This window comes from Oncorhynchus clarkii, chromosome 16 (assembly GCF_045791955.1).
Source record: "Oncorhynchus clarkii lewisi isolate Uvic-CL-2024 chromosome 16, UVic_Ocla_1.0, whole genome shotgun sequence".
NCBI lineage: Eukaryota > Metazoa > Chordata > Actinopteri > Salmoniformes > Salmonidae > Oncorhynchus > Oncorhynchus clarkii.
The window spans coordinates 29,339,604-29,627,961 of NC_092162.1; the positions used below are offsets into that span (position 1 = coordinate 29,339,604).

The window sequence follows — 288,358 nt, forward strand, 5'->3', positions numbered from 1 at the left end:
GTGTTTTCTTTCAAATGGTACCAAGAATATGCATATCCCTGGTTCTGTGCCTGAGCTACAGGCTGTTAGATTTGGGTATGTCTTCAGGCGGAAATTGCACAAAGTAGGGGGGGAGCTGTAAGAGGTTAGTGATTATGCATATATATGATGAATAGAGAGTAGGAGTAGCATATAGAGGGGTTGGAGGGTGGTGGGTGGGACACAATGCAGATAGCCCGGTTAGCCAATGTGTGGGAGCACTGCTTGGTCGGCCCAATTGAGGTAATATGTACATGAATGTATAGTTAGTGACTATGCTTATACGATAAACAGAAAGTAGAAGCAGCATAAAAAAGAGGGGTTGGGAGGGGCCACACAATGCAAATAGTCAGGGTAGCCATTTGATTACCTGTTCAGGAGTCTTATGGCTTGGGGGTAAAAACTGTTGAGAAGCCTTTTTATCCTATACTTGGCACTCCGGTACCAATTGCCATGCGGTAGTAGAGAGAACAATCTATGACTGGGGTGGCTGGGGTCTTTGACAATTTTTAGGGCCTCCCTCTGACACCGCCTGGTGTAGAGGTCCTGGATGGCAGGCAGCTTAGACTCAATGATGTACTGGCCCATACGCACTACCCTCTGTAGTGCCTTGCTGTCAGAGGTCGAGTAATTGCCGTACCAGGCAGTGATTGCAACCATGCTCTCGGTGTTGCAGCTGTAGAACCTTGTGATGATCTCAGGACCCATGCCAAATATTTTTAGTTTCTTAGGGGGAATAGGCTTTGTCGTGCCCTCTTCACGACTGTCTTGGTGTGTTTGGACAATTCTAGTTCCTTGTTGATGTGGACACCAAGGAACTTGAAGCTCAGAACTTGCTCCACCTCAGCCCCGTTGAAGAGAATGGGGGCGTGCTCGGTCCCCTTTTTCCTGTAGTCCACAAGCATCTCCTTAGTCTTGGTTACGTTGAGGGACAGGTTGTTATTCTGGCACCACCCGGCCAGGTCTCTGACCTCCTCCCTATAAGCTCTCGTCATTGTCAGTGACGTCTGCAAACTTAATGATGGTGTAAGAGTCATTCCTGGCCATGCAGTCGTGGGTGAACAGGGAGTACAGGAGGGGACTGAGCACGTACCCCTGAGGGGCACCCATGTTGAGGATAAGTGTGGCAGATGTGTTGCTACCTACCCTTACCACCTGTGGGTGGCCCGTCAGGAAGTCCAGGATCCAGTTGCAGAGGGAGGTGTTTAGTCCCAGGATCCTTAGCTTAGTGATGAGCTTTGAGGGTACTATGGTGTTGAACGCTGAGCTGTAGTCAATTAAATAGCATTCTTACATAAGTGTTTATTTTGTCCAGGTGGGAAAGGGCAGTGTGGAGTGCAAAAGAGATTGCATCATCTTTGGATCTGTTTGGGCCGTGTGCAAATTGGAGTGGGTCTAGGGTTTCTGGGATAATGGTGTTGATGTGAGCCATTACCAACCTTTCAAAGAACTTCATGGCTACAGATGTGAGTGCTACGGATCTGTAGTAATTTAGGCAGGTTGCCTATGTGTCCTTGGGCACAGGGACTATGGTGGTCTGCTTGAAACATGTTGGTATTACAGACTCAATCAGGGACATTTTGAAAATGTCAGTGAAGACACCTGCCAGTTCACATACTGCTAATTCATCTGGCCCCGCAGCCTTGTGAATGTTGACCTGTTTAAAGGTCTTACTCACGTCGGCTACGGAGAGCGTGATCACACAGTCGTCCGGACCAGCTGATGCTCTCATGCATGCCTCAGTGTTACTTGCCTCGAGGCTTGTGTCACTGTGCTGCTCACGACTGTGCTTCCCCTTGTAGTCTGTAATAGTTTGCAAGCCCTGCCAAATAAGACAAGCGTCGGAGCCGGTGTGGTATGATTCAATCTTAGCGCTGTATTGAAGCTTTGCCTGTTTGATAGTTCATCGCAGGGCATAGCAGGATTTCTTGTAAGCTTCCGGATTAGAGTCCCGCACCTTGAAAGCGGCAGCTCTACCCTTTAGCTCAGTGCAAATGTTGCCTGTAATCCATGGCTTCTGGTTGAGGTATGTACGTACAGTCACTGTGGGGACGACGTCCTCGATGCACTTATTGATAAAGCCAGTGACTGATGTGGTGTACTCAATGCCATCGGAAGAATCCCGGAACATGTTCCAGTCTGTGATAGCAAAACAGTCCTGTAGGTTAGTATCCACTTCATCTGACCACTTTTTTATAGACCTAGTCACTGGTTCTTCCTGCTTTAATTTTTGCTTGTAAGGAGGAATCAGGAGGACAGAGTTGTGGTCCGATTTACCAAATGGAGGGCGAGGGAGAGTTTAGTGCGCGTCTCTGTGTGTGGAGTACAGGTGATCTAGAATTTTTTTCCCTCTGGTTGCACATTTAACATGTTGATGAAAATTTGGTAGAACTGATTTAAGTCTCCTTGCATTAAAGTCTCCGGCCACTAGGAGCGCCGCCTCTGGGTGTGTGGTTTAATGTTTGCTTATTTCCTTATACAGCTGACTGAGTGCGGTCTTAGTGCCAGCAATTGTCTGTGGTGGTAAATAAACAGCCACGAAAAGTTTAGCTGAAACCTCTAGGCAAGTAGTGTGGCCTACTTCAGGCGAGCAAAATCTAGAGACTTCCTTTATGCACCAGCTGCTGTTTACAAATATGCACCATTTTACATTTACTCAGGTTATGCATGCGTCACTACAACCTTAAAGGTCCGAAATGATGTCACCATTGCCCTTGATTCTAATCAATGGTGTGCTGCTATTTGTATTGACCTGTCCAAAGCTTTGATATGGTAGACCATGCCATTCTTGTGGGCCGACTAAGGAGTATAGTTGTCTGAGGGGTCTTTGGCCTGGTTTGCTAATTACCTCTCTCAAAGAAGGCAGTGTATAAAGCCAGAACACCTTTTCCCCCTCAAGAGACTGAAACCATTTGGCATAGGACCCCAGATCCTCAAAAAGTTCTAAAGCTGCACCATCGAGAGCATCCTGACCGGTTGCATCCCTGCCTGGAACGGCAACTGCTCAGTATCAGACCGCACGGCAAGCGGTACCGTAGCGCCAAGTCTAGTTCCAAAAGGCTCCTTAACAGCTTCTACCCCAAGCTATAAGGCTGCTGAACAATGTTCACCCGGACCATTTACATTGACCCCCCCCACCCCCCACACACACACTTTGTTTTTACACTGCTGCTCGCCATTTATCCTCGATGTATAGCCACTTTAACCCTACCTACATGTACCTCGACTAACCTGTACCCCCCAAAATTCACTAGGTACCGGGCCCCCTATATATAGCCTCCTTATTGCTATGTAATTCTACTGTGTTACTTTTTTTTTTGTAAATATTTTATAAATATAAACTATTTCTTGAACTGCACTGTTGGTTAAGGGCTTGTAAGTAAGAATTTGTTATATTCAGTGATTGTGACAAATACAATTTGATTTATCTCAGCCACTGCCTGTCATCAAGGAGGTACCCCAAGGCTCGATCCTAGGACCCACGCTCTTCTCAATTTACATCAAAACATAGCTCAGGCAGTAGGAAGCTCTCTCATCCATTTATATGCAGATTATACAGTCTTATACTCAGTTGGCCCCTCCCCAGATTTTGTGTTAAACGCTCTACAACAAAGCTTTCTTTGCCCTTAACCTTTTTCTGAACACTTCCAAAACAAAGGTCATCTGGTTTGGGAAGAAGAATGCCCCTTTCCCCACCGGTGTGATTACTACATCTTAGGGTTTAGAGCAGTCACCTCATACAAGTACTTGGGAGTATGGCTAGACGGTACACTTTCCTTCTCTCAGCACATATCAATCCTGCAGGCTTAGGTTAAATTTAGACTTGGTTTCCTCTATCATAATCGCGCCTCTTCCACCCCATCTGCCAAACTAACCTTGATTAAGATGGCCACCCTGTCCATGCTAGATTACGGAGACGTAATTTATAAATCGTCAGGTAAGGATGCTCTCGAGTGGCTAGATGTTCTTTACCATAAGCCATCCAATTTGGCACCAATACTCCTTATAAGACATCACTGCACTCTACACTCTTCTACAAACTGGTCATCTCTGTATACCCATCATCATGACCCACTGGTTGATGCTTATTTATAAAAACCCTTATTTATAAAAGGCCTCAATCCCCCCTATCTGATACCTACTGCAGCCTTCATCCTCCACATACAACACCCGTTCTGCCAGTCACAAGATCTCCAAAGCACACACTCTGTGTCACTCCTCTTTTCAGTTCGCTGCAGCTAGCGACTGGAATGAGCTGCAAAAAGCCTCAAACTGCTCAGTTTTATCTCCATCTCTTCATTCAAAGACTCAATCATGGACACTCTTACTGACAGTTGTGGCTGCTTTGCGTGATGGATTGTTGTCTCTACCTTCTTGCCTTTGTGCTGCTTTCTGTGCCCAATAATGTTTGTACCATGTTTGTACTGCTACCATGTTGTTGTCATGTGGTGTTGCCATACTATGTTGTTGTCTTAGATCTCTCTTTATGTAGTGTTGTGGTGTCTCTCTCGATCTCGTGATTTGTGTTTTGTCCTATATTTTTATTTTTAATTCCAGCCCCCATCCCTGCAGGAGGCCTTTTACGTTTTGTTGGATGTCATTGTAATTTGTTGTTAACTGACTCGCCATGTTAAATATAGGTTCATTTAAAAATAAAAAAAGAATAGCTGTAGATAGATCAACTCTCCAGTAGGAGGTGCTGCCCAGCCTATTGTCAGGGATGCAAACTGCTGAGGGCCCAAAAAGGTAACACTTTTTTTTGTTTGCACTGAAACATGTAAAAAATCCCTGTAAGGGGGAAACTAATTTTAACTAATTAAACAAAAAATAATGATCTACATGATCAGTCTCTGTGTGTAAAATAAAAACGCACATCTAAAAAATTTAAAGAAAGCAATCCAATGTTATTTGCTGCCTAGACTTTACTGCAAATGAGAAAGAACAATATACTGAACAATGTATTGCACAATATTGCAGTTAGCCCTGACAGCCTTTATAATAGAACACTTGTAACCTGTAACATACCTCATTCACTCTCCTCAGGACTTGAAATGGCCCCACAAACCGCAGGCCCAGCTTCCGGCAGGGCAGGCGGAGGGGCGGGTTTCAGGTCGAGAGCCCGACCCTGTCCCCCTGTCCACCGGGGACTCACTGCGGTGATGGTTTGCACTGGTCTTCTGGTGCAGCGCGCCCTGCTGGAGGTGACCATGGGCAGCTTCCCAGGTCTCCTCCGCGCATCTGAACCAATCGTCCACCGCAGGAGCCTCGGTCTGACTCTGATGGTACCCCAATACACACTGAAAGGGGGAGAGGTTAGTGGAGGAGTGGCGGAGTGAGTTCTGCTCCATCTCTGCCCAGGGCACGAACACCGCCCACTCCCCTGGCCGGTCCTGGCAATAGGACCGCAGAAACCTGCCCACATCCTGGTTCATTCTCCACCTGCCCATTCGAGATCGAGACCCCCAAATGTTCCATGAACGCCCTCCAGACTCTCGAAGTGAACTGAGGACCTCAGACACTATATCCTCAGGCACCCCGTAGTGCCGGAAGATGTGTGTAAACAGGGCCTCCGCAGTTTATAGGGCCGTAGGGAGAACGAGCAGAGGGAGGAGATGACAGGACTTAGAAAAACAATCCACAACGATCATGGTGTTTCCCTGTGAGGGAGGAAGATACGTTAGAAAATCAACCGACAGGTGTGACCAAGGCCGTTGTGGAACGGGTAAGGGATGTAGCTTACCTCTGGGCAGGTGTCTAGGATCCTTACACTGAGCACACATCGAGCAGGAGGAAAAATAAACCCTCACGTCCTGAGCCAAGGTGGGCCACCAGTACATCCCAGTCAGACAGCGCACCGTCTGACCGATCCTGGATGACCAGAGGAGGGTGAACGTACTGACGCCCAACGGGACACTGGAGGGGAGCGGGCTCTGTATGCAATGCCTGCTCAATGTCCGCGTCCAGCTCCCACAAGACCGGCACTACCTGGCAGGAGGCCGGGAGAATGGGAGTCTGATCCATGGGCCGCTCCTCTGTGTCATACAGCCGGGACAGTGCGTCTGCCTTCACATTCTGGGAACCTGGTCTGTAGGACAGGGTAAACACAAAACGGGTAAAGAACATGGCCTTGCCTGACGAGGATTCAGTCTCCTAGCTGCCCGGATGTACTCCAGGTTGCGGTGGTCAGTCCAGATGACGAAAGGGTGTTAACCCCCTGAAGCCAATGTCTCCACGCCTTCAAAGCCTTAACCACAGCCAACAGCTCCCAGTCCCCCACATCATAGTTCTGCTGAGCCTCTTCGAGAAGAAAGCACAGGGGCGGAGATTCGGTGGCGTGCCCGAGCGCTGAGAGAGCACAGCTCTGATCCCAGCCTCGGACACGTCCAACCAACTATGAATGCCAAAGAGGGATCAGGATGGGCCAGCACGGGAGCCAAGGTAAACGGAGCTCTTCGGTGCCCAAAAGCCCTGTCCGCCTCATCCGACCACTGCAGACATACAGGACCCCCCTTCAGCAGTGGGGTAATGGGAGCAGCCACCTGGCCAAAACCAATAAAATCGCTGCACCTTCTTTACCGTGGTGGGAGTCGGCCAATTACGTATGGCTGCAATGCGTTCACTCTCCAGCTCCACCCCTGATGTGGAAATGCGATACCCTAGTAAGGAGACAGCCTGTTGAAAGAACAGGCATTTCTCAGCCTTGACGTACAAGTCCCGCTCCAACAGTCGTCCAAGTACTTTGCACACCAAGGACACATGCTCGGTGAGTGTAGCGGAGTATATCAGAATGTCATCGATATACACCACTACACCCTGCCCGTGCAGGTCCCTGAAAATCTCGTCTACGAAGGATTGGAAGACTGATGGAGAATTCATCAACACGTACGGCATGACGAGGTACTCATAATGCCCTGAGGTGGTACTAAACGCCGTCTTCCACTCGTCTCTCTCCCGGATACGCACCAGATTGTACACACCCCTGAGATCCAGTTTAATGAAGAAGCACACCCCGTGCATTGACTCAATCGCCGTGGCGATAAGAGGTAGCGGGTAACTACTTCACCGTGATCTGATTTAGACCACTACAATCAATGCAAGTGCGCAGACCTCCATCCTTCTTCTTCACAAAAAAGAAACTTGAGGTGGGTGAGGTGGAGGAGCGAATGTACCCCTGACGCAGGGATTCGGAGACATATGTCTCCATAGCTACCGTCTCCGCTTACGACAGGGAATACACATGACTCCTGGGAAGTGCAGCGTCTACCAGGAGATTTATCGCACAATCCCACAATCATGGGGTGGTAATTGAGGGATTCTTTTTACAGAAGGCGAGAGCCAAATCGGCATAGTCGGGGGGACCTGGTCTGGACTTTCCACCATAGTAGCACCAACGGAAACCCCTACACACCTCCTCGAGCACTCTCGCAACCACCCCGTGAGAGCCATCTGTAGCCAGGAAATGGTGGGCTTATGACAAGCCAACCAGGGAAGGCCTAGTACCAAGGGAAACGCAGGAGAGTCAATGAGAAAGAGACTGATTCTCTCCTCGTGACCCCTTTGCGTCTCCATGGCCAGGGAGATGGTGGCTTCCCTGATTAGCCCGGACCCTAATGGTTGACTATCAAGTTAGTGAACCGGGAAAGGTCTATCCACAGGAATAATGGGGACCCCTAAACTAAGAGCTAACGCTTGGTCGATAAAATTCCCAGCTGCGCCTGAATCGACGAGCGTCTTATGCTGGGAATGCGGGGAGAACTCAGGGAAACAAACCAGTACAAACAGGTGGACAACAGAGGACTCTGGATGAGAGTGGTACAGACTCACCTGGGGTGACGCCAGAGTGCCCTGCTGCTGCCTCGACTCCCAGAGGGACCAACCCGGCACCGACCGGCATTGTGCCCTCTGCGGCCACAGATTTTGCACGTGTAGGCCCCTCCTCCTGCCTCCCTACGCGCAGCCCCTCTCAACTCCATGGGCACCGGAGCGGGAGTGCTGGGGGATGGAGAGCCCCCTCAGGACGTCCACGGATGACCAGCAGGTTATCCAACCGGATGGACAGATCCACCAGTTGGTCAAAGGTGATGGTGGCATCCCTGCAGGCCAACTCCCGTCGGACGTCCTCACGCAGGCTGCATCGATAGTGGTCGATGAAGGCCCTATCGTTCCATCCTGCTCCCGCTGCTCTACCTTCGGGCGGATGGTCAAAGATGGCCCGGAAGCGGCAGGTGAACTCCTCGAAATGGTCCAAAGCCGCGTCTTCCTCTCTCCACACGCCGTTTGCCCTCTCCAGAGCTCTCCCCGAGAGGCATGAGACGAGGGCAGATACTCTCTCCCTTCCTGTTGGAGCTGGGTGAGCCAGGTATAGGTCCAGGTGTAAAAGGAACCCATGGCACTGTGCGGCCGTCCCATCAGTCTCCCTGGGAAGGGAGAGACGCATCCCACTGGAGCTGGATCCGGACGGGACGGGTAGAGGTAACCCCGGTTGCACTGGTCGAGACGCTGGAGAGACTTCCTGTCTCTCCCAGCGGTCCATGGTCTGGACAACGCAATTCTTTAAGGTACTGAGATGTAGCATTGCCGCGAAAACCAGGTGTGCAGGGAACAAGACAAAACAAATGGATACATGAAAAATGGAGCGGCGATGGCTAGAATGCCGGTGACGTCGACCGCTGAATGCCGCCCGAACAAGGAGAGGAGCCGACTTCGGCGGAAGTCGTGACAATTGTACACGTTCTGCCTGTGGACAACTGTTCTACAATGTGCCAGCAGAGCATGATACCCTTTGTTGGCATAATTGAGGCAGAGAGTACCCCAGGCATACCTCTTTTTATTCACTGTATTGAAAAAAGTTAGAACGAGGGAAAGTGTGTGGTGTTCGTTTCACCTCTATAGTGGCATCCAGCTTAAGCCAGTCCAAGCACCAGCTACACTGGTTTAACAAGCAACGCCTCATTTTCACCTAATTCTCTCATTTTGAAAATTAACCACATACTGTAGAGGGAAAACATTAGTTCACAGATAGTAGTTCGTTCGTTAGCTAACATTTCACACAGATTGCCAGGGTCCCATAAGCAAATAACGCGTTAATAACTTGAGGAACGGCAAAGAGTCGTATAACGTTACCAGTTAATACTATAGCGAACTAGTTAGGTTACTGACGTTAGCTCATCTGATGTTGTAACGTTAGCTGTCTGACTTTATTAGCCAGCTAATTTTCACACCATAAACTCAATTATTTGATCAGTTAAGTTGGCTAATGCTCAACATTTCTCTGGCTATATAACAGATCATTTGATCCAGCTAGCAAGATTACATTTTGTATTTATTTTTCACCTTTATTTAACCAGATAGAATAGTTGAGAACAAGTTCTCATTTACAACTGTGACCTGGCCAAGATAAAGCAAAGCAGTGCGACACAAACAACACAGTGTTACACGTGGAGTAAACAAACCTACAGTCAATAACACAATAGAGAGAAAAAAAAGTCTATATACAGTGTGTGCAAATGAGGTAAGATAAGGGAGTGCTGCTATGGTGACCAGTGAGCTGAGATAGGGCGGGGCTTATCCTAGCAAAGATTGATAGATGACCTGGAGCCGGTGGGTTTGGCGACGAATATGAAGCGAGGGCCAGCCAACGAGAGCATACAGGTCGCAGTGGTGGGTAGTATATGGGGCTTTGATGACATAACAATGGCACTGTGATAGACTGCATCCAATTTACTGAATAGTTGAGTGAGTGAGATACTTAACAATGCTTGGTCCACCACACTTTCTCCCTCACCTCAGACTTTCCAAATGCCAGTTGTTTTTCAAGTTACAGCTCATGAAGTACACTTCATCACCTTTTCACCCCTGTCTCCCTGGTCAGGCTTTTCACCTACCTCTTCGTCATTGTTCAGAGGGGGCGCTGCTGTAAGTTAACTGGCAAACTGCTCTTCCACTCTCCCGTTGTCTTTCCAGAGCGAGCGCTGATGATGTAACTAGCAAATTGGTTGTCTGTTCTCTCTTCAGTCGCCTTGGATACAGCCAGTATTGGTCCAAACGCGCATCACTCGTTCGCATACAGCCAGCAGTCATCCAAAGCCCCAACCCCTCTCGCCCAAACTTTTCTCATCGGATCTACACAAATCACATAGGTCACCTTTTTTGGATTCAAAACGCTATCCCTGTATTGCATCCCTGTATTGTATTCTTATAGTGTATTTTACGTTTGAAAATCTGACGTTGTTTCAAAAGAGACAAACCTTGTATAAAATATGTTGAATTTGTACATGTTCAAAATTGGTTACCATGTTGACATAATTCTGTGGTTGAAATTTTACACTCAAAACAATAGTTTACATTGATTACTTTCCAAAGTCAAATGCATTTTCCACGTAGATTCCACGTCACAATACATTGACAGATTGATTTAACCAGTTTGTGCCCAGGGAGATGTAGCCTTTGATCACCTGAAACACGTCAAGATGTTTAATTGGCTGATGCTTAAACTTTTTTTGATGTTCGCAAGTATGGCCCCATCATGTCGCAGTATACTTGAAGTCATGCGATGATATAGTATGTTACGTTGTACTACCACCACAACGTACTTTGTACTACCACCACAACATGGAAAAGCATGCAGAATTTATAGGCACCTAAATCAAATGACATTTGATGTTGATTTCACATTTGCTGACAACTCAATCAAATGTAAAACTAAAACGTTGAACTGACGTCTGCTCAGTGGGGAGTACTTTTGTTTGTCTACCATTTCACAAAAAAACAAACATTTCTCATTCCTAAAGGCCCATGATAGCAATTATTTACACAAAGCAGAGACAAGAAAATATAGACCCACTCAACAAGGGTCCCCTTGACATGCTTGTTGTGCGAAGTATACCAAACATCATTATTGATGTCATTACTAAATTGCTCTGTTCTCCATAACCCTCTGCCTTACTTCAATTAACACAACACCAATACTGTACATCTAAACACAGCACTTAAAATACCTGCCAGAGGGCTGTGTGTGTATATCAGACAACATAAACACAACTGTGTCAGAGTGCACCAGATTAATTAATCTATTTGTACGTATCCCCAAAGGCACCCTAATTCCTTATGTAGTGCACTACTTTTGACTAGGGCCCATGGAGAAAGGTACTGCACTAAATAAGAAATAGGGTGCCTTTGTGGACACAACCTTTGTCTCTTTCTATTAGGGCCTCCCCGGTCTATTCGATCAAGTGCATGTAGCTGTGTAGTGTGCAGTCTATATCAGTCTCACAATCAACAGATAAAAATAGCCAACTTATGGGGGGTGGTTGCAACTCAGTATAAGGAAGGTGTTCTCAATGTGTTGTACACTCAGTGTATATCTGTAGTCTATATCTAGGCAAAAGGTCAATCTATTTGGATCATAGACTAGGTGGACTACTTGACATAGACAATTACTTCTAGAGAGTGTGCCATGAAGGCTTTCAACCTACTTTTAACCTGCTTCTATTTGAGGGCACGTGGATTTGGATACATCCCTATTTTGACCAGGACTCTGTTCCCTTTATACTCCACTACTTTTAAAAGTAGTGCACTATAAAAGGGAACAGAGCACAATAAAGGGAACAGGGTGCCATTTGGTATGAAACACTATACTCCACCATCCTCTCTCTCAGAAAGGGTGACTTCCAAGAGGACGGAGCAGCCAGGAAAAACAGAGGAAGAGAGGGATGGAGAGGGGTTGAGAAAGAGAGAGGAAGGCTCGGGAAGATGGGTCTACTCAGCAAATCGTATTACAGGTGGCCCTGCAGGTTTAGATGGGCAACCTGTAATACGATTGGCTGAGCACACCCATCTTCTGAGCCCTCCTCTCTCCTTCTCAACCTCTTTCCCACTGTTCTGCCTGGTTGCCCTGCTTGATTTAATGACCTCACACAGCTGGGCCAGAGAGAGGGAGGTAGATAGAGGGAGAGAGAGAATGGGATGGGTTTACACTTGGCCACACAATGGACAGTCATGGTCCGGGGCAGTTCCAAGGCGGTTCCAAGAGCAACTTCCAATGCATTCCTCATGTCTCTATACCTGGCACCACCAGCATCGGAGCTCACACCAAATGTCGTCACACATCAGGCCTAGGTAACAATGTTTGTTAACCAAGTTTGTGGGGTGAGAGGAACCTCTTTCCTTCCTCCCTCCTTTCTGTCCTTACTTCTTCTGTTTTGCATCATCTTTCTCTGTCCCTCTCTTTTACGACACTCTCCCATTATTCCATGTTTTTTCCTCGTTATACAGTATTCCCTACCATGCTCCCTCCCCTATTACTCTTAGAACAGCACTGTGGAGTCACTGTATCTGCAATTCATTGCTACTATATCCCTCATATTGCTTTTCATTTGAGCCTGTCACTCACAGAGCCTGTCAGATATGGGCCCCTTCATTTCAAATTATATTTTTTCTCCCCCTCTCGTATTCTGGGTGGATTCAGGGAGAGTGACAGACACTCCGAGAGAGAGTGACTGTGTCAGAGGTTCGCCGTTTCCACACTGCAGGAGCAAAAGCGAGGGAGAGAGGGAAATGATAACCCCAAATAGTGTTGGAGATGGTTGTCTTCTGTGACTGTATGCCCCCTCAGTATAGGGTGGCAGTAACACAATAAGACTTGGAATTCCAACTCCAACATTTCATGCACTGGCCAACCACCGTATTGAAGGTTGCGACCGCAAAGCAGAGGGCTGATACAGGCCATAAGTTCAGTGCAATATCGTTCAGCACATTGGCCCAGAAATCAGTGTTAATTTATTCAACAAAAATATTCGTCAAACACCTATTTTTCAGTGGCAATTGACGAGACTATAACTGACGAAATAGAAAAAAAGTATAACTAAACAAAAATTATTTTTCATTTCAGTTGACTAAAACGAGACGAGACAATTCTCTGTGAGTAAAATCTGACTACTAAGTGGACTGGACAAGAGTTTTTGGAGAGATTGAATGCTTTTCAATGATGAGCACAATTAATATTAGCAGCACAGATACGCAGAGCAGTTCTGTTCATTAGTGGGAAGGACACATCATACCCAGCACACACAGCCTACATCAGCTGGTGAGCTCCGGGTGAGGAAGGGGTGAGTGTGGGCAGACAGGCTCCGCCTTTGATTATACACATTGAGCAGGCGACTGTCTTGCTTCCCCGTAGCTAAGCAGTCACCACCAGCCTTCTATTAGCTACCCTTTGCCTGGTTAAGAAACACAAGCTGCTTTACAAAATTAAAAACGATAGCAGCATTGAATGTAATAGTAAAACAACAGTCTAGCTATGTTTTTCTCTCCCTTGAGAATATAAAAAAGATTATATAAAAGAGTATATAGATTACAATTCAACAGAAACTACACATAATACCAGCTAATACGTTTTTTCTTTCTATTGTGCATTTGTGGGTCGCATTTTACATTCATAAGTCATGTTACAGTCCTGTTACCTCATGAGCTAGCTATAGCTAAACCTGGGGTGCATTCAGCAGGACGCAATGTCTTGGAATGTTCAGATAGAAATATGCTATGTAGAACAAACATGCCTCTCTGACATTTTGAATAAGGAATAACGATGACTCTATTCGTGGAATTTCTATCTGCAACATTTTGCAACTGAACGTGGCTCTGGTAAGATTAACAGACCTATATGCAAACATTTGGTGGCACAGAAAGCAAGGAAAAATGATAACAAACAATTTATTGAGAAAATTCCTCTTGCCACTACACTATATCTGACTGGCTAAATAACCTTACTTTGAATTAATGTGGACCCAGTGACTCAGACTTGAGCACTTGGACCAGGACTCGAGCTCTGGGACTCTAGCCATAGGGCTCCCAAGTGGTGCAGTGGTCTAAGGCACTGTATCTCAGTGCTAGAGGTGTCTCTACAGACCCTGGTTCGATTCCAGGCTGTATAACAACTGGCCATGATTGGAAGTTCCATAGGGCAGCGCACAATTGGCCCAGTGTCGTTAGGGTTTGGCCTGGGTAGGCCGTCATTGTAAATAAGAATTTGTTCTTAATTGACTTGCCTAGTTAAATAAAGGTTTAAATAAAACAAATACTGACTTGACCGTTGGTCACTCGGAATTGAGCACAGGAGACTTCGGACTCGATTCTGACTCGAGGTTTAGTGACTCGACTACATCAACGAGGCTAAAAAGTAATTAGCCCCTGTTCTACTTTTGGACATCAATGTGGCTACAGCGTCTGTGGAATGTTGATAACAATGGCAATGACACCATCTGTTGATTGTGCTACTTGTTTTTATGTAATGTGCAATATCTATGTAGGGGAATTAGTCATTTACAAGGCCAGATAATTCTTAATTGTTTGTATTTCTTCAATTAGAAAGAGAATAGAATGTTAGGCAGAAAAATATGTTGGTAGGTCAAGGCTGTGTACACTGAACAAAAATATAAATGCAACATGTAAATTGTTGGTCCCATGTTTCATGAGCTGAAATAAGATATACCAGATATTTTCCACACTCACATTAAGCTTTTTACTCTCAAATTCTGTGCACAAATGTGTTTACACCCCTGTTAGTGAGTATATCTCCAGTCAAGATAATCCATCCACATGACAGGTTTGGTCATATCAATAAGCTGATTAAACAGCATGATCATTACACAGCTGCACATTCTGCTGGGGACAATAAAAGGCCACTCTAAAATGTGCAGTTTTGCCACAGATGTCTCCAAGTTTTGAGGGAGCGTGCAATTGGCATGCTGACTGCAGGAATGTCCATCAGAGCTGTTGCCAGAGGACTGAATGTTAATTTTTCTACCATAATCCGCCTCCAATGTCGTTTTAGAGAATTTGGCAGTACGTCCAACCAGCCACCGAGCCTCACAACCGCAGACCTCGTGTATGCATTGTGTGTGCGAGCAGTTTGTTGATGTCAACGTTGTGAACAGAGTGCCCCATGGTGGCGTTGGGGTTATGGTATGGGCTGGCATAAACTACGGTCAATGAACACAATTTCATTTTCACAATGGCAATTTGAATGCACAGAAACACTATGACAAGATCCTGAGGCCCATTGACATGCCATTCATCCACCGCCATCACCTCATGTTTCAGCATGATAATGCACGGCCCCATACTCAGACATGCCACCCATTGAGCATGTTTGGGATGCTCTGGATTGATACGCATGATAGAGTGTTCCAGTTCCGCCAATATCCAGTAACTTCCCACTGCCAATGAGGAGTGGGACAACATTCCACAGGCCACAATCAACAGCCTGATTAACTCTATGCGAAGGGGATGTGTCGCGCTGTATGAGGCAAATGGTGGTCACGCCAGATTTCTGATCCATGCCCCTACCTTTTTTTCAAGGTGTCTGTGACAATATGTATTCCCAGTCATGTGAAATCCATAGATTAGGGCCTAAGTTATTTATTTCAATTGACTGATTTCCTTGCATGTTGCGTTTATATTTTAGTTCAGTATACTTTTGTGCACATGGAAGTCAGTGATTTATGTTTACTATATGTTATTGAGACAATATTTACATGATGTGACTGAAATGAAAAAGGCATTTAGTTGACCAAATTGGCCCACTGTTTTCGTAATTTTGACAATAATTAGACTAAATCATTATTCAAAAGTAAAAAAATGTGACTAAGACCTAATGATCATTTAGTTAAAATGAATGACTAGATCTACCTTTTTTAAAGAACACTGCCAGCAATACAGAAGTTCAAAGGCTTTGATACAGAGAACAATTAGATACCATATAGCAGGGGCAGTGGTGTAAAGTACTTAGGTAAAAATACTGTTAAGTACTACCAGACAAGCCTACCAGATGAGTTAAATTACTTCTATGCTCGCTTCAAGCCAAGTAACACTGAAACATGCATGAGAGCATCAGCTTTTCCAGATGACTGTGTGATCACGCTTTCCGTAGACAACATTCACAAGGCCGTAGGGCCAGATGGATTACCAGGACGTGTACTCAGAGCATGCGCTGACCAACTGGCGTGTATCTTCACTGACATTTTCAACCTGTCCCTGACTGAGTCTGTAATACCAACATGTTTCAAGCAGACCACCATAGTCCCTGTGCCCAAGAACACTAAGGTAACCTGCCTAAATTAATACCGACCATAGCACTCATGTCTGTAGCCATGAAGTGCTATGAAAGGATGGTTATGGCTCACATCAACACCATCATCCCAGAAACCCTAGACCCACTCCAATTTGCATACCGCTCCCACAGATCCACAGATGATGCAATCTCTACTGCACGCAACACTGCCCTTCCACACCTGGAGAAAAGGAACACCAATGTGAGAATGCTATTCATTGACTTAGAGCTCAGCGTTCAATTCTATAGTGCTCTCAAAGCTAATCACTAAGCTAAGGAGCCTGGGACTAAACACCTCCCTCTGCAACTGGTCCTGAACGGACTGCCCCTAGGTGGTAGGGGTAGGTAACAACACATCCGCCACACGGATCCTCAACATGGGTGCCCCTCAGGGGTACGTGCTCAGTACCCTCCTGTAATCCCTGTTCACTCATGACTGCATGGCAGGCACGACGCCAACACCGTCATCAAGTTTGCCGATGACACAACAGTGGTAGGCCTTGTCATGACGCTCTCTCCTTGGTGAGGATCAAAGTGCCAGATCAGCTTGGAACATGGCTGACAGATAGCCCTAATGAGGTCACAAGAGCGTGTCTGTGTGATGGAACCGCCTTTCTGACCAGAGTGCTTAAAAGGACACGCTAAGAATTAACATATCAGACCACACAGCATGGAGCGGTGGCTACACGGCGGAAAATGGTAAGACCAAGCAGACGGACGGTGTAAGCCGGATGTCAAGAATGGTTAAAACCTCTTGCGACGAGCAATCCCGTATCCGGGAGCGTAATCATAGCCTCAAATGCATTAGCATAACGCAGCGGACATAAATACCCCTAGAAACTTTTCCTATTCATGAAAATCGCAAATGAAATGAAATAAATATATTCAAACACAAGCTTAGCCTTTTGTTAACAACACTGTCATCTCAGATTTTCAAAATATGTGTTACAGCCAACGCTAGACAAGCATTTGTGTAAGTTTATCATGGCATAATGCTATGCTAGCTCTGCTGGCAGCAGGCAACATTTTCACGAAAATAAGAAAAGCAACCAAATTAAATAATTTACCTTTGAAGAACTTTGGATGCTTTCACTCAGGAGACTCCCAGTTAGATAGCAAATGTTCCTTTTTTCCAAAAATATTATTTTTGTAAGCGAAATAGCTTCCGTTTCTTCATCATGCTTGGCTGAGAAATCGACCGGAAAATGCTACAACTATAACGCCAAACTTTTTTCAAAATTTGCTCCATAATATCGACAGAAACACGGCAAACGTTGTTTAGGATCCATCCTCAAGGTGTTTTTAACATATATATTCGATAATATATCCGTTAAGGCAATTGGTTTCTCATAAGAAGCGACTGGAAAAATGGCTACCTCAGTATTTTACGCAAAATTTTCTGCATGAGACACTACATGCTATATATGGTCCCTTACAGCCATTCTTCAATGGAAATGCCTAAAAAGACGTCACAATGCTGTAGACACCTTGGGGAATACGTGGAATACGTAAGCTCCTTCGTAGCTCATTCAAAGCCATATAAGGAGTCATTGGCATGAGGCGGTTTAAAAAAATGCGGCACTTCCTGGTTGGATTTTTATCTGGGTTTCTCCTGTAACACCAGTTCTGTGTCACTCACAGACAATATCTTTGCAGTTTTGGAAACGTCAGAGTGTTTTCTTTCCAAAGCTGTCAATTATATGCATAGTCGAGCATCTTTTCGTGACAAAATATCTTGTTTAAAACGGGAATGTTTTTCATACAACATTTTTAATAGTCCCCCCTAATGCATAACTACAAGACCAAAAAGACGTGAGGATGTGGTCCACACGTTGAAATGGTCAGAAGCTCTGAAACTCTCAACACAAGTGACGAAGGTAAAGACCAGAACATTCAGTCTGCAGCTGCCCATGTAAAGTGGTCTAGGACCTTTGTACCAAAAGACACGAGGGTGAACAACATATCCCTCTCACCACCATGTGGTACATCTGAAGTACCTACTCAAACGAACACTCCAAGACCAGAGAAGCTCTACTACAAAGGGCAGTTCAGAGAGACGACAACGACATCTTATGCAAAAATAAATACATTGCATTTCTTATCCGAATGAGCAGTCATTCATGTGCAAAGTATTCATATTCCTTTGAGTGTAGCTTCCAAATGTATGTACAATAAGTTGACTCTCTTAATCTCTCCCTCTCCTTACCTACCCCTCCCTTTCCATTGTGTAACCAAACAATCATGCTTTTGTTAGTCCACTAGGGACCTGTTAATAATTAAGCCAATTTGTGTATTGCTGAATCATCAATTAGTTTAAGGTTCTTGCAGATATCCAAGAATTATGCGACGATCAGAATGAGACTGATGAAGTAATGTAACGTTCTGACCTTAGTTCTTTTGTTATGTCTTTGTTTTAGTATTTGTCGTTTTATTTGTTTTGGTCAGTGTTCAATTACTTTGCGTGTGTCTGCCCCAACCCACATGAAATAGCCTATTTGAGGCTGTTGAGGAGAGGGCAGGACCACATCAATGGCCAAAGTGAAATGGAGACAGTAGATACAGCTGGTCTGTTGTAATATAATAAAGACAGTAGATCTAGCTGGTCTGTCATAAAATAATAGAGACAGTAGATCTAGCTGAAATGTCATAATATAAAAGAGACAATAGATCTAGCAGGTCATAATAATACACTGCTCAAAAAAATAAAGGGAACACTTAAACAACACAATGTAACTCCAAGTCAATCACACTTCTGTGAAATCAAACTGTCCACTTAGGAAGCAACACTGATTGACAATAAATTGCACATGCTGTTGTGCAAATGGAATAGACAACAGGTGGAAATTATAGGCAATTAGCAAGACACCCCAATAAAGGAGTGGTTCTGCAGGTGGGGACCACAGACCACTTCTCAGTTCCTATGCTTCCTGGCTGATGTTTTGGTCACTTTTGAATGCTGGCGGTGCTTTCACTCTAGTGGTAGCATGAGACGGAGTCTACAACCTACACAAGTGGCTCAGGTAAGTGCAGCTCATCCAGGATGGCACATCAATGCGAGCTGTGGCAAGAAGGTTTGCTGTGTCTGTCAGCATAGTGTCCAGAGCATGGAGGCGCTACCAGGAGGCAGGCCAGTACATCAGGAGACGTGGAGGAGGCCATAGGAGGGCAACAACCCAACAGCAGGACCGCTACCTCCGCCTTTGTGCAAGGAGGAGCAGGAGGAGCACTGCCAGAGCCCTGCAAAATGACCTCCAGCAGGCCACAAATGTGCATGTCTGCTCAAATGGTCAGAAACAGACTCCATGAGGGTGGTATGAGGGCCCGACGTCCACAGGTGGGGGTTGTGCTTTACAGCCCAACACAGTGCAGGACGTTTGGCATTTGCCAGAGAACACCAAGATTGGCAAATTCGCCACTGGCGCCCTGTGCTCTTCACAGATGAAAGCAGGTTCACACTGAGCACATGTGACAGACGTGACAGTCTGGAGACGCCGTGGAGAACGTTCTGCTGCCTGCAACATCCTCCAGCATGTCCGGTTTGGCGGTGGGTCAGTCATGGTGTGGGGTGGCATTTATTTGGGGGGCCGCACAGCCCTCCATGTGCTCGGCAGAGGTAGCCTGACTGCCATTAGGTACCGAGATGAGATCCTCAGACCCCTTGTGAGACCATATGCTGGTGCGGTTGGCCCTGGGTTCCTCCTAATGCAAGACAATGCTAGACCTCATGTGGCTGGAGTGTGTCAGTAGTTCCTGCAAGAGGAAGGCATTGATGCTATGGACTGGCACGCCCGTTCCCCAGACCTGAATCCAATTGACCACATCTGGGACATCATGTCTCGCTCCATCCACCAACGTCACACCACAGACTATCCAGGAGTTGGCGGATGCTTTAGTCCAGGTCTGGGAGGAGATCCCTCAGGAGACCATCCGCCACCTAATCAGGAGCATGCCCAGGCGTTGTAGGGAGGTCATACAGGCACGTGGAGGACATTACATCAAAGTTGGATCAGCCTGTAGTGTGGTTTTCCACTTTAATTTTGAGTGTGACTCCAAATCCAGACCTCCATGGGTTGATAAATTTGATTTCCATTGATATTTCTTGTGATTTTTGTTGTCAGCACATTCAACTATGTAAAGAAAAAAGTATTTAATAAGAATATTTCATTCATTCAGATCTAGGATGTGTTATTTTAGTGTTCCTTTTATTTTTTTGAGCAGTGTATGTTCCCTGTACTCTCTTTATATATCTGTTTATTATACCTGTTGATCCAGGGCACATATGTGAAACTATTCTAACTGAACATTTTTCTTTCACAGTGACTCCGAATGGGAGTCTTATCCGGTGTCCTGTGTGAATTCTCTAATTCTCTGAGGAGGACCTGAGCCCTAGGACCATGCGTCAGGACTACCTGGCATGATGACTCCTTGCTGTCCCCAGTCCACCTGGCCTTGCCGCTGTTCCAGTTTCAACTGTTCTGCCTATGGCTATGGAACCCTAAACTGTTCATTTTTACTCTTGAGGTGCTGTCCTGTTGAACCCTCTAAAACCACTGATCTCCACCCGGCACAGCCAGAAGAGTAAATGTACAGTGGGGCAAAAAGGTATTTAGTCAGCCACCAATTGTGCAAGTTCTCCCACTTAAAAAGATGAGAAAGGCCTGTAATTTTCATCATAGGTACACTTCAACTATGACAGAAAAAAATCCAGAAAATCACATTGTAGGATTTTTAATGAATTTATTTGCAAATTATGGTGAAAAATAAGTATTTGAAAGTGATGATGATGTCGAGGTGAGTGAAATAAGTAAATAGATACAAGTTTGGTGTTGAGAAATAGCTCTCAGATTATCAAATCACTTGGTTAGTCCAGTATTGCTCTCTGTCTCATAAATAGTTGCAGTGTTTAGCTGTATATAGTCTGCTACGGTGCCTTCAGAAAGTATTCACACCCCTTCACCTTTTACACATTTTGTTGTGTTACAGCCTGAAGTTAATATGGATTCAATTGAGATGTTTTTTCACTGGCCGACACACAATACCCCATAATGTGAAACTGGAATTTGTAACGCCCTGATCTGTTTCACCTGTCCTTGTGCTTGTCTCCACCCCCTCCAGGTGTCGTCCATCTTGCCCACTTATCGTCAGGGTATTTATACATGTGTTTTCTGTCTGTCTGTGCCAATTTGTCAAGCTTACCAGCGTTTGTCCTGTCAGCGCCTGTCTTTTCCCAGCCTCTCTTTTTCTCATCCTCCTGGTTTTTAACCCTTGCTTGTCCTGACCCCGTACCTGCCTGCCTGACCAGTCTGCCTGTCCCTGACCCTGCCTGCCGTCCTGTACCTTTGCTCCTACTCTGGGTTATCGACCCCTGCCTGTCGTTTGCCTGCCCATTGTTACAAGAAACATTGTTACTTCACACAGTCTGCACTTTGGTCTTACCTTGTTACCTGATAGAATGATGTATTTCGAAATGTTTCCTAATTAAAAATGAAAAGCTGAAATGTATTGAGTCAATAAGTATCCAATCCCTTTGTTATGGCAAGACTAAATAAATTCAAGAGTAAAAATTTGACTACCTCATCTCTGTACCCCAATTATTAATTACACTTTGGATGGTGTATCAATACCAATCACTACAAAGATACAGGTGTCCTTCCTAACTCAGTTGCTGGAGAGGAAGTAAACCAATCAGGGATTTCACCATGAGGCCAATGTTTGATATGAGTCTGGAAGGAGAGTTTACAGTCTAGCCAGACACCTAGGTACTTATAGATGTCCACATATTCTAGGTCGGAGCCATCCAGGGTGGTGATGCTAGTCGGGCGTGCGGGTGCAGGCAGCGAACGGTTGAAAAGCAAGCATTTGGTTTTACTAGTGTTTAAGAGTAGTTGGAGGCCACGGAAGGAGTGTTGTGTGGCATTGAAGCTCGTTTGGAGGTTAGATAGCACAGTGTCCAAGGAAGGGCCAGAAGTATACAGAATGGTGCAGTACTGTCTTTTATCGATGGCGGTTATGATATCGTTTAGTACCTTAAGCGTGGCTGAGGTGCACCCGTGACCGGTTCGGAAACCAGATTGCACAGCGGAGAAGGTACGGTGGGATTCGAGATGGTCAGTGATCTGTTTGTTGACTAGGCTTTCAAATACCTTAGAAAGGCAGGGCAGGATGGATATAGGTCTGTAACAGTTTGGGTCCAGGGTCTCCCCCTTTAAAGAGGGGGATGACTGCGGCAGCTTTTGTGGAGCGATGGGTAACGATACTTCATGGGTGACTGTTGTTGATGTGTGCAGAGGGTCCCTGGTTCGCATCCGGGTATGGGCGAGGGGACGGTCTAAAGTTATACTGTTACACATGGCACAAGTAATTTTTCCAACAATTGTTTACAGACAGATTATTGCAGATTATTACACAAGTATAAACACCATGGGACCACGCAGCCGTCGTACCACTCAGCAAGGAGTCACGTTCTGTCTCCTAGAGATGAACGTACTTTAGTGCGAAAAGTGAAAATCTATCCCAGAACAACAGCAAAGAACCTTGTGGAGATGCTGGTGGAAACAGATACAAAAGTATCTATATCCACAGTAAAACGAGTCCTATATCGACATAACCTGAAAGGCCGCTCAGCAAGGAAGAAGCCACTGCTCCACACCCACCATTAAAAAGCCAGACTACGGTTTGCAACTGCACATGGGGACAAAGATCGTACTTTTTGGAGAAATGTCCTCTGGTCTGATGAAACAAAAATATAACTGTTTTCCATTATGACCATCGTTATGTTTGGAGGAAAAAGGGGGAGGCATGCAAGCCGAAGAACACCATTTCAACCGTGAAGCACGGGGCTGGCAGCATCATGTTGTGGGGCTGCTTTGCTGCAAGAGGGACTGGTGCACTTCACAAAATAGATGGCATCACAAGGAAGGTAAATCATGTGGATATATTGAAGAAACATCTCAAGACATCAGTCAGGAAGTTAAAGCTTGGTCGCAAATGGGTCTTCCAAATGGACAATGACCCCAAGCATACTTCCAAAGTTTTAAGGACAACAAAGTCAAGGTATTGGAGTGGCCATCACAAAGCGCTGAACTCAATCCTATAGAACATTTGTGGGCAGAACTGAAAAAGCTTGTGCGAGCAAGGGAGGCCTACAAACCTGACACAAGCTCTGTCTGGAGGAATGGGCCAAAATTCACCCAACTTATTGTGGGAAATTTATGGAAGGATACCTGAAACATTTGACCCAAGTTAAACTATTTAAAGGCAATACTACCAAATACTAATTGAGTGCATGTAAACTTCTGACCCACTGGGAATGTGATGAAAGAAATAAAAGCTGAAATAAATAATTCTCTCTACTTACATTTCACATTATTAAAATAAAGTGGTGATCCTAACTGACCTAAAACAGGGAATTTTTACTACGATTAAATGTCAGGAATTGTGAAAAACTGATTTTAAATATATTTGGCTAAACTGTATGTAAACTTCTGACTTCAACTGTAAGTACTGTATGCTCAAGTTTTAGCATATGTGAACGTATCGCACATCCATGGTGTATGGCAGCACACAATACTGCAGTGCCCTTAGTGAATAGTGAAAATTACATATTGTTAGACAATTAACAGAATTAAAGTGGCACTGTGAGGAATTCTAAATTCTATGCAAATGCTGTAAAAACAATATTTCTTGTTATTTAAAAAATATAAAAAGATCTTGATAGGACAATTAATCCCCACACCATGCAATACTGATTTTGCAATTTGAACAGGAATTGCAATCAGTTTTGCATCAACATTGTTAGTCAGTCCGTCTTCAATATGAACTTTGCATTTTAGGCTGTGCTTTTGGGTAACAAATGAATTGCTTATTATAGGGAATCATTGTCCTATCTAAATAACTTTTTCTATTTTTTAAATATATAGAAATATAGTTTTAAAGTTTTTGTAAGCTGGTCATTTAAAAAGAAAGTAGTAGAGGCGGAATTCTACACAGTGCACATTTAATATAATGAATGTTGTAAAAAGAGCTGACACCACTGAATGATAGATGAGGCTTTACATGGTTTTCCCCCTCATTTTTAGTGTTGGATGACCATGGGCCTTTGCTGCACAATAGCGGACAATCAATAGCTTTTTGCAAATAGGAAAAGATCAGATCATGTTTTACCTCAACGAAGAACGGATTCTATCTAGACCTAGTAGCAATCATGACGTGCTTAAGGACCATGCTTGTTTACTGGTGCAACACTCTTGACCACTAGGCTACCTGCCACCCCACTTGCCTACATCAATATCAGTACATTTGCAGACATATTTATTTTTTATTTTTTTGAATATACCCCCTTTTCTCCCCAATTTCGTAGTGTCCAATTATTAGTAGTTACTATCTTGTGTCATCGCTACAACACCCGTACGGGCTCGGGAGAGACGAAGGTCGAAAGCCATGCGTCCTCCGAAACACAACTCAACCAACCCGCCTGCTTCTTAACACAGCGCGCATCCAACCAGGAAGCCAGCCGCACCAATGTGTTGGAGGAAACACTGTTTTGCGTATTCTGTGCCCGGCCCACTACAGGAGTCGCTAGTGCGCGATGAGACAAGGATATCCCTACCGGCCAAGCCCTCTGTAACCTAGACGACGCTAGGCCAATTGTGCATCACCCCATGGGCCTCCCGGTCGTGGCCGGCTGCGACAGAGCCTGGGCTCGAACCCAGAGTCTCTGGTGGCACAGCTAGCACTGCGATGCAGTGCCCTAGACCACTGCGCCACCTCATTTGCAGAGGGTTTGACAGAAAAATTGTATTGAAGGATGTTCTTGAAGATTGGTACAGCAAAAGTGCATGGGCTGAAAAACCGTCTTCTTTGTTACAACAACTAATTAGTGTGTTTTTGTTTTACTCGCAGTAGTTGAGTTAATTCCTCAGACAATGATGCTGTTATCTGCCTAAATCTTACAAATCTCAGTTTTGGGAAGACTTAAGTTACCCTATTTTTACATGTGACATTCAGTCTACAAACTACAACCATCTTTTGTTAGAGACCATTCATTTTCTATCATCTATGTCCTAAGTTTTCATAACTGTAACCTTAATTGCCTACTGTCTGTAAGCTGTTAGTGCCTTAACAACCGTTCCACAGGTGTATGTTCATTAATTATTTATGGTTCATTGAACAAGCATGGAAAACAGTGTTTAAACCCTTTACAATGAAGCTCTGTGAAGTTATTTGCATTTTTATGAATTGTCTTTGAAAGACAGGGTCCTGAAAAGGGGACATTTCTTTTTTTTGCTGAGATTAGTTATCATAACTGTTACTAGTTGCGTGGCCTTTTTGAAGCTCAGAGCACTTAACATGTCACGTTATCCTGGCTTAGACAATTATGTTATGTAAACTTTAAATGTAGTTATGATAACTATACTACTAGTTACAATAACTTAATTGAAAGTTGACTTAACAAAATGTACAAATGGTTTGTTATACTGACATGATGAAGTGGATTTAAATGTTTTTTATTTGTCAACATAAATGTTGCTTTAGCTATGATAACTCAACAAGTATTGTTGACGTAATAAATGATTAAGTTTTTCTTCCAGGCCTAAAATAAATGGTCTTCTGATGTGATTTAACCATTGACATCAACTCAGAAAAAACTATTTCATTATGAACAGTTGTAATTTTGAGAGTGAAAAAATAAATAAAACTGAGAACTTAATTTGGGAAAATATAAAACATCATTTAGGGGGTAAAAATCACAGATTTTATAGAGGCCCCCTTAGAGTTGATTATTAGCAATTATTTTACCAGGTACAGTATATTGACAGAAAATATAGTACACTACTTTCTCTTGTACACTAAGGAACTGGGGAAGAGTTTCAGAGGAGAGAAGAGAAGAATGTGCCTATTTGAAAGCTAGAAAATAATTAATAGCTCACGACATGTTTCGTTTTTAAAAGTAGCTCTTATGCTAGAAAAGGTTGGAGACCTCTGCTCTATAGGCACTTTACATGCTCAGCATGTTGCATGAAATCCCTCTTGGACGGCTAAAGTTTGATAGTGGTTTAAAAACTGAAAAAGAAACAGTCTTATTTTTATTTTCTACCCTGCAAATTACAGGGAGTGATTGAGGTTATCCGGAGTTTACAAACTATTACCATAATCATATCACTAGCACCAGCACCACATGGTCCTCGGCAACCGTGTAGTCAGCTCATCCGACAATGTGCCGCATTAGTGGAGCTGATCCAAGGCCAGGGACAAATTACAGAGTCGAAGCTTAACCTCGCGCGACAATGGCACAGCAGTGGGTTCAGGCAACACATAAATAAATAACGGCGCGAGCGCGATACGGCGCTAACCAGCAGGTGCACCTTTTAAATCTTCGGAGCTACCTGAGACAAGTCCACGCACCTGATACCCCCGAAGCTGCATGCACAAGACAGTATGTGCTTCTATTTAGTTAGTGTCATTGCCCGTAAATGTGTAATAGTCTTGCTTGCGTTGGCTACAGTTTAGAATGTGATATAGCCTAAAGAATTGCAATACATCCCGACAAACATATTCCCTTTTTCTGGAATCACGATGTGCATATATACCTTTTCCCAGACGCCCTATGTGAAACCTGCCATACAGGCTAGGCTGAGGTCTTTTTTCAAATAGGCTACGTTTGTGATAAGTTTAACTAATTCCCGTCTGTGCGAAACATATAGTAGGCTATATCGACTGAAGTGTTCGTCCTACTTGGCATTGGCTGTATGTGCACTTATAAATAAGACCCTGCTAGATATCGAACACTACATGTTTGCTAGATAGTAGCCGGAGCAAATCCAGCTATAAACAGCCTAGTATGCTAGTAGCCTAAAAACTATACCCTCCATCAATCGGTTAAGTGAAAAGTAAAAAACATAAAAGGCTAATTTCGTCCATGCAATGTGCTCATCGCTCTACCGCTATTGCTTTTGCACCACCAAATGTAGAAAATCATATATTAATCATCCAATCTTACCTGCCTCGTCCGTGTCCGTCTTGGGTTGAATGATTTTAGATTCTGTCAAATGTCCTGCTGTGATGCGTCACTAAGTAAAGGCTATAGGTAGGTTAGTTTCTTTTTTTTCTCCCTTTCTCTCTCTCTTCAATTCTCTTCTCTTCTTCTCTCCCGCTCACGACAACACTTTTTCCATCTCCAGTCGAAAAGGTCGGCTCCTGACTTTGGCTGTTCACTTCAACTTCACCTCAGCATAGGCTACAGCTAAATCGGACCCTGGTTTTAATGTCTATGATACGGAAACGAGCAAATGCTCTGTTCAGCGCGAACTTGCCTTTGACTATTTTCCGGTTCCAACTCCTGGTGTCGCTTATCCTTGCTGTAGCATAATATAACAACTGGATGCAGTGCCGGCAATGGTCGTTTGGGTTAGAGGCTTTTTTTTGCAGTTGTATTGCTAAATTCCTGCAGTTCTACCCATTTTTCCATGGGGTGGAGACCATTTTTTGCCATTTCAAAGCAAATGTTCTACAATTCTACACATTTTGCCAAGATTTATGCCATGTTAATGATATCTGATTGACAGTGGCTAACAAAATCAATGGGGAATTTGGCCATGATTAGGCTCCTAAAATGAAAGCTGGCTAGACTAATTTACTAAAAAACAAATGTGTTAGCTGACATGGCTAATTGAGTGACTGGCAGTGACCAAAATAACAAGAGAAAAACTGAAATTGCAATGATTAATTATACACCAAGCTTGTGGATTTGCTGTTTGTTTTGGTTGTGTTTCAGGTTATTTGTCGCCCAATAGAAATGAATGGTAAATAATGTATTATTTCATTTTGGAGTCACTTTTATTGTAAATAAGAATAATCTTTCTAAAGGCTTCTACATTAATGTGGGCGCTAACATGATTTCATATAATCCTGAATGATTCGTGAACAATGATGAGTGAGAACGTTACATAGGCATACATATCCTAAGCCCCTAACCTCCCCTGTAATTGTAATGGTCAGAGGTTAGCATGTCTGGGGGGTATGATATTTGTGTGTCTGTATTTTTTGCACTCATCATTATTAAAAATTCATTCAGGGCTATCTGTAATCATGGTAGCATCCCCATTAATGTTGAAGTATCTAGAAACATATTCTATTCTTATTTACAATAAAAGTGACTCCAAAATTACACAATACATTATTTACCATTTATTTCTATTGGTCCTGGGTCTCCAGTTTGCAAAAGAAAAGGTTGAAGTACCCTGGTCTATTCAATGACTGTATAGTATTTCCATCTAGTGTATAAAACAAGTATTGCGACTTTGAAACAATTTGATGGGCCTAATTTAACAATCAATGCATGAAAAACTAGTGATGCATATAGACTATGTTCTACAATTTGATGTGTAATTTAGTATGTTATCATTTATAAGTGCACATTTCTGATCACATGAAAGCACCACACATTAAAGTAATATTCATAGGCTTATGTTTGGTTAAGAGAGCTGAAATTAGACTCACATAATGTCACTCTTCTGATCACAAAAAACAAATAGGCATACCAAAACTTTTGAGCCCAATAACAATCATTATTGGGCCCTTAAACTTGATAACAAAATGCCTGTCTTGTATGCTTATTTATAATCCCCTATGGCCAAATTCAAATAAACAAACTACAGTGCTTTAAAATAATATTTTATAAATTGTAAAAACATGTTTTTTTAACAGCAAAACAACACATGCAGTCTCTCTCAAAGTAAAGTCTTAACTTATTAATCAATATAGGCCTAGTACTTAGTGACACATTGTGTGCTGTTTTAATGAAGACAAGTGCCCGAAGGTTTTGCAACTGAATGGTTTCTCTCCCCTGTGAATCCTCTGGATTCCATAGTCACCAAAACTTTGGCTACAGTCACCTTCTCATGTTTCTTGAGGTAAGCAGCCAAACTGAAGCTATTTTCACAATGCTTACACTTGAAAGGCTTCTCATGCATTCTGAGCTTATTCAAGTGACCGGATTCTCTGCCACAGTGTGAGCAACAATAGGGTTTCTCTCCCGAGTGTGCACTGGTGTGTCCTGAAGTATCATACTGTTTTGAAGCTCTTGTAGCATTGTGTAGCCCACTGAGCACACTGTAGCACACTGAGCAGCTGTAAGGCCTCTCTCCAGATTGAATCCACCATGTCGTTTGAAAGGCTCAGAGTTTTTTATTTTATTTAACTAAGTCAGTTAAGAACAAATCCTTATTTTCAATGATGGCCTAGGAACAGTGGGTTAACTGCCTTGTTCAGGGGCAGAATGACAGATTTTTATGTTGTCAGCTTGGGGATTTGATCTTTCGGGTACTAGTCAACGCTCTAACCACTAGGCTACCTGCCACCGCAGGATGACTGAATGCCTTCCCATAGTCAGTGCAGCTGTACGGCCTTACTCCAGAGTGCACTGGTTTATAGTAGACTTTCAGTTTATAAACGCTCTTCCTACATTGGTTACAACAATTCTTATTCAGTAGCATATCGTTTGAGCCTGTGTGAAGTAGGATGTGCAATCTGAAACCACTTGAAACTGGGATGTCCCTCCTACCATTGCATTTGCTCTTCCGACTGTCCATCAACTCCTGGCTGAACCCTATGTCACAGCCACTGACAAAGCACATGCCTGCATCATCACGGTAGCACATTCAGAGATCGATTTATAGCCATTAATCTAAATTAATTTATAGATTTTAAACACAAAAAACACTTTGTCATAGACAGACAATATTAATATGAGATGAAAGAAGAGCTCATAATAAGTTCAGGAATCCAAACTAGAGCTCTGTGAAACATTTACAGCGATGTGGGCAGAGAGACCTTGTGAGTGATCAAGAAAGACCTTTAGAAAATATGCACATTTTCTCTAACACTAAACATAAAAATATGTGTGTCTCAATGTCCTGGAGTGGCCTAGCCAGTCTCCAGTCCTGAACCCAATCAAAAATCTTTGGAGGGAGCTGAAAGTCCGTATTGCCCAGCGACAGCCCCGAAACCTGAAGGATCTGGAGAAGGTCTGTATGGAAGAGTGGGCCAAAATCCCTGCTGCTGTGTGTGCAAACCTGGTCAAGAACTACAGGAAACGTATGATCTCTGTAATTGCAAACAAAGGTTTCTGTACCAAATATGAAGTTCTGATTTTCTGATGTATCAAATACTTATGTCATGCAATAAAATGCAAATTAATTACTTAAAAATCATACAATCTGATTTTCTGCATTTTTGTTTTAGATTCTGTCTCTCACAGTTGAAGTGTACCTATGATAAAAATTACAGATCTCTACATGCTTTGTAAGTAGGAAAACCTGAAAAATCATCAGTGTTTCAAATACTTGTTCTCCCCACTGTAAGTCATTTCAAGCCTTATTCATACTGTTTTGTTGAAGGAAATACATGATAACATTTTTCATATTTGTACTGTGTACTTGAGCTTGTGTCCTCAAAAATGACTACACCTCAGCATTTTATGATTTTTTTACCGGAAAGGTGAGATTTTAACGTTTCTTGGGGTATGCATACTAGTTATTATTTAAGGAACTCTTATGACAAATAATTACTTTTGGGGATTACATAGATTACATTTTGTCACGTGTGCTCCCTCTCTGGCCTCGAGGTCAGCAGGCTGCTCGTTTATGGCGCACACCTGTCACCAGCATTATGCACATTTGCGCATAATGAGACTCACATGGGCTCCATAACCTCATTGATTACCTGCCCTTTATACAGTATGTCACTCACTTTGGTTTCTTCCCCAGTCGTCATTGTTTCTGTTGCTGTTTGTGTTTCTTGTTTTGGTCATTTATTTATTAAATGTATTCACTCCCTGAACTTGCTTCCCAACTCCCAGCGTACATCGTTACACATTTTCAATTATATTTAGTTACAGTTAACTGGTTTTAAGAAAGTGGGAAAAAGGTATATCAATGTTGCTCTCTGAATCCATGCTAACGGCCTCTGCTAGGTTTGTTTTTATCTTTCTTTACAGAATGCTAAATTGACACTGCTGATAAGTGTCTTAAAACTGTGGCTTCACCTCCAATGCAGAATGTGACCAATATTCACCATCCTCGTCAGAGCAATAGCCTAAGTGAAAGGTTATACTAGTGTGAAATAATGGTCTCCTGTAGTTGGGACCAAAGCACAGAGATGAAAAAAAGAGCTCTCTTGAAATCAATCTCCGCTCACTGGGTAAAGCTTAGCTAACCTGTGTTTGTGAATTGTGTCAAAGGCTTCACACTGATTAGCTGTGGCTTACTATTTTTCCCCTTGTGTCGATGTGTATAAGATGTCTTACCTCTTCTTTCTCTGCAACTTGTATATTTTCCACCTTTGAAATTACTTGCCTCCGAGAATGTGTCTATTTTATAATTTCCTAAAGCCCAACCTCTCACCTGTCGGGAATTTGATGAATTTGTCTTTAATTGAATGATTGTTCCTTGATTGAGGTTTGAAATCCCACAAGCAGATGTGTGGGATGGCATCCCTGGGTTTGTGCAAAGGATATGAGTATTATTGTGTCAATCCGTTAGTATATTTTCTTAAAATAAACACCTAACATTTAGAAGTGTTTTAAAACTTATTAAAACAAATATCCCTTTACTTCCTTCATCTTTTCATCTCTTTGTCTGCATCCAAATTAAATAACAGAGAGTAGGGGAAGTTTAGCCTTTTTTTTGCATTCAGCATCACTCTGTCAAGGGAAATATAGTATTCTTTAAAAAAGTATATACATATATTTCAGGATGTTGTGTATCCCTGGAAATAATCAGAATCCAGGAGAACATTACAGTATTGAAAACATAGCTTGTCCAAAAAAGGTGGTCTCTTGGCACAACTTGCCCCAGGTATGGGGTAAATTGAACCATGGGACAGTGTAAGTTAAGGCAGCTACAAATGTCTGTACTCAATGAAGTATGTGACCGACTGGCTGAAATCGGTCTTATGTAGCAAAATTTGCAATGGTGTTTTTTACATTGGATAAAAGTAGTTACTCAGAGCTACAAAATGGTATGCCATACACTGCATTTGAGGAACAATGGGAAAGTAATTCTGTTTTGAAAGTTGATAAACTTGTAAACTCACTTTTGAGAAAATGGCCTTTGAATATTTTGGTATCTACTGGAGAGCTCTCCTTTGTCTACACCCATTTAGCATTGTTCACACAAGATTAGGGAGGCAAGGCAATAAATAGGCCGTAGTGGCGAAGTAATTACAATTTTGCAATTAACACTGGTGTGATAGATGTGCAGAAGAATGTGCAAGTCGAGATACTGGTGTGCAAAGGAGCAAAAAAAAATAAATGACAATATGAGGATGAGTTGGATGGGCAATGCACAGTTGCAATGATCTGTGAGCTTCAGTGACAGCTGATGCTTAAAGTTAGTGAGGGAGACATGAGTCTCCATCTTCAGTGATTTTTGCAATTCGTTCCAGTCATTGGCAGCAGAGAACTGGAAGGAAAGGCAGCCAAAGGAGGAATTGGTTTTGGGGAGACCAGTAAAATATACCTGCTGGAGCGCGTGCTACGGGTGGGTGCTGCTATGGTGACCAGTCAGCTGGGATATGGTGGGGCTTTACCTAGCAAAGACTTATTGTCACGACTTCCGCAGAAGTCGGTCCCTCTCCTTGTTCGGGTGGCGTTCAGCGGTCGACATCACCGGCTTTCTAGCTGCTGCTGATCCACTTTTCCTTTTCCATTTGTTTTATCTTTGTTTCACACACCTGTTGTCAATCCCACAATCACTTGTTCATTATTTAACCCTCTGTTCCCCACATGGCTTTTGTGAGTGATTGTTTATTGTAATTTTGGTCCGTCTGTGTGTGCTTAATATGTTACTTTGTATATTTGTCTTTTTTTGAGTAAAGCATGTTTTTTTACTCATATCTGCTGTCCTGCGCCTGACTCTCTCACCAGCAACGCACAGGACTCATTACACTTATAGATGAACTGGAGCCAGTGGGTTTGGCGACGAGTATGAAGCGAGGGCCAGCCAACGAGAACATACAGGTCGCAGTGGTGGGTAGTATACGGGGCTTTGGTGACAAAACGGGTGGCACTGTGATAGACTGCATCAATTTGCTGAGTAGAGTGTTGGAGGCTATTTTGTAAATTACATCGCTAGGATCGGTAGGATAGTCAGTTTTACGAGGGTATGTTTGGCAGCATGAGTGAAGGATGCTTTGTTGCGAAATTGGAAGCTGAATTTGGGATTGGAGATTCTTAATGTGAGTCAGGAAGGAGAGTTTTACAGTCTAACCAGACACCTAGGTATTTGTAGTTGTCCACATATTCTAAGTCAGAACCTTCCAGAGTAAATGGGCGGGCAGGTGCGGGCAGCGATCGTTTGAAGAGCATGCATTTGGTTTTACTTGCATTTAAGAGCAGTTGGAGGCCACGGAAGGAGAGTTGGATGGCATTGAAGGTGGGTCACACCTTGTGCCCTTATAAGTTTATTACCCACGCCACTTAACTTCCTGCCTAGTGTTGGAGATTTTCCAGTACCTATACTGTTTTCTTTGAAGTAGAAAGTAGAATCAATATGACGTTAAATATTAGACATGTGTAAGCAGAATGAAGGCTGAGCCCATGTCAATGTACAAAGCTGGATCAACATTCAATTAACCACTAGACATGTAAAAACAGAACGTAAGCAGAATCCATATGGATGAGGCAAGGTAGACCAACACAGACTTGACTGGTCTGGGCCATATCTGATCTTGTGAAGGCTACTGGACATGCACATGGGTTAATCATAGTATACAAGAAAACCAAATTCTGATAACATGACAATTCCCACTCTCTCTTCACCTGACTCTATGCCTTCAGGATACTTTTCTGCTGGATTCCACAAAAATTAAAGCCCTATAAAGCCTCCTCATGCTTTCGCCCAGTCTTCCCCTTTCTGGCCCCAGGTTCCGAAAGGTGTTCCCAAGCGTTGTCATTTTCGCTTTGTTCCCAATCTCCTCCATTGCCACCTGAAAGGCAAGTGTTTATCCCTAATCAAAGCTACATCCTCTTGAGATAACTCAGCACTGTATATTATTTCACATCATTGCCTTCAAAATGTTTTTCAGAGTACAATTACGCCAACATCTATCCACTTTTATATGATGCATTAACCAATAAAGCAGCTAACCCAACCCAACTATGATGTTTAAAGTATCTCCCAGACCCAACCCATCTGCATGTCTACAGTGGACTCTAGTCTCTCTCTCTCTCTCTCTCTCTCTCTCTCTCTCTCGCTTTATCTCCGCTTCCTCTGTCATGGTGTCTTCAAGCTCACCCATTATGCATCTGGACCTCACTTCACGTGCACTATGCACCCACCGAGGAGAGACATGACGATCTTTACCACTGCAGGTGCTGTAAGGAGTAGTGGGTATGGACCAGTATATCATTCCATCTAACCCATACCACCCTAGTCACTACGCCTAATGCACTTCTACAGTTACAAACATTCTCAAATCAATTAGTCAATATATCAATTAGTCAAGTGTTATCGCAAAACACAGACTATGAGCCTTGTATGCAATTCATTGTACCGTGTCATCCAGCCATCTCTATATATCAATGCAATTTAACATTACAATTCTGATGACATGGTAAAACAAAAGAGAACAATAAAACCTTCATGGTTGACCCAAGCTTTCATCCAGTGAGTTCTCTAACAACCTCTGTCTCGGAGGATACTTAGAGATAAGGTTTCTAGAGCCTTCCTAGACCTAATACATTTTAGCAGTGCCCCACTCCTCAAAGTTTGAAAGCAACCATCTCTCGCTGTATCTGAATCATAACTTAAACATTTTATAAATTATCCAACCCAAATTCCAACAGATAGTGCTTATTTTGAGCCTATGAATCGAATTCCAGCTTCTCAACTTAGTACACTCAGCATTCTTTGTCCTCCAAACACGACGAGTTGAGTTTTTACCAAAAAGTTATATTTTGGTTTCATCTGACCATATGACATTCTCCCAATCTTCTTCTGGATCATCCAAATGCTCTCTAGCAAACTTTAGACGGGCCTGGACATGTACTGGCTTAAGCAGGGGGACACGTCTGGCACTGCAGGATTTGAGTCCCTGGCGGCGTAGTGTGTTACTGATGGTAGGCTTTGTTACTTTGGTCCCAGCTCTCTGCAGGTCCTTCACTAGGTCCCCCCGTGTGGTTCTGGGATTTTTGCTCACCGTTCTTGTGATCATTTTGACCCCACGGGGTGAGATCTTGCGTGGAGCCCCAGATCGAGGGAGATTATCAGTGGTCTTGTATGTCTTCCATTTCCTAATAATTGCTCCCACAGTTGATTTCTTCAAACCAAGCTGCTTACCTATTGCAGATTCAGTATTTCCAGCCTGGTGCAGGTCTACAATTTTGTTTCTTTGGTCTTGGCCATAGTGGAGTTTGGAGTGTGACTGTTTGAGGTTGTGGACAGGTGTCTTTTATACTGATAACAAGTTCAAACAGGTGCCATTAATACAGGTAACGAGTGGAGGACAGAGGAGCCTCTTAAAGAAGAAGTTACAGGTCTGTGAGAGCCAGAAATCTTGCTTGTTTGTAGGTGACCAAATACGTATTTTCCACCGTAATTTGCAAATAAATTCATTAAAAATCCTACAATGTGATTTTCTGGATTTTTTTTCTCATTTTGTCTATCATAGTTGAAGTGTACCTTTTTAAGTGGGAGAATGTGCACAATTGGTGGCTGACTAAATACTTTTTTGCCCCACTGTATAACAAATTATTAAATTAGTATTTTCTTCATAACATTATCTTTCCGACTAATGTCAAAGAGCATAACAACATACTGTTACTGCTAAAATCATTTTAAAAATTAGTTTGTGCTCCTTTTTTTTACTGGCAACCTCTCTGAAGAGTTAACCAGATCAGGAAGTTAACACCCTAACCACTCACAGAATCCCACACTCCAGTATCGCAATCTGTTGGAATTTGTATCGAAACAAGAACACAATATGAAATCAACAATTCACATATCACAATCCATTTGGAGTAACTGTCCTCCCTATTTAACATGTATTTGTCCTTCTATATGCAAACTGAACAAAGTACATTTGTATATTTACCCAAAGACTAGGACCCCCGGGATCTGGTAATTTCCCCTTCGAATCCATGATTCAAAAACAACATGTTCAATAAAAAATAAACACATTCGAATAACCAGTCAACTTATCTCATAAAGCAATGGTAAAATAGAAGAGAAACTGGTCCCATCTGTTTCTATCATTTTAGTGAGATTGATCAGGTCTCACCAGAAAGTCAGGATACAGGGCATTCGACACCATTAAATATTTCCTCTCCCTTTTATTTCCCTGACCTTCAGAAACCATTTAAAATCCTTCCAAACATGTCCATCCTTTTGCATATCCAATTTAAAACTGAATTGAAAAGACCCCTTCCAAAATAGATCATACAGTATCAACACCACTAACGCATGTTCGTAACCGTTAAATTGTGTGTGTGTGTGCTGGTGAACCATAGGTCTAAAACACACATGAACAGACTTCACTTATTTGGAACTCCGTTTATGACCTAATCCAGATACTTTTATACTTAAAACTGCCGAAAATCACTAACTGCTCTCCCCAATACCACAGTCTCCAGGGACATTCTAACAAGAGAATGAAACCCCCTCTTCTGGAAAAGAAAGTGTACATTTTGTTAGCATTCACTATGCACTAGCATTCACATTCCTCACTAACCCACTAACTAGAAACCTATTTCAGAATAAGACCACATAACATTCCTCATGAGATAAAAAAAAACAGGCTTTCTGCGTTTGCAAGGAGTGTTTGGCCAGATCATTTAAAATTGTTACCTTGGGCTTCCCGGGTGGCGCAGTGGTTAAGGGCGCTGTACTGCAGCGCCAGCTGTGCCATCAGAGTCCCTGGGTTCGTGCCCAGGCTCTGTCGTAACCGGCCACGACCGTGATGTCCGTGGGGTGACACACAATTGGCCTAGCGTCGTCCGGGTTAGGGAGGGCTTGGTCGGTAGGGGTGTCCTTGTCTCATCGCGCACCAGCGACTCCTGTGGCGGGCCAGGCGTAGTGCGAGCTAACCAAGGTGGCCAGGTACACGGTGTTTCCTCTGACACATTGGTGCGGCTGGGTTGGATGCGCTGTGTTAAGAAGCAGTGCGGCTTGGTGGGTTGTGTATCGGAGGACGCATGACTTTCAACCTTCATCTCTCCCGAGCCAGTACGGGAGTTGTAGCGATGAGACAAGATACAACAATTGGATACCACGAAATTGGGGAGAAAAAGGGTTAAAAAAAATATTTTAAACTAAAAAAAAAGTTTAAAAAAAATAAAAAATATATATATTGTTACCTTTAGAATCCATTCCCCTGGCATTTCGCCTAGATTCTTCAACCCAAAATACGTTTTCCTGTGGCAAATTTAGCCAATTTCTCATCATCCTCCGCCTTGCGGTGAAGTTGCAGTATCAGGCGGTGATACAACCCGACAGGATGCTCTCGATTGTGAGTGTTTTAGGTGACAACCCACATTTCTTCAGCCTCCTGCGGTTGAGGAGGAACTGTTGTGCCTTCTTCACCATGCTGTCTGTGGGGGTGGAACATTTCAGTTTGAGGGTACCATGGTATTAAATGCTGAGCAGTGGTCAATGATCAGCATTCTTACATAGGTATTCCTCTTGTCCAGATGGGATAGGGCAGTGTGGTAGTGATTGCGATTGCATCATCAGTGGACCTATTGGCGCGGTAAGCAAATTGGAGTGTGGCCAATTAAATTCTTTGGACATGATTTAAAAAGAAACACACCTGTCTATACTGTGCCTTGCAAAAGTTTTCATCCCCCTTGGCATTTTTCCTCTTTTGTTGCATTACAACCTGTAATTTAAATAGATTTTAATGTGGATTTCATGTAATGGACATACACAAAATTGGTGAAGTGAAATGAAAAACTTAATTCAAAATATTCTAAAAAATAAAAAACGGAAAAGTGGTGTGTGCTTTGAAGCCCCTACATAAGATCTGGTGCAACCAATTACCTTCAGAAGTCACATAATTAGTTAAATAAAGTCCACCTGAGTGCAATCTAAGTGTCACATTATCTGTCACATGATCTCAGTATATTTACAACTGTTCTGAAAGGCCCCAGAGCCTGCAACACCACCAAGCAAGCGGGACCATGAAGACCAAGGAGCTCTCCAAACAGGTTAGGGACAAAGTTGTGGAGAAATACAGATCAGGATGGGTTATAAAAATTTAAAAAATCAGAAACGCTGATCCCATGGAGCACCATTAAATCCATTATTAAAAAATGGAAAGAATATGGCACCAGAACAAACCTGCCAAGAGAGGGCCGCCCACCAAAACTCACAGACCAGGCAAGGAGGGCATTAATCAGAGGCAACAAAGATAACCCTGAAGGAGCTGCAAAGCTCCACAGCGGAGATTGGAGTATCTGTCCATAGAACCACTTGTACAAATCAAATCAAATTGTATTTGTCACATACACATGGTTAGCAGATGTTAATACGAGTGTAGCGAAATGCTTGTTCTTCTAGTTCCAACAATGCAGTAATAACCAACGAGTAATCTAACCTAACATTTCCACAACTACTACCTTATACACACACATGTAAAGGGATAAAGAATATGTACATAAAGATATATGAATGAGTGATGGTACAGAACGGCATAGGCAAGATGTAGTAGATGGTATCGAGCACAGTATATACATATGAGATGAGTAATGTAGGGTATGTAAACATAAAAGTGGCATAGTTTAAAGTGGATAGTGATACATGTATTACATAAAGATGGCAAGATTGCAGTAGATGACAGAGTACAGTATATACATATGAGATGAGTAATGTAGGTTATGTAAACATTATATTAAGGGGAAACATTTATGTGTCTTGGAATGGCCTAGTCAAAGCCCAGACCTCAATCCAATTGAGAATCTGTGGTATGACTTAAAGATTGCTGTACACCAGCGGAACCCATCCAACTTGAAGGAGCTGGAGCAGTTTTGCCTTGAAGAATCCCAGTGGCTAGATGTGTCAAGCTTATAGAGACATACCCCAAGAGACTTGCAACTGCAATTGCTGCAAAAGGTGGCTCTACAAAGTATTGACTTTGGGGGGGGGGGTGAATAGTTATGCATGCTCAAGTTTTCATTTTTTTTGTCTCATTTCTTGTTTGTTTCACAATAAAAAAATGTGGTAGGCATGTTGTGTAAATCAAATGGAGCAAACCCCCCAAAAAGTAAGGAAACAAAATAGGAAAAATGCCAAGGGGGGTGAATACTTTTGCAAGCCACTGTATATGCTCCCACAGTTGACAGAGCATGTCAGAGCAAAAACTATACCACGAAATCCAATGAACTGTCCGTAGCTCTCCGACATAGAACTGTGATGAGGCATGCAGTACTACTCAAAAGTGTGAACACACCTACTCATTTTAGGGGTTTTCTTAATTTTTACTATTTTCTACATTGTAGAATAATAGTGAAGACATAAAAACTATGAAATAACACATATGGAATCATATTGTAACCAAAAACGTGTTAAACAAATGAAAGTAGCCACCCTTTTTCTTGATGACAGCTTTGCACACTCTTGGTATTCTCTCAACCAGCTTCATCTGGAATGCTTTTCCAACATTCTTGAAGGAGTTCTAGCATATACTGAGCACTTGTTGGCTGCTTTTCCTTCACTCTGCTGTCCAAAACATCCCACACCATCTCAATTGGCTTGAGGTTGGGTGAATGTAGGGGCCAGGTCATTTGATGCAGCACTCCATCACTGACTTTTTCGATAAAATAGCCGTTACACAGCCTGGATGTCCTGTTGAAAAACAAATGATAGTCCCACTAAGTGCAAACCAGATGGGATGGTGTATTACTGCAGAATGCTGTGGTAGCTATGCTGGTTAAAACCTCTTGGGGATAGTGAGGACGCTAGCGTCTCAAGTGGCCAATTTCCCCGGGAAATGCAGAGCGCCAAATTCAAATAAAACACTTTAAAACTCAAACTTTCATTAAATCACACATGCAGGATACTCAATTAAAGCTACACTCGTTGTGAATCCAACCAACATGTCAGATTTTAAAAATGCTTTTCGGCGAAAGCATGAGAAGCTATTATCTGATAGCATGCACCCACCTGAACCAGTTGTAAACAAAAGAACTAGCGTAGGCGCTACACAAAACGCTGAAATAAAATATAAAACATGCATTACCTTTGACGAGCTTCTTTGTTGGCACTCCAATATGTCCCATAAACATCACAATTGGTCCTTTTTTTAAATTAATTCCGTCCATGTATACCCAACATGTCCATTTATAAAGCAGGTTTGATCCGGAAAAAAACAGCTTGCCAAAACACAACATCACTACAAAACATTTCAGAAGTTGCCTATAAACTTTGCCAAAATATTTCAAACTACTTTTGTAATACAACTTTTTTAAACGTTAATAATCGATCAAATTGTAGATGGGGCAATCTGTATTCAATAGAGCAAGTAAACAAAACATGCACCTTTTTTCCTCTTGTGTAACTCTCAACAGTGTAATGTTGTTCCAGGATGTGCTTCTTCTTCGTTGCACCAATGATTAACTTCTTTGGGATAGGTGGGACGGTAGCATCCCATCTGGCCAACATCTGGTGAAATGGCAGTGCCAAATTCAAATTAAATTACTATAAATATTAAACCTTCATGAAATCACAAGTGTAATACATCAAAATAAAGCTCAACTTGTTGTTAATCCAGCCAAGGTGTCAGATTTCAAAAAGGATTTACGGCGGAAGCAAACCATGTGATTATCTGAGAACAGCGTCCAGCACACAAATGCATGACAAATCATTTAACCAGGGATTTGCGACACGAAAGTCAGAAATTGCGATATAATATATTCCTTACATTTGAAGATCTTCTTCTGTTGGCACTCAAAGGTCTGTTACATTACAAATGGTCCTTTTGTTCAATACATTTCTTCTTTATGTCCATAACTCAGTTTAGCTGGTGCGCTCCAGTCAATAATCCACTCGGTTTCCATTGGTCAATGCATACAAAATGAATCCCAAACAATACCAATAAACTTATCCAAACAAGTCAATCAATACGCAAATAAACAATCAAATTGAACTTCTTTGGGACTGGGGGGCAGTATTGAGTAGCTAGGATAATAAGGTGCCCAGAGTAAACTTCCTGCTACTCATGCCGAAAAGCTAGAATATGCATATAAATAGTAGATTTGGATAGCAAACACTATGAAGTTTCTAAAACTGTTTGAATGATGTCTGTGAGTATAACAGAACCCATACGGCAGGCGAAAACCTGAGAAGAAATCCACCAGGAAGTGGGAAATCTGAGGTTTGTAGTTTTTCAAGTCATTGCCTATCGAATATGCTGACTCAATTTTCTGTGCCATGTGCAAAAAGGGGGACTGCACCTTATGAATATGTTTAGAGTATACACATAGGCTGAATGATAAATAATGTTGGACCTTCAGAATTTCTGTTTGCTTAGATATAAGGGTTTTCCAGTTACAAGAGTCCACGGAACATGCCCTTAATCCTCTAAGAGGTTTTTTCACTTATGACCAAATAGTTGTTAGAGTTGTTTAGGTGTCATATTGAGAACGACGTTATAAGGGTATTTTTTTGTTTATCTTTTCCTTTACATAACTGACACTCAGGCAAGGCTGAGAAATGCATGCACATGCTTTTACACTATGTTGAAGGATGATTGGCATGAGGAGGGATCTTTTAATTATTTTTAGCTATGTGAGGGGATATTTTTGGTCCTGCCTCAGTACGAATGAGAAAGGGGTGGGCTGAGGTGCTTCCCTTCTCACTTGTACTGGGTTGAATTTGGAAGTGTGTGTGGCTTTTTAGTCCCAGAAGAGGGATATATTGAGAATTTTCCAGAACATGTGTGACCATTATACATTTCAGGATAGTCAGCAAAACTAGTGCTCTCTGTATGTGCTCTGGGTCATTAGACATGCACCTGTCTGGCGAGTGGACATGACTGGTTATTTATGTAACAGGTCTCTGGCCTAATATATACAGGTGATATGGTTACACCTCTTGGGTATTTTGTGTCCGTGTTCTTTTTCCATCTTAATCTTTTATTTTTATTGGCCAGTCTGAGATATGGCTTTTTTCTTTGCAACACAACCTAGAAGGCCAGCATCCCGGAGTCACCTCTTCACTGTTGACTTTGAGACTGGTGTTTTGCGGTTACTATTTAAAGCTGCCAGTCGAGGACTTGTGAGGAGTCTGTTTCTCAAACTAGACACTCTAATGTACTCGTCCTCTTGCTCAGTTGTGCACCGGGGCCTCCCACTCTTTTCATTTTCAATGCCCTGGCTGAGGGAAGGAGGTTCTCACCCAAGATTTGACGGTACATGGCCCCGTCCATCATCCCTTTGATGCCTGTCCCCTTAGCAGAAAACCACCCCCAAAGCATAATGTTTCCACCTCCATGTTTGACGGTGGGGATGGTGTTCTTGGGGTCATAGGCAGCATTCCTCCTCCTCCAAACACGGCGAGTTGAGTTGATGCCAAATAACTCAATTTTGTCTCATCTGACCACAACACTTTCACCCAGTTGTCCTCTGAATCATTCAGATGTTCATTGGCAAACTTCAGACGGGCATGTATATGTGCTTTCTTGAGCAGGGGGACCTTGCGGAAACTGCAGGATTTCAGTCCTTCACAGCGTAGTGTGTTACCAATTGTTTTCTTGGTGACTATGGTCCCCAGCTGCCTTCAGATCATTGACAAGATCCTCCCATGTAGTTCTGGACTGATTCCTCACCGTTCTCATGATCATTGCAACTCCACAAGGTGAGATCTTGCATGGAGCCCTAGGACGGGTGAGATTGACAGTTCTTTTGTGTTTCTTCCATTTGCGAATAATTGCACCAGCTGTTGTCACCTTCTCACCAAGCTGCTTGGCAATGGTCTTGTAGCCCATTCCAGCCTTGTGTAGGTCTACAATCTTGTCCCTGACATCTGTCACGGTGCTGACTTTTGCCCGTCGCCTGCAGCAAAAGCCTCTATCCCGTCCTCTGGCTAGGCAGAGTACTTTAGGATTTTAGTTACTTCGGTGTAACAAGGGCCTAGCCGTGCGGTCCTACCAACCCTTCTATTTATTCGTACTGGCCTTTCGCGTGAGTTGGGTTTGTTCCTTTGTTCACTTTGTCACTCCCTTATTTCCCGGTCTAGTGTGGGGCCTTGGATAGATGAGTACTTTATTACTTTATGTTTATAGATTCTTCCTATACTCCCTTACCTTGTGCCTTCCTCTCTATATATCAATACCTAAAAACTAATCTTCCGTTAGTTATTATGCTCGTCAGCTAGTAGTCACTTGGAAACTAGTATTATATGTTTGACTTTTCCAAAGATATATTATTGTCCACACAATGAAATATTCTTTAGTGCAATCACTTTAACCTATAACCAGGGTCACTTTCCGTTCAGTGAGATTGTCAGAGGCGTTTGCTCTCCAGATCGTTACTCTTGCCTAGTTGTCAAAGTTTTATTAAGTCACTGTTTTTTGTCTTATACACGTTATTACAGTTAAATGGTTATACAGTCCTAATACATCAATAATGCTCAATCAATCCTTAATGCGTTATGCTATGCCAGATAATATTGCAAATATAATCAGCTTAACTGAGTATCTCTTAATATTGCCAAATTCTTTATAGTAACACTTAATACTTCCTCCTACCTAGTGTTCGACCAATGTATTCTTAATCCTTCTGCTTTCTATGAGTCTTACTGGCATGATGTTATCTCCCACCTATGTAAACCTCTGGCACCCCAAAGATGGAACTAATTCTTTTTTCAGGAGTTTTCAACGTTTCTTAAGGCTTCTTCTTAGACCTCCAATAAGGATCTATTTGCAAATAAGCCTTGAGTGAAAAAGTATCTCCCTTTTAGCTCGCGTTCTCTTACTCTTTCTAGGTGGGGCGATCTTCCAGTAGTTTAAATAGGTTTCAAAATACACCAGTCAACTTTTAGCTTGTGCAGAAATGTTTAAGTAGTCAAACCAGGTAGAGTATAGTAAAAAGTAATTTACCTTGCCAAACGATTCTCTGATGTTTACTTCACTTTGCCTGTGAGTGCAACTCACTTTGCCTGTGAGTGCAAAAGTCATTATTACTCAATCCAGTTTTAGGTCTCTCAGCACGGATGCCCATAAATCTTCTTCCGTTGACATGTTGGCTTTATGGAGGTGTTCATACCACTCCTCCTCAGCACCTACGTAGGTTGATTCTTGTTTCATCTCCAGTTCTATTGGATCTTGTTCTTTTGGCTCCCCCTGCTGGTTGTCTTCTGTCCCTGCAGTCTCTTCCTGTAGTTCCCAGTCCAACAGTGGTCCCAGAGTCCACTGATGTGGTTCTAATTCTGGATTGACCACTGGGGGAGGAGTCCGATCTCTTTTGGTTTTTGCTACACATCCTTGGAGAGCTCTTTGGTCTTGGCCATGGTGGAGAGTTTGGAATCTGATTGATTGCTTCTGTGGACAGGTGTCTTTTTATACAGGTAACAAACTGAGATTAGGAGCACTCCGTTTAAGAGTGTGCTCCTAATCTCAGCTCGTTACCCGTAGAAAAGACACCTGGGAGCCAGAAATCTTTCTGATTGAGAGGGGGTCAAATACTTATTTCCCTCATTAAAATGCAACTCAATTTATAACATTTTTGACATGCGTTTTTCGGGATTTTTTTAGTTATTCTGTCTCTCACTGTTCAAATAAAACTGATATTTTCTTTGTCAGTGGGCAAACGTACAAAATCAGCAGGGGATCAAATACTTTTTTCCCTCACTGTATACGCTGAACTATGCTCAACTCTCCAGCCTTCTAGAAGCTTTGTCTTCACACAGCCACATTGTAACGCCTCTCATCGAAGGAGTGGACCAAAGCGCAGCGTGGAAAGTGTTCATGATTTTTATTTAAAAAAAAACACTCAAACAAAATAACAAAAGTGAAAATGAAAGCGCACAGTTCTGTCAAGAAAAAACACTAAACAGAAAACAAGATTCCACAAAACCCAAAAGGATAATGACAACTTATATATGATCCCCAATCAGAGACAACGATAGACTCTGATTGGGAACCACACACGGCCAAAAACATTCCCACCCTGACCCAACCAAACATAGAGAATAAAAAGGATCTCTAAGGTCAGGGCGTGACACACATTGCAATGATAAAACTGGAGGGGACATGATCCCCAATCCCCTCCAGTAAAGTTGTGCCCCTGCGTAAAGTAGTAAACACATGGTCACATACTAGTTAACATCACCACAAAGTCATACTTATTGCTAAATCCCGCCCATTTCTACAATTGCTCTTCTTAAAATTGGATTTTAAACCTTAACCAAACTGCTAACCTTATGCCTATCCCTAACCCAGAGTTCGCTTGATGTGCTTAACAGTACTTGAATTTGGCACTCTTGAAATAAAATGAGGAGAACAGAAAATCATAAAATGTTACACAGTATATATATATGAAAAATGTATTGTTTTTGACAATTCATTTCAAGACAGATTCCCACGTTTTATTTCGTCACGTGTTTCACACTCTGGTTGCAAGGCGAGGTCGCTCATTCCACCCACACTGCTACTGAGCCAGGCAGGTATAGAACTGACTGAATAGTTTCCGCCAAACATCACATCGATAACTAAAATGCAAGGCAAATGTAGATTAGATCCTGTCTGGCAGGATGTTGATGTTTATGAATGGGCTTTGTAAAAAAAAATAATAATACAAATAAAAAAAACACAAAGTAACAATGAGGCTATATACAGGGGGTACTGGTACCGAGCCAATGTTTAGGGGTACAGGTTAGTCTAGGTGATTGAGGAAACATGTACATGTAGGTAGGGGTAAAGTGACTATGCATTGATGAAAAACAGCGAGTATCAGCAGCATAAAAAAATGGTCTATTAACCCTGCTAACCTTAAATTAAATCATATTTGCCAATTTTGAGAGTGTGGCTGTGGAATCTGACTGTGGGTGTGTTATCCAGTGGAAACCAAAACATGCGCAGAAGCTTCGGGACATTTAGTCAGGGAAAACCTTAAATGGTTGAGAATTTTGCCATGTCCTTATGGTCTGTTTCGCCCTGTAGTCACTGCCAGTTTGGAAGCTTTTGACATGGCCTCTAAAAGTGTAAGTCATATTAAACACCAAATATTCATTAATATGCTGTAATGTATAAACACTTTACCTAGCAGCCAACCTGCTTGTACCAATCCCCTGAAATTACAGTAAAATACTTGGAAATACAAGTCCCTTCCCTCAATGAATTTCATTCATTCATTCCATTTATGGTAGCATTAAAAAAAAATTACAGTGTAATACAGTACATTTTACGGTATTGTATAGTGTCATTACGCAGTACTTGCTTTGATACTGAATTTATATTAAAGTATGTATACTGTAATATGAAATACATAATTTTACTTGCCACTCTGTAAGTTAGTCACATTCAAGGCAACCCCTTTACAGTGTACCCGCCTTGGTTATCCGATAAACCAGTTTAAAAAGTCACCTGCTCCTTCTGGTAGAGTGAGGGTATGAGAAACAGAGGGAGAAAAAGGGGGAGAGCGAGAGTTCACGTGTTCGCTCAACTCCCCACATGCACTTTGTGCCACTCAGCATCATATCCCTGTTCACTTTCTTCCTCCTGTATTCCCCTTGTCTCCTCCTCTCACCATCTCCCGCCTTTCAGGAGAGTCTGCCTCCCTCCCTCGATGCTCTTATAGTTTTGTGCCCAACGTTCTCTCCCGTCTCTCACCTAACTGGGTAATTGATGGAACGGAGAAAGGAGACTTTCATGCAATGAAGTAGTATTTTTCATCAGACGAGGTGCGACATCAGACAGTGGAGCCTCGGCAGCGAGGAGGGGAGGGAAGATTCTGTTTCAGGTAATTGAGTCGCGACAGATGGGCACGACGACTGGTTGCCGACGCGCCTGACACCGAAAAAGCCCCAGTCAAAAGAGGGATTATTTTATAGACTGACCACTCCTGCTTGTCAATTCTACCTGGCGGATTGTCTCAAGAATCATGAATATGTCACCCCCCGACCTGAGGAAAAATATACGAGAGCTGGCATTAGAGATTGGCGTACGAGTTCTTCTTTTCGGAGTTTTTGTGTAAGTACACCATTCATATGCAAGGAGTGCGATAGTAAAACAATGTGTATTCACATTTCAACTCTCATTTTGATAAACAAATGTGTATTCCTCCTCAAAAAATGAGTCTATTGAGTAGTCTTACCACTGCTCTCCTTCCGGAGCTCTTGAAATGGCTGAGGATACAGTAGCGATCTTTCAGTTTCACTTGTATTATCCATCGTGTTATAGATTTATGACTCAAAGTCAGTTAGGCAGGACCATACATCTAATGCTCTATGACCAGTTCTGAGCTTCGATTTCTATTCAGTGATTATGTCCCCATCCATCATTTTAGATTGAGATAAACGATGGACCATGATATGCTTCAAACATAGAAATAATGTTATTTATCATCACATAAGTGTGGTTCGATGTAGAATGTAAAGTCTCATAGCTGTTACTTCATTATTAGTCCTATAATGAATTATGTGGTTGACTGGGCGATTGCAATGCAAAGGCGACTTGTCGCTTGAGTGTATGCCACAGTGCTGAAAGGACAGCTCCTCGTCTTCCCTCATATTTTAGCACCATGGATACTGCCTCTTTCCAAAGCTGGTTCCATTGACTGTTAACATGTTGCTTTAACAAATTGATTAATTTGTTTCATTGAATTTCATCATGTTGCAACGACAAGAGGCAATTAGGCTACATTCAACCCCATTTGAGGCTGGTGTGTGTTTGTGAGAGAGAATTTTCATGCATGGTAGCGCTTTAGAGTAAATATTTTTAAACATGTTTAGCATAAATGGGTACATGGATATAAAAAATCCAAGAGAAGGGAGGAAACCTACATGCAACATTGTAATGAGTACTTCATTGTACTTGTCTACAGGACTCTAACCTGAATTGCAACAGCCCACATCTACTCTTGTTTAATCTTATTTGATAATTTTCTGCTTGAAATTATCCCTGTTGCCTCAGGTTTGGTCTCTAATGACTCACCTTGCAGCGTCCATCTGTCATTCAGGCGGAAATTAAATGACATCTCAGGTTTGGAGATTTTAGCCTAAGCAACTACGCCTGTCTGTCTGGGTCTATACATCTCTCTCCTTGGGGGAGCTAGCCTTCCTCAATTCTGCATCCCAAAAGGCACCCTATTCCCTATTTAATGGAATAGGGCCCTAGTCACAAGTAGTGCACTATATAGGGAATAGGGTGCCATTTGGGAAATAACCCATGTATGCTGTCATCCTGAAGACTCATGTTCATTCATAAGATCTCCAACTATCAGATTCTACAGTGATTGGGGCTATGTTAGCAACATTCGGTTGAAGAGGTTTGACTAACGGTATATAATGAAATAATGTGGTAATGCGGTTATGCAGGCTTAATTTGACAGCAGAAGTCGATGCGTATTAGCTGAGTTTTCAAGGGTCTTGGTAGAGAGCATCCTGGAGGCATACTTCTGTTACTCCTTGTTACTTGACGTGCTGTTTGTGTATTTGTGTCTGTGCATGTGTGTGCCTTGTGAAATTGTGTCAGAGACTGAACGATCTAACCCACTTTTTGATTCAATTATTAATTGACTGTTCTTCCCGGTCGACATTATCACATGGCTTCATATATTTAACTTGGGCAACCCCTGTGGTCCAAAGTCCAGACTTGTATAATTCGAATGAATCCAATTTTACAAGCTATTCCCTCTTAGTATGAGATGGATAAGCCTAATAGACTCTTTTGTTACTACAGATGGGGCTCTGTATGTCTATTTTCTGCTGGAAAAAAATAAAGGCTTTCTGTTTTTCTGAGTATATCTTGAGAATTCAGTTAAATCACATTCACACACAAACATGCGTATATACACACACACACACACACACACACACACACACACACACACACACACACACACACACACACACACACACACACACACACACACACACACACACACACACACACACAGGATATATTATTTAGTGGCCCCTCAGCCTGCCTCTCTGTAAATGTCCCTCCATCTAGAACCTGTTATTTTAAGAGTAGTGAAAAGTGCCATTTGGGGCGCAGGCCCCATTATTAATCACTTCAGCAACACAAGCCAGCGGGCAGTAAACGTCCATTATTCAGTTAATAATGTATTTACTGTACGAGGGACAAGGAAAGTGGACATGCATATCGCTCACATTAGATAGGAAAAATAGTTTTAAACTTTCTTGGTCTCCTGGGGATAGTTTTTTAAACGCTATAGTAGCATTTTTGCTAATTTTGTAGCTCAAATTAGAACTTTTATATTTGAACATGTACCAAGGGATTCAAATTAAATAAATGGATGAAATAAAACATGTACAGTACAATGAATCTTTGATCAGTGATCACAAATTGATTAAGAGGAAATGCATGCATGCTGTGTTCCTCTTGTTTTTTGAAAGTGATGGATTGCACCAAATGCATCATGAAGAGGGATTTATTGTCCACGCAAAGCATTTGTAAGAAGGACGATGACATAACATGGATCATTTTCCTGTTTTCTCTGGAACTGACTTGTTTGTCTGTCTTTCTGGCTCAAGCCTCCAGTGTCCCTGACAAGAGCCATGTGGAGTTTTTTTTAAATGTTTTTATTTTTTTATTTCACCTTTATTTAACCAGGTAGGCTAGTTGAGAACAAGTTCTCATTTGCAACTGCGACCTGGCCAAGATAAAGCATAGCAGTGTGAACAGACAACACAGAGTTACACATGGAGTAAACAATTAACAAGTCAGTAACACAGTAGAAAAAAAGGGGAGTCTATATACATTGTGTGCAAGAGGCATGAGGAGGTAGGCGAATAATTACAATTTTGCAGATTAACACTGGAGTGATAAATGATCAGATGGTCATGTACAGGTAGAGATATTGGTGTGCAAAAGAGCAGAAAAGTAAATAAATAAAAACAGTTTGGGGATGAGGTAGGTAAAAATGAGTGGGCTGTTTACCGATAGACTATGTACAGCTGCAGCGATCGGTTAGCTGCTCAGATAGCAGATGTTTGAAGTTGGTGAGGGAGATAACTTCCAACTTCAGCGATTTTTGCAATTCGTTCCAGTCACAGGCAGCAGAGAACTGGAACGAAAGGCGGCCAAATGAGGCGTTGGCTTTAGGGATGATCAGTGAGATACACCTGCTGGAGCGCGTGCTACGGATGGGTGTTGCCATCGTGACCAGTGAACTGAGATAAGGCGGAGCTTTACCTAGCATGGACTTGTAGATGACCTGGCCGGAAGTATATAGAATGGTGTCGTCTGCGTAGAGGTGGATCAGGGAATCACCCGCAGCAAGAGCAACATCATTGATATATACAGAGAAAAGAGTCGGCCCGAGAATTGTACCCTGTGGCACCCCCATAGAGATTGCCAGAGGACCGGACAACAGGCCCTCCGATTTGACACACTGAACTCTGTCTGAAAAGTAATTGGTGAACCAGGCAAGGCAGTCATACGAAAAACCGAGGCTACTGAGTCTGCCGATAAGAATATGGTGATTGACAGAGTCGAAAGACTTGGCAAGGTCGATGAAGACGGCTGCACAGTACTGTCTTTTATCGATGTCGGTTATGATATCGTTTAGTACCTTGAGCGTGGCTGAGGTGCACCCGTGACCGGCTCGGAAACCAGATTGCACAGCGGAGAAGGTACGGTGGGATTCGAGATGGTCAGTGACCTGTTTGTTGACTTGGATAGGCAGGGCAGGATGGATATAGGTCTGTAACAGTTTGTGTCCAGGGTGTCTCCCCCTTTGAAGAGGGGGATGACTGCGGCAGCTTTCCAATCCTTGGGGATCTCAGACGATATGAAAGAGAGGTTGAACAGGCTGGTAATAGGGTTTGCGACAATGGCGGCGGATAGTTTCAGAACTAAAGGGTCCATATTGTCAAGCCCAGCTGATTTGTACGGGTCCAGGTTTTGCAGCTCTTTCAGAACATCTGCTATCTGGATTTGGGTAAAGGAGAACCTGGAGAGGCTTGAGCGAGTAGCTGCGGGGGGGGGGCAGAGCTGTTGGCCGAGGTTGGAGTAGCCAGGCAGAAGGCATGCCCAGCCGTTGAGAAATGCTTGTTGAAGTTTTCGATAATCATGGATTTATCGGTGGTGACCGTGTTACCTAGCCTCAGTGCAGTGGGCAGCTGGGAGGAGGTGCTCTTGTTCTCCATGGACTTCACAGTGTCCCAGAACTTTTTGGAGTTGGAGCTACAGGATGCAAACTTCTGCCTGAAGAAGCTGGCCTTAGCTTTCCTGACTGACTGCGTGTATTGGTTCCTGACTTCCCTGAACAGTTGCATATCGCGGGGACTATCCGATGCTATTGCAGTCCGCCACAGGATGTTTTTGTGCTGGTCGAGGGCAGTCAGGTCTGGAGTGAACCAAGGGCTATATCTGTTCTTAGTTCTGCATTTTTTGAACGGAGCATGCTTATCTAAAATGGTGAGGAAGTTACTTTTAAAGAATGACCAGGCATCCTCAACTGACGGGATGAGGTCAATGTCCTTCCAGGATACCCGGGCCAGGTCGATTAGAAAGGCCTGCTCACAGAAGTGTTTTAGGGAGCGTTTGACAGTGATGAGGGGTGGTCGTTTGACTGCGGCTCCGTAGCAGATACAGGCAATGAGGCAGTGATCGCTGAGATCCTGGTTGAAGATAGCGGAGTTGTATTTGGAGGGCCAGTTGGTCAGGATGACGTCTATGAGGGTGCCCTTGTTTACAGATTTAGGGTTGTACCTGGTGGGTTCCTTGATGATTTGTGTGAGATTGAGGGCATCTAGCTTAGATTGTAGGACTGCCGAGGTGTTAAGCATATCCCAGTTTAGGTCACCTAACAGAACAAACTATGAAGCTAGATGGGGGGCGATCAATTCGCAAATGGTGTCCAGGGCACAGCTGGGAGCTGAGGGGGGTCGGTAAGCAGGCGGCAACAGTGAGAGACTTATTTCTGGAGAGAGTAATTTTCAAAATTAGTAGTTCGAACTGTTTGGGTATGGACCTGGAAAGTAAGCCTGCAAAGTAATGTCAATCTCTGCAGTAGACTGCAACTCCTCCCCCTTTGGCAGTTCTATCTTGACGGAAAATGTTATAGTTGGGTATGGAAATCTCAGAATTTTTGGTGACTTTCCTAAGCCAGGATTCAGACACGGCAAAGACATCAGGGTTAGCAGAGTGTGCTAAAGCAGTGAGTAAAACAAACTTAGGGAGGAGGCTTCTGATGTTGACATGCAAGGGTGCCTGGGGACATGCAGGGCCTGGGTTTACCTCCACATCACCCGCGGAACAGAGGAGGAGTAGAATGAGGGTGCGGCTAAAGGCTATCAAAACTGGTCGCCTAGAGCGTTGGGGACAGAGAATAAAAAGAGCAGATTTCTGGGCATGGTAGAATATATTCAGGGCATAATGCGCAGACAGGGGTATGGTGGGGTGCGGGTACAGCGGAGGTAAGCCCAGGCACTGGGTGATGATGAGAGAGGTTGTATCACTGGACATGCTGGTTGTAATGGGTGAGGTCACCGCATGTGTGGGAGGTGGGACAAAGGAGGTATCAGGGGTATGAAGAGTGGAACTAGGGGCTCCATTGTAAACTAAAACAATGATAACTAACCTGAACAACAGTATACAAGGCATATTGACATTTGAGAGAGACATACAGCGAGGCATACAGTAATCACAGGTGTTGAATTGGGAGAGCTAGCTAAAACAGTAGCTAAAACAGTAGGTGAGACAACAACAGCTAATCAGCTAGCACAACAACAGCAGGTAAAATGGCGTTGACTAGGCAGGGAAGGTCGGATTAACTACACACAGAGCCTGCGTGCGGCTGGGGCCGACAGATAAAACATAAACAAGCAGAATGGAGTACTGTGATTAATGGACAGTCCAGCATGCATCAGCTATGTAGCCAAGTGATCAGTGTCCAGGGGGCAGCGGTGGATGGGGCAGGGAAGCTGGACTGGCGAGTATTATCCAGGTTAAAAAACTGGCTGGCTGTGCAGAAGGTAAAAGGTAAAAGCCGCTAGCAGTGGCTAACAATGACTAAATAGCTTGTAGCTAGTTAGCTGGTTAGCTTCTGGAGGTTCTTGAGTGTGTTCTAAAAATTAAAAATAATAGCGATTCCGTATCACATTGTGAGTGAGTGTGAGGTCTGACTGCCAGTGAAATTTGTAGATGGACTCTGTCTTGGCTACTGCCAAACAGTGATGGCCAGCAGTAATCATATCCGTACATACCTTAAGAATACCTGTGTTTCTGGGAAACCTTGTTTGTCCTGCTCTCCTTCTGGTTCAAGCCTCCAGAGTTATTCTTGACCAGTGAAGAGTGAGGTCTTTTCTTTTATTTTATTTAACCAGGAAGTCCCATTAAGGTCAGAATACCTCTTTCCCTAGGGAGACCTTGGTCTGGGAGTGTGTCAGCCTTGTGGAGAGTGTATGAGGTCTAACTAGCAGTCGAGCTTGGCCCTTGCCTCTGCCCCGTTTAGTTCCATATACACTCTTTAAAAAAACGGTTATTTGAGGAGGGATAAGGTTCTACCAAGAACTGTTTTCATCTGAAGAACCCTTTTTGGAAGACAAGGGTTCTTTTTTAGGCAAAGAGTTCAACATTTTTCATCCTTAGAACCGTTTTTGGATTCTAGGTAGAAACCTTCAGAATCTGAATAAGCTTTATCGTATATTTTGCCTGAGCTTGAATGTTTACCTCAGTGTTTAAACTGTCATTTCAGGAGTTTGAGAAATATATATGGGAATATTTATGCATGTATCTGGTATTCCTTAGTGTTGATGTTTCAGTTTAACATCTCGTGTTGATTTAGGAGTTCAATTCAACACTCAGAGGTGTAAAATAACCATTGCATTAGTGTCAATAACCAGAGTTGAGTGTGACTGTCATTTTTCCTTTGTGTGGTGTAAAACACTCAACTATTGCGTAATTATCATATTTCTCAGCATGCTCTATTGCAGGCTAATGTTCAGAATTTTTTCAATGTCTGTTTTTGCATGCATATTGATTGGTTGCTTAAACTTATGCTACATAGATTTATAAACTAATCCAATCTGTTAGTAGTTGTAGTTATTGTAGCTCTTACTGAGTTGTCCTAGTTTAGATAATTTAGGTAGTCCCATTAATCAATATTCCTAATCCCGGGTCATTCTGAATGCAGATTGTGGGTGATTTAAAAGTTCCAATTGTTGGATATTCTCACTCTGGCAATAGGACTTTCACATCACTTTGGAAGCCAGCATAATGTGAACTACAGGCCTGATGTGGCCTGTAAACCAGGGGTTTCCTAACACCACTGTTAGGGTGTAACTAGGCCCTCAAAGGCTGTATGATATATGTAATGTATTGTCATAAAGAATTACATTTTAAAGGCTAATAAGGCTGGTGTTGAACCCATCAAGGGTTCTTGGTAGGACCTGACTATGTATATTGATTTGTTTTTACACTGCTGCTACTCGTTGTTTATTATCTATTCAGTCACTTTACCCCTACTTTCATGCACAAATGACCTCGATAACCTGTACCCTCGCACATTGACTTGGTTCCGGTACCCCCTGTATAAAGCCTCATTATTGTTATTTTTTTGTGTTACTTTTTATTTTTTCCTTTAGTTTATTTAGAAAATATTTTCTTAATTCTATTTCTTGAACTGCATTGTTTAAGGGCTTGTAAGTAAGCATTTCACGGTACAATTTTATTTGATCTACATTAATAAAAGGTCAAATAAACAGCACAAAGTAGCTGAGAGCTTCTGTATACTGAGAGCTTCTGTGTTCAGTAGTATCATACAGTGAATGGATTTTCATAAAATGCTGCAGATGCAGAGTGATAACAAATTGTTACATTTGAGTGTATTTGTAGTAGTGCAAGGAGGACCATATCCATGGATACAACGGGAGTCAGAATAGCCCTCAAGTGTCCTTGATCTTGATGGGTGTGTTGCAATGACCTCCTTGCTGGGTTTTGGGATGGGGCTATGTTGGCAGCCAACTTAAGGCCTCTTCCACAGGATTTGGGCTCCCAGTATTTGTCCATGCGTATCTGCAGGAAGTGCTCCATCAGGTCATTCCTGAATTATATATAGATGTCATGTAGCCACATAGATAGCAGCCATGTAGTGATACTGAACACAAAAACAGTCTGTCATCCAGGCTGAAACCTTCCAAAGCATTCAGACTAACTCTGTTTTACCCTTAGCTCTATAGCTGACCAATTTTTACCACAATACCAATGCTCTTTCTTCTGTACTGAAATTCCAAATACTGTACCACTTGGTAGGTATGTACATCCCAGACAGCACACATACATCTCTCCAACGTCGGCCCGATGTATACATGATACAGGAAGAAGATGTAGTGCGCAAGATGTCGGCGAGATGTTGGCATTAGATCGCATTCGCCTTTCAGCTGCTGTTTGGACGATGCACGTCAAAGCTGCATGCTGCCTGGCCGCTCTACATACAACATAAAAAATACCTTTATTTGACTTCAATCCAACAGCAAATAATGTTTCACTAAACGGTTTGAATTACCCTTACCAAATTAGTAGATTATTAGCTAAATTATACTGGCAAAAATAAAAATAAACAATATGCTTTACTTGACTATAGGTGAACTTGTTTGTGGGTAAAATGAAGAGAGAAGTGTAATGGCTCTCGTCGAAAAGAGGGGACCAAAGCGCAGCGTGGAAAGTGTTAATGATATTTAGATTTTTTTTTAAACAGTCAAACAAAATAACCAAAGTGAAAACGAATACAGACACTAAACAGAAAACAAGATCCCACAAATACTAAAGAGAAAATGACAACTTTATATATGATCCCCAATCAGAAACAACGATAGACAGCTGCCTCTGATTGGGAACCACAAATAGAAAACAGACTTTCCCATCCGAGCCACACACTGACCTAACCAAACATAGAGAATAATAAGGATCTCTAAGGTCAGGGCGTGACAAGAAGATTCAAGTTAATGTCAGGTTTATTAGGATACTGCTATACCATCAAGCTCTTAAAATAACTCCAGCACAGAGAAGAGAAACAAGGAACAGATAAACATAAGCATCACATTTAACAAAAATATTGCTTATGCAGAGGGTGTGTAGTTGGTTCGATAAAGATGGAAGTAAGGTTTTATTATAGGCTAAGAGCAGTGAATATGTTAATATAATGACAAAAAAAACTAACGTTTGAGTTCAAGAACTCATACAATAAATGTAATTATTTTTGTCTATGTCCAAATAAATAGCAATATACCAAATAATATTGGCAAAACGTCTGTAAAGATGCCTAGACAACTCGCACAATTAAGAATTCCTTTGAACTTATATTCTCCAAGCAGTCCTATGGTTAAGAATGAGATGAGGCACAGGCAAATTAGTAAACTTAAATGCGCACTTTAAACAGGCACATCAATAATTGTTTTAGACAAAGTACAATAGACAGGATTCAACATGATAACCTAACAACAATTTCTACAGTGACTCAGGGCTCGAAATAATAGGCATCCCGCCATCCCGGGTAAGATAAAAAAATATGTAATGGGCTGTTCAAAACAGACTGGGCCAGTTCTGAGATGATATATACAAACACTGTAATTAAAAAGCCACGCCCACGAGGGCAGATACAAACGATCAAAATGTTTATTATTTATTCACACTATAAACTCAGCAATCACACACTGCAGATGGCTACAGCCCTCATCCTCCACATACAACTCCCGTTCTGCCAGTCACGTTTTGTTAAAGGTCCCCAAAGCAAACACATCCCTGGGTCGCTCATCTTTTCAGTTTGCTGCAGCTAGCGACTGGAACAAGCTGCAACAAACACTCATAAAACTGGACAGTTTTATCTCAATCTCTTCATTCAAAGTCTCAATCATGGACACTCTTACTGACAGTTGTGGCTGCTTTGCGTGATGTGTTGTTGTCTCTACCTTCTTGCCCTTTGTGCTGTTGTCTGTGCCCAACAATGTTTGTACCCTGTTTTGTGCTGCTACCATGTTGCCATGCATTTCTGCCATGCTATGTTGTCATCTTAGGTCGCTCTTTATGTAGTGTTGTCTCTCTTGTTGTGATGTGTGTTTGTCGTATATTTCTATTTAATCCCAGCCCCCATCCCCGCAGGAGGCCTTTTGCCGTTTGGTTAGCCAAAATCAATGTAAATGAGAATTTGTTAACTGACTTGCCTAGTTAAAAAATTTGGCACTGCCCTTTCTCTCCGTTCTTGTGACCATTTGATCTTAACAACCCTGCCTTGCCTATGTCGACAGATTCAAGACGATAATGTTGGTTAACAGTGCCCTCCGAGCAAGTTGGTAGGGGCAAGGTGTTCGTTTGGGATTCAACAAGATTCTCCTGGCAGACTTGAAATGACAGCCTGTTTGAGAGAGGGAGACAAACAATAACTTATTGTAGATGGGTATATGAGAAGCTCCATCTCTGCTGTTGCTTGATCAGTAGGCCTACCTTTAACCACTTTCTTGTTCTGCTCTCTCTTCCACTAGTCTACTGGGCCTTATTCGCCTCCCTTTTGCTCTGTCTTGGCTCAGCCTGAGACAATTTTGAATGTGTTTCTCTACATCAGCCTCTGTCATTTCTAACAAGAGCTGCATTTCTAAGAATTGACACTAGAAGGGAAAATATTAAGCAAAAAACTGTCAGTACATTTCTATTTAACAAGAGTGATGATGGGCTGCATCCCAACTCTCAACACTTTTCCAAAAGTATTCATTTGTACACTCCTTCTCATGATTTTTAAATGCATTGAATTGTTGTGGGTGGAGGAATTGATTGATTTAATTAATTTGACAATTAAAAAAGTACACGAGAGAATACAGTAGACGGCACACGTCAAACGTGAGATTTATGACCTTATGTCATGGGTCACATGTGTATGCCCATAACTTCCTGACAGGATGTTCTCACGTGCTCTAGGGAGTGCCCATATATGGGCATCCTGTCATTCGGTTCTCACGCTTTAGAGTGAGTGTTTATTTAAGCATATAGTGCATCTGTCCCTTTGAAGCTGTCATGATGATTGATGTGTAGGGACCTCGTTGAACTGGGGGATGTGTGTGAACATTTCAAATGTTATGGCCCCCACCCTGTTGTAGTGACCTCAGGGCTGTTGTCTATGAAACAGGAATGTCCAGGGGTATTGGGGGGCAGACTCATTATAAATAAACCCCACAAGCGAACACGACAAACCACAAAAAAAATAAAAAAATGATTTTGTGATCGGTTGAAACAGAGAAAGGTCCGAGTATAAAGCATCAATATACAGTGCGTATCAATATACAGTGCGCCAAAAAATCAGTTTCTAAATATGTATGGAACCCAAATACTGCCCGCAACTGCGCTGAAAGATCAAGCAATGTCTAATGGACAGCTATGGGGTTATCAGTTTGATTACCCAGCCTGTAGAGTGAAACTCTATACCGTAGCCGAAGAATATACAGACCAGACTTTAGGAGTGGACTACAGGCTTGAAGACTGGCAGGTGTTTCGCAAGGTGGTGTGTTCCTAACAGAGTTATCACAAAGGGGTATAGCTTGTTCACGGGCTACGAGACCCATTGGGTAGGTGCACCTGAGTCCTCAGGAAGAATATTTCATAGGGTGAAAATACAAAGAAAGATTGGACTTCCATGTGGGTGCGTGGAGTTCTATATCAGCAACGAGAAAATCCGCAACGGCAACAACAGGGATGGTGGCCTGACTGGGGATTTTAGGTTGCATATGCTTATTCCTTTTAAAAGTTGGGATATAATGGAATTGAAAATGTTAGTTAGTGGATGCTCTTTTTGTACAGAGCCATCAATGGCAGAGCTAAGGAAGTGCATGATATGTACAAATCCTAAGGATTATGATTCAAAGGAACCCCAAGAAGGGTCATCCTCATTAGGGTCAGCTCCCGAAGAAAACTAAGTACGCAGCTGCTATGTTAATTATTGGTGACAGGGGGGCAGTATTGAGTAGCTTGGATGAATAGGGTGCCCAGAGTAAACTGCCTGCTACTCTGTCCCAGATGCTAATATATGCTTATTATTAGTATTGGATAGAAAACACTCTGAAGTTTCTAAAGCTGTTTGAATGATGTCTGTGAGCATAACAGAACTCATATGGCAGGAGAAAACCTGAGAAAAACCCAACCAGGAAGTGGGAAATCTGAGGTTTGGTAGTTTTTCAACTCTTTGCCATTCCAATATCCAGTGTAAATGGGGTCATATTGCACTTCCCAAGGCTTCCACTAGATGTCAACAGTCTTTATAACTTTGTTTCAGGCTTCTACTATGAAGGGGAGAGAATGAGAGGGGATTGAGCAAGGTGTCTGGCAGAGTGGCATGAGCTGATCACGCGTGCTCATGTGAGAGTTAGCTTGCATTCCATTGCATTTCTACAGACAAAGGAATTCTCCGGTTGGAACATTACTGAAGATTTATGATATAAACATCCTAAAGATTGATTCTATACTTCGTTTGACATGTTTCTACTAACTGTAATGACTTTGTCTAAACTTTCGCCTGGACTTGCCCGTGCGTCGTGAGTTTGGATTGTGTACTAAACGCGTGAACAAAAAGGAGGTATTTGGACATAAATGATGGAACTTTATGGAACAAATCAGTCATTTATTGTGGAACTGGGATTCCTGGGAGTGCATTATGATGAAGATCATTAAAGGTAAGGGAATATTTCTAATGCTATTTCTGACTTTGTTGACTCCACAACATGGCGGATATTCCTCTGGCTCCGTTCTCAGATTATGCTTTTTCGGTAAAGTTTTTTTGAAATGTGACAGAGGTTGCATTAAGGAGAAGTCTATCTTTAATTCTGTGAATAACATTTATCTTTTAGCAATGTTTATTATGAGTAATTTCTGCAAAATTGGCGCCAATGTAAACTGAGATTTTTGGATGTAAATATGCACATTATCGAACAAAATATACATGTATTGTGTAACATGATGTCCTATGAGTGTCATCTGACGAAGATCATCAAGGGTTGGTGATTAATTTGATCTATATTTCTGCTTTTTGTGACTCCTATCTTTGGCTGGAAAAATGGCTGTGTTTTTTCGACTTGGCTATGACCTACATAATCATATGTTGTGCTTTAGCTGTTAAGCATTTTTGAAATCAGACACGATGGGTAGATAAACATCTTGTTAATCTTTCATGTTAATGTGTGAAAGTTACATATTTCAAAAAAATATGTTTGAATTTTGCACGCTGCCTTTTCAGCGGAATGTTGTCGGTGTTCCGCACACATGGGGCTTGTAACATAAAAGGGCAAGGTGGTCCCGTCAGGTAAAATCAATCTCTTGTCATAGACTACCCGGAATCTTTTAGTAAGTGGGGCATTCCCTAGATGGAAACCCTTTTTATGTAGTTAATAATGTCAAATTCACTATTCCGGTCGTTAATGAACCCCTAGACCAAGCGTGTGATTGATTCCAAGTTTACATGCAGGGAATTTTCATAGTTTTGGGTCACGCCTTTGGCTTTCAACACCACGTGATTGTCTTTTAGTCCTAAAAGCATAGCTTTTGGGACCACAAGAAGGCCACTCTTTGATATGGTCACCATCTTCGAGTTCACTCGTTAACTTTTTAGGGATAGGGGACAGCATTTTCACTTTGGATGAATTGCGTGCCCATAGTGAACTGCCTCCTACTCTGTCCTAGATGCTATTATATGCATATTATTACTATAGGATAGAAAACACACAAGTTTCTAAAACTGTTTGAATTATGTATGTGAGTATAACAGAACTACTCATATGGCAGGCAAACTTCCAAAGAGGAAGTGGAAATTCTGGGGCTGGTTGATTTTCAACTCATCTCCTATTCACATCCCAGTAAGATATGGATCTGTTCGCACTTCACACGCCTTCCACTAGATGTCAACAGTCAGTAGAACGTGGAATGAAGCCTCTATTGTGATGTGGGGCCGGATGGCAGCTATTTGAGTCAGTGGTCTGGCAGAATGCCAGTTCCTGGTCAGGCGCATTTCTCATGATATCGCCATGCGTTCCATTACTCTGTAGACAAAAACAAATGCTCCGGTTGGAACGTTATTGGATATATATGATAATAACATCCTGAAGATTGATTCTCTACTTAGTTTGACCAGTTTAGCCTCTTCATCCTACATCCTTCATCCCATCCTTTTTCGAACATTCTGTTAAAAATCGCGCAACATTTCAGCTTCCTGCTACTCATGCCAGGAATATAGTATATGCATGTGTGGATAGAAAACACTCTGAAGTTTCTAAAACTGGTTAAATCACGGCTGTGACTATAACAGAGCGTGTGTTTCATCGAAAAGCGCAAGAAAAACTGGTCACTGAAAGCTGAAAAAAGTATCCATGCGCCCCTTTCATGTATTGTTTAATAATTAAAGGAAACCAAATGTAATATGGAGACGGATGCAATTCCTACAGCTTCCACACGATGTCGCCAAAAACGTCATTTTCATTGACAAAAATCCTTTGAGACATTACCAATAGATCCATCATTCCATCCAGCCTACAACAATCGATTTTGGAAGATTGAAAAATGGACACTGTTTTCTTGAGTAGCTGCTATTGAATACAGATCGCCCAGTGATCAATTTGATTGCTTATTAACGTTTACAAATACCTAAAGTTGGGTTATAAAAGTAGGTTGAAGTGTTTTGTCAAAGAATATAGGCAACTTATATAATTTTTAAACATGACGTTGCGTGTTGGAAGAGAGCTTTTTTCCTGATGCAGACAGGCTATACAAATGGATATTTTGGGCATTCATGGATGGATTTAATGGGGAAAAATACCAATTTGTGATGTTTATGGGACATATAGGAGTGCCAACAAAGAATATCATCAAAGGTAATGAATGTTTTATATTTTATTTCTGCGTTTTTGTGTAGCGCCGGCTACGCTAATTATTTTGTTTACGTCGCCTTCAGGCATTTTGGGGTGTTGCATGCTATCAGATAATAGCTTCTCATGCTTTCGCCGAAAAGCATTTTAAAAATCTGACTTGTTGGCTAGATTCACAACGAGTGTAGCTTTAATTCAATACCCTGCATGTGTATTTTAATGAACGTTTGAGTTTTAACGAGTACATTTAGCATTTAGCGTAGCGCATTTGCATTTCCAGGTGGCTACTTGAGACGTCTGCGTCTCAAGTAGGATCAAGAAGTTAGTCGACCTGGAATATAACTTTTTGAAGTTTTCGTCCGAGTTCACCTGGACCGGCGCCAGCGTTTGGACGTGAACTAAACGTGCTAGCACGTAGCTAATCTGACACTAGTAATGGACATTATCGAACAAAACAACGATTTATTGCGGATCTAGCATTCCTGGCACTGCATTCTGATGAAAGATCATCAAAGGTAAGGGAATATTTATGATGTAATTTCGTATTTCTGTTGACTCCAACATGGCGGAGAAATGTTGTGTACCTCTGAGTGCCATCTCAGATTATTGCATGGTATGCTTTTTCTGTAAAGTAAAAAAAAAAAAATCTGACAGCAGTTGCATTAAAAACAAGTGTATCTTTAATCATATGTAAAACATGTATCTTTCATCAAAGTTTATGATGAGTATTTCTGTTATATGACGTGGCTCTCTGTAATTACTCCGGATATTTTGGAGGCATTTCTGAACATGGCGCCAATGTAAACCGAGATTTGTCAATATAAATATGCACATTATTGAACAAAACTTAAGTGTATTGTGTAACATGATGTCCTATGAGTGTCATCTGATAAAGATTATCAAAGGTTAGTGATTCATTTCATCTCTATTTCTGCTTTTGTGACTATCTTTGGCTGTGAAAAATGGCTGTGTTTTTTGGGGGATTTGGTGGTGACCTAACATAAATATATGTTGTGTTTTCACTGGAAAACATTTTTAAAAATCGGACACGATGGGTAGATTAACAAGATTTTGCTGTATTGGACTTGTTAATGTGTGAAAGTTAAATATTTCAAAAAATATATTTTTGAATTTCCCGCGCTTTCTTTTCAGCGGAATGTTGGGGGGAGTTCCGCTAGCGGAATGTGTGTCCTAGACAGGCTAAACCACCCAGATAGTTGCTAGGAGGGGGGTTCCAATCGCCCTGTTTGATTACATGGACCACAGAGTCTGTGTCATGATAAAGAACACGCCTCTGCAACTGTTCCATGAGCGTGTACAATTCAAGTCGACCATAGGCCATGGTAAATGCTGCAAGAAACACATTTCCATTACCCAGGGCTAGAACCCACTTCTTGTTACATCTCCATTGCACCAGGGCAATGTCTTGACTCAAATGAAAAATGTGAAATTTCGTATTGGTCTGAAAAAACATTCTCCAAATTCTTGGGAGTCTTTAATGATTGACGTTAGCATATTGCTTCTCTGGGAAAGTTTGCACCAAAATGAGTTTTAAAAAGTTTTATTTTGGTTTTGTTGACCTCTTTTCTGTCAGGGTCAAGAAGTATGCCTTCTCTGTCGTGATAGTCCTGAATGGACTTGTCTTTTCTCTCTTGATCTGTGACCGATGCAGAATACCCCAGAGCCATTTGCTTGCATCTCAAGAAGGTCTTAATGTACTCTTTAAAAAGAGTGTCTGATTTCCTGGAAAAGTTCCACACTTCAAAGATTTTGGCAACACGATACCCCATCTCTAGAGCCTTAGAGAATTCAAAGGTGACCCATACACCTGTCAGGGCTTTTTCTTGATCTAAAGGATCACAAGGCTTTTCCTAGTTGTTGTTTTTACTGCAGGTGCCACAAAGGGGAGAGAAGTTTTCCTTGAGGTCCCTTGTAGGGCAACACCGGCAGAAACAAACCCCGGGGAGGGTAAACAGTTGCTTTAACCTCTTAGAACTACCCCTCCCGGATCCAGGAGAATTGTCATCAACTGACACGAATTAGCATAACGCAACGGATAAAAAATATTACTAGAAAATATTCATATTCATGAAATCACAAGTGAAATATAGTGAAACACATCTTAGCCTTTTGTTGATCACCCTGTCATCTCAGATTTTGAAATTATGCTTTACAGCCAAAGCAAGACAAGCATTTGTGTAAGTTTATTGATAGCCTAGCATAGCATTATGTCCAGCTAGCAGTAGGCAACTTGGTCACAAATCAGAAAAGCAATCAAATTAAATAGTTTACCTTTGATGAGCTTCGGATGTTTTCACTCACGAGACTTCCAGTTAGACAGCAAACGTTCATTTTGTCCCATAAAGATTATTTTTATAGCCGAAATACCTCAGTTTGTACTTCACGTTTGGTTGAGAAATCCACCTGAAACTGTGGTCACGACAATGCCGAAAAATATTCCAAATTAGATCCATAATATCGACAGAAACATGGCAAACGTTTTATATAATCAACCCTCAAGGTGTTTTTCAAATATCTATTCGATAATATATCAACCGGGACAGTTGGCTTCCCAGTAGGAGCGAGAGGCACAATGGCCGCCTTTGTCTATTACGCACAAATCACTCTGAGCTACCAGCTGACCACTGACGCAATGTTGTCCTTCACGCTTATTTTTCAAAATAAAAGCCTGAAACTGTCTTGTGACACTAGACACATTAGGGAAGCCATGAAAAAGGAATCTGGTTGATATCCCATTCACTGCTCAATAGGGATGCATTGGAACGCAGAGCTTTCTAAATAGAAGTCCCTTCCTGATTGGATTTTTCTCAGGCTTTCGCCTGCAATATTACTTCTGTTATACTCACAGACAATATTTTTACAGTTTTGGAAACGTTAGTGTTTTCTATCCTAAGTTGTCAATTCTATGCATATTCTAGCATCTTGTCCTGACAAAATAGCCCGTTTACTTTGGGAACATTATTTTTCCAAAAATGAAAATAGTGCCCCCTAGAGAGGTTAATCAGACCAAAATATTTTTGGGGTAAATCAAAGTCACGGTGAATAATTTCAGGATGCCCCATAGGATAGCATCAGGAACTCATTACATGACGATAAAGGGATGTAAAATCTACATATCCTAATGTCTCGTCGGGTTGCGCTACATACCTCAATGTCAAAGCATTGGTACGGCCTCCATACGAGGCCTGTTGTGGTTCCAGCGGTTCTGGTGTGTCAAAGCTGGAAAGGAAAGCTTGAACATGAGGATCAGACTTTTTGAGTTCGGTCCACCCATGCATCACATTCACTTTCAATCCGTAAATAGCCTGTAAAGATTCCAATTTGTCTTGGAACTCCTGGTACATATCCCCAAATGTATTTTGGGTTAGGACACACATGGCCTGGGGCACCAAGCAAGATTTACAACCGTGGAAGAAACAACAGTTTTACTCAAACACTGTCTCACCACCGTCAATCTGTGTGTATCCATCTACGTGATACGCCCCAAACGCCTTCTCCCCACTATTCAAAGCATGTTGAATAATTTTTTTTTTATCCTGGGCCAAGTCCTCCAACCATTGAATGGACCCGCTAGAGTATGACTTGAATTGGCGTCGGTAGTTGTCAGGTGATGGAATAGCTATAGATGCTGGAGGTAAAAAGTATGTACAATAGGTTTTCATGCATGCCGATGCAATAGTTGTACAACTCCAGGGGTCAATGCCGGCATCTTTGATTACCTCTTCTCTGAATCTGAGGCATCCTTCACGAAGTATAACTACATCGTTGTGACAGTACGACTCCATCTCTTTGTGGAAATCAAAAGTGCTGTGACATACTGTCTCGTACCATGTCATGAAGCTCTCGCTCTTTGGGAGACGTTTGATCACACCCATACATTTCGGGGCTGGAATAAGATCCAATATAATGTAGATTCTCCTCAGATGTGAAGAAATTAGGAAACTAACCTTTCACAGTTTATAAAACCCAAGGCCTCAGGCATTTGAGCCAATTCCTGGGTAAGAAACTTAAACTGTCAATGTATCCCTGGTTGAAGGATTTACAAAGGTCTTTTTTTACTTACTAATCATGAAACAGAAACATATCACATTAATGGATGAACTTACCCACTATGATGTCCTTCACTGGTATCGTCTTGATGCCAATCTTCTGTCCTCTCCCGCACCAATTTAATTGGGTGGCTAGGTCGAATCCGAAAATCTTCCTGCACACCCACCACTCTGTCTTATTTACATCATTACCCCCAGTTATGGATAACTTTGAGATCTGTTAATGTTAATACAGGCAATTATATTGCCCTTCAAGTCTGCCTGTTATACTTTCAGAAAATACTAGTTCAGGTCTTACCAGATGTGTCTGCACACTAATACAGTTCCAACCCAGCACTAACACCTGACTCAACTAATCAACTCTTCATTTACGTTGAATCAGGTGTGTTTTGAGGTAGGCTCGAACAGCCTTTCTTAATTAACCCATTCCCCGGGTGCTGCAGCCATTTCAAATGTATTGTGTTCCAACACTGCACACCTTAACTGCTGCTGAATGTACTAGTGTTAGGTTATATCAAATATATGGAACAACTGATGGACCCTGGGTCGAGAAAAAGGCTGTGCTAGAACACAAAGGTTAATAAGAATTATAAACTGGGTGGTTCGAGCCCTTAATGCTGATTGGCTGAAAGCCGTGGTATATCACACCATATACCATTGGTATAACAAAACATGTATTTTTACTGCTCTAATTAAGTTGATAGCGAGTTCATAACATCAATAAGGCACCTAGGGGGTTTGTGATATATGGCCAATATACCACGGTTAAGGGCTGTATCCAGGCTGTACTCAGAGATGCGTTGTGCATAAGAACAGCCCTTCGTCGTGGTACAGTTGAAGTCGGAAGTTTACATACACCTTAGCCAAATACATTTAAACTCAGTTTCACAATTCCTGGCATTTAGTCCAAGTAAAAATTCCCTGTCATAGGTCAGTTAGGATCACCACTTTATTTGAAGAATAATAGTACAAAGAATGATCCATTTCAGCTTTTATTTCTTTCATCACATTCCCAGTGGGTCAGAAGTTTACAGACACTCAATTAGCATTTGGTAGCATTGCCTTTAAATTGTTTAACTTGGGACAAACATTTCGGATAGCCTTCCACAACCTTCCCACAATACATTGGGTGAATTTTGGCCCATTACTCCTGACAAAGCTGGTGTAACTGAGTCAGGTTTGTAGGCCTCCTTGCTCGCACACTTTTTCAGTTCTCCCCACAAATTTTATATAGGGTTGAGGTCAGGACATTGTGATGGCTACTCCAATACCTTGACTTTGTTGGCCGGAACCTAATGTAGCTACGGTTAGCTAGCTAGTTATTCAATGGAATGAACGATGACAATATGAGCTTGTCATGCGTGGTGAGTAAATTCAATAACTAGCAACAATAACTGCTCTCCAGTCCAAAATGTTAGATATCTGACGTTACCAATGTTAGCTAGCAACCGTCCTTAATTTAACGTTAATGTTACCATTACAACTCCATCAAATAGTTTGTTAGCTAGCTACCGCGTGAGATTAATTTGTAGCTATAGCTAAACTATAGTGATAGCTAACGCGTTACCGTTACCTATAGGCGACCGACGGCACCGTAACATTATCTAGCTAGCTACAATAGGGGATATAATGTTAATGTTAGTCAGCATTTAAATAAGCATGCCCCATAAAAATCAAAATTGAACAAGGAACAGATATAGCCCTTGGTTCACTCCAGACCTCAATGCCCTTTACCAGCACAAAAACATCCTGTGGCTTTCTGCATTAGCATCAAATAGCCCCCACGATATGCAACTTTTCAGGAAGTTAGGAACCAATCAATACACAGGCAGTTATGAAAGCAAAGGCTAGCTTTTTAAAAAATAAATGTGCATCCTGTAGCACAAACTCCAAGAAGTTCTAGCACACTGTAAAGTCCATGGAGAATAAGAGCACCTCCTCCCAGCAGCCCACTGCACTGAGGCTAGGAAACTCTGTTTCCACTGATTAATCTACGATAATTGAGTATTTCAAAAAGCATTTTTCTACGGCTGGCCATGCTTTCCACCTGGCTAGCCCTACCCCTGTCAACAGCCCTGCATCCCCCACAGGAGCATTCCTAAGCCTCCCCCATTTCTCCTTCACCCAAATCCAGACAGCTGATGTTCTGAAAGAGCTGAAAAATCTGGATCTCTACAAATCAGCCGGGCTAGACAATCTGGACCCTCTCTTTCTAAAATGATCTGCCGCAATTGTTGCAAACCCTATTACTAACCTGTTCAACCTCTCTTTCGTATCGTCGGAGATCCCCAAAGATTGGAAAGCTGCCGCGGTCATCCCTCTCTTCAAAGGGGGAGACACTCTAGACCCAAACTGTTACTACCCTGCCTTTCTAAGGTCTTCGAAAGCCAGATTAACAAACAAATCACTGACCATTTCGAATCCCACCGTACCCTCCCCTCTTTGCAATCTGGTTTCCAAGCTGGTCATGGGTGCACCTCAGCCACGCTCAAGGTCCTAAACGATATCATAGCCGCCATCGATAAGAGACATTACTGTGCAGCTGTATTCATCGACCTGGCCATGGCTTTCGACTCTGTCAATCACCATATTCTTATTGGCAGACTCAACAGCCTTGGTTTCTCAATTGATTGCCTCGCCTGGTTCACCAACTACTTCTCAGACAGAGTTCAGTGTATCAAATTGGAGGGCCTGTTGTCCGGACCTCTGGCAGTCTATGGGGGTGCCACAGGGTTCAATTCTCGGGCCGAATATTTTCTCAGTATACATCAATGATCAATGATACATAAATGTCGCTCTTGCTGCTGGTGATTCTCTGATCCACCTTTACGCAGATGACACCATTCTGAATACTTCTGGCCCTTCTTTGGATACTGTTAACTGACCTCCAGACGAGCTTCAATGCCATACAACTCTCCTTCCGTGGCCTCCAACTGCTCTTCAATACAAGTACTATTAAATACTTGCTTTTCAACTGATCGCTGTCCCTGCCCTCCCGTCCAGCATCACAACTCTGGACCGTTCTGACTTAGAATATGTGGACAACTACAAATACCTAGGTGTCTGGTTAGACTGTAAACTCTACTTCCAGACTCCCGCTAACGGGATCGATATGACAACAGCCAGTGAAAGTGCAGGGCGCCAAATTCAAACAACAGAAATCTCATAATTAAAATTCCTCAAACATACAAGTATTTTACACCATTTTAAAGAAAACTTGTTGTTAATTCCACCACCGTGTCCGATTTGAATAAGGCTTTACGACGAAAGCATACCAAACGATTATGTTACGTCAGCACCTAGTCGCAGAAAAACACAGCCATGTTTTCAGCCAAAGAGAGGAGTCACAAAAAGCAGAAATATTGATAAAATTAGTCAGATGACACTCGTAGGACTTCATGTTACACAATACATGTATGTTTTGTTTGTTAAAGTTCATATTTATATCAAAAAATCTGTTTACATTGGCGCGTTATGTTCAGTAATGCTTTGCTTCCAAAACATCCAGTGCTTTTGCAGAGAGCCACATCAATTTACAGAAATCCCCCAAATTAACATTGATAAAAGAAGCAAGTGTTATCCATGGAAAAACAAATCCACTTCTCCTTAACCCTTTCATGCGTGAGTTCCAAATATCTCTAACGGTCGCCCCAGCGTGAGTTTTTTTATGCACGTGATGTTAGAATGTTCTCTCCATTCCAGAATGTGATTGATACGTAACAGTACATTTTATCAGCGCTGCCCTCAAACTAAAGCACGCAGCCTGTTTATATTTATAGGTTGTTTTAACTTCAATTTCAAATGATTTTCTAACAAGTTTTTATTTTCTAAAAACAGTTTGAATTTAGGTGCGTTCCGCCTCCTCATTCATTCACATAAAAAATAGTCATTTTTACTTTTGCGGATAATTAAATTTCTGACAACGACAAAATTCCCCAAGCACTTCCCAATTGTTTGTGCAGTTCACGTCTGCAGACATTTGATCATCTCCCGTCAGGATCTGCACACGCGTTCACATTTTCCATTCCACATTTCTATTGTAGGGTACTGTATGTATGGAGCATAATATATTTGTGTATATTCTTTATCACCGCGGACACGTGAGGTAACGTTACTCACTTATGTAGCCACATTCTTCTATTAGCTCTGTAAAACAATGCTAAATGCGTCAGAGAAGTATTATCTTGTGTTGCATTTTGAAGCTACCATGGCCTTATGACTCCCAAGTGGTGCAGCGGTCAAAGGCACAGCACATCAGTGCTAGAGGTGTCACTACAGACTCCCTGGTTCAAATCCAGGCTGCGTTTCTATCAAAGTAAGTGCCTTATTACGTTATAATAGTTATAATAATAGTTTCCGTATGCCGTTTCTGCTGTAGCTGTAGATCATAATATATTCCTTATAACTGTGGACACGTGAGGTAACGTTACGCATTTTATAACCTTTATGGTGTTGTTGTCAATCATGCTTACCTAGCTACATTATTCTATTAGCTCTGTAAAACAATGCTAGTTGCATCAGAAAACTATTAGCTTGTGTTGTATTTTGAAGCTACCCTGGCCTTATGACTCCCAAGTGGCGCAGCGGTCTATGGCACTATATCTCAGTGCTAGAGGTGTCACTACAGACACCCTGGTTCAAATCCAGGCTGTATCACAACTGGCTGTGATTGGGAGTCCCATAGTGCAGCGCACAATTGGCCCAGCGTTGTCCGAGTTTGGCCGGAGTTTGGCCGGAGTAGGCCATCATTGTAAATAATAATTTGTTCTTAAATTACTTGCCTAGTTAAATAAATACAAAATATGACCATGGTTTGTTTATTTGGTCTATTCAGCATAGCTCTGTTCTGCCCTGCCTTGCCCCCTTGTGGAGCTCAAAAGTTAGTTTCTTACTGTTATAACTCAAATCTGTTATTTTGTCAATGCAATAAACTATTTTTTATAGCAGTGTTTATTATGTTACTTCTTTGTAGTATTGTTTTATTGCTATATCCTTATATTGTATTCTAATGAATAATTCCTCTTTATTCTGTACTTTCAGAAACTAGAAACATTATTTGCCAATATTATACAGTGCCTTGCAAAAGTATTCGGCCCCCTTGAACTTTGCGACCTTTTGCCACATTTCAGGCTTCAAACATAAAGATATAAAACTGTATTTTTTTGTGAAGAATCAACAACAAGTGGGACACAATCATGAAGTGGAACGACATTCATTGGATATTTCAAACTTCTTTAACAAATCAAAAACTGAAAAATTGGGCGTGCAAAATTATTCAGCCCCTTTACTTTCAGTGCAGCAAACTCTCTCCAGAAGTTCAGTGAGGATCTCTGAATGATCCAATGTTGACGTAAATGACTAATGATGATAAATACAATCCACCTGTGTGTAATCAAGTCTACGTATAAATGCACCTGCACTGTGATAGTCTCAGAGGTCCGTTAAAAGCGCAGAGAGCATCATGAAGAACAAGGAACACACCAGGCAGGTCCGAGATACTGTTGTGAAGAAGTTTAAAGCCGTATTTGGATACAAAAAGATTTCCCAAGCTTTAAACATCCCAAGGAGCACTGTGCAAGCGATAATATTGAAATGGAAGGAGTATCAGACCACTGCAAATCTACCAAGACCTGGCCGTCCCTCTAAACTTTCAGCTCATACAAGGAAAAGACTGATCAGAGATGCAGCCAAGAGGCCCATGATCACTCTGGATGAACTGCAGAGATCTACAGCTGAGGTGGGAGACTCTGTCCATAGGACAACAATCAGTCGTATATTGCACAAATCTGGCCTTTATGGAAGAGTGGCAAGAAGAAAGCCATTTCTTAAAGAAATCCATAAAAAGTGTCGTTTAAAGTTTGCCACAAGCCACCTGGGAGACACACCAAACATGTGGAAGAAGGTGCTCTGGTCAGATGAAACCAAAATTGAACTTTTTGGCAACAATGTAAAACGTTATGTTGGCGTAAAAGCAACACAGCTGAACACACCATCCCCACTGTCAAACATGGTGGTGGCAGCATCATGGTTTGGGCCTGCTTTTCTTCAGCAGGGACAGGGAAGATGGTTCAAATTGATGGGAAGATGGATGGAGCCAAATACAGGACCATTCTGGAAGAAAACCTGATGGAGTCTGCAAAAGACCTGAGACTGGGACGGAGATTTGTCTTCCAACAAGACAATGATCCAAAACATAAAGCAAAATCTACAATGGAATGGTTCCATAATAAACATATCCAGGTGTTAGAATGTTCAAGTCAAAGTCCAGACCTAAATCCAATTGAGAATCTGTGGAAAGAACTGAAAAATGCTGTTCACAAATGCTCTCCATCCAACCTCACTGAGCTCGAGCTGTTTTGCAAGGAGGAATGGGAAAAAATGTCAGTCTCTCGATGTGCAAAACTGATAGAGACATACCCCAAGCGACTTACAGCTGTAATCGCAGCAAAAGGTGGCGCTACAAAGTATTAACTTAAGGGGGCTGAATAATTTTGCACGCCCAATTTTTCAGTTTTTGATTTGTTAAAAAAGTTTGAAATATCCAATAAATGTCGTTCCACTTCATGATTGTGTCCCACTTGTTGTTGATTCTTCACAAAAAAATACAGTTTTATATCTTTATGTTTGAAGCCTGAAATGTGGCAAAAGGTCGCAAAGTTCAAGGGGGCCGAATACTTTCGCAAGGCACTGTAACTGGAGCTGGACATCTTTGGAGCTGAAGAATGAGGACAGCTTTTGTATGCTAACGTACACTCTTTAACAGTTTTACTGGATGAAAACACAGCAAGAAAACACATATGCCAATATGTAATAGTCATCTATTTTATTGCAGTATTGGTAGTTGGTTCAACAACTTGTTTTACTAGAGGACAAAAAACTGAATATGCATAACCCATATTTAATATCCATGCAGTGACTGAACAACAACTGCATTTCCACCCCCATCTCTAAAGGCATAGTATCATGGCAGGTAACCTGTCAGGTCAGTCTGTCACTTATTGCTGTAGATGTGCTCAATAATGCTTGAGCATGTGATACTCCTCAAAGCATGGTGAAATACATAGAGGTGTATAACAAGCTAAACACATGTATTTTGTCATCTTCCTCTGCTTACTTCTCCTGGCGCCAGACAGGCAGACTTTGCAATGCCTCCGTGTGCGACTACCTTGAGAAGTAGTTTGAGGGACTTTGCAGGGAAAATGCCGTGCAGTGAGGCGTAGGGGATTGTCTGCAGCAGGACGACCCCCAGTGGATGGGCGCCGAGGGGTGTGGTGCTCCTCTAGCAGCTCTCTCATGAGGTTCTCTCTGTATTTTTGGTAGGTAATTACTTTACCTATGAGGGAGTGGGGAGGATGAGGAAAGTTAGAGGATGATGAGGCAGTGGGTAGGTGGGTGAGATATTGTCACTATAGTTGCATTATGGATTTGTATGTGAACTGTACATCCAATTACAAAAATACCTTGTTCAGTAATCTTCTTACCTGTTAGTTGGCGGTGAACTATGCTGCCGTTGAGGACAGCAGTGTCAAGCAGATGGAAAAATATCTTCTTATACCACTTGGTCGTTTTCCGAGTGCATTCCACAAAGCTGTTTATCATGTCCGCCTTATCCACGGCCCCCATTTTGAGGTTATAATCAAGCACACAATCTGGTTTGATCAGTCTCTCTCCCGTCAGGTGGTCCACCTTCCCTGTGGCCGACATGGTTGCTGTATGGACAGTGGAGAGGACATGGACGTCTCGCTTGTCATGCCACTTTACTGCCAGCTGTTGACCGTTCTCCTGGAACTCCACCTCCCCTCTCTGCATCTTCCTGCATCCGAATGCCGGCATCCCCTTCCGGTTCGACCTGACTGTGCCACAGGCCCCAGTGCTGTTGGAGAGCAGATGCTGGAAGAGTGTGGGACTGCTGTACCAATTGTCCACGTACAAAGTGTGTCCCTTGCCGAGATGAGGAGCCAGCATGGTCATCACCACGGACCCTGACACCCCAAGCCCCTCATAATGTTTGATGTCAGTGGTGGACCCTGTGTAAACTATAATGTCCTGGACAAATCCTGTCTTCACGTCGCACATGACAAAGAACTTGACTCCAAACCTGTGCCTTTTGGAGGGAATATATTGACGGAACGCCAGCCTACCTTTCCATAACATCAGGGACTCATCAATGCATAGGTCCTTGTATGGCACAAAGACCCGACCAAATGCTGATGTCAGGCTGATGAGAACATTTCTTATTTTGTGTAACGGGTCATTTAGGTTGGCAGTAGCATTGTTGACGAAATGCAGGCATCGCAGCAGAACTAGGAAGCGATCTTGGGAAAAGAGGGTGGCAAAGAAGGGAGTTGCAAACATAGGATCTGTGCTCCAGTATTCTCTTAGGGAGTTCTTCTTTACTATTCCCATTAGAAGGACTGTCACCAGGAAGGTATACATTTCACTAATTTTGGTTGTCACCCATTTAGCGAGTTTCCCCCTCACTCCTGGCTCTCTCTTCTCCTGTACTAAGGCATAGCGATTGGTCTCCTCTACTATGTCTCCCACCAGCTCCTCTGTCAGAAACAACTTGAAGCACTCTGCCCCAGTTGGAAATGGCAAGGGGCGTTGCACTCCAGACTGGGATTCATCAAAGCAAACAGCAGGGCCAGGAGGGGTGAAATGACTGGTGGCCTTCCAGCTACCACAGAACTCTTGTACTTTATCCACTGTCGGTCTGCCTCCATCACCACCAGCATCTTCAAAGGGACCTGGTACTTCGTCAGTGGACAAGGGAAATTCAGATTCAGGGTTCTCAATGGCTACAAGGTTGGGGGGCAGCTCCTCACTGTCAGAATCTGATTCCTGACTTTCATACTCAGACTCATTGTCAGAATTTTAAAAAATCTCCAGAATTTCCACATTTTTGAGTTGTCTCCTTTTGAAAGACATTGTTAATGCTACAGCTTAGCTCACTAGCTACATACATAAACAACAACACTGAATGGCGCAGAGTGGGAGGTTACGTGGTTGACTGCCGGCACGCGCCACTTGTATCAATAAATCACTATCAGAAAATGTTTTCTGTGGCAATTATTTGTGTATTTACGGTTTTATTCACATGTTTTCAATTCTAGGTGACAAATCATGCATTCCGATTCTTGCACAGATTGTAATGGGCACATATTATGTGTGTAAAATAGTTTTTGAAGGTTGTACTGATTATGATGAGCTAAGCTAATTCCAGCTGTGTAGCCATGTTTGTTGACATACAATGCATTCTGGGATTCACGTCTGTTTGACCAAAGATGTTATAACAAAATGAGGTGAGTAAGAGTTCACACATTTTTTGAGGACTTCCGGAAATTAATGGTGGGATGTGAACGACGGTAGATGACACACCCCTTCAACATGCATACTATAAACAGACCAAACTCATCTCCTCTTATTATCTTCGGTTTCTGTGAGGAAAAAATGCATGGCTGCGCGCTGAAACTAATCGTCGGATTACTTTCGATTTCTATAAAGTGTTTTACCTAGTTATTTTGATCAATGGTGAGCTCACCCGTGATGTGATTAATTATATATTGCTATTAGCTAATTCATATTGTAGTTTATGTCAGCCGAGAGTTAGAAAATATGACTGCTTGTGTTGGGTCAATCTTTCCTCAGCGCTAGGACAAATGTAGCCTACATTTTTCCGGTTAGGATGATTGTGTAATGCTACATTTACTTCTGTGAATATCTGAACAATGCATCCAAAAATAAACTGCTGCCATTCTGGACATAACTTTGTAAGGACTGTGTTTGTGTAAATAGTTTCTGAAAAAAAGTGTGGCCAGCTCAAACGCTGATTGTTGCGTCATTCGAAACTGCCGTTCTAAACGAGCATTCTAAACGAGTGTTCTAAACACACGGGTGTGATCGTACGCTTCAGGGACCACTGTAGAACGATCACACCCGTGTGATGGTACGTGTGAAAGGGTTAATGCAACCGCTGTGTCAGATTTTTTAAAAACTTAACGGAAAAAGCACACCATGCAATAATCTGAGTGCAGCGCTCAAACACAAAAACAAGCCATACAGATACCCGCCATGTTGTGGAGTCAACAAAGCCAGAAATAGCATTATAAATATTCACTTACCTTTGATGATCTTCATCAGAATGCACTCCCAGGAATCCCAGTTCCACAAATGTTTGTTTTGTTCGATAAAGTCCAACATTCATGTCCAAATACCTCCTTTTTGTTCACGCGTTTAGTTCACAGATCCTCATGAATATTAGGCGCGAGTACTAGGTCCAGACAAAGTCATAAAGTTCAGCTACAGTCTGTAGAAACATGTCAAAGAAGTATAGAATCAATCTTTAGGATGTTTTTAACCTCTTATGGACAGGGGAGACGCTATGTCCCATAAACATCACAATTGGTCCTATTTTACGATTCATTCTGTCCATATATATCGAAAATGTCAATTTATAAAGCGTGTTTGATCCAGAAAAAAACAGCTTAGAAAAATGCAACGTCACTACAAAATATTTCAAAAGTTGCCTATAAACTTTGCCAAAATATTTAAAACTACTTTTGTAATACAACGTTAGGTATTTTTAAACGTTAATAATCGATCAAATTGTAGACGGGGCAATCTGTATTCAATACATGAACAAATAGAAAAAAGCTCTGCTCTTCACGTCTTGCGCAACTCACAAAAGTGTCCCCTGTTCTGAGTTGGCCTACTTCCTGATAAGACAAAGGGATAACCTCAGCCATATTCCAAAGACTGGTGACTTCGTGTGGAAGCGGTAGGAACTGAAAATTAGGTTCCTATTAAATATCCAATGGGAAAGACAATATAGGGAAGAGAGATGGGAAAAAATAATCTGAACAGTTAGTCCTCGGGGTTTTGCCTGCTACATAAGTTCTGTTATACTCAGACATGATTCAAACAGTTTTAGAAACTTCAGAGTGTTTTCTATCCAAATCTATGAATAATATGCATATCTTATATTCTTGGCATGAGTAGCAGGAAGTTGAAATTGGGCACGCTATTTATCCAAAAGTGAAAATTCTGCCCCCTATTCTTTAAGAGGTTTAACAAATCTTCAATAATGTTTCAACTGGAGAATTCCTTTGTCTTTAGAAATGCAATGGATCTCAAGCTAACTCTCACGGGCGCACATGAGACTGAGCTCATGCCACTCTGCCAGACCTCTGGTTGAAACAGCTCTCTTTCTCTCCCCCTTCTCAGTAGAAGTGTCAAACAAGGTTCTAAAGACTTGACATCTAGTGAAAGCCTTAGGAAGTGCAATCGGACCAAATTTGCACTGTATCTTGGATAGGCAAAGAGTTGAAAAACTACAAACCTCAGAGTTCCCACTTCCTGGTTGGATTTCTTCTCGGGTTTTTGTCTGCTATATGAGTTGTGTTTTACTCCCGGACATCATTCAAACAGTTTTAGAAACTTTTGAGTGTTTTCTATCCATATCTACTAATAATATGCATATCTTAGCTTCTGGGCCTGAGTAGCAGGCAGTTTACTCTGGGCACCTTATTCATCCAAGCTACTCAATACTGCCCCCATCCATAAGAAATTTTAAGCATCTCCAATCCAAATTAAATCTAGAATCGGCTTCCTATTTAGCAACAAATCATCCTTCACTCATGTTGCCAAACATACCCTCGTAAAACTGACTATCCTACCAATCCTTGACTTTGGCGATGTCATTAACAAAATAGCCTCCAATACTCTACTCAGCCAATTGGATGGAGTCTATCACAGTGCCATCCGTTTTGTCACCAAAGCCCCATATACTACCCACCACTGACCTGTATGCTCTTGTTGGCTGGCCCTCGATTCATATTCATCACCAAACCCACTGGCTCCAGGTCATCTATAAGTATTTTCTAGGTAAAGCCCACCCTATCACAGCTCACTGGTCACCATACCAGCACCCACCTGTAGCACGTGCTCCAGGAGGTATATTTCACTGGTCCCCCCCCCCAAAACCAATTCCTCCTTTGGCCGCCTTTCCTTCCAGTTCTATGCTACCAATGACTTGTACGAATTGCAAAAATCACTGAAGCTGGAGACCCATATCTCCCTCACTAACTTTAAGCACCAGCTGTCAGAACAGCTCACAGATCACTGCACCTGTACATAGCCCATCTGTAAATCCAACTACCTCATCCCTATACTGTTATTTTTTTGTTCCTTTGCACCCCAGTATCTTTACTTGCACATTTATTTTCTGCACATCTATCACCCCCAGTGTTTAATTGCTAAATTGTAATTATTTCGCCACTATGGCCTATTTATTGCCTTACCTTCCTTATCTTACCTCATTTGCACACACTGTATATATAATTTTCTATTTTGTTATTGACTGTATGTTTGTTTATTCCATGTCTAATATTGTGTTGTTTGTGTCGCACTGCTTTGCTTTATCTTGGCCAGGTCGCAGTTGTAAATGAGAACTTGTTCTCAACTGGCCTATCTGGTTAATGGTGAAATTAACAAAGTTAAATTCAGTGATAATTAGATGTAATAATAATAGATAATTACTTAATTTGACATTATCCTCTTCAGCTTCAACGACTAGATTACGTTACTGTCAACGGGCAAACCAATGTTCAAATAATTCTGAGCCTTGCCAGTGTGCGCACACTAGGTATAAATAATTTGCTTTGATCCATATAACGTTAGTTTCTCGCACGAGCTTTGATCATGGCTGTACGGATCTTTTTCTATTTACCTGTAGATAACATCTCTCAATTATTAATATTTATTTTATTTATTTATTTTATTGGAATTATATGAATGGATCTTTTGAATTCGTGGCTGCATGCATACTTGGTCAGTTTGTAATTCAAGCCTATTTTGTAAAATTGCTTTATTAACCCTCGTCCAGAGCTCCCCATTTATTGATTGCATTTCTTCCTCCATCAAATCCCCCAATATAGGCCTATACCCTAATCCACTTATTATAGAGAACAACATCTTTGATTTCTAAATGTAGCCAACTGTTTACTGATTAGTTCAATTCAGTTTAAGCAATTTGGCAACATAGTAATTTTAATTAAGATTTGCATGATAATTAAACAATGTTTATGAGTTAAATGTGCACTTCTCCAAAGTGTTAAAGCATTGTTGTGAGATGCAATGTGGATGGATGATTCAATTTCACATTGCAAACTAATTTCTTCAGATTTCTCATCTTCACAGCGCAGTAGAGGTGGCCACTTGGTTTATAATTGTCACCTGTACTTGTATTAATTTATTTAAGCATAGGCCTTTTACATACTTTCTGATAAAATGATTGTCAACCATGACATGGAAATATTTTTGTCCATGTAAACATCTATTCCTGAAAGATGTGAAATGTGCCCCCCGCGGGTGAGGAATGATTATGCATTGAGACATGGTGGCTATTCAAGCATTGACACTCATCTCAATTTTGATGTCTACATGATCTACAGCCGACTCCGACGCTGAGCGACCATGTGACCGTGCTGCAAACACGCATTTTGACCTACCATCCCGCCGACGTTCTAAAGGCCGACGTAGGCAATATGTATGTGTGCTGTCTGGGATGTTGTTTAATTCCTTTTCCTTATTTTCTGAAAAGCTGTAAGATGTAAATAGTGTGTTGTTCCTGGAAGCTGTTGCCATAGCGATAACCGAAAGATACCTGTGTTGTCCAATATACACGGGTATCTTTTAGTTATCACTACGTCAACACTTTGATTATTTGATATATAACAAACTCGTTCAAAACTGACACTCTCCCGAGCCTGTCTCATCTGGACAGCTGTTTTAACATTCACACACAGCCTATCCTTGCGCCCACCATCACAGCAGATGAATGGCATGCGTATTTCAATGAAAATCGTTTCAAAAATATGTTTTTCAAACAATTAAAGTTATAATATCAATATTGAGTACAAAGTGCTACCCACCCAGCTTTGGAGTAGTTAGGTCTATTTCCCTGCTTTTGAGAGGAGCGGGCTAGTAGATTCCAATAGACTTCCAGCAATTGAGCTAAGATAACAATATACTACCTTCAACTTCCTTCAAACTGCATGCAGAGACATAAAAATTGTATCCATGGGTTTTTCGGACTTGGGGTAATTAAGACATTTCCCCCCAAAAAAAGGAAAACAACAAACAAATAGAAAGATTATGAATTATTGATGTTGTTTGCCCATGCTCATATGAGGAGGGAATAATGAGTTTGGCGCCATTTCAGTGTTGATGACAAAGGAAAACAAGTGAAAGACTAGAAAATATTTCTCACTTGAGTGACTGTGAAGATGCTCTCTGAGGCCTCAATCAATCAACACATTCACAGTGTTGAGCCAGAGTCATGTGCTGTTGTCGTGTTTTCAGTCTACTGGTTACTCAGCACATGGATCATATTTGAGTCATTCATATTCACAATAGTGTACAGTGGAATTCCGTCAAGTTGGGAAGTATTGCTCAAGTACTTATTTATTTTAGATGGAATGTGAGAATTGTGAAGAAACTGCATGTTTGCTTAACTGTGTCACGGATCCCTCCGGGAACTTTCATCACGCACACCTGTTCCCTATTACCACTGATTAGTATTTGGATAGGATCTATTATTCTCCATTTCCGCCTGACTGATGTTCCTAAAGTAATCTGCTTGTTACTCAGGCCCAGAAGCCAGGACTTGCATATAATTAGTAGCATTGGATAGAAAACACTTTGAAGTTTCTAGAAATGTTCAAATAATGTATGAGACTATAACACAATTGATATCCATTTTTTTTGCTCCCAGGCTCTTATAATGGAAAGCTATGGGTTCCATGTAATTCCGGCTCCCAGTTTGCATTTCCTATGGCTTCCACTAGATGTCAACAGTCTTTGTTCATTGTTTCAGGCTTGTTTCTTCAAAAACTAGCAAGAATTTAGAGTTTTCCAGTACAATTAGTAGTCTGTTGGCACGCGAGGAAGAGGATGTGCCCTTATTAATTTTACTTTTCTATTGAACATACTGCTTTCTTCTTTTGAAATATTAAAGTTTATTTACATTTTAGGATACCCGAGGATTAGACAGAAATGTAGTTTGACTTGTTTGAACAAAGTCAAATGTCAAGGGGTCTGAATACTTTCCAAATGCACTGTATATCTTGTTAAAACCTGTTGAGGCGAAGCGTTCCCCCCAGGGAACTCCACCAAACCCCCGTTCAGCTGAAAAGGTGGCGCAATATTCTTTAGAAATATTTAACCTCCACACATTAACAAGTCCAATACCTCAAATGAAAGATAAACACCTTGTTCATCTACCCATCATGTCAGATTTCTAAAATGTTTTACAGGGAAAACACAACATATTATGTTAGACCACCACCAAACCAAAGAAAAAACGTAGCCATTTTTTCCAGCCAAAGATAAAATCACAAAAGCAGGATTAGAAATAAAATCAATCACTAACCTCTTGAAAATCTTCATCAGATGACAGTCATATGACATGTTACACAGTACACTTATGTTTTGTTCGATAATATGCATTTTATATGCACAAATCTCGGTTTACATTGACGCCATGTTCAGAAATTCCTCCAAAATATCCGGAGGAATTATAGAAAGCTACGCCAGATAACAGAAATACTCATCATAAACTTTGACTAAAGATACATGTTCTACATATAATTAAAGATACACTGGTTCTTAATGCAACCGCTGTGTCAGATTTTTTTTAAATGTTACGGAAAAAGCCTAACATTGCAATAATCTGAGACGGCGCTCAGCCGTAACAATATTTCTCCGCCATGTTGGAGTCAACAGAAATACAAAATTACAACATAAATATTCCCTTACCTTTGATGATTTTTCATCAGAATGTAGTCCAAGGAGTCCTAGTTCCACAATAATTTGTTTTGTTCCATAATCTCCAATACAGTGTCCAAGTAGAAGCATTTGCTATCACTTTCAGCTCACGTGCCAAAAAACTGACTTCTGTTCCAGGATAACTTGCATGAAAACTTCCGAAAGATATATTCCAGGTCGAAAAAACTGGTCAAACTAACTACAGAATCAATCATCAGGATGTTATAATCATATGTATCCAATAACGTTCCAACCGGATCATTCGTTTTCATCTGGGGCTGATTGGAACAGCCGTAGCACTCACAGAGAAATGCGCCACAACAAAATGGCATTCTCTTGCGACACCGACTATTTTCCCTCCCATTAGGTCAAAGTTCACAGCAAATGCTCCATTACACTTTCTACTGAATGAGGACATCTAGTGGAAGGCGTAGGAAGTGTTTCCAGATCCATAACTTGTTGGGAAGGGAGGGGGCGATGACGTCAAAGTTGCCCCAACTTTCAGAATTTCAAAGCTTGTTTGGAAGATTGCCTGCCCTATGAGTTCTGTTATACTCACAGACATAATTCAAACAGTTTTAGAAACTTCAGAGTGTTTTCTATCCAATAGTAATAATAATATGCTTATTTAGCAATTTAGGACAGAGGTTGATGCAGTTCACTATGGGCACGCAATTCATCCAAAGTGAAAATACTGCCCCCTATCCTCAACAAGTAAATAGATGAATACATTTGTGATTGAATTGGATAGATGGAGGGATGAAGAAAGGGAGGGAGGGATAGATGGATGAATGGACAAACATTGTCTGAATGAAGGAATGGATGGGTGGGTGGCTGATGGATGGATGAACTATAGAATTATAACTCATTTAAAAGGATCTTTGTGGAATGAACACTGGCATTTCTGATGAGCGACTCTTTCAACCCGAAATTGATTACTGTAACAAATACCTTCAGGTTAGTTAATAAAAAAAATTGTTTAGCCTTTTCCAGAACTTACATTTTAAAGTAAGGCACATTTTCCTAAAGTTGATTAACAGAGAGGTGAACAAATTCAGGGCTAATCCCAAATTACATTGGAGTTTATCATTCATTGTTCATGTTTGTCTAGCTTGCATTATGCATCTCCTTGTACTCCAGTTCAGGGAAATCTATTTACAGGGGTCTGTCTGTAGTGCTGAGTCATCGAAGTCCATTGTTCTTGCTTTCCTAGAAAGGTTATGTAAGCAACAAGGAAGCCTCTTATATAGGAAAATACTGTTATGGTTCTGCCTCGGACAAGAGAAGAGGCAACTCCACATTGTCCACTACCGTTGATGTCACAGATTGGCTATGACTGCCATGCAGACGTCACAGCTCTCCGACAGGTGTAATCTTATCCTATTTGACAAAAGGTTTGGATTTCCATTAAGCTGCAAGATCCATTCCCATAAGAATGACAAGTCTTAAGGACATGAAACATCAGCTGTGTGCAGTAGATCACCTGCTGAATGTCAATGAACGGTTGCGATTCAAAATGTAGAATCGTCTGAAAAGGGAGGTGTTTAGTCCCAGGGTCCTTAACTTATTGATGAGCTTTGAGGGAACTATGGTGTTGAACGCTGAGCTGTAGTCAATGAATGGCAATCTCACATAGGTGTTCCTTTTGTCCAGGTGGGAAAGGGCAGTGTGAAGTGGAATGTAGACTGCATCATCTGTGGATCTGTTGGGGCAGAATACAAATTGGAGTGGGTCTAGGGTTTCTGGGATGATGTTAATGTGAGCAATGACCAGCCTTTCAAAGCACTTCATTGCTACAGACGTTAGTGCTACGGGTCGGAAGTCATTTAGGCAGGTTACCTTAGTGTTCTTGGGCACAGGCACTATGGTGGTCTGCTTAAAACATATTGCTATTAATCAGTGAAGACACTTGCCAGTTGGTCAGCGCATGCACGCAGTACACGTCCTGGTAATCCGTCTGGCCCTGTGGCCTTGTGAACGTTGACCTGTCTAATGGTCTTACTCATATCAGATGCGGAGAGCGTGATCACACAGTCTTCCGGTACAGCTGGTGCTCTCATGCCTGTTTCAGTGTTATTTGCCTCGAAGCGAGCATAGAAGTAGTTTAGCGCGTCTGGTAGACACGTGTCACTGGGCAGCTCTCAGCTGTGCTTCCCTTTGTAGTTTGTAATGGTTTCCAGGCCCTGCCACATCTGCCAAATATCAGAGCAGTGTAGTACAACTCGATCTTAGCCCTGAATTGATGCTTTGCCTGTTTGATGGTTCATCGGAAGCTGCCTGTAATCCATCGCTTATGGTTGGGGTATGTACGTATGGTATCTGTGGGGACGATGTCATCGATGCACTTATTGATTTAGCCAATGACAGATGTGGTGTACTCCTCAATTCCATCGGAGGAATCCAATAACATTTTCCAGTCTGTGCAAGCAAAAAAGTCCTGTAGCTTTGCATCTGCTTCATCTGACCATTTTTTTAATTGATCGAGTCACTGGTGCTTCCTGCTTTAGTTTTTGCTTGTAAGCAGGAATCAGGAGGATGGAATTATGGTCAGATTTGCCAAATGGAGGGTGAGGGAGAGCTTTGTATGCATCTCTCTGTGTGGACTATAGGTGGTCCAGAGTTATTTACCACCCGCCTGCTTAACCTGGAAGACAGCCGCCCCAATGTCTCGGAGTACTGACGACTGAGGTCAGTGTTCAACTGACGACTGAGGTCAGCCTGCAGGCACCCAGCTGGCCAAAAGAAGATGCTAGAGTGCGATGAGCCAAGTAAAGCCCCCACGGCCAAACCCTCCCTTAACCTGGACAACGCTGGGCCAATTGTACGCCGCCCGATCAAGGCCGGTTGTTACACAGCCCAAGATCGAACCCGGGTCTGTAGCGATGCCTCTAGCACTGCAGTGCCTTAGACCTCTGTGCCATTTGGGAGGCCCATCACTTGTAGCTTTAGCTAATTTTGTTCACCTTGATGATCTGACCTGTTCCTTCTTTTAGCGTAATGTATAATTTATCAACACAGCTGTGCAATACCATTTGAATAATGCCCCCTGTTCCTTTTGGATGTAGAGGCCTAGTGGTGATCTGCGTGTGTACATGGGTTTACATCAGAGGAGGCTGGAAATATAGGAGAACATGCTTATTTTAATGACTGGAATGAATGGAATGGCATCAAACACTTGGTTTCAAACCATTCCATTACAATGTGCCAGTCCTCATATATCTCTGCCCACCAGCCACCACTGGTTTACATACCTGTAGTATGCACATAAATGTGTGTGTGCACCTGCTTGCATGTTTACATATGAATTATGGCAGATTTGATGGTGAGCCAGACACAGAGACAGTCAGACACACAACTGAAACAGAATGAGCCTTTGGACACAAATTGTGCCGGATTAGGGCGTTCTGCTGCTTGTCTGATGCACTTCAAAGAAAATTGAGTTGCCTGGCTGAAGCATGATTTAATTAACCAGCATGGTCATTTCACTGTCTCTGAGGAGTGAGAGAGACTGATGTGTGAATGGAGTCTGAACATGACTGAGAGATGGAAAGATAAGATTTGGAGACAGTTGCAGAGGTGAAGAGATGGAAAAAATAAATGTCGCAAGAGATTTAGAGATAGATATGATGTAGAGATAGATGTAGTAGAAATGATAGATAGACAGTGGTGTCCTGGCTGTGAGAGATATGTGCCTGGTCTGCCTATCACCTGAGGACTCCAGGACAGCCAGGGATGCCCTGCCAGCACCATCTGACAGTGACACCAGGAAGCGCTTGGTAGGCCTCTGCTCTCTATTCCTCCATATGCTTCTTATCACTCAATGCCTCTCTATATTAATACAACAACAAAAAATTTCACTGAAATATTATCTTTTGTCTGAAGCCGAAGAAGACACAAAATTCAAAAGCTAATTTCACCTATACACTAACAAGGCTTCATAAGCAGCCTGACTACTGCTAGAGTGCTGTAGCTTTATTAACCTCTCTGTGCACAGAACCCGGTAGCGGGATGAAATTCGACAACATACGGTGATCGCTACATAAATAGTCATATTAAACATTCATGAAAATACAAGTGTCTCACATGTTTCGAAAGCCTAGAATCTTGCTAATCCAACTGCATTGTCAGATTTAAAAAATAATTTACTGCAAAAGAACACGATGCGATTATCTGAGGATAAAGCCCCATAAAAAAACAACTTTCAACCAGCACAGGCATAACAAAATCAAACTGCAATAAAATAAATTAACTTTGAAGATCTTCCTCTGTTTGCAATCCCAATGCTCATTGTTACACAATGAATGGTCTTTTGTTTGATAAAATCAATTTTTATAGCCTAACACGAACCGCTTGTGTCGTGAATCCCGTCTCATTCCATTTTCGACTGCACATTTGAGGTAAATACACACACAAAACGTGACTTTTCCAGTCATGTTTGGTTTCATTGCAATCAACTGATTTGTTTGTAACACAACCACACCTGATGGGTCATTTCGCGGGACGTATTGACTGAAAGAAACCGATTTGAAGACAACAAGTACTGACATCATTGTGCACCAATGATTTGCCCGCTGTTTCGTTGATTGACCGTATTTTAACCCAATGACCACTGATCGTCTTAAGATCTAGCTGGGTAGATAGCCAATGAGCTGAAGTAAACAGCAATATGTAATGTTTGTGTTGGAAGACCAACCCATGTAGTAAACTCCGGCGTAAGAGGTTCATTCATCATTGACGATTCATACCGGAAGGAGCCACGCATGTTGCACACAGTATTGTTTTGGTAAATCGCATATTCAGCTGTTTATATATCAGTCAGTATGGCTGATATATATGATATATATATGATATATATATGGCTGATACTTTTCCTTAAGTCAGGGAAAGCTAAATCTAAGTCTAGATATACAGATGTACACACAATTTTAGAAGAAATTGATCGAGGACGATTAATTTAGCGATTCCCAAATGGAAGAATATTCTTTGAACGGAGAGGACATCGTTTTGGACTAGTAAGTTCTTCTCATGCTAATGCCGTTGTTTGAAATTAATAACATAAAATATTATTTGTGAAATGAAATAGCCTATTTGAGGCTGTTAAGGGGAGGGCAGGCCCACAACAATGGCCAAAGTGAAATGGAGACAGTAGATACAGCTGGTCTGTTACAATATAATAAAGACAGTAGATCTAGCTTGTCTGTCATAATATAATAGAGACAGTAGATCTTGCTGAAATGTCATAATATAAATGAGAGAGTAGATCTAGCAGGTCTATAATGATATATTCAACATTATGTTCCCTGTACTCTATATATACAGTATATGTCACTCCCTTTGGTTCCTTCCACAGGCGTTACTGTTCTGTTTCAGTTTTATGTCTGTGCGTTGTTCATGTGTTTTTGAATTACAGTTGAAGTCGGAAGTTTACATACACCTTAGCCAAATATATTTAAGCTCAATTTTCACAATTCCTGACATTTAATCCTAGTAAAAAGTATCTTATAATATTAATAGAGTGATTTATTTCAGCTTTTATTTCTTTCATAACATTCCCAGTGGGTCAGATGTTTACATACACAATTAGTATTTGGTAGCATTGCCTTTGAATTGTTTAATAACTTGGGTCAAATGTTTCAGGTAGCCGTCCACAAGTTGGGTGAATTTTGTCACGTTGTAACTGAATCAGGTTTGTAGGCCTCCTTGCTCGCACACGCTTTTTCAGTTCTGCCCACACATTTTTGATAGGAATGAGGTCAGGGCTTTGTGATAGCCACTCCAATAGCTTGACGTTGTGTCCTTAAGCCATTTAGCCACAACTTTGGAAGTATGCTTGGGGTCATTGGGGTCATTGTCCATTTGGAAGACCCATTTGCGACCAAGCTTTAACTTCCTGACTGATGTCTTGAGATGTTGCTTCAAAATATCCACGTAATTTTCCTATCTCATGATGCCATCTATTTTGTTTAGTAACTAGTAACTCCTCTTAATGACTCTTAATGACTCACCCCCTCTGGCATTTAACCACCGTTATCTTCTTGCCTTGCACTAATTTTAGTTTAGTTTCACATTAGGGCATGGAAACTTTAGAGCCATAGCAATGGTACAGAAATAAACAGTCATGTCTACTCCCAGACAGGTGCACGTAATGGTGTCTAATGACACAGATGCACATATAGAGTGCATTATTCTTGCTGACTCCTCTGAAATGAACACACATGTTCTAGAAAATTCGCAATAGGCATAACCAACCATAGCAACAGTAAATATTAGGCCATAGCACTGGTACAGAAATAAACAGTCATGTCCACTCCCCAGACAGCTGCACGTAATGGTGTCTAATGATACACATATAAAGTGCACTATTCTCGCTAACTCCTCAGAAATGAACACACATGTTCTGGAAAATTCGCAATATAACCCTCCTCTAAAGCTTAAGTCCCAAACATTCAAGTATGTCCCTGTATAAGTGAGATGGGAAGCACCTATGTTTCCAAGGAGACAACCTGCCACTCTTAATCCTTAGCAACTTCCTTTCACCTCGACGGCTGTTGGTGTTGCTAGGAACACTTTGTAGGGACCCTCTCGCCTTGGCTCGTTCCACTTCCTCCGGAAAACACTTGGATGTAGACCTGGTCCCCTGGGATCACCGCACTTGGAACCTCTGGTCCTTGTTCAGGTTGTTGCCTTTTTTTGTGAGGTTTTCAAACTCAGAGACTTATGGCCTCTGTTCTATGATTACACCATATCATACACCAATCTTAATTACATCTCTCATCACACCTCCACTTTCTCCTTCTGGTTCCTAAGAGAGTGATAGCATAAGACTTGGAAAGCAATGAAAAACACGAAACATAACACTTTTAACAATGAGGTAAGCTATGCATAATTATATACAGTTGAAGTCGGAAGTTTACATACACTTATGTTGGAGTCATTTAAAACTCATTTTCAACCAAACACGGGGGTGGCAGCATCATGTTGTGGGGGTGCTTTGCTGCAGGAGGGACTGGTGCACTTCACAAAATAGATGGCATCATGAGGGAGGAAAATTATGTGGATATTTTGAAGCAACATCTCAAGACATCAGTCAGGAAGTTAAAGCTAGGTCGCAAATGGGTCTTCCAAATGGACAATGACCTCAAGCATACTTCAAACGTTGTGGAAAAATTGCTTAAGGACGACAAAGTCAAGGTATTGGAGTGGTCATTACAAAGCTCTGACCTCAATACTATAGAACATTTTTGGGCAGAACTGAAAAAGCTTGTGCAAGCAAGGAGGCCTACAAAACTTACTCAGTTACACCAGCTCTGTCAGGAGGAATGGGACAAAATTCACCAAACATATTGTGGGAAGCTTGTGGAAGGCTACATGAAACCTTTGACCCAAGTTAAACAATTCAAAGGCAGTGCTACCAAATGCACTCAATTAGTATGTAAACTCCTGACCGACTGGGAATGTAAAGAAACAAATAATAACTCAAATAAATCATTCTCTCTACTATTATTCTGACATTTCACATTCTTAAAATTAAGTGGTGATCCTAACTGACCTAAAAAAGGGACTTTTTATTAGGATTAAATGTCAGGAATTGTGAAAAACAGAGTTTAAATGTATTTGGCTAAGGTGTATGTAAACTTCTGACTTCACCTGTAAATATATAGCTATTTACTCAAAACAGTGACTGAGTTTCCAGAATCATAAAGAATGCAGCTTTCTAAAAAAAATATTTGAATTATAGATATTCAGTTACTTTTGTTGACTCCACATTCAAAGATGCATTCTTGAAGTCCAAAATGTTTTCAAGTAATCCCAGAAATACAGTTAACATGTTCTCAATATTTTTTGTTGTTGTATTTTTACGTAAATGAGTGATAAGATGTGATTGTGCAGGTACTAATATTATCACCAGTTTAAATAATTATTGCTGAGATAATCCCTTCACATTATGAGAAATATACTTACACACCCAAAAATAAACCAGCTAATACATTTTTATTTATTTTTATTTTTGGGTGTGTAAGTATATTTCTCATAATGTGAAGGGACATCCACAGGCAGCTTTATGAGTGTTACTAACGGTTGAGTGTTGCGTTCAGAGGGAATTGGAGCTCTGGAACTGTTCCAGTCAGGTAGAGATTAGAGATGTGTTGTGAGTGTGGGGAATGGAACTGTCAGTGCAGAGGATGGTGCTAAAAGGGAGATCCTTTACCTACCCAAATGTACTCTCTCGTCTATGTCTACGCTCTCCCTTTCTCACTTCATAGTTTCTCCTTTTCTCCTTAATCTCTTGCTCAATCTTTCACGCTTCCTTACTGTCATTCCATGCTCTTTTTCTCTCTCCTTTACTCCAACTATGCCATGTTGCCACCCTATTGCTCCCTTCTCTGAGTGAAGGCAAGATTAATGAGAAAAGGAGCTGCATGGTGAAATAATAGAAGCGACCCTCCATCCCCAGTCCCGTTACTCGAAACCCCAAGACCCCAGCCCGGAGTGACAGCCACTCAAGTGGCGGTGGTTGTTTGTGTGTGTGTGTGTGTGTTTACATGAGTGTATGTTTGTGTGCGTCCAAGCGTGTGTGTGAGACAGTGCTGGGCTGGTCTAGGCAGAGCTGGCCACATTGTTGTCAGAGCCTCGGGGTCTGCCTGTCAGAACAAGCACTTGTCCTGATGGCTCCTTGGGGGTTCACGTCAGCACATGCTGCAGACTGTCTCTCTTGTACAGCTTTTGTTTGAGTGCTGTTTGAGTGCTGATGATTTAGTTATCAATATGGCCTAAGAATTACCTTTCCAGGTGACTGATTATTAAACAATTTAAAGGCAATGCTACCAAATACTAATTGAGTGTATGTAAACTTCTGATCGACTGGGAATGTGAAGTAAGAAATAAAATCAATCTCTACTATTATTCTGACATTTCACATTCATAAAATAAAAGGTGGGGATTCTAACTGACCTAAAACATGGGATTTTTTACTGGGATTAAATGTCAGGAATTGTGAAAAACTGAGTTTAAATGTATTTGGCTAAGGTGTATGTAAAATTTAGACTGCAACTGCATGTACAAAGTCAATGAAATAGATGACCACACTGGGTTCCACTCCTATCATCTAAAAACAAGAAGTAACTGCTCCAGTGGGCACACTATAACCAATACTTGCAGTTACGTCATGCTGATTGCACTCAGGATTTGGCGTAAGCAGCAAGATCCATGCTGGTGTCAACGGTACAGGCTGGTGGCAGCGGTGTACTGGTATGGGCAATGTTTTCCTGCCACACTTTAGGTCCATTGATCCAATATATCAAAAAACATTTGAGACCTTGTAGAATCCATTCCTTGAAATATTCAGGCTGTTCTGGAGGCACAATTTGGCTCAGTTTTTAGCACCAACCTGCTCTAATTCTTCAATGAGGGGTACCCTCCGCCAACTGCTATTTTCATATCTCGCCATACATTTTGGATGTGATTCAGATCTGGCCACTTCAGATCAGGCCAGTATCTCTTCTTGAACAATTCCTTGTGTGTTTGGGGTTGTTGCTGGAAGACAAACAACCTTCAATTGAGACCCAATTTTTGGACGGTGGGTTGGAAATTTGACTCAAACACCTATATCTACTAACTTCATGATGCCTTGCACACGTTCAAGGCCCCCAGTACTAGAGGTAACAAAGCAACCCCACAGCATTATCAAACATCCCACATATGATTGTGGGGAGGGTGTTCTTTTCATTGAATGCTAATTTGGACGTCTATAAACACAGCGCTGAACTGTATTGCCAAAGAGCTCTAATTTTGTTTCATGGCACTGCACACAGTAAGTAAACAGTGTTGGCTAATCATTAGCCACAAATAGAAAATGCTATAGTACCTTGGTCCATTTTTTAAAAAATTGTATGAGAAATCAACTCAGCAAAAAAAGAAAGGACCCTGTATTCAAAAAATCTAAATAACTTCACAGATCTTCATTGTAAAGGGTTTAAACACTGTTTCCCTTGCTTGTTTAATAAACCAATAATGAACATGCACCTGTGGAACGGTCGTTAAGACACTAACAGCTTACAGCCAGTAGGCAATTAACTTGTTGAGGATAGGGGGAGGTATTTTCACTTTGGATGAATTGCGTGCCCATAGTGAACTGCATCCTACTCTGTCCTAGATTGCTAATATATGCATATTATTATTACTATTGGATAGAAAACACTCTGAAAGTTTCTAAAACTGTTTGAATTATGTCTGTGAGTATAACAGAACTCATAGGGCAGGCAATCTTCCAAACAAGAAGTGCAATTCTGAATGTGGGTCAACTGACGTCATCGCCCCCTCCTTTCCCAACAAGAAATGGATCTGGTAGCACTTCCTACGCCTTCCACTAGATGTCCTCATTCAGTAGAAAGTGGAATGGAGCTTTTGCTGTGAATTTAGTCACTGTCCCGACAGAATGCCATTTCTCTGTGGGTACTACCGTCGTTCCATTTGGCTGCAGCTGAAAACGTATGATCCGGTTGGAACGTTATTGGATATATATGAAATTAACATCCTGAAGATTGATGCTCTACTTAGTTTGACCAGTTTATTCGACCTGGAATATATATAAGTTTTCGTGCGAGTTGTCTTGGACCGGCGTCAGCTTTTGGGCACGTGAGCTGAAAGTGGTAGCAAATGCAGCTAATTGGACACTAGTATTGGACATTATGGAACAAAACAACAATTTATTGTGGAACTAGGACTCCTTGCACTGCATTCTGATGAAAGATCATCAAAGGTAAGGGAATATTTATGTAATTTTGTATTTCTGTTGACTCCAATATTGGCGGAGAAATGCTTTTACGTCTGAGCGCTGTCTCAGATTATTGCATGGTAGGCTTTTTTCGTAACATTTAAAAAAATCTGACACAGCGGTTGCATTAAGAACCAATGTATCTTTAATTATATGTAGAACATGTATCTTTAGTCAAAGCTTATGATGAGTATTTCTGTTATATTTCGGAGGCATTTCTGAACATGGTGTCAATGTAAACCGAGATTTGTGGATATAAATATGCATATTATCAAACAAAACATAAATGTATTGTGTAACATGTCATATGAGTGTCATCTGAAGATTTTCAAAAGGTTAGTGATTCATTTTATCTCTAATCCTGCTTTTGTGACTCTTTGGCTGGAAAAAATGGCTGTGTTTTCCCTTTGATTTGGTGGTGGTCTAACATAAATATATCTTGTGTTTTCGCTGTAAAACATTTAAAAAATCAGACATGATGGGTAGATGAACAAGATGTTTATCTTTCATTTGAGGTATTGGACTTGTTAATGTGTGAAAGTTAAATATTTCTAAAGAATATTTTTGTATTCCCTGCGCCACCTTTCCAGCTGAATGGGGGGGGGTGGAGTTCCCCTCATTAACCCGGTCACGGTTATAAAAACTTAGGACACTAAAGAAGCCTTTCTACTGACTCTGAAAAAAACCAAAAGAAAGAAGCCCAGGGTCCCTGCTCATCTGTGTGAACGTGCCTTAGGCATGCTGTAAGGAGGCATGAGGACTGCAGATGTGGCCAGGGCAATAAATTGCCATGTCCGTACTGAGAGACACCTAAGACAGCTGAAAGGAATGTAATAATATCTATACATTGAAATTATACCTGTGATTACAAAAGTACAATGATTCATGTTTTGCTTTAGTTTGAGATTAAGAATCAGTGATAGACCTTGCAAGTGCATGAAAAGGTCAACTGTACAAAGTCATATGTCTGTGTGTTGAAACTATACTTTGGGTAACAGATGGATAAAGGGAACCAAGAGTTCCTGTTATTCCAGTCTTACTTCTGCTAGCACATGATAGCAATAAGGGGAAGAGTGATTGGGAAACTAACTGCAATAACACAATAAACTGAACCCCGCCTAGCAGAGACATCTTTGTATTAGCAACTATGAATTATGAGCTTATATGGTATTCAAGTTAAGGGACATCACCCCGAGGTGGGGTGATCCTCAGAAGGGAATAAAAAGGGAAAACAACATATTTTGTGCTGAGTGTGTTACTTGCAAATTACTGTAGGCTTGCAATCCTTATTAAACAAACTAACCTCTGATCAAAGAAGTTTCCTGTGGTCGCTTGTGTGGACATAGGGCAGAATACCCTTACACAGGGCTACAGGGAGACAGGACGGGCAACTGATCATCAGGTCCTCACCAGACATCACCGGCAAAAACGTTGCCTATGGGCACAAACCCACCGTCGCTGGACCAGACAGGACTGGCAAAAAGTGCTCTTCACTGAGTCGCGATTTTGTCTCACCAGGGGTGATGGTTGGATTCGCATTTATCGTCGAAGGAATGAGCGTTACAACAAGGCCTGTACTCTGGAGTGGGAGTGGGGCGGTCTGTCACAGCATCATCGGACTGACCTTTTTGTAATTTGCAGGCAATCTCAACGCTGTGTGTTACAGGGGAGACGTCCTCCTCTCTCATGTGGTACCCTTCCTGCAGGCTCATCCTGACATGACCCTCCATAATGACAATGCCACCAGCCATACTGCTTGTTCAGTGCGTGATTTCCTGCAAGACAGGAATGTCAGTGTTCTGCCATGGCCAGCGAAGAGCCCGGATCTCGAGCACATCTGGGACCTGTTGGATCGGAGGGTGGGGGCTAGGGCCATTCCACCCAGAAATGTTTGGGAACTTGCAGGTGCGTTGGTGGAAGAGTGGGGTAACTCACAGCATGAACTGGCAAATCTGGTCCAGTCCATGAGGAGGAGATGCACTGCAGTACTTAAACCCTACTTTTTTACATTTCCGCCTGAAGACATACCCAAATCTAACTGCCTGTAGCTCTGGCCCAGAAGCAAGGATATGCATATTCTTGGTACCACTTGAAAGAAAACACTCTGAAGTTTGTGTGAATTGAATGTAGGAGAATATAATACAATAGATCTGGTTTAGATAATACAATGAAAAAAAACATGTGTTTTTTTATTTTTATTGTTGTATCATCTTTAAAATGAACAAGATAAAACAAACATTCAGATAGGATGATGGGGACAATTTCAGTGAAAAATATGAGGGCAACAGTACTTGTGCAACGTTTCAGAATGATAACTTCCAAAATGAGTGTGCTACATGACATTTATCATGTGGTCACCCAGGTGTCCAACACAAGTAGCCCAAATGTACCCGAGTGGCCAAATTGGTGAAGGTATACATTTTGAAACAAATAACTATATATAAAATGCCAAAATGGTATTCTAACAACCCCCCCCCAAAAAAAATGGAGAAAAAAAATGGAAAAAAATATATACATTTACAAAATAACATGGGTAACTATTTACACACTTTCAATATTTGGAAGACCCTCAGTCCTCTATCAAATCAAATAGATTTATATAAAATCACATTTATTTACATCAGCTAATATCTCAAAGTGCTGTACAGAAACCCAGCCTAAAACCCCAAACACCAAGCAATGCAGGTGTAGAAGCACGGTGGCTAGGAAAAACTCCCTAGAAAGGCCAAGACCTAGGAAGAAACCTAGAGAGGAACCAGGCTATGAGGGGTGGCCAGTCCTCTTCTGGCTGTGCCGGGTGGAGATTATAACAGAACATGGCAGAGATTTTCAAACGTTCATAGATGACCAGCAGGGTCAAATAATAATAATCACAGTATTAGTAGTAGAGGATGCAACAGGACAGTACCTCAAGAGTAAATATGAACAGTTTAGGGTTCCATAGCCGCAGGCAGAACAGTTGAAACTGGAACAGCATCAAGGCCAGGTGTACTGGGGACAGCAAGGAGTCATCATGCCAGGTAGTCCTGGCGCATGGTCCTCGGGCTCAGGTCCTCCTCCTCCGAGAGAGAATTAGAGAGAGCATACTTAAATTCACACAGGACACCGGATAAGACAGAAGAACTAGTCCAGATATAACAAACTGACCCAAGCCCCCCGACACATAAACTACTGCAGCATAAATACTGGAGGCTGAGACAGGAGGGGTCAGAAGACACTGTGTCCCCACCCGATAGGGCCAAACAGGAAGGATATAACATCACCCACTTTGCCAAAGCTCTACACAATATTGTGCTGCTGAGGTATATTAAACAGATATACTGTATATATAGATTACAGGGAACATAAGGTTGAATATATTATTCTAGACCTGCTACATCTACTGTCTCTATTATATTATGACAGACCAGCTAGATCTACTGTCTTTATTATATTACAACTGACCAGCTGTTTCTACTGTCTCCATTTCACTTTGGCCATTTTTGTGGGCCTCCCCTCCCCTCAACAGCCTCATAGGCTATTTCATGTGGGTTGGGATGGAGCGGCAGACACACGCATCTCACATTTCATGACATTACATGTTTATATATTTCTTCTAAAATAAAAATAAATCACAAATAATATTTTAGATTATTAATTTCAAACAAGGGCATTAGCATGACAAGAACTTACCAGTCCAAAACATGTCCTCTCCGTTCAAAAAATATTCCTCCACTTGGGAATCGCTAAATGAATCGTCCTATAACTCTCTCTCTCATTTTTCCAATCAATTTCTTCTAAAATTGTGTGTACACCTGTATATCTAGACTTCGATTTAGCTTTCCCTGACTTAGTCGCCATACTTATTGATATATAAACAGCTGAATCTGCCCGTTTACCAAACAATGCTGTGCGTAATATGCGTAGCTCCTTCCGGTATAAAACTTCAATTACGAATGACTCTCTTTACGCCGGAGTTTACTGCATGGGTTGGTCTTCCAACACATAACCATTGCATATTGCCGTTTACCTCAGCTCATTGACTATCTACCCAGCTAGATTTCAAGACAATCAGTGGTCATTGGGTTAAAATACAGTCAATCAACGAAACAGTGGTCATATCATTGGTGCACAATGATGTCATTACTTGTTGTCTTCAAATCGGTTTCTTTCAGTCAATATGTCCCGTGAAATGGCTCATCAGGTTTGGTTGTGTTACAAACAAGCCAGTTGATTGCAATGAAACCAAACTTGACTGGAAAAGTCACGTTTTGTGTGGGTATTTACCCTCGAATGTGTCGTCAAATGGAATGAGACGGAATTCACGACACAAGCGGTTCACAAAATGTTTCGTGTTAGGCTATAAAAACGGATTTTATCAAACAAAAGATCATTCATTGTGTAACAATGAGCATTGGGATTGCAAACAGATGAAGATCGTCAAAGGTAAACAATTTATTTTAATACAGTTTGATTTTGTTAGCCTATGCTGGTTGAAATGTATTCTTTCACAGTAAATCCTTTTTTAAATCTGACAACACAGTTGGATTAGCAAGATTCTAGGCTTTCGATACATGTGAGACACTTGTATTTTCATGAATGTTTAATATGACTATTTATGTAGCGATCACCGTATGTTGTGGTATTTCAGCCCGCTACCGGGTTCTGTGCGCAGAGAGGTTAATGCAACTGGTGGCCACACCAGATACTGACTGTTACTTTTGATTTTGACTCCCCCCTTTTTCAGGGATACATTGTTCATGAAATCACAAGTGAAATGAAGTGAAACACAGCTTAGCCTTTTGTTGATCACGATAGCCTAGCATAGCATAATGTCCAGTTAGCAACAGGAAGCTTGGTCAGTAGTTTTGAAGGTAGTGCTCACGAGCCAAAATGGGTCCAAATATACTGTATATAACCTTTTGTAATTTGTATGATGTTAAAAATTCCAATTCATACAATATGTTACAAATGTGTAAGTGTTTAAGATCGCAGATGGTATCTTTAACTGTTAACCTCTTGAAACTAGGGGGCACTATTTTCATTTTTGAAAAATAACGTTCCCAAAGTAAACGGGCTATTTTTCTGGACCAGATAATAGAATATGCATATAATTGACAGCTTAGGATAGAAAACACTCTAAAGTTTCCAAAACTGTAAAAATATTGTCTGTGAGTATAACAGATCTGATATTGCAGGCGAAAGCCTGAGAAAAATCCAATCAGGAAGTGAGTCTTATTTAGAAACCTCTGCGTCCCTATTGAGCAGTGAAAGGGACGTCAACTAGATTCCTTTTTCTATGGCTTCCCTAATGTATCTAGTGTCACAATACATAGTTTCATGCTTTTATTTAGAAAAATGAGCGTGAGCGACAACATTGCGTCAGTGGTCAGCTGGTGGCTCTCAGTGATATGTGCGTAATAGACAAATGCAGCGATTGTTTCTCTTGCTCCTACTAAGAAGCCAACTGACCCGGTTGATATATTATCGAATAGATATTTGAAAAACACCTTGAGGGTTGATTATAAAAAAACGATTGCCATGTTTCTGTCGATATTATGGATCTAATTTGGAATATTTTTTGGCATTGTCGTGACCGCAGTTTCCGGTGTATTTCTCAACCAAACGTGAAGAACAAACGGAGGTATTTCAGGCTATAAAAATAATCTTTATGGAACAAAATGAACATTTGCTGTCTAACTGGGAGTCTCGTCAGTGAAAACATCCGAAGATCATCAAAGGTAAACGGTTAATTTGATTGCTTTTCTGATTTTGTGACCAAGCTTCCTGCTGCTAACTGGACATTATGCTATGCTAGGCTATCGATAAACTTACACAAATGCTTGTCTTGCTTTGGCATAATTTCAAAATCTGAGATGACAGGGTGATTAACAAAAGGCTAAGCTGTGTTTCACTTTATTTCACATGTGATTTAATGAATATGAATATTTTCTAGTAATATTTTTTGTCTGTTGCGTTATGCTGATTAGTGTCAGTTGATGACAATTCTCCTGAATCCGGGATGGGTTGTTCCAAGAGGTTAAGTTTAAAAACGTGTTAAGTCCAGTAGCAAAAATCCTCTTCAATGTTCTAAACATAGTGTTGGAGTGCTAGTTTGCTGTCCAAACCATCAAAGAATAACTTAAATCATAGTATTACTGTAACTAGATCCTTGTGGTCCTGTAGAACATGAGGCTTGCATCACCAGGATTGTGGGTTTGATTCCAGCTGGGGCCACCCATACGAAAATGAATGTATTGTGAAAGACAGGGCTAATGCGGCGGTTTTTGTGTCGCTTCCTCAGATTCACAGAGTTCCTTCAGCCCTTTGAGAGAGTGATCCAGCCAGAGGAGCTGTGGCTCTACAAAAATCCCTTGGTGGATTCGGACCACATCCCCAAGAGGGTCATGTTCGTAAGTGACACAGACACACACTAACCACAAGGCCACTGAGTTGATGAGAATTATGTTATACTGTAAGGGAACACCCCTCTGAAATGGACATTTTTCATATTGCAAATGTAACACAAGTGAAGACCCAAGAGTAAAATTTTGAAAATTTACCACCCCCTTAAAGTGCTTTCTGGACCATTTTTCGAAAATCTTTCGTTTTTTTTTTTGCCAATTACACATGACCTGTATGAACATACTTTTGTCAAATTTTATTATCTTTCAAACATTTTTTTTAACTTGTCCATAAGACAGATGTTTTGTCCATTTGCAATTTGATTTCATAGGAAGTCAAAAGTCGAAGTTAAAATTCACTTTTTAATTTATTTGCCAAATCCCATAAGAAATGTCCAAATGCAATTTGAATTATTTGAAAGTGCCAAATCAGGATGTTATGTCCATTTGCCATGTACGATCATAGGAAGTCGGTTTACAAACCCAAAAGTCAGTGAACCATGTCCAAAAGGCCTTTATACTGCCCAAATTATGTATAGCACTATGTTACACCATGAATCAACCTAGATGGTCTATTTGTCATGTATGATGAGACAAACCAGAAAAACGGCCCATAAAAAAGTTTGGAAGACTGCCGATTGGTACAGTCCTAAATGTATGTGTGTGTGTAACATTGAAGGAAATATATGAGCCTCTCTCTTCGTTTGTAACGATTTTTTGAACAACATCCAAAATGACTAGGGGCACAGGTTGGATGGGCACAGGTGGGGGTTGCTCCCTACCCAACCGTGGACCCCTTGCTCCCCCCTTTAAGCATTAAAACCATTTTAAAAATGTGTTTCTGGTAACACATTCCAATCACCAGGTGCACGGCTGTCCATTTGCAATATGTTTCAATGGGCAATTACCATCACGAATTTGACATGCTCAAAAATACTGCAGAAATGCAAAATTGACTGGCCTGATGAACTCGTGATGGCCGGGCAGTGATAGTGGTTCCTCTCCATCGCTCGTTGTGTTGATTTCATCATGTCCATTTGGTGATGGTTTTTCACTGTTGAATCATATTGCAAATGTACTGTGCATTTGCAATATGTTTCAATGGGCATTTACCATGATCAAAACTCCTGCAGAAATACAAAATTGACTGTCCCGATGAACTTGGGAAGGCCTGGCAGTGCTAGTGGTTCCTCTCCATCGCTCGATGGTGCCATGAGAGAAGTGGGACTCGTTTTTTTTACGTTTATTGAAAAATGTCCAAAATGACTAGGGGCGCCCCCTATTTGATGGGCACGGATGGGGGTGCTCCCTAACCAACTGTGGACCCCTTGCACACCCCTAAAGGCATTTAAAACCATTATAAAATGTTATCCTGGTAACCCGTTCCAATCACCAGGCACACAGCTATCCATTTGCAATATGTTTCAATGGGCATTTACCATTACGAATTTGACATGCTCAAAAAAACTGCAGGAATGCAAAATTGACTAGCCCGGTGAACTCGGGATGGCCGGGCAGTGATTCTGGTTCCACTCCATCGCTTGTTGGTGTTAATTTAAGAATGTCATTTTGGTGATGGTTCCTTACTGTATTACAAATGTACAAAAGTCAACTAGCAAGTCAGTGTCCATCAGTCAATTAGATATCATTCTGACACCAAACTGATACCATCTGACAACAAACCCACTTTTTTCAACTCGTTTAGAAGCCAACTATCACATATTTCAGAGCAGGCCCATAATTCACTGTGCCTTTAGTTTAAACCATAATAAAACTATAAAAAATGTTGTTACGTTCTAGCTGTGGGTTCAGCTCTGACTTTATGTGTAGACCTATGTGAGGCGACCCTGAATCCCGAGTTTCGGCTCGATAGGTTATTCGGTGCCCGAGCAACGATCTTAATTGGTGCTGAAAATCATTTGTTTTCCATGCCTTGCTACGGGGTCCTTGAATGAGCTATCGGAAAGAAACGTTGGGGTCTGTCTCTATGGGTCGAGCCGGTTTCAATGCCTCTAGTCTTGCGACTATGGGACTTTTCTAAATGATGTCATTTTCGTAATGGTCAAAATGAATTGAAGTTATTGCAAATGTACAAGGCTGTTTCTCGGTTCGAGGACCTTCTAGAGCCACATAACTCACCATGCACTATCAACCTGAGCTCTAGAACAGGTTTCTAAAGTTTCAGAGCTCTAGGTCTGATGGTTCTTTAATAGTTTGAACAAAGGTAACTATTGCAGGCTCTGTGTGTCTCTAAGCCCCACACTGTGTCCCTCTGTCCTAGCTGTGTATGTGTGTGAGAGTTTTTCTTAGAAATTTGACATCTAGTAAGGGACCGTACATTTGCAATATGGAGTTTCTCATCAACCATACGGCAAATGTCAAAATGTTTCCTTCAGGTATGTAAGGTCATGTAGAAACAATTATTTGTATTTTTATTATTTTATTATTATTTTTAGCTAGCTAAGAGTACAGAAACTTGAAATAAAAATGACTGACAACATTTGAAATGTGTAATATCTAGCTAGCTAGACTCTTACCCATATACAATGATGGACGCTTCTCCCTCTGTCACAGATGCCATGGTTGCCCTTAGTTTGAGATGTAATCCGGAGACGGGTGTTTAGGTCTGCATATTTGCAAACAAACACCAGAATATTCTCCATCTCCTTAGTTATCATACTCTAATTCCATTGATGTCAAGTGGAGAGCGACACTTGCACAGTTCTACTACGTGACATCTTTAACCCACTGCAAATTGAGTCCTAAGTCAAGGGATACTGTAATGGCATTGAATAGAAAACTACAAAACCAAAAAAAGAAATACTTCCCGAATGGAGTTTTCTCCTGCCAAATCAGTTCTGTTATACTCACAGACACTAATTTAACAGTTTTGGAAACTTTATAGTGTTTTCTATCCAAATCTTCCAGTTACATGCATAGCATAATTCTGGGCCCGAGTAGCAGGCCGTTTAATTTGGGCAAGCTTTTCATCCAAAATTCCGAATGCTGCCCCTACCCTAGAGAAGTTCAAATTAAGCACGTTAATCTGCTTTAGAAGGGGTGTAATAGAGCCTAACTGGCATACATAAGCAACGTGTGAGTTTCAAGTTTGGGGAACAATTTACCTTAAAACCTCTTGAAGATAGGGTGCACTATTTGTATTTTTGGAAAAAATAACGTTCCCAAAGTAAATTGCCTATTTCTTAGGACCAGATGCTAGAATATGCATATAATTGACAGCTTAGGATAGAAAACATTCTAAAGTTTCCAAAACTGTAAAAATATTGTCTGTGAGTATAACAGAACTGATATTGCAGGCGAAATCCTGAGAAAAATCCAATCAGGAAGTGACTCTTATTTTGAAAGCCCAGTCTTTCTATGCATCCCTATAGCCCATTGAAAGGGATATCAACCAGATTCTTTTTTCTGTGGCTTCCCTAAGGTGTCTACAGCCTTTAGACGTAGTTTCAGGCCTTTATTTTGAAGAATGAGCTTAAACGTCCACATTGCGTAATTGGTCAGTTGTTGGCTCTGTGTGATTTTTGCGCTAAACAGAGGTAGCCATTTTTCCTCCCGGTCCTAGTGAAAAGCCAACTGTCCCGGTTGATATATTATCGAATAGATATTTGAAAAACACCTTGAGGATTGATTATAAAAAACGTTTGCCATGTTTCTGTCGATATTGTGGATATAATTTGGAATTTTTGTCTGCGTTGTCGTGACCACTATTTCCGGTGGATTCCTAGGCATAACGCATCAAACTAAAGGTATTTGGATATAAAAAATATATTTTTGGAACAAAAGGAACATTTGCTGTCTAAATGGGAGTCTCGTGAGTGAAAACATCCGAAGCTCATCAAAGGTAAACAATTAATTTGATTGTGACCAAGTTACCTGCCACTAGGTGTACACCAAAAACAGCAGCCTATGTCAAACTACTATCCCCTATAGTATAAAAGTTGACCTGTTCTGTGCGCAAAATAAATATTTCAAAACATTTTCTGGGACAGTTGTGGGATGCAATAGATCCCAAATTAATACAACCAGTAGCATCAAAACACCTTTTATTACGCAATGTAGATTACATAACAGATCAAAATGTTTAGCTTAAAATGTTGATAAACTATTAGGCTATTTCTTCACATTATAAGCACAGCAATGTGCACATCGCACATTAGAACAAATGTTCCATTAGCGGAAAAACACCATTATCAAAAGTGACCGCAAATGCGATTATGCATGTAATGCTTTATTATAAAAGGTGAATTTAAGCCTGATGATTGTCATGTAAGTATAAAAGCTGCTTTCTTATTATAAAAAAAAAGCTCAAGGTAGTGGAATGGGATAATGTCTTGTGTGTGTGAAGAAATCATTATTTTAACTTGTATGCAGTACAATTCACATTGTGTGTGCAACTCCTCTAAGAGTAGGAATCAGGCTGTTTGAGAGGGTTTGAATCCTAAGAAAGCTGCCTATACATTGTTTGAAGTACTATATAGGCAACATAGTTACTGTTGCAGGCCAAAGCGGTGTGCTGGAAAACCTTGGTATATCATTGGTGAAGTAGGCATTGTGGTGCTTGTGAATTTCCTTTCAATTTCAAAGTTTATATTTGGGTCAAATTACCCTTACCTAGAGATGTGTCTGAAGGCCCATGGCGACATAATCCACAATAGTCCATTAGTTACTTCTGGCTACAGCCTAGAGTTAGCATATTCGCATTGTCAGTTCTCAGGAGTGGAAAGAGCTGATCCGATGTTAGTAAAGCTGCACTGCAAGCCGCAACTTCTTCAAAAACACTTCACACTAGCGTCACTATGCAAAGAACCTGTCCACGTTTTCTTCGTCACGAGAATGGTGTTACTTTTGAAATAAAATGTGAATTGTCGAATGCTCTGATAATGCTCTGATAATTCCTATGTTTCCCTGTCAGTTTTGTCCACGTCGAACACTGTGCCAAATACCCTATTTTCAGACTCCTAATTATCATTACACCTCTGAAGTCTAGCCACTTCCATGCCAGTCGGAAGAACTTAATCACATATCATAATGCTACAAGAAGGAGGGGAAGAGGGTTTGTTTGTGTGGAATACTCAAGTGAAGATTTCCTTTTTGTCTAGATGTAAGATCTCCAATCTGTTCTTTTTGATCGTGGCCTATTGGAGATTGCATGGTTGTGTGCTTGATTTTATACAGCAACGAGTGTTGCTGTAACGTCAGAATCCACTCATTTGAAAGAGTGTCCACAAACTTTTGTATATATGGTGTAACTCCCATCTGAAGCAATGTTTTATGCTAAGCTGTTGCCAAAAACAGTTTAAGCTGTCAGTTATTTTTGATAAATAAATCTCATTAGATTCCAAATTATACTGTTTTGATAGTTATTTAAAGGAGACGTTTACCCAAAATCTGGGAACTTCAAAGTGATTCCATATATTGAAACTAGTTCCGTGGAGTTTGCCCTCCCTCCTCGCACTTCCTGTAGTGCTGTTCTGCAACAGCTGCAAAAACAGGACATGTGACTCATGATGTTGCTGGATGCAAGCCTCGTTCTGCTCTGTTGCCAGTGAATTCATCATTCAGAAATCTGAAAACTGTGGACAAACTCGTTGTTTTAGTGAAAGCGTACGGCCGAATTAGCGATTTGTACTATTTGTTTTAAGTCAGGAAATATGTACTTTTTCACCTCAAACATTAGCGATTATATCATTATTTTATGTAGCCGACTGCCACAGCAGTGGAGATTGTTCACAACTGCGCATAAAGACGTCACCATATGCCCTAATATGGAGAATGATGACACATATTCAAGTTTTTTTAGGGAGAGAAGGAGCTGGTGCTGGTGTCCGTCCCCTGCCTGAATGTTACACACTAAATCAAGTGAAGAAGGCACAACAATTCCACTGTTTTCTGATAAATGATAAGAAGAGATGCAGAATATGGTGAGTAGCAATTCGGAATAGTAAATAAGATGTAAATACTACTGTATTTCCATGGACTGGATATAGCGCAGTGCTAAAATACAAAGACGCGTTTGAGAAGAGAAAGTGACAAAGCAAGTATGCAGTTGTACTGTTTGTAGCCTAGCCTGATTATTGAAGTTCATGGTGTTTTTATTGTCTATTACCATTGCACCATATTGTGTAGAAATATACAGCGCATCCTGTTGAAGACATGGCAGATTTACGCCCCCTTTGGAGAAATTGGGTACCCCTAGAAAACTGAAAAAAAAATTATAAAAAATTGCTAATATATGCATATAATAATTATTATTGGATAGAAAACACTCTAAAGCTTCTAAAACCGTTGGAATTATGTCTGTAAGTATAGCAGAACTCACAGGGCATGCATTCTTCCAAACTAGTTTTGTGGTCATGAAAGTTGGAGCAACTTTGATGTCATCGCCCCCACCCTTCCCAGCCACTTATGGATCTGGGGACACTTTCCATCTCTTCCACTAGATGTCCTCATTCTGTAGAGCGTCTAATCGTTCAAATCGCGCGAGAATTGACCCTATGGGAGTGATTTGAGTAAGTGCCGCGAGAAAAAACCTGTGCGTTAGGGCGCGAATTGGTCACAGCCATTCCTTTGTTCCAGCACTCCTGGGAAGAGCAAACGATGCCCGGTTGATTTGAAATTTGTTTTGTGTGTTAAAAACATCATAAAGCTTGCTTCTGCACTTAGTTTGACCTGTTTAGTCGACATATAATATGTAATTTTGAAGTTTTGATGCGCAATTTTTCCGGACCAGAGGACATTTTGGGTGCATTTCAGCTGATGTTATTAGCAGTAGCCCATACAAAGACGCAAGACTTGAAACCAAACGATGTATTGGGTAAGTATGAACCCTTCCAGAACATTCTGAACGAAGACCATCGAAGGTAAGGGAATATTTATGCTTAAATCTGTGTTTCTGTTGACTCCAACATTACGGAGAAATGTAGCTTGGAACTGAGCGCCGTCTCAGATATATTGAATAGTGTGCGATTTCTGTAACGTTAAAAAGAAATGTAACAGAGCGGTTGCATAAAGAAGCAGTGTATCTTTCTAAATTATTCATACCCCTTGACTTACTCCACAGCCTGAATTCAATTTTTTTTCTTTCACCCATCTACACACAATACCCTATAATGACAAAGTACATTTTTTTTGGGGGGGGGGGGGGATGTTTGCAAATATATAAAACATCTAATACAGAAATATCTAATTTACATACAGTACCAGTCAAAAGTTAGAACACACCTACAGTGGTTGCGCCACGGGAGCTTGCACCACGGGACTTAGAGTTACCCAGCATCATGGCTTAAGTTCTCCAGACCACTACAAGGGGGAGTTAGAGCATTCATTATGCATTTGGGTCCCAAGGTTTTTATATGACCAATCATATCGAGTGGTTCCAATGACGAATTTGAGACGAGCCACCCATTACTGGGGCTTTCTTCAACAAAGATGGCTGACAAAACATTACAGTGGAACCAAGTGTAAGTAGTTATAAAGTCATAACGAGTCAACTAAAAATTTACAATTGAAAGGAAAATGTCAGTTAACATGCTAAATAGCAATTTTCGGATATTATCTGACTAGCTAACATTAGCCAGCTATCTAGCTGGTGTTATGAAAGGAGAATGAATTTATAATTTGTGTTGTTTAATGTTTTAGGGACTCCTGAGAACCAGCAAACCAGGGCTCTCGTCTTGTGAAACAGTGGATATAAAGAATCTAGCTAGCTAAAGCATTTACTGCAAATTTAATGTACAATTGTGTAAGCTTGGCTAGCTAACTATTTACTTGCTCATTGTGTAGTGGAGGATAAAAATAACTGTATGCCTATGGATGCTACAGTATGTAGCCATTCTGTGTATGGACCCTAAAACTTTAGGTTCTGACCTAATATTCATACCATTCTATGAACCTCAGTTATCATAGTTGTTGTATCAACTTCAAGTCTGAATGGCATTAATAAAGCCTATGGATGGAGTAGAATATAATAACTCTATTGTGCCAAGGATGCAAGTCCTATATACATGGACTGTTGTTATTACCACGCATGAGATTCCCACATTGTAGCCTGTACATTGAATATATTCACTGATTATATACTCTTGGCAAATAAAGGTGCAGTTCAGGTATTCATCTCTGAGACATTATTTTCAGTCATATCAAGCTCCATTATTTGAATGTTGGGGTCTGTTACTGTGTTTGGTTTTTGTTTTCTGCTGCCAGAAGTTTTATTTGAAATGCTCTTGGATATAAATGTCAGGAAACGATCTCAAGAAGCAGTCAGTTTTTAAGGCTGTCACATTAGTCTAGTGGAATGTGAACATCTCGGGCACACGCGCACAAGGGACATGGTATTTAAGCACTTGATGCTGAAAGAATTGTCCTGCAAGAAACATACATAAAAGCCACGGTGTGGCATCTGAGATCCAACTAGATTTCTCAAGTTTATCATTCACCCTTCTCCTCCAATGCCTGAGGTGTCACTAATTCTCTATCGTAAAAACACCCCTTTTCAACTCTCCTCTATGTCTACAGACCCACACGGTATGTACATCATTGTATCAGGGAACATTCATTCTTTACCTGTCACCCTATTGAACGTCTATGGCTCTAACATCGACTACCCACAATTATTTGTTAATGTTCTTGATTTGCTCCCAGACCTTAGTTCCACTAATCTAATAATTGGAGGCAATTGAAATTGTTACCTTGATCCATATTTTGAGAAACTGTCTACACGTACCCCTTCAAATATCACCTCTGTCCATGTTCTAAATAATCTAATCAAATCCAGGAATCTAGTGGACATCTGGAGACTGCAACATCCCACAGACAGACTACTCATTCTACTCTAATTTTCACAAGTCTTATTCTAGAATCGACTACTTCCTAATAGATTCCATACTGATAACCAATGTGCTTAATTTGAAACACCATAGTCCAATTATGTTGCCCCTCAATCTTTCTTCACCAAAACAGAATTACAGTTGGTGTTTTAACACTTCCTTGCTCACTAACCAATCATTCATTGACACCATGACAGCCAAGTTGAATGAGTTTCTCAAGAATAATGACACAGGAGTGGTATCTGATTCTACACTATGGGAAAATTTTAAAGTGGTTATGAGAGGTCATATTTCATATGAGTCACTGACCATCTCAAATCCCACCGTACCTTCTCCGCTGTGCAATCTGGTTTCCGAGCCGGTCACGGGTGCACCTCAGCCACGCTCAAGTTACTAAACGATATCATAACCGCCATCGATAAAAGACAGTACTGTGCAGCCGTCTTCATCGACCTTGCCAAGGCTTTCGACTCTGTCAATCACCATATTCTTATCGGCAGACTCAGTAGCCTCGGTTTTTCTGATGACTGCCTTGCCTGGTTCACCAACTACTTTGCAGACAGAGTTCAGTGTGTCAAATCGGTGGGCATGCTGTCCGGTCCTCTGGCAGTCTCTATGGGGGTGCTACAGGGTTCAATTCTCGGGCCGACTCTTTTCTCTGTATATATCAAAGATGTTGCTCTTGCTGCGGGCGATTCCCTGATCCACCTCTACGCAGACGACACCATTCTGTATACTTCAGGCCCGTCCTTGGACACTGTGCTATCTAACCTCCAAACGAGCTTCAATGCCATACAACACTCCTTCTGTGGCCTCCAACTGCTCTTAAACGCTAGTAAAACCAAATGCATGCTTTTCAACCGTTCGCTGCCTGCACCCGCACGCCCGACTAGCATCACCACCCTGGATGGTTCCGACCTAGAATATGTGGACATCTATAAGTACCTAGGTGTCTGGTTAGACTGTAAACTCTCCTTCCAGACTCATATCAAACATCTCCAATCTAAAATCTTTCTATTCCGGCTTTCTATTCCGCAACAAAGCCTCCTTCACTCACGTCGCCAAACTTACCCTAGTAAAACTGACTATCCTACCGATCCTCAACTTCGGCGATGTCATCTACAAAATAGCTTCCAACACTCTACTCAGCAAACTGGATGCAGTTTATCACAGTGCCATCCGTTTTGTTACTAAAGCACCTTATACCACCCACCACTGCGACCTGTATGCTCTAGTCGGCTGGCCCTCGCTACATATTCGTCGCCAGACCCACTGGCTCCAGGTCATCTACAAGTCCATGCTAGGTAAAGCTCCGCCTTATCTCAGTTCACTGGTCACGATGGCAACACCCACCCGTAGCATGCGCTCCAGCAGGTGTATCTCACTGATCATCCCTAAAGCCAACACCTCATTTGGCCGCCTTTCGTTCCAGTTCTCTGCTGCCTGTGACTGGAACGAATTGCAAAAATTGCTGAAGTTGGAGACTTTTATCTCCCTCACCAACTTCAAACATCTGCTATCTGAGCAGCTAACCGATCGCTGCAGCTGTACATAGTCTATCGGTAAATAGCCCACCCAATTTTACCTACCTCTTCCCCATACTGTTTATATTTATTTACTTTTCTGCTCTTTTGCACACCAATATCTCTACCTGTACATGACCATCTGATCATTTATCACTCCAGTGTTAATCTGCAAAATTGTAATTATTCGCCTACCTCCTCATGCCTTTTGCACACAATTTATATATACTGCCTTTTTTTTCTACTGTGTTATTGACTTGTTAATTGTTTACTCCATGTGTAACTCTGTGTTGTTGTCTGTTCACACTGCTATGCTTTATCTTGGCTAGGTCGCAGTTGCAAATGAGAACTTGTTCTCAACTAGCCTACCTGGTTAAATAAAGGTGAAATAAAATAAAATAAAAATAAAAAAAGGAGATCGCAGGCGGTTGAAGGAGATAGAAAAAAAACTTCCAGTTTGAGGAGACATACAGAACTAGGTTGACTAAAACAATATTGTAACGGCATTCCTCCTCCTCTTCTGAGGAAGAGTAGCGAGAAGGATCGGAGGACCAATGCGCAGCGTGGTAAGTGTCCATAACGTTTATTTTAAGACATAAACTGAACACTATGAAATACAAAACAATAAACGTGAACATGAACGAAAACCGAAACAGTACCGTGTGGCAACAAACACTCACACGGAAACAAACACCCACAACTCAAAAGTGAAACCCAGGCTTCCTAAGTATGATTCTCAATCAGAGACAACTAACGACACCTGCCTCTGATTGAGAACCATACTAGGCTGAACTCAAAACCCCAACATGGAAAAACACACAGACTGCCCACCCCAACTCACGCCCTGACCATACTAAATAAAGACAAAACAAAGGAACGTGACAAATATTTTGAAATTAGAATATGAATACAATTATTTTCTTGGTTCACAGGTCAATAACCAAAAACAATTTGAACTAGGGGACAAATCGGAAAGGTTGCTGGCTAGACAACTTAAGGGTGCACAAACAAATAGAGCAATCCATAAAATACGGTCTAAGGCGGGCACTTTGCTGACAGATTCTTAAAAGATAAACAACTGCATTAAATAATTTTACTGTTATTTTCTTCCAGATCGGATGCTTCTGGTTCTTTTTTTTAATTCATTGAATATTTGGAACATACAAGCTGCTCTACAACTACATCATACCAGTCATCCAACAGATTCCCATTCAGAGCAACACACAGAAGCATCCAGGGTTAATGCCCTGCTCAAGGGCACGTTGACAGATCTACCACCAGGCCAAAAAACGTGAACCCGAACCCTCCAAGATCCCCCCCCCCCCCCACAGTTCCCCAATAGCTGTCCCTCAACCATTCGAGACACCTCCCACAGCCCCCCTCAGATTAAAAATAAAAAATACAATTAATTCCATTCCCCACCCCCAAGAACCCCCCAATGCACCAACAACCAAGAGAATGAAGTAAAGAGAAAAAATGAAAAGACAGAAGAAAACAGCAAACAACAATGCAAAAATATACATTTAAAACAAAGAACATCAAGGACAACTAAAATCATAACAGCAATGCCAACTGTATATGTTTGTGTGCATGCCTGGCACTATTACATATATGTGCGTGTTCTTCAGTTGTCAACATCCTGGTCCTCAAATGAAACGGGTATACTTTCCTATTTATGCTATTTTTATTCCTCCTCCAGTTTTCATGCTTTATATTGGGCAGACAGACCAGTTCCCTACCTCCTCCCGCTGTCACCTGCCTCCTCCATTTTTGGGGTAATGCTGTAATCAATTGGTTGTACTCTTGGATTGAGCATGGAATTGAAATTGTAGCCAGCTCTGCAATGCTTGTTTGAAAAAGAGAGATACTTTGAAAAAAGTATCATATTCAATTATTAATCTAAAATGAGACACGGTAATCTGCACAAAGGCATAAGGCCATTTTTAAACAATGGATGAGCTTTTCTTAGTAATCTACTTGAGAACCATTTAGGTAAAATGGCGGGAAACGGGGGACCCCATTGAATATGTAGAGGTTTTATTTTTTAAAGATCCAATACTTATTATTGTAAATTTATCGTAATAGGTTTTAGTCCAGAGAGTACAGAAAAGTAATCTAGATATTCAATGAGACAGGGATCTAGCTTGTGGACTTAATATAAAACCTCAGTAATCGGCATACATGGACACCTTTGTTTTGTTATTGGATCTGATTTTAATAGCTAGCATTTCAATGGCCATACTGAATAGATATGGTGACAGCGGACACCCTTGTTTTAACTCCTTTTGAAACAAATAACTATATACAAAATGCCAAAATGGTATTCTAACACACCCCCCCAAAAAATGGAGAAGAAAATAAGGGGAAAAAATAGGAAGAAAAAAATAAATACATTTACAAAATAACATGGGTAACTATTTACACACTTTCAATATTTGGAAGACCCTCAGTCCTCTATCAAATCAAATAGATTTATATAAAATCTAATTTATTACATCAGCTAATATCTCAAAGTGCTGTACAGAAACCCAGCCTAAAACCCCAAACACCAAGCAATGCAGGTGTAGAACCACAGTGGCTAGGAAAAACTCCCTAGAAAGGCCAAAACCTAGGAAGAAACTTAGACCGGAACCAGGCTATGAGGGGTGGCCAGTCCTCTTCTGGCTGTGCCGGGTGGAGATTACAACAGAACATGGCCAAGATTTTCAAACATTCATAGATGACCAGCAGGGTCAAATAATAATAATCACAGTAGTTGTAGAGGATGCAACAGGACAGCACCTCAAGAGTAAATATGAACAGTTTAGGGTTCCATAGCCGCAGGCAGAACAGTTGAAACTGGAACAGCAGCAAGGCCAGGTGGACTGGGGACAGCAAGGAGTCATCATGCCAGGTAGTCCTGACGCATGGTCCTAGGGCTCAGGTCCTCCGAGAGAGAGAAAGATAGAATTAGAGAGAGCATACTTAAATTCACACAGGACACCGGATAAGACAGAAGAAGTACTTCAGATATAACAAACTGACCCTAGCCCCCCGACACAAACTACTGCAGCATAAATACTGGAGGCTGAGACAGGAGGGGTCAGGAGACACTGTGGCCCCATCCGATGAGACCCAAGGACAAGGCCAAACAGGCAGGATATAACCCCACCCACTTTGCCAAAGCTCTACACAATATTGTGCTGCTGATGCCAGGTGCCATAGCAGTCTCTTTCTGCTGTAAAGCAGAGGGTCACCAAGCATGTGGCGCAGGTGATGGGGGACTTAATTTTGCAAAGAACACAGCGACGCCTCCATGCTGTGCCCTTTTGGCCCCAGGGAAGTCAAGCGCAGGAGAGTCAAATGTAGTGTAAATTGAGTATTTTAATATAAGTCCACTTAAGAGGTTAACATGCTCCAAACACTAAATACGTACATACATAAATTAACATGGGTACGAGGACTCGTCGCGCACCTATACAACATAAAACAATCTCTGACAAAGACATGAGGGGAAACAGAGGGTTAAATACACAACAGGTAATAAATGGGATTGAAAACAGGTGTGTGGGAAGTCAAGACAAAACCAATGGAAAATGAAAAATGGATCAATGATGGCTAGAAGGCCGGTGACGTCGACCGCCGAGCACCGCCCAAACAAGGAGAGGCAAGAACTTCGGTAGAAGTCGTGACAGTACGACAGGACTTCAAAAACCGATCCACAACGACCAGGATCGTGGTGTAACCCTGTGAAGGTGGAAGATCAGTCAAAAAATCCACAGACAGGTGCGACCACGGCCGTTGAGGAACAGGTAAAGGTTGTAGCATACCTCTGGGCAGGTGTCTAGGAGCCTTGCACTGGGCGCACACCGAGCAGGAGGAAACCTAAATCCTCACGTCATTAGCTAAAGTGGGCTACCAGTACATCCCATCAAGACAGCGCATCGTCCGACCTATCCCAGGATGACCAGAGGAGGGTGACGTGTGAGCCCAAATGATCAATCGATGGCGGACAGCAGACGGAAAGTACAGACGACCAGCTGGACACTCAGGAGGAGAGGGCTCTGCACGTGACGCCCGCTCAATGTCCGCGTCCAGCTCCCACACTACGGGCGCCACCAAACACGAAGCTGGGAGTGTGTCATACAGCCGAGACAATGCATCTGCCTTGACGTTCTGGGAGCCTGGTCTGTAAGAAAGAGTAAACACAAAACGAGTGAAAAACATGGCCCACCTTGCTTGGCAAGGATTCAGTCTCTTCGCCTGCCGGATGTACTCCAGATTGCGGTGGTCAGTCCAGATGAGAAAAGGGTGTTTAGCCCCTCAAGCCAATGCCTCCACGCCTTCAAGGCTTTTATTACAGCTAACAGCTCCCGGTCCCCCACGTCATAGTTTCGCTCCGCCGGGCTGAACTTCTTCGAAAAGAAAGCACAGGGGTGAAGCTTCAGTGGCGTCCCTGAACTCTGAGAGAGCATTGCTCCTATCCCAGCTTCCGATGCGTCCACCTCCACTATGAATTGCAAAGAGGGATCCGGATGAGCCAACACAGGCACAGAGGTAAACCGAGTCTTCAGGTGACCAAAAGCCCTGTTCGCCTCAGCCGACCACTGCAAGCGCACCGGGCTCCCCTTTAGCAGTGAAGTAATGGGAGCAGCAACCTGACCAAAACCCCGGATAAACCTCCGGTAGTAATTGGCAAACCCTAAAAAACGCTGCACCGCCTTTACCGTGGTTGGAGTCGGCCAATTACTCATGGCTGCAATGCGGTCACTCTCCATTTCCACTCCTGAAGTGGAAATCCGATGCCCTAAAAAGGAGATGGATTGTTGGAAGAACAAGCATTTCTCAGCCTTGACATATAGATCATGCTCCAACAGGTGACCAAGCACCCTGCGCACCAGGGACACATGCTTGGCGCGTGTAGCGGAGTATATCAGAATATCATCGATATACACCACTACACCCTGCCCGTGCAGGTCCCTGAAGATCTCATCTACAAATGATTGGAAAACTGATGGAGCATTCATCAACCCATATGGCATGACAAGGTACTCATAATGACCTGAGGTGGTGCTAAATGCCATCTTCCACTCATCACCCTTCCGAATACGCACCAGATTGTACGCACTCCTGAGATCCAATTTTGTGAAGATGCGTGCCCCGTGGGTAACTATATTTCACCGTGATTTTATTTAGACCTCGATAATCAATGCACGGGCGTAAACCGCCATCCTTCTTTTTCACAAAAAAGAAACTCGAGACGGGTGAAATGGATGGCTGAATGTACACCTGACGCAGGGATTCAGAGACATATGTCTCCATAGCCACCGTCTCCGCTTGCGACGGGATACACGTGACTCCTGGGATATGCAACGTCTACCAGGAGATCTATCGCACAATCCCCTTGTCGGTGGGGTGGTAATTGAGTCGCCTTCTTTTTACAGAAGGCGAGAGCCAAATTGGCATATTCGGGGGGAATGCACACGGTGGAGACCTGGTCTGGATTTTCCACCGTAGTAGCACCAACGGAAACACCTACCTGAGCACTCTCCCGACCACCCCGTGAGAGCCCTCTGTGGCCAAGAAACAGTGGGGTTATGACAAGCTAACCAGGGTAGGCCTAGCACCACAGAATATGTAGGAGAATCAATAAGGAAAAGATTAATCTTCTCCTTGTGACCCTCCTGTGTCATCATACTCAAAGGTGCGGTGACCTCCCTGATAAACTCTGGCCCTAATGGTCGACTATCTAAGGCATGAATAGGGAAAGGCATATCCACATAAACAATAGGGATCCCTAAACTATTAGCTAAATTTGTATTAATGAAATTCCCAGCCGTGCCTGAATCTACTAGTGCCTTATACTGGGAATTTTTATTTATTTTACCTTTATTTAATAATCCAGTTAGAGATAGGGGGCAGTATTTCCACTTTGGATGAATTGCGTGCCCATAGTGAACTGCATCAAAATCTGTCCTAAATTGCTAATATATGTATATTATTATTAATATTGGATATAAAACACTATGAAGTTTCTAAACCCGTTTGAATTATGTCTGTGAGTATAACAGAACTCACAGGGCAGGCAATCTTCCAAACAAGTTTTGAAATCCTGAAGTTTGGGACAACTTTGACGTCATCCCTTCCCAACAAGTTATGGATCTGGAAACACTTCCTACGTCTTCCACTAGATGTCCTCATTCAGTAGAATTTCATTCAGTAGCATTTGCTGTGAACTTTGACCTAATGGGAAGGAAAGTATTCGGTGTCGCAAAAGAATGCCATTTTGTTGTGGCGCGTTTGTCTTTGATTGCTACGGCTGTTCCAATCAGCCCCAGATGAAAACGAATGATGCGGTTGGAATGCTATTGGATATATATGATTATAACATCCTGAAGATTGATTCTGCACTTAGTTTGACCAGTTTCTTCGACCTGTAATATGTATTTTGGAAGTTTTGGAAGTTTTCATACAAAGTTATCCTCGACCAGAAGTAATTTTTTGGCCATGTGAGCTGAAAGTGATAGCAAATGCTCCTACTTGGACACTAGAATTAATCATTATGAAACTAAACAATTTATTGTTGAACTAGAACTCCTTGCACTACATTCTGATGAAAGATCTTCAAAGGTAAGGGAATATTTATGTTGTAATTTTGTATTTCTGTTGACTCCAACATGGCGGAGAAATATTGTTACGTCTGAGCGCCGTCTCAGATTATTGCAATGTTAGGCTTTTTCCGTAACGTTAAAAAAATAAATGTGACACAGCGGTTGCATTAAGAACCAGTGTATCTTTAATTATATGTAGAACATGTATCTTTAGTCAAAGTTTATGATGAGTATTTCTGTTATCTGGCGTAGCTTTCTAGAATTACTCTGGATATTTTGGAGGATTTTCTGAACATGGCGTCAATGTAAACCGAGATTTATGGATATAAAATGCATATTATCGAACAAAACATAAATGTACTGTGTAACATGTCATATGACTGTCATCTGATGAAGATTTTCAAGAGGTTAGTGATTGATTTTTTTTTAAATCCTGCTTTTTGATTTTTATCTTTTGCTGGAAAAAATGGCTACGTTTTTTCTTTGGTTTGGTGGTGGTCTAACATAAATATATGTTGTGTTTTCGCCGTAAAACATGTAAAAAATCTGACACACTTGGTAGATGAACAATTATTTTCAATGACGGCCTAGGAACAGTGGGTTGACTGCCTGTTCAGGGGAAAAATGACAGATTTGTACCTTGTCAGGGGGTTTGAACTTGCAACCTTCCGGTTACTAGTCCAACGCTCTAACCACTACACTACCGCCCCTGGAAAATCTCAAGGATGACTAGTAGACTCCAAAACCAAATTACATAACATTTAACCCAGGTCTCCCCACTGTGTGACAGTTGTAAAATTCTCAGAGGGTTCCTTAAATCATCTTTTTTTGGCTCTGCACCTTACTCAATATGTTTTTCTGCCCCTTGCTTCAGCAGATGGCTAGCAGAAATCATAAACACCATTAACTTGGAAAATATTAATTTCCTTTTAGGACCAACTCCTCCAGCAGCTTTCTCAACAGGTTTGAGGTCCGTTTCTGGACCATCTGGACAGAGACTGACTGTGAAAACTGACTAGGAAAACTTATTGTTGTAACTGTCATTGTTGCTCTATTCTTGTTCCAAGCCTTGCCAAAGCAATACTTAATTTCATATGTCTGTTAGCCAAATTTTTGAAATGATCTTATGTGCTTTTATTTTGTACAAAATTGCAAAATAAAATAATTTCAAATAAAATACAGTGGAAGTTGGAAGCTTACATACACTGAGGTTCGAGTCATTAAAATTTGTTTTTCATCCACTCCACAAGTTTCTTGTTAACAAACTATAGTTTTGGTAAGTCGGTTAGGACATCTACATTGTGCATGACACAAGTCATTTTTCCCAAAATTGTTAACAGACCGATTATTTCACTTATAACTCACTGTATCACCATTCCAGTGGGTCAGAAGTTTACATACACTAAGTTGACTGTGCCTTTAAACAGCTTGGAAAATTCCAGAAAATGATGTCATGGCTTTAGAAGCTTCTTATAGGCTAATTGACATAATTTGTATCAATTAGAGGTGTACCTGTGAATGTATTTCAAGGCATACCTTCAAACTCAGTGTCTCTTTGCTTTACATCATCGGAAGATCTAAAGAAATCAGCCAACCCCCACAAGTCTGGTTCATCCTTGGAACCATTTTCCAAATGCCTGAAGGTACCACGTTCATCTGTACAAACAATAGTATGCAAGTATAAAAACCATGGGACCACACAGCCATCATACCACTCAGGAAGGAAACATGTTCTGTTTCCTAGAGATGAACGTACTTTGGTGTAAAATGTGAAAATCAATCCCAGAACAACAGCAAAGGTGCTGGAGGAACCTGGAGAAAACAGGTACAAAAGTATATATATCCACAGTAAAACTAGTTCTATATCCACATACCCTGAAAGGCCGCTCAGCAAGGAAGAAGCCACTGCTCCAAAACTGCCATAAAAAAAGCCAGACTACGGTTTGCAACTGCATATGGGGACAAAGATTGTACTTTTTGGAGAAATGTCCTCTGGTCTGATGAGACAAAATTAGAAATGTTTGGCCATAATGACTATCGTTATGTTTGGAGGAAAAATGTGGAGGCTTGCAAGCCGAAGAACACCATCCCAACTGTGACGCAAGGGGGTGGCAGCATCATGTTGTGCGGGTGCTTTGCTGCAGGAGGGGCTGGTGCACTTCACAAAATAGATGGCTTCATGAGGTGGGAAAATGATGTGGATATATTGAAGCAACATCGCAAGACATTAGTCAGGAAGTTAAAGCTTGGTCTTCCAAATGGACAAAGACCCCAAGCATAATTCCAAATTTGTGGCAAAATGGCTTAACTTCTTTGGGGTAGGGGGCAGTATTGGGTAGCTTGGATGAAAAATGTGCCCTAAATAAGCTGCCTGCTACTGAGCCGTAAAAGCTAGAACCTCAGATTTCCCACTTCCTGTTTGGATATTTCTCAGGTTTTCGCCTGCCATATGAGTTCTGTTATACTCACAGACATCATTCAAACAGTTTTTGAAATGTCAGAGTGTTTTCTATCCAAATCTACTAATTATATGCATATTCTAGCTTTTAAGACTGAGTAGCAGGCAGTTTACTCTGGGCACCTTTTTATCCAAGCTACTTGATACTGCCCTCAAGTCCCCAAAAAGTTGAGAAGATCATGGGTGAACAGCCACACCCGTTGATCCGGTCAGAGGAGCCGAAGAGGCCTTCAGTGCCGGTTTGCCTGGTGTTTGGCAGATAAGCGGAGCAAGGCGGATCGCACTCTGATCAAAGTGCGGCGACATCGTCGAATGAACGCCTCGGCTGATGGCACCCTCGCTTCGGCCTCTTGTTCAGGGAACAGGGGGGGTGAACCCGAACTTACACTCAAATGGCGACAGTCCAGTGGATGAGTTCGGCAGTGTGTTGTGAGCATACTCCGCCCACACGAAGAACTGGCATCAGTTGCTGGCATGGGTGGAGACAAAACAGCGGAGGAGCTTCATTAGCTCCTGGTTGACCCGCTCCGTTTGCCCATTCGACTGTGGGTGGAATCCAACCCGAGGAGAGACTCACCGACCCCGAACATGGAGCAGAAGGCTTTCCAATACAGTACGACGAACTGGGACCCACGATCCGAGACAATGTCCTGGGGAAGTCCATGTAGTCGAAATACATGGGTAATCATGAGATCAGCGGTCTCCTTCATTGAGAGAAACTTGGGTAAGGCAATGAAATGGGCTGCCTTGGAAAACCTATCAACGACCACCAGGATAGTGGTAAGCCCTTGGGATGGAGGTACCCCTGTGATAAAGTCTTAGGACAGGTGGGACCAGGGCCAGCTGGTGATGGGCAGAGGTGGGAGCAAATCCCACATTGTGGCCCCGCATTGGGAAGACTTGCTTTGGGCAGAGGTGGAACAGGTCGCAATAAAGGATCTCACATCCTCAATTATTTTGGGCCACCAGAATTTCTGCCTCAGGAACTCCAGTGTCCGATTAACCCCTGGATGACCAGTTAATTTAGAGGAGTGTCCCCATTGTAGAACTCGGGAACGGGCTGGTAGTGGGTACCCCGAAGAGGTCAGGTTCTTGGGTCTGGGCTTGTCAGACCATGGTCTCAATACTCCATATCACAGGGGCAACAATGCGGGAGCTGGGGATGATGGGCTCGGAGTCCCTCTCCTCGTTAGAGACATCGTGTTGGCAGGACTAGGCATCTGCTTTCTCATTCTTGGATCCCGGGCGATAGGCTAGTATGAAAACGAAACTGTTAAAAAAAAACTATTGGCTTCTTGAATTGAGACCAAGTTCTTGTGGTCTGTCCAGATCACGAACGGATGAGTTACCCTCTCCAACCAGTGTCTCAACCCCTCAAGGGCCCACTTACCAGCCAAGAGCTCCCGGTTGCCTACATCGTATTTGGGTTCCAAGCGATAACAGTTTGGAGAGAAAGGAGCATGGGTGCAGTTTCTTGTCGTCCTCGTTCCGCTGTGAATGGACCGCCCCTGCTCCAGTGTCCAAGTTGTCCACCTCTACCACAAAGGGACGAGTAGGATCAGGATGAATGAGGATGGGTCCAGAGATGAAATGTCCCTTGAGCTCCATGAATGCCCTGTCAGCCTCGGGAGTACAGCAAAAACAGCTCTGGGACTTACGGTTTAGGACCGTGCGAGGCACTGCCACCTTCACCAAAGTTGCGTATAAAACACCTGTAAAAATGGGCAAACCTCAGGAACTGCTGGACCTGCTTGAGTGAGGTGGGACGGGGCCAGTCGGCGACCACCTCAACCTTTACGGGGTCTATTTACATGCCTACGGTAGAGATATTGTGACCCAGGAAGGACAACTGTTATACTTGGAAATCACACTTCTCTATCGGGACATATAGTTTGCACTGCAGGAAGCTTCTCAGTACTTGGCGGAAGTGCAATGTGTGTTCTGGAAGCGATTTGAAGAAGATCCGGATATCTTTGAAATAACAAACACGAACCGATTCAACATATCCCTAAGACTGTCATTGACCAATGAATGAAAGACTACTGGTGAGTTCCATAATATGAAGGGCATGACTAAATACTCATAGTGACTAGGTGTGTTAAAGGCAGTTTCCCAAATATCTCCCTCCCTAATTCTCACCAGATTGTAAACGTTACGGAGATCCAGATTGGTGAAGAATTGGGCCACCTGGCCCACTCCAATGCAGAGGACATCAGGGGTAGGGGGTAACGATTCTTGGTCGTAATCCGGTTCAGTCCTCTGTAATCGATGCAAGGAAGCAGGACTCCATCCATTTTACCCATGAACAAGAAGCCTCAATCCCCCACTTGGGTATAACCAATGAGGAGATGGCACGTGGGTACCTGCTTCTAAAACCCAATGAGGAGATGGGAGAGGCAGGACTTTCAGTAATATCAGAAACAAAAAGGATATCTATTTTAGCCCCTGGCATCACAGAAGATCGTTGGCGCGCGCGAGCAGTGTGGGTGCAATAATTGAATAACATGGATTTCTAAATTTACTTTGCAACGCTCGCACACCCAACGTGTCCGGTCTGGTCAGCATGTAAGTATTCAGATGAAGAACTTAGGCAAATTGAGCCTCAGGTGGCCACTGCTTCACTAGCCATTGAAGCCGCAGCAGTAGCTGGACCACAGCTCCATCCCATCCCCAGAATCAACACAGACTGGTGATGCAGTTTGGAAATTGCGCTCCAATGCTGTCAATGAGGAATGTTTGTGCTGCAGAGAATTTGAATGTGACTAGAATTCTTACAGAAATTGAGAAACGTAATGATGACAAGGAGCAGGTAGTTTGCTTTTGTAACCTTTAGGATTTTGCTACCCAAACTATTGTGTCCTTGACATTTTTTTCCAAATTCCCAGTTGGGCTAAATGGACAGTTATATATTTTCTAAAGATTTAAATGTTTTATATACAGTTGAAGTCTGACATTTACATACACCTTAGCCAAATACATTTAATATCAGTTTATCACAATTCCTGACATTTAATCCGAATAAAAATTCCTTGTTTAAGGTCAGTTAGGATCACCACTTTATTTTAAGAATCTGAAATGTCAGAATAATAGTAGAGAGAATGATATATTTCAGCTTATATTTCTTCAATCACATTCCCAGTGGGTCAGAAGTTTACATACACTCAATTAGTATTTGGTAGCATTGCCTTTAAATTCTTTAACTTGGGTCAAACGTTTCGGGTAGCCTTCCACAAGCGTCCCACAATAATTTGTGATGGCCACTCCAATACCTTGACTTTGTTATCCTTAACTTCTTATGGCTGGGAAGCGCTGTTTCCAAGCAACAATACACACTCTCTGCTTCTCCCTCTATCACTTTTGTGCTGCACCCAGACAGGACTGTGTCTATCCTGTACCTATTCCATAGTTATCCATCATCCCAGAATTTAAAGAGCCCTACTCAGTCTGTCCTCTCATAGACCTGCTATGATCTCCCTGGTGAGGTTATTATTGGCAGAGAGCGATAGTCATTTTGACACAGATTGCTAAACTGATACGATGAATGAGAGTCGAAAGTCCAAGGATCTCTATCTCAAGGGAAATTAAATGCGCTGTGCACATCAATGTGCTACACATCTTAAGAAACAAACATAACCCCCCCACTGCAGAACCTGAAGGATTATTGATTTGGGGCCGAAAGTAATTAACACATTTTGAGGCAGAAATAATTACTTGGGAGCTGCGATGGCCCAAGTCACTGAACACCAAACAGAACTATTCCTTTAGTGCAGGAGACTCCAGAGCACAATAAAGAACCTTGTTGGTGGCAGCTCATTTATCAATATTTGGAATAAAACTTTCCATTGAAGATATCACACTGCACACTCCCAGTGGAAAGATAATGCTTTAGGGGACCTCTTTGTGAAATGATTAAGAGTTTCTGTAATTAACAGCAATGTGTGTTGTATGTGTCTAGATTGTGTTTTCTTCTTGTTTTCTTCCCAGGCGATTTCATTTCTCACTCCGTTGGCTGTGATATTTGTGGTGAAGATCATTCAGCGGACAGATAAGACAGAAATCAAGGAGGCGTGTCTAGGTATGTATTGTATGGACCCTTACGTTGACTCATCCTTTTATTGTTATCATCAGTGCTTGAATTGAGGGGCTATGTCAGGGTATGCCCTACCTCTTGTTAAAGAAAAGGGCAAAAGCATACCTCTTGTTACTTTCAGATTTTGAAGGGGCAAATATGTATCTTGATTATATGAAGCAATCTATAACGACTCTGCGATTAACTCTGCGATGATTTAGGCTAGAAACAAGTGCAAATTCCACAAGAGAGACGTGATTCTGATGCACATGAGGATATTGTTCGTCTTTATGACATTCAGTGGCTAAGCTGCAACATTCTATAGTTAAGGAGTCAAAAAAAGACTGCTTGGTAAGTAGTCCAGCATTTTTGCCTCCAACTATGACTCACTCACATTTACCACACATCTGTTTAATTTATTTGGTCTTTCACAATAGCTAATGTAAGTCAGTAGAACAATTCCTATTCCTTAAAATGGGCTAAACTATAGGGTAATTAGTGTACTTGTTTTTCCATACTTTGTACATTATTCCACTTTTTCTCAGTTTGCTAGTGCAACTATTTAATCGAAGTCTGAAATGCATAGTTGTGCATTTGAAAATGCATTTACTGCAGATATGCATTTTTGCAGGCATTTTCATGTAAGCTATATTATCTGGTGACATAAAGTTATTACTAATAGCATAATGTTTTTTAACCGACCAAAATATAAGCAATCTTTTTGTCGGGTAAACATTTATTCCTGATCACATTCCACCTTCTGACGTAACGATATGCTACTTTTTAGGCTTTACGTTATTAGTTTGGTATTTTTTGAATAAAGAGCCATGGTCACTTTTAGGTGAAAGGAGCCACATTAGCAAGTCAGATGAAATTGTCATGTGAGGCATACAGCATGTTTTATGCTAAGACAATAACACAAGCTCTTAAAAAACTGACCAGCTAAATTAAGACAGTGGTGAATAAACAAAGTAATACGGTTTACAGCTATCTTTATTTGTGCTCATGACACAACAGGTAAAGTATTCGCAAGCCTTACAGCCTGGAATTAAAATAGATTTTTGGGGGGCTTGTATCATTTGATTTACACAACATGCCAACTACATTGTAGAGGCAAAATATGTTTTTATTGTGAAACAAACAAGAAATAAAACAAAAAAACAGAACTTGAGAGTGTATAACTATTCACTCCCCCACCAAAGTCACCTTTTGCAGCAATTACAGCAGCAAGTCTCTTGGGGTATGTCTCTATAAGCTTGGCACATCTAGTCACTGGGATTTTTGCCCTTTCATCGAGGCAAAACTGCTCCAGCTCCTTCAAGTTGGCTGGTGTACAGCAATCTTTAAGTCATACCAGAGATTCTCAATTGGATTGGGGTCTGGGCTTTGACAAGGCAATTCCAAGACATTTAAATGTTTCCCCTTAATCCACTCGGGTGTTGCTTTAGCAGTATGCTTAGGGTCATTGTCCTGCTGGAAGGTGAACCTCCGTCCCAGTCTCAAATCTCTGGAAGACTGAAACAGGTTTCCCTCAAGAATATTCCTGTATTTAGCACCATGCATCATTCATTCAATTCTGACCAATTTCCCAGTCCTTGCCACTGAAAACAGTCCCCACAGCATGATGCTGCCACCACCATGCTTTCACTGTGGGGATGGTGTTCTCGGGTGATGAGAGGTGTTGGGTTTGTGCCAGACATAGCATTTTCATTGATGGCCAAAAAGCTACATTTTTGTCTCATCTGACCAGATGTTTGGGTACTTTCGCACATGCCTTCTGGCGAACACCAAACGTGTTTGCTTATTTTTTTCTTTAAGCAATGGCTTTTTTTCTGGCCACTCTTATTTTTTTCTTTAAGCAATGGCTTTTTTTCTGGCCACTCTTATTTTTTTCTTTAAGCAATGGCTTTTTTTCTGGCCTCTCTAAGCTATGTGGAGTGTACTGCTTTAAGTGGTTCTATGGACGGACACTCCAATCTCCGTTGTGGAGCATTGTAGCTCCTTCAGGGTTATCTTTGGTCTCTTTGTTGCCTCTCTGATTAATGCCCTCCTTGCCTGGTCCGTGAGTTTTGGTGGACGGCCCTCTCCTGGCAGGTTTGTTGTGGTGCCATATTCTTTCCATTTTTTTATAATGGATTTAACGGTGCTCCGTGGGATGTTCAAAGATTATGATATTTTTTAGAACCCAACCCTGATCTGTACTTATCCACAACTTTGTCCCTGACCTTTTTGGAGAGCTCCTTTGTCTTCATGGTACCGCTTGCTTGGTGGTGCCCCTTGCTTTGTGGTTCTGCAGACTCTGGGGCATTTCAGAACAGGTGTATATATACTGAGATCATGTGACAGATCATGTGACACTTAGATTGCACACAGGTGGACTTTATTTCACTATTTATGTGACTTCTGAAGGTAATTGGTTGCACCAGATCTTATTTAGGGTCTTCATAGCAAAGGGGGTGAATACATATGCATGCAACACTTTTCAGTTTAAAATTATTTTTTTCATTTTTTTCATTTCACTTCATCAATTTGGACTATTTTGTGTATGTCCATTACATGAAATTCAAATTAAAATCCATTTAAATTACAGGTTGTAATGCAACAAGAAGGAAAACACCAGGGGGGATGAATACTTTTGCAAGGCACTGTAACCATTGCCACAGGCAAGAACACAGTTTAGACCAGGTATGATGGTTGCATAACAAGTTTCTGATATCATCAAGGAAAACTTTGTGGACACTACTGTAAACTGATATATGTTTTATTATTACTGTGTTGGCTTCAGCAACTTACTATTACTGTATTTAAGAACCAATATTTATCATTTGATATGATATTGTTTGATATAAATATCAGTAAGGTATATCACAATATCGTGATCTACCTCCAAACTACTTCTTAGCATACACAACATTGGTTGCCAAACGCCATATAAAATCCACAGAAGAAGAAGAATGAATGAAACACGATTAATCAAAGAAGACCAACTAAAAACAATGTTTCCCCTTATGTCTGTGTATTAATTGTTGGAATAGAGAAAACACATTTTAGTGTAACTCCAAATGGGTCACAATTCTACAAAGATCCAACAAAAGAACGAACCATACGCATTTCAGGTAAAATAACCCAATGTTTATCTCCAAGAAAAAAATTATCTAGCAACAGCAAGCTAGCTAAATGTTAATGAATGTTTCATACGTGTTTTGACCTATACACAAATTAATATAGTTGGTTCACAGTTGGTTTTAGTATTTGAACGGGTCTGGTGGGGATAGACAAAATCAACATGCGCACACACGGCGGCAGTTTGGTCAGCATGTAATCGTGGGTGTTGTAGATTATCTCATGTAAATACCAAGTTCACTATCAAAGTGGCAAAGTGCTTATCCAAGATAGCTGCTAAGTCACCTGACAAGTTAGGGAGACAGCAGCTGACCATATTAAGATGGGCACCACACCAAAAAATGTGTTGTATGGCAGCCATCATCCTATGACACTCCAGTATGCATCAGTGATTGAAGGGAGTTATTTTTCTGATTTATGTTGTTGCTACTGTATGTACTTTGAATTGTTCTATAGGTTCTTATCAGATGTTTGAACCTTATTTTTTACGCTTTACTGCCCTATTGTTTGCCTACTGCTACTTAGCCTTTAGAATGTCCATATTGTCCATTTCAATTATTACTGCCATTTCAGTACTTCTACTTATAGCACTTTTGGGTACTTTGGAACTGCAGCAAGTTCCTCACCCTGCTCCAGAGTACCCACAACACATTCCATACCCAGCTCTTCAGTCAAAGTACACGTCTTACTCGCAGCAAATTCCAGAGCTATTCTACCAGGCTTACCCACAGCAAGTTCAACATCCAGTTGATAAAGGGTATCTGCAGCCATCCCCCTCCTGAGGTGTAGCTCAGCAGATGGGTCCAGCCTTCAATATATTTCAACCTCAGACACTTTAGCAGATTTCACCACTGACAGTGAGAAGAATTTTGCTAATCTTAAACTATCACTGGACAATCTCCTTGACTCACATCCACAGCTGATTTGAGAGATACAAGTGGTTCTTTCTATAAATAATGGGGCAAAAGTGTGATATTGCGCTAAACATTTTAAAATGGTTTGAAACAAATCAAACATATTTGTATGCAGTTTCACAGATACAGTGGGGAGAACAAGTATTTGATACACTGCCGATTTTGCAGGTTTTCCTACTTACAAAGCATGCAGAGGTCTGTCATTTTTATCATAACTTCAACTGTGAGAGACGGAATCTAAAACAAAAATCCAGAAAATCACATTAATTTGCATTTTATTGCATGACATAAGTATTTGATCACCTACCTACTATTAAGAATTCCGGCTCTCACAGACCTGTTAGTTTTTCTTTAAGAATCCCCCGTTCTCCACTCATTACCTGTATTAACTGCACCTGTTTGAACTTGTTACCTGTATAAAAGACACCTGTCCACACACTCAATCAAACAGACTCCAACCTCTCCACAATGGCCAAGACTAGAGAAGGCAACAACTGTTGGCGCAATTATTAGAAAATGGAAGAAGTTCAAGATGATGGTCAATCACCCTCGGCTGGGGCTCCATGCAAGATCTCAACTCGTGGGGCATCAATGATCATGAGGAAGGTGATGGATCAGCCCAGAACTACACATCAGGACCTGGTCAATGACCTGAAGAGAGCTGGGACCACAGTCTCAAAGAAAACCATTAGTAACACACTACACCATCATGGATTAAAAATCTGCAAAGCACACAAGGTCCCCCTGCTCAAGCCAACGCATGTCCAGGCCCGTCTGAAGTTTACCAATGACCATCTGGATGATCCAGGGGAGGAATGTGAGAAGGTCATGTGGTCTGATGAGACAAAAATATAACTTTTTTGTCTAAACTCCACTCGCCGTGTTTGGAGGAAGAAGAAGGATGAGTACAACCCCAAGAAAACCATCCCAACCGTGAAGCATGGAGGTGGAAACATCATTCTTTGTGAATGCTTTTCTGTAAAGAGGACATGACGCCTGCACCGTATTGAGGGGAGGATGGATGGGGCCATATATTGCGAGATCTTGGCCAACAACCTCCTTCCCTCAGTAAGAGCATTGAAGATGGGTCGTCGCTGGGACTTCCAGCATGACAACGACCTGAAACACACAGCCAGGGCAACTAAGAAGTGGCTCCGTAAGAAGCATCTCAAGGTCCTGGAGTGGCATAGCCAGTCCTCAGACCTGAACCCAATAGAAAATCTTTGGAGGGAGTTGAAAGTCCGTATTGCCCAGCGACAGCCCCGAAACCTGAAGGATCTGGAGAAGGACTGTATGGGGGAGTTGGCCAAAATCCTTGCTGCGGTGTGTGCAAACCTGGTCAAGAACTACAGGAAACGTGTGATCTCTGTAATTGCAAAAGGTTTCTGTACCAAATATTAAGTTCTGCTTTTCTGATGTATCAAATACTTATGTCATGTAATAAAATGCAAATGAATTACTTAAAAATCATACAATGTGATTTTCTGGATTTTTGTTTCCTACTTACAGTTGTTTCCATCTCTTACAGTTGAAGTGTACCTATGATAAAAAAATTACAGACCGCTACATGCTTTGTAAGTAGGAAACCCTGCAAAACCGGCAGTGTATCAAATACTTGTTCTCCTCATTGTATGTGTGTGTGTGTGTGTGTGTGTATGCAAATTGTCTAATAACTCCATACAACAACATCGGATTATACTTAGTGAAAGCCGGGTTCAAACAGACAATGGCACGTCATATTCAAGGAGTTTCAGGGACTTTTTCTAAGTACTTAATTGTCATTTAAGGACCTACGTGTTGAACAATAGTATAATATTGCCTAAAATAGAATATAGAAATGATTAAATTCTAAAATATGTGACAATAATGTGAACTTGCCTGCACTGAATGCATTGAATGAATGCATGCCGATTCTTCGTATTTAGTCAGCCACCAATTGTACAAGTTCTCCGACTTAAAAAGATGAGAGAGGCCTGTAATTTCCATCATAGGTACACTTCAACTATGACAGACAAAATGAGCAAAAAAATCCAGAAAATCACTTTGTAGGATTTTTTATGAATTTATTTGCAAATTATGGTGGAAAATAAGTATTTGGTCAATAACAAAAGTTTATCTCAATACTTTATTCTATTTTAGGCAATATTATACTCTTTGTTAGGTCAAACGTTTATCCTGAGTCTGCACAACTCTGCCAGGACCTAGGATCAAGGGAGACACTCAAGATTTTTTATGAAACTTTTTTCATGAAACTAGTGATGGCCTCTTCAAGGACCCTAATTCCAACTAAACTACTGAAAGAGCTGCTTCCTGTGCTTGGCCCTCCTATGTTGACAGTAATACACGTATCCCTATCCACCGGATGTGTACCAAACTCACTAAAACTGGCAGTAATAAAGCCTCTCTTGAAAAAGCCAAATCTTGACCCAGAAAATATTAAAAACTAAGATCTCCAATTTCTCAATTTTTTTGTTGAAAAAGCTGTTGCAGTAACTCACTGCCTTCCTGAAGACAATGTATACAAAACGTTTCAGTCTGGTTTTAGACCCCATCATAGCACTGAGACCGCACTCGTGAAGTTGCTAAATTATCTTTTAATGGCGTCAGACCAAGGCTCTGCACCTGTCCTCGTACTCCTAGACCTTAATGCTGCTTTTGACACCATCGATCATGACATTCTTTTGGAGAGATTGGAAACCTGAATTGGTCTACATGGACAGGTTCTGGCCTGATTTAGATCTTATCTGTCGGAAAGACTGTCAGTTTGTCTCTGTTGATGGTTTGTCCTCAACTGTAAGTTTCGGTGTTCCTCTATGTTCAGTTTTAGGACCACTATTGTATTCACTATATATTTTACCTCTTGGTGATATCATTCGGAAACACAATGTTGACTTTCACTGCTGTGTGGATGACACACAGCTGTTCTTTTTAGATGAAACATGGTGAAGCCCGAAAATTGCCCTCCCTGGAAGCCTGAGTTTCAGACATAAGGCAGTGGATGGCGGCAAATGTTTTACTTTTAAAATCCGACAAAACAGAGATGCTAGTTCTTAGGTCCCAAGAAACAAAGAGATCTTCTGTTGGATCTGACAATTAATCTTGATGGTTGTACAGTCGTCTCAAATAAAAATGTGAAGGTCCTCGGCATTACTCTCTATTTCAAGGACATCTTCGTAACATTGCAAAAATATGAAACCTTCTGTCCAGAAAAGTTAATCCATGCTTTTGTCATTCTAGATTACTACTACTACTACTGCAATGCTCTACTTTCCGGCTACCCAGATAAAGTCTAAATAAACTTCAGTTAGTGCTAAACACAGCTGCTAGAATCTTGACTGAGAGTCAAACATTTATTCATATTACTCCAGTGCTAGCCTCTCTACACTGGCTTCTTGTAAAGGCTAGGGCTGATTTCAAGGTTTTACTGCTAACCTACAAAGCCTTACATGGGCTTGCTTCTACCTATCTCTGATTTGGTGCTGCATACCTATATAGTACGCTACGGTAACAAGACACAGGCCTCCGTATTGTCCCTAGAATTTCTGAGCAAACAGCTGGAGGCAGGGCTGTCTCCTATAGAGCAACATTTTTATGTAATGGTCTGCTTATCCAAATGAGACGCAGACTCGGTCTCAACCTTTAAGTATTTATTGAAGACTCATCTCTTCAGGAGGTCCTATGATTGTGTGTAGTCTGGCCCAGAGGTGTGAAGCTGAACGGAAAGGCACTGGACCAACGAACCGCCCTTGCTGTCTCTGCCTGGCCAGCTCCCCTCTCTCAAACCGGGATTCTCTGCCTCTAACCCTATTACGGGGGCTGAGTCACTGGCTTATTTGTGCTCTTCCATCCCGTCCCTAGGAGGGTGCGTCACTTGAGTGGGTTGAGTCACTGACGTGATCTTCCTGTCCGGGTTTGTTGCCCCCCTCGGGTGTGTGCCGTGGGGGAGATTTTCTTGGGATATACTCAACCATGTCTCAGTGTAGTACATTGGTGGTTTGAAGATATCCCTCTAGTGGTGTGGGGGCTGTGCTTTGGCAAAGTGGGTGGGGTTATATCCGGCCTGTTTTGCCCTGTCCGGGGTTATTGTCGGATGAGGCCACAGTGTCTCCCGACCCCTCCTGTCTCAGCCTCCAGTATTTATTCTGCAATAGTTTGTGTCGGGGGCTAGGGTCAGTCTGTTATGTCTGGAGTATTTCTCCTGTCTTATCCGGTGTCCTGTGTAAATTGAAGTATGCTCCCTCTAATTCTCTCCCTTTCCCTCCCCTCCCGGAGGACCTGAGCCCTGGAACCATGCCTCAGGACTACCTGGTTGTGGTGCTGCTACAGTTTCAACTGTTCTGCCTGCAGCTATGGAAGCCTGACCTGTTCACCAGACATGCTACCTTGTCCCGGACCTGCTGTTTTCGACTCTCTCTACTGCACCTGCTCTCTCTATCTCTCAATGCTCGGCTATGAAAAGCCAACTGACATTTACTCCTGAGGTACTGACCTATACAACCTTTGTCATCGTTACTATTAATTGACCCTGCCGGTCATCTATGAACGTTTGAACATCTTGGCTATGTACTGTTATAATCTCAACCCGGCACAGCCAGAAGAGGACTGGCCACCCCTCAGAGCCTGGTTCCCCTCTAGGTTTCTCCCTAGGTTCCTGCCTTTCTAGGGAGTTTTTCCTAGCCACCGTGCTACAACATTTGCATTTCTAGCTCTCTGGGGTTTTAGGCTGGGTTTCTGTATAGCTAGCTATTGAAGGAATTTAATTCCTCTGTTTTAATTCCCAATTAAAATTAAACACTCTGTCAATTCATAAGAATTTGTATGACCCTTATTTTATAGAAATAGACAGAGCCCGGTCTAAAGTCAAATAGCAGCCTTTATTCATTAGTCATTAGTTCCAGCCCCAACCCGTGCCATCTCCGTTCCAGTACAAAGGCTGTATCTCAAGCCTTCCCACCTCCGTCTCCCTACCAATTCAATATAATATATACGAGTCAAGGTTTTCTCGTGTAGATGAGAGATGAGCATTCTAGCCAGTCTGATTCATTTGTACCAAGGAACAGACAGTCATTGTTCTAACTCTTGACCACATTCACACACATTATATTCAGTACTGGGATCAAGAAAGAAAATTCATACATATACAGTGACATAATAGTATTCTGATTAGTACATCCTGATTGAAATGTATACATAATTAGTCATTATAGATTAAAAATTCCCTTAACAATAGCACTTTGTGACATCGGCTAATGTAAAAAGGGATTTATAAATACATTTGATTGATTGATTGAAATACAAATAGCAGATACATTTCACAAATGAAATCGTAGGTTTGCACCATCGTAGGTTTGAACAACAAGTTTGTCCATGAAGTTAAACAGAGACTGTGCATCTTGCCCACTTGACACATCAAAGTAGCCCCAAGAAGCATTCCTGAATAAAGCCCCAATCATCCACATACCTGACGATAACTGACCCCCAACGATTTAGAACTTTAAAAAAGGCGGATAAACAGACTCATGTTGAATTTGCATGAGAGTTATCTTCACAGTTTAATCGCTGGTGTTCCACCTCTGCGGTTATTACTTTCCAGGGGCTCTGTGATCTGATTGTGCTAGAGCAATTTAAGGATGCAATCCCTGATCATATAGCCACGTACAAACGAAAGTGTCTCTGAAGCTGCGGTCTTGGCGGATGAGTATGTTTTGAAAAGTGGCTTTGCAGAGCCCCGTTATCAGAATGAGTGGTGGCTGTTGTTTCTCTGTTAGGAAGAAACAACCCAGTGCCAGTGAAGATCCTAAGGTACACAGGTAATTGGTTTGAACACTGTCAGTTCCATTGCATAAACTAAAGTTGGATTCTGAACCAGTGAAAAGCGAGGTCCTCCATTGGATGGGTCCTCCATTGCCTATTGAGGGTATCAACATTATCCTTGGGAATAACTTGGCTGGTGAGCGTGTATGGCCTGTAATGTCTCCATCTCTAGTGGTTTCCTGTAAGCTGTCATTTGTAGGGATTCCCGATGAGAGCGCCCAGAGTTTCTCAGAGGTGTTCCCTGCATGCTTGGTGACTCGTTCCATGATCAGTGATGACCTGGTCACTGCGCCGGCTAATGATGATGTTACAAAGAAATCTGCAACTACTTTCCCTGTTATCCCGTTATCTGTGTCCCGCTCTGATCTAATCAAGGAGCAACGGACTGACCCCACATTAGAAGAGTTGCTTGACAAAATTGTGCCTGTGGAACAGTTGGGAGATGTCACCCATGGCTATTTTCTCCAGGTTGATGTCCTGATGAGAAAGTGAGTGTCTCATAGTAGTAGTTTTGTGGGGGAGGCTATTAGTCAGGTTTTTGTACCAGTTAACCTTTGTGAGTTGGTGCTGAACACTTCCCATGACGATGTTGCTGGACATCTGGGCATGAGGAAAACTTACAATCACATACTGAGACATTTCTTTTGGCCTAGGTTAAAGAGAGATGTTTCTGCGTTCATCAAAACTTGTTACACCTGTCAATTAATGGGTAAACCTAATCAAGCTATTACGCCGGTACCACTGTTTCCTATTCCGGTAGTCAGCCAACATTTTGAGTATCTGATTATCGACTGTGTTGGCCCTCTGCCTCGCTATAAGAATGGTAGTAGTTACCTGTTCACTGTGAAGGCAGACCACCAGGTTTCCTGCTGCTTATCCTCTCCGGTCTATTATGACTAAGTCTGTGATTAAAAGCTTTGAACTCTGTTTATCTCGTTGTTTGGAATCCCCAAGGTTATTCAAAGTGACCAATGTTCTAATTTCCCCTCTAATCTGTTTGGTCAGGTTCTCCAACAGCTCCATATTAACCACAATTTGGCTAGCGCCTATCACGTGCATAGTCAAGCAGCGCTGGAACGTTTCCATCAACTCTTAAATCTTTATTAAGTGCTTATTGTATGGAGATGGATAAGGATTGGGAGGAGGGGTTGACTTGGTTACTGCTAGTTGCCAGGGAGGTTTCAAAAGAGAGCACAGGTTTCAGTCCACACCTTGTGTTCGGACATGCGGTGCTCCAGGACATGCGGTGCTCCAGGATGACCGGAAGTCTCCCGAGCCACCTCAATCCCTGTTATCTTATGTGTGTTGCTCTAGCATTTCCGACGATGCCTGTACACTGCTGGTGAGATGGCTAAAGAGAAGCTATTATCTTCACAGGGGGAATAAAAGTAATATTTGATCGGCGTGATGAGCCTTGTCACTTTATTCCAGGTGACCAGGTTCTTGCTCTGCTGTCAATTGTTGGTTCTCCTTTTCAAGGCAAGTTTCAAGGTCCATATACGGTTGTGCGCCAAGGCACTGAGCAAAACTATTTAGTTGCCACTCCGGAACGGAGGGAAGCGCATCATATGTGCATGCAAATCTGCTAAAACCCTATTACACATGTTCCTCTGTGGCTGAAGAGTGGGAGTCCGCAGAAGACAGTAAAAACCTGTTGTTTTGGCCGTTACTGTTACATCGCTGGGGTCTTTTTGTCATGCTTAGGTCCGGGCATGGTTAGGAGGATGTCCCTGGTCCTGACGATTGAGTACTGCAGTGTAGATTGAAAAATTCAAAGACACTGGATGTTTTGGACAACCTTCGCACTCATCTAACTGCTGATAGGTGACACGAGTTGTTCGGTCTGATTCGTAATTTTACAGTTTTGTTTTCTGATACACCTACACTTACAAACTTAATAGAAGTGACTCGATCAAAAAAAATGGTCAGTTGAAGCAGATGCTAAGCTACAGGTCTTTATTGCTAGCACAGACTGGAATATGTTCCGGGATTCTTCCGATGGCATTGAGGAGTACCCCACATCAGTCACTGGCTTCATCAATGAAGTCGTCCCCACAGTGACTGTAAGTACAGTTGAAGATAGAGGTTTACAGACACTTAGGTTGGAGTCATTAAAACTTGTTTTTCAACCACTCCACAAGTTTCTTGTTAACAAACTGCGGTTTTGGCAAGTGGGTTAGGACATCTACTTTGTTCATGACACAAGTCATTTTTCCAACAATTGTTTACAGACAGATTATGTCACTATCACAATTCCAGTGAGTGAGAAGCTTACATACACTGTTGACTGTGCCTTTAAATAGCTTGGAATATTCCAGAAAATGATGTCATGGCTTTATAAGCTTCTGATAGGCTAATTGACATCATTTGACAAAATTGGAGGTGTACCTGTGGATGTATTTCAAGGCCTACCGTTAAACTCAAAACCTCTTTGCTTGACATCATGGGAAAATCTAAAGAAATCAGAAAAGACCTCAGAAAAAACATTTGTAGACCTCCACAAGTCTGGTTCATCCTTGGGAGCAATTTCCAAATGCCTGAAGGTACCAAGTTCATCTGTACAAACAATAGTACGCAAGTCTCAACACCATGGGACCACGCAGCTTTCACACTCAGGAAGGAGACGCGTTCTGTATCCTAGAGATGAACGTACTTTGGTGCGAAAAGTGCAAATCAATCCCAGAACAACAGCAATGGACCTTGTGAAGATGCTGGATGAAACGTATCTATATTCACATTAAAATGAGTCCTATATCAACATAACCTGAAATGACGCTCAGCAAGGAAGAAGCCACTGCTCAAAAACCGCCCAAAAAAGACAGACTACGGTTTTTAACTGCACATGGGGACAAGGAGCGTACCTTTTGGAGAAATGTCCTCTGGTCTGATGAAACAAAAATAGAACTGTGACCATCGTTTTGTTTGAAGGAAAAAGGGGGAGGATTGCAAGCCGAAGAACATCATCCCAACCATAAAGCACGGGGGTGGCAACATCATGTTTTGGGATTGCTTTGCTGCAGAAGGGACTGGTGCACTTCACAAAATAGACTGCATCATGAGGTAGGAAAATTATGTGGATATATTGAAGCAACATCTCAAGACATCAGTCATGAAGTTAAAGCTTGGTCGCAAATGAGTCTTCCAAATGGACAATGACCCCAAGCATACTTCCAAAATTGTGACAAAATGGCTTAAGGACAACAAAGTAAAGGTATTGGAGTGGCCATCAAAAAGCCCTGACCTCAATCCAATAGAACATTTGTGGGCAGAACTGAAAAAGCGTGTGCGAGCAAGGAGGCCTACAAAACTGACTCAGTTACACCAGCTCTGTCAGGAGGAAGGAGCCAAAATTCACCCAACTTATTGTGGGAAGCATCTGGAAGGCTACCCGAAACGTTTGACCCAGTTAAACAATTTAAAGGCAATGCTACCAAAAACTAATTGAACTAGTGTATGTAAACTTCTGACCCACTGGGAAAGTCATGAAAGAAATAAAAGCTGAAATAAATCCTTCTCTCCACTATTATTCTGACATTTCACGTTCTTAAAAAAAAGTGGTGATCCTAACTGACCTAAAACAGAGAATTTTTACTAGGATTAATTTCTCACAGCGGAAATCCCGTTAACGGGATCAATATGACAACAGCCAGTGAAAGTGCAGGGCGCCAATTTCAAACAACAGAAATCCCATAATTAAAACTCCTCAAACATACAAGTATTATACACCAGTTTAAAGATAAAGGTGTTGTTAATCCCACCACAGTGTCCGATTTCACAAAGGCTTTACGACGAAAGTATACCATATGATTATGTTAGGTCAGCACCTAGTCACAGAAAAAAACAGCAATTTTTCCAGCCAAAGAGAGGAGTCACAAAAGCAGAAATAGAGATGAAATTAATCATTAACCTTTGATGATCTTCATCAGATGACACGCATAGGGTTTCATGTTACACAATACATGTAAGTTTTGCTCGATAAAGTTCAAATTTAAATCCAAAAATCTCCATTTACATTGTCACCGTTATGTTCAGTAATGTTTTGCTTCCAAAACATCTGGTGATTTTGCAGAGAGCCACATCAATTTACAGAATTACTCATAATAAACATTGATTAAAGATACAAGTGTTGTGCATGGAATTATAGAAACACATCTACTTAATGCAACTGCTGTGTCAGATTTAAAAAAAGCACACCAAAAAGCACACCATGCAATAATCTGAGTACTGTGCTGAGACCAAAACAAACCATACAGATACGCGCCATGTTGTGGAGTCAACAGAAGTATGAAATAGCATTATAAATATTCACTTACCTTTGATGATCTTCATCAGAATGCACTCCCAGGAATCCCAGTTCCACAATAAATGTTTGTTTTGATCGATAAAGTCCACCATTTATGTCCAACTCCTTTTTGTTTGCGCTTTTGGTTCACAAATCCAAATTCACAAGGGGCAGGCACTTATTTCAGACAACAGTTCCATTACAGTTTGTAGAAACATGTGAAACGATGTTTAGAATCAATCTTTAGGATGTTTTTATCTTAAATCTTCAATAATATTCCAACCGGACAATTCCTTTGTCTTTAGAAAGCAAAAAGGAACGCAGCTAACTCTCACGGGCGCGTGCGAGACTGAGCGCATGGCTTTCTGCCATACACCTGATCTCTTACTCTCTCCCCCTTCACAGTAGAAGCCTGAAATAAGGTTCTAAAGACTGTTGACATCTAGTGGAAGCTTTAGGAAGTGCAATCGGACCAAATTTTCTACTGTATATTGGATAGGCAAAGACTTGACAACCTAAAAACCTCAGATTTCCCACTTCCTGGTTGGATTTTTTTTCTCAGGGTTTTGCCTACCATATGAGTTCTGTTCCCATCCAAATCTACTAATAATATGCATATCTTAGCTTCTGGGCCTGAGTATTTTATTTATTTATTTATTTATTTCACCTTTATTTAACCAGGTAGGCTAGTTGAGAACAAGTTCTCATTTGCAACTGCGACCTGGCCAAGATAAAGCATAGCAGTGTGAACAGACAACACAGAGTTACACATGGAGTAAACAATTAACAAGTCAGTAACACAGTAGAAAAAAAAGGGGAGTCTATATACATTGTGTGCAAAAGGCATGAGGAGGTAGGCGAATAATTACAATTTTGCAGATGAACAACACTGGAGTGATAAATGATCAGATGGTCATGTACAGATAGAGATATTGGTGTGCAAAAGAGCAGAATAGTAAATAAATAAAAACAGTATGGGGAGGTAAGTAAAAATGGGTGGGCTGTTTACCGATAGACTATGTACAGCTGCAGCGCTCGGTTAGCTGCTCAGATAGCAGATGTTTGAAGTTGGTGAGGGAGATAAAAGTCTCCAACTTCAGCGATTTTTGCAATTCGTTCCAGTCACAGGCAGCAGAGAACTGGAACGAAAGGTGGCCAAATGAGGTGTTGGCTTTAGGGATGTCTCAGTGAGATACTCCTGCTGGAGCGCGTGCTACGGATGGGTGTTGCCATCGTGACCAGTGAACTGAGATAAGGCGGAGCTTTACCTAGCATGGACACTGGAGCCATTGGGTCTGGCGACGAATATGTAGCGAGGGCCAGCCGACTAGAGCATACAAGTCGCAGTGGTGGGTGGTATAAGGTGCTTTAGTGACAAAACGGATGCACTGTGATAAACTGCATCCAGTTTGCTGAGTAGAGTGTTGGAAGCAATTTTGTAGATGACATCGCCGAAGTCGAGGATCGGTAGGATAGTCAGTTTTACTAGGGTAAGTTTGGCGGCGTGAGTGAAGGAGGCTTTGTTGCGGAATAGAAAGCCGACTCTTGATTTGATTTTCGATTGGAGATGTTTGATATGAGTCTGGAAGGAGAGTTTGCAGTCTAGCCAGACACCTAGGTACTTATAGATGTCCACATATTCAAGGTCGGAACCATCCAGGGTGGAGATGCTGGTCAGGCGTGCGGGTGCAGGCAGCGAACGGTTGAAAAGCATGCATTTGGTTTTACTTGTATTTAAGAGCAGTTGGAGGCCACGGAAGGAGTGTTGTATGGCATTGAAGCTCGTTTGGAGGTTAGATAGCACAGTGTCTAAGGACGATCCGGAAGTATATAGAATGGTGTCGTCTGCGTAGAGGTGGATCAGGGAATCACCCGCAGCAAGAGCAACATCATTGATATATACAGAGAAAAGAGTCGGCCCGAGGATTGAACCCTGTGGCACCCCCATAGAGACTGCCAGAGGACCGGACAGCATGCCCTCCGATTTGACACACTGAACTAGCAGACAGTTTACGCTGGGCACCTTTTTCATCCAAGCTTCTCAATACTGCCCACCAGCCATAAGAAGTAAAATGTCAGGAATTGTGAGAAACTGAGTTTTTAAATGTATTTGGCTAAGTTGTATGTAAATTTAGAAGTTTATATGATATCCCGCTATGTCCTCCAACGAACCATCAAACAGGCAAAGCGTCATTACAGGACTAAGACAGAATCCTCTCTCTCGCTCTCTCTCTAAAAGCATTTAATGCAGTTATTTGCTGTGCTTTCAATTAGGTTATGCCGTCCTGTTCTGATATAACTGATGCTATAGCAGAATCAACACCAACCTCCTCAAGAGCAGCCATAGACAGCGCCCACTACAGTTTATTCTTGTTGTCGTCATCAATTTAACACTCTCCACAGATTATCAGAGGACGGTGATTGGTCCGTTCATTTGATGGAAGGAGAGGGAGGGCTCAAATGGTTTGAATCTAGACGTGGCCAGACTGTAGCAAAACATAATGTGAGCACTCAAGATTAGGAAAGTTCGTACAAGGCTAGCCTTCCTTCAACTCTCAACAAGCCACTCTTCATGACTGGATCAAGCCTGAAGACCGTGCTGTTTCTCTTCAGATTTGTGCCTCTTTCCAAATCAGCCATTTCCTCTGAAATTTAGGATTGCTTTCTCAGCCTGCATCATCTAGTCCGCAGAGAGAATTTGGCCACTCAGTGATGTCTTGAATGTCTTCATCTGTTCTTCAACTTTTTCTTTGTTCTTACTGTTCTTGGGTTATTTTATTTTATCACTTGCTGCAGTGTCGTCTTGACTTTCAGCTTCCAAGCTGCTGCCCTTTTCAAATTACTCCACTATGAAAAGTGTTCAATTAGTTGACTTTTAGGGTTATTTTCTTATTTCACCACTATGCAATTAACAGTGATGTCTTTACGTCAGGAAGAACAGGAAGGCCCTCACACTGTTTATGCTCCCAATTCACCGCTTCATTGACATTTCGATCCGAAACAGAGTGCTCGCATCCCAAAATATACACATTTCACCTCACATGACCATTACGCACGCTGGGTGTGGAAACAATTAAATTAACTTTTGCACATAGTCAATCAAAATTAATCACAGAGGTACATATGGTCATAAAGGACTATATAATTACAAATTGGTCTAAGTTTCTTTACCTCAGGGTCATCAGAAGGAATTGCGGCTCAGGTCCTCAGGCAGCTCTAGTCTCTACTGAGACTCCGCCCTCAGCAGAAAGTCTGGACCTTTAATCCATCTCTTGGATTTTAGGAAAGATTATTCAGTTTTGCAACGTGATGCATTCAACTGGATTGACTTTGGAGCTCTCATTCCGCCACTGAAGTCAAACCTCTGATGACTGAGACTTTTTGCCAAAAATATGTGGAACTTTCTTGTTTTGATGGCTATATAGCACAACACAGATGTGCTTTCAGTCCAGAAGACTGATTTTTTCCAGTTGAATCTAAAACTGATTTCAACATTGTATCAACACGTAATGCAAGTTCTTCTGCTGCAAGCTCTAGTCGGGGAATGGTCATTTGCTTTAGTAGGGCTACTCTCTGTTTGCCCATGAATGTAATATTTTAATATACTTTGGATTGACTTTGGAGCTCTCTTTGGAGCTCTCATTCCGCCACTGAATAGTCAAACCTCTGATGACTGAGACTTTTTGCCAAAAATATGTGAAACTTTCTTGTTTTGATGGCTATATAGCACAACACAGATGTGCTTTCAGTCCAGAAGACTGATTATTCCAGTTCAATCTAAAACTGATTTCAACATTGTATCAACACGTAATTCAAGTTATTCTGCTGCAAGGGGAATGGTCATTTGCTTTAGTAGGGCTACTCTCTGTTTGCCCATGAATGTAATATTTTAATTTACTTTACCTTTATTTTACCAGGAAGTCATACTGAGACTAAAGTCTATTTTACAAATGAGCCCTGAATGATATACAGTGCACTCAGAAAGTATTTAGACCACTTCCTGTTTCCACATTTTGTTACATTACAACCTTATTATTAAATGGATTAAATACAAAGAAATCCTCATTAATCTACACACAATACCCCATGACAAAGCAAAAACAGATTTGACATTTTTGCACATTGATATAAAATAAAAACAGATACACCATTTACATAATTATTCAGACCCTTTGCTATGAGACTCTTTTCATTGAACATCCATGAGATCTTTTTACAACTTGATTGGAGACCCCCTTTTGTAAATTCTATTGATTCGATAGTATTTGAAAAGGCACACACCTGTCTATATGAGGCCCCACAGTTTGACAGTACATGTCAGAGCAAAAACCAAGCAATGAGGTCGAAGGAACTGTCCCCAGATCTGTCAAGGCACAGATCTGGGGAAGGGTACCAAGAACACAGTGGCCTCCATCATTCCCAAATGGAGGAAGTTTGGGTCTATCTCCAAGCCATAAGACTCCTGAACAGCTAATCAAATGACTATTTGCATTGACCCCCTCTTTTATGCTGCTGCTACTATCTGTTTATTATCTATGCATAGTCACTTTAACTCTACCTACATGTAAATATTACCTCCACCAAATGGTGCCTCCGTACATTGACTCTGTTCCGGTATCCCCTGTATCCCCTCGCTACTGTTAGTTTACCGCTGCTCTTTAATTATTTGTTACTTTTATTTAATATTTTTACGAAACACTTGTTTTTTTTAAAACTGCATTGTTGGTTAAGGGCTTGTAAGTAAGCATTTCACGATAAGGTCTACAGCTGATGTATTCGGCACATGTGACAAATAACATTTGATTTGAAGACAACGCAGGAGTGGCTTCGGGACAAGTTTCTGAATGTCCTTGAGTGGCCCAGTCCTTGAGTGGCCCGACTATCTTGTCGGAAAATGTTGTAGTTGGGGATGGAAATTTTCACATTTTTGGTGGACTTCCTAAGCCAGTATTCAGATACGGCTTGGACATCCAGATTGGCGGAGTGTACTAAAGCAGTGAATAAAACAAACTCAGGAAGGAGGCTTCTGATGTTAACATGCATGAAGCCAAGGCTTTTACGGTTACAGAAGTCAACAAATGAGAGCTCCTGGGAATAGGAGTGGTGCTGGGGGCTGCAGGGCCTGGGTTAACCTCTACATCACCAGAGGAACAGACTAGGTCTAGGATAAGGGTATGGCTAAAGGCTATAAGAACTGGTCCTCTAGTGCGTTCGGGATAGAGAGTAAAAGGAGCAGATTTCTGGGCGTGGAAGAATAGATTCAAGGCATAATGTACAGACAAGGGTATGGTGAGATGTGAGTACAGTGGAGGTAAACCTAGGCATTGGGTGATGATGAGAGAGGTTTTGTCTCTAGAGGCACCAGTTAAACCAGGTGAGGTCACCGCATCGGTGGGGGGTGGGACAAAAGGGATATCTAAGGCAGGGCTGGGAGCTCTACAGTGAAATAAGACAAAAATAACTAACCAGAAATGCCTCAAGAGCACCTGTGTTTTTTATTTCAACCTTTGTTTAATTAGAAAAGTCAGTTAAGAACAAATTCTTATTTTAACCCAAACCCTATCATAACCCAAAATATAAGGCTGCATTACGCCATTGTTTATAACAAGAACATAAAACATGTATAGCTTCAAAATATGTTCAAAAACTCTCAACTTTACCTTTTACATGTCCCATCTGAGTAGGTTTATGTATTAGGCTAGGTCAAATGTAAGGTTAAGGAGTGGTTTCACGGAATGTGGCTGGAGATTTTCCATTGACCTTGCTTTTTTGTCCAGGATTAGCCTTCATCTTTGTACATGAAAACATCTACATAATGTCTTAGGACAGTAATGGGGTAAACCTACTTCTCCATCAAAAGCCTTATTAGTGCATAAGTCAAATTAGCTTTTGAATTTCCTGTCTTTTTTGGCTTCAGACATACGCTAATATTTCACTAAAATAATATTCATAAAAAAACTTTTAAGAATCAGTGGGTATGAATCATTAATAAATCAATTGTTTTTCTCTGTCCTACAGCTGTCTCACTTGCTCTGGCTTTGAATGGAGTCTTCACAAACACTATCAAGTTGATAGTTGGCAGGTAAATAAATAATGCAATACACTAACTACACTCAAACACTGTTTGGGAAAAGGTTTGATTATATGTCAAGCAGAGTACTGTACCTTATCTTGATTGATTGCATAACATTCAGTTATGCTGGGTGTCAGCATTAACTAAACTAACTAAATGCCTTTTTCGTGTATTTGTCACGACTTCTGCGGAGAGGTCCTTGTTCGGGGCGGTGTCACCGGTCTTCTAGCCATCGCCGATCCATTTTTCATGTTCCATTTGTTTTGTCTTGTTTTCGCACACACCTGGTTTCAATTAACTAATTACATGTTGTATATTTTCCCTCTATTTCCCCCCATGTCCTTGTCTGGAATTGTTTATTTGTAAGTACTCGTGCTATGTGTTACTGGTGCGCTACGTGTTTTGTACCCATGTGTTTGTTGTTTTGTATGCTAAAACGGCTCCAGCTACTCACCAAGTTCTGCTCTGCGTTTGACTTCCCTGCCACCAGTTTACGCACCCCTTACAGTATTGAAAGTTAACTTCAGTTGGCATAAGCAATAACAAACCACTTTCTCTTCAGGATCCGACCCCTATTTTCAATTTTTGCCTAAAATTACAAAACCGAATCTAACTGCCTAAAGCTCAGGACCTGAAGCAAGGATATTCTTGATACAATTTGAAAGGAAACAGTTTGTGGAAATGTGAAATTAATGTAGGAGAATATCACACATTAAATCTCGGTAAAATATAAAAATGCATATTTTTTTATCTTTGAAATGCAAGGGAAAGGTCACAATGTACTAATCAAGGTTAGGTGCAGTGTATGTGCAACGTTTTAGACTGATTCAAATAACCATTGCAATTCTGTTCAAAATGTTGTATCAATACTGCCCAAATGTGCCTAATTGGTTTATTAATATTCTTTCACAGTAAAAGCTACTGTAAATTGGACAGTGCAGTTAGATTAACACGAATTTAAGCTTTCTTCCCATATCAGATACTGTATGTCTATGTCCTGGGAAATGTTCTTGTTATTTACAACATCATGTTAATCACATTAGCCTACATTAGCGCAACCGGCCCGTGGAATGGGGTGGTTGGGGTGGGGACACCGATCCCGAAGAGGTTTTAATTAAGAGAGCGATTGATTTAAGTGTATTTTTTCCATTCTCTACAGGCCCAGGCCAGACTACTATCAGCGCTGTTTCCCAGATGGACAGGTGAATATTAAGATGCTGTGCACCGGAGAACCAGACCTAGTGTCAGAGGGACGCAAGAGTTTCCCCAGCAGCCACTCCTCCTGTGAGTACCAGTCAGTCACTAGCCACAACACTGAAACCTCTAAAATTAAGGGCCCCATATTTGATTTTTAAATTCAATTCAGTCTGGTATGAGAACAGTAGCCCCATCCTGCAAAATCAGAGTATCTGCCGAAAGCTGAGTATCTTGGCTATTGATCTGTGCCTTAAATTCTTTGGTGTGACTTACGAGCATATGGGGCATAAAAATGTATAACTAGATTCCGGTTAGCATTGCACAGCATAAATGAAATATACCCAGAATAGGTTGATTTCACAACGAAAGCCGGGACTCCACAGATCATGAGGATGTCTTATTTGCCTGCCTGTAACCTACCATTATTGATCACCAGCCCCGAAAGTTAAAATTTTTATTTTACACGTTTTCACCAAACGGCAAACATCTTACAAGGTAAGCTTAGATTTAGTCTATGTTTGAGCTATAGCTACATGGGGGGAAGAAAATGAATCCTTAGCTTGGTAGGAACAAATCGCAATGTTCCTATTGCAATGTTATCTGATTATGTATAACTTGATGAAAACGTCCCGTGATCACACCTGACAGCACTTACTAAAACATCTGCCAATTTCTAGTTGTTGGGTCTATCAATACCATTATTTCTGATGTTGTTCACATGTTGTGGAAGCCATCTGATGTGTTTCCAGCTCTAGGCATCAATAATTCACAATAATTCACTTACAGCTTGTCAATTGAAAGATTACTTTCAAAATAAAAAAAAAATAAAAATGGTTATTTTGTGTGTGTTTGATCGTGTGTGTTCCGAACTATGTACCTCCTATCTTCTGATAATTTCTTCCTAATTTCCCAGATGTCTTCTTTCCAAATATACCACGTTTCGGAATGTCAGAATCATGTAACTACACATGAATAGCAATTACTTTTAGGTATTTATTTTTAGCTGGAAATCAACATTTTGACATTACATTTAAGTTAATCAGTATGTTTTAGGGATCAGCTTGAGCCAGTCAGGCACAATCTTGATTAGGGCTGTGGTGGTCATTTAATTTTGCCAGACGATTATTGTCATGCAAAATACTAAGGGTCTCGCGGTAATTGAATACACGTTTATCTTCTCCAGTTGTCAATGCATATACATGCCGCTGATAAAGGTCTTTGCAACATATACATTTTAAAAAGTCTAAATAGATCAATTTAATACACCATCACAATAAATCCACATTGTATTTTAGGCAGGTCTAAAGAAACACAATATGAAGAAAATGTATTTTAAAAGAACAGAATATGAGGTGGCCTACATTCTGTTTTCTGGCTATGTGCCATGCCATAGGCTGTAGGCTTGTTCATTTAGATAAGGCTATTTTTTATTTATTTTTTATTTAAAAAAATGTAACCTTCTATTTAACTAGGCAAATCAATTAAGAACCAATTCTTATTTACACGGTACCATCTCAATTGTTGAGGTATGATGTTTTTACACAGTTGCAACTTCATTTGGTCGCTATAAGACTATGCTGTCTTTGCTTTTGATGAATTCTCACCACTGAAAAACTTGATGCAGAATTTTGCTGGATATATTTCCTTATATTCACTGTCTGGACATGTTGTGGATAAGACAATCACTGTGATATTTTTTCACATGATACTTCACTACAACCATCAGAGGTTGCATGTTCAAACTCTGACATCAGTCTTATAACAACAAAAAATGATTGTACCTAAGAAGTTTTCAAAAGGAATCCCTGAGATAGTATTCAGTCTAGTATTCAGTCATCACTTAAAGGCCATGCACATTATACACTTCATCTCTTTACCATAAAACTGGCCAAAATGGTATTGGTTGTAGTGAAAGGCTATTTTAGTGACAAGCCAGTTTTAGTCACAGGCCATGCTGCAGCAGGAGACTGTAGTTGATGTTGTTTATGTGGACTCTTCCCTATGTGAATAAAAAAAAAATATATATAATACAATTCCTGTTAAAATAATAACATACAATTCTAAGCTATGACTAAATGTCTACTTGTTCATTGTTTGTATTTTGATATAGTATAATGCAACTGAATTGAACACTATAGGTAATATTAATACGAATTTGCATCAGGCCACTTCTGGTAGGATTCTGACACTACACCGGCAGTGTACTGATTGTACTGGGGTGACAGGTAACCTAGTGGTTAGAGTGTTTGGCCAGTAACCAAAAGGTTGCTGGATTGAATCCCAAGCTGACAAGGTAAAATTACGTTCTGTCCCCTGAATAAGGCAGTTAACCCACTGTTCCCTGGTAGGCTGTCATTGTAAATAATAATTTGTTCTTAACTGACTAGCCTAGTTACATAATTATTTTGTAAAAATCTGGGCAGTCATTAAATATATTGAGCTGAGCCCGGCATCCGGTCTCTGGCTGATTTAAATCAGGTCCGGCAAACCGGAATAGGGCCGCGATTGGGCCGAGTCCACTTTGCTAGCTGGGCCCCTATGGGCTCTGGTCAAAAGAAGTGCACTATAGGAAATAGTGTGCCATTGTTGACATTGATCCTAACTAGAAGCATTCACAGGATTATTAGATAATTGGAGAGGAGAAAACGTTCCATTTCATTAGGCTTTCATTAGACATACCCAACTCGCTAATGACCATCAAGTTGCCAATGGCCTGCTCCTCAGGGCTCTATTGTTCATCTAACCACTCTGACATCAATACAAATTCAATCGAAAATCACATCAAACACATCATCAAAACAGTATCTTGCTTTTAAAACTTACGTCACTGTGATTGATCAATTTGAAGAAAGACGTTCAACAACAGGTTGAAACTGAGTGGAAGCCATGGTCATTGTGGATGCATATAGATAAGCCTAATACAACAAAATTTATCGCACTTTCTAAGGTGATGATTGATTCAAAACACCCATAATGGAGATTAAAACTTAATTAATATAAGGATTGTGCCATTATACAATACATAGCTTCCCGCTTTATTACACATGGCAGAATAAAAATAAAAGGATTTAAGATGTCTTTGGTACATAATTGGTCTATTCTATACTCCAAAATTAAACACATTCTAGTAATCACTTTTGAGTGTGGACTGTATTATTATGAGTATTGTATGGACTGTTTACCTTATCCTACGTTCCAAACTTTATATCCAACTTCTTTGAAGTCGAGACAGACAGGGCAGACATTTTCAACACTGAGACCGCGGCCCCAGTGTCCAGCAAAAATTGAATTGTATGTTTATTTACTAAAATATCAATAAGGGGGTTTTGGGTCGACAAAGGTGGTCCATTTTAGCATATTACAGGTTCCTTCTGTTCTTCATTGTTTTCTTCATTAGTTTCTTATTCTGTTTCTGCCTCATTCTATGGTTGGTAGCACACTCGTCCACATCCTCTTCCAAATGGGTTGTTCGCCTGCAAACCCACAGGCGGGGACGGCCACTATCCTTGGGCTTTTCCTGATCCAGGACAGTGCCTTAAAAGATGCCCTGCCTTCCCACAGTTGTAATAGCTCCAGTCTCTCCATCAGTCAGCTCCAGGGTCCACTCCAGGACAGTGTCTTGAAAGATGCACTACCTTCCCACAGTTGTAACAACTCCAGTCTCTCACTCTGTCAGCTCCAGCAGCTGTCACCATTTTCTCGATGTCCTTTTCCTCCTCCAGAGAAGAAGTCCAGCTGTACCTTCTTTAGTGTCTTTCTATCCTTACTTTCATTTCCTTCAACTGTCTTTCCGCATGAGTGATATATGGCTTTACATCAGACAGTGGTTTCGTTTCCCATGCAAATACAAGTTGTTGTTTTACAGCTGTCTTCAGAGCTTGTCTCTTCTTTTTCTCCTTCTTCCTCTCTCTTCGCTGGTTCCACTTGCATCTTACAGATTTATCTTTTGCATTTTCTGCTTTCTCTCTCCTACTTTCTGAAATCGTCCCACTTCACTTTTCTTGTGTTTTCTTTCAAGTTGGCCTCTCACAGACTCACCTACCATTTTTTTCACTATTACACTACACAACCCTTTTGGTTTCTAGCAAAGATCCCTCATCCTACTCTTACCATTTCCCTTTTCCATACTCTTTTATACAAACTTTTTAGAAAAAAAAACGTCCTGCTTAAAACGTCATCCCGCACTCACACAACTCTCACACCGGGGCTAAAACCCTGTTCAGTTAATTAGTCAAACACACAATACTCTCATTCACTTAGTACTATTCCCAAACACACTCAGTAATCCCTTTTATTACTTGTTGTTACCTCCTATGCATACATATGTGTCTTCTGTGGTAACTCTATAGTCTCCATAGTCACCATAGTCTCCACTGAGCATCAATAGTCCCAATAGCATCCCTAGTCCCTATAGTTATAGCATCTATTGTCCCTACAGAATCTATAGTCCCTCAGCATCTACAGTCCCTCTGAATCCATAGTATAATAGTTTATATAGTTATAAATGCTATGGTTTCCATACACTCTATAGTCTTGCTGCTTCTTCTAAATAAATGTCAAAAATAGCACCTCATGCTATTACCAGACCACGTAGACACGTCTCATATAAATGCCTACAGACAACTCAGTGGGGTCTCTCCTTCCCTCACTCTAGCCTTCTCCTATGACTAGTTATAGCCTTCTTCTAGATATTTGTGTTAAATTTTATTGGTTTTACAATTTTTTATTTATTATTATACAAATTCATTTAAATGTACTTATTGATATTCAGTAGCCGTTTCACTCAGAGGTTTACAGATCAGGTATCTTCCCCCGGGCAGCTCACAGTAAAATAATAATCTGAGCGGTTCCACATCGTCTTTGGTCAGACAGGAATTTCCCTTTTGCATGCCTTCACACGGAATGCACCATCGGTGTTCCCTCACAGAACTTCACTGGGATGCTCCACAAGTGGAATCCCTGATACCTTCGTGACGCTAAGATTCTAGAGGAAATTCAACACCAAGGACACCTGAAGTCAATATTAAATTAATCACTCTATTTTGTCAGCAAGCTGAAAGGTTCCAACAAGCGTGATGCACTATAGTGAACGTCTGTCAGCAGCTCTCTCTGTGCATTCCCTTCAGTTCTCTTATATACTGCTTACACAGAAATATTTGCATGACTTATATTACTCATCATTAACGTTGGATCCTGCATGTGACTGACCAATACCTCACAAAGGCTTCCTCACTCCAAGTTGAGACTTTAAAACTGAGATACCTCGATTCTAAAGCAACATTCTGGGCGTACTGCCAAGTTGCTTATCAGTGATATTGAGAATTCCTCCATACACGATCAGTCAGTCACCTGCATGAACCATCTAAGTGGTTATTAAGAAAGGTAGCATCGATTTGAGACACAAAGCATCAAAATCAAACAGAAAAAATGTCTCTCAGTACTTTACACCCTACAGAAAATACAGTGGTGGAGGTGTTGCTGTCAATATTCAGAACCACATTCCTGTAAAGATTAGAGATTATCTTGTGTTAAATACTGTTCAAGTAATATCTCTACAAGTTCATCTGCCTCACCTAAAGCCCATAATTCTGGGAAGCTGCTATAGATCCCCAAGTGCTAACAGTCAGTATCTGTATAATGTGTAAAATGCTTGAACATTTATGTGATATCAACAGAGAGGTATAATTTCTGAGGATTTAAATATTGACTTCCATCAAGCTGCCCACTCAAGAAAAAGCTTCAGACTGTTACCAGTGCCTGTACCCTGGTTCAGGTTATCAGTCAATCTACCAGGGTAGTTGCAAACAGCACAGGAATTAAATCATCAACATGTATTGATCATATATGTACTAAAATGCTGCAGAAATCCATTGGATGTAGTGAACACAATATAAACTTAGCGAAACGAGAAACGTCTTCTCACTGTCAACTGTGTTTATTTTCAGCAAACTTCACGTGTAAATATTTGTATGAACATAACAAGATTCAACAACTGAGACATAAACTGAACAAGTTCCACAGACGTGACTAACAGAAATTGAATAATGTGTCCCAGAACAAAGGGGGGTTGGGGGGGTAAAAATCAAAAGTAACAGTCAGTATCTGTTGTTGCCACCAGCTGCATTAAGTACTGCAGTGCACTTCTCTTCATGGATTGCACCAGATTTGCCAGTTCAAGCTGTGAGATGTTACCCCACTCTTCCACCAAGGCACCTGCAAGTTCCCGGATATTTATGGGGGGGGGGGGGGGGGAATGGCCCTAGCCCTAGCCCTCACCCGACGATCCAACAGGTCCCAGATGTGCTCAATTGAGATCCAGGCTCATCGCTGGCCATGGCAGAACGCTGACATTCCTGTCTTGCAGGAAACCACTCACAGAACGAGCAGTATGGCTGGTGGCATTGTCATGCTGTGGAGGGTCATGTCTGGATGAGCCTGCAGGAAGGGTACCACATGAGGGAGGAGGATATCTTCCCTGTAACGCACAGCATTGAGATGGCCTGCAATGACAACAAGCTCAGTCCGATGATGCTGTGACACAATGCCCCAGACCATGACGGACCATCCACCTCCAAATCGATCCTGCTCCAGAGTACAGTGTAATGCTCATTCCTACAACCCCTCAGTCCAGCTTCTCTCTTTCTATTGCAGACAGTCTGAGCACTGATGGATTGACAATGTGCATTCCTGGTGTAACTCAGGCAGTTGTTGTTGCCATCCTGTCCCGCAGGTGTGATGTTCGGCAGTAACAATCCTGTATAGGTGTTATTACACACGGTCTGCCACTGCGAGAACGATCAGCTGTCCGTCTTGTCTCCTTTTAGCGCTGTCTTAGGCGTCTCACAGTACAGATATTGCAATTTATTACCCTGGCTACATTTGCAGTCCTCATGCCTCCTTGCAGCATGCCTAAGGTACGTTCACACAGATGAGCAGGGACCCTGGGGATCTTTATGTTGGTGTTATCCAGAGTCAGTAGAAAGGCCTCTTTAGAGTCTTAAATTTTCATAACTGTGGCCTACCGTCTGTAAGCTGTTAGTGTCTTAACGATCGTTCCACAGGTGTATGTTCATTAACCTCTCTGGGATATGTGGGACGCTAGCGCCAAATTAAAATAAATTACTATAAAAATCAAACTTTCATTAAATCACACATGCAATATAGCAAATTAAAGCTACACTTGTTGTGAATCCAGCCAACATGTCAGATTTGAAAAAGGTTTTTCGTCGAAAGCAAACGATGCTATTATCTGAGGATAGCACCATAGTAAACAGAGAGAAACCATATTTCAACCCTGTGGACGCAGAAATAAAAATATAATTCATGCCAACATAATCCAGGTAGAATCAGGAATTCCCCAGGGCAGCTATCCAGGCCCCTTACTTTTTAAAATCATTAGTAACAACATGTCACTGGCATTGAGTAAAGCCTATGTATGGGGATGACTCTCCACTATACACGTAAGCTACTACAGCAACTGAAATGACTGCTGCAGTTAGTTTCAGAATGAGTGGCAAAGGAATAAAATATTTAAACATCTAAAAGTGCTGTATTTGGGACATATCATTCACTCAACCCTAAACCCCAACTAAATCTTGTAATAAATAATGTGGAATTTGAGCATGTTGAGATGACTAAACTGCTTGGAGTAACCCTGGATTGTAAACTGTCATTGTAAAAATATATTGACACAACAGTAGCTAAAATAGGGAGAAGTCTGTCCATAATAAAGAGCTGTTCTACTTTCTTAACAGCACCTATCAACAAGGCAGGCCCTCTACAGGCTCTAGTTTTGACTACTGTTCAGTCGTGTGGTCAGGTGCCACAAAGAGGGACTTAGGATAATTGGAATTGGCCCAGAACAGGGCAAGCACGGCTGGCCCTTGGATGTACACTTAGAGCAAACATATGCATGGCTCAAAACAGAGGGGAGATTGACTTCATCACATCTTGTATTTGTGAGAGGACATCTTGAAAGCACAGAGCTGTCTATTTAAATGACTAGCACACAGCACAGACATCCATGCATACCCCACAAGAAATGCCACCAGAGGTCTCTTAACAGTCCCCAAGTCCAGACCAGACTATGGGAGGCGCACAGTACTAAATAGAGCAATGACTACATGGAACTCTATTCCACATCAGGTAACTGATGCAAGCAGTATAATATGATTTAAAAAACATAAAGATACACCTTATTCAATAGCAGGGACTTTGAAGAAACACAAACACAGGCACAGACACATGCATACACACACATGATAACATACATACACACTACACACACATGGATTTTGTGTTGTCGTGGAATATAGTGTGTTGTGAATTCTGGAATAAATGTAATGTTTTTAAATTGTATAGACTACCGGTCAAAAGTTTTAGAACACCTGCTCATTCAAGGGTATCTCTTTATTTGTACTATTTTCTACACTGTATAATAATAGTGAAGTCATCAAAACACCGAAATTACACATATGGAATCATGTAGTAACCAAAAAAGTGTTCTTGTAGTAACCAAAAATATATTTTATGTTTGAGATTCTTCAAATCGCCACCCCTTGCCCTGATGACAGCTTTGCACACTCTTGGCATTCTTCTCAACCAGCTTCACATGGAATGGTTTTCCAACAATCTTGAAGGATTCCCACATTATGCTGAGCATTTTTGGCTGTTTTTTCTTCACTCTGTGGTCCAATTCATCCCAAATTATCTCAATTGGGTTGAGGTTGGGTGATTGTGGAGGCCAAGTCATCTGATGCAGCTCTCCATCACGCTCCTTCTTGGTCAAATAGCCCTTACACAACCTGGAGGTGTGTTTTGGGTCATCCTGTTGAAAAACAAATGATAGTCCCACTAAGCCCAAACCAGATGGGATGGAGTATCGCTACCTCATCCTCCATGCTATACGGTGGGTAATACACATGCGGAGATCATCCGTTCACCCACAATGCGTCTCACAAAGCCACGGCGGTTGGAGCCAAATATCTCCATTGGTTGTGTTTTTTGGCCCAAGCACGTCTCTTCTTCTTATTGGTGTCCTTTAGTAGTGGTTTCTTTGCAGCAATTCAACCTTGAAGGCCTGATTCACGCAGTTTCCTCTGAACAGTTGATGTTGAGATGTGTCTGTTACTAAACTATGTGAAGCATTTTAATTGGGCTGCAATTTCTGAGGTGCAGTTAACTGTAATGAACGTATCCTCTGCAGTAGGGGAAATTTTGGGTCTGCCATTCCTTTAGCGGTCCTCATGAGAACTAGTTTTATCATAGCAGTTGATGGTTCAACTGTACGTTGAAGAAACTTTCAAAGTTCTTGAAATTTTCCGTATTGACTGACCTTCATGTCATAAAGTAATGATGGACTGTCATTTCTCTTTGTTTATTTTAGCTGTTCTTGCCATAATATGGACTTGATCTTTCACCAAATTAGGGCTATCTTCTGTACACTTCCCCTACCTTATCACAACACAACTGATTGGCTCAAATGCATAAAGAAGGAAAGAAATTCCACAATTGAACTTTTAAGAAAGCACACCGGTTAATTGAAATGCATTCCAGGTGACTACCTCATGAAGCTATTTGAGAGAATGCCAAGCGTTTGCAAAGTTGTTGTCACGCCCTGACCATAGTTTACTTTGTATTTTCTATGTTTTGATTGGTCAGGGTGTGATCTGAGTGGGCATTCTATGTTTCATGTCTTGTTTGTCTATTTCTATGTTCAGCCTGATATGGTTCTCAGTCAGAGGCAGGTGTTCGTCATTGTCTCTGATTGGGAACCATATTTAGGTAGCCTGGGTTTCACTGTGTGTTTGTGGGTGATTGTTCCTGTCTATGTGTTTTCACCAGATAGGCTGTTTAGGTTTTCGTTACGTTCATTACGTTCTTTATTTTGTAGTATTTGTATTGATTCGTGTTTTACATTTGTTCATTAAAACATGGATCGCAATCTACACGCTGCATTTTGGTCCGATCCTTGTTCTACCTCTTCATCAGAAGAGGAGATAGAAGAAAGCCGTTACAGAATCACCCAACACAAAAGGACCAAGCAGCGTGTCAACAGGCAGGAGCAGCGCGAGGAGACGCGCAATAAGGATTTCTGGACATGGGAGGAAATCCTCGACGGGAGAGGACCCTGGGCTAAACCAGGGGAGTGTAGCCGCCCAAAGAGGCAACAGGAGCAGCCCAAAGAGGAGGTATGGACATGGGAGGACGAATTAGAAGGAAGAGGACCCTGGGCTCAGCCAGGAGAATATCGCCGCCCCAAAGAAGAACTGGAGGCGGCGAAAGCGGAGAGGCGCAGATATGAGGAGGCAGCACGACGTAGCGGATGGAAGCCTGAGAGGCAGCCCCAAAAATTTCTTGGGGGGGGGCTAACAGGGAGTATGGCTATGCCAGGTAGGAGACCTGAGCAGACTCCCTGTGCTTACCGGGGGGCTAGAGAGACCGGACAGGCACCGTGTTATGCAGTGGTGCGCACGGTGTCTCCAGTGCGGGTGCATAGCCCGGTGCGGTATATTCCAGCTCCGCGTGTCGGCCGGGCTAGATTGAGCGTCGAGCCTAATGCCATGAAGCCGGCTCTACGCAGCTGGTCCCCAGTGCGTCTCCTTGGGCCGGCTTACATGGCACCAGCCTTGCGCTCGGTGTCTCCGGTTCGCCTGCATAGCCCAGTGCGGGCTATTCCACCTCGCCGCACTGGCAGGGCGACCGTGAGCATTCAACCAGGTAAGGTTGGGCAGGCTCGGTGCTCAAGAGCTCCAGTGCGCCTGCACGGTCCGGTTTTTCCAGTACCACCTCCACACCCCAGCCCTCCGGTAGCAGCTCCCCGCACCAGGCTTCCTGTGCGTGTCCTCGGCCCAGTACCACCAGTGCCAGCACCACGCATCAGGCCTACAGTGCGCCTCGCCTGTCCAGCGCTGCCAGAGCCTCCCTCCTCTTCAGCGCTGTCGGAGTCTCCCGCCTGTTTAGCGCTGTCAGAGCTTTCCGCCTCTACAGCGCTGCCGGAGTCTCCCGCCTGTTCGGAACTGCCAGTTTGCAAGGAGCTGCCAGTTTGCAAGGAGCTGCCAGTTTGCAAGGAGCTGCCAGTCTGTAAGGAGCTGCCAGTCTGTAAGGAGCTGCCAGTCTGCATGGAGCTGCCAGTCTGCAAGGAGCTGCCAGTCTGCAAGGAGCTGCCAGTCTGCAAGGAGCCGCCAGAGCTGCCTTTCTGCAGGATGCTGCCAAAGCTGCCAGTCTGCAAGGAGCCGCCAGAGCTGCCAGTCTGCATGGAGCAGCCAGAGCCGCCAGTCAGCATGGAGCAGCCAGAGCCGCCAGTCAGCATGGAGCAGCCAGGGCCGCCAGTCAGCATGGAGCAGCCAGGGCCGCCAGTCAGCATGGAGCAGTCAGTCAGCATGGAGCAGCCGGAGCAGCCAGTCAGCATGGAGCAGCCAGAGCAGCCAGTCAGCATGGAGCAGCCAGAGCTGCCAGTCAGCATGGAGCAGCCAGAGCTGCCAGTCAGCATGGAGCAGCCAGTCAGCATGGAGCAGCCAGAGCTGCCAGTCAGCATGGAGCAGCCAGTCAGCATGGAGCAGACAGAGCTGCCAGTCGACCAGACTCTTCCAGATCTGCCAGTCGTCCAGACTCTTCCAGATCTGCCAGTCGTCCAGACTCTTCCAGATCTGCCAGTCGTCCAGACTCTTCCAGATCTGCCAGTCGTCCAGACTCTTCCAGATCTGCCAGTCGACCAGACTCTTCCAGATCTGCCAGTCGACCAGACTCTTCCAGATCTGCCAGTCGATCAGACTCTTCCAGATCTGCCAGTCGTCCAGACTCTTCCAGATCTGCCAGTCGTCCAGACTCTCTCAGATCTGCCAGTCGTCCAGATTCTCCCAGATCTGCCAGTCGACCAGATTCTCCCAGATCCGCCAGTCGACCAGATTCTCCCAGATCCGCCAGTCGACCAGATTCTCCCAGATCCGCCAGTCGACCAGATTCTCCCAGATCCGCCAGTCGACCAGATTCTCCCAGATCCGCCAGTCGACCAGATTCTCCCAGATCCGCCAGTCGACCAGATTCTCCCAGATCCGCCAGTCGACCAGATTCTCCCAGATCCGCCAGTCGACCAGATTCTCCCAGATCCGCCAGTCGACCAGATTCTCCCAGATCTGCTAGTCGACCAGGATCTGCTGAAACCGCCAGCCAGCCAGGTTCTGGTAGTTTCTACTACCTGCCTGGGCTTCCTCTCAGTGCTGAGCTTCCTCTCAGTGCTGAGCTTCCTCTCAGTGCTGAGCTACCTATCGGTCCCGAGTTACCTCTGTCCCGAGCTGTCCCTCTGTCCCATGTTATCATTGTGGTGGGTAACCTATTTAGGGACGTTTAGGAGGGGGATTAAAACTGTCATGGAGTGGGGTCCACGTCCAGCGCCAGAGCCGCCACCGCGGACAGATGCCCACCCAGACCCTCCCCTATAGGTTCAGGTTTTGCGGCCGGAGTCCGCACCTTGGGGGGGGGTACTGTCACGCCCTGACCATAGTTTACTTTGTATTTTCTATGTTTTGATTGGTCAGGGTGTGATCTGAGTGGGCATTCTATGTTTCATGTCTTGTTTGTCTATTTCTATGTTCAGCCTGATATGGTTCTCAGTCAGAGGCAGGTGTTCGTCATTGTCTCTGATTGGGAACCATATTTAGGTAGCCTGGGTTTCACTGTGTGTTTGTGGGTGATTGTTCCTGTCTATGTGTTTTCACCAGATAGGCTGTTTAGGTTTTCGTTACGTTCATTACGTTCTTTATTTTGTAGTATTTGTATTGATTCGTGTTTTACATTTGTTCATTAAAACATGGATCGCAATCTACACGCTGCATTTTGGTCCGATCCTTGTTCTACCTCTTCATCAGAAGAGGAGATAGAAGAAAGCCGTTACAGTTGTCATCAAGGCAAAGGGTGGCAATTTGAAGAATATCAAATATAAAAACACTTTTTTTCATTGCTACATGTGTTATTTCATGCCTATTGATGCCTTCACAATTATTATACAATGTAGAAAAAAGTAAAAAATAAAGAAAAATCCTTAAATGAGTAGGTTTTATGAAGCACTTATACATTGCACATCATATAAGGTTATGATATAATTAAAAGAGGAATACGTTTTTGTCATTCCCTCTTTCCCCCATCCCTCAGTTGCGTTCTCTGGCTTGGGCTTCACCTCCTTCTATCTGGCTGGGAAGCTGAAGTGCTTCACAGACGGGGGCCGCGGGTGCAGCTGGCGTCTGTGTGCCATGTTGCTGCCTCTCTACAGCGCTTTGATGATCGCCCTGTCCCGCACCTGCGACTACAAACACCACTGGCAAGGTCAGTTATGGCCACATCCAAATAAATCAGCAGATATGCCATTTAGGTCTAGGAGTTTTTTCTGACCACATTACTTAATGGCTGTTCAATTCAGCTACCTGTATTATCATACATGCAGAAATTAATTTGGTCTTCACCAGGGTTGCAACATTCTGGTAATTTTCCCCAAATTCCCTGGTTTTCCAGAAATCCTGGTTGGAGGATCTGTGGACCTCCTGCATATTCTTTGTTAATTCTAGGAATCTTTGAACTAGAAAACATTAAAAAAACAATCCCCATGAATGTAGGCCTATATAAAATGTGTATTGTGTGACATCAAAGTCGTATTTATTATAATCCTCAATGTTTCATCTTTTCAGAACACATCGACTTTAGGGATTTTCCTCACTCAGACAACAATAAATGTGCAAAAGTAGGCAATTAGCGGAAGGGATGGGGGCAACTTCTTGTAGCCCGTAGTGCTCACGTTTAAAATGTCTGTCAGTCAGTCACTTCTATGAAGTGGAGAACCAGATCTCTGATGTCATGTATAGCATGTTACTGTCCAGCCACTGCATTTCAATTTGGGCACCTATTCAATGAAAACATGCTACTTGAACCCTTATATGGGATAACAGCGGCTGCGATTGGAAAGGTTTATGGTCTATATGATGGAGTTCAGACTTCTTTTGAAATGTTTAACCTGTGTGTAGTCTTAACATTCTGTGGCATGGAAAATCATGGCATGGAAAATCGCCATTCCACTCTATGCATCCCAGAGACTACAGGTATCCTCACCTCGGGACCTTATACACACCTGCTAAGATTATTAGCCCTATGTAGGCACGCAGGTCGATCTCAACCATCCTTTTCCAGTTGTCTCCATATTTACAGAAACCCTCCAAATTTGTTATCTCCAGGATGATTTTTTTGATGGCTGGTGTGATGAATGTTAAGGCGATGTCCTGGATATGGGCAACTGCATGTATTGTGGGCCCTGGGGTCATCCATATGACATTTTTTACTGCCATCCTGCCCTGGTTGTCATATGTTGACAAGGACCATGTTATTTTACTGTTCTTTGACAAAAATGTCTCTCTTTCAGCTTGGGGGATTTCTTCTTCATCATCTGAAGATGATGCATCGTGCTCTGGGTTGTAATTCTTCCCCATCTTCTTGAGATACCTCCTCCTCTTCTAAATCATTGTTATTTTGTTCCTCCTGGACATCTGATAAAATCTGATCTACGACCTGTTTGGCACTGAAACGTGCAATCATGGATTCAGCAATGAGAGAACTGGGGGGACTGTCATCTGCAGCACCTTTATAGCCTCCGACTGCATTCCCCATATAAACAATGCTTTCAAGACATGTTTATTTTGTCTGAAATCTTTAGTCGTGCGGCTTCATGGAGAGGAGATGCTGTACATGCACAAAAAAGTTTTAGTTTTGTCTGAGTTCAATCACTAGCACAAATAATGTGTGTGTGTGTGTGTGTGTTTCTTTGTGTTTTTTGTGGTGTGTAAATGATTTTAATACTACTGCCGGGTCGAAAATGATCCTAGGACAATCTTTGTACCCTGGTGGTGTAACAGCTTTCATGAAAATATGAAGAAAGGCGATGCTTCACTTTTTCTAATGTTGTGGTCATTCCAGGAAAGTCATCAAATGAGTAAAAGTATGTGAGTAAAAGTATAACCATTTCTGTATGGACCTCGCTTTGTGCAGGGGCATTGTCATGCTGAAAGGAAAGGGCCTTCCCCAAACTGTTGCCACCAAGTTGGAAGCACAGAATTGTCTAGAATGTCATTGTACGCTGTAGCGTTAAGACTTCCCTTCACTGGAACGAAGGGGCCTAGCCTGAACCATGAAAAACAGCCACAGAATATTTTTCCAACTCCACCAAGTTTTACAGTTGGCACTATGTATTTGTGGCATTCAGAAGGTGAATGGACAAGACAAAAAATATTTAAGTACCTTTTAAAGGGCTATGGTATTAGGCGCACCATTTTAGGTGTGTCAAGAACAGCAACGCTGCTGGGTTCTTCACACTCAACAAGAATGTATCAAGAATGGTCCACTATCCAAAGGACATCCAGCCAACTTGACACAATTGTGGGAAGCATTGAAGTCAACATGGGCCAGCATCCCTGTGGAACTCTTTCGACACCTTAAAGAGTCCATGCCATGACAAATGGAGGCAGTTCTGAGGACAAAAGGGGGTGCAACACAATATTAAGGTGTTCCTAATGTTTTGTACACTGTGTATACATTTTATTGGTCACATACACATGGTTAGCAGATGTTAATGCGAGTGTAGCATCATGCTTGTGCTTCTAGTTTCGACCATGCAGTAATATCTAACAAGTAATCTAACAATTTCTCAACAACTGCCTGTTACACAAGTTTAAACAAATGAATAAGAATATGCACATATAAATATATGTATGAGCGATGGCCGAACAGCATAGGCAAAGATGCAGTAGATGGTATATAGAGTACAGTATATACATATGATATGAGTAAGGTAGGGTGTGTAAACATTATATAAAGTGGCATTGTTTAAAGTAACTAGTGATACATTTATTACATCCAATTTTTAATTATTAAAGTGGCTACAGAATTGAATCAGTATGTTGGCAGCAGCCACTCAATGTTAGTGATGGCTGTTTAAACAGTCTGATGGCCTTGAGATAGAAGCTGTTTTTCAGTCTCTCGGTCCCAGCTTTGATGCACCGTACTGACCTCGCCTTCTGGATGATAGCGGGGTGAACAGGCAGTGGCTCGGGTGGTTTTGTCCTTGATGATATTTTTGGCCTTCCTGTGACATTGGGTGGTGAAGGTGGGCATGTAGTTTGCGCCCTGTGATGAGTTGTGCAGACCTCACTACCCTCTGGAGATCCTTAAGGTTGTGGGCCGGAGCAGTTGCCGTACCAGGTGGTGATACAGCTCGACAGGATGCTCTCGATTGTGCACCTGTAAAAGTTTGTGAGTGTTTATTGTTGTGCCTTCTTCACCATGCTGTCTGTGTGGGTGGACCATTTCAGTTTGTCCATGATGTGTACGCCTAGGAACTTAAACTTTCCACCTTCTCAACTACTGTCCCGTCGATGTGGACAGGGGGGTGCTCCCTCTGCTGTTTCCTGAAGTCCACGATCATCTCATTTGTTTTGTTGATGTTGAGTGTGAGGTTATTTTCCTGACACCACACTCCGAGGGCCCTCACCTCCTCCCTGTAGGCCGTCTCGTCGTTGTTGGTAATCAAGCCTACCACTGTAGTGTCATCTGCAAACTTGATGATTGAGTTGAGTCATGGGTGAACAGGGAGTACAGGAAAGGGCTGAGAACACACCCTAGTGGGGCCCCAGTGTTGAGGATCAGCGGGGTGGAGATGTTGTTTCCTACCCTCACCACCGGGGGCATCCCGTCAGAAAGTCCAGGACCCAGTTGCACAGGGCGGGGTTGAGACCCTGGGTCTCGAGCTTAATGACGAGTTTGGAAGGTGTTAAATGCTGAGCTGTGGTCGATGAACAGCGTTCTTACATAGGTATTCCCCTTGTCCAGATGGGTTAGGGCAGTGTGATTGCGTAGTCTGTGGGGCGGTAAGCTAATTAATTTCCTCCAGCAGGACAGATAAATGTTTCCAAAATCTTTGAGTCTAGTTCAGCCGGTCCAACTACTGCACAACCTATCATTCTCTCTACAACACTTTTGCCTTTTTTTTCAGATCATTGATCATGAGAAGGCAATGATTTTGCATGTTATAGGGTTGTGGTCACTGTGAGGTGACATGTTCTCAGCTATGGTGACAAAGTGACAGATATGGTTTGTCCAAACCAGGGACATGTTGAGACTCAGCCAGCACCAGTAATGAAGTCAACACAATGTCAGACCAACATCAGCCCAATATTAGCCCAACGTTCACAAGACCTGAAACAAATTGTTACCCTGCACCAATCCAACATGTTATTCTCACAGAGAAAACTCAAACCCTTCCACTTGTTTTTCCCATCTGTCTACCAGCAAGACTCTAGGAATACCTCCCTGAAGTCTGTTTTTGAGCATTTGCAAATGCCTCACGTGTTTCACCTCCATGACCATGCCACCACCGTTTTACCTAGCTACTGATAAACTAAATTATCTGACATTTCTAATATAGCCAGCCCCAGCAGTGACGTCAGCCCAACATTCACGAAAGCTGTACGGCCTAGTGCAGTCAAAAACATGATTTTCCCGTGTTTTATATATATTTCCATACTTTGAGGTTGGAATTATACTGTGAAATTGTGAAAATGATGATAATGCCCTTTTAGTGCTGTTTGAAAAGACTGCCTGTTTTCTGCCTGTTTTGGTGGGATGGAGTTTTGATATTCCTGCTTGAGAAAAATGCTCTTTGCTAAGAAGCTGTTTTTGTTTATATTTGACCATTTTATTTAAAAAACAATCAACATAAGGTACTTACTGAGAAATTATTTGATATTGAGAAAAAAACAGCTGCATTGGACCTTGAAACAAACTGCTCCCAGCACCTATCTAGACCAAACTCAAAGGCTGACCTTTCCTCTTGTTTTCATATCTGTCTACCTGCAATACCTCTCTGAAGTCTGTTGTTGGGCTGTAACTAATTCAACATGAGTGTACCACCATTTTTCTTAGCTATTTATAATCTAAATTAGCTGACATTTCCAATATCACCAATAATGAAGTAACATATCAATAATTAATTCACTGTATAAATAACTAAGTACTCAAGTTAATTTCCTATTGTAGATTTCTGAGATATACTGTAGGTTAGACCCAAGGTAAGAGTGTGGAACTAATAATACCAATGTCTGCCAAGTGGCATATATTATATCTACAGTATTAATATATTATTACTATTATTCCCTAGATGCCTTTGTTGGAGGGGTGATCGGCCTGCTTTTTGCCTACATCTGCTACCGACAGCACTACCCTCCGTTCCTGCACATGGACTGCCACCTGCCTTATGCCAGTCTGGACAAAGCCCCCCACCTCATTTCTGCCCAGGGCGATCCTCGGGTCCTGCCCACTGAGAACGCCACCAGCCTGCCTCTGAAGGGAATGACGGAGGGGCCTGTATGACTCCTGCCCACCCCTACCTCCAGACACAGTCTCTAACCCCACCCTCACCCCAGGACCACCCAACCCGCTCCCCCTCTCACTAAATGTAGATTACTAGCTAGCACTTACAGATAGATACCAGTGGACAGTGCTGTACCCCCCCTCCCTCTCCGTCTTTCTCCCTGTCTCTCACCTCCCTCCATCCTCACCCTTTGTTTGTTTTGCCTGCCGGAATCAGCACCCTTTCAGTGGTCTTTATTTAGAGAGGCTGTGTATGTATGGCATTTGGGAATATAGGACAACACTGCTGGAGCAAAAAGGCAAAGCCCTAACCCAACATTAAACTGCTAGGATGTTCATTACAAGTTGTTGCTCGACATTTTATTTACTGCTCACTTTAGTAGAATGGAGTTAGCTGGTATAGCGGTTGGTATCAATTTGATGTAGAGTTGGATGGAAAGCAGAGCGCCTGGTGATAAATGCCATTAAATGTCACAGCAATGAGGTGTGTTAGATTTCACACAGCTCCCCAATTTGATTTATGAGATATCTAATCGCTTTGTCAGTGATGGAATTCACACTACAAAATCTGATAGCTCACACATTTCTTACTTTGAGAGAACACATCAACTATAATGGCCAGATGTATTGTCACTAATGTTGTCCAAACTGTATTCTATAATTATTCAATTAGCCTTGGTCTTACACCCACAGACGTTGTTTTTGCATTGTTCACATCTCTCCTACTGCTGGTTTTCCATGGAAACATAATGATAAATATAACACCAATAGGTCATTATCAATAAAACGTCACAATAGCAACCGACTTGGCTGCTGGGGGGGAAAGGAGACTCCCAGTTCCGCTAAAACCATTGACAACTATGTGCCGTTTTCAAGGAATTGTTAAATAAATGTTTTTGCTATTTGGTTTTAATATCACACTTAGCTCTATCATCAGAGTTTTACAGCAATCAGTAAACATAATTTCAACAACATCAAGGGCTCCCGAGTGGCACAGCGGTCTAAGGCACTGTTTGATTCCAGGCTGTATCACAACTGGCCGTGATTGGGAGTCCCATAGGACTGCGCACAATTGGCCCAGAGTCGTCCGGGTTAGGGTTTAGCCGGGGTAGGTTGTCATTGTAAATAACCTTTATTTAATTCTTAACTAGGCAATTCAGTTAAGTTAAATAAAATAAAATGTATGTATTTTCAGACACGTGAGGGTAGCCAGATCCATTTGGCATTTAGCTAAATAGCTAAAGCAAACAACGTGTCATTTAGCTTTCTTCATCGGAGATTAGGCTTTTGGAAAGAGCTTGACATCACGCTGGTAAAGTTGTCAGTCAGACTACTGTCATCACCACTATAGAAGGAAAGCAAAATCAAACAATATTTGGAAATAGCCACATAACAAAATAACTTTCAGGGGATAAATTAACTAGCCATATTGACGTGATTTGTTATTAGTTAGCTAGCCAATTTAATGTGGTCCCATCAATCAAAATAGCCTATCATGTCTGTCAGCAGCAAACGTGATTAAACATTATTTAAAAGGGATAATGTTAGCTACTTTGCAAAGTAGGCCTACGTTAGTTGGTGAAAAAGTACATTAGGCCTACTTACCGCTATGTTTAGCCAAATGTACAAAGTTTCTATCTGTAGCTTACAAAATAAACATTATCAGCTAACAGTAACATTACATCGGCATATGCACCCATCTGCTGCTTGACAGGCAGACGCCACAAACCATGGGAAACTAACCTCATTACTCGTCAGGTATAAATAACTTTTAATTTATATCACTCAAACATCCAACTAATAGTGACCAATATTGAGAGATATCGTGAGTCTACCCTTACATACACTATATATACAAAAGTATGTGGACACCCGTTCAAATTAGTGCATTCAGCTATTTCAGGAAAAAACAAGTGGCTGACAGGTGTATAAAACTGAGCACACAGCCATGCAATCTCCGTAGACAAATATTGGCCTTCACTGAAGAGACTTTCAATGTGGTACCGTCATAGGATGCCACCTTTCCAACAAGTCAGTTCGTCAAATTTCTGCCCTGCTAGAGCTGCCCCGATCAACTGTAAGTGCTGTTAATGTGAAGTGGAAACGTCTAGGAGCAACAATGGCTCGGTCACGAAGTGGTAGGCCACACAAGCTCACAGAATGGGACCACCAAGTGCTGAAGCGAGTAAAAATCATCTGTCCTCTGTCGCAACACTCACTACTGAGTTCCAAACTAAAGTTTGACGGACGAATGTGGGTTCGGCAGATGCCAGGAGGACGCTACCTGCCCGAATGCATAGTTCCAACTGTAAAGTTTGGTGGAGGAGGAATAATGGTCTGGGGCTGTTTTTCATGGTTCGGGCTAGGCACCTTAGTTCCAGTGAAGGGAAATATTTACACTACTGCATACAATGACAATCTAGACGATTCTGTGCTTCCAGCTTTGTGGCAACAGTTTGGGGAAGGATGAAAATGCCCCTGTGGACAAAGTCCATACAAAAATGGGTTGTCGAGATCTCAACCTCATCAAACACCTTTGGGATGACTTGGACCTAATCGCACAACTTCAGAGCCCGACCTCACTAATACTCTTGTGGCTGAATATGGAAGCAAGTTCCCACAGCAATGTTCCAACATCAAGTAGAAAGCTTTTCCAGAAGAGTGAAGGCTGTAATAGCAGCAAAAGGGGGACTAGCCCAACTTAATGCCAAGGATTTTGGAATGAGATGTTCGACGAGCAGTTGTCCAAGTACTTTTGGTCATGTAGTGTATTTAAAATTACATGATCAATTTATGTTTAATGATCATGAAAAGCATGCAGGTACTTGCTGTAGGTTTATAACTCTAATGATAAACTAAATGTGCACAATTGTTCTGAATGGAGTAATTTGATATTTGCTCTTCAGGAGGTGATGATATTACATTTATTTAACAATCCCTTGAAAACAACATGCAGTTGTCAATGGTTTTAGTGGAGCTGTGGGTCTCCTTGCTCCCCAGCAGGCAAATCAAACACTCAACATCTTATTGTGATGTTTATTGATAACGAGCTTTACATTCATGGCGAGAAGCGCTTTTTGATGACAAAGCTAATCTTATTCCCAGTTCCGTTTCTTTCTCTTTTCTCAATTCCTCCCATTCTGTCTGTGTTTCTTAATTAACATCCAGTTGCTCTATTTTTCACATTGTTCTCATGTCATATTTCATCCCTCCATGACACTTCTCACTTTTCTTTCTCTCTCTCTCTCCCTCCATCTCCACCTGCTCCCTTTCCTGCACGCTCTCTCACTTAGTAATATCTCCCCCTTGCCTTGGCTGACTGTGTGTTTTAAACCTCTGAAGGATGAGACCCTTTTTTCCCCTAAAATGACATACCCTAACTGCCTGTAGCTCAGGACCTGAAGCAAGGATATGCATATTCTTAATAAAATTTGGAAATAAACGCCTTGAAGTTTGTGAAAATGTTAAATCAATGTAGGAGAATATAACACATTAGATCTGGTAAAAGATAATACAAAGAAAACACCAAACGTTTTGTTGTATTTTTTTGTACCATCATCTTTGAAATGAAAGAGAATTCCATCCCAGACAAAATGTTGATTTTGGCCACTAGATGGCAGCAGTCTATGTGCAAAGTTTTAGACTGATCCAATGAACCATTGCATTTCTGTCGAAAATGTTGTATCAAGACTACCTAAATGTGCCTAATTGGTTTATTAATACATGTTCAAGTTCATAATTGTGCACTCTCCTCAAACAATAGCATGGTATTGTTTCACTGTAATAGCTACTGTAAATTGAACAGTGCAGTTAGATTAACACGAATTTAAGCTTTCTGCCAATATCAGATTTGTCTACGTCCTGAGAAATGTTCTTGTTACTTATGACCTCATGCTAATCTCATTAGCTTACGTTAGCTCAACTGTCTGCGTGCGACCCACCGATCCAGTAGAGGTTAACATTTCCTGCACTGAGGTTGATCTTAGATTTGAATACAAATTAAAGCTCAATGAGGGAAATCAATAACAGGCATAGTGGACGTGCATTGAGCCAGGCATGTATGCCAATCTGATTCTGCATTCATCCTCATTATGTTGGGTTAGGCAGCACTGCTTGTGAGGACAAGCCAAGCATTGCAAATGGATTATTGCCTCACAAAATTAATTGTAATTTAGAATTATGGTGGGGTTAGGGCCCTTAGAAGGAGCAGCCATTGCTCATTATTGTGTCTTGAATTGTGCCAAGACTGATTTCATGCCAAATTATACAAATGAATTCTGCGATCTTTTTATTTTATTTTATAAAAAAAAAAAGAAATTGTACCCCTTTTTCTCCCCAATTTCGTGGTATCCAATTGTTGTAGTAGCTACTATCTTGTCTCATTGCTACAACTCCGGTACGGGCTCGGGAGAGACGAAGGTTGAAAGTCATGCGTCCTCCGATACACAACCTAACCAAGCCGCACTGCTTCTTAACACAGCGCGCATCCAACCCGGAAGCCAGTCGCACCAATGCGCCGGAGGAAACACTGTGCACATGGCCACCCTGGTTAGCGCACACTGCGCCCAGCCCGCCACAGGAGTCGCTGGTGCGCGATGAGACAAGGACACCCCTACCGACCAAGCCCTCCCTATCCCGGGCGACGCTAGGCCAATTGTGCGTCGCCCCACCGGGAGGGTCACGGCCGGTTACGACAGAGCCTGGGCGCGAACCCAGGGACTCTGATGGCACAGCTGGCGCTGCAGTACAGCGCCCTTAACCACTGCGCCACCCGGGAGGCCCTATTCTGCGATTAATTGGTATATACAGTGTCTTGCGAAAGTATTCGACCCCCTTGAACTTTGCGACCTTTTGCCACATTTCAGGGTTCAAACATAAAGATATAAAACTGTATTTTTTTGGTGAAGAATCAACAACAAGTGGGACACAATCATGAAGTGGAACGACATTTATTGGATATTTCAAACTTTGTTAACAAATCAAAAACTGAAAGATTGGGCGTGCAAAATTATTCAGCCCCCTTAAGTTAATACTTTGTAGCGCCACCTTTTGCTGCGATTACAGCTGTAAGTCACTTGGGGTATGTCTCTATCAGTTTTGCACATCGAGAGACTGAAATTTTTTCCCATTCCTCCTTGCAAAACAGCTCGAGCTCAGTGAGGTTGGATGGAGAGCATTTGTGAACAGCAGTTTTCAGTTCTTTCCACAGATTCTCGATTGGATTCAGGTCTGGACTTTGACTTGGCCATTCTAACACCTGGATATGTTTATTTTTGAACCATTCCATTGTAGATTTTGCTTTATGTTTTGGATCATTGTCTTGTTGGAAGACAAATCTCCGTCCCAGTCTCAGGTCTTTTGCAGACTCCATCAGGTTTTCTTCCAGAATGGTCCTGTATTTGGCTCCATCCATCTTCCCATCAATTTTAACCATCTTCCCTGTCACTGCTGAAGAAAAGCAGGCCCAAACCATGATGCTGCCACCACCATGTTTGACAGTGGGGATGGTTGTTCAGGGTGATGAGCTGTGTTGCTTTTACGCCAAACATAACGTTTTGCATTGTTGCCAAAAAGTTCAATTTTGGTTTCATCTGACCAGAGCACCTTCTTCCACATGTTTGGTGTGTCTCCCAGGTGGCTTGTGGCAAACTTTAACCGACACTTTTTATGGATATCTTTAAGAAATGTCTTTCTTCTTGCCACTCTTCCATAAAGGCCAGATTTGTGCAATATACGACTGATTGTTGTCCTATGGACAGAGTCTCCCACCTCAGCTGTAGATCTCTGCAGTTCATCCAGAGTGATCATGGGCCTCTTGGCTGCATCTCTGATCAGTCTTCTCCTTGTATGAGCTGAAAGTTTAGAGGGACGGCCAGGTCTTGGTAGATTTGCAGTGGTCTGATACTCCTTCCATTTCAATATTATCGCTTGCACAGTGCTCCTTGGGATGTTTAAAGCTTGGGAAATCTTTTTGTTTCCAAATCCGGCTTTAAACTTCTTCACAACAGTATCTCGGACCTGCCTGGTGTGTTCCTTGTAAAAGCTCTCTGCGCTTTTAACGGACCTCTGAGACTATCACAGTGCAGGTGCATTTATACTGAGACTTGATTACACACAGGTGGATTGTATTTATCATCATTAGTCATTTAGGTCAACATTGGATCATTCAGAGATCCTCACTGAACTTCTGGAGAGAGTTTGCTGCACTGAAAGTAAAGGGGCTTTATAATTTTGCACGCCCAATTTTTCTGTTTTTGATTTGTTAAAAAAGTTTGAAATATCCAATAAATGTCGTTCCACTTCATGATTGTGTCCCACTTGTTGTTGATTTTTCACAAAAAAATACAGTTTTAAATCTTTATTTTGAAGCCTGAAATGTGGCAAAAGGTCGCAAAGTTCAAGGGGGCCGAATACTTTCGCAAGGCACTGTAATTGGTATATTTCCTTTACTGCTTTACTGCTGAAGCATACTGTACCATTGCTGTGGCATTATAGGGTGAGCTGAGCTGGACTTCTGCATCTTATGTAACTACTTGATGTCCCATCCAGCCCTATTAACCATAACGCAGAGCGAGGGATACCAATTGTGCACCCAAGTCCACCAAAATAGGAAAACAAATCACTACCTTCTTAGACAAAAAGGGTTATTTGCTTGTCCCCATAGGAGAACCCTTTGTCGTTGAAAAAGGTTCTACTTAGAACCTTTTAATGTTGAAAGGTTTCCACTAAGAAACAAAATGTTTTATAGAATGTTTTAGAAGATCCTCCTATGGTGAAAATGAAAGAATCCTATGGTTCTAAGTGGCACATACTTTTATAAGAGTGGTTATTTTCCATTTTGGCTTTGAGGGCAAGATAAGAATCACATTCATGGTGAACAATCTGACACATGCTGGCAGTGGGAAAAGGCAGAGCGCAAAATTCAAAAATATTTTTTTAAAATATTGAACTTTCACACAAGTACAATACACCAAATTAAATCTTAACTTCCTGTTAATCTACCCATCGTGTCCGATTTCAAAAAGACTTTACAGCGAAAGCACACCATATGATTATGTTAAAGCCACTGTACACAGTCTCCCATATGCCTTTTGGCAAATATCAAATGTGTTTGCTTATTTTTTTCTTTAAGCAATGGCTTTTTTCTGGCCACGATTCCGTAAAGCCCAGTTTCTGTGGAGTGTACGGCTTAAAGTGGTTCTATGGAAAGATACTCCAATCTCCGCTGTGGAGCTTTGTAGCTTCTTCAGGGTTATCTTTTGTCTCTTTGTTGCCTCTCTGATTAAATCCCTCCTTGCCTGGTCCGTGAGTTTTGGTGGGCGGCCCTTGGCAGGTTTGTTGTGGTGCCATTTTCTTTCCATTTTTTTTTTTTTTGCCCTGTGGGATGTTCAAAGTTTCGGATATGTTTTTCTAACCTAACCCTGATCTGTACTTCTCCACAACTTTGTCCCTGACCTGTTTGGACAGCTCCTTGGTCTTGGTGGTGCCCCTTGCTTAGTGGTGTTGCAGACTCTGGGGCCTTTCAGAACAAGTGTATATATACTGAGATCATGTGACAGAATATGTGACACTTAGATTGCACACAGGTGGACTTTATTCAACTAATTATGTGTCTTCTGAAGGCAATTGATGGCACCAGATCTTATTTAGGGGCTTCATAGCAAAGGGGGTGAATATATATGCATGCACCACTTTTAAAAAAAAATATTTCACATCACCAATTTGGACTATTTTGTGTATGTCCATTACATTAAATCCAAATAAAAATCAATTTAAATTACAGGGTGTAATACAACAAAATAGGAAAAACACCAAGGGGGATGAATTTGTTTGCAAGGCACGGTGTGCCTGTGTGCCAGATTGTGTGTGTGTATGTCTTTGCATGTGTGTCTAATTGTGTGTGTTGAAAGAGTCCACCAGCATGTTGGACTTGGACTTTGCTTTTTGTCCAATAACATTACAACACAAAGCTAACCAATTTAGGCATGAGCCTATCCTTACGTCCCATTATGGATAGGACTGTGAATAGGTGCTAAACGGTGGACACCATCAGCCAATCCATGTGGAGTTCTGAGCACGTCTTGATGCTAGTCATCAGCCATGCTAAACGTTGACCCAGCTAATGCACAACAGTCTAGAACTTTTCTGTAACATCAAGTTTGTCTTTGCACCACTGATTGCATTGAAAGTTTTTGCAGGTATGAGTATCCTTGATTGAGGACTTTTAAGACCTGAAGCATTTAGTCACAAGTTACAATTTGTTGATGCTGCTGGGAGCATTGTCATGACATATCAGAAATGTGTTTGGATTGTTAAAGTGATGTATGGACTATGGACTGCCTGTTGGAGCCAGAAAGTACTGCAACTTATTTTCTTAATGTAACATTTATCATTTGCAGCAAAAAAGTCTGTGGCTTGAAAATATATATATCAAGTTGGAAAAAAGTAGGTAACTGAAAGTAGTGATTGTGGATAAATATTCAAGGGTGAAATTGCTGTTAATGAGAGTAGAATTATGTTTTCTTCGTTTCACCAACATTTTATTTATAAATTACTTCTAATCTGAATTTTGTATTTTAAAAAAAATCCTTTTCATTTTGAAAAGGTAACCAAACTGATGTTGAATAGCCATCTATGTGGAAAAAAGTATCATTATTGACCATGGCATGAAAATAAAATTGTATATGGATAAGCATGTCTGGCCTTTAGAGCACTTTGAAAATGTGTTTTCCTGTTTATATACTTTATGTGCAACAATGGACCATCTGCCGCTGTGTGAAAATCATCTATGAACAGAGATCGGAAAAATATGCTCATGTGCGCTTCTTTTGTTTATAAGTGGGACTCTACAGACCTTCCATTTGTGGCTAAGGAAGCTTTTAGTGTTACAACATCAACAAGCTGCCATTTTGAAAACAGAGAGAAACCCCAAAGTTTTAGGATGTTAATAGAAACTATACTTGGTGATTTTATAATATACAGTGCCCTCGGAAAGTATTCAAAGCCCTTGACTTTTTACACATTTTGTTACGTTACAGCCTTATTCTAAAAAAAATTACTTATTTTTTTTCCCTCATCAATCTACACACAATACCCCATAACGGAAATATCACATTTACATAACTCTTCAGACCCCTTACAGCAATTACAGCCTCAAGTCTTCTTTGGTATGACACTACAAGCTTGGCACACCTGTATTTGGGGAGTTTCTCCCATTCTTCTCTGCAGATCCTCTCAAGCTCTGTCAGGTTGGATGGGGAGCGTTGTTGCACAGCTATTTTCAGGTCTCTCCAGAGATGTTCGAACAGGTTCAAGTCCGTGCTCTGGCTGGGCCACTTAACGACATTCAGAGACTTGTCCCGAAGACACTCACTCTTGCTTTGTCTTGGCTGTGTGCTTAGGATCGGTGTCCCTGACCAAGGCCATTTTCCCCCGATTGCTCAGTTTGGTCGGGCCGGCCAGCTCTAGGAAGTGTCTTGGTGGTTCGAAACTTCTTCCATTTAAGAATGATGGAGGCCACTGTGTTCTTGGGGACCTTCAATGCTGCAAAAATGTTTTGTTATCCTTCCCCAGATCTTGGCCTCAACACAATCCTGTTCTGCGCTCTACAGACAATTCCTTCAACCTCATGGCTTGATTTTTAATCTGACATGCACTGTCAACTGAGGGACCTTAGATAGACAGGTGTGTGCCTTTCGAAATCATGTCCAATCAATTGAATTTGCCACAGGTGGACTCCAATCAAGTTGTAGAAACATCTCAAGGATGATCAATGGAAACAGAATGCACCTGAGTTCAAATCTGAGGCTCATAGCAAAGGGTCTGAATACTTATGTAAATAAGGTATTTCTGTTTTTTATTTATAATAAATGTGACAAAATACATCTAAAACCTGTTTTCACTTTGTCACTATGGGGTATTGTGTGAAGATTAAGGAGGATTATGATTAACAAAATGTGGAAAAAGTCAAGGGGTCTGAATACTTTTCAAAGGCACTGAATATTATTACAATATATTATACTATATAATTTGCAACTGAACAATTGTATACTGCATGTCCACATTTGAAATGGAGTGTGTTCTTGTCAGTTCTAACCTGGTTAGATATGTTATAATATTTTTCAATGGACTCACTGTCAGATGAGAAGGTTACTTGTGTGTGTTAATCTCTGTTCTCAGTGAAGGTGTGTGTGTGTGTTGTGTTGTTCTACATCAGTACAGCTGCCCTCTTATTTGGGGTGTTTCCAATAAACATGACAACATGCTCATGAACGTGGTCTCTTCGATTTTGTGTTCACATGTCAAGTGTAAAATGTAGGAATTTTTGCAGTGTGTTTTGGAATGGGTGTGAGTATACTGTGTTAGAAATATTTGTGTAAGTGGCATGCGTAGTGAGTGAGGCAGGGCAGGTACAGTGGCTTGCGAAAGTATTCTCTGCCCTTGGAATTTTTCCTATTTTGTTGCCTTACAAACTGGAATTAAAATTTATTTTGGGGGGGTTTGTATCATTTGATTTACACAACACTTTGAAGATGCAAGATATTTTTATTGTGAAACAAACAAGAAATAAGACAAAAAAAGAACTTTTGAGCGTGCATAACTATTCACCCCCCCCCCCCCCTCAATACTTTGAGAGCTACCTTTTGCAGAAATTACAGCTGCAAGTCTCTTGGGGTATGTCTCTATAAGCTTGGCACATCTAGTCACTGGGATTTTTTCCCATTCTTCAAGGCAAAACTGCACCAGTTCCTTCAAGTTGGATGGGTTCCGCTGGTGTACAGCAGTCTTTAGGTCATACCACAGATTCTCAACTGAATTGAGGTCTGGGATTTGCCTTGGCCATTCCAAGACATTTAAATGTTTCCCCTTAAACCACTCAAGTGTTGTTTTAACAGTATGTTTAGGGTCATTGTCCAGCTGGAGGTGAACCTCAGTCCCAGTCTCAAATCTCTGGAAGACTGATACAGGTTCCCTCAAGAATTTCCCTGTATTTAGTGCCCTCCATCATTCATTCAATTCTGACCAGTTTCCCAGTCCCTGCTGATGAAAAACATCCCCACAGAATCCCACCACCATGCTTCCCTGTGGGGATGTTGTTCTCGGGTGGTGAGAGGTGTTGGGTTTGCGCCAGACATAGCATTTTCCTTGATGGCCAAAAAGCTCAATTTTAGTCTCATCTGACAAGAGTACCATCTTCCATATGTTTGGGGAGTCTCTCACATGCCTTTTGGCGAACACCAAATGTGTTTGCTTATTTTTTTCTTTAAGCAATGGCTTTTTTTCTGGACACTCTTCCATAAAGTCCAGTTCTGTGGAGTGTACGGCTTAAAGTGGTTATTTGGAAAGATACTCCAATCTCCGCTGTGGAGCTTTGTAGCTCCTTCAAGGTTATCTTTTGTCTGTTTGTTGCCTCTATGATTAAATCCCTCCTTGCCTTGTCCGTGAGTTTTAGTGGGTGGCCCTCTCTTGGCAGGTTTGTTGTGGTGCCAAATTCTTTCCATTTTTTAATAATGGATTTAACGGTGCTCCGGGATGTTAAAAGTTTCAGATATGTTTATTAACAATCCCTGATCTGTACTTCTCCACAACTTTGTCCCTGACCTGTTTGGAGAGCTCCTTGGTCTTCATGGTGCCACTTGCTTAATGGGTCCCCTTGCTTAGTGGTGTTGCAGACTCTGGGGCCTTTCAGAACAGGTGTATTAAATTGGGTTGTAATGCAACAAAATAGTGCAGAGGACTATGGCATGAAGAGTGCTTGTGTTTGTACTGATTAAAGAGTCTGAATACTTATGTAAATGTAATATATTCATTTTTTTTTAATATAAAACAAATGGTTTTTCAAAAACTGTTTTTGCTTTGTCATTATGTTAGATTGTCATTGTGTGTAGATTGATGAGGGGAAAAATGATTTAATAAATGTTAGAATATGGCTGTAATGTAACAAAATGCTGAAAGAATTCAAGGGGTCTGAATACTTCCCGAAGGCACTGTAGATCCCCATACCCCAGCAGCATAGTCAACGACTGGTAACACACAGGAAATAGACAGCTGGGAATAAGCTCAGTAACTATCTGGGTTGCGCCTGGCACCATACCCTCTTTATTTATCGTTAGTACACCATAAATGAACAATATTCAAAATATTCTGGAGGTCATCTTCTCTCTCAGCAAGGATAACTATTTCATCAGCATACAACAAGATACCCGCAACCTCAAAACCTATTTTAGCATGTTTAAGTTTTATGGCCAAACCATTAAAATACACTGAGTATACCAAACATTAAGAACTCCTTCCTAATATTGAGTTTCTCTCCCTTCTTTTGCCCTCAGAACAGCCCCAATTCATTGGAGCATGGACTCTACAGGGTGTTGAAAGCGTTCCACAGGGATGCTGGCCCATGCTTCCCACAGTTATGTCAAGCTGACTGGATGTCCTTTGGCTGGTGATGTCCTTTGGGTGGTGGACCATTCTTGATACACATGGGAAACTGTTGAGCGTGAAAAACACAGCAGCGTTACAGTTCTTGACACAAACCGGTGCGCCTGGCACCATACCCCTTTCAAATGCACTAAAATATTTTGTCGTGCCTATTCACCCTCTGAATGGCACACACACAATCCTTGCCTTAATTGTCCCAGGGCTTAAAATTCCTCCTTATTTAACCTTTCTCCACTTCATCTACACTGATTAAAGTGGATTAAACAGATGACATCGATAGGGGATCATGGCTTTCACCTGGATTCACCTGGTCAGTCTGTCATGGAAAGAGCAGATGTTGTAATAATGTTTTGTACACTCAGTGTATATATATTCACACAGTTTTGATTAGCCAATGCATGTTAAAGTGAGTTTTCCCACTCTTTTTTCCGTCAATACTCCATATTCCTGAACAAAATTTGCCACCTCAGCTGAGAACTCCATTCCCTAAATGATCAACAGATGGTGCCATGATAGATTCAACAGTATTCTTGTGATTAAAAAAAATACACTACCAATCAAAAGTTTGGGGTCTCTTAGAAATGTCCTTGTTTTTGAAAGAAAAGCATTTTAAAAAGGCTAATTGATCAAGTGGAAACCATTTTGCAATTATGTTAGCACAGCTCAAACTGACCTTCTTTAAACTAGTTGAGTATCTGGAGCATCAGCATTTGTGGGTTCGATTACAGGCTCAAGATGGCCAGAAACAAAGACCTTTTGAAACTCGGCAGTCTATTCTTGTTCTGAGAAATGAAGGCTATTCCAAGCGAGAAATTGCCAAGAAACTGAATCTCATACAACGCTCTGTACTACTCTCTTCACAGAACAGCACAAACTGTCTCTAAACAGAATAGAAAGCGGAGTGGGAGGCCCCTGTGCACAACTGAGCAAGAGGACAAGTACATGGGAGTGTCTAGTTTGAGAAACAGACTCCTCACAAATCCTCAACTGGCAGCTTCATTAAATAGTACCCACAAAACACCAGTCTCAATGTCAACAGTGAAGAGTTGACTCCGGGATCTCAGACTGGGCAATAAAAAGAAAAGATTTAGATGGGCAAAAAAACAGACACTCTACAGATGAACGCTGCCTAGAAGGACAGCATCCCAGATTTGCCTCTTCAAACTCCAAAGTTGTCAGTGACAGTCAGATCACAGAAAAAGCTTCATTATGACCACTTCCTTCTCCTTGAATCTTCGAGAAAGGTGTTGTTGATTTAAATAAAACTAATATGTTCTATATTTTACAGCAAACAAAGAGGGAAAGATAACTATACTGAACAAAAACACAGAAAAAACACAACAGGCAACAATTTGCTGAGTTACAGTTCATATGGAAATCAGTCAATTTAAATAAATTCATTAGGCCCCAATCTATGGATTTCACATGACTGGGCAGGGGTCGCAGCCAGCCAGACCCACCCACTGGGAAGCCAGCCTCATCCAATCAGAAAAAGTTTCCACACAAAAGGGCTTTATTATTGACAGAAATACTCCCCAAAACTGCACATTTTAGAGTGGCCTTTAATGGTCCCCAGCACAAGGTGCATCTGTGTAATCTGCTTCTTGCTATGCCACAACTATCAGGTGGATGGATTATCTTGGCAAAGGAGAATTGTTCACTAACAGGGATGGAGACTAAATTTGAGAGAAATAAGCTTTTTGTGCATATAGAACATTTCCGAGATCTTGGAACCTAAAACTTTACATATTGTATTTAATTACATTTCATTTTTGTTGAAGGAGAAACAGAAAAAGATTGACAGAATTACGATTCAGACCATTCGTCTCATTCAAAGTGAAAAATGCAGCATGTCCACATTGGAGTTCTGTTCTAGGTACCGAGCTGATACCTAGCCACTCTCATATCTTAGCAACAATAGTTGGATAGCTAGCTACCTACACAAGTTTTTAGCTAGCTAGCTAATGTTATATCCTGATCACGTTAACGCTCAATATATTTTTGTTTTCAGCCATATCTAAGCCATATTCAAAATTGAATTCAAGCCAGATAGTCTATATTGAAATTGTATCTATTTTGTATACCATGTAAAGTTAGTTGCTAGCTAGCTAGCTATCTAGCAAGGCTCCCGGGTTAACAGCATCGCACTAGTGTAACCACGACTGTTCTCAGGGCAGGCCTGGATTTAGCTAGATATGTTCGGAGTCGCATCGGGACAATTGTAAGCATTTTAGCTAACCCTAACGCTTTTCCTAACCTTAATCTAATTCTCCTAACCTGTTACGTTAATTCCTCTAAACTGCTGCTTAAGTTCTCCTAAACGCTGCTACAAAAAATGCCAAACCAGCCCGGAGAACAGTCTTGGTTTCCACTAATGCAATACAGCCAGTTCACGTCTCATCCGAGCAGTCCAGCTATAGCACTAGCTGGCTAGCTAACTTTGACAACTAATTCGATATTAAACTGATTATGGCAAAAAGCAGAGTATGGAATTAGTAATACAAACACCTTACTCTGCTTATCTTAGTCAGCGTATGGTCAAAATCGAAGCAAGCATACAGCCGTATTCGAATACCCATACTAACATACTGTATACTATGTACTTTAACGAGCATACACTCGATCCGTCTGGGAAGTAATTCAACAGAAAGTCTCTGGTTTGTCCACCAGAGATCAAAGTCTTTCGTAGTTGGAGCTGTGTTATAATGGTTTACGTCAGACATACCAATGGTTGTTTGATAGGGAAATGTTCTTTAGAATGTATCTTTCAGAGTACCACCCGGTGGTTCTCGGTCGAGGTTACGAGACTAAAGTATTTAAACAGCTGCAGACTGAATGTTCCTGTGTAGTCTTCATCTTCTTCACTCAAGAATGTTTCAGAGTGTCTAGCCATTCCATACATTTCAGCTCACGCTGTCTGTCTCCCTGGCCTATAGAGTGGTAGCCATTTTAACATAGCTACAGATCCATTCTCTCTGGTCTTTAGTTTTGTAGATTTCTTAACCATTTCAGCATGTGGACTGTAAACTTCAACTGTATGTGGTAGAGCAGGGTCACAAGGTATTATACAGTAAAGTACAACCGGCGAATCAAGAAAGAACATGACTCAGGAAAACCTAGGGGTTTTAAACTTGACACTTGTTTTATTTTAAAATATATTTATTGAATTGACAAAAGGGAGGAAGAGATAACAGAGCAATTAAAGGTGGCCTCCCTGTGAACAGGTGTTTGTTTTGAAAATGTTTAATTTTTTATGTTCACCTGGTAACATAATGTTAGACGGCGAGACAAAGTAGAGATTGTAGAGGGCTTTCTGAGTGTAATGGAAGAGTTGTAGTCTAGTGAAGGAGACAAAGGATAGTAAGTAAATTGGAAAGTAAGAATTTTGAATTGTTTGATGAATTTTCTACATTTGGCACATTACAGGTTAATCTTAAAACACACGTTTAATGAGTGTGAAGCAGAGGTTGGTATAAAAATATAGAGTAATATTGTTAGGATAGACTACATGTAAACATTTTCTTTTTCTAGTAAATAGGGAATTATCAATGTTTGGTTTCTTTTATTTTCTAAACCTTACGATGTGTGACAGTGATAAAGCCATTGAAAAGGACGATTGATGTAAACTTAATGAGTGTTAACAGTATGTGAATGGTAGTATGTTATTAGTGGTTTTTTTGATAGCACTCTAATGATGCAATAATTTTGTAATAGAAGGTGCAAGGTTAAATGATGAATAGAGCCTTGAGATTATAAAAAAAGATTAGCTGCTGTTGAAAGCGAGCAGGCAGTGGGACATTTGAAGTAAAGGTATGAGAAACATTTTGACAGTTTCTGATTATTGTTGCTTGGTTATAGTTAGGAGACGCCGTTGAATTTAAGTAGGAAGTTAATGTATTCTAAAATTATAATCTTTATAAAAATTATAACCATTACGTGGAACAGTGACCAGTAATTAAAGTAGATAAAATAAGTATTGAATATTAAGCTGACAAAACAGGACTAACTTTGAAGGTTAAACAGGTTTATATTTTTACTAAATTAATGCAACCGGTTGCAATGTTTAGGTTACCGGAAAGGGGTTATGGGTTTGTTTATTTTAGACAGTGTGGATTCCACTGAAACACTGTATTCGGGCTCCCAAGTGGCACAGTGGTCTAAGGCACTGCATCTCAGTGTAAGAGCCATCACTGTAGTCCCTGGTTTGAATCCAGGCGAAATCACATCTGTCAGTGATAGAGTCCCATAGGGTGGCGCACAATGGGCCCAGTGTCGTCGGGGATTGGCGGGGTACAGTGGGTCAAAAAAGTATTTAGTCAGCCACCAATTGTGCAAGTTCTCCCACTTAAAAAGATGAGAGAGGCCTGTCATTTTCATCATAGGTACACTTCAACTATGACAGACAAAATTATTTTAAAAAATCCAGAAAATCACATTGTAGGATTTTTTATGAATTTATTTGCAAATTATGGTGGAAAATAAGTATTTGGTCAATAACAAAAGTTTATCAATACTTTGTTATATACCCTTTGTTGGCAATGACAGAGGTCAAACGTTTTCTGTAAGTCTTCACAAGGTTTTCACACACTGTTGCTGGTATTTTGGCCCATTCCTCCATGCAGATCTCCTCTAGAGCAGTGATGTTTTGGGGCTGTTGCTGGGCAACATGGACTTTCAACTCCCTTCAAAGATTTTCTACGGGGTTGAAATCTGGATACTGGCTAGGCCACTCCAGGACCTTGAAATGCTTTTTACGAAGCCACTCCTTCGTTGCCCGCAGGGTGTTTTTGGATCATTGTCATGCTGAAAGACCCAGCCACATTTCATCTTCAATGCCCTTGCTGATGGAAGGAGGTTTTCACTCAAAATCTCCCGATACATGGCCCCATTCATTCTTTCAGCAGTCATCTTTCCTTTACGGATCAGTCGTCCTGGTCCCTTTGCAGAAAAACAGCCCAAAGCATGATGTTTCCACCTCCATGCTTCACAGTAGGTATGGTGTTCTTTGGATGCAACTCAGCATTCTTTGTCCTCCAAACACGACGAGTTGAGTTTTTACCAAAAAGTTCTATTTTGGTTTTATCTGACCATATTACATTCTCCCAATCTCCTTCTGGATCATCCAAATGCTCTCTAGCAAACTTCAGACGGGCCTGGACATGTACTGGCTTAAGCAGGGGGACACGTCTGGCACTGCAGGATTTGAGTCCCTGGCGGCGTAGTGTGTTACTGATGGTAGGCTTTGTTACTTTGGTCCCAGCTCTCTGCATGTCATTCACTAGGTCCCCCCGTGTGGTTCTGGGATTTTTGCTCACCGTTCTTGTGATCATTTTGACCCCACGGGGTGGGATCTTTGGTTGGAGCCCCAGATCGAGGAAGATTATCAGTGGTCTTGTATGTATTCCATTTCCTACTAATTGCTCCCACAGTTGATTTCTTCAAACCAAGCTGCTTACCTATTGCAGATTCAGTCTTCCCAGCCTGGTACAAGTCTACCATTTTGTTTCTGGTGTTCTTTGACAGCTTTTTGGTCTTGGCCATAGTGGAGTTTGGAGTGTGACTGTTTGAGGTTGTGGACAGGTGTCTTTTACACTGATAACAAGTTCAAACAGGTGCCATTAATACAGGTAACGAGTGGAGGACAGAGTAGCCTCTTAAAGAAGAAATTACAGGTCTGTGAGAGCCAGAAATCTTGCTTGTTTGTAGGTGACCAAATACTTATTTCCCACCATAATTTGCAAATAAATTCATAAAAAATCCAACAATGTGATTTTCTGGATTTTTTTTCTCATTTTCTCTGTCATAGTTGAAGTGTACCTATGATGAAAATTACAGGCCTCTCTCATCTTTTTAAGTCGGAGAACTTAAATACTTCAGTCATATGTTTCCTGAGGCTATGGTCTTCGGAGAGGGGCTAGTGAAATTTTGGCTTTTCTCTCTGTAGTGCAACAGAAGTCCAAGTGGAGTGAGCATGGAGAGAAATCCGTTCCAATACTTCTCATTTTGCTGGGATACAGGTTGGCAAATGTTGTTGTGGGTTTCAGGTGAGACATTGGGACATTATCGTGGGCTATCCATTTTGAACTGTGAAGCTATCTGAAGAAGATTAATGAAGAAATGCCAGAAGATTGAGTGCCGGAGATGGGAGGGAGTTGGTCAACTGTGCCTGTAATTGATTTATACTTGCCGGAAATTGTTATTGTGGGCTATCAAGTTGATGAGGTCTACACTGCTAAATTTATAGGGATTTAGGCTAAGAATGCATTGAGATACTGATCTGTAATTATAACCCTGATGAGGAATTTAATACTAGAACTCAGAGATTAATATATTGTATGTTAACATAAATGTACATTCTTCCAATGTTGATGTGTGTTAAATTGAGGGTTTTTGATTTTGGGTGATAAAACCAATGTGAATCACTGAGCAATGCCATTCCGGATTTTGGTTGGATAGTTCATTGGGTTTAACCTCTCTAGGGGGTGTGGGACGCTACCGTCCCACCTGGTCAACATCTGGTGAAATTGCAGAGTGCCAAATTCAAAAACAGAAATACTCATAATAAAAATTCATAAAACATACAAGTGTTATACATCGGCTTAATGATGAACTTCTTGTTAATCCAACCGTTGTGTCAGATTTCAAAAAGGCTTTACGGCAAAGGCATACCATGCGATTATCTGAGGACAGAGCCCAGCAAAAAACCTTACATACCAGCCAAGTAGATTAGTCACAAAAGTCAGAAATAGCAATACAATTAATCACTTACCTTTGATGATCTTTGTATGGTTGCACTCACAAGACTCCCAGTTACACAATAAATGTTGGTTTTGTTCGATAAAGTCCCTCTTTATATCCAAAAACCTCAGTTTTGTTGGCGCGTTTTGTTCAGTAATATAATGGCTCAAAGGCAGTCAAACCAGGCAGACAAAAAAATCAAAATACTATCAGTAAAGTTCGTAGAAACATGTCAAACAATGTTTATAATCACTCCTCAGGTTGTTTTTAGTCATAATATTTCAACCGGACAATAGCTTCGTCAGTATAAAAGAAAAGAGGTGCACTCTCGGTCGCGCGTAGCAAACAGCTCTGGGGACTTCCCACTATCCACTGACTTAGAGTGGTCTTACTCCCTCATTTTTCAGACTACAGGCCTGAAACAATTTCTAAAGACTGCAGTTCTTATGGCTTCCACTAGATGTCAACAATCTAGGTCCTAACCATTGACATGCTGTATAGGCAGGCAAGAGAAAAGCACCCACAAAGATATCCCACTTTGTGGATGGATTTTACTCAGGTTTTCACCTGCCATATCGGTTCTGTTAAACTCCGACATTATTTTAACAGTTTGAAACTTTAGTGTTTTCTATCCAAACCAATTATATGCATATCCTAGCTTCTGGGCCTGAGTAAGAGGCAGTTTACTTTGGGAACGCTTTTCATCCAGAAGTGAAAATAGTGCCCCGTACCCTAGTGAGGTTAAATAAAGATTGTTTGAAGAAATGACCAAGTCTCTCTCAGTACTGAATTTCCACGACAGTACACACTCACAAAAACAATATACTGCATTCTTCTTTCAGGTTAAATCTGTCTTTTACACACAAAGAAAAACACACACACGTGCGCACACAAAACATACTGCATTCTGTCTTTCATACACAACATTTACAACACAAACACTGTTCTTCTCTTCCCTTGTTCACTCTATCCCTCTCCCCCTCTCTCCCAGCCTCCACTCTGCCTGTCAATGGAGGATGGATATGTCACCTCTCCCTTCCCTTTCTCCATTTCTCCCTCTCACCATACTCTGTCCCATTTTTACACCAATCTGAGCACTTCTCCCCAATCACCCGCTCTCTTTCTCCCTCTCTCCATACCCACTTTTTCCCCCTCTCCGTCAGTCTCGTATCTCAACAACAACACTATTCCCTCTCCAATCATCCTCTGCAATCAGCAGCCATTCTCCTCTCCTGACTCCGAGCACTCCATTTCTAAGGCAGACCAGGCCATACAGTGAATTGCAGCTCTAATAGCAAGCCATATAGAGGACAGTATGCATACAGTGGAGAGAACAAGTATTTGATAACCTGCACATTCGGCAGTGTTTCCTACTTACAAAGCATGTAGAGGTCTGTAATTTTTATCAAAGGTACACTTCAACTGTGAGAGACGGAATCTAAAACAAAAAGTAATTAATTTGCATTTTATTGCATGACATAAGTATTTGATACATCAGAAAAGCAGAACTTAATATTTGGTACAGAAACCTGTGTTTGCAATTACAGAGATAATACGTTTCCTGTAGTTCTTGACCTGGTTTGCACACACTGCAGCAGGGATTTTGGCCCACTCCTCCATACAGACCTTCTCCAGATCCTTCAGGTTTTGGGGCTGTTGCTGGGCAATACGGACTTTCAACTCCCTCCAAAGATTTTCTATTGGGTTCAGGTCTGGAGACTGGCTAGGCCACTCCAGGACCTTGAGATGCTTCTTACGGAGCGACTCCTTAGTTGCCCTGGCTGTGTGTTTCGGGTCGTTGTCATGCTGGAAGACTCAGCGACGACCCATCTTCAGTGCTCTTAATGAGGGAAGGAGGTTGTTGGCCAAGATCTCGCGATACATGGCCCCATCCATCCTCCCCTCAATACGGTGCAGTCATCCTGTCCCCTTTGCAGAAAAGCATCCCCAAAGCATGATGTTTCCACCTCCATGCTTCGCGGTTGGGATGGTGTTCTTGGGGTTGTACTCATCCGTCTTCCTCCAAACACGGCGAGTGGAGTTTAGACCAAAAAGCTCTATTTTTGTCTCATCAGACCACATGACCTTCTCCCATTCCTCCTCTGGATCATCCAGATGGTAATTGGCAAAGTTCAGATGGGCCTGGACATGCGCTGGCTTGAGCAGGGGGACCTTGCGTGCGCTGCAGGATTTTAATCCATGACGGCGTAGTGTGTTACTAATGGTTTTCTTTGAGACTGTGGTCCCAGCTCTCTTCAGGTCATTGACCAGGTCCTGCCTTGTAGATCTGGGCTGATCCCTCACCTTCCTCATGATCGTTGATTCCCCACGAGTTGAGATCTTGCATGGAGCCCCAGAACGAGGGTGGTTGTCCATCATCTTGAACTTCTTCCATTTTCTAATAATTGCGCCAACAGTTATTGCCTACTCACCAAGCTGCTTGCCTATTGTCCTGTACCCCATCCCAGCCTTGTGCAGGTCTACAATTTTACCCCTGATGTCCTTACACAGCTCTCTGGTCTTGGACATTGTGGAGAGGTTGGAGTCTGTTTGATTGAGTGTGTGGACAGGTGTCTTTTAATTAGGTAACGAGTTCAAACAGGTGCAGTTAATACAGGTAATGAGTGGAGAACAGGTGGGCTTCTTAAAGAAAAATTAACAGGTCTGTAAGAGCCGGAATTCTAACTGGTTGGTAGGTGATCAAATACTTATGCCATGCAATAAAATTCAAATTAATTACTTAAAAATCATACAATGTGATTTTCTGGATTTTTGTTTTAGATTCCGTCTCTCACCGTTGAAGTGTACCGATAAAAATTAGACCTCTACATGCTTTGTAAGTAGGAAAACCTGCAAAATTGACAGTGTATCAAATACTTGTTCTCCCAACTGTATGTGTCCCTCTATGAGATCATCCTCACTAGTCTGTAGTGCATGGCCACCATTCTTTACCTGATGAAAGGTATAAATAATGACTATGTTTATGCCTCTTATTTAGAGCTGCGATGAATGAGAATTTTTACGGACATATTCAATCAATCCTTATCCCAGTCTGCTGTTCCCACATGCTTCAAGAGGGCCACCATTGTCCCTGTTTCCAAGAAAGCCAAGGTAACTGAGCTAAATTACTACCGCCCCGTCATCATGAGGTGCTTTGAGAGACTAGTGAAGGACAATATCACCTCCACCCTACCTGACACCCTAGACCCACTTCAATTTGCTTACCGCCCAAATAGGTCCACAGACGACCCAATCATAACCACACTGCCCTAACCCATCTGGACAAGAGGACTACCTATGTGAGAATGCTGTTCATCGACTACAGCTCAACATTTAACACCATAGTACCCTCCAAACTCGTCATCAAGCTCGAGACCCTGGGTCTCGACGCCGCCTTGTGCAACTGGGTACTGGACATCCTGACGGGCCGCCCCCAGGTGGTGAGGGTAGGTAACAACATCTCCACCCCGCTGATCCTCAACACTGGGGCCCCACAAGGGTGCGTTCTCAGCCCTCTCCTGTACTCCCTGTTCACCCACGACTGCGTGGCCATGCACCCCTCCAACTCAATCATCAAGTTTGCGGACGACACTACAGTGGTAGGCTTGATTACCAACAACGACGTGACGGCCTACAGGGAGGAGGTGAGGGCCCTCGGAGTGTGGTGTCAGGAAAATAATCTCACACTCAATGTCAACAAAACAAAGGAGATGATTGTGGACTTCAGGAAACAGCAGAAGGAGCACACCCCTATCCACATCGATGGGACAGTAGTGGAGAGGGTAGTAAGTTTTAAATTCCTCGGCTTACACATCACGGACAAACTGAATTGGTCTACTCACACAGACAGTGTCGTGAAGAAGGCGCAGCAGCGCCTCTTCAACCTCAGGAGGCTGAAGAAATTTGGCTCGTCACCAAAAGCACACAAACTTCTACAGATGCACAATCGAGAGCATCCTGTTGGGCTGTATCACCGCCTGGTACGGCAACTGCTCCGCCCACAACCATAAGGCTCTCCAGAGTATAGTGAGGTCTGCAAAACGCATCACCGGGGGCAAACTACCTGCCCTCCAGGAAACCTACGCCACCCGATGTCACAGGAAGGCCATAAAGATCATCAAGGACAACAACCACCCGAGCCACTGCCTGTTCACCCCGCTATCATCCAGAATGCGAGGTCAGTACAGGTGCATCAAAGCTGGGACCGAGAGACTGAGAAACAGCTTCTATCTCAAGGCCATCAGACTGTTAAACAGCCACCACTAACATTGAGTGGCTGCTGCCAACACACTGACTCAACTCCAGCCACTTTAATAATGTGAATTGATGGAAAATATATCACTAGCCCCTTTAAACAATGCTACTTAATATAATGTTTACATACCCTACATTACTCATCTCATATGTATATATTGTACTCGATACCATCTACTGCATCTTGCCTATGCCGTTCTGTACCATCACTCATTCAAATATCTTTATGTACATATTCTTTACCCCTTTACACTTGTGTGTATAAGGTAGTAGTTTTGTAATGGTTAGGTTAGATTACTCGTTGGTTATTACTGCATTGTCGGAACTAGAAGCACAAGCATTTCGCTACACTCGCATTAACCTATTGTGACTAGGGGGCAGTATTTTCATTTTTGGAAGAATAACATACCCAAAGTAAACGGGATATTTTGTCAGGACAATATGCTAGAATATGCATATAATTGACAGCTTAGGATAGAAAACACAAAAAAAATTCAAAAACTGTAAAAATATTGTCTGTGAGTATAACAGAACTGATATTGCAGGCGAAAGCCTGAGAAAAATCCAATCCGGAAGTGCCTCATGTTTTCAAAGCTCTGCGTTCCAATGCGTCCCTATTGAGCAGTGAATGGGCTATCAACCATATTACTTTTTCAACGTATTCCCCAAGGTGTCTACAATATTGTGACGTAGTTTTACGCATTTATGTTGAAGAATACCCTTAAGCGTCTACATTATGTAAGTGGTCACCTGATGGCTCTCAGAGTGATTCTCGTGTAAAATACAGAGGTAGCCATTTTTCCAATCGGTCCTACTGAAAAACCAGTTGTCCCGGTGGATATGTTATTGAATAGATGTTTGAAAAACACCTTGAGGATTGATATTAAACAACGTTTGCCATGTTTCGTTGTCCGCAATTTCCGGTCGATTTCTCAGCCAAACGTGAAGAACAAACGGAGCTATTTCGCCTACAAAAATAATATTTTTGGAAAAAAGGAACATTGGCTATCTAACTGGGAGTCTCGTGAGTGAAAACATCCGAAGCTTATCAAAGGTAAACAATTTAATTTGATTGCTTTTCTGATTTTCGTGACCAAGTTACCTGCTGCTAGCTGGACATAATGCTATGCTAGGCTATCGATAAACTTACACAAATGCTTGTCTTCCTTTGGCTGTAAAGCATATTTAGAAAATCTGAGCTGACAAGGTGAAATAACAAAAGGCTAAGCTGTGTCTCAACATATTTAACTTGTGATTTTCATGAATAGGAATATTTTCTAGTAATATTTATGTCCGTTGCGCTATGCTAATTAGTGTCAGTCGATGATTACGCTCCCGGATCCGGGATGGCGTGCCACTAACAACTGCTAACCATGTGTATGTGACAAATTTGATTTGCTTGGTATGCCAATAGCGCCATTCTAGTACCTCACTGGGGCCTCGCTCCATGACAACAATGAATCAAGGCCTGGAAAATTGTCAATGACCCCAACCACCCAAGCCATAGAATATTTTCTCTGCTGCTTCTCGGCAAGAGGTACCGGTCCATCAAGTCTGACACCAATAGGCCCTGGAACACAACTGATAAATATCTAACCAAATAGCTAAATGGACCGAGTTTACCTTCTATCTTTATTGGCCTTTTATTTATTTATTATTTTTTTTTTTTTTAATTTTACCCCTTTTTTCTCCCCAATTTCATAGTATCCAATTGTTGTAGTAGCTACTATCTTGTCTCATCGCTACAACTCCTGTACGGGCTCGGGAGAGACGAAGGTTGAAAGTCATGCGTCCTCCGATACACAACCAACCAAGCCGCTGCTTCTTTAACACAGCACACATCCAACCCGGAAGCCAGCCGCACCAATGCGCCGGAGGAAACACCGTGCACCTGGCCACCTTGGCTAGCATACACTGCGCCCAGCCCGCCACAGGAGTCGCTGGTGCCCTACCGACCAAGCCCTCCCTAACCCGGGCGACGCTAGGCCAATTGTGCGTCGCCCCACGGACCTCCCGGTCGCGGCCGGTTACGACAGAGCCTGGGCGCGAACCCAGGACTCTGATGGCACAGCTGGCGCTGCAGTACAGCGCCCTTAACCACTGCGCCACCCGGGAGGCCCTGGCCTTTTATTTCAGGATCTATAGGTATTCACTGGACCCTACACACACACACACTGTCACTCCAATAGAAACACCCACTCCATAATTCTCATTCATACTTAATATGGAAATTCAGTGGCAAGAAAAATGTGTGTGAGCCTTTGGAATACCTGGATTTCTGCATAAATTGGTCATCAAATTTGATCTGATCTGCATCTAAGTCACAATAGACAAACATAATGTGCTTAAACTAATAACACACATTTTTGTATTTTTCTTGATTATATTGAATACATCATTTAAACATTCACAGCGTAGGTTGGAAAAGTATGTGAACTCCTAATAACTTCTCCAAAAGCTAATTGGAGTTGCGAGTTAGTTAACCTGGAGTCCAATCAATGAGATGAGATTGGAGATGTTGGTCAAATAATCCCCCTCCTCACCTCGACCCGCCCTCTCCACCAGCTCGGATTTTACTGATAGCTACTTTATTGAGGAAAAGTCTACGTACTGTGCCAGTGATATGTGGTTGTCCTCCCACCTAGCTATCTTAAGTGTCTGCTAAATGAGAAAAATGTAAATATTGAGATGAGTGAGATGCATGTGCACGGGTTGGCTTCATGCTCCACAAGACCAAAACAATGGATTAGTTGAGCCTCGCGCTTCAACGCTCTTGGTTATTGCGTAAATTGACCTACTATGCTGTTTACTTTCTGCCTCTACGTCTTATCGCTGAGTCTACCTTTAAAGTATTTAGATACAGTGGGGCAAAAAAGTATTTAGTCAGCCACCAATTGTGCAAGTTCTCCCACTTAAAAAGATGAGAGAGGCCGGTAAAATGTTCATCATAGGTACACTTCAACTATGACAGACAAAATGAGATTTTTTTTCTCCAGAAAATCACATTGTAGGATTTTTAATGAATTTATTTGCAAATTATGGTGAAAAATAAGTATTTGGTCAATAACAAAAGTTTATCTCAATACTTTGTTATATACCCTTTGTTGGCAATGACAGAGGTAAAACGTTTTCTGCAAGTCTCCACAAGGTTTTCACACACTGGTATTTGTTGCTGGTATTTTGGCCCATTCCTCCATGCAGATCTCCTCTAGAGCAGTGATGTTTTAGGGCTGTTGCTGGGCAACACGGACTTCCAACTCCCTCCAAAGATTTTCTATGGGGTTGAGATCTGGAGACTGGCTAGGCCACTCCAGGACCTTGAAATGCTTCTTACGAAGCCACTCCTTCTTTGCCCGGGCAGTGTGTTTGGGATCATTGTCATGCTGAAAGACCCAGCCACGTTTAATCTTCAATGCCCTTGCTGATGGAAGGAGGTTTTCACTCAAAATCTCATGATACATGGCCCCATTCATTCTTTCAGCAGTCGTCCTGGTCCCTTTGCAGAAAAACAGACCCAAAGCATGATGTTTCCACCCCATGCTTCACAGTAGGTATGGTGTTCTTAGGATGCAACTCAGAATTCTTTGTCCTCCAAACACAACGAGTTGAGTTTTTACCAAAAAGTTCTATTTTGGTTTCATCTGACTATATGACATTCTCCCAATCTTCTTCTGGATCATCCAAATACTCTCTAGCAAACTTCAGACGGGCCTGGACATGTACTGGCTTAAGCAGGGGACACATCTGGCACTGCAGGATTTGAGTCCCTGGCGGTGTAGTGTGTTACTGATGGTAGGCTTTGTTACTTTGGTCCCAGCTCTCTGCAGGTCATTCACTAGGTCCCCCCGTGTGGTTCTGGGATTTTTGCTCACCGTTCTTGTGACCATTTTGACACCACGGGGTGAGATCTTGCGTGGAGCCCCAGATCGAGGGAGATTATCAGTGGTCTTGTATGTCTTCCATTTCCTAATAATTGCTCCCACAGTTGATTTCTTCAAACCAAGCTGCTTACCTATTGCAGATTCAGTATTCCCAGCCTGGTGCAGGTCTACAATTTTGTTTCTGGTGTCCTTTGACAGCTCTTTGGTCTTGGCCATAGTGGAGTTTGGAGTGTGACTGTTTGAGGTTGTGGACAGGTGTCTTTTATACTGATAACAAGTTCAAACAGGTGCCATTAATACAGGTAACGAGTGGAGGACAGAGTAGCCTCTTAAAGAAGAAGTTACAGGTCTGTGAGAGCCAGAAATCTTGCTTGTTTGTAGGTGACCAAATACTTATTTTCCACCATAATTTGCAAATAAATTCATTAAAAATCCTACAATGTGATTTTCTGGATTTCTTTTTCTCATTTTGCCAATTGAAGTGTACCTATGATGAAAATTACAGGCCTCTCTCATCTTTTTAAGTGGGAGAACTTGTACAATTGGTGGCTGACTAAATACTTTTTTGCCCCACTGTATGTCTTGAGTTTCTGTCTCTTTCTGAACACAGGAGGGCACTGTTGCACTATAAGAGAGGCAAACTGAGTGGAAAAGCATTGTATCAAACTGCCATGGACATACTGGATAGCATACTTTTTGGAAGCCCTTTAAATCTTAATTATAGACCAAGTACATCAAAACAAATGTTAATTCATTCATTAGATGATCTTGCTGTAGTTGAGTTGATTGACCCCCCCACATACACATTTCGAAATAATTATTGTTCCTCTTCCTGACAAGTGCAGAGCTGAACACTATGTCAAGTGTGTACTGTTTCCTTCTCTATCTCGCTCTCCCCTTTTCTATTTCCCTCTCCTTACCTAAATGTATTCAGTCACGCGCATTCTGTTGCCTCTTTCTTGTGAAATGTAACAAAGAAGAAAAACAGTCCAAAACAGAAGGTCTTTGGCCAACACAAACTGCCTAAATGTGTGCTATTGTTTAATGCTTTAATGAATGAGTGGATGGGTATGGTCCCATCCATTACACCTGGGCATAGTCCCAAATTCCCTATATAGTGCACTATATAAATGACACCCTATTCTCTACAAAGTAGTACAATTTGTAGGGAATAGGGTGCCATTTGGGATACACTCCTGGAACATCATGCTGTAGGGCCGAACGGGTATGGGCCTAAGCCACAGCTAATCTATTCTCTCCTCTGTTCCTCTGTACCCCCAGCCAACCAGACTGGTCCTGTATTTACCCGACATCCCCGGTACACCATCCCACAGCATTATTCAGTACTGCTTAGATCCATCTCGCATCCCTCTACCACCCTGGATGTGGTCCTTCTTTCACTTTCTTTCTTTCTCGCTCTTTCCTTCTTTCTCTCCCTTTATGCTGTCCCCCTTTACCCGAGGACAACTGTAAAGCACAGAGCCCACTCCTGCACCAAACAACACCTTGAATTGGTTTTGTGTTTTTCTTAGTTGGTTTCCTGGAAGACTTGTTCAGTTCCAGAAATCAAAAGTAAGAATATTACACCCTTCCTCCCTCTCCTCTTCTTTTCCTCCTCTCCCAATTCACCTTTCCATGCCTCTATCTTTCTACAAAGACTAGCAGATCCAATAATTCAAGTGTAATTTGCTCAGCTGTATACAGTCATTGTGCCAGACATCATGTATTTACAGTATTTTTTCAAATCTTTCTCAGACAAATCAAGGCAATTGAATGTCTGCCATGACCATTACCATGGTGAATGCAGTGTTACAAAGATGATTAATCAACAACCATGATTGATACCCTAGTGTTAAAGCATGTTCAATCATCTATACAAGTGGTGACTGATCCAATAGGCCCTCAGGTGGTGACTTGCTGAGGAATATAAAAGTAGCTCTCTGCAACTGAGGCGTACTCTGTACTGCAGTAAAATATGGTTGGACCCTCTCCTAGCGGGAGATTATCTCACTACTGGTGGTGACAGACAGCTTTATCCAGGTAACACAGGTCTAAGCCTGCTTCCCCCTGCAGAAAATTAATTATTCCTCTGAGTTTTTTTAAGTATTTCTTGTATTTTTCCTTTTATTTCCTTCTGCAGCTTCGGTGTCATTTTGGCATCCTTACCCCTTCTCTAATATATATATATAAAAATGTATGTGGACACCCCTTTCAAATTAGTGGATGAGGCTACTTCAGTCACACCTGTTGCTGACAGGTGTATAACATTGAGCACAGACCCATGCATTCTCCATAAAAAACATTGGCAGTAGAATGGCCTTACTGAAGAGCTCAGTGACTTTAAACGTGGCACTGTTGTAAGATGACACCTTTCCAACAAGTCAGATCTTAAAATTTCTGCCCTGCTAGAGCTGCCCTGGTCAACTGTAAGTGCTGTTATTGTGAATCATATCAGCACAAGAACTGTTAGTCGCGAGCTCCATGAAATGGGTTTCCATGGCCGAGCAGCCACACACAAGCTTAAGATCACCATGCGCAATGCCAAGCATCGGTTGGAATGGTGTAAAGCTCGCCACATTTGGACTCTGGAGCAGTGGAAACACGTTCTCTGGAGTGATAAATCCCACTTCACCATCTGGCAGCCCCGCGGACAAATCTGGGTTTAGCGGATGCCAGGAGAACGCTACCTACCCCACTGCATAGTGCCAACTGTAAAGTTTGGTCGAGGAGGAATAATAGTCTGGGGCTGGTTCAGGCTGGGCCCCTTAGTTCTAGTGAAGGGAAATCTTAACGCTACAGTATACAATGAATTTCTACACAACTCTGTATTTCCAACTTTGTGGCAACAGTTTGGGGAAGGCCCTTTTCTGTTTCAGCATGACAATGCCCTCGAGCACAAAGCAAGGTCCATACAGAAATGGTTTGTCAAGATCGGTGTGGAAGAACTTGACTGGCCTGCACAGAGCCCTGACTTCAACCCCATCAAACACCTCTGGGATGAATTGGAACGTTGACTGCGAGCCATCGCCCAACATTAGTGTCCAACCTCACTAATGCTCTTGTGGCTGAATGTAAGCAAGTCCCTGCAGCAATGTTCCAACATCTAGTAGAAAGCCTTCCCAGAAGTGTGTAGGATGTAATAGCAACAAAGGGGGTACCATCTCCATATTATAATATATTTTTTTATTTAACTAGGCAAGTCAGTTAAGAAGAAATTCTTATTTACAATGACGGCTTACCCAGGCCATAATGAGAGAACACCCCACTCTGACCATTTTACTTGCCCTAGCAGAGCTGATTAGGCTGTTTTCATGTTATCCAGAGCTTTCATGTGAGAGACGCAAACTCGGTCTCAACCTTTAAGTCTTTACTGAAGACCTATCTATGATTGAGTGTAGTCTGGCCCAGGAGTGTGAAGGTGAACGGAAAGGCTCTGGAGCAATGAACCGCCCTTGCTGTCTCTGCCTGGCCGGTTCCCCTCTTTCCGCTGGGATTCTCTGCCTCTAACCCTATTACAGGGGCTGAGTCACTGGCTTACTAGGGCTCTTTCATACCGTACCTAGGAGGGGTGCGTCACTTGAGTGGGTTGAGTCACTGATGTGATCTTCCTGTCTGGGTTGGCGTGGCGGAGAACTTTGTGGGCTATACTCGGCCTTGTCTCTGGATGGTAAGTTGGTGGTTGTAGATATCCCTCTAGTGGTGTGGGGGCTGTGCTTTGGCAAAGTGGGTGGGGTTATATCCTTCCTGTTTGGCCCTGTCCGGGGGTGTCGTCGGATGGAGCCACAGTGTCTCCTGACCCCTCCTGTCTCAGCCTCCAGTATTTATGCTGCAGTAGTTTATGTGTCGGGGGGCTAGGGTCAGTTTGTTATATCTGGAGTACTTCTCCTGTCCTATCCGGTGTCCTGTGTGAATTGAATTATGCTCTCTCTAATTCTCTCTTTCTCTCTTTCTTTCTCTCTCTCGGAGGACCTGAGCCCTAGGACCATGCCTCAAGACTACCTGACATGATGACTCCTTGCTGTCCCCAGTCCACCTGGCTGTGCTGCTGCTCCAGTTTCAACTGTTTTGCCTGTGATTATTATTATTTGACCATGCTGGTCATTTATGAACAGTTGAACATCTTGGCCATGTTCTGTTACAATCTCCACCCGGCACAGCCAGAAGAGGACTGGCCACCCCACATAGCCTGGTTCCTCTCTAGGTTTCTTCCTAGGTTTTGGCCTTTCTAGGGAGTTTTTCCTAGCCACCGTGCTTCTACACCTGCATTGCTTGCTGTTTGGGGTTTTAGGCTGGGTTTCTGTATAGCACTTTGAGATATCAGCTGATGTACGAAGGGCTATATAAATACATTTGATTTGATTTGGTGACTAACTGTGCTGCTGGCAACAATTTAATTACACTTTTTTTGCTGACATCTACTGACACCAGCCATATTGAATGGGTGTTGAGCATTTGTAAATTCATCGGTTATTCAGCGCTCTTTGTCACATAGACGAGATTACTCTGAAATTGGAGTAGATGGCCAGACTGAATTTACAAACAAACCCGACATGTATCTAGCTAGCTAATATTAGGCTATAGCTAGCTAAGCAAATGGATTTGAAATACGAATAATAATGTCTACACGTAACGTTATCTAGCGAGCCATCCAGCTGACTTAGACATGTATCAAATGGCTCGCTAGATAACGTTACGTGTAGACATTATTATTCGTATTTCAAATCCATTTGCTTAGCTAGCTATAGCCTAATATTAGCTAGCTAGATACATGTCGGGTTTGGTTAACAATGAACCCTAATCACAACTCATGACGTTACTATCCTGCATGAATCTGCAGGTAGCTAACCAACCAGGTTCAATATTTGCTAGCTATCATTATAGCTAGCCAAGAAAATGTCTCTTTCTGTCAAAATTATTAACATGTAATATCTGAAAATGTAGCTAGCTAGACTATCTTACCCATATACATAATTCATGGTTGGACGCGTCTCCTGTCGGATGCTATGTTTGCCTTAGTTTGAAGTCGTAATCCAGAGGCAGGTGTTTTCTCCATCTCCTTAGCTATCATACTCGAATTTCCCTGATTTCAAAAGAATTTTCACTTTTGGATGAAAAGCGTGCTCAGAGTAAACTGCCTGCTACTCAGTCCCAGATGCTAATATATGCATATTATTAGTAGTATTGGATAGAAAACACTCTGACGTTTCTAAACTGTCTGTGAGTTTAAAACAGAACTCATATGGCAGGCGAAAACTTCAGAAAAATCCAAACAGGAAGTGGGACATCTGAGGTTTGTAGTTTTCCAAAGCTTAGCCTACCGAATAGACATTGAGATATGGATGAGGTTGCACTTCCTAGGGCTTCCACTAGATGTCAACCATCTTTAGAAACTGGTTTGAGGATTATACTATAAAGGAGGGGCTCATGAGACCTCTTTGAGTCACTGGTCTGGCAGAGAGCCTCGGTCTCATGACGCGCGCACCCGACAGAGTTACCTCTCGTTTCAATGCTTTTCTGAAGACAAAGGAATTCTCCGGTTGGAATATTATTGATGTTTTATGTTAAAAACATCCTAACGATTGATTCCATACATCGTTTGGCATGTTTCTAAAGGAATGTAATGGACCCTTTCGAGTTTTTGTCTGGATGAAGTGCCTGCGCCTCATGAAGATGGATTACTGGGCTGAACATGCTAACAACAAGTGGCTATTTGGACGTAAATGATGGAACTTTATGGAAAAAATCAGTCATTTATTGTCAACCTGTGATTCCTGGGAGTGCCTTCTGATGAAGAACATCAAAGGTAAGTGAATATTTATGGTGTTGGTTCTAACTTTGTTGATTCCAAAATGGCGGATATTCCTCTGGCCGTTTTGGGTTCTGAGCGCCGTTCTCAGATGCTTTTTCCATAAAGTTTTTTCGAAATCAGACACAGCGGTTGCATTAACCTCTTACAGCTCCGCCCCTACTTTGTGCAATTTCCGCCTGAAGACATACCCAAATCTAACAGCCTGTAGCTCGGGCCCAGAACCAAGGATATGCATATGCATACCAAGGATATGCACTCTGACGTTTGTGTACATGTGAATTGAATGTAGGAGAATATAACACAATAGATCTGGTTTAGAGAAAACAATGAAAAAAAACATATGTTTTTATTTTTTATTTTTATATCATCATCTGCAACAGGACAGCACCTCGAGTAAAAATTAACAGTTTAGGGTTCCATAGGCAGAACAGTTGAAACTGGAACAGCGGCAAGGCCAGGTGGACTGGGGACAGCAAGGAGTCATCATGCCAGGTATTCCTGACGCATGGTCTTAGGGCTCAGGTCCTCCGAGAGAGAGAAAGAGAGAGAGCATACTTAAATTCACACAGGACACCGGATAAGACTCCCATTCGGAGTCAGTGTCACTGTGAAAGAAAATGTTCAGTTAGAATAGTTTCACATATGAGCCCTGTATCAACAGGTATAATAAACAGATATATATAGAGAGCGAGTACAGGGAACATAAGGTTGAATACATTATTATAACCTGCAAGATCTACTGTCTCTTTTATATTATGACATTTCAGCTAGATCTACTGTCTTTATTATATTACAACAGACCAGCTGTATCTACTGTCTCCATTTCACTTTGGGCGTTGTTGTGTGGGCCTGCCCTCCCCTCAACAGCCTCAAATAGGCTATTTCATGTGGGTTGGGGTGGGGCGGCAGACACACGCATCGCACATTTCATGACATTACATGTTTATATATTGCTTCCAAAAAAAATCACAAATAATATTTTATATTATTAATTTCAAACAAGGGCATTAGCATGAAAAGAACTTACCAGTCCAAAACGATGTTCTCTCTCGTTCAAAAAATATTCCTCCACAATCGCTAAATTAATCATCCTACAACAATCTCTGTCTCACCTTATTCTAAAATTGTGTGTACATTTCTATATCTAGACTTAGATTTAGCTTTCCCTGACTTAGTCGTCATAATGATTGATATATAAACAGCTGAATCTGCGCGTTTACCAAACAATGCAGTGCGTAATATGTGTTTCTCCTTCCGGTATGAAACTTCAATAGCGACTGACTCACTTTACACTGGAGCTTACTACATGGGTTGGTCTTGCAACACAAACATGGCCTATTGCCGTTTAGCTCAGCTCATTGCCGTTTAGCTCAGCTCACCCAGCTAGATTTCAAGACGATCAGTGGTCATTGGGTTAAAAGACAGTCAATCAGCGGGCAAATCATTGGTGCACAATGATGTCATGACTTGTTGTCTTCAAATCGGTTTCTCTCAGTCAATACGTCCCGCGAAATGGCCCATCAGGTTTGATTGTGTTACAAACAAACCAGTTGATTGCAGTGAAACCAAACATGACTGGAAAAGTCACGTTCTGTGTGGGTTATTTACCTGGAATGTGTCGTCGAAAATGGAATGAGATGAAATTCACGACACAAGCGGTTCACAAAATGTTTCGTGTTAGGCTATAAAAACGGATTTTATCAAACAAAAGATCATTAGTTGTGTTACAATGAGCATTGGAATTGCAAACATACGAAGATTGTCAAAGGTAAACGATTTATTTTAATATAGTTTGTGATTATGTTACGCCTGTGCTGGTTAAAATAGTTTTTTTTTATATGGGGCTCTATGCTCAGATAATCGCATCGTATTATTTCGCAGTAAATCCTTTTTTAAATCTGACAACGCAGTTGGATTAGCAAGATTCTAGGCTTTCGATACATGTGAGACACTTGTATTGTCATGAATGTTTAATATGACTATTTATGTAGCGATCACCGTATGTTGTGGAATTTCAGCCCGCTAGCGGGCTCCGTGCTCAGGGAGGTTAAGGAGAAGTCTATCTTTAATTCTGTGAATAACACTTGTATCTTTTATCAATGTTTATTATGAGTATTTCTGCAAAATCACCGGATGTTTTGGAATCAAAACATTACTGCACGTAAGGCGCCAATGTAAACTGAGATTTTTGGATATAAATATGCACATTATGAAACAAAACAAACATGTATTGTGTAACATGAAGTCCTATGAGTGTCATGTGATGAAGATTATCAAAGGTTAGTGATTCATTTTATCTATGTTTCTGCTTTTTGTTACTCCTCTCTTTGGCTGGAAAAATGTCTGTGTATTTCTGTGACTTGGTGGTGACCTAACATAATCATTTGTGGAGCTTTCGCTGTAAAGCCATTTTGAAATCAGACACTGTGGCTGGATTAACGAGAATGTTATCTTTAAAATGGTGCCTAATAGTTGTATGTTTGAGAAATTTGATTTATGAGATTTCTGTTGTTTGAATTTGGCGCCCTGCAATTCCACTGGCTGTTGACGAGGGGTTCCGCTATCGGAACAGGGATCCGCTCCCAGAGAGGTTAACAAACATAGCCAGGTCTCTGCTTTTAGAGAGAAAATGCAACACCTTTCCGTGTATGTGCCAGTCAGCAGATAGTGTGTAAAAGGTAACTGGTTGTCTGTGCAGACATTAAGATACCACGAGGTTGATAGACGGTTTAGCCCTCGGACTAACTGCATTCACATCAACAAACATTATATTGTACCCCTTTCTGCAAGGTTCCATACTTTCTGTAGATAGTAAACCCACAGGATTTCACATGCTGCGGTTTCACCCAAACGTCTCAAACGTCTCGAGTTAAATGACTATGTCACACCAAGACAAGTGTGTATCAGGTTAGAAAAAACACTAACATATAACAAGATTCTTTAAGCAGTAAAACACATTTGTATTACTTTTTTACTTTAGTTTATTTAGTAAACTCATTTTCCTTAAAACTTTGTTGTTGGTTAAGGTATTTTAAGTAAGCATTTCACGGTAAGGCACCTGTTGTATTCGGCGCATGTGACAAATACAATTTGATTTGTTCCAGTTTAGATGCTTTAAAAGTAGTCTCATATCTTAATCTGTCCAACCCTGGCATTCATTTTGGATGCCGGTTGCGGGTGAATTTTTTCTCCAAACTTTGGATATCCCCACTTTGGCTGGTTCCAATAGAAATTACACATCGCTTTGCAAGCCAGTATAATGTGACTTGCAGGCCTGATGTGGTCTGACACCATTAGTTCAGGCCAGTATTTGGGTAAATTTGAAATAAAGCCCTATGAAATATTTATTGTATTGTCTTAAAGAATTTAAGTTGAATGATAACATATTCGCTTACGATCTCAGTTGTTTAACCCTCCCGTGGTCCTGGGGTCAGGGTGACCAAGGTCCTGTGTGTGGAGGGCTCCCCTTTCTGTGCTCTGCGCTCACGGGTCAGAGCGACCCAGGCCCTGTGTGTGGAGGGCTGGCGCTCTTGCGCTGGCGGGTCAGAGCGACCGTGCCAGCCACTGGCGAGGTGTGTGCCTTCCGCTCTGCGCTCTGTGCTCTGTGCTCTGGCCTCACCGCTGCAAGCCGCTACACAGGTCCGGACGTGCCTTGCTGTGTGCTAGAGAGCAGCCGAGTGTCAGAGTTGCGCAATGCGCTCCTGAGTCAGAGCGACCCTGTCAGCCACTGGCGAGGCGTGTGCCTTCGAGCGTAGTAGAGTGTCTGCGAGTGTGGCGAGGCTGTGCCCGGCTCCCCGCTCTGCACTCTGTGCTCTGGCCTCACCGCTGCAAGCCGCTACACAGGTCCGGGACATGCCCCGCTGTGTGCTAGAGAGCAGCCGAGTGTTAGAGTTGCGCTCTGCGCTCCTGAGTCAGAGCGACCCTGTCAGCCACTGGCGAGGCGTGTGCCTTCGAGCGAAGTGTGTATGCGAGTGTGGCGAGGCTGTGCGCGGCTCCCCGCTCTGCGCTCTGCGCTCTGTGCTCTGTGCTCTGTGCTCTGTGCTCTGTGCTCTGCGCTCTTGGGTCAGAGCGACTCAGCCAGATGCTACACAGGTCAGGACGTGCCTCGCTGTGTGCTAGAGAGCAGCCGAGTGTTAGAGTCGCGCTCGTGGCTCAGAGCGACCCTGCCAGCCACTGGCGAGGCGTATGCCGTCGAGCGTAGTAGAGTGTCTGCGAGTGTGGCGAGGCTGTGCCCGGCTCCCCGCTCTGCGCTCTGCGCTCTTGGGTCAGAGCGACTCAGCCAGCCGCTACACAGGTACTGACGTGCCTCGCTGTGTGCTAGAGAGCAGCTGAGTGTTAGAGTCGCGCTCGTGGCTCAGAGCGACCCTGCCAGCCACTGGCGAGGCGTATGCCGTCGAGCGTAGTAGAGTGTCTGCGAGTGTGGCGAGGCTGTGCCCGGCTCCCCGCTCTGCGCTCTGCGGTCAGAGCGACTCAGCCAGCCGCTACACAGGTCCGGACATGCCTCGCTGTGTGCTAGAGAGCAGCCGAGTGTTAGAGTTGCGCTCGTGGCTCAGAGCGACCCTGTCAGCCACTGGCGAGGCGTGTGCCTTCGAGCGTAGTAGAGTGTCTGCGAGTGTGGCGAGGCTGTGCCCGACTCCCCGCTCTGCGCTCTGCGCTCTGTGCTCTGCGCTCTTGGGTCAGAGCGACTCAGCCAGATGCTACACAGGTCCGGACGTGCCTCGCTGTGTGCTAGAGAGCAGCCGAGTGTTAGAGTCGCGCTCGTGGCTCAGAGCGACCCTGCCAGCCACTGGCGAGGCGTATGCCGTCGAGCGTAGTAGAGTGTCTGCGAGTGTGGCGAGGCTGTGCCCGGCTCCCCGCTCTGCGCTCTAAGGTCAGAGCGACTCAGCCAGCCGCTACACAGGTCCGGACGTGCCTCGCTGTGTGCTAGAGAGCAGCCGAGTGTTAGAGTCGCGCTCGTGGCTCAGAGCGACCCTGCCAGCCACTGGCGAGGCGTATGCCGTCGAGCGTAGTGGAGTGTCTGCGAGTGTGGCGAGGCTGTGCCCGGCTCCCCGCTCTGCGCTCTGGGCTCACCACTCTGCGCTCGTGGGTCAGAGCGACCCAGCCAGCCACTGCACAGTTCCGGACGTGCTCCGCTGTGTGCTAGAGAGCAGTCGAGTGTTCTTGTTGCGCTCTGCGCTCTGCGCTCGTGGGTCAGTGCGACCCAGGCCCTGTGTTTCCAGGGCTGGCGCTCTGCGCTCTGTGCTCTGCGAGTCAGAGCGACCCTGTCAGCCACTGGCGAGGCGTATGCCGTGGAGCGTACTAGAGTGTCTGCGAGCGTGGCGAGGTTGTGCGCTCGCGGGTGAGAGCGACCCAGCCAGCCGCTGCACAGCTCCAGACGTGCTCCGCTGTGTGCTAGAGAGCAGCTGAATGGTATTGTTGCTCGGCTGGGGTGGGTCGACTGCACACGGCTACACACGAGCGCGCAAGCGAGCCTCTAGCATTTTCGGGCTCGGTCTCCCGCGTAAGCCGGCCCGGCCGGCCCTACGTAGAGAGGATACTAATATTGTCAGCGGCACCCACCCACACCCACACACACACACACACAAAGTGACCGGCGCCCCACCGGTGCCAAGTGCGCTCTTGCACGCAGCTCAGCGGACCCGATCAGTGGAGCCGAGCGGCCATGGCCGCGCGTTTTACGGCCGTGCAGGTTCTAGAACAGATCTTGTCCAGCGTGCACCAAGAAGACTACTCGGATTGCCAGGAGGAGGAGGAGGAGGAAGAGGTTTCGGAAGACGAAGACGGGGAGGAATACAACCCCGAGCGCCGCGAGGTCGACGATGCCTCTTCTCCCTCTTCTGAGGAAGAGCAGCCCGAGGAAGAGCCGCCCGAGGACGAGGACGAGCGCGAGGACCGCGGCGAGGAAGAGATCTCCTCGGCCCCGGACCAACGGGAGCCGCCGTTGTTGTCGAAAAACGGCAAAATCGAGTGGTCCCCGGTGGCCTACGGCCGCCGCCGCGGGCCCCTCGCGATCTGCCACGCCGGGCCGGACCAGACTCCGGGCCCCACGGCCTATGCCGCGACACAGGCCTGCGACATCGCGTCCGCCTTCCACCTGTTTGTCACACCGGCGATAGAAAGGATAATTGTGGAAATGACGAACCTGCACGGGGCCAGAAAATACGGCGACGGCTGGCGACCCATGGACGCCACGGACCTGCGCGCCTACGTAGGGCTGCTGAACCTAGCGGGCGTCTACAGGTCCCGGGGCGAGGCCCTGGCAAGCCTGTGGGACGCCGAGAGTGGCAGGACCGTGTTCCGAGCCACCATGCCGCTCAAGGTCTTTCACAGGTACTCGAGGCTGCTGCGATTCGACGACAGACAGGTCCTGTCCTCCAGGTTCGCCTTCACGCCCACCGCCACTCTGGTGTCCTACCTGGCAAAGAGAGACAAGAACATGCTACTTTTGAGCAAGCTGCACACAGAGGGCCACATTAGCGATAGCCGCGACAGGAAGCCGGCCCTCATCCTAGACTACAACTGCAACAAGGGCGGCGTGGACAACCTAGACAAGGTGGTGGGCACCTACAGCTGCAGACGGATGACTGCCCGCTGGCCCCTGGTCGTCTTCCACAGCATCCTCGACGTGTCCTCCTACAACGCCTTTGTCATATGGCGAGAGATCAAGCCTGACTGGATGCCTGGCAAGCGGAACAAGCGCAGGGTGTTCCTCGAGCAGCTGGGAAAGGCACTCGTGAAGCCGCTGATCCAAAGAAGGCAGCATCTACCCCGCACTGAAGCGGCGTCAGCCCTTGTCAAAGTCCTACAGAGGGCGGCGGCGGCGGCGGCGGTGGCGGTGCCTCGTGATCAACAGCGCAAGGGCCCCGCCGCTGGCATGGCCGCTGCCCCGCTCGTTGCCCCGGCCACCGGGGCAAGTAAGAGGAAGAGGTGTCAGCTCTGCCCAGCCAAGAAGGACTCCAAGACACACACGGTGTGCTGCAGGTGTAAGAAATACATCTGCAAAGGCTGTTCACACGCCTACTGTCACACTTGCGCACATTGGGCCTTTAGCCAGGATGGGACAGGGTGACCCGGAGGACGCGGGGACTAGACACAATACCAGGACAACGGGAGGGTTAAGGCCACATAACTAAAAATGAATGAATGTGTAATGGTGTAAATAAGTTGATTTTAAATTCCTGGATAAAACAAGTAATGGGGTTTTCCTACTGTGTATTTAAATATTATGTGCACTGAACCTATCACCCAAAATAAAGCACACTGCGTAATGATAAACTGCGTCTAATGGCTCCAATACAGTGGCAACTGCATTCATATAGACGATATTACCATAGTCAATAACCGGAATGAATGTTGACTAAAGGATTGATTTTCTGCTATTTATGAAAGTAAGGGAAGACCCCCCAGAAATTGACAAAAATGAATGGGAACATATTGGCACCATATGAAACATATACATGATGTCCAAAACCACTCAAATGGATGGCATTTCATTCAAAGCTTATGACAAATGTCATATGACAACTGCCAAGTGTCACACAGCAAAAATCCAATAGATGGCGAGCACGCTCCACAATACATTTTCATATTACAAATGCAAATCAAGTCAAGACACAAGGGTCAAATTTAGAAAATGTGAAAAAAAATATTGCCCCTTAAAAAAGTGCTTTCATGACTGTTTTTCGAAATTCTTTCGTTTTTTTTGTTGTCAATTATACATGTATAAGAACTGTATGAACATACTTTTGTCATATTTTTTTAACTCCATAAGTAATATGTTATGTCCATTTGCAATATGATTTCATAGGAAGTCAAAAGTCTAAATCAAAAGTCAGTGAACCATTGCCAAATGCCATAAGAAATGTCCAAATGGAATATGAAAGTATGGAAAGTGCCAAATCAGGATGTTGTGTCCATTTGCAATATGATTTCATTGGAAGTCAAAAGTCTAAATCAAAAGTCAGTGAACCATTGCCAAATGCAATATAAAAGTATTGAAAGTGCCAATAAGGATGTTTTTGTCCATTTGCCATGTACGATCATAGGAAATCGGTTTCCAAACCCAAAAGTCAGTGAACCATGTCCAAATTGTATTTATTCTGCCTAAATGATATGTAGCACTATGTTAAGCCATGAATCAACCTAGATGGTCTATTTGTCAAGTATGATGAGGGAGAAGTGGGACCCCTTGCACCCCCCTAAAGGCATTAAAAAACGTTTTAAAATGTGCTCCTGGTAACCCATTCCAATCACCAGGTGCACGGCTGTCCATATGTTTCAATGGGCATTTACCATTACGAATTTGACATGCTAAAAAATACTGCAGGAATTCGAAATTGACTGGCCCGATGAACTCGGGATGGCCGGGCAGGGATTCTGGTTCCTCTCCATCACTTGTTGGTGTTGATTTCACAATGTCAATTTGGTGATGGTCTCTCACTGTTTAAACATATTGCAAATGGACAAAAGTCAGCCAGCAAGTCAGCATCCATCAGTCAATTAGATATCATTCTGACACCAAAAAGATACAAACTGACACAGCACCCACTTTTTCCAACTAATTTAGAAGCCAACTATCGCATATTTCAGAGCAGGCCCAAAATTCACAGCACCTTCTGTTTAACTCATCAACATACCAAATTATTATTATTTTATGTAATTCACTTAGTAGGATAGTCCTCCCATTCCTCCTCTGAGGATAATTATATTATGTTCATGTAACGTTCGTTGTTTGAGGGAGACCAAGTCGCAGGGGAGGTTAAACAAATCAAAATATATTTCATATTTGAGATTCTTCAAATAGCCACCCATTGCTTTGATGACAGCTTTGCACACTCTTGAAATTATCTCAACCAGCTTCACCTGGAATGCTTTTCCAACAGTCTTCAAGGAGTTCCCACATATGCTGAGCACTTGTGGGCTGTTTTTCCTTCACTCTGTGGTCCGACTCATCCCAAACCATCCCAATAAGTTTAATCGGGGGATTGTGGAGACCCGGTCATGTGATGCAGCACTCCATCACTCTCCTTCTTGGTAAAATAGTCCTTACACAGCCTGGAGTTGGGTAATTGTCCTGTTGAAAAACAAATGATAGTCCCACTAAGCGTATCACTGCATAATGCTGTGGTAGCCATGCTGGTTAAGTGTGCCTTGAATTCTATTTAAAGCACAGACATTGTCACCAGCAACGCACCCCCGCACCATAATACCTCCTCCTCCATGCTTTATGGTGGGAAATACACATGCAGAGATCATTGGTTCACCCACACGGCAGTTGGAGCCAAAAATCTCCAATTTGGACGCCTGACTAAAGGACGAATTTCCACTGGTCTAATGTCCATTGCTCGTGTTTCTTGGCCCAAGCAAGTCTCTTTTTCTTATTGGTGTCCTTTAGTAGTGTTTTCTTTGCAGTAATTCGACCATGAATGCCTGATTCACACAGTCTCCTCTGAACAGCTGATGTTGAGATCTGTCTGCTCCTTGAACTCTGAAGCATTTATTTGGGGTGCAATTTCTGAGGCTGGTAACTCTAATGAACGTACTGTATCCTCTGCAGCAGAGGTAACTCTGGGTCTTCCTTTCCTGTGGCGGTCCTCATGAGAGCCAGTTTCACCATAGCGCTTAATGGTTTTGCGACTGCACTTTAAGAAACTTACATTTTTTAAAAAATTGTCCATATTGACCCACCTTCATGTCTTAAAGTAATGATGTTTTAAGATCTCTTTTAAATATATCCACAGTTTCAGCCCCCATCAGTTTATCTGGCAGGCTATTCCAGAAGCTAGAGACATAATAACTAAAAGCTGCCTCTTCCATGCCTCATGGTCCTAGGCTTTGGGATAGTTAAAAGTCCAGTGACAGAGGACCTGAGGGACCTACTGGGTACATAACTTAAAAGCATGTCTGACATGTATTGGGGTGCACAATCGTGGATTGATTAAAAACCAAAAGAATCTTAAAGACAGGAGAGAATTAAAGTAGTCAAGCCTGCTTGTAATAAAAGCATGGATGAGTCTCTCTGTATCAGCCTGAGAGAAATGGCCACACCTCTGCAATGTTCCTCAGGTGGTAAAAAGCTATTTTGGTCACATTCCTAATGTGTGATTCGAAATTGAGTTCAGAATCTAAAATAAAACCTAGGTTTTTTAACTTGTGTTTTAACTTTATTGCCCGTGAATTAAAATGTGCAGCTAGATTTGCTCGCTGTGCTTCGGCTCCAACAATAAGTACCTCGGTCTTGTCTTGAATTAGCTGGAAGAAGCTGTGAGCCATCCAATTATTTAAATCACTAATACAGTCTAATAATTTATCCAGGGAGCTAAAATCCTCTGGTAAGACAAAAATGCTGCCAAGGGATAACATACTGTATTCAGTGTATTCATAAAATATTCAGACCTTGACTTTTTCCACATTTTCTTACGTTACAGTCCTATTCTAAAATAATAAATAAAATCTCAATCTTACAAAAAATAACCCAAATTAATTAAAAATCAAAACATATACAGTGCCTTGCGAAAGTATTCGGCCCCCTTGAACTTTGCGACCTTTTGACACATTTCAGGCTTCAAACATAAAGATATAAAACTGTCTTTTTTTGTGAAGAATCAACAACAAGTGGGACACAATCATGAAGTGGAATGACATTTATTGGATCTTTCAAACTTTTTTAACAAATCAAAAACTGAAAAATTTGGCGTGCAAAATTATTCAGCCCCTTTACTTTCAGTGCAGCAAACTCTCTCCAGAAGTTCAGTGAGGATCTCTGAATGATCCAATGTTGACCTAAATGACTAATGATGATAAATACAATCCACCTGTGTGTAATCAAATCTCCGTATAAATGCACCTGCACTGTGATAGTCTCAGAGGTCTGTTAAAAGCACAGAGAGCATCATGAAGAACAAGGAACACACCAGGCAGGTCCGAGATACTGTTGTGAAGAAGTTTAAAGCCGGATTTGGATACAAAAAGATTTCCCAAGCTTTAAACATCCCAAGGAGCACTGTGCAAGCGATAATATTGAAATGGAAGGAGTATCAGACCACTGCAAATCTACCAAGACCTGGCCGTCCCTCTAAACTTTCAGCTCATACAAGGAGAAGACTGATCAGAGATGCAGCCAAGAGGCCCATGATCACTCTGGATGAACTGCAGAGATCTACAGCTGAGGTGGGAGACTCTGTCCATAGGACAACAATCAGTCGTATATTGCACAAATCTGGCCTTTATGGAAGAGTGGCAAGAAGAAAGCCATTTCTTAAAGATATCCATAAAAAGTGTTGTTTAAAGTTTGCCACAAGCCACCTGGGAGACACACCAAACATGTGGAAGAAGGTGCTCTGGTCAGATGAAACCAAAATTGAACTTTTTGGCAACAATGCAAAACGTTATGTTTGGCGTAAAAGCAACACAGCTGAACACACCATCCCCACTGTCAAACATGGTGGTGGCAGCATCATGGTTTGGGCCTGCTTTTCTTCAGCAGGGACAGGGAAGATGGTTAAAATTGATGGGAAGATGGATGGAGCCAAATACAGGACCATTCTGGAAGAAAACCTGATGGAGTCTGCAAAAGACCTGAGACTGGGACGGAGATTTGTCTTCCAACAAGACAATGATCCAAAACATAAAGCAAAATCTACAATGGAATGGTTCAATAATAAACATATCCAGGTGTTAGAATGGCCAAGTCAAAGTCCAGACCTGAATCCAATCGATAATCTGTGGAAAGAACTGAAAACTGCTGTTCACAAATGCTCTCCATCCAACCTCACTGAGCTCGAGCTGTTTTGCAAGGAGGAATGGGAAAAAATGTCAGTCTCTCGATGTGCAAAACTGATCGAGACATACCCCAAGCGACTTACAGCTGTAATCGCAGCAAAAGGTGGCGCTACAAAGTATTAACTTAAGGGTGCTGAATAATTTTGCACGCCCAATTTTTCAGTTTTTGATTTGTTAAAAAAGTTTGAAAGATCCAATAAATGTCGTTCCACTTCATGATTGTGTCCCACTTGTTGGTGATTCTTCACAAAAAAATACAGTTTTATATCTTTATATTTGAAGCCTGAAATGTGGCAAAAGGTCGCAAAGTTAAAGGGGGCCGAATACTTTCGCAAGGCACTGTATATATCCCATTTATATAAGTATTCAGACCCTTTATTCAGTACTTTGTTGAAGCATTTTTGGCAGGAATTACAGCCTCGATTCTTATTGTGTTTGACGCTACAAGCTTGGCACGCCTATATTTGGGGTGTTTCTCCCATTCTTCTCTGCAGATCCTCTCAAGCTCTGTCAGGTTGGATGGGGGGCGTCGCTGCACAGCTATTTTCAGGTTTCTCCAAAGATGTTCGATAATATTCAAGTATAATATAAGTTATTTCTGTTTTTAATACATTTTAAAAAATGTCTAAAAACCTGTTTTTGCATTGTCATTATGGGTTATTGTGTGTAGATTGATGAGGATCCTTTTTTTCAATTTATCAATTTTAGAATAAAATTTGGAACATTTGGAAGAAGTTAAGACGTCTGAATACTTTCCCGAATGCACTGTACATCTGGAAGCAGTCTCTAAGGTGCAGGGTAGAGTACCAGGTGGTAGCCAGCTAGTAACAGTGACTAAGTTCAGGGCAGGGTACTTGTGGTGACTATTTAACAGTCTGATGGCCTGGAGATAGAAGCTGTTTTTCAGTCTCTCGGTCCCAGCTTTGATGCACCTGTACTGTCACCTTCTTCTAGATTGTAACGGGGAGAACAGGCCATGGCTCGGGTGGCTGAAGTCCTTGATTATCTTTTTGGCCTTCCTGTGGCACCAGGTGCAGTAGACGTCCTGGAGGGCAGGCAGTGTGACCCCAGTGATACTTTGGGCTGACCTCACCACCCTCTGGAGAGCACGGAGGTTGTGGATGCTGCAATTGCTGTACCAGGTCGGTGATACAGTCCAACAGGATGCTCTCAATGATATAGAATCAATCAATCAATGTAAAAGCTTGTTAGGGTCTTAAGGGCCAAGCAAAATTTCTTCAGCTTCCTGAGATTGAAGAGGTGCTGTTGTGACTTCACCACACTGTCTGTGTGAATGGACCATTTCAGGTTGTAAGTGATGTGTACTTCGAGGAACTTGAAGCTTTTTACCCTCTCCAATGCAGCCCTGTCGATGTGGATGGGGGCGTGTTCTCTCTGCTGTCTCCTGAAGTCCAGAGTCAGCTCCTTCACTTTGTTGACTTTGAGGGAGAGGTTATTTTCCTGGCATCACTCCGCCAGTCCCCTCATCTCATCCCTGTAGGCCTAATCGACATTGGAGGTAATCAGCGTTGTGTCGTCTGCAAACTCGATGATTGAGTTGGAGATGTGCGTGGCCAAGCAGTCATGGGTGAACAGGGAGTACAGGAGGGGGCTGAGCATGCATCCTTGTGGGGCCCCTGTGTTAATGATCAGCGAGCAGAGGTGTTGCTGCCTACCTTCACCACCTGGGGTCGGCCGGTCAGGAAGTCCAGGACCCAGTTGCACAGGGAAGGGTTCAGTCCCAGGGCCCAGAGCTTAGTGTTGAGCTTGCAGGGCACTATAGCGTTGAAGGCCGAGCTGTAGTCAATGCACAGCGTTCTTACACAGGTATTTGTCTTGTCCAGATGGGATAATGCAGTGTTCAGTGCGATGGCAATTGTGGCATCCATGGATCTGTTGGGGCGGTCTGCAAATTGTGGTGTGTCTAGGGTGTCAGGTAAGGGGGCAGTAAATATGATCCTTAACTTCAGAATGACAGTTATGAGTGCTACATAATAATAATAATAATAATAATAATAATAATAGTAATTTAGTTCAGTTGCTTTCGCTTTCTTGGTTACAGGAACAATGGTGGACATCTTGAAGCAAGTGGGGACAACAGACTGTGATAGAAAGAGATGAATTATGTTCGTAAACACTCCAGTCAGTTGGTCAGCACATACTCTGAGGACGCAGCTTGGGACGCCGTCTTGGTCGGAGGGTTAACACACTTAAATATCAGTGGAGGCAGCTGAACGGAGGACGGCTTATAATAATGGCTGAAACGGAGCGTATGGAATGGCATCACATCAAACACATGGAAACACACTGACTCAACTCCAGACACTTTAATAATGGGAATTGATGGGAAATTATGTAAAATATATCACTAGCCACTTTAAACAATGCTACCTAATATAATGTTTACATACCCTACATTATTCATCTCATATGTATACATATATACTGTACTCTATCATCTACTGCATCTTTATGTAATACATGTATCACTAGACACTTTAACTATGCCACTTTGTTTACATACTCATCTCATATGTATATACTGCACTCAATACCATCTACTGTATCTTGCCTATGCCGCTCTGTACCATCACTCGTTCATATATCTTTATGTACATATTCTTTATCCCCTTACACTTGTGTCTATAAGGTAGTAGTTTTGGAATTGTTAGCTAGATTACTTGTTGGTTATTACTGCATTGTCGTAACTAGAAGCACAAGCATTTCGCTACACTCGCATTAACATCTGCTAACCATGTGTATGTGACAAATAAAATGTGATTTGATTTGATTTGATTTGATTTGTTTGATACCATTCCGCTCCACCATTACCACGGGTCCATCCACCTCAACATCCTCTATGCACTTCCTGATTAACTCAGTCACCAAGTCAGTGTATACGTCAATACTATTCTCAGATGCAAACCGGAACATACCCCAGTCAACGTGATCAAAACAATCTTTAAGCATCTCTGTGTGTGTGTTCAGTGACTGAGTCCGATGCCAGGAGACCATTACAGTGCACCTGTCATGTCCTATTTACTTTATTTGTGATTAATAGGCTGTGTATTTGCAATGAGAAGCACATTCAGTCTGAGAAATAAATGCTTGTTTAATCTAAAATCGCATTGAATCAGTTCCCGTTCATCTTGTCTTGAGACTTTTCCGTAGCCCGCCACATGGACAGGGAGAGATATGGCAGTGCATGCGATGCAGTATACATCTGCAAACAAACGCAACCAGCTTGTCAAATCGACAGACCTATGTCTTTTCATATTCACGCGTCTTTGTGTGCATACACACACTCACACACAATAGACACTCACATGCAATTGCACACAAACAAGTCGCACACACACACTCTCTACTGTACGCACAATTATCAAAAGTATATTGTTCATTCCTCTTGCGTAGTGGAGGCTGTACAAAATATGCACAGAATGGGACAGTTCCTCCTTATAGGTCCAAGCCTCTATAGGGGGAGGATTACAGATGCATTATAAAACAAAGTGTGAAATCAGTTAGCTCTTAAAGCTGCCAGATAATTTCAAGACCTTTCATTTTCAAGAGCCTTGCTCAACTCCTTGTGTAAACGTTGTACTACACAAGACAAACACATTTCACTATAATGGATGGGTTTACTAGTCTCAGCTGGAGGAGTTGCTCTTGGGATTTGATTATGAGGATGTGGCACTCTACTTTTGCTTGGGTTGCAATAAAAAAGAAAGCAGCACATTGTGGTACCAAAGGTTTACAGTACACCAATAAGCACTCAATAATAAAGATTCATATGTGAAGATGCTTTATAGATAGATAATGCCACATCATACGTATTAATTCTTTATGTTACAACATGGTACAGCTCCAAGTGTAACTGAACACTGGGCACAGATGTCAATTCAACTTCTATTCCACATTGGTCAAACATAATTTAATAAAAATTATGTGGAAACAATGTTGATTCAAACAGTGTGTGTCTAGTTGCTGAGTTCAATTGGTGACTCCACTCCTAAGCTTAAAATGCCTCCACCCATGCCATCGACTTGCTAGTTTCTAGGTGGTGGCGCTGGCTATGTTGTTGTCAAGAGAGTGTTCACGTGTTTTTCAAAGGCAGAGGATGCGAGATCAATTCCAGTAGTTGGCTCGTGAGCAAGAAAGACATACTATTAAGCAAGCAGTGTGACGTCCGTCACTCAAACATTTAGCTACTGTTGGGTTCGGAGAATATGAAATATACTTATTCGTGTCACTGAGGGAGAGAGGGTAATGTATAAAGTTAACATTATGTCAGTATATGTTTTTTAGCAATCAGGGATCATATGGGAGGGATCCTCTGGAAGTAGAAGAGACAGTCTGGTACCAGTCACCATGACAGCCACGAGTTTGAGTGAGCACTTTGGGGCAGAGGTCAGATGAAGTGAGGAATAACAGATATCACTAAGGTTATGTCTTGCAACAGAGATGCATTGGCTGTTCAGATGTGTAGGAGGAGACTCAGCATAGGAGAAATGGTTAAATATCAGTGCTTGTGTGAATATGTCTTTGTCGGTTCAGCTGTTCGATCCTTTGGGATGAATAAATTTGGTTTAAGCTTTCAAAGTGCCCATTGAGTTCTTACTGGGGTTCCAAATATCAAACACTACGTAAGAGCAGAATCCAAGGCACTGATCATTTACTGGCCCTCTAGCGCACCCAACTCTCAGCATATGGAAGAAGTAGCCCTGCCTCTGGCCACGGTGGCAGCCTTTGTAAAGCTGAGGCTGAAGCTGAGGCTATGGCGGTCAGTACAGCTGTACAAGCACAGAAGCCCCGGCATGGCTGCTACTCATTAAGGGTATTTCCTCATTCCCTGCAGTAAAATGTATCATGTGACTAGCCTGGGTTCCATCACAGCTCACACCTCCTCCTCCATCCCTCCTTCTCCCTGACAGGGCGGATCTGGGGGAATGATAGATAATGTTTCTCCATGCTCAGCCCTTGGCCTCTGTTTATTTGTGCAGGGCTGGGACCAGCATGAGGCTGTCATTTCTAGCCGGCAAGTCCCATGTGGGGGTGCTGTGTGATTGGATGTGTGGGGAAGTAGGAGGGCTGTGGGATGGTTGTTTGGGCAGGCAATTGTTGATATGAAGGCTTAAGTAACTAGCTACATAACTATTGTCCCAGGCCGGGTCAGGGTGCTGTGCCATTAGAGGGATGGGGGTGCTGGGGAGGGAGGGGCTATTCAGTAAAAATCATTATATTGATTTTTGTGCATGAAATAAGAATTACGTAAAGACCCTTCCCAACTTGAATTAAAAAAATTAAGTTAAACAACCACAAGGTAATGAAAAACAATGACATTTCACCCCTAGTAATTGTACTTGCAACCCTAACTGAAAAATGACCATACAGTATGAGGTATAATACTCTTGCACTCTTCTCTGACCACAGCCCAGCCTAAAATAATGCAGTACTGCTCTTCTCTGACAACCCAATTTACACAGACACACAGAGACTCAGAATGACTGGCCCCTGCAGGCCTGATAACATCTTGGCGCCACAGGACCACTGACATTACGTGGCAGAGTGGGCGGGAGAGAGAGTGATTGTCAAACATCCTCAACTAAACAGATTACTCCACCTCCCTCCTCCTCAACCTCTATCATTCACTGATGGAGTGGGGTTATCAGGCCAGACACCTCCTGGAGTCCAGCCTGGGAGTCAAATCAAATCTGTACTGCATGTACATTCCATACTGCACATGCCCATACAAAGACACATTCTGGAGGAGTGGGCTGTTACAGTGGTGTGACCAAACCAAGGTTGCTAGTTAGTTAGAAGCAGTATTCTCCAGCGCATCTGTTTTTTCTTTACAAATGGGGTTTAATCAGACTAACTAGGAGTGAGACTGGGGTGTCATGATTATCAGACAAGTACATTATGTACTGGAATGTACATGCATGCCCATACAAAGACACATTCAGCAATATGGAAAATATACCCTACATGGCTGAATCACATTCTGTATTTCTGAGTTTTGCATATATCATCTATTCTATATGGTATGTTACAGTAGATTCAATGTACACTGCAACTGTTGACCGTGCAACCCACTGCCAAGTGATTGCTTCCAGTTTGTGGGAACCAGGAAAATGACGATGGAATCAGGGTTAAAACACTTTCCTACATTGATACATGCCTCCTTCAAAGCCAAGGATCCACAGATACAGTGGCACTGTAAAATATGACAAGGAGCAAAAAAGGTAATATGTTTGACTTCATTTGGAGAAATGGTTAGCTATGCTTCCATAATTACGCTACAGAGTACAGGGCTGAAGCCTCACTGGCTGTAAAGACATGTTGACCTGACGAAGATCCAACTTGAATCGAAACGTTGTCTTTTTCTGAGTGTCTGATTAAATCCCCATGGGAGCAACCCAGAGTTAAAGACATTTATTTTTTCTTTCAAACGTTCTTCTGTCCTGCATCTGATGTGCAGTTGGATGTGAATACTTGTTTTCCTTCTAAATGTACAGACATGTTCCCATGTGTCATGTATACTCCCTTTCAGGCCCTCGAGGTCATCAGGCTGCTCATTATTACACACACCGGTCACAATTTATACATGCATCAGCGCCTCATCAGACTCACCTGGACTCAGTCACCTGCCTTTTTAACTTCCCTATATATACAGTTGAAGTCGGAAGTTTACATACATTTATGTTGGAGTCATTAATAAAAACTTGTTTTTCAACCACTCCACACATTTCTTGTTAACAAACTATAGTTTTGACAAGTTGGTTAGGACATCTACTTTGTGCATGACACAAGTAATTTTTACAACAATTGTTTCCAGACAGGTTAATTCACTGTATCACAATTCCAGCTGGTCAGAAGTTTATATACAGCAAGTGCCTTTAAACAGCTTGGAAAATCCCAGACAATTATGTCACGGCTTTAGAAGCTTCTGATAGGCTAATTGATCATTTGAGTCAATTGGAGGCGTACCTGTGGATGTATTTTAAATTCTGCCTTCAAACTCAGTGCCTCTTTGCTTGACATCATGGGAAAAATCAAAAGAAATCAGCCAAGACCTCAGAAAAAACATTGTAGACCTCCACAAGTCTGGTTCATGCTTGTGAGCAATTACCACGTTCATCTGTACAAACAATAGTACGCAAGAATAAACACCATGGGACCATGCAGCCTTCGTACCGCTCAGGAAGAAGATGCATTCTGTGTCCTAGAGATGAACGTACTTTGGTGTTGAAAAGTGCAAATCAATCCCAGAACAACAGCAAAGGACCTTGTGAAGATGCTGGAGGAATCAGGTAGAAAAGTATCTATATCCACAGTAAAACGAGTCCTGTATCGACATAACCTGAGAGACCGCTAGGCAAGGAAGAAGCCACTGCTACAAAACCGCCATAAAAAAGCCTGGCTACGGTCTGCAACTGCACATGGGGACAAAGATCGTACTTTTTGGAGAAATGTCCTCTGGTCTATTGAAACAAAATATAACTGTTTGGCAATAATGACCATCATTATGTTTGGAGGAAAAAGGGAGAGGCTTGCAAGCCGAAGAAAACCATCCTAACTGCAAAGCACGGGGGTGGCAGCATCATGTTGTGGGGGTGCTTTGCTGCACGAGGGACTGGTGCACTTCACAAAATAGATGGCTTCATGAGAAAGGGAAATTACGTGAATATATTGAAGCAACATCAAGACATTGGTTAGGAAGTTAAAGCTTGGTCGCAAATGGGTCTTCCAAATGGACAAGGTGGCACTGGGTAGACCAGACCGTGCAGGCACACTGGAGCTCTTGAGTACCGAGCCTGCCCAACCTTACCTGGTTGAATGCTCCCCGTAGCCAGGCCAGTGCGGCGAGGTGGAATAGCCCGCACTGGGCTTTGCTGGCGAATCAGGGACACCATGCGTAAGGCTGATGCCATGTACGCTGGCCCAAGGAGACGCACTGGAGACCAGATGCGTAGAGCCGGCTTCATGCCCACCTGGCTCGATGCCCACTCTAGCCCGGCCGATCCGAGGAGCTGGAATGTACCGCACCGGGCTATGCACTCGCACTGGGGAAACTGTGCGCTCCACCTCATAACACGATGGAGAAAGCAAACATAGAAAAACAAACAGACTGCCCACCCCAACTCACGCCCTGACCATACTAAATAAAGACAAAACAAAGGAAATAAAGGTCAGAACGTGACAGTCGTGTAATGATGGAACATGATCAAAGTAATATGTAGGGTAATACAAATGATAATGACCATGAGATTGCTAATAAGAACATTTTATTTGTATTTTTTCAAATAACACTTTTGAATGAATAAATAACAGCTTTAAGAATACATTTTAAACATATTTATATGTTCATATTCACAAGAAGACGCAAATGACATTTAGCTACAATTGATAAAATGCTGAATAGTTACATTTCATTTTTAATACTGACATTTTCTGGTGTGCAAACATATGATCAGAATCCTTTTCAGTTATTTTTAATATAGGATATAATCAATATTGATTTTATCGTGTGCAAACATTATCATAATAATTTTCACTGTAATAACTCAGTTCATCTATTAATTTCATACCTGCTCCCAAAAAGGCTCTTACATTTTTATTTTTATTTACAAATACAAAAAAAATGCATTGATGAACATTGACAGGAACAAAACCTAGTATTGACGTGGTTGTACTGTCCTAATACACCCTCACATGGCAACTTTGATCCGCATAGATACTAATCATCTAGACCACAGGGATTGTTGGAAGTCATGCAAAACATTTTTTTCCCGCATTCGTGTAATGATGGCACTGAAGCAGACACATTGAGCACACGTTTGGCATGTCAAAGCTTGTTGTACTAATTACATATGCCACCAACAAAGGTGATGGATACAATTTGGGATTTTAACTTTCCTGAACAGGACAGTCTCGCAATACTGGAATATAAAATAAAACCAGAAACCCTGAACATGTGAGTAGCTATATTATTAATTAATGCTGTGTGTGCGCTCATCCGGAAAACGAGTGGGCGTGGCTTTTGACAATTCAGTATAGGGTGAACGTCCAACTGACCGTCAGTTGGCTAGAGATCGTGTGTGTGGTGTAACATTACGGATTCAAATAACCCATTGAATGTCAGAATACAACTATAGGGATTATATTAACTCTAGGTATAATAGCTAGTATAGCTAGTATAAACTGCTGAGCATCTCTTATGGGAACATGTAGCACAAATCTATTGCTTCATTGCTAATGCTAGCTAGGTAGGTTTTGGTAGGGGTGCGTCAGTAGCTGGGTGGCTGTCACTGGCTAGAAATCCTGTGCATGGTGTTCTGATGCAAAGAAACCATCAGATGAAATTTCAGAATATAATTAATTATATGGCTAATAGATTGACGTTAGTATCAATTGCAGATCTCCTATGAGAGCAGGTAGCATTGCTAGTAAGCTAGCTAGCTAATTAATTTTGATGTCAGATCTACTTAGCTAGCTAGTTCTTACCAGTGTCTGGATGTTGGCATTTCAGAGCCAGTTCAACCATCATTTCCCCCGGGAGTGCTGTGCCATGGTGTTGTATCCCTAGATTGGCAATATATGTGTGTGTAGCTGTCAGTCAGTGTCATACAGGTTCAATTGCATCACTATCAGAATAAAATGATATGATACAAAGGTAGAACGCAGTAACTGCAGCCAAGGGCAGGTTGAAACCAAGCTAAAAGGCAGTAAATTCGGTTACTGGTTACCTTGGTTTCACAGCAACTTTTTGCAGTTACTGCTAATACGACCCCCATTTTCTCCAAAACACAATACAATATAGGCAGGATACTTATCCACATGATTAAGCATGCATTTAATGTAACAAAAATGACATTAACTAATTTGACTAAATGAGCAGTTACTGCCTTTTTGCTTGGGAGGGCAGTATAATGATTATCAATAATCCTGAACATTAATTCAGTCACCTCTGGTCGACCAAAATGTATTTTAATGGGTACATTCATTGTCAAATTCATCAACCAGCATCAAGCCGCTCTGCTTTCTTGTACAGTAGCCAACTCAACAAGCTCATTCTCTCAGTGACAGCGAGCACACTACCTTCTTGCACAAGCGAGGGAGGGGCATGTTGGGGTAAATTTGCATGATGAAATCTCTTGCTTGGCTATGGCAGATGCATGGCAGATGCACTCTTTGTCTTTCCTATTCTAAGGCTGTTCACTCGCACTATATAAGATATTAAGAAGATTTTGTAAGGGGTGTATACTAGTGTTGAGGTCAGTGCATCTGACTGGTAATAATTTGGCCAGGGTTCAATACCTGCTAATGGTTTGCTCTCCCAAAAGCAACATGGCCCTAATACGAGATAGAGATTATCTGTCTAGCTATAGCTAGCTAAAGTAATGAGTGACCATTTTCGAAATTCATGGGACATATAGTCTTTGGTTGCTATCAATCATACTGCTGCTTGTAGCTTATAACTGATGCTTCGTGGTCTTATGCTGCCAACTATTGGAAATAATTAGCAATTGAAAGATATTAATTCACATGAAGACATTGGTGAGGCAGCTGAGAAATAGTGTATTTTTCATATTAATTCTTGAGATCAGTCTCAAACCTGCCCCACGCCAATTAATGTACTTTCACATAGAGGTTACTAGGTCACAACCAGTTCAAACCACATTAAAAATATATATATGTTTTTTTTTAAACAATGAAAATGCTATTTAGTAATGTAATAGTATCTATTAATATAAAATTATTACTAAAATAGTTTCTAAAAGTTTCCAGGCTACCCTACTCTATAAGTAGTAGTAAGTAGGGTTAAAATAGGTTATACCTAGGGTTAGGGGTTAAGGCTAAAATAGGTTATTCCTAGGGTTAGGGCTAAAATAAGCTTCACCTAGGGTTAGGGTTAAGGTTTTTAAGGGAAAAAAACATATGGGTTAATAGCTCTCATGCTCCTCTCTGTGGCCTTCTGGGAATACTACATTCTGAGGTAGCAACTGCGTCAGATCTTCATATCAATGAGATAGACCTATCCATTTGGTTTTACAACTCAGTGAACCTGTGCAGCATTCGCTCATTTCAATGCCTTACAACTGTCACGCCCTGGTCTTAGTATTTTGTGTTTTCTTTATTAATTTGGTCAGGCCAGGGTGTGACATGGGTTTTGTATGTGGTGTGTTTTGTCTTGGGGTTTTTTCGTACGTATTGGGATTGTGGCTTAGTGGGTTTTTCTAGTTAAGTCTATGGCTCTCTGGAGTGGTTCTCAATCAGAGGCAGTTGTTTATCGTTGTCTCTGATTGGGAACCATATTTAGGCAGCCATATTCTTTGAGCGTTTCGTGGGTGATTGTTCCTGTCTCTGTGTTAGTTTGCACCAGAGAGGCTGTTTAGGTTTTCGCGTTACGTTTGTTGTTTTTGTACTGTTTGTGTTTCATCTTTATTAAACATGTATCAAGAATACCACGCTGCATTTTGGTCCGACTCTCCTTCACCACAAGAAAACCGTTACAACAACAAACAGATTTCGACACATATCAAATTACCCAGCAGGCATTTAGAAACAAATGGTCAAAAAAAGGTTGTTTCTTAATTAAATGAATCTATTCTGGCTGTTTAAATCGGGCATATCTTGAAAAAGAGGACAGGGACATGGGTTTTGTTTAGGTTTTACAAATTTTTCTGAAAATAAATATGGTTAACCAAGACCAGAAAATGTTTACCGTTTTACGGCTAGGCGCCAGCCATCTCTAGCACTGTGGATCACCACAATGTGTACACAGGAGATTAGTCACCAAGTAGCTGTAACCTTGTTAATAGTAAGTTACCTGAGGTAAGCCTACAAGGTTAATTTGGTCAGGTCTCATTGCCAGCAATAGCGAAGTTGGCATTGTAATGCAGAGCAATGGTTTTGGAATAGAACATTCAAAAGACAATTTGGTGCCACGGTGCTCAATAGAACTGATAGGAGCTGGCAGGGCTTACTGCTACACACAACTTTCTTGTCTGACAGACTAACTAGTTAGCTAGCTAGCTATAGCAATGGCCATTGCCATATGAATTACATCGGTAGAAACAAGACAAAATAACCATCTAGTTAGCTGACTATATCAAACTAAACACTGCAACTTTTCCCATGAGACGGAGCACAATCATTCAAGCTCCACCGCTGATGTGCTGGCCTGTACCAACCAAGTAATCATGACATGACGGGACTTGCTAATATGTGAGCTATTCCAAGTTTGACGGCAACACCAGACATATATCTGCTCTTTCCTTATTTCACTTGCTTCAGCGCTGTCATTTTGAGTAATGAAGTTAAAAAAAACGTTGAAAAGTCAGATGACAGCATACACTGTTTTCGGTTTCTGGTGGATGACAACAGCCAAGCGAATACGACAACAGGTTTTTAGCTAGTTCATTTTGCGATATTTACAAATATATTATTGTTAGAATTTCAAGGCAGTTCGTGGCCACTATTGTAATTTAAAGAAAGGCTGTCAACGGCTGCTATGGTTACTAAAGGATTTTAATAAACCCCCTTTATTTTTGGCACTTAACAGACTAAGACCTGTCTAAACTGAGGGAGATGGGTGTGGGGTTCTGCTAAATTATATGGAATTGTTTAACCTCTAGCGACGAGCAATCCCGTATCCGGGAGCGTAATCATAGCCTGAAGCTCATTACCATAACGCAACGTTTCCTATTCATGAAAATCGCAAATGAAATGAAATAAATATTCAAACACAAGCTTAGCCTTTTGTTAACAACACTGTCATCTCAGATTTTCTAAATATGCTTTTCAACCAAAGCTACACAAGCATTTGTGTAAGAGTATTGATAGCCTAGCATTAAGCCTAGCATTCAGCAGGCAACATTTTCACAAAAACAAGAAAAGCATTCAAATAAAATCATTTACCTTTGAAGAACTTCGGATGTTTTCAATGACGAGACTCTTAGTTAGATAGCAAATGTTCATTTTTTCCAAAAATACATTTGACCCAAGTTAAACAATTTACAGGCAATGCTACCAAATACTAAATGAGTGTATGTAAACTTTTGACCCACTGGGAATGTGAAGGAATAAATCATTCTCTCTACTATTATTCTGACATTTTACATTCTTAAAATAAAATGGTGATCCTAACTGACTTCAGAAAGGGTTTTTACGAGGATTTGTGGAATTGTGATACTGAATTTAAATGTATTTGGCTAAGGTGTATGTAAACTTCCGACTTCAACTGTGTAGAACAATCTAAAAATTAACTACTTTGGTTTCGATACAAGCATCATGAAACCTCTAACACAGTAAATTAACTTAACTTGGAGAATTTTTTTTTTACCTAACCTTACCACTTTTCCCATGTGTTTCTTTTCCTTTACAGACTCCATGAAATGATGACCTCTTCCTGCAGTGGTTCCTCCTTTAAAAGTTGTCATACTGCGGCCCCCCTTGCGTGCTGCTGCAGTATTCTGTGGCATCATTTCATTTTCAGCCATTTTTTCTGTTACTGCAAGTTATTGCTAGTTTGACCACCAGAGGGCATCTTTGAGAAGCATTTTATAGTATTCCGTATTGGCATTTACCAGAGAATTTAAAGCCTTTTTTGTAATAACATAGTATATGGGATCGATAAGAATTTTGGCTTAATTAATTTGATTAATATTATGGTGTTTCAGCTGTACAACGTGATGGTTGGGAGCAGGCTACAGGATTGGAGGATTCTAAATTGTTTGCCTTCATTAGACAACTGTGTTCCAATATTTCTGTGAATCAGTGATATTTATTCCCATAGTAATTCGTTATGGATCCATCTATCACAGTGCCATCCATTTGTTACCAAAGCGCCTTATACCACCCACCACTGCGACCTGTATGCTCTAGTTGGCTGACCCTCACTACATATTCGTCGCCAGACACACTGGCTCCAGGTCATCTACAAGTTTATGCTAGGTAAAGCTCCGCCTTATCTCAGCTCACTGGCCATGATAACAACACCCACCCCTTTCATGCGCTCCAGCAGGTATATCTCACTGGTCATCCCCAAAGCCAACACCTCCTTTGGCTGCCTTTCCTTCCAGTTCTCTGCTGCCAGTGACTGGAACGAATTGTAAAGATCGCTGAAGCAGGAGTCTTACATTTCTCTCACTAACTTTAAACATCAGCTATCTGAGCAGCTAACTGATCGCTGCAGCTGTACATAGTCCATCTGTAAATAGTCCACCCAATCTACCTACCTCATCCCCATATTGTTTTTATTTACTTTGCTGCTCTTTTGCACACCAGTATCACTACCAGTATCACTACACCATCATCTGCTCATCTATCACTCCAGTGTTAATCTGCTAAATTGTAATTACTTTGCTACTATGGCCTATTTATTGCCATACCTCCATTTACACACACTGTATATAGACTTTCTTTTTTCTATTGTGTTGACTGTACGCTTGTTTATTCCGTGTAACTCTATGTTGTTGTTTCTGTCGCACTGCTTTGCTTTGTCTTGGCCAGGTCACAGTTGTACATGAGAACCTGATCTCAACTAGTTTACCTGGTTAAATAAAGGTGAAAAAAAATAAAAAATAAATAAACATTTGCATTTTGAATTTTATCATTATTTAATTAATTAAATGTGTTTATTTGTTTATTAGGCAACTGTGCAGTCTAGAATACATACTGTAGTAAACATGGGAAATGCCTAATTCCTTACACAGGCCATGTCTGTACTACAGAATGCGTGGCATGTGGGAGACCGGTGTTATTGCTTAGTTGTGATGTCTTCACTATTATTCTACTCATTCTAGGATTTTTTTGTTTATTTTTAGTATTTTCAACATTGTAGGTGTGTTCAAACTTTTTACTGGTACATGCTTAATTAATTCGATAAATATTATGGTGTTTCTATTCCATGAAAATTAGAAAACACTCTCTGTTTCCGTTATGATGGAACAGAAAATATGGCACTGTACAATTTGACGCACATAAATTCAGTGTTGTCAGATTGTAAATTCAGACCGTTTCGCTGTCTTAGCGCACACTGGACATTTGGGCAGAGGAGTAGGGTTGATTTGAGTGTTCTAGCCTTACAATGGCAGTCAAGCACCCAAGCTAACGTTGACTAGCTTGCTTGCTATTTCCAGACACAAATGAGACCACTGACCATTTTACTCGCGCTAGCAGACCTGGTAAGGCAGTGTTCGTGTTAACCAGAGCATTGGTGACTGTTACTGTGCAGCTGGAAACAATTGAATTATGCTTTTTTTGCTGTCGTTTACTGACACTGGCCATATTCAACCGGTGTTGAGCGCTCGTAAATTAATTATTCTGCACTCTGGTACACTCAGACGAGAGTGCTCTGAAATCGGTGTAGATAGTCAGAGCGAATTTACGAAAGCACCAGAATGTCTATTGAGAATGCACAACAACTATAACATTTAGCTAAGCTAAGAATGACGGGAATAATCAAGTCAATTAACGTCGGGCAGTTAAAATACTGTCAAGCTTTACGTATAACTACTAACGTTAGGTAGCTAGCTAACATACCGGTACATACTGCTGTAATGAAATGCTATGTGGTTAGTAAGGACAGCGTAGCTAACAAACTGTCAGCCAACATAACTTGTAAGGTAATTTATTTGAAAAGTCATTCATTTATTACTCGGAGTTGCAAGCTACCCCTTGGTCGTTAGGGAAAATATGGTCTGTGATAGCCGATCTAGGCGGGAGCCCTCCTCCTATTCTACTTCTTTAGTAAAGGTTGAATAGTCTATTGCTCAGCTATTAGCCCCCCTCCCCAACTTGCAACAAATTGTTGTTGTTCCCATCTTGTTCCTTTCCCTCCTCCTTGCGTCATCATTCCTCTGTGCTGGCATGATATGGTAGCATTTTTGCTTGTGCGTGAATAATTCTGCATACAGTACCAAGTTTGTATGAAGGTGTGGTTATTCTCAGGCAAATTGTTATATGCTAAGGAGGTATATTTGTGCCCTTTTGTATTTTCAATCAAAAATAATTGTTCTGAAAGAAACCTTTTTCCGACACAAAGGAAGTCATAGCGGACACCTACGAAGAAGGACTGTGTGATGATGGCATCTCAGGTAAGCAGCACTGGGTGTTCTTTCATCCAGCTTTTACATACAGTGGGGCAAAAAAGTATTTAGTCAGCCACCAATTGTGTACAACAAGACAGGCAGAGACGAAGAGAGAAAAAGAACACAGAACAGTTTTGCCAGCAATAGAGCTTCCACGGCCTGTTCCTTGGACAGTGAACATCTGGCAATATCTACATTTTCGACCCCTTGATCAGCTCGCTCTCTGAAAGTAGAGAAAATAGCTTATTTTTTTGTAGATTTGTTAACAATAACTGAGATATGACCGTTCAATCTTGAGCAACAGATGTCATTTTCAGGATACGTCAATACAGCACAGAAAGCTTAACACCAGACTGGTATTGTGGTTGTTCATTAGGTGATGGGAAATATGCAATGATACCTACACCATCTACATGCTGCAGACTCCCTAACTCTTCGCCATAGTACATGATTACCCATTGCTCTGAGACTTCCTTTGACCATTCTAAAGCCCGCATGGGGCATCCTTGTCTAATGGCGCTGACGTTCTGGTCTAACTCTTTATCTGTCAGACATATTGTGTTCTTTCATCATTCTATAAAAAAAAGGCTGATTATATATAGACTATGAAACAAATAGGACATGGCCTACTTATGAGTTGCCATGAAAAAAAGTTACATTAATTCAAGTGAAAATGGCGATAACCTCTAGTGACACCCCATTCCGGATCCGGGAGCGTAATCATCGACTGACACTAATTAGCATAACGCAACGGACATAAATATTACTAGAAAATATTCCTATTCATGAAAATCACAAGTCTAATATATTGAGACACAGCTTAGCCTTTTGTTTAATCACCCTGTCATCTCATATTTTCAAAATATGCTTTACAGCCAAAGCAAGACAAGCATTTGTGTAAGTTTATCGATAGCCTAGCATAGCATTATGTCCAGCTAGCAGCAGGTAATTTGGTCACGAAAATCAGAAAAGCAATCAAATTAAATAATTTACCTTTGATGAGATTCGGTTTTCACTGACGAGACTCCCAGTTAGATAGCCAATGTTCATAGCTCCGTTTGTTCTTCACGTTTGGCTGAGAAATCGACCGGAAATTTCGGTCACGACAACCCCAAAAAATATTCCAAATTAGCTCCATAATATCGACAGAAACATATCAAATGTTGTTTATAATCAATCCTCAAGGTGTTTTTCAAATATCTATTCGATAATATATCCACCGGGACAATTGGTTTTTCAGTAGGACCGATTGGAAAAATGGCTACCTCTGTATTTTACGCGAGAATCACTCTGAGAGCCATCAGGTGACCACTTACACAATGTAGCCGCTTACGAGTATTCTTCAACATAAAGGCGTAAAACTTAAGATGTCAGCTGCTAATTTTCAGACTTACACCACATAAACAAAGCCATTTTCACTGGACTATCTGTTAATTTCAAGTCATCATTTCCCTGGGGTTTGCCTAGCAATAACCAAGTGGTAAGACACATAGCCCTCTATAAATGTTTCAGGTACACTCCGATAGGTGTCTGCTATTGACATTATCTTCTATTGTATGTCATTGTGTCTGTTTTTCAGCATAAAGTACTCTGTAGACACTTAGTGTGGACACCAGGTGAGACCAAACACACACACATTAACAGTCTCTCTTCTTCACTTCATCCCTCTCCCCTTTCTCCCTAAATCCTCTAGGTTATATCAGCTGTTTTGATGAACCACTCCCACATCTGAACTGGCTGACAGAGGGCACAGCATGATCATAGGTGAGAGGTCACTTGGTCGGGTCATCAGAAAGTATTATTAAAGAGATGATTTACATTGAAATACAGACAGATGTAGTAGTGCAAGAGTTAATGATCCAAGGTCAGTTTTGCATTTCACCTCCTGATGATTATGATGACTGACCATGTTAGAATAAAAAAAAACAGGCTTAATCATGCTCTCTCTCTATCCATCTGTCTCTCGTCTGCAGGTACTATGTTTGATGTGAGAGAGGAAGCCAGTTCCGTCATCGCCACCTTACCCGCTCTTAACATAAAATGTCAATAATGTTCCAACCGGAGATTTCCATTGTCTTCAGAAGTGCGATGGAACAGAGCTCCCTCTCATGTGAACGGGCATGGTCAGAGCATGGTCAGCTCATGGCACACCTTACTCATTCCCTTCTCATTCGGTCCCATTTCACAGTAGAATCCTCAAACACGTTTCTAAAGACGGTTGACATCTAGTGGGAGCCTTAGGAAGTGCAACATAACCAATATCCACTGTGTATTCAATAGGTGCTGGGTTGAAAATCTACCAACCTCAGATTTCCCACTTCCTGTTTGGATTTCTTCTCAGGTTTTTGCTTGCCATATGAGTTCTGTTATACCCACAGACATCATTCAAACAGTTTTAGAAACTTGTTTTCTATCCAATACTAAAAATAATGTGCATATATTAGCAACTGGGACTGAGGAGCAGGCCGTTTACTCTGGGCACCTATCATCCAAGCTACTCAATACTGCCCCTGCAGCCATAATACGTTTTAAGATAACCTTTGGGTCAACTAGGGGCCCAAGGCTGGTTAGGAGACACCGCTAGAGACACTGTAATTGTGATGAACTGAGAGAATATTAGGGTAGCACTGTAAATCATTATTCATATGCTGTCTGCCTCTGTTCTTACCTCTTTCCCTTTGTCTTCTAAACCTCATATTTCTTCCTTGTTTTATAGGTACAGATTTAACTTGTATTTAATGTATTATGTATTTATAACACCCGGATAATTAACTTCTTTCAATAAAGCGTTTCACATTCTCCACTGGTTGAAATTTAGTATCTTATTGAAATACTATCCTGTGTCCTCAGATTAATGCAGATGAAGGGAGTTAGATATGCATAGTTATTTTTCTGTATATACAGTGGGGGAAAAAAGTATTTAGTCAGCCACCAATTGTGCAAGTTCTCCCACTTCAAAAGATGAGAGAGGCCTGTAATTTTCATCATAGGTACACTTCAACTATGACAGACAAAATGAGAAAAAAAATCCAGAAAATCATATTGTAGGATTTTTTATGAATTTATTTGCATATTATGGTGGAAAATAAGTATTATGCAAGAAATGGTTTTATGAACAAATATTGATGTAACTACAACTAGGGAAAGCATGCCTTTATTAAGCTACAGTTGAAATAAATGATCTGATTGTCACGGCCGTCAAAAGAAGTGGTCCAAAAAGTGCAGTGTGGTGAGCGTACATTTTCCTTTTATTTAAAATGTTCCCAACATAACAACAAACGAAGAAACAACCGTGAAGCTTACAGGGCTATAGTGCCACTAACAAAAGTCAACTATCCATACTGAAAGGAGGGAAAAAGGGCTATTTATATATGATTCCCAATCAGAGACAAAGACACAAAGCTGTCCCTGATTGAGAACCATACCCGGCCAAAACATAGAAATAAAGAAACAGAAAACAAAGCATAGAATGCCTACCTCACAGCACACCCTGACCTAACCAAATAGAGAAATAAAACAGCTATCTGAGGTCAGGGTGTGACACTGATGAACTTCACAGGGTAGTTAAAGTGCAAAAAACTTGATACTCCTTTCCAATAAATATTGAGTGTCTTATTCTGGTGACATGATGATGAATGATTTGCTGCTATTTGACCAATAAAAATGATCTTGCTCTTTTGTCCATAATAATCTCATCATGAAGGCTATACCTGCACTGTATATGGCAGCTGTTGGGTAGAGTGCACGTGCTATGCATTCGCTATATAAAACATTTTGGGTGACAAAAACATCAGTAGAGTTAAAAATGTGATGGAAACCCAATGGGAATTTAACAGCAAAAGTAATTTATGTGCACTACATCATCACACACAGCCTTTTATTCAAAACAAGTCAATTTGATGTAAACAAATCTCTGCTGCAAAAATGCACATATTGTTCGATGCAGATTTTAGAATATTCACATAAAATCTGTCGGCAATTGGATGGAAACCTAGCTAATGAGAATAAATATCACAGCAAATATTTTGTTGATACAGCCCGGGATCGAACCAGGGTCTGTGGTGACGCCTCTAGCAGTGCAATGCAGTGCCTTATACCGCTGTGCCACTCGGGAGCAAAACTTCAACACAGGCTCAACTTTCAGGAGACGGCTAGACGGAAGAATACATGGGGCACCAGGCCCCGTATTGGCAAAGGATCTCAGAGATGGAGTGCTGATCTAGGTTTGACTTTTGGACTATGATGTATGAACAGGGTGAACCTGATCTTAGATTAGCATTCCTACTCTGAGACGCTTTATGAATAATGGCCCAGAACCCTGACCCTCTGTTCCTCGCCCAACGACAGACTGGAGGCCATTGCCACTTGATTATAAACCTATTGCTGTTTTTATCCACTCATCCACTGACAAATTCATAGCCACTAGGGGACCTTGTCAGTGTTTCCTATTATTAAACACACATGTTCAAAAAACAAGGAGAGACAGAAAGCAAAGTAAAACCATATCAGCCAAATCAAACACCATCCATTTAAAACCCTCCTGTACATCTCCATTTTGTGAAAAATAATAATTGTAATAATTGTTCTGTGAAATGCAGCATTGAGAGGATGTAATAGTAGTGCTTACCACAACAGAAAATACTGGGGTCTCTGCAAAAACTACAGAACTTATAAGATCCTCTTAGGGCTAGGGGGCAGAAGCTAGGATATGCATGTAATTGGTAGCATTGGATAAAAAACACTCTGACGTTTCTAAAACTGTTAAGATAATGTCTGTGAGTATAATAGAACTGATATTACAGGAAAAAACCAGAAAAAAATCCATCAAGAATATTTTTTGTTTTTGGGATCACTGTCCATCTCAACGCTTGTCCATGGGAAATACAAATAAATAACTCACAGATTCCAGTTCCTATGGTTTCCACTAGATGTCAACAGTCTTTAGAATGGGTTTCAGGCTTGTTTTTGGAAAAATGAATTAGTAGTTGTAGTTTTTCAAGGTGGCTCTCATATTCTGTGGCGCATGTGAATGAGGGCCCGCACCTCGTTATTTATCTCCGGTATTGAACATACTACATTCTTAAATCTTAAATGTTATAGTTTATTAACATATTAAAGGTACCTGAGGATTGATTAGAAACATTGACTTGTTTGGACAAAGTTTATTGGTAACTTTTGGGATTCCTTTGGATGCATGTTGAACTATTGGATAACTGAATCAAACGCGCCAACTAAACTGACTTTTTTGGGATATAAAGAAGGACTTCATCAAACAAAACGACCATTTGTTGTGTAGCTGGGACCCTTCGGATTGCAAACAGAGGAAGATCTTCAAAGGTAAGTAATACTTTTATCGCTATTTCTGACTTTTGTGACGCCTCTGCTGGTTTGGAAAATTATTTTAATGCTTTTGTATGCGGGGCACTGTCCTCAGATAATCGCATGTTTTGATCCCGTTAACGGGATCCGTGAGCTAAGAGGATTTATACAACCCAGAGGACAAATGGAGGGAGGGAGAGAATAAAAGGGGGAGAGAGCACATTAAACAGTACAGGAAATAACACAAACTACTGCATAGTTGCTTAGGATCTAGGAACAGAGCTTCCATGTCTGTCGACACACTACTTTTGACCTAAAAAGTGGAAATTAGTTACCTGGTTCGTTCAGTCATTGTACATAATGAATGTGGAAAGAATAGAGTTTTGGGATAAACACCAAAAATAAGGTCTGAAGTTAACACAGGCCTAGCTCTTAATACGTTTTGTTCTATGAGATATCAGTCAGCTAACATGACCATTATGAAGCCTTGTTTTTTGTGCTTTTTAAAATTATTGTTATTATTACATAAATGCTTCAAAATTCACAAATTGATGTTAGCTGATGAAGATTCTCATAGAACAAAACATATAAGATCTCCTAAGCCTGTTTACCATAGACCTTATTTTAGGTCATTATCCAAAAAGCCTAATTTTCCTACAGGCTTTGTCCAACAACCGTGGCGGAGTTAGTGCCTACAAAAATATACTATTGCTGCCAAAGACATCTACAGTATATCTAAGATGTTTTCCTTTCTAGGACCTTCTAGACCCAAACATTGACTGAGAGAGTGAAGTGATGACCTATGAGGCCTCAGAAAGAGGACTTATAGTCCCCAAGATGAATGCCCACTCTCTGAGCTAGAAATGACAGCGCTTCTGTCAGTGGTTGACCCCCTATCCCCTTCAGAGTCACACGGGCGTGATCTATATGTCCAACACCCGCTGCAATCATATTAATTATTGAAATACTCCAACAGGCTCTTTATTTCAGCAATCAGTCACAAGTACCCCTGGTGCACGGTTCAATTATTTACCCATTTAAACAAAACAAAAATAATATAATTAACAGGAGCATAAAGCTGATGGCACAGAATGCCATAAGTGATAAGGGTACATAATGCAATTTTACTGACTAAAATGGCCAGTCTGCAGTTGCTACATACATTTTTGGGCTTATACATTATGTACCAATGGATTCTTAAAGGCTAACAATAAATGCTTCATTAATTCAACTACTATCTTACCCCCATCTGAATCCAAAAAGGTTGTGTTACCCAAATTCTTATAAACAAAATAAATGTAAAGAAACACTATATAGCTTCAAAACGTTGTTAAAACTGTAATTTGGATTTCGTTGATGGCCAGTCCTTGCATACATAGCTCGGTCTACGTACTGGCAAGCGGTTATATTACTCCCGAGCCCTCCCTCATCTTTTTACCGAAACAGGGAGAACACTGTTTAAACTGTTGACTGCCCCTCTAAGACACATTCCAGGATTATTAGTTTGCCCACGAAAAAATTATAAACCATGATGTTCGTGATTATATCAAAGTTGAACTTGAATATAGATGTTGGAAATGTCTCCCAATGATCTCTCTCTCGCTATCTATGAACACAAAACCAAACTACACAGTCAGGATAGAGGCAAGTAGAAGTGCTTGAGTGTGGCAACAGTAGACTAGCCCAAAGCCTGTGTCACTAGTGGCTATGCATGCCTCAAGTGCGACGCAGGACTCCCCAAATTCAGTGTAGTGCCCTGGCAGACGGATTGACTGGAAACAAGTAGACGACCTCAGGAGATCTTCACACACCATCTCCAAATCTCCTGTGAGGATCTCCCATCCCTTCCAGAACTTAGAGTTGCACGAGTATCGTTGATGCTAAAAGAGAAGAAAATATAAAAATGACTTCTGTACTGTATGGATATTGCAATAATGCTGAGCAGTAAAGGTGAATTACTGAAAGGCCCCTACTGAGGACATGAAACAAAAATAGTAGGCTTGCTCAAAGCAGTCTTGTTTGACACAAAGTTTTTCATTGAAAACTAACAGGCTCTAAATTGTTCATTGAAATAATTATACCCTAGTCCCCATTTTAGACATATTCCCTCTAATAAATAACTAAACCCTTGTTCATCCTTAGAACTAAATTATACTTATGCAAGAGGACCATGTCTCTCTCTATTGTGAGTGAGAGAAATCCGAGATCAACTGAAAGCTAACAAGCTGGAGATCCACAGGGAGTAGGATGTATGTTGTGAGATAGTCACGTGTAGACATTTTTGAAAGTTCAAACAGCTTGTTACTTTTCCACTATTCCACATTGTGGAAATCAAAGTAAAATAAGAAATTGAATGACAACAGTTATTTTGCTTTCCGCAAGCACAATAACTATCGAACTAGCCTTTTGGAGCCCAGGTGCACGAAAAAGGACAATAATAGGCTGTCTCAACAAATAGCCAGAGGTATCCCACAATGCGACACCTCATTTGGACAGGGTACGCTTCATCATCCTCTTCATCCTTATTTTCTGTCAACCCAGGCCAGATACTGTCATCAAAGATGATCTAGTTTAAACAAATGAATAGATAATAGGATAGGTCCAGAGACAAACATAAATACAGAAATGATTAATACAAACAGGGTAACTGCATTAGACTGGTTGAATTAAAATACATTTTTTCAAACATACTCCACAGTTACAGTTTAATTCATTGGAGAATGAAGAGCTGTGTTCAACATTTGAGATGTACTGAATGTATGAAATGCAGAAGCACGTAGAGGCAGTTAATGCTTTATACTAAACAAGTACGCTTCATGGATAACCGTTTTGAAATATCAAAAGGAACATTGACCTTTTGATAACATGTGGCATTAGGTTGTTTAGCGCAGGGCTGCACAAAATGTTTGCCTCACAGGGGAACATTAGTGGAACAACATATTTTCTTTCGGTCAGCAGGAGCCACAATTTGATGCCCCATCGCAACTGTTTTATTTGTCGAATGGTTCTTCCCAAGACCTGCAAAACAAACACACACGATTTGTCACGACTTCCGCCGAAGTTGGCTCCCCTGCCTGTTCGGGCGGTGCTCGGCGGTCGTCGTCACCGTCCTACTAGCCGCTACCGATCCCTTTTTCGTTTGTCTGTTGGTTTTGTCTTATTAGTTTCACCTGTGTGTATTTTGGTTTAATTAGCTTCCCTATATGTAGTATTTTGACCCGCCCTTGTTTTTTGCGGGATTGTTTTTTGTTACTCTGTTGGTTGTGGTTTTCATGTTTGTATTCTCCGGACTGTTTGGTCCTGTGTTTGGGCTGGTCTGTTTTATGCGCCCTGTATGTTGCCAAGACTGTTTTTTGGCCGGAGAATAAATCATGATTTACTGAACCCTGCTCTCTGCGCCTGATTCCAACCCACCACTCCTAGTAGGCTGTGACACGATTAGACATTTCAAACACAATCTATCTTCACAAAACTTAAAGAAAAGCAGAAATAAGGTACATTATACATAACTAGTATAAAATAAGCTAGGGAAACAGTCACTATCGTTCAGATAATGATCTCTGGAAAAGGTTGATTACCGCATGCTGTAGTAGACGGTTTTACAGCCATTTTCTGTTCTTAGCTGTGAGACCAGGGAGGTCCCAAATGTCAGCCAAACACCTGATTGCAGCCTTTTGGTCTTCAGACAGCTGTATCACCCTCCAGCTTCAGCAAATAAACATATGCCAAGAATTACTTACATTAACTTTAATTTGTAGAGATAATAATTCCAGAATGATGATATAACTACATATTTTATTGTAATACATAGAAGCTCAATAGTTTTCCGTTGCTCAACATCAGGACAATCCTCCAACGCAATGGTTGTAGTCTTAATGGTGCCCCCCAACAGCAAATATATGAATGCGGGACCGATTCCTGCCAGAGCAGGACCACCATGAAGGTGCCCATCCAGCCAGCAATCAGATAGAGATCACTGTCTAGCAGGAGCTGCAATGTGCAGGGAATCAGGTGGTCTTTTGAAGAGTATGATGACATCTGAATTACCTGGATAAAATAGAAGTACAGTGCGTGGCGGAACATGGAGACCCACCCATGATGAGTGTACAAATGTGTTGGTCGCAGAAATGCTGATGTACCTGCACTCAGGAACACATTGTTTTTTCAAATGATCAATTATTGTTAAGCTCAGTGTCACCATGTAGCCTCAAAATTCAAAAAGGCTCACACATCTGATCAATCTTGTTCCAGGTGCAGGTAACAATGAGATCTGGAAATAAAAGAAAAACCTGCACACTGCTCTTGCTAGTATCACTTTTTTTATTAAAGCTTATTGGCCTTCATCAGAGCCTGTCCCAGAGGCAGACACGAGAGCTTAAATTAAAAAAAAAAAATAAGCAGCAATACCAGCAAGAGCAGTGTGTGGATTTATCCTTTCTTTCAACAGAACTATAGCCTAAAATCATGTGGAAGCCTGTTTGCAAAGTATGCACAGCGAAACTTATGAAGGGTTGATTGACCCCGTCTCTGACGGCAGCATCCCCTTTTGAATGGTAGTATGCATGTATATATGAATCTATTGAGCTCCCTAGCAACAAAATAATATTATTATGATGGGAGATTATAATATGGTTTTATGTACCTCAATGGATTGGAAACGAAATCATTCTACAAACTATCACCCTCAAACACTTAAGGAGATTACAAAGATCATGGATACATTACAACTAGTGGATATATGGAGGTTGAAAAACCCTGACCTAGTGAGATATACATAGAGGAGGCTTAATCAAGCTAGCCGTCTTGATGAATTCCTAGTCTCGTTTTTGCTGGCATCAAAAATAAAAAAATACATTTAAAAAAACTATTAATAGGAGACCAAATACGATCGGACCACCATCTAATTGGCCTCCATATACAGTGGCTTGCGAAACTATTCACCCCCTTGGCATTTTTTGTTGCCTTACAACCTGGATTTAAAATAGATTTTTTGGGGGTTTGTATCATTTAATTTACACTGGTTTGGCAGGTTTGTTGTGGTGCCATATTCTTTCAGTTTTAATGACGGAGTTAACGGTTCTCCGTGTGATGTTCAAAGTTTCTGATATTTTTTATACCCCAACCCTGATCTGTACTTCTCTGCAACTTTGTCCCTGACCTGTTTGGTGAGCTCCTTGGTCTTCATGGTGTCACTTCCCTTGCTTAGTGGTGTTGCAGAGTCTGGGGCCTTTCAGAGCAGGTGTATATATACTGAGCTCATGTGACAGATCATGTGACACTTAGATTGCACACAGGTGGACTTTATTTAACTAATTATGTGACTTCTGAAGATAATTGGTTGCACCAGATCTTATTTAGGGGCTTCATAGCAAAAGGGTTGAATACATATGCACGCACCACTTTTCCGTTATTTTTTCATTTCACTTCACCAATTTGGACTATTTTGTCTCCATTACATGAAATTCAAATAAAAAATATATTTAAATTACAGGTTGTAATGCAACAAAATAAGAAAAACGCCAAGGGGGATGAATACTTTTGCAAGGCACTGTAACTCTTACAGAATTGCCACGGGGATATTGAACATTTAATCAAAGCCTATTGGATGACAATATGGTCTTAACTTAGACAAAATAATTAATTATTTACTTTTTTTGTACAGATCCCATTATTGTATGGGATACTTTCAAATGTACTTTTAGAGGCCATTCAATCCAATACTTAGGTAGCCTGTTTTCCATTGTGTTTTGTGGGTGGTTATTTTCTGTTTAGTGTTGGTTTGCACCTTACAGGACGGTTCGGTGGTTGTTTATTGTTTTGTTTTCAGTGTTCATTCAAATATTTAAAATATGAAAATTTACCACGTTGCGCATTGGTCCTCCTCTCCTTCCACAGACGACAAGCGTTACATTAGGTCAAAAGAGATTAGACTAATAAAGGAAATAGAGAAAGTAACAGCGCAGGTAGATGGTAATGGAAACTGTACTATAGATGCACAAAATAGGTTGGAGGAAAAACAAAAAGAACTGGAGGTACTTATTCAAGAACGATCAAAATAAAGCGAATTGGATGGAAAATGGGGAAAAATGCTTATAATAATTTTAGCCCCCCAAACTCGTATTCATTATATAAATAGGCATGTTTAATTCTGCAACCAAGAAGTAACCAAGTATTGCACTCACCAATCAAACCGAGATGCCAGTGCAACCAAGAAGTTACCAAGAATTAACCAATGAGGATATAGCTATGGCGGGACCTTTAAACACTAGAAGAGGACCATGGAAAAATACATTTCCTCTCAGGTAATTTTGGCGAGTTATTTTTCTTTTCTGAAGTAACGTTAGCTACAATTTATTGTTGTCTGCTGTTTTCATTAATCATCATCATCATCAATCAGAATATCTAGCAGGTAAGATCAGTGTATTAGGCTACTGTAATATCTTAGCACAGTTAACAAGATTTACAGTGTAGTAACGCTATCTAACGTGTTAGTAAACTTTTGACACTGACACAGGTTATCAAAGTAATGGCCAATGACTCTGAGCATTAAAATAGTCTGATAACCCCACTATTTCCATAACAAACTGGAGTTATTATTTGCATTTTACCGTAGCTAACTATATAAACAAAGTGTGATTTTATAGCTAATAGTTGTGTTTTGTCACACAAACCTCTCCTTTTCTATTTTAAGTAATTTAGCTAATTGGAATAGACATAGCTATGGGGCAAATACTGTCTTGATATCAAATAGGCTAGGGTCGTCGTGTTAATTATGAACCGAAAGGCACGAGCGATATCCTATGCTCTTTCTTATGCTGGTGTGTCTGTTTGTGGTAGAAATGTCCTTTAGCAAGAAGCTAAAGACAACATAAGTAGCTAGAGTTTATATACTTAATTTTATTGTTCCATCTATTAATCCATGTATATAATTTATGCTTATTTAAATACACACTTTCCCCTTTATTTTCACAGCAGACATGGAGCCCAGGTTTCGAAAACTGACATATCGAAGCCTTGTCTTCACAGACAGTAAGGATTCCAGGATTTACAGGACAAAAACTACTAAAAGAGCGTGGAGCAGGGCTGGGCTGTACTGCTCAGAGGTGGCAACCCAGCAAGCCAGGAACATTTGCTGGGTCAGCATGAGATTCAGTTGGGCCTTTATAAGGAGCAGTCCTTCAAGTGGGTGGTTAAAAATGTGCTGGGCTGGGTATTTGGTGGCATCAATGAAGAAAGAATCTGCCTCTCAGCTAGTTTGGAGTGATTTCAAAAACCATGCTATGAATGAGATAGATGGCTTTCAAGGAATACATGGAGCTCTTCCCTGAGGACCAGGATGCTATCAGGATTAAGTCCAACAAAAAGACATCCTCTACCACCCAGCCATCCTTCAACACCCATGTGTATTTCAGTAATCTGTTGGCCCAGACAACAGAGGTTATGGTGCAATCCAGGACTTTGCTGATTACCTGGTCACACACCGTTTTCATGGCCCTCAGCATGCAAGAATGCACCCTTATTAGCAACCTGTGGAATGCTCTGGGGGACTATGACTTAATTAAATCTGAACACAAATTGCCTGAACAATTTTATTTTGATGTGTGCATATTGTAAATTCTTATTAGGTCCACCGATTTCAAACAATTGGCGAGTATGCCTACAGTTGTCCATCTCACGTCTCTGCAATTCTGTGTACCTTCAATAAGGCTATTTTATTGATTTACCATCAAAACAAAAGTGAAAATTAAGATTTGATGTTAACAGACTAATATATTGGGACAAACCAAAATTGACTCCTGTGGTGTATTGGATAACACATGTACCCTTCTGGGTATAAGAATCAGGTTCAAATTCTAATGGGGGTGAGTGGTTTGACAAAAAATGACAGGTTTTCATATTATGAAGTTATGGATGATGATGACAGATTTACGTGGCAAGATGAGCGAGTAATGTCGCCAGAATTCTTACACGGTTCTAAATTCAATCACCTTCTTCATCCTCATTATTCAGTTAATTGAAATTCAATTTTGTCGTGCACAATTATCAGTTTCTATTTGGTTTATGTTGCCCATTCATTGTCAGTTAAAGACACAGTAGCGCCTTGGGACCCAAAAGCATAATCAGTGCTCTAACTCCCCCTTGAAATGGTCTGGAGCAATGAAGTAGTGACGTAGTACTAAACCACAAATTACCTCCAAATCCCGCAGCATAATCGTAAATCTTTTAGTTGAGCAACCACTGTACTCTTGTTTGTATATTTCATTTTTTTGCATTTGTTTTGTTCATAATAATAACAATAATACAAATATAAAATATATAGCGGTCAAGTATCCAAGCTAACTTGCTAGCAGCTTCCAGACACAAATGAGAGAACAGCTCACTGAACATTACTCGCCATAGCAGAGCTGGCTAGGCTGTTATGTTATCCAGGGCAGTGGCAGTTCTAGCTTGAATGGCTCCCTGGGTGAACCCCCCTTTCAGCCCCCCGCTGCCCCCCCCCAATAAAAAAGCACCATTCTGCACTAACTGTAATTTTTTATTCAGACATTTGGAACAACACAAATAAATAATCATAACATTTAAAACTATATAAATAGATATAAAAAAATAAGACTCATAAATTTCAAAAATAAGTATGTGTTCGCACTCAAGCATCAATACATCCCCCAACACTGTCAACCAAGAGTGAAGAATAATATAAAACCAAACAATTTGGCACAAACCAGAAAAAAATGCAACAATGTCTGTGAAGCTATATATTCACAGTATTATGAATGAATTGTGGTTTATTTGGTAGCATTTCGTAGTGTGATTGATTTTACAAATTGCATTAGTGAAATTAGAGGTAAGCTATTTGATAGATTCCCCTGCTCCCCCTACCTCAGGCTTCCAGTGGGGAAACCTGAGGTCAACCTACCCTCGCCCCCATCCCTATCTCGTACTTCTGAGTGGGAGACCTTCCCAGGCCTGGGAAGGTCTGCCTAGGTCACAAACTAGAATCAGGGCGCCCACTCTGACAAGGTTAATCGACCCACCGTCCCACACCGTGACATGATATCTTTAACGTGACATGCAAAATGAGCGATCGAAAACCGATTGCGCAAATGTTACCATTCCCCCCAAAAAATCTGCGGGTGCCCAGGGCCGCCCCACTAAGATGCCGTCCTGGGCAGCTGCCCATGTCACCTATACCTAAATCTGCCACTGATCCAGAGCATTGGTTACTCCAACTGTGCTGTCAGATTGTTCTCTCATTCTCTCTAGCCAGTTAGCTTGGGTGCTTGACTGCCGTTTCGCTCTCCATGTATTCAGAGTGCACACTGGATGCTCTTGCCGATGAGTAGGATCGATCCGAACATACTGACCTCAAAACGGCAGACAAGCACCCAAGCTAACTGGCTAGCTACTTCCAGACACAACCTCTTTTGACGCGTGAACCGCTAGCGAGACACCTACGACAACATCCTGTGAAATTGCAGAGCACGAAATTCAAAATACAAAAATCATAAAATTAAACATTCATGACAATACACGTCATATCATTTAAAAGATACATTTCTTGTTAATCCAACCACGTTGTCAGATTTCAAAAAGGCTTTATGGCGATTATCTGAGGACAGCGCCCCACACCAAAATACTTTTTCAACCAGCACAGGCGTCACAAAATCACAAACAGCGATTAAATAAATCACTTACCTTTGAAGATCTTCCTCTGTTTGCAATCCTAAGGGTCCCAGCTATACAATGAATGGTCGTTTTGTTAGATAATTCCTTCTTTATATCCAAAAAAGTCAGTTTAGTTGGCGCCAATGATCTCAGTAATCCATGCGTTTAACATGCATACAAACAAATCCAAACAGTTACTGGTGAAGTTAGTCCAAACAAGTCAAACGATGTTTCTAATTAGTCCTTAGGTACTCTAATATCTAAATAAATGATAAAATTTGTGACGGAGAATAGTATGTTCAAAAGGGAAGATAAATAATGAAGAGTGCGCACCTCATTCACGTGCCAACAAGACTACTTTTCTAATGAGAGACACCTTGTAGTTCTTCCAACTACTTGCTCATTTTTCAAAAAACAAGTCTGAAACCCTTTCTAAAGACTGTTGACATCTAGTGGAAGCCATAGGAACTGCAATCTGGGTCCTATCTATTTGTATATCCCATTGGCTAGCACAGAAATGGCATGTGACCTCAAAAAAAGGTCACCTGCCATATCAGTTCTGTTATACACAGACATTATTTTAACAGTTTTAGAAACTTCAGCGTGTTTTCTATCCAAGGCTACCAAGTATATGCATATCCTAGCTTCTGGGCCTGTTTACTTTGGGCACGTCAGTCATCTGAAATTCCGAACAAAAACTAGTCTCCAAAACAGGATAATGAGAGAACACCCCACTCTGACCATTTTACTCGCCCTAGCAGAGCTGGTGAAACTGTGCTGCTGGCAACAATTTATTGACAGTTTTTTTGCAGACGTTTACTGAGACCATCCATATTCAACTGGTGCTGAGTGATCGTAAATTAATCAAATATTCTGTGCTCGGGCACACTCAGACCAGAGTGCTCTGAAATCGGAGTAGATTGCCAGACTGAATTTTACGAACGCACCCGGAATGGTTACTTGCATAGTGGAGTATTTTTTAAGACATGTACCTAGATAGCTAGCTAAACAATGAACCATAATCACAACTCATGACATTACTGCCCTACATGACTCTGCAGGTAGCTAACCAATGTCTATCAACAGTTGTCGCAGTGATATTCTATTGAAATGGATACTTGCATCGTGGAGTATTTTGTTAAGATATGTAGCTAGGTAGCTAGCTAAACAATTAACCACAATCCCAACTCAGTCAAGTAACCAAGCTAACTTGGTTCAATGTTAGTTAGCCAAGCAAATGGGTCTGAGATACGAATAGTAAGATCAAACACGTAACACAACTCAAGACGATACTACCCTGCTACGTGTTTGCATAACTCTAGCCAAACAAAAACCTTTTTCTAAATATTAGCTAACTGCCTAGCATTTATGAGGCCAGCAAACATGTTCCTCACACGCTATAATGAAAAAACATACGTTTTCTGGAGAGTGCTGATGATGTCGCCCACTGTATGTACTTTCGGTCGCCTGATTGAGTCCAGACACAATGCATCCCTGACAACCTCCTGTAGTGGTCAGCCAGATCTGAACACAATCAGACCACAAAGCGACTTTTGTGCATCTAGACTCATCTTTTCAATGCGATCTTCGTATTCTGATAGCAAAAGTATCAAGTGTAGACACAACTCAAGACGCTAACACACATCCACATCATACCACACAACTACTGCTGCAGGAAAGAGAAGAACTTCAATCTTGACCAGGTCTCTCACAAAATAGATGTTATTACCGAGGCCTCTGTGGCCAGTCATCCCTCTGGCTAGTGCCACTGGTTAGTGTCCTGGTTTTCCAGGATTCTTCTGGAACGCTCCTTGTTCCCGGGCCTGTCAGGGAATGACACTCTACAGTGCTGGGGGAGATGAGGTGGAGTATGACACACACACACACACACACACACACACGCACACGTGAGATGAATTCGCTTCCTATTCATTAACACCTCTCTGATTTATATGGCACCTACAGTAATCTCCAGCCCTCGGACACACCCTCTCCTCTCTTGCTCACATGTTACATCAAGGGAAGACTGTTATTTCTCAACTCCTTTGTTAAAATCCCTTATGAGATCGAATATTGTCTTGGATGAATGAAGTCCGTAAAGCTCCCTAGTGATTCATTCAATATGCACAAAACAGACAACATTTTGATCCCACTGCATAAGATCTTTGTTAGGTCAACTTGAGAAAGTGCACGGCACACCTGTTTAAATAGTGAAAAGTACTTTTTCCAGCAAAAGAGTCTGCATCATTCATGTGACTTTTTAAAACTAAAAATGTCTCACTTTTATTTTTCTCGCTCCCTCTCAGGTGGGTATGGGATAAAGAAAAGGTCATACAAAGTTGAGTAGGGTAGAATGCTCTCAAACTGGCATTGAGCAAAATTCTAGCAATTAATAGATCAATGCAACTTTTTGAGAAATTGAAAATAAGAGGTTTCATATGGAATGTATGTGTGTGTGTATGATATGTGTTTAGGTAACCGAGGACAGGGCCGTGTCTTGGTTTGTCAGTGTTTCCAGCGGCCACGGTAATGGCTGGACTGTGCTTCAGCACGATGGTGAAGCCCTGGTGCGCAGTGAACCCGTCCAAGGAAAACACATTGGAGGTGTGTGTACGTGTGTGTGCGTGCAGGTGTGCGCACACACAGGGCCTTCTCTCACCCACAATAGTAAGCCTCAGTGGGGCTTGAGCTGATACATGGCAGGGCCCACTGTGGCAAACAGGGCCAGGCTGCCTCTCCTCTGAAAAATTTGCTTACACAGGATGGGTATTGGTGATGTAGGCAGTGCGCAGGTCTCATACAAAACTATAACAATATACTGTATGAAAATAACTGTTTTGTAAGTGGCACTACAGTCAAAGTGTGAGGATTAATGCTGGAGACAGGAAGCAGGTACAGGGAGAACATTTCATGAACAGGCCAGGACAGGAACAACGTCTGGATGGGAAAAATAACGGCACCAATGCAGACACAGGGAACAACCAGGGGAGCAGACAAGTATAGACTGGGCAATCAACAACGGGAAGGAGTCCAGGTGCATCCAACAAGTGCTGCTGTGCTTAATGATGGTAACAGGTGTGGGTAATGAAGGGCAGGCTGGCAAACTCGAGCGACAGAGAGCAGGATCAGGCGTGACATAGTGAGAATGCACATATTCACTATCATCATATCACAGTTATGTATTGTAATACAGTATCTATCCACATTTCAGTTTTTTAGGTCACATTATGCCATGTCCAACAATACCCCCCCCCAACACACACACACACCATCCAACCAGCCATGTGTGGGAGTGAGCCCACAGCACAACATGCCTCGTGATATTTGCTGAACTCTTAACTCACCTGATGGCCTCCCTGCCTGAACATCACAGGAACCGGAGCAGCCATTCAGTGGTCTGCTTCTGCCGAGCAGGAACCGCACACTCCAAGATGGAAAGAACTCCTAATTGACCCAAATGGGTGCAATCAGAGCCAATAAGAGATAATGATTGGGACTTTTTGCCAGGGTAGCGATAGCATTGTGCCTGTGGTTTCCAGGAGAAACATGGCACTATTGACCAAACAGAGAGCAGGTGTGCAAGGACTGAATCATTCTCCTCTACCCAGGTGTATGTACTTCTCATGACATGTACCTACAGTCCTCTCCACTTCAGGGCTGGCCTTGCCTCAACCTGAGCAAACACAGACCTGGATGGCTGTACTCTTTGTGCTTCCTTATGCTTTTATATACCTGAGGAAACAATTTGTCTTTCTGTGGTTGGTTGGAGTGTATCTATAGGGGAATACATTAAAGCTACAGTCTGGGATATGGGAATCTAACCCATCTAACCCATCCCAAAATGTTATACAAAATAAGTGGCGGGGCAGTCATTTTGCTTTAATTAATGTTTTAAATGAATACATTTAAAACATAAATTGTAAATGTATGATGTATACAGCTCTCGCTGCTGATGATTCTTTGATCCACCTCTATGTAGACGACACCATTCTGAAAATATCTGTCCGTTCATTGGACACTGTGTAAACTAACCACCAGATGAGCTTCAATGCCATTACAACTCTCCTTCCGTGGCCTCCAACTGCTCTTAAATACAAGTAAAACTAAATGCATGCTCTTCAACCGTTCGCTGCCCGCACATGCCCGCCCGTCCAGCATCACTACTCTGGAAGGTTCTGACTTAGAATATGTGGACAATTACAAATACCTAGGTGTCTGGTTAGACTGTAAACTCTCCGTCAAGTCTCATATTAAACATCTCCAATCCAAAATGTAATCTAGAATCGGTTTCCTATTTTGCAACAAAACATCCTTCAATCATGCTGCCAAATATACCCTCGTAAAAGGGACTATCCTACCGATCCTCAACTTCAGCGATGTCATTTACAAAATAGCCTCCAACACTCTACTCAACAAATTGGATGCAGTCTATCATAGTGCCATGCGTTTTGTCACCAAAGCCCCATATACTACCCACCACTGCGACCTGTATGCTCTCGTTGGCTGGCCCTCGCTTCAAATTCATCGCCAAACCCACTGGATCCAGGTCATCTACAAGTCTCTGCTAGGTAAAACCCGCCTTATCTCAGCTCACTGGTCACCATAGCAGCACCCACCCGTAGCACGTGCTCCAGCAGGCATATCTCACTGGTCACCCCCAAAGCCAATTCCTTCTTTGGCCGCCTCTCCTTCCAGTTCTCTGCTGCCAATGACTGGAACGAACTGCAAAAATCTCTGAAGCTGGACTCTTACCCCCCTCACTAGTATGGCTGCATCCCTTGTTCTCAATTTCCGCCTGAAGACATACCCTAATCTAACTGCCTGTAGCTCAGCCACAGAGGCAAGGATATGCATATTCTTGGTATCATTTGAATGGAAACATTATGAAGTTTGTGGAAATGTTAATTGAATGTAGGAGAATATAACACAGTAGATCTGGTGGAAGAAAAGAGAAAGAAAGAGCATATTTTTTCAGTTTTTTGTTGTTGTAGCATCATATTTCACACGTACTAGAATAGCCACACAGTTAGATAGGATGCTGGAGATAATTTTGATGGATAACACAAGAGGGCAACTGTAGGTGTGCAAAGTTTCAGACTGATAACTTCAGGAATGGGTGAGCTACATGACATTTAGCATGAAGTCACCCAGGTGTCCCACACAAGTTGCCCAAATGTACCCAAGTGGCCACATTGGTGGAATGACCTATAACTACATACAACAGTGCAAATAACTATATACAACATATCAAAAAGCAATTCTAACACACACAAAAAAAAACATGTTAAAAAAAATATTAGAAAAACAAATATTAAAAAAACAGTACACCCTTTGGAAGTCAGCAATATTTTGCTGACTGTGCCATGTCCCATAGCAGTCTCTTTCTGATGTAAAGCAGAGGCAAACTGAACAAGTGGTGCAGTTCATGCGACACAGAACACAACGGCGCCTCCATGCTGTGCCCTTTAGGCCCTGAGGCACAGTCATGCCTGCAGTAATGAACTGTGGCATATGAACACCACTGGAGGCAGGAGTAGAGGGGCAGAGGTAGAGTGGGCAGCTTGGCACCGGGGGCTCCCAGTCGGAGTCGCTATCACTGTGAAAGAAAACATTGCATAACATAAACATATATGTATTGTATAGAGCAGAGGGAACAGTCACTAAGGTGAAGTGCTGTTCCATTCAACTCTGGTCATTGTTGTGGGCCTGCCCTCCCCTGAACAGCACCCAATGGCTATTTCATATGGAAACGGAGAGGAGTAGCAGGCGCAGTGGCCATGTGTGTGTTTGCTGTTCCACTCCATTCCATTTGAATACAAAATTGGAAAATATATATATCTGACATGGAAAATATATATATCTGACATGGAATATATATATATATATATATATATATATACACACATACATATATACACACACTGTCACGTTCTGATCATAGTTCTTGTGTGTTTTCCTTGTTTTAGTGTTGGTCAGGACATGAGCTGGGTGGGCATTCTATGTTGTGTGTCTAGTTTGTCTATTTCTATGTTTGGCCTGATATGGTTCTCAATCAGAGGCATGTGTTAGTCATTGTCTCTGATTGGGAACCATATTTAGGTAGCCTGTTTTGTGTTGGGTTTTGTGGGTGGTTGTTTCCTGTCTTTGTGTTCTCTGCACCAAATAGGACTGTTTTGGTTTTGCCACATTTGTTATTTTGTATTTGTTCATGTTTAGTTTTCTTATTAAAAAACATGAACTCTAACCACGCTGCATTTTGGTCCCCTCTCCTTCGACGGAACAAAGCCGTTACACACACACACACACACACACACACACACACACACACACACACACACACACACACACACACACACACACACACACACACACAACCACACATTTCATTGCAAATTGCAAAATATAGATATATATTATTCTTTTTTGCAAATATATATTTATATTTCATAAAACGGCATTAGCACTTGCCAGTCCAGAAGTACGTCCTGTCCTTGCAGAAACAGCTCCTCAGTTCCTATTTGAATCATAACACTCAGATTCCTCAAACAAAAAATCTGTCTCACTTTCACTTTTTCACTTTCACTTTAGACTTCGTTTTTCCTGAATTATTCGCCATGATGTCTTCAATGAAATTGTTGAAAATACAACTTTCCGAAATACCGCTGCGCGTAACAAGCGTCACAGCAACTCCTCTGATAGTCAAGGCGAGAATGGCGTTCCTTACGTGTGCATTTACAAACAAGGAGTGGTGGTCCAACCCAAAACCATTACATACTGGCGTTTACCTCAGCTCATTGGCTATCTACCCAGCTAGATTTCAAGAAGATCAGTGGTCATTGGGCAGAAATACAGTCAATCAACGAAGCTTAGCTAAAATTATTGGTGCGCAAGGTAGTCATTGCTCTTTGTCTTCAAATCAGTTCACTTCGGTCAATACTCCCCGCAAAAAAACAATGATGTTTGGCTGTGTTGCAAACATCCAGAGGAATGCACTGAAACCAACCATGACTAGATAAACAATTGTTTACCGTGTGTAATTACGTCGAATGCTCTGTAAAAAATTGATAGAGATGGAATTCACGGCGCAAACGGGTTACAAAATGTTTCGATTTAGGGTATAAACATTTATTTTATCAAAGAAAGCGGCACTTCATTTGATCACTGGGACCCTCAGGAAGAGAAAAAGGAGCAAGATATCAGAATGTAAGTCATAATTTTACCTTCAGATGTGAATGCGTAAAAACTGTCATGGCGGAAAATGTTTTTGTTGTTGATTGCTCTTCTCAAGCAAAAGCATGGTATTTGTTCTCTGTAATATATATTTTAAATCGGAAAACGTAGTTTGATTACCAAGATCCTAATCTTTTGAAGGATGTAAGACACTTGCATTTTCAAGAATGTTTAATGTTACGACGTTGTATTTTCACAGCAAGTGAAAGTGCAGGGCGCCAAATTCAAACAACAGAAATCTCATAATTAAAATTCCTCAAACATACAAGTATTTCACACAATTTTAAAGAGACACTTCTTGTTAATCCCACCACAATATCCGATTTTATATAGGCTTTACGGCGAAAGCACAACAAATGATTATGTTAGGTCAGAGCCAAGTCACAGAAAAACACAGCCATTTTTCCAGCCAAAGAGAAGAGTCACAAAAATCAGAAATAAAGATAGAATTAATCACTAACCTTCGATGATCTTCATCAGATGACACTCATAGGACTTCATGTTACACAATACATGTATGTTTTGTTCGATAAAGTTCATATTTATATCAAAAATCTCAGTATACATTGGTGCGTTATGTTCAGTAGTTCCAAAAACATCCGGTGATTTTGCGGAGAGCCACATCAATTTACAGAAATACTCATCATAAATGTTGATGATAATACAAGTATTATACATGGACCTTTAGATGCAACCGACAAACCGACAAACCTCAGATTTCCCACTTCCTGGTTGGATTTTTTTCTCAGATTTTTGCCTGCCATATGAGTTCTGTTATACTCACAGACATCATTCAAACAGTTTTAGAAACGTCAGAGTGTTTTCTATTCAAATCTACTAATACTATGCATATCTTAGCTTCTGGGACTGAGTAGCAGGCAGTTTACTCTGGGCACCTTATTCTTCCAAGCTACTCAATACTGCCCCTAGCCATAAGAAGTTTTAACGTACAATACCGTTCAAAAGATTGGTGTCAGTTTGAAATGTCCTTGGGTTTGAAAGAAAAGCACATTCTTTGGTCCGTTAAAATAACATCAAATTGATCAGAAACACAGTGTAGACCTTAATGTTGTAAATTACTATTGTAGCTGGAAACGGCTGATTTTGTTATGGAATATCTACATAGGCGTACAGAGGCCATCACTCCTGTGTTCCAATGGCATGTTGTGTTAGCAAATCCAAGTTTATCATTTTAAAAGGCTAATTGATCATTGGAAAACCCTTTTGCAATTACGTTAGCACAGCTGAAAACTGTTGTGTTGATTAACCTCTCTAGTGTATGCCTGGCCAACATCCAGCGAGATTGCAGAGCGCCAAATTCAAATACAGAAATACTCATTATAGAAATTCATAAAAGATACAACTATTTTACATAGGTTTAAAGATTAACTTCTTGTGAATCCAACCACAGTGACAGATTTAAAAAATGCTTTACGGCGAGAGTGTCTAGTTTGAGAAACAGACGCCTCACGTCCTCAACTGGCAGCTTCATTAAATAGTTCCCGCAAAACACCAGTCTCAACATCAACAGTGAAGAGGCGACTCCGGGATGCTGGCCTTCTAGGCAGAGTTGCAAAGAAAAAGCCATATCTCAGGCTGGCCAATAAAAATAAAAGATTAAGATTGGCAAAAGAACACAGACAGGACAGAGGAACTCTGCCTAGAAGGCCAGCATCCCGGAGTCGCCTCTTCACTGTTGACATTGAGACTGGTGTTTTGTGGGAACTATCTAATGAAGCTGCCATTTGAGGACGTGAGGCATCTGTTTCTCAAACTAGACACTCTGATGTACTTGTCTTCTTGCTCAGTTGTGCACCGGGGCCTCCCACTCTTCTTTCTATTCTGGTTAGCGCCAGTTTGCGCTGTTCTGTGAAGGGAGTAGTACACAGCTTTGTACGAGATCGTCAGTTTCTTGGCAATTTCTAGCCTTCATTTCTCAGAACAAGAATAGACTGTTTCAGAAGTTTCAGAAGAAAGTGCTTTGTTTCTGGCCATTGTGAGCCTGTAATCGAACCCACAAATGTTGATGTTCCAGATACTCAACTAGTCTAAAGAAGGCCATTTGTTTTGTTTCTATAATCAGGACAACAGCTTTCAGCTGTGTTAACATACTTGCAAAAGGGTTTTCTAATGATCAATTAGCCTTTTAAAATTATAAACTTGGATTAGCCTACACAATGTGCCATTGGAACACAGGAGTGATGGTTGCTGATAATGGGCCTCTGAATGCTTATGTAGATATTCCATTAAAAAATATCTGTTGTTTCCAGCTACAATAGTAATTTTCAACATTTACTATGTCTACACTGTATTTCTGATCAATTTGATGTTATTTTAATGGACCAAAAACAAGAAAATGTCTAAGTGACCCCAAACTTTTGAACAGTAGTGTACATAGTAATGCAAGCAAGGCATGGATTTTAGTGATATGAGGCTTGTGGTGGATGGAGGTAGTTTGTTGTTGGCAAGATAATCGGTAATACTGTACTGTACTCCACTAATTGGGTAAATCGCAATACTTTGCCTTGCCTACCCCCTGAGACTGTGCTGGACACTAATTGCACACCCTCTGCAGCCTGCCCGGTATCTGAGACAATTATTTTTATTTCACAAACAACATACCGTTAATGTTTGGCTCCGGATGGCCTAATTTGTTTTGATAAAGAGCCATACATGTTTATGCCTATAACCCTCTTGGCAAGCAGCGGCTTACATTAATACTTTCCAGAAGGCAGAGAACCAATAAAATTACGTTCACAAATTCACATCTAGCATTGTACACAAAGGCAGGGAAAAGGAAATTAAAAAGCACAATGATAAAAAAACAGTTTGAAAGTATTGGTACATGAATTATATTCTCTCTTTGTATAATTTATTTTAACTTTTTGTTCCACCACATAATGTCTTTGCCATGAATCTACAGCTTATGTACCCACCCATGTAAATGCTGAATGAATGATTGATTTTGAGATTGTGTTTCTACAGAGACAGAGTGACTCTCGCTGATAAAAGTGTGAGAAAAGCATACATTGAGTAAAACTGTAAAACTTTAGAGGACATAGACTGTCAAACAGAATGTGTGTGTGTGTGGGGTGGGTGGGTGCATTTATGCACGAGCATGTACAATACCCTTACACCCTGTATACCCTTGTGTGTCTCCATGCATGCCTGCACCTTGTATTTCTGTCCACAATGCACTGTAGGAGTGAGTGATTGTTACGTTTTTTAAAGCTTTTCAAACACCACAATAAATAGACTGTCAATCTCAACAAACAGAAAATACATCCCTCCCTACCTTCTACACTTGCCCAGTATAGAAGGCTTGGCTTGACAATCTCTGAATTTCATTAAACTTGTTGGTGTTTTGAAACATGTCTCTTTCCATTCATCAATTGGCCGTGCACAGTTTGGATTGATTGAAATTAATTTGTCAGTAAAAAAACTAACATATACACAAATATTTTTTGAAGTGACCGGGATTGCACAATAAATTCAGGGACTTATTTCCATTGTGGTTCCTATTTTCTTAAATAAATACACTTACAATTACATAGATACAGATGCATTACAGAGATAGAGATGAAAAAAGTACAATTCATACAAGCTTACTTACTTATTGTCCCCATGGGGAAATTTTGTTGCAGTGTCATGTACACGTTTAAAGTGGCGTTTAAATACGAAACAAAATTGACAATACAACTTTCATAACAGTTACATACCAATAAAACATTTTTTTAAAGACTAGCCTGCTGGCCTTCCTGAGTCGATAGGAACATTAGCCTGAGCTATTTAGGAGGGATATCACACCTGGCACAAATTATTGTCTAGTTCTGTTTTTCCTGCTGGGGGGTGCCCTATACCACTGCCCAGAGGGTAGTAGTTCAAAGTCTGGGTACAGGGGGTGGCTTGGGTCTAAAATTATTTTGTGAGCCTTACGGAGGGCCTTGACCTTAAAGATCTCATTCAGGCCTGTCTGTTTGACTCCAAGTACCTTGCTTGCTGTGGTGATAATCCTTCTCAGCATATTTATCTGGCTGACAGTAGCATTGCCAAACCAACAAACAATACAAAAGGTTAAAATACTCTCAATGAAAGATTTGTAAAACAGAGTCAGTATAGTACAGTCTACATTAAAAGATCCCAGCTATTTGAGAATGTACAGTCTCTGTTGGCTCTTTTTGTATATCAGGTCTGAACATTTACTCCACTGAAGCTTATTGTCCAAGAGGACACCCAGGTATTTGTATTCCTCTACAATCTCCATATTCCTACCTCTGATAGATGTTGCAGAGGTAGGTGTTGTACACTTCCTGAAGTCTATGCACATCTCTTTGATATTGTTGGTATTGAGGACCAAGAGTGATTCCTCACACCACTCTACAGTCATTTAGGACCGGGCCATGATGTTCCTTGTCATCATGCAACAGGCTGATCATGGCTTTTTTGGCTGGTAGCTTATTCTTTAGATGTTTGGGGATGCTGTTGAACCATGATGTGCAGGCATCATCTTTGTGGCACTGGACTACTGCACTAGCTAAGTTTCCATCCAATTGGCAACAGATTTTCATGAGAATATTCTAAAATTGTCATGAAAAAAATTTACCAATTCAGAGTTTCCTTTAGGAAAGTTTGGCACAGGACCACATGACAAGGAAGATTTTAATTTACCAGAAATGTACCAAACATCCGTATGCATTCAGATCCGACCTGGCACAGCCAGCCATCAATAAACAGCCTATAAAAATTAAAAACAGCCTAAAACAATTTACAAAAAGACTATACATTGTGTTTCGATGTGAGGCATAGCCTATTTTATTTAGAGTTTACAGTCTAACCAGACACCTAGGTATTTGTAGTTATCCACATATTCTAAGTCAGAGCCGTCCAGAGTAGTGATGCTGGACGGGCGGGCAGGTGCGCCAGTGATTGGTTGAAGAGCATGCATTTAGTTTTACTTGCATTTAAGAGCAGTTGGAGGCCACGGAAGAAGAGTTGTATGGCATTGAAGCTCGTCTGGAGGTTAGTTAACACAGCGTCCAACGAAGGGCCAGAAGAATACAGAATAGTGTCGTCTGCGTAGAGTTCGATCAGAGACATCATTGATGTATACAGAGAAGAGAGTCGGCCCGAGATTTGAACCCTGTGGCATCCCCGTAGAGACTGCTAGAGGTCCGGACAACAGGCCCTCCGATTTGACACACTAAACTATATCAGAGAAGTAGTTGCTGAAGTAGTAGTTGGTAGTTGGTGAACCAGGCGAGGCAATAACTTTAGAAGCTGTTGAGTCTGCCAATAAGAATGTGGTGACTGACAGAGTCGAAAGCCTTGGCCAGGTCGATGAAGACGGCTGCACAGTAATGTCTCTTATCGATGGCGGTTATGATATCATTTAGGACCTTGAGCTTGGCTGAGGTGCACCCATGACCAGATTGAAACCAGATTGCATAGCGGAGAAGGTAAGGTGGGATTCGAACTTGGCTTTGGAAGACTTTAGAAAGGCAGGGTAGGCTAGATATAGGTCTGTAGCAGTTTGGGTCTAGAGTGTATCCCCCTTTGGAAAGCTGCCACGGTCATCCCCCTCTTCAATCTTTGGGAATCTCAGACGATAAGAAAGAGAGGTTGAACAGGCTAGTGATAGGGGTTGCAACAATTTCGGCAGATCATTTTTGAAAGAGAGGGTCCAGATTGTCTAGCTTGGCTGATTTGTAGGGGTCCAGATTTTACAGCTCTTTCAAAACATCAGCTATCTGGATTTGGGTGAAGGAGAAATCGGGGAGGCTTGGGCGAGTTGCTGTGGGGAGTGCATGGCAGTTGATCGGGGTAGAGGTTGCCAGGTGGAAAGCATGGCCAGCCATAGAAAAATGCTTATTGAAATTCTCAATTATAGTGGATTTATCGGTGGTGACAGTGTTTCCTAGCCTCAGTGCAGTGGGCAGCTAGGAGGAGGTGCTCTTATTCTCCATGGACTTTACAGTGTCCCAGAACTTTTTTGATTTCGTGCTACAGGATACACATTTCTGCTTGATAAAGCTGAACTTAGCTTTCCTAACTGCCTATGTATATTGGTTTCTAACTTCCCTGAGAAGTTGCACATCACGGGGGCTATTCGATGCTAATGCGGAACGCCACAGGATGTTTTTGTGCTGGTCAAGGGCAGTCAGGTCTGGAGAGAAGGCTATATCTGTTCCTGGTTCAACATTTTCTGAAAGGAGCAAGCTTATTTAAGATGGTGAGGAAGGCACTTTTAAAGAATGACCAGGCATCCTCTACTGACGGGATGAGGTCAATATTCTTCCAGGATACCCAGGACATGTCGATTTAGAAAGGCCTGCTCACAGAAGTGTTTAAAGGAGCATTTCACAGTGATGAGGGGTGGTCGTTTGACCGTGGACCGATTACGGATGCAGGCAATGAGGCAGTGATTACTGAGATCTTGGTTGAAAACAGCAGAGGTCTATTTGGAGGGCAAGTTGGTTAGGATGATATCTATGAGGGTGCCCGTGTGTATAGATTTGGGGTTGTGCCTGATAGGTTCATTGATAATTTGTGTGAGACTGAGGGCATCAAGCTTAGATTATGGGATGGCCGGGATGTTTATTAATAACCTCTTACAACTACCCCCTACTTTTTTCAATTTCCGCCTGAAGACATACCCAAATCTAACAGCCTGTAGCTCAGGCACAGAACCAAGGATATTCATATTCTTCTTTGAAAGAAAACATTCTGAAGTTTGTGTAAATGTAAATTGGATGTAGGAGAATATATCACAATAGATCTGGTTTAGATAATAAAATGAAAAAAAACATGTTTTTTATTTTTGTATCATCTTTATAATGAACAAGATAAAACAAACATTCAGATAGAATGATGGGGACAATTTCAGTGAAAAACATAAGAGGGCAACAGTACTTGTGCTAAGTTTCAGAATGATAACTTCCTAAATGAGTGTGCTACATGATATTTATAATGAAGTCACCCAAGTGACCCACACAAGTAGCCCAAATGTACCCAAGTGGCCAAATTGGTGAGGGTATACATTTTGAAACAAATAACTATATACAAAATACCAAAATGGTATTCTAACACCCCCCCCCCCCCCCTCCCCAACAATGGAGAAAAAAATATGGAAAAAAAAATATGATGAAAAAAATGTATACATTTACACATTTTCAATATTTGGAAGATCCTCAAGTCCTCTATCAAATAAAATGTATTTATATAGCCCTTCGTACATCAGCTAATATCTCAAATTGCTGTACAGAAACCCAGCCTAAAACCCCAAACAGCAAGCAATGCAGGTGTAGAAGCACAGTGGCTAGGAAAAACTCCCTAGAATGGCCAAAACCTACGAAGAAACCTAAAGAGGAACCAGGCTATGAGGGGTGGCCAGTCCTCTTCTGGCTGTGTCGGGTGGAGATTATAACAGAACATGGCCAAGATTGTCAAACGTTCATAGATGACCAGCAGGGTAAAATAATAATAATCACAGTAGTTGTAGAGGACGCAACAGGACAGCACCTCAAGAGTAAATATGAACAGTGGCGCAGGTAATGGGGGACTTAATTTAGCAAAGAACACAGTGACGCCTCCATGCTGTGCCCTTTTGGCCCTGAGGCACATCTATTTCTGCAGAAATACATTTGGGCAGATGAACACCACTTGTGGCAGGAGCTGGATGAACCAGCTTCAGTGGGGGATGGAAACCTTGGCCCTGGGGGCTGCCATTCAGAGTCAGTGTCACTGTGAAAGAAAATGTTCAGTTAGAATAGTTTCACATATGAGCCCTGTATCAACAGATATGTATATAGAGTACAGGGAACATAAGGTTGAATGTATTATTATGACCTGCTAGATCTACTGTCTCTTTTATATTATGACATTTCAGCTAGATCTACTGTCTCTATTATATTATGACAGACCAGCTAGATCTACTGTCTTTATTATATTACAACAGACCAGCTGTATCTACTGTCTGCATTTCACTTTGGCCATTGTTGTGGGCCTGCCCTCCCCTCAACAGTCTCAAATAGGCTATTTCATTTGGGGGTGGGGTGGGGTGGCAGACACACGCATCTCACATTTCATGACATTACATGTTTATATATTGCTTCTAAAATTAAAATCAAATCACAAATAATATTTTATATGATTAATTTCAAACAAGGGCATTAGCATGATAAGAACTTACCAGTCCAAAACAATGTCCTCTCCCGTTCAAAAAATATTCCTCCACAATCGCTAAATTAATCGTCCTACAACAATCTCTGTCTCACTTTCCCAATCAATTTATTCTAAAATTGTGTGTACATCTGTATATCTAGACTTAGATTTAGCTTTCCCTGACGTCGTCGCCATAATGATTGAAATACTTGTATAAACAGCTGAATCTGCTCGTTTACCAAACAATGCAATGATAATATGTGTTTCTCCTTCCGGTATGAAACTTCAATAGCGAATTACTCTCTTTACGCTGGAGCTTACTACATGGGTTGGTCTTGCAACACATAAACATGACCTATTGCCGTTTAAAATCTGTCTCACTTTCACTTTTTCACTTTCACTTTAGACTTTGACTTTGTTTTTCCTGAATTATTCACCATGATGTCTTCAATGAAATCGTTGAAAATACAACTTTCCGAAATACCGCTGCGCGTAACAAGCGTCACAGCAACTCCTCTGATAGTCAAGGCGAGAATGGCGTTCCTTACGTGTGCATTTACAAACAAGGAATGGTGGTCCAACCCAAAACCATTACATACTGGCGTTTACCTCAGCTCATTGGCTATCTACCCAGCTAGATTTCAAGACGATCAGTGGTCATTGGGTTAAAAGACAGTCAATCAACGAAACAGCGGGCAAATCATTGGTGCACAATGATGTCATTACTTGTTGTTTTCAAATCGGTTTCTTTCAGTCAATGCGTCCCGTAAAATGACCCATCAGGTTTGATTGTGTTACAAACAATCCAGTTGATTGCAGTGAAACCAAACATGACTGGAAAAGTCACGTTCTGTGTGGGTTATTTACCTGGAATGTGTCGTCGAAAATGGAATGAGACGGAATTCACGACACAAGCTGTTCACAAAATGTTTCGTGTTAGGCTATAAAAACGGATTTTATCAAACAAAAGATCATTCATTGTGTAACAATGAGCATTGGAATTGCAAACAGACGAAGATCGTCATAGGTAAACGATTTATTTTAATGCAGTTTGTAATTATGTTACGTCTGTGCTGGTTGAAATAGTTGATTTTTATGGGGCTCTATGCTCAGATAATCGCATCGTATTCTTTCGCAGTAAATCATTTTTTATATCTGACAACGCAGTTGGATTAGCAAGATTTTAGGCTTTCGATACATGTGAGACACTGTATTTTCATGAATGTTTAATATTACTATTTATGTAGCGATCACCGTATGTTGTGGAATTTCATCCCGCTAGTGGGTTCCGTGCTCAGAGAGGTTATGCATGTCCCAGTTTAGGTCACCTAGCAGCACGAGCTCTGAAGATAAATGGGGGGAAATCAGGTCAGATATGGTGTCCAGGGCACAGCTGGGGGCAGAGGGTGGCCTATAGCAAGCGGCAACGGTGAGAGACTTGTCTCTGGAAAGGTGGATTTTTAAAAGTAGAAGCTTGAATTGTTTGGGTACAGACCTGGATAGTAAGACAGATCTCTGCATGCTATCTCTACAGTAGATTGCAACTCCTCCCCCTTTGGCAGTTCTATCTTGTCTGAAAATGTTATAGTTAGGGATGGAAATTTCAGGGTTTTTGGTTGTCTTCCTGAGCTAGGATTCAGATACGGCTAGGACATCAGCGTTGGCAGAGTGTGGTAGTGTGTCAGTGAATAAAACAAACTTGGGAGGGGGCGTCTCATGCTAACATGCATGAAACCAAGGCTTTTATGTTTACAGAAGTCAACAAATGAGATCACCTGGGGAGTAGGAGTGGAGCTAGGCACTACAGGTCCTGGATTAACCTCCACATCACCAGAGGAACAGAGGAGGAGTAAGATAATGGTTTTCCTAAAGGCTAAAAGAACTGTACGCCTAGTACGTTCAGAACAGAGAGTAAAATAAACAGATTTCTGGGCGGGGTAGAAAAGATTCAAGGCATAATGTACAGAATACAGTGGGGGTAAACCTGTGCATAGAGTGACGATGAAAGAAATTGTCTCTAGGAATATCATTTAAACCAGGTGATGTCACTGAATGTGTTGGAGGTGGAATTAACCTCTCGAACCTAGGAGGCGCTATTTTTATTGTTGGAAAAATAACGTTCCCGAAGTAAACTGCCTATTTCTCAGGACCAGATGCTAAAATATGCATATAATTGACAGTTTAGGATAGAAAACACTCTAAAGTTTCCAAAACTGTCAAAATATTGTCTGTGAGTATAACAGAACTGGTATTGCAGCCAAAATCCGGAGAAAAATCCAATCAGGAAGTGACTCTAATTTTGAAACCCATGTCTTTCTATGCATCCCTATTACCAATTGAAAGGGATATCAACCAGATTCCTTTTTCTGTGGCTTCCCTGAGGTGTCTACAGCCTTTAGACGTCAGTGGCCAGCTGAGGGCTCAGAGTGATTCTTGCGTAAAAGACAGAGGTAGTCATTTTTCCTCTCGCTCCTATTGAAGAGCCAATTGTCCCGGTTGATATGTTATTGAATAGATATTTGAAAAACACCTTGATTTAAAAAATCGTTTGCCATGTTTCTGTCGATATTATGGACAAAATTTGTCATGACCGCTATTTCCGGTGGATTTCTCAACATAAGGTGACCGTCAAAAGGAGGTATTTTGGGTATAAAAATAATCTTTATGGAACAAAAGGAACATTTTCTGTCTAACTGGGAGTCTTGTCAGTGAAAACATCCGACGATCAAAGGTAAACGGTTAATTTGATTGCTTTTCTGATTTTCGTGACCAAGCTTCCTGCTGCTAACTGGACATAATGCTATGCTAGGCTATGGATAAACTTACACAAACGCTTGTCTTGCTTTGGCTGTAAAGCATAATTTCAAAATATGAGATGACAGGGTGATTAACAAAAGGCTAAACTGTGTTTCCACTATATTTCACTTGTGATTTCATGAATATGAATATTTTCTAGTAATATTTTTTGACCGTTGCGCTATGCTAATTAGTGTAGTTGATGACAATTCTCCCAGATCTGGGATGGATAGTTCCACGATGGGAAAGGAAGGTGCTTGGCAGAACAAGGGGACAGGACAGCCCCCACTTGGACGTCAGAGGCGTCGACCTCCACCACGAACTGACTGGACAGTTTCGGATGGAGCTGTAGTGGGATGGGAGCTGGCAGCTTTAGTGAATCACTGTTTGAGGTTTGAGAATGCCCGGTCAGCTGCTGGAGACCATATGAACGGAACTTTGGGAGAGGTGAGCACAAAGGGTTCTGTAACGCCGGACTAAATGACGGTAGAAGGAAACGTTGCAGCTGCGCTCTGGATGTGGGTTGAGGCCAATCCACCACCACTCTCACCTTGTCAGGGTCAATCTGAATATTCCCTGCAGCGATGACGTATCCTAGGAAAGAGATAGTGGAGCGATGGAACACACATTTCTCCACCTTCAAGATAAGCTTTGGAGACGTTTTGAAGGTCCAAATTGGAGAAGATGACCGCCCCCTGGAGAGGCTCGAAAGCTGAGATGATTGGTAGCGGGAAGCGTTTTTTAACCGTAATGTCATTAAGACCCCAGTAGTCGATACATGGATGCATAATTCCTGCAGCAAGAGAGTTCTCAATATACCCTTTCATCGCTGTGTTCTCCGGACCCGACAGGGAATAAAGTCGCCTCCAAGGCGGTGCGGTGCCCGGGAGAAGGTCGATAGCACAGTCGTAGGGCCTATGAAAAGGAAGAAATGTGGCACGGGCAGAGTTGAAAACCTCCCGTAAATCCTGGTTCTCTGTGGGAACAGAGGAGAGATCTAAGGCTTTACCCAAGCCAGTAGGGAGAAATCCAGGGGCAGGCTGTGCCGACTTCAGACAATGTGGATGGCAAAATTGACTCCAACCCATGATGGAATCCGTAGCCCAGTCGATTAGGGGATTGTGCCTCTGGAGCCATGAAAACCCCAAAACCATGGGTACCTAAACTCCAGGAGCAGAAACTGCATAGACTCACTCTGGTTGCATGACACAAGCAGGTTGATAGGAACCGTATTGTGGGTGACTCTGCCGATAGAGCGCTGGATGGGCGCTCTGACATTCATTGGAATGGAAAGGGGTTGAGTGGAGATACCCACCCAGCTCCATCCATACAACTCTCGACGTCCCCAGAGTCAATGAGCACCCGGATGGACTTGGACTAGCCTCACCACAACAAGTTAGCATAGAGGGTGTTACAAGAAGTGAGAGATTGGAAACTCCCCGTACGGCTCACCAGTGTACTCATACCTACTGATGAGCCTGGTCTTTTAATGTGTAGGTAGATAAGAAATGTCCCGTAGCTCCACAATACAGACAGCTCTTGTTGTTTAATCTGAGTAAGCACCAAATGTAAGCACCCAGCTGGAGACAACCTAGCCCTGCCCAGTTGCATGGGCTCCGGAGGAGGCGAGTCGACAACCCTCTGTGAATTACGAAAGAACTTGGGTGACATCGGATTCACTCGGAAATGTAGACTTCGGGGATTTCCGGAATTCCTCGGAGGTAAGGTGGAAATCGAGGACGAGCAAAGGCGACAGGAAACAGACTGCCTCCTATGTTCCCGTAGCCGCACATCAATCCGAATGGTCAGGGCTATGAGGGAGTCGAGGTTCATGGGCAGCTCCCAGGCTGCGAGCTCGTCTTTAATCACCTCCAATAATCCATGAAGGAACGTGTCGAACAGGGCTTCTGGGTTCCAGGCATGTGCGGAATCCACCGGTAAGTCTGCCACACTTCGGGAGTCTTGTATGTTTTGTTTGATAAAGTTCATATTTATCAAAATATGAGTTTACATTGGCGCATTACATTCACTAGTTCCAAAAACATCCAGTGATTTTGCATAGCCACATTATTCAACAGAAATACTCATCACAAATGTAGATGATAATACAAGTTATACACATGGAATTATAGATATACCTCTCCTTAATGCAACCGCTGTGTCTGATTTCAAAAAAACTTTACGGAATAAGCAAACCATGCAATAAGAGACGGCGCTCAGAAGAAATAGTCACAATAGCCGCCGTGTTGGCGTCAACATAAACAACAAATGACATGATAAATATTCCCTTACCTTTGATGATATTTATCAGAAAGCACTCCAGGAATCCCAGATCCACAATAAATGTTTGTTTTGTTCGATAATGTCCGTTATTTATGTCCAAATACCTCCGTTTGTTAGCACATTTGGCATACATATCCAAACGCTCATTCTGGTCAGCGTTACGTCGGACAAAATCTTCAAAATGTTATATTACAGGTCGAAGAAACATTTCAAACTAAGTACAGAATCAATCATTAGGATGTTTTTAACATATAGCTTCAATAAAGTTCCAACCGGAGTATTCCTTTGTGTCTTGATGAGCAATGGAACGCAAGTGGATACCATGCGGAATGAGCGTGATCAGAAAATTGCTGACTGCCAGTCGCCTGATAGATTCTGCTCTCATTCAGTCCCACAACATTGTAGAAGTCTCATTCACATTTCTATAGATGGTTGACATCTAGTGGAAACCCTAGGAAGTGCAACATCATTAATATCTCAAGGGGATTTCATTGGGAACTGTGGTGAACACATACGAAGCTCGGATTTCTCAATTCCTGTTTTGATTTCTCCTCAGAATTTTGCCTGCCATATGAGTTCTGTTATACTCACAGACATCATTCAAACAGTTTTCGAAATTTTAGAGTGTTTTCTATCCAATACTAATAATAATATGCATATATTAGCAACTAAGACTGAGGAGCAGGCCGTTTACTTTGGGCAACTTATTCATTCAAGCTACTCAATACTGCCCCCCAGCCATAAGAAGTTAAAGGCACAGTCAACTTAGTGTATATAAACTTCTGATCCACTGGAAATGTGATACAGTGAATTATAAGTGAAATAATCTGTCAGTAAACAATTGTTGGAAAAAATTACTTGTGTCATGCACAAAGTAGATGTCCTAACCGACTTGCCAAAACTGTAGTTTATTAACAAAAATGTGTGGAATGGTTGAAAATGAGTTTTAATGACTCCAAACTAGATGTATATAAACTTCCAATTCCAACTGTAATTCCTCTGTTGAAATCAGGTTGTTGAGTAGTCTAATATTGCTGAATTAGCTAGTGAAAGTGAAACTGGATGAAAAAAACTCTCTCTCTCTCTCTGCTTCTTCTTAATTTAAGAAATACATTTGTTCATAACTGTTCAACTATTGTCTTTCTCTCTCTTTGAGTCAATTACCCGCTACATGTTATGCACTGCATTGCTAGCTAGCTGTAGGTTATGCTTTCAGTGCTAGATTCATTCTCTGATCCTTTGATTGGATGGACAACATGTCAGTTCATTCTGCAAGAGCTGTGATAGGTTGGAGGACGTCCTCTGGAAGTCATCATAATACTGTGTAAGTTGATGGAAGGGGGTGAGAACCCTAAGCCTCTTAGGTTTTGTATTGAAGTCAATGTACACAGTGAAACCATACAGAGTGTTGTTGAGGTTACTATAGACAGTGTGTTTTAAATTATTTATTTGGTTATGTGAATATATTTTGTATACTTTTATGGAAAAAAGGATAACATTCACTATTTTTATGAAATTCACTGAGTAGGATGGTCCTCCCCTTCCTCCTCTGAGGAGCCTCCTCTGGCACACACACTCATGGGGTGGTGGAGGTGAAGAATTATTAGAGGAAGGGGATGGGCGGAAGAATCTTGGTGAGTTATAGACGGGAAATGAAGAAGTCTAAACTAAACACTTCCAGCATCCGTGTTCCTGGGGTTTTCCTGAGCGGAATCCGTCTGTCACTGTATCATGGTGCCTGTCTCCGAGGTGACATTAGAGGGTCTGGCTCTTGTCTTTGGCTGTGTCCAATAGGCCCTGGTCAGAAGTAGTGCACTATATATGGAGTAGGGTGCCATGTGAGACGTAGCCTTGGGTTCTCTGATCCTGGCTTTTGCTCAGGGATGTTGTGTTTACACAGGGTGGACGACCTCAGTTACTGTGCATGTGGGCATACACGTGCACACTAACAATCATGCACAGATGCATGCAAACGAACACACACACACACAGAAAGTAAGATGTCCCATGACCCAGAATCAACCCAGTCAATGGGCCCTTATCTCAACACCGTTTAATTAAAGGTTTTGAGATGACACCTGTGACCTGAGTAAAGATTCTTCCCTTACCTGGTCTTGTGGGACACCTGTGAAGTTACAGGGGGTGTGTGTGTGTGTGTGTGTGTGTGTGTGTGTGTGTGTGTGTGTGTGTGTGTGTGTGTGTGTGTGTGTGTGTGTGTGTGTGTGTGTGTGTGTGTGTGTGTGTGTGTGTGTGTGTGTGTGTGTGTGTGTGTGTGTGTGTGTGTACACATGAATAGTGTGTATATAGCGTGGAGGCCATGCACAGTCTCCCCTTCCAGAAATACCACATGATGTCACTTGTGGAAAATTACATGTTTTTTCTGTAAGGGTCTCCAGACCAGACAGAATGAGAGCAGAGAGGGCTGCTTCCCCTTGGCAGACCCAGGAAACTTAATGAACAGTGATGACAGATAAACTATGAGAACTGGACATGCCATTCATTTATTAAACTTCTTAATTCTGTCTTTGAGAGAAAGGTGACCTTCAGAGTGTGTGGACAGTGACACGTGCACAGATATTGTGTATGTGTGTGCATGTGTGCTTGCTTGCGCCTGTGCATGCGTCACAGTGTGTTTTTTGTGTGCATCAGTGAGTGTCTGTTGGAATGAAGAAATGAATGCGTATACTTGTGTATGTCTACAAAGAGCGTGTGAAAAAGAGAGAGAATGACAAATGTAAATCAACACGATTACAGCTTCACTATGCAGAAATTGTGCCGTCATTTCCTGGTTACTAAAGTTCTAACAGTAATCCTAATTTCTGTTAATATGAAAAACAAGCCGTATAGTGTAGAGAATCATTGTACCATCCAAATCACTGCCTGTTACAACCTCCGACGAGACATCAAACATGCAGAAGGACAGTATAAGAGGAAGTTTGAATCCTATTACACCAGCACCAAAGCTCGTCGTATGTGGCAGGGCTTGCAGACGATTACAAAGGAAAACTCAAGATGGCGCCAATAGAGATGGTCGCTTCTCTTCTAGTCCCTAGGAAACTAAGCAGTATTTAGATTTTTTTATGTGTTATTTCTTACATTGTTAGCCCAGACAATCTTAAGATGTTATTACATTCACCCGCGAAGTACTATTGAATATCAGAGCGACCAGGAATACGACTTTCCCGAAGTGGATCCTTTGTTCGCACCACCATCCAGGACATTGTTTTTGTGTCGGTTTCTGGAATTAGATCCAATGTCGCTGCAGAAGAGACGGAGCAGCCTCCTGGTCAGACTTTGAATGTGTGCACACCACCCACCGCTTCAGAGTATATTACCCGCCAATGTCCAGTCTCTAGACAACAAGGTAGACACAATTAGGACAAGGGTTGCTTTCCAGAGAGGCGTCAGAGATTGTAACATTCTCTGTTTCATGGTAACATGGCTCCCTCGGGATATGTTGTCGGAGTCGGTACAGCCACCTGGGATTCTTCATGCGACAGAAATAAGCATCTCATCTTTAAGGGCAGAAGAAGGGCGGGGGTAAATGCGTCATGATTAACGACTCGTGGTGTAATCGAAAAAACAACATACAGGAACTCAAGTCCTTTTGTTAACCTAGCATTCCTTACAATCAACAGCCAAACATATTAGCTCCCAAGAGAATTCTTGTCAGTCACCGTCACAGCCGTGTACAGTTGAAGTCGGAAGTTTACAAACATTTAAACTCAGTTTCACATTTCCTGACATGTAATTCCTCGTAAAAAATCCATGTTTTAGGTCAGTTAGGATTACCACTTTATTTTAAGAATGTGAAATGTCAGAATTATTTATTCCAGCTGTTTTTTCTTACATCACAGTCCCAGTGGGTCAGAAGTTTACATACACTCAATGAATATTTGGTAGCATTGTCTTTAATTTGTTTAGCTTGGGTCAAACATTTCAGGTAGCCTTCCACAAGCTTCCCACAATAAATTGGGTGAATTTTGGTCCATTACTCTGGACAGAGCTGGTGTAACTGATTTGTAGGCCTCCTTGCTAACAAACACTTTTCCAGTTCTGCACACAAATTGCCTATGGGACTGAGGTCAGGGCTTAGTGATGGCCACTCCAATACCTTGTCTGTGTTGTCCTTAAGCCATTTTGCCACAACTTTGGAAGTATGCTTTGGGATCATTGTCCATTTGGAAGACCCATCTGCGACCAAGCTTAAACTTCCTGACTGATGTCTTGAGATATTGCTTCAATATATCCACATAATTTTTCTCCCTCATGATGCCATCTATTTTGTGAAGTGCACCAGTCCCTCCCGAAGCAAAGCACCCCAACAACATGATGCTGCCACCCCCGTACTTCACGGTTAGGATGGTGTTCTTCGGATTGCAAGCCTCCCCCTTTTTCCTCAAAACTTTGATTTGCACTTTTCGCAAAAAAGTATGTTCCTCTCTAGAAGACAGAACGCGTCTCCTTCCTGAGCGGTTTGACAGCTGCATGGTCCCATGGTGTTTCTACTTACGTACTATTGTTTGTACGTGGCACCTTCAGGAATTTGGAAATGCCTCGCAAGGATGAACTAGATATGTGGAGGTCTACAATTTTTTATGAGGTCTTGTCTGATTTCATTTGATTTTCCCATGATGTCAAGCAAAGGGGCACTGAATTTGAAGGTAGGCCTTGAAATACATTCCCAGGTACACCTCCAATTTACTCAAATTATGTCAATTAACCTACCAGAAGCTTCTAAAGCTATGACATCATTTTCTGAAAATGTCCAAGCTGTTTAAAAGCACAGTCAACTTAGTGTATGTAAACTTCTAACCCACTGGAATTGTGAAACAGTGAAATAATCTGTCTGTAAACAATCTTTGAAATAACTTGTGTTATGGACAAAGAAGTTTAGTTTGTAAACAAGACATTTGTGGAGTGGTTGAAAAACAAATTTTAATGACTCCAACCTACACTGGGGCAAAAAAGTATTTAGTCAGCCACCAATTGTGCAAGTTCTCCCACTTAAAAAAGATGAGAGAGGCCTGTAATTTTCACCATAGGTAAACTTCAACTATGACAGACAAAATGAAAAAAAAATCCAGAAAATCACATTGTAGGATTTTTTATGAATTTATTTGCACATTTTGGTGGAAAATAAGTATTTGGTCAATAACAAAAGTTTATCTCAATACTTTGTTATATACCCTTTGTTGGCAATGACAGAGGTCAAATGTTTACTGTAAATCTTCACATGGTTTTCACACACTGTTGCTGGTATTTTGGCCCATTCCTCCATGCAGATCTCCTCTAGAGCAGTGATGTTTTGGGGCTGTTGCTGGGCAACACGGACTTTCAACTCCCTTCAAAGATTTTCTATGGGGTTGAAATCTGGAGACTGGCTAGGCCACTCCAGGACCTTGAAATGCTTCTTACGAAGCCACTCCTTCGTTGCCCGGGCGGTGTGTTTGGGATAATTGTCATGCTGAAAGACCCAGCCACGTTTCATCTTCAATGCCCTTGCTGATGGAAGGAGGTTTTCACTCAAAATCTCACGATACATGGCCCCATTCATTCTTTCCTTTACACGGATCAGTCATCCTGGTCCCTTTGCAGAAAACAGCCCCAAAGCATGAAGTTTCCACCCCCATGCTTCACAGTAGGTATGGTGACCTTTGGATGCAACTCAGCATTCTTTGTCCTCCAAACACGATGAGTTGAGTTTTTACCAAAAAGTTATATTTTGGTTTCATCTAACCATATGATATTCTCCAAATCTTCTTCTGGATCATCCAAATGCTCTCTAGCAAACTTCAGATGGGCCTGGACATGTACTGGCTTAAGCAAGGGGACACGTCTGGCACTGCAGGATTTGAGTCCCTGGCTGCGTAGTGTGTTACTGATGGTAGGCTTTGTTACTTTGGTCCCAGCTCTGCTCTCTGCAGGTCATTCACTAGGTCCCCCCGTGTGGTTCTGGGATTTTTGCTCACCGTTCTTGTGATCATTTTGACCCCACGGAGTGAGATCTTGCGTGGAGCCCCAGATCGAGGGAGATTATCAGTGGTCTTGTATGTCTTCCATTTCCTAATAATTGCTCCCACAGTTGATTTCTTCAAACCAAGCTGCTTACCTATTGCAGATTCAGTCTTCCCAGCCTGGTGCAGGTCTACAATTTTGTTTCTGGTGTCCTTTGACAGCTCTATGGTCTCGGCCATAGTGGAGTTTGGAGTGTGACTGTTTGAGGTTGCGGACAGGTGTCTTTTATACTTATATCAAGTTCAAACAGGTGCCATTAATTCAGGTAACGAGTGGAGGACAGAGGAGCCTCTTAAAGAAAAAGTTACAGGTCTGTGAGTGCCAGAAATCTAGCTTGTTTGTAGGTGACCAAATACTTATTTTCCACCATAATTTGCTAATAAATTCATTAAAACTCCTACAATGTGATTTTCTGGATTTTTTTTCTCATTTTGTCTGTCATAGTTGAAGTGTACCTATGATGAAAATTACAGGCCTCTCTCATCTTTTTAAGTGGGAGAACTTGCACAATTGGTGGCTGACTAAATACTTTTTTGCCCCACTGTATGTGAATGTAAACTTCCGACTTCAACTGTATATCCCCCCACAAGCCGATACCACGACGGTCCTCAAGGAACTTCACTGGACTCTTATGCAAACTGGAAACCATTTATCCTATGGCTGTATTTATTTAAAATCTAATCAAATGTATTTCAGCTGGGGATTTTATCAAAGCAAATTTGAGGACACAGCTACCTTTTTTCTCTCAGAATATTGATTGTAGCACTCGTGCGGGCAATGCACTGGATCACTGCTACTCTAACTTCCGCGATGCATACAAGGCCATCCCTTCGGGAAATCTGACCACGACTCCATTTTGCTCCTACCGTCCTACAGGCAGAAACTCAAACAGGATATTCCCGTGACAAGAACTAATCAACGCTGTTCTGACCAATCGGAATCCACTCTTCAAGATTGTTTTGATTACTGGAAACCATTTATCCTACTGGGAAATGTTCCGGACAGCCTCAGAGAATAACATTGATTTATTTGCTGATTCGGGGGAGTGAGTTTATAAGGAAGTGCATTGTAGATGTTGTACCCACTGTGACTATTCAAACCCACCCTAACCAGAAACCGTGGATAGATGGCGGAATACGCGCAAAACTGAAAGTGCAAACCACCTCATTTAACCATGGAAAGATGAGTGGGAATATGCCCGAATATAAACAGTGTAGTTATTCAAACAAGCAAAATGTCGGTATAGGGACAAAGTGGAGTCGCAATTCAACGTCTCAGACATGAGAGGTATGTGCCAGGGTCGACAGGCAATTCCGAACTACATAAATAAAATCAGCCATGTCACAGACACCGATGTCTTGCTTCAAGACAAACTTAACACCTTCTTTGCCCGCTTTGAGGATAATACAGTGCCACCGACGCGGCTCTCCTTCTCCGTGGCCGACGTGAGTAACACATTTAAACCTGTTTACTCTCGCAAGGCTGCTGACCCAGACGGCATCCCTAGCCGGCATGCTTTGAGAACGCGCCCTGGTATTCATTCTGTCCTGGGGGCCTTGCGAGTATAAACCTATTTCAAAGTTTTACTCACATCGGCCACAGAGCTCGAGATCAGAGACACATGGAACAACAGGGGCTTTCTTGCAAGACTCATTGTTGTATTCCTGTCACGGTATTGGAGTGGCCATCACAAAGCCCTGACCTCAATACTATAGAACATTTGTGGGCATAACTGAAAAAGCGTGTGCGAGCAAGGAGGCCTACAAACCTGACTCAGTTACACCAGCCCTGTCAGCAGTAATGGGCCAAAATTCACCCAACTTATTGTGGGAAGCTTGTGGAAGGCTACCCGAAATGTTTGACCCAAGTTACAGTTTTTTCCAACTGCTTACACACAAAATTGTTTTCATGTCACACGATTTTTGAAACCTCTCACTCAAAGTGCAAAACTACACACCAAATATCCAAAACCATAAGCTATTTCTCAGCCTTTGACTCAGTTGTCAATTGCATAAAACACTTTTTTCAAAACACTACACACAATTCTATACCTAAAACACAAAAATCTAACATGAAGTGACTTGCTTTCCTTTTCCAATCACAACCAATCAAAATGCTACACTTATTCACCAGGTCACACACACACTCCTCACATGTGCAAACACTAATAGCTTAACTGATCACGAACCAATCACTGCTTTACTGTAGTATTGGCCTATAAATTGGTCAAAGGTTACCTGTTTTGAACAGTGGATGCCAACAATGGACAGAGAGCAAGAGGAGTAGGAGGGAGAGGAAGAGGAAGAAGAGGACGAGGGCAAATAGGAGAAGGAAGGATAGCCATCTCTGATGAGATTAGGGCAACACTTGTTGATCATGTGATCAACCACGGTTTGACCATGAGAGAGGCTGGTCTGAGAGTCCAGCACAACTTGAGTCGATTTACAGTGGCGTCCATAATTCGAACCTTCAGAAATGAGAACAGGTCTGCAACTATCTAATGACTATTTTACCATTACAGTAATGTACTGTAAAATACGTATGACTGCATAGTATTGCATAAACATTTGTAACTCTAAGCCATCCATTTACTGTACTGCATTGAATGAATGAGGTTGGTTATCATGCTGTACTAAATTATTTTGTACATTGTTTACAGTTCCTATGCTGAACACATACTGTGTTTGAATTCTGTACAGAGTGGAAAGGCAAAGACATGATGGAGGACGAGGACGCTTGTTTACAGATGTACAAGAGACTGCAATTAGGATTCTAGAGATAAGAGAGCATATCTTGAATAATGACACCATATTTAACAACATCAATGATGTAAGCCTGTCGACCATACAACGCATCCTCCAACGGCACCGAGTGACGATGAAACAACTTTACAAGGTGCCATTTGAGAGAAACTCTGACAGAGTCAAGAATATGCGACATGACTTTGTAGATGTATGTATGCAACACTAATTCCAGTACTTCAGACATACCATATTTACTCATCTGTATATCCTTTTGTCTATTACAGAGAGTATTGGAGCTGGATGCCCATGTAATTCGCCATGAATATATTTATGTGGATGAGGTTGGCTTCAACCTCACCAAAACCAGGCGCCGCTGAAGAAATGTAATAGGTCCGAGGGCAGCGTGTGGGTAATATAACTATGTGTGCTGCCATCACTCAAATGGGGTCACTCAAACATCGGCCATATGCTCACTTTTCTAGATGCAATTTACACAATGCTTGCCCCTGATCCAAATCAGGAGCCTGCTAGATTTGTGGTTTTATGGGACAATGTTAGTTGTCCGGGGGGTTCTGGTCCAAAACTGGTTTGCCACCCATCCACAATTTGTAGTTTTGTACCTACCCCCATATTCACCTTTCTAAATCCCATAGAGGAATTCTTCTCAGCCTGGCGCTGGAAAGTGTATGATCGCCAACCCTATGCCCGCATGCCGCTTCTCCAGACAATGGAGGACGCATGTGGGGACATAGAGGTTGCCTCTGTCCAATGTTGGATACGCCATGGTAGGAGATACTTCCTTCGATGTTTGGCAAGAGAAAACGTATCTAGTGATGTGGACAAAGTATTGTGGCCAGACCCAGGCCGGAGAAGAGATGAAGCGTAGCTTAGCACTGGTGACTGCCCCCCCCACCAATTCCTGGACTGCCCCCCAGGGCATTTTGTGTGTGCAGTTTTGGGAATTGTGTGTAGAGTTTTGAAAAAAGGAGACGGTTTTGAAAAACGTGTGTAAGCAGTTGGAAAAAACTGTAAACAAATTAAAGACAATGCTACCAAATACTAATTGAGTGTATGTAAATGTCTGACCCACTGGGAATGTGATGAAAGAAAGAAAAGCTGAAATAAATCATTCTCTCTACTATTATTCTGACATTTCACATTCTGAAAATAAAGTGGTGATCCTAACTGACCTTAGACAGGGAATTTGTACTAGTATTACAGTTTTTCTCAATTGCTAAAACACAATTTCTGAAACCTTGCTCCATTTCCTGAAAACATTAAACACAAAACCTCATCTTCAAGCACTATTTACCTAGCCTCTGACTCTTCTCGCAAAATGAAACATTCGCCTCAAAACAGTTTTACCTGTGTTCATAATCAAACACTGCTCTCAAATCATAAACCAAGTGATCAAAATTATATACATTCTCAAGCAGTCAGTAAACAATTCCCCTGAAAAATAGAAAACATATTGTTCAAAACACACAATTCTCAGGGAGAAGTACATTTTTAATCTAAAAAAATATTTATATTTTTCCGTCATTGTCTTTTGATGAATGAAAACATGTTCTATCATAGAAGCTCAAAATTGATCAGCAATTACTACTCTACTTTTCTCTTTGCAATTTTTGCTTTTTGTTCTTCCTCCTCCTTGTACCACTATTTTTACAGTACTGTACCCTGCATCTCACAAACTTGTCCTTTGTCTCTGTGATACTGTAATTCTTGTTCTTTGTTGATATGAACCTGCAACCAGTCAAAATCTATTGAGCAGTCAGTACTGTTAATAAATGGAAAGCACAATGTTCAGGGCCATACAATTTGTCCATTGTACAGTATACAGCCTACAATGCACTGTACTACAGTATACAATATTAAAAGGGACAAAAATCAAAGGAGTAAACGTGATCAATGTGCTTCTTCTTGTCTTTGGGCTGGGTCAGGCCAGACTACTTTGTCGACATCACAAGCAAGAAAAAACTCCTCAATCGGATTCAGGAAAGGCGAATATGGAGGGAGGTACAAGTTCATAAACTGCCCATTGATGTTAAACCATTCCCTTACCTGAGCAGCTCGTTGGAAACTGACATTGTCCCACACTATCACATAGGTGGGAATGGGATTCTCATTTAGCTCTTGACACTGCTGCTCTTGAACCTGCTGCTCAAATAAAATATCTCTTAGCTTGGCAATAAATCTTAGAAGGTGCTAGGTGTTATATGGCCCGTGTGTAACATGGTGATGTAGAACACCATGGTTGCTGATAGCAGCACAGATTGTGACATTGCCACCTCGTTGACCAGGGACTTCAACAATGGCCTGCTGTCCAAATGTTTCAGCCTCTCCTTCTCCTCTTTGTTAGATTGAAGCCTGCTTCATCAACAAAGATGAACTCATGGGGTCTGTCCAAGGATTCCAAGTCAAATATTGTCTGTGTAGAAATACAATATACTGTATGTAGGATTTTGTAAGTCGTACAGAGACAGTACAATTAGGCTTCTGATTCATATACATTGTATGTACTGAAGAGTAATGTCATTCACATAGTATGTGTTAGTACTGTAGACAATCTGGATTACAGTAAATGTTCCTGAATGTACACTAACTTGCACATACTGAGCTCGCAGTTCTTTCACCCTTGGTGAGTTGTGCTCAAAAGGTACTCTGTATACTTGTTTCTGTTACGATGGAGGACACGGTCAACTGTGGAAATGCTCACACTGTCGATTCCTTGGAATTATCTTGAAGGACCATGCCAACTGTAACGGCCTCTTGCTCCCGAGTGACTATAGCTGTCCTTCCACCTGCATGTGGCAGCCTTGCAATTCTACAAAAAGTAGTTGAGCAGTTACAAAACATATTCATGCAGTACAATACATACAGTGATGAACTTTACAAATGTCTATTGAAACAGCTGCATATAGTGTAGCACAGTAACACAGAACATGGTCTTTAACTGTTGCTCGAATTTCATCAGATATTTGCACTCTGTCTTCCTCTTCCTCTTCGTCCTCCTCTTCCTCCTCGTCGCCCACCTCACATACACCCTCGCCCTCTCACATTGTTTCTTCTATCCATTCTCAGGCTTTCTCCTTCCCACCTTCAACAACCTGTTTGTTCTCTGAACTGCTTGGTTGTATAGCATCATTTGAAACAGGTTAAATCAATTTTGAGTGGTTGTGTTCAATCAATGACATGTATTGTCTATTCGTATTTGATTGTTGCCACTTGTGTTTACCAGTATGGATGACATGTGCATTAGAGTGCAGAATGTGTTTTGAGAATGAAAATGTGTTTAGAGTTTTGCTGAGAAGTCTAAGTGAGATCTGCAAATTGTGTTTTACCATGTGAAATGGTTTAAGGTATTGACAACAGAGTGCATAATTATCTAAATGAGACCAGGCAACTGAGAACTTTGTTCAGCCAATGGGTTTTAGTGTTTTAGTAATTGAGAAAAACTGTAAACGTCAGGAATTGTGAAACTGAGTTTAAATGTACTTGGCTAAGGTGTATGTAAACTTCCGACTTCAACTGTAGCTCCATTCTTGTGTAGGTTATTCCTCGTGTTACTATTTTTTTGTTTTTAACAATTGTTTAACTCTGCATCATTGGAAAGGGCTCGTAAGCAATCAATTCACACCTGTTGTATTCAGCACGTGATAAATAAAAGGTTATTCGATTATTTAGAATAGTATTTGGTCACGTGGTCAACTCTACTCACAGCTCTCCCTCCAATTCCTCCACAGAAGAGGAGAAATTTGAAAAATCCTAGCCACCTGATTGATCCCTGTGAATGGATTCTAATAAAGAAGCAGATAGTGACAGTAATTTGCAACAAAAAGTTTTCCCAAGCGATCATAACAATGCCACGTCAATGCATTGGTATGGTGGATATGTCTGGGACCAAGAGATTGACTAACTGACTCCCACTCCAGGCATGCACTGTGCCCTCCAATACAGACCTGCGTTCAAATACTATTGCAAATCATTTCAAACGCTTAATCTGTGCTTTATTGAGCTTGTCTGGCTTAATGGACCAATAGGATAGTCCCAAAACTACAACCCCTGCCCATCTGTCACTCCAGGCAGGTTGCAGCAAACTAAGTATTTGAAAAATTTCGAGTATTTGAACCCAGGGCTGCTCTACTGACACACTGTAAAGGTGTTAGTGTGGTAAGTAAAGGTGTTAATGTGGCAAGTAAAATTTGGTATTATACATTAGAGTTACCTACTGTAATATATAGTATCAGTCAAATGTTTGGACACACCTACTCATTCAAGGGTTTTTCTTTATTTTTACTTTTTTATATATATATTAAAACAAATAAACGTCCTCTGTCAACTGCATTTATTTGAGATTCTTCAAAGTAGCCACCCTTTACCTAGATGACAGCATTGCACACTCTTGGCATTCTCTCAACCAACTTCATGAGGAATGCTCTAATGCTCTTCCAAACAGTCTTGAATGAGATCCCACATATGCTGAGCACTTGTTGGCTGCTTTTCCTTCACTCTGCGGTCCAACTCATCCCAAACCATCTCAATTGGGTTGAGGTCGGGTGATTGTGGAGGCCAGGTCATCTGATGCAGCACTCCATCCTCAGTCAAATAGCACTTACACAGCCTGGAGGTATGTTTTGGGTCACTGTCCCGTTGAAAAACAAATGAGCGCAAACCAGATGGGATGGCGTATCACTGCAGAATATTGTGGTAGCCATGCTGGTTAAGTGTTCCTTGAATTATAAATAAATTACAGACAGTGTCACCAGCAAAGCACCCCCCCACACCATCACACCTCCATGCTTCATGGTGGGAACCACACATGCAGAGATCATCTGTTCACCTGCTCTGCGTCTCACAAAGACACAATGGTTGGAACCAAAAATCTCAAATTTGTACTCATCAGACCAAAGGAGAGATTTCCACCAGTCTAATGTCCATTGCTTGTGTTTCTTGTCCCAATCAAGTCTCTTCTTATTATTGGTGTCCTTTAGTAGTTGTTTATTTGCAGCAATTTGACCATGAAGGCCTGAGTCACGCAGTCTCCTCTGAACAGTTGATGTTACGTGTCTGTTATTTGAACTCTGTGAATTTGGGTTGCAATCTGAGGGGCAGTTAACTCTAATGAACTTATCCTCTGCAGCAGAGGTAACTCTGGGTCTTCCTTTCCTCTGGCGGTCCTCATGATTGCGAGTTCATAGTGCTTGATGGTTTTTGCAACTGCAATTTTCAGGATCGACTGACCTTCATGTCTTAAAATAGTTCACTGTCGTTTCTCTTTGCTTATTTGAGCGGTTCTTGCCATTAATATGGACTTGGTCTTTTACCAAATAGGGCTATCTTCTGTGTACCACCCCTACCTTTTCACAACACAACGGATGGTCTCAAATACATTAAGGAAAGAAATTCCACAAATTTACTTTTAACAAGGCACACCTGTTAATTTAAATGCATTCCAGGTGACTACCTCAAGAAGCTGTTTGGGAGAATGCCAAGTGCGCAAAGCTGCCATCAAGGCAAAGGGTGGCTACTTTGAAGAATTTAAAATATAACACTTTTTTGGTTACTACATGACATATGTGTTATTTCATAGTTTATGTCTTCACTATTATTCTAAAATGTTGAAAATATTAAAAATAAATGAAAACCCTGGATTGAGTACATGTCCGAACTTTTGACTGGTACCGTAAATATGGTATTAAAGCAAGTACTGTGTAATGACACACAGTACAATACCGTATGCTATCGTAATGAATGAATTCAATTCATTGAGGGGAGGGGTTTGTATTTCACAGTATTTTACTATGATTACAAGGGTTTGGTGCAGGCAGGTTAGCTGTTAGGTAAAGTGCTGCAACATATTAATTCATATTAGGCATTTCATGTCACTTGCGTTTCTAGAGAACTTAATAAAGGCTTCAACATTGGCTGAAACTACACGGCAAAAACAGGCCAAAAGTACATGGCAAAATGCTCAACCATAAAAGGTTTAGGAATTGCTGCCACTTCACACATATGTAACTGAGTAGTCACTATAACCACATAAGAGTTACATTTGTACATCACTCTCACTTATGGGTGCAACAAATATGGCCTCTTACAAGGCACGCCTCAAAATACGTTAATGAGCCAGAATCAACAATACCATGCACCAACTATTGGGAAAAAGGTTTTTGACGGTACAGTACTGTATTCTGTGGGGTGGAATTACAGTACCATTCAAAATACAGCAATTCTGTCCCCACCCACTTTTTCCCACAACGCATCATAATTTACAGTATGCCGCAGTAAAACGTTTCACAGCATGTTACTGTTGATAATACAAAAAGAATACTGCATAATTGATCGTTTTCCGCTAAGGTGCAGACTATTCACCACTCTTATCTCCTCCCTCTTGTTTCTTTTCTTAATGCTAGATGTCATATGGTCGGAGTGCTAAATTGGGAATAATTGTTCCATTTGGACATTGGGTTGTTGGGACAGTGAGGTCAGCAGACAGGCAGCCAGGATGGGGTGAAAATGGATGCCTGGGAGGTCACGGATGTTTTGATTAGGTGTGTATTGTGTGTGTGATCCCACTAATGTTTGTTCTCCTATTCACCATGGGGTTTAGAAACAGGCACTCCGCAGACCAGGTGTATTATTTTTAACAGTATGTAATTGTTCTCTACTATAACTGTGGGCCCTGTTTGCTCTGGCAGCCTCAAGCAGTGACTGTGTGTGCGTGTGTGTGTGTAGAGCTGAGGCCCAGTGCAATCGAGCTATGAGTTATTTACATACTGTATCTCCTCTCACTCTCACCACGGCCTGGTGCCAAGATCTACGAGGGCGGAGGGAGGGCATACAGATATTTACTAGGCGTTTCTTTCTGATAAATTTCTCTCTAACCCCACGCTCTCTACCTCCCAGCTCTCTTTCTCATTTTGTCTCCCCACCTTTAAAACCTCTTTGGGCTAGATGTGCCGCTAGCAACCCACCTCGACAACTTCCTGTGAATTTGCAGAGCGCGAAATTCAAAAATACTTCATTCATAATATTAAGCATTCATGAAAATACAAGTGTCATACATCATTTAAAAGCTTAACTTCTTGTTAACCTTTCTAGGGCAGCTCGACAACATTCCACTGAAAAGGCAGCGTGCGAAATTCAAAAATATTTTTTAGAAATATGTAACTTTCACACATTAACCTCTCTAGGGTAGGGGGCAGCATTCGGAATTTTGGATGAAAAGCATTCCCAAATTTAACGGCCTGCTACTCGCGCCCAGAAGATATGATATGCATATAACTGGTGGATTTGGATAGAAAACACTCTAAAGGTTCCAAAACTGTTAAAATAGTGTCTGTGAGTATAACAGATCTGATTTGGCAGGAAAATTCAGGAAGTATTTTTTGGGGGGGTTTTGTAGTTTTCTATTCAATGCCATTACAGTATCTATTGACTTAGGACTCCATTTGCAGTTTGTATGCCTTCCACTAGATGTCAACAGTCTTTATATTGATGACGTTATTGTCCGGTTGGTGTTTGGATATAGAGAGACTTCATCGAACAAAGGGAACATTTATTGAGTAAATGAATGTCTTCTGATTAACACCATATGAAGATCATCAAAGTTAAGGGATTAATTGTATCTCTATTTCTTAGTTTTGTAACGCTTCTGCTTGGCTGGTTACTGTTTGTAATAATTTGTCAACTGAGCTATGTTCTGGGCTAGGTATGTTCTAAGCTAGGTATGCTTTCGCCGAAAAGCATTTTATAAATATGACACTGTGGTTGGTTTAACAAGAAGTTAATCTTTAAACCCATGTAAAATATGTTTTGTTTTCAGAATTTTTATAATGAGCATTTCTGTAATTGAATTTGGCGCTCTGCAACCTCACTGGATGTTGGCCAGATGGGCACATACCCTAGAGAGGTTAAAACCTTTTGGGGATAGGGGGCAGCATTTTCACTTTAGGATGAATAGCGTGCCCAGACTGAACTGTCTCCTACTCTGTCCCAGATGCTAATATATGCATAGTATTATTAGTATTGGATAGAAAACACTCTGAAGTTTCTAAAACAGTTTGAATGATATCTGTGAGTATAACAGAACTCATATGGCAGGCAAAAACCTGAGAAAGAATCCAAACAGGAAGTGAGAAATCAATTTTCAAAACAGTGCCTATTGAAATCCCAGTGAGATATGAATGAGCATGCACTTCCTAGGGCTTCCACTAGATGTCACCGTCTTTAGAAACTGGTTTGAGGATTTTACTATAAAGAATAGCTCTTTGAGTGAGTGGTCTGGCAGAGAGCCTCGGTCTCATGACGCACGCTCCCGACAGAGTTTGCTCTTGTTCCAATGCTTTTTTTCAGACAATGAAATTCTCCGGTTGGAACCATGTTGATGATTTATGTTAAAAACATCCTAAAGATTGATTGCATACATCATTTGACTTGTTTCTACGGACTGTAATGGAACTTTTCGAGTTTTTGTCTGGAGGAAGTGCTCATGCCTCATGAAGATGGATTACTGGGCTGAACACACTAACAACAAGTGGCTAAATGATGGCTTTATGGAACTTTATGGAACAAATCAGTCATCTATTGTCGAACTGGGATTCCTGGGAGTGCCTTCTGATGAAGATCATCAAAGGTAAGTTAATATTTATAGTGTTTTTTTCTAGCTTCTGTTGACGACAAAATGGCGGATATTCCTCTGGCTGTTTTCGGTTCTGAGTGCCATTCTCAGATTATGCTTTTTCCGTAAAGTTTAAAAAAAAATCTGACACAGCGGTTGAATAGAGGTTAAGTCTATCTTTAATTCTGTGAATAACACTTGCATCTTTTATCAATGTTTATTATGAGTATTTCTGCAAAATCACCAGATGTTTTGGAATCAAAACATTACTGCACGTAATGCGCCAATGTAAACTGAGATTTTTTGATATAAATATGTACATTATCGAACAAAACATACATGTATTGTGTAACATGATGTCCTATGAGTGTCATCTGAGGAAGATCATCAAAGGTTAGTGATTAATTGTATCTATATTTCTGCTTTTTGTGACTCCTATCTTTGACTGGAAAATGGCTTTGTGTGTTTTTGCGACTTGACTCTGATAATCATATGTTGTGCTTTAGCTGTAAAGCATTTTTTAAATCTGACACGATGGGTAGATTAACAAGATGTTTATCTTTCATTTGCTGTATTGGACTTGTTAATCCAGCCATGTCGTTAGATTTCAAAAAGGCTTTATGGCGAAAACACACCATGCGAATATCTGAGGACAGAGCCCTGCATACAAAAGCATTAAAAACATTTTCCAACCAAGCAGATGCATCGCGAAAGTCAGAAATAGCGATTAAATAAATCCCTTACATTTGAAGATCTTCATCTGGTTGCAATTACAAGGTTCCCAGTTAAATGACAAATGGTCCTTTTGTTCGATAAAGTCCTTCTTTCTATACCCCAAAAAGTTTTTTTGGCACGCTTCATTCAATAATCCACCTGTTTCCACTCGTTCAGAATGCATACAAAATGAATCCCAAACGTTACCAATAAACTTGGTTCAAACATGTCAAACAGCGTTCCTAATCAATCCTCAAGTACCCTAATATGTAAATAAACTATCAAATTTAAGACGAAAAATTGTATATTCAATACCGGAGATAAACCAACTGCGCGCCCTCACCGGAGCGCGTCACAAACATTTTCAACCAAGCAGATAAATAGCAATAAAATAAATCGCTTACCTTATAAGATCTTCATCTTTTTGCAATCCCAAGGGTCCCAGTTGCACAATGGATTGTTGTTTTGTTCGATAAAGTCCTTCTTTATATCCCAAGAAGCAGGTACAGGGAGTGAATATTTAATAAACAACGGACGTGGAACAGGAACAACGAAAATAATGACATCAATGTTGACACAGGGAACAAACTGAGGAGCAGACAAATATAGAAGTTAATGGAGTCCAGGTGAGTCCAATATTGCGCAACTGCGAGTAATGATGGTGACAGGTGTGCGTAATGAATGGCAGCCTGGCCCCCTTGAGCGCCAGAGAGAGAGAGAGAGAGCGGGAGCAGGTGTGACACTTACATTTGAACACCACCGCAAAAGTTTCGCTCTTTGCCATCTTTCAAGTTGTTTTGTTGTTTAGAGATCTAGCTATCAAAACCAGTGTGGAAAAAGTATCACATTTTCATACTTGAGTAAAAGTAAAAACAATTTAAAAGAAAATGGCTCAAGTAAGTAAAAGTGAAAGTCCCCCATTTAAATACCACTTGAGTAAAAGTCCAAAATATTTGTTTTTAAATGTAGTTAAGTATCAAAAGTAAAAGTATAAATAATTTAAAATGTATTATATTAAGCAAACCAGACAACACGATTTATGTTTTTTTAATTCATGGATAGCTAGGGGCACAGTTTAACACACAAAATTCACAAACAAAGCATTTGTGTTTAATGAGTCTGCCAGATCTGAGAAAGTAGGGATGACTAGGGATGTTCTCTAGATAAGTGCGTGAATTAGACAATTTTCCTGTCCTACTAAGCATTCAAAATGTAACAAGTACTTTTGGGTGTCAGGGAAATTGTAAGGAGTAGAAAGTACATTATTTTCTTTAGGAATGTAGTGGAATAAAAGTAAAAGTTGTCAAAAATATAAATAGTAAAGTACAGATAAGTAGTACTTTAAAGTATTTTTACTTAAGTACTTTACACCACTGATCAAAACTCACAGTCCCCTCTTCCAATGCATTGTGGCTGTGAAATGTGTGTGTACAGTTAATTCTACTAGATGAAAAGCCAAAATGAGTATGACTTCCGGGCATTTAAAGTACATACGATTTTCGGAAAATGTCACATACGATTAAACTACATTTTTTTTGCATACTGAAACGGCCTACTATTTAGCACGCAAGTGTGGGTATTCGGACACAGCCATTGTTATCATCACCATTATATCAGTACTACAACTGCCGTCATCATTACTACTACTACTACCACCTCTATCATAATTAAACTGCTACCATTACTATCACACCTACTACCCTTACAACTACTACTTGGAATAATAATAAATGTTACTACTTAGTATGCAGATGTAATTATTCAGTCTCTCTCTCTCCTTCTACCTACCCCCCCACCTCTACTCCACACCTCTCCCTTACTCTCCCTCCCTCTCTCCAAGGTGTTACCCTGACAGGGAATTTGGCTGGTACATACCTGCCCTGCTGCTTAAGGTGAATCAGTGCACAGTACCCAGTGTTTTTGTGCCTGAGGGGGGTGATATCCCTGCACAGGCTCTAGCGGAGGGCTGGAGGAGGAGGGGTGTGGAGGGGGGTGAAGTGCCGCCCCGGGCACCAGCACATAGAAGCTTAACCCGGGCGGAGTTTGACTGACAGCTTTTTAAGCCATAGCCCCTGGAGTTGGACCAGGTGTGTGTGACAGAGGCGAAGCTCCCACACGATGAGGCCCATATTAGGAGCCAATGTCTAGGGGAGGGAGAGGACGGAGACAGCCCAGCCAAATCTAATCACATTTTATTTGTCACATGCGCCGATTACAACAGGTAGAACTTACCGTGAAATGCTTACTTACAAGTCCTTAACCAACAATTCAGTTCAAGAAAGAGTTAAGAAATGATTTACTAAATAAACTAAAGTACAAAATAAAATAAAAAGTAATACAATAAAGTAACATTAACAAGGCTATATACAGGGGTTACCGGTACCGAGTCAATGTGCAAGGATACAGGTTAGTCAAGGTAATTTGTACACGTAGGTAGGGGTAAAGTGACTATGCATAGATGATAAACAGCGAGTATCATCAGCGGTGGGGGGGTCAACATAAATAGTCCGGGTGGCCATTTGATTAATTGTTCAGCAGTCTTATGGCTTGGGGGTAGAAGCTGTTTTAAGGAGCCTTTTGGTCCTAGACTTGGTGCTCAGGCACTGCTTGCCATGCAGTAGCAGAGAAAACAGTCTATGAGGGTGCATCGAGTCCTTGACAATTATTTGGGCCTTCATCTGACTTCACCTAGTAGATAGGTCCTGGATGGCAGGAATCTTGCCCCAGTGATGTACTGGGTCGTACGCACTACCCTCTGTAGTGCCTTACGGTCAGATGCCGAGCTGTTGCCATACCAAGCGGTGATGTAACCGGTCAGGATACTCTCGATGGTGCAGCTGTATAACCTTTTGGGGGTGTTTGAGAGGTTCTCAATAACTGTGTGGAAAGACAAGTGGATTTATCTGGTGCTCAAATTAATGGAGAACACCCCCCTGAATATGATGCAGAGAAACAGGGTTGTTGCGCCAATCAAGGCCCCTGACTAGGCATGACTTCCTGTCAACAGCAACATAAGGAAACGGATGGCAGCACAGTGGTATGCATTTACTACTACAGACCCAGTCAGGCATCTGTTTAGCTGCCACAGCTGAATGTGTTTTGGTATTTGTTGGGAGCTCTGAAAAACATTCTGCATGAGGCATAGCCACATACCCTCTGTCACCTCCGCTCATGCTAGACTCTGTGGCACCATGTACTAGTCATTGAGATCTTTGCTATGGCATTGATTCATGGGTAATGTAGTTTTCTTTGACATGTTTGGTACTACAGGTTCAGTTAGAAGTCAGATGTGAGTCTTTTTGATGACCTCTGGTTCACATCAGCACGCCTTGTTTTGAACAGTCCTCTTAATCTAATCCAGGTAACCTGGGGTAACAACAGCTGTGGCGGTGTGCAAACAGAAGGTCAAAGGTCGCACCTCAATTAAGGGTTCAATTAAGCAATTTGCCTGGGAAAGAAATACCCGACATGGCTGGGACGCAATCATTGAGAAAACCAAATTATTAAGTCAGAGCCACAAGAACATAGCTTACCTGCGGCGTTGTATATAGCTTGCTGATAGAGAAAGCAGTGGAGCACACTATGAACTGATCCTCAAGTTGGTAGTAACACCTATGGTGTATTCAGGATGGACCAGACTCTTTTTGGTTACCACATTTAACTGCTGAAGGGTAGTTGGGGATAGAATGCGAGCACACCCAGACATGCTTCAGACCAGCGTGAATAAAAAGGGAGGTACTCAACTAACTGCTTCATTGAATTCATTGACTTTCATATGGTTTGAAATGTGAGGAATGGCTTAAGTCTAACCTGTACCCCTACATATTGACTTGGTACCGGTACCCCCGGTATATAACCTCGTTATTGTTATTTTATTGTGTTACTTTTTTATTTTTATTTAGTAAATATTTTCTTACCTCTTATTTTCTTATATCTGCATTGTTGGTTAAGGGCTTGTAAGTAAGCTTTTCATGGTAAGTGTCACGACTTCCACCGAAGTCGGCCCCTCTCATTGTTCGGGCGGCGTTCGGCGGTCGACGTCACCGGCTTTCTAGCCATCGCCGCTCCATTTTTCTATTATCCATTTGTTTTGTCTTGTTCCATTCACACCTGGTTTGCATTCCCCAATCACACTAGATGTATTTATTCCTCTGTTCCCCCTCATGTCTTTGTGTGAAATTATTTGTGTGTTACGTGTTGTACGCACTAGGCAGAGCTCCATAATCTGGTCAGAGTCAGGGAGGTACAGGACTGCAGGCAGCCTCGGGGTTAGAACCGGGAAAAACTAGGAAACAGAACTTGAGAAACAGGATGACGGGAAAGCACACTGGTAAGCCCTAACAAGACGAACTGGCAACAGAGTACAGTACACAGGTACCAATACACAGGGGATAATGGGGCAGATGGGCAACACCTGGAGGGGGTGGAAACAAGCACAAAGACGAAACAGATCAGTGTGCGACACTTTCGCAGTCAAAAAGCAAGCCGAGCTCTAATGCTCAGACTTTTTTTAAACATGACTTAAAAAATGTAACATTAACCTAAAAAAACAGTTATGTAGGAATGAGGTTTGTGTAGTAGGCCTAATACATTATTACAGTATATTGGCTATATGCCTGGCCTGCCAATATTGTTATTATCAGACCATATTATAATTCAAAACTCAAGCTTTGATAACAAAATAGATCAGTTGGTGTAGCACTTGCAAGGCACAGCTGAGCATAAATTGACATAATTTGCAAATAATTACATGTTTTATTTTACTGGACCTGGACCTGCATCATTTTATAGTACCTGCATCTGATGAGCATAGTGCTTTCAAGAAAACTGCGAATTGGGGGGGAAAAAAGCGATGTCAAATCAGTGATCTTCAGGTTTGAAAGTTGGAGCTTTCCAACTTCGAATTCGAGTTCAAAGCAATTTTTCCCAGTTGGATCTTGTTCTTTTCAGAGTTTCTAGTTGTCTTGAAGTCGGAAGTCGAAGAGTTACGAGTTGTTTTGAACACGGCATTAGTCTCAGCAGAGGGAGGGAGAAAGCAGCAGAGGGCCTCTCAAAGTCCCTGCTCTCTCCTTCTTTTCCTCTGGTGAGACTGACCAGAGAGAGGGGACACCGTCTTCCACCTGATGGCGAAACTCGACCAGAGAAAGTGAAATATTCCTCGTTTCTGGAATAGAAACGCCAAGCTACTAATAATAATAAGAACAATGGAGGGCTGTCGATACACTTGGCTACTCATTTATTGCATCTTCAGCTTGAGTGGAAGTAGGGAGAAGCGTGTTTTGTAATAGTGTTAAATAAAAACATTGACAGCGCTGAATAAAAATTTAGACATGAATTCACTCATAAAAACAGCAGCGCTTTGCTCTATTCTTTTATCATGGTTTTAAAAGTTATTAAATCTCATGTAGGCTAGTATCAAACTTTGCTGTGGCCAGGGTCGTGATTTGAACTATCAGATTGGTCAGCGCAGTAGGTTTACACGGAACCCAATCTGGCTACGTGCGTGCGCCATCATGCATAAATGTATTTTGTCCCCCTACACCAAACGCGATCACGACACACAGATTAAAATATCACAACAAACTCTGAACTAATTATATTAATTTGGGGACAGTTCGAAAAGCATTAAACATTTATGGCAATTTAGCTAACTAGCTTGCACTTGCTAGCTAATTTGTCCTATTTATCTAGCTTGCTGTTGCTAGCTAATTTGTCCTATTTATCTAGCTTGCTGTTGCTAGCTAATTTGTCCTGGGATATAAACATTGAGTTGTTATTTTACCTGAAATGCACAAGGTCCTCTACTCCACTAATTAATCCACACATAAAATGGTCAACCGAATCATTTCTAGTCATCTCTCCCCCATCCAGGCTTCTACTTCTCTTGACTTTATATTGCGATTGGCAACTTTCATAAATCAGGTGCATTACTGCCACTGGCCTCGTTCGTCTTTCAGTCACCCACGTGGGTATAACCAATGAGGAGATGGCACGTGGATACCTGCTTCTATAAACCAATGAGGAGATGGGAGAGGCAGGACTTGCAGCGCGATCTGCGTCAGAAATAGAACTGACTTCTATTTTAGCCCTTGGCAACGGAGACGCTCGTTGCCACGTGCGAGCAGTGTGGGTGCAATATTTGAATAATACAGATTTCAACATTTATTTTGACGCGAGCGGTGTAGTCAGCCTGTTTGCCACAGATCTCCCGGTCCACCAGGTAGGCGGTGTTTGTCATTTCAGACTAATTAAATGGTTCAAAATGGGAACACTTTGTTTAGCTGTGCGCAGGGCTCCTGAATCAAGTGCACCTACCGCCAACAGTGCAACACTATGTTACTAGCCGGCTACCACCTAGTACTCTACCCTGCACCTATATACATAGTTGTTGAACACTGGTCACTTTAATACTTTTACCCACTTTATATATATATATATATATATATATATATATATACTGAATTCTAGTCATGGCTCATCCTATATAACACAGCTTTTCTAATCATATACTGTACATACTGTCTATAAACGTCATATACAGTGCCTTCAGAGAGTGTTCACACATCACTTTTTCCATATTTTGTTGTGTCAGAGCCTGAATTTAACATTTTATTAAATTTAGATTTTCTGTCACTAGCCTACACACAACACCCCATAATGTCTACGTGGAATTATGTTTTAAACTTGTTGAGGATAGTGGGCAGTATTTTTACTTTGGATGAATTGCGTGCATCCTACTCTGTCCTAGATTGCTAATATATGCATATTATTATTACTATTGGATAGAAAACACTCTGAAGTTTCTAAAACTGTTTGAATTATGTCTGTGAGTATAACAGAACTCATAGGGCAGGCAATCTTCCAAACAAGAAGTGAAATTCTGAATGTGGGTCAACTTTGACGTCATCGTCCCCTCCTTTCCCAACAAGATATGGATCTGGTAGCACTTCCTAGCCTTCCACTAGATGTCCTCATTCAGTAGAAAGTGGAATGGAGCTTTTGGTGTGAACTTTGACCGAATGGGAGGGGAAATAGTCACTGTCCCAACAGAATGCCATTTTCCTGTGGCACATTTCTCTGTGGGTGCCACCGTCGTTCCATTTGGCTGCAGCTGAAAACGTATGATCCGGTTGGAACGTTATTGGATATATATGAAAATAACATCCGGAAGATTGATTCTCTACCAGTTTATTTTACCTGGAATATATCTTTTTGAAGTTTTCGTGCGAGTTGTCTTGGACCAGCGTCAGTTTTTGGGCACGTGAGCTGAAAGTGGTAGCAAATGCAGCTAATTGGACACTAGTATTGAACATTATGGAACAAAACAATGATTTATTGTGGAACTAGGACTCCTTGCACTGCATTCTGATGAAAGATCATCAAAGGTAAGGGAATATTTATGATGTAATTTCGTATTTCTGTTGACTCCAACATGGCAGAGAAATACTTTTACGTCTGAGCGATGTCTCAGATTATTGCATGGTAGGCTTTTTCCGTAACGTTTAAAAAAAATCTGACACAGCGGTTGCATTTAAGAACCAGTGTTTCTTTAATTATTTGTAGAACATGTATCTTTAGTCAAAGTTTATGATGAGTATTTCTGTTATTATTATTATTAATATATTATTATTTCTGGCGTAGCTTTCTATAATTCCTCCGGATATTTTGGAGGCATTTCTGAACATGGCTTCAATGTAAACCGAGATTTGTGGATATAAATATGCATATTATCGAACAAAACATAAATGTATTGTGTAACATGTCATATGAGTGTCATCTGATGAAGATTTTCAAAACGTTAGTGATTCATTTTTATCTCTAATCCTGCTTTTTTCCCTTTGATTTGGTGGTGGTCTAACATAAATATATGTTGTGTTTTCTCTGTAAAACATTTAAAAAATCGGACACGATGGGTAGATGAGCAAGATGTTTATCTTTCATTTGAGGTATTGGACTTGTTAATGTGTGAAAGTTAAATATTTCTAAAGAATATTTTTGAATTCCCTGCGCCACCTTTTCAGCTGAATGGGGGGGTGGAGTTCCCCTCGGGGATCGCCTTGCCTTAATTTTAAGAGATTTTTTATCAATTAAAAATGAAAATAGGAAATGTTTTGAGTCAATAAGTATTCAACCCCTTTGTTATGACAAGCCTAAATAAGTTCAGGAGTAAATAATTTCTTAACAAGTCACATAAATTGCATGGAATAATAGTTTTGTCACACCCTGATCTGTTTCACCTGTCTTTGTGCTTGTCTCCACCCCTCCAGGTGTCACCCATCTTCCCCATTATCCCCTGTTTATTCATACCTGTGTTCTCTGTTTGTCTGTTGCCAGTTTGTCTTGTCATGTCAGGTCTTACCAGCGTCTTACCGCCTTCCTGTTTCTCTAGTTGTGTTTCCTAGTTTTTCCCGGTTCTGACCATTCTGCCTGCCCTGACCACGAGCCTGCCTGCCATCCTGTACCTGTCTGACTCTGACCTGATTACAAACCTCTGCTTGCCCTCGACCTGCCCCTTGCCTGCCCCGTGTTTCTAATAAATAATCTGAGAACTGTATTATCAGCCTCCCGTGTCTGCATCTGGGTCATATCCTGAGTTGTGATAAGTTTACCATTCTTTTTAATGATTACCTCATCTCTGTACCCAACACATACAATTATATGTAAGGTCCCTCAGTCAAGCAATGAATTTCAAACACAGATTCAACCACAAAGACCAATATGGTTTTCCAATGCCTCGCAAAGAAGGGCACCAATTGGTAAAAAAAGAAGACACTGAATATCCTTTAAAGCACATATGTCAGAGTCAAGGCCCGCGGGCCACATCCGGCCCGCAAGAAGGTTTTTTACGGCCCCTGGGATGATCTTGATTTATTATTAGAACCGGCCCGCAGCAAGCCGGCAGCCCGCAGATCTTTTACACGCACCAATACTACATTTCCCACAATGCAAAGGTGACGCACCGAGCAGTAGGCTGCTTCATTTCAATATTTATTGGCACAGCAGTCGTCAGCATCACAGTAAAATTAACTTTCAGATACCCATCAAAAATGGCAAAACGGAAGGTGGATACTGAGAACCGGGGGTTTCAAACAAGGTGGGAGTCGGAGTATATGTTCACGAAGGTAGCTGGAAAACCTGTGTGTCTTCTGTGTGGAGAAAGTGTGGCGGTACTGAAAGAGTATAATCTGAGACGACATTATGAAACGAAACACGCGGACAAAAACAAGAATATGGACATGGAACAAAGGCTACAAAAGGCAGAGGAATTAAAACGAGGCCTCAAATCTCGACAGGCTCTGTTCAAAAAAGCCAAATCACAAGGCCAGGCTGCTGTCAAGGCCAGTTTTATTTTGGCAGAAGAGATCGCTAAATCAGCCCGGCCATTTACGGAGGGGGATTTCATCAAAAACTGCATGATTAAAGTTTGTGACGAAGTTTGCCCAGAAAAAAGGCAACTCTTTTTAAATGTGAGTCTGAGCAGAAACACCAGTGCCGAGAGAGTAGACCAGTTGTCCATCAATCTAAAAGAGCAGCTTGTGAAAAAGGGAAAAGATTTTATTGCATATTCCTTGGCTGTGGATGAGAGCACCGACATTTCTGACATTGCCCAGTTGTCAATTTTCATCCGCGGAGTGGACTCCAACCTAAGCGTGACAGAGGAGTTTTTGGCTTTACGTCCTATGCATGGCACAACTACGGGGCATGATTTGTATGAAGAGGTGTCAAGATGTGTAAATGAGATGGAGCTGCCTTGGGAAAAACTCGTGGGTTTGACAACCGACGGAGCACCTGCGATGTGTGGACACAGGAGCGGACTGGTGGCGAAGATACGGGAAAAGATGCAAGAGGAAAACGCGACAGGTGAGCTGACAGCTTATCATTGTATCATACACCAGGAAGCGTTGTGCGGTAAAGCCTTGAAAATGGAGCATGTAATGAGCATCATCACGCGCACAGTTAACTTTATCAGAGCCAAAGGTTTGAATCACCGCCAGTTCAAGGCATTTCTGACGGAGTTAGAAACGGAGCATGGTGATTTGCCTTATCACACAGAGGTGCGATGGCTAAGCCAGGGAAAGGTGCTTCAAAGATGTTTCGAGCTTCGTGAGGAGATTTGTCTGTTCTTGGACAGCAAAGGGAAAGACACAACACAACTCCGAGACGAAATGTTTCTGTGTGAAATGGCTTTTCTGTGTGACATTACGAGTCATCTGAATGCAATAAACTTGCAGCTGCAGGGTCGGGATCGTGTCATCTCTGATATGTACAGTACAGTGAAGGCATTTAAAACCAAACTGACTCTGTGGGAGACGCAGATGCGGAAAGAAAATTTGAGCCACTTTCCCAGCTGCCAGACCATGAAAGAGAAGCTCTCTACCAGTGCGTTCCCGAGCACACAGTTGGCTGATAAAATAGGTATGCTTGCCGCTGACTTTCGACGCCGATTTGCTGACTTTGAAGCACAAAAAAGCAGGTTGGAACTGCTCGGTAACCCATTTGCTGTTGACGTGGAAAGCTCACCACCAAACCTCCAAATGGAGTTGATTGACCTCCAATGCAATGATGCACTGAGGGCAAAATATGCGGCAGTGGGTGCTGCGGAGTTCGCCCGTTTCCTCCCCGGCACAATGCCCCAGCTGCGCATCCAGGCTGCTCAAACGTTGTCTATGTTTGGCAGCACATACCTGTGTGAACAACTGTTTTCTTTGATGAACCTGAACAAAACATCACACAGAAGTCGACTTACTGCTGAACACCTCCACTCAATTCTGAGGATTTCTTCAGCTCAGAGCCTTACCCCGAACATTGATGAACTTGTGGAAAAGATGGGACACCACCAAGTATCACCCTCAACCTCAAACAAGTGAACATTACTGTGCAATCACATATTTAGAGTTTTTACTCAGTTCAAGTTTAAAAGTTAAAATTTAATATTTGTTTTCACTGCATGTTACTTCTCCTTAAACAAAGTGTTGTTTTTGATTAATAGATTTTTGCACTTTATTTTTTTGTATTTCAATCCAATTATATTTTAAAAATATTTCAGTTGAGTGGATGATAGAAAATTGCTATTATTGTTTTTTCTTTGAAGTAAATTTAGCCCACTTTTGCTAAAATAGAAAATATAGTCTACTGATGGTGCCTTGAATACCGGTTTCTTTCATTTAATGTTCATGTTATGGGGATATTTATATAAAGGAAATTTGTCTTTTGTGTCTGTTGAAAATTAAAGATTACTGACAGAGCCATAAGAAAATATTGCTTTATTTATCTGATCATATTGTAATATATTTGTTAGGTTTTCAGTAGGTTCAATTAGGTTCACTA

General features: G+C 41.8%; 1 protein-coding gene across 1 annotated transcript; it reads left to right on the forward strand.

Annotated features, from left to right (window-relative positions):
- The first annotated feature begins 47,216 nt into the window (after positions 1-47,216).
- On the forward strand, positions 47,217-162,482 carry LOC139367551 (phospholipid phosphatase 4-like). Its single transcript, XM_071105799.1, has 7 exons — positions 47,217-47,305; positions 99,092-99,200; positions 122,593-122,683; positions 142,829-142,892; positions 144,043-144,167; positions 157,230-157,400; positions 162,271-162,482. The coding sequence occupies exons 1-7, from the start codon at positions 47,217-47,219 to the stop codon at positions 162,480-162,482; spliced, it is 861 nt and encodes a 286-aa protein (XP_070961900.1).
- Positions 162,483-288,358: the final 125,876 nt, after the last annotated feature.

Coding starts and splice junctions, on each gene's coding strand:
- LOC139367551 (XM_071105799.1), top strand. CDS start 47,217: ATGAATATGTCACCCCCCGACCTGAGGAAAAATATACGAGAGCTGGCA. Junction 144,168..157,229: donor CCCCAGCAGCCACTCCTCCT/GTGAGTACCAGT, acceptor CCCATCCCTCAG/TTGCGTTCTCTGGCTTGGGC. Junction 157,401..162,270: donor CTACAAACACCACTGGCAAG/GTCAGTTATGGC, acceptor ATTATTCCCTAG/ATGCCTTTGTTGGAGGGGTG.